Consider the following 288,358-nt stretch of genomic DNA (forward strand, 5'->3'; position numbering starts at 1 on the left):
GTACTTCGGTCCTTCTGCCTGCTCTGCTCCCCGCTCTGGCTCTGGTGAATTCTCTCACCCTCCCGTGCTTCTGACTGTACCCAGTGCTTGTATAAATAAATAAATAAATCTTAAAAAAAAAAAAAAAAGAAAACTTAACCTAGTGCAATAAATTAGAACTTCTGGAAAAGGTGTTCAGATGCCAGAATTTTTAAGAGGTTCCCTAAGAGATTCTCCTGTGCAGCTTGAGAATGACTGATGGAGGGAAACTAACATCTCAGAGGGCGTGGAGGGGGATGGAGGAAAGTGCAGGTTGGGCAACCCCCAAGGAGGGAGTGGTGGACATGACAACAAACCTCGCCTACCCAAGGTTCTTCTGCTTTCTGGGACTTCTGCTAGGCCACACCCCAGCAGCCATACCAGGCAGTGGCAGAACTGGGGTACACACTAGACCATGCAACCAGTGTAATTTGCCTTCGGGTCCCATTTTGCAGTGTCAGCACCATCTCCAGGAAGTACTGTGCCCCCCAGTGACAGCAAACACCCCCCCTCCCTCCAAGCCTAGACATCACCCTGGCATGTATCCCATTTCATTTCCTTTGTGCATCTCAGTTAAGCAGGCACCCAAATTCCTATTGTGTTCTGGCTTTGAGAAGAAGTCAGACAACACTAGGTTTTAAATGTTTCAGATTTGGAGCCAAGCAGAGAAGAATTCAAACTCTATTTCTATCATTCACCGAGGTACATAAACTCTAGGTGTATTTACTTAGTTATAGGAACAAGTTACATAACCTCTCCAGGCCTTAGTTTTTCATCCTAGAAGTGGGAATGAAAATCTACTTACCCACTAGATGATTGTGAGGCTCAAATGGGATAATGCCAGTAAAGCGCTTAACATGGACGAAACATTTGAGAAGTAGTTGTCATTATAATTTCAGTGCTGCCACTTTCCCCAGATACCCCCTCATCTCCAACGAACTTGGCAACAAAAGCAGAGCAGGTCATGGGTCTGTACAGTAGGGCTTCAGTACAGAAGGACCCGGAGTTCCCCTAGGAATTCCTCTGCCAGACAGAGTTCAGGCTCAGACCCCAATGTTCTTACCTTTCTGGCTTTGAGCCCTTGACCAAGCCTTGTAAGCCAGGATTACTCATAGCATAAAGGAAAGGGCTTAGGTTGCACAAAAGGGACCTGATTCCTTGAATTCCAGTTGGGACTTTGTCCCTAACAGGTCATTGTACCTCTTAGGGCTAAGTTTCTTCATCTGGAAAGTGGATATAGGCCAGATGGCCACTGCTATCCATAATGCTCTACAATCAGTTCGTTTACAGAAATTCTGACCTTGACACGATAATCATTCTCCCCAGAGAATTAAACTTCGTTTTCTGTCTGTTCCCAGAATTTTGAAGTGAAGCATCAGGTTCAGGCAGTGAACACTGGTAGGTTTCCTGCTTTTCTCTTCAGATGCACACATACTTCTGGTTTGCTGAAAAGTCCTGCATAGCTTCCCTTTTATGTTAGGTTTTCTCTTCAAAGAATGGAGAGAAACTTCTGCATTCATCTCACCTTTCACCCTTCTTTAAGATAAACAAAACTCACCAACACTGGCCATTGCCAACATCTATGGGTGCCAATGGAACTGAAACGTGAAGAGGCTATTTTGAGGGTGTCATTTAAAAGCCGAAATCCTTCCCCCAAAAACCGGAGCACCCTGGATACACCTGTTCTCTTTCTCTTAGGTAATCCTTTCCTAATCCTTTTTCAAATTTCACCTGCCACTGAGAGTCCACTTCTGTTGTCATTTTTGAAGGACAAACCTGTTTTTCAAGTGATAATTGCATTGGCCATCTGTCTCCATTAGCCACCCCCATCTTTCTTCAACTCCAAAATTACTGGAAAAATAGTGTAATAAAAGAATCTGCTTGCAACAGACAACATCTTGTCCATGTGTGTTCAGTATCAGGATGCACCTAAGAGCATACCTCATAACAACAGGTAAGTTTTCTTTGGGTTTCCAGAAGTTTGCCTGTCACAGGATTCAGCTGGAGAAACAGCTGACTCTCACCTCTAGTGGAGGAAATAATTTTATTAGTGTGGATTCTAAGGAGGGGTTGTATTGCATTTTTACAAGGGAACATAACCAGCTAACATTCATGCTGGTAGATATTCTGAGGACACGCCTGTCCCCATTAGGGCTTGAGATAAAGTCCTAATCAAAGTGCTCATGAACTCCTTTTGAAGCTGCACAGGAAATCTCTGGGAAACAGTTTAAAAGACTCTAGTTCAAAGGAAACTCCTCCTTTATTAATAATATTCTGAGATTTGTTCTTGATTTGGTTTTGGTAACTGGCTGTGCTCAAAAACACAAAATAGGAATTTAGGAAACATCTCTGGGAAATCAAACCAAAAAGATGGGGAGAAGATTTATACAGAGTTTCAGCACAGTAAGACCCAACAGCTGGTCCTGCTGGTGTTTTAGAGAGAGCCATTCTGGCATAAAACAATCTCCATCTCTCCTCCTTTGAACGATCAAGATTTAACATCCTTTGACAGGGTTAAGTTTATTGTGATAACAGATTTACCCAGAGGGAATCCTTGTATATAATATTCTATTAAGAAAGGACTTTGATCTCTTAAAAATGTTGGTGAGTTGTATTAAAAATTGGCATGACACTGAAATTCCAGTAGGTTGTTTTTTGTTTTGCTTAAGAGGTAGAAGTAAAAAATAAGGAAGGAAGTATTTCTACTTCCAGAAAGATGGGACAGACATATTTTCTTTATTGCTGCTACAAAGCACAACTGAGAACTTTGTACATTATATATAAAATAAAAATAAGAAGACTCTTAGTGGTAGAGAAAGAAAGACCAATGGGTCTAAGGATTCTAGGCCCCAAGCAACCACACAGAGGTAAATTCTGCACATCTCAACAAAATGCCTTCCTCCTCAGGTGTCAATGGAGGACCAAGAGGAAATTTGCACTCCATCTAGCAGCAACAGGGCAGCACTTCCTTTCCCTTGCCTTGACGGTGTCAGAGGAAGCCACCCAAAACAGAAGATTCAAATAAAATGCAGTATCTTATAATATGAAGAGGTTCAGGTTTCAATAGAAAATCATTCATCATTCCAAGAAGCAGAATGATCTCTAACCAAATTGTGAAGGAAATAGATGCCAACACCTAATGACAGAGAAATAGCCATGGTAAAGCTGTTTCATGAACAATTGCAAACATGCTTGAAACAAATGAAAAGTAGAATCTCCATTAAGAAACCGAAAAAGAACCAAATAAAGTTTTAGAACCAAAAAGCACTGTAACTGAAATAAAAAGCTCAGTGGATGAGCTCAACAGCAGACTGAAAGGGATAGAAGACATAATCAGTGAACTAGAAGATAGGATGATAGAAAATACCCAATCTGAGCAACTGAGAGAAAACAGATTGAAAACAGATGAACAGAGTCTCAGGAACCCAAGGGCCTACATCAACAATCTGACATTCAGTCACTGGAGTCCCAGAAGGAGAAAAGAAAGAGGGTACAAATGAAGAAGTATTGAATAAATAATGTTTGAGAACTCCCCAAACATGTTAAGAGACATAAACTACAGATTTAAGAAACTGAGCAAATCCCAAACAGGATAAATCCCCAAAGGAATCTATACTGAGACACATCATAATTAAATTTCTGGAAACTAAAAGCAAAAAAAAAAAAAAATCTCAAAAGTAGTTAGAGGAAAATGTAAATAGAAACAAGATACAAATTCATTTTAAAATTTACATAGAAAACCATATAAATTAAAATAGCTAAATAAAATAGCTTATTATTAAAAGAATAACTATTAAAATAGCTTCCTTTTCACTGACAAAGAAGAATGAAACGGAAGGACTCAATCAGCTTGATTTCAAGACATAGTATACTTACTATTTTACACCACTCACAAAAATTAATTTAAAATGTACTGAAGACATGTGTAAGAACTGAAAACATAAAACTCCTAGAAGAAAACATAGGGAAAATGCTCCTTGACTTGGATCTTGGTGATGATACTTTTTGGAATATGACACCAAAAAAGCACAAACAACAAAAATAAAATGGAACTACTTGTGGATCAAACAGTTGAAACAAAAAACTTAGGACCACCAAAAGAAACCATCCACAAAATAAAAGGACAACCTAAGGAAGGGGAGAAAATATTTGCAAATTATATATCTGGTAAGGATTCATATACAAAATGTATAAGGAATTCATACAATTCAATAACAAAAAAAAAGTCTAATTAATTAATGGGTAATGACCTGAATAGATGCTTTTCCAAAGAAGACATACTAATGCCAACAGGTATATGAAAATGTGCTCAGTATCACAAATCATCACAAAAACCATAATGAGCCATCACCTCACAGCTTGTTAGAATAACTATTGTAAAAAAGATAACAAGTATTGGCAAAGATGTGGAGAAAAGGGAACACTTGGCCAAGGTTGGTAGGAATGTAAATTGGTGCAGCCACTCTAGATTCCTCAAGTTATTAAAAATAGAATTACCATATGATCCCCAATTCTACAAAATCCTACTTTATGGATACACACACACATATCCATATATATATGTGGATATATATATAGATATCTACACACACTGAGGAAATAAAATTACTATCACAAAGAGATGCTGGCACCCCTATATTGATCGAGACATTATTTACGATAATCAAGATATGAAAACAACCTAAGCATTCAGCAACAGATGAATAGATCAAGGAAATATTGAGCTATTTAATGGAATATTATTTGGTCATAAAAAAAGAAGGGACTCCTACTATGTGCAACAACATGGCTGAACTTTGAGGGCATCCTGTTAAATGAAATAAGAAAGACAAATACTGTGTGATCTCATTTACAATGGAAACTTACAAAATATAAACCTGAACCTATCAAACCATGGAGTAGATTGGTGGTTGCTATGGATGAGATGGGGGTTTGGCAGGGGGAAATGAGTGAAGGTGGGCAACGGATGCAAACTTGCACTTATAAGATGAATGAATTCTGGGGATTTAATGTATAGCACAGTTACTATGGCTAACAATACCGTGTTGTATACTTGCAAGTTGCTAAGAGAACAGCTCTTAGAAGTACTCATCACACACTTAAAAAAAGGTAAGGTGAGGTGATGTGTGGTGTGCTAACTAAGCTTATTGTGGTAATCATTTCACAATATATGCATATATCAAATTATCACATTGTAGTCCTTAAACTTACACAACATCATCTGTCAATATTTCAATAAAGCTGGGGGAAAAGACTTACTCTACACATAAAACACACATATATCCTTGTAAGACATTATTGTGGGGAAAACCTCATAAAGAGTATGAGGATTATATTAAAATAAAATGTTTAATTAAAAAATGGAATCAGAATGATTCTCAGAAGAAACAACTATGCCATCTACTCTTAAGTGTAGGATAAAAAAAGTGTGTCAAAATATACCTCAATCCACTTCAACATGGGTAACCTCTGGCCCAAAAAGCAGCAGGATTATTTCACTGTGCTGTGAAATTTAAGAAGGAAAAGAAAAAAAATGCATTAGTGTTACACGGAGCTTCTCCAGCAAAATGTTTAGTCAAATATACTTAACACAACATAACAGTCTAATGGTCATCACTTTGTAATATTTACTTGAATGATATTTTCATTAAATAATGGTGGCAGCGAAATAACAACCCCGGCAGGAGCTCACTCTTCCTGGTTGGCATTTTCCTTTCCACACGGACGGCAGCCTCCACCTTGGGTTCTCACCCACAGCACTTTTGCACAGCAGCAGTTTTGGTTTCATTTGCTTTTTTTCTTCTTCCCAGACTTCACCAAAAATGCTGGCTCATACGGTAATCCTATTCTTAATTTCTTGAGGAATCTACAGTGGCTGCACCAATTTACATTCCTGCCAACTATAGTCAAGGTGAGGTGGCAGCATGGCAGAGTCAGGCGACCCCGGGTGTGCCCAGAAGCAGCATCCAGCCCATGTCCACATGATCACCCTTAAGAGACATGATTACAGAAAACAGGACCTGGCCGTGGGGGCGGGGTGGGAATCCACAGGGCCAGCTCAGGTCATGGGCACTGGCCCTGAGTGATTCTGAAGCAACTGGGGTTTGCCTGGCTGCTCTGGCACTCGCCTCTTCTCCCTCCTGGCTCTGGATGTCCTCTAGCCATTTAGCATTAGTCTTTTTTTTAAGCAAAAACTAAAAGTTTTCTGAACAAATCAATAATCATCTCAGAAATACCAAAAAAAAAAAAAAAGAAAGAAAAAAGTACAATAATAAAAACAATCCAAATCCTAGCTGCTACTGATAACACTTCGGTGGCTCTATACAAACACAATTTCCCTCTTCAGATCCTTAATTTTTACCATCTTCCCATCCAGGGTAAAGTCAAAACTTGTTTAGTGCCAAACTATATGATCATAATGCAGAAATCTCCTGCCTCTAGCAAAGTCTTACCAAAAAGAATGTTCTCCAGAACTACATAGTACACGCACACATGCACACACACACACACACACATTTTTAATAAAACAGGATACCATCCCATGCATGCTGTTTGTAGCCTCCCTCTCCCCCATTCAATAATGAATCACGAACATCTTTTCAGGTCAATAAATATGCTTTTACAATATTTTAGTCCAGCACAGTATTTCATTGTATGACTGAACCATAATTTGTTTAGCCATTTTCCCAATGGTAGACTTTTAAAATTGTTTCCAAATATTTTTTTGGAGGTGTAAACAATGTTACTATAAACACCCTATAGCAAAATCTTTGTACAAGTCAGTAATTATTTCCTTAGGCGGCATTCCTGGAAGGGAATCGCTGGGTATACCTTTGCACATTTTTAAGGTTATAAAAAGGTTTTGTGAAATTGTCCTGCAGTTAATTTGCCTGCATTAACCGTGCATGAAAATGTCCCTCCTTCTCCCTGGCACACACAGTATCCTCATCACTTGGGTGCCATTCTAGTTTTCAAAGAGCTGCCAACTAATTCTTGATTAGCCCTTAACTAATGCTAAAGGTTTGGGCTGATGAGAGGTTTGAACCTTTGCTGTGTCCATTTGTACTTTTATTGTGGGTGTCTGAGGAGGGGGGCGTAAGTCGTGTGACCCCTTTAACAGACCACACTCTCTAAGCTCAGGGTTTGGAGGAAGTATATTTGGAATGTTGTCCAAAGCCCATCACACTGGAGAGCAATTTGCAGGGAGCACCCTCTCTTCACCCCTTCTGGGAAGAAGTGAGTCTATTAAAAAATGGCTGAACCTGGTGCTGACCCACCAAGACTGTTCTCAGACGTCCCAGCTGGGCCAACTTCAGAGGTGGCAGGACCCACTTCTAGGCACCCCTGGTTTCAGGTTCCACACCCCCTGGTTTCAGGGGGCCCTGCACCTGCCATCCTCCCTCTCCGGGGCCTACCCAGCCAGGGGGGATGTGGTCCACGTCACTGACTAACCAGATTGCCTTCGAGCTACATCTAGAGAAAAGAGCATTCATTCCCAAACCAGAGATATGGGGGTTTTGGGTCTCTACTCTTTGGCAAGGCACCAGGGGATGTGAAATCCACCCTTTTCTCTCTGGCTTATCCATCTGGGCAACAGGAAGGAGGGACCTCCATCCCATAGCTCTTTGAACCTAACAGGACTGAATCTTGAGAAAAAATGGTGACCAAGTTGACTCTGAGCCCTCAGGACATGCTTAGCTTGTGTTATTGTCACTGGGATTGTTAATAGCTTCTAACATGCCCCCCAGAGAGACCACCATGCACCAGGCTCAAGTTGCTTAATGGGGGTGAGTTCACTGAATCTTAGCAACAACTTGAGGGGGGCTAAGTACTAGTGTTAACCCCATTTTATTGATAAGTAAACTAAAGCAAATGGAGGTCAAGAGATTGCCCAAGTTCTACAGCTCACTGAGTGGGGAGCTGGGAGTCTGACCTAAGCGGTCTGACCCCAGGGTCCATGTTCTTAGCCCCCTGTCTCTGCCTGTGAATAATCCCGGTGGCATCAGCCGCAGCCCCTGCCTAATGAACCAGGCGTCTGCCACCTACTGTAAATGTGCATTGCGGAGTCTCCCTTAATCCTCTCCACCCCCAGGGAGGTGGGAGTATAGACACGAGTTTATAGAAGAGTAAACTGAGGTCCTGACAATTCTATGGCTCAGCTCATCCCGGTACCAGGGGCGCCTGCCCACACGGCACACACTGCTTCTCCTGCAGCCACAAAGCACCGATGAGCAGTGGCCGCGGGATGCAGGCAGCATCTGTGTCCTCGCTCCCCAGGACCCCTGGCAAACAACTCCCCTCCCACTGCTCCTGGCTTATCTCCTAATTAAGCATTTTGTCAGGGCAAGTGGCTTTTTGTCCTCAAAACAGAACTCCTCTTTCCTACAGAAGAAAGCAATTTCCTCCATGTCAAAATTGCCAATATCTTTTCACTGCTGTCTGCTGGAGAGGGGGCCGGGGTGACACCATCACAATGTGGTTTGTGGCAGCACCTGTGGCCTCCCACCCCCTCCCACCCTCCCAAGGGCTCTGGTCTCATCTTCAGGTACATTATCCGTTTTTGAAGCCAGCAGGCTTTCTTTATTTCCAGACAAGAGAAGGAGAGCTTTTAGGTCCTGGTTCCATTTGGATGCCAGTCCAAACCTGGCCTTCAAGACCAAAGGAATCTCATCTCCACTAGGCTTCATGCTTGGAGACTAACCCAGCATTGGGACCTGAGAGTCTTTTTTTAATCTAAGAAGTTGAGGCCTCCCTGGTGGTACAAGGGGTTAAGCGTCAGCACTATGAAGCAATCTGCAACTACTGCAGCGTGAGTTCTGAGTTCAATCCCCGGCCAGGGAGATACCCACATGGCGCAGCAGACCTCTCCTGTCTCGCCTGTTGCTCCCCTCAGCAGTGTAGTTCAGTAGATCTGCCTGTTCTGCTCCCCACTCTGTCTCTGGTGAATCCTCTCACCCCCACACCTCAGGCCTGTACCCCAGCTCTTGTATGCATAAATAAATAAATCTTTAAAAAAATGAAATAAAATAAAAAGTTATATATTTTATGAATGATACAGAAATACATAGAATAATGTAAAAAGTACAATTCGCAATTCTCATTCATCCTATCACCCCCACAATCAGATCACTCACATAATCATTCCAGATTTTTCTTCATGTATTTGTATTCATCTATGTCAGCAAAACCACATGGAATTTTGTAGATGTGCACTTTTTATGCACGAAAAATAATATGGTACATGTTTTGATTTTTTTTACATAAAAATACATCTTTGAATAGGTAAAAAGCAGTCAATAGTGTAGGTGTGATTCCCCACCCCCTCCTTATTTTATTTATTAAGATGGCTATTTTTATTTTGAGAAGGGAATATGTATATGGGAAACTCAAACAGTGCAATGGGGTGTACATTGTGTCCCAGTGCCTAAGGCGTGCCTGACTCTTAGGACCCAATCACCAAAGAGTGTTTCCCTCCCACCCCCGGGCAGCCACCACCTGGTCGCAGTATTTCTGTGTCTCCTTCTGAAGATACTCTGTGCACACATAAGTGTAAAACTGTCAATGTGCTGTGTGATTTAAATACACTTCTTTCTTCCCTCCTTCTATCCCCATGAAAGTTGGCAGCGGGCAGAGCTTAGGCGGGACACAACAGCCCACGTAAAGTCCTTGTGCTGGATCTCCCCAAAACCCTAAAATTGGGTGTAAAAAAATTGTAACTCTGGCAATAAGAGTCATGGGTTGGATTCCAGCCTGCAAGGCTGATGAGCTCTTGATCTTACGGAGTTTACACTGAATTTAAATTGCTCCGTGGGCAAAGACGGGATGATGGCATAGATGACATGAGATTGTTCCACAGGAAGTGTGAGGGGTTGTGTGTGAAAGCCACGGACATGTGTAAGTGCACGACCAGCTGAAACAGTTGACAGGACGCTGGCGGAGCCACTCTGTTCTGCCCTGGCTTGAGGATGCCGGTTTTCTAGGAATTGGGGCAGAACTCAAAGCTGTTCTGAAATCAGATGGGTCTTTTGAGCAACCTATTTTCAAGTCATGGTTTAGTGCTATACATGACTCAATCAAGAATATTTTGGAGGTGTTACTGGTGCCAAGCATTGTGCTAGATGCTGGAGATATAAAGAAGGAAAAGTGTGGGCCCTATTCTTTTAGGAAAGAAAGACACAGCCAACCACATGCATTTATTGAATGCCTACTGTAGGCAGAGGATACAAAACAGACCAAAATGGCATAAAGCCTACCTCAGAGCTCAAATGAAAGGAGCCAGATAGCCGGCGCTAGGCAGCGGGGCAACTAGATCAGCTTAACAGGGCAGAAAAACCCTACAGAAAAATGACACTAACATGAAGGTTCTGTTTTCTGTTGCAGTTGTAACAAATTGCTAGTGGCTTAGAGCAATGCAAATGTATTATCATACAAATCTATAGGTCAAAAATCCAAAATGTTGGGCCTCCCTGGTGGCACCAGGGTTTAAGATGCAACCTGTGAAGCTATCCGCAGCCACTGCAGCACAAGTTCAATCCCCAGCCGGCCAGAGAGTAACCCACAAGGTGCAGCAGACCTCTCCTGACTCTCCCACTGCTCCCCTCAGCCGTGTATTTCAGTCATTCTGCCTGTTCTGTTCCCCACTCTGTGTCTGGTGAATCCTCTCACCCCCTGTATCTCTGGTCTGTACCCCAACTCTTGCATGCATAAATAAAATAACTCTTTAAAAAAATCCAAAATGGGTTTAAAATCAAGGTGCCCACGGGGTGGTCATAGGTGCCTTCTGATACCCTAGTAGAGAATCCATTTCCTTGCCTCTTCTGCTTCGAGAGGCTGATGGCACTTATTTCTTAATCTGTAGCCTCTTTCATCCTCTTCAAAGCTAGCAGCTGAGCGTCTTCAGATGTCTCTCTCCTTAAAAGGACCCTTATGATCATATTGAGTCTACCTGGGTAATCCAAGCTCATCCCCCCATTCAAAGCCCCCAGTTTAATCACATCTGCATGAGTCTTTTGCCATGTAAGTTAACTTATTTGAAGGACCCAGGCACAGGAGATGGACATTTTAGGATAGAACCCTTACTTTGTCTCCTGTCATCACACTGTATTAGAGGCTTGGACCCGGCCAGGTGGACTGGGGACCTGTTTGTTTCCAGAGGGGGTGGACAAGAGGGAGAAGGAGGGGCAGTTTGGAGACCTCAGTGTGGTGGGTGGGGGGTGGGGGGAACAAGAGAAAATCCCTCAGGAGGCTGATGGGGCAGTCCAGGGAGAGAAAAGAGGACCTGAGAGAAGCAGGTGGTTTTGATGAGGAGGAGCACAAGCCGGAGAGAAAATGTGGAGACCTTGAGCAAGTTATTTCTACAAGTCTAGTACAGAACAGAAAAAGAAGATGGAGCTGAAGAAAGGCATTTCTTATTTGCTTGTTTGTAGATGCTTGTTTTCTCAAATTAATTGCTTAAGTACAATTTTGGGCTGAGATGGCAACAAATGGAAGGAAGATGCAAAGAATTTTCAAAAATGGGCTAAATAGATGAAGTATTTCCTTCACCCAAGAAAGCTATGTTTGGGAGTTCTCTCAGCTGGAGAACCTACTTCATTTTCTTTCATTCTCCCCAAACTTCTGACTCTAAAACAAAAGGTCACTAGTGGGCATTTTAAAAGGACATTCACCCAAAGCTAGTTTTGGAAAAGGCACTTTTCTCATAGCCATTCTCTTAAATGTTGTTGAATTGGTTGCTTCAAAAAATTTAAGCTGAGATAACTCCAGCCCTCTAGTTCCAGTGCTGTGTGAACACCACAGCCTGCTGGTCAGTTTGCTGTTGAAAGCGTCTCTGGCACATGCCAGAAAAGCAGGAAGAGGCCTGGAGCTGGAAGTAAAGACCTGGGTTGAAGTCTCAGCTACACACACACACACACACACACACACACACACCCTTGTATGACCTTGGAAATACCACTTATTCTTGCAACTTTGGCTTCCTCTCTGTGAAACAAGAACAAGTATAATACCTGCCTGCTTACTTCACAGTGCGGCTCTGAGAGAATCCATTGAAATCACTGAGTTCTGTAATTGGTAAAGCACCATACAATTATGGGGGCACTATTATTATTTTTTCATGCCCAGACACTAAAATTCTGTTATTTTTCCTGAAGATTGCACTCTTTTCCATCTGTAAGTGGGGAAGTGAGCTTCGAACAAAGCCAAGTCAGTTTGACCCAGCCACAGGGGCAGGGATAATGAAAAAAAGTGCTGTAGTCAGTTGCTCCTGACCCCCTAATCCAGAAGGGGCTCCTGCTCCATCCTGCAGGGCTCTCTGTGCTCCCCAGGACTGACAGTCCCCTGCAGCAGGGGAGGAGCGAAGTAACAATCACCATGTGTGGAAGGGAGTATTGCAGATGTCATCTGAATCTGTGGAGAGCAGATCCTGCCAGAATAAGGAAACTGACACTGGGACCTCGGGTCAGAGCTGGCTTCTGGGGAGGTGACCATAGGCTGAGTTCCTAAGCAAGCAGGAAATTGGTACCTAAGCAGAAGAAACCGCATCTGCAAAGGCACAGGGGTTTTCAGCAATCTAATATGTTCGGGGCTTGAATGGGGCAGCCAATTCACAACACTGTTGCTAGCTTGTACTTATAGCTTATAGGCTGTCCAAAGTCCTAAGCCCATGTCAGTTTGTTCTCATCTGGGGTCCTGAGGTCTCAAGACCACCTCCCTGCTCTAGAACACGGCTGAACACAGTTATGGAATGCAGGGAACTCCCAACAGTTGGTCAGTCAACTTTGACTTCTCCATAGAAGTTTCTGGCAGCAGCTTCATCTCCTGGAATACATCTGCCTTGTAAACAGTCAGTCTGGCATGAAAGACTTTCTCATTGAAGGCAATTTTATTATTAGGAAAAAAAAAAAGCCCCTGTCCCCCTTCCCTCCCCCAACTCCCTGACGTGAGTCCATGTCATTCGTTACTGGCTTTGGCAGTTTTATTATGGAAATGACATATTGAAATACAAATTGGGACGTGTACAGTATAATTACTAATACTGCATATTCATTTCCTCCCTTTGTTACTGCTGAGTCCCCATAGAGCCCACTCAGCAGCCAAGTCCCTGTGTACTTGGTTCTGTGTCTTTCTTCTGAGGACAAGGCAGGGCTGAGAGGGGAAACACAGCCAGAGGAAGTACCTGCCTTCCCCGAGAAGGGTTATTTTTGTGACAATACTGGAGCTGACGCTGCAGTCCTGGCCTCTGAGGTCCAAGGGCTTCCCAGCACTTCCTAAGCAAACAGCTTATAGCTGCAGTCAGACATGGGAAGACCCAGCCAGGGGATCTTTCTGAAAAACAAAATGCAACAAAACAAGCATTTTCAATGCGATGGGGGCTGATGTCCAGGCTGGACAATGCCATCTCCAGAATTGCTACTCTTTCTCCCTCAGAACCTTCTCAGAAGGCCATACAAGTTGGTCAGTGTGCCCTCTTGCTGGTGCTGCGCAGTCAGGCATTCAGAGCTGAGTGACCTGTGCCATCTCTCCCCATGGCTTTGGTTTCTGACCCTCCCCAGGGTGTGTCTTGCTGTGAACCTATCTCATCTTGGGGCACAAGTGGTGGTGAGAATGGGCTCTGGGTTCTAATCTTACCTTTGCCACTTAGCAGTAGTACCACTTGGGCAGATGTGCTTAATCCACCTGGGCCTCAGTGTCACCAACTATGAATTAGGGCAACCAGTAGTTTTCATCTCACAGAGGATCATGTTATGAGGAGCAAATGCTCAAGGTAAGTAAAACATGTAGAACAGACTATGGTGCTATAGACTCTTGACCCTGATTGCCTCAGTCAACATCTTCCCTGCACCCAGCCCTTTGTAATGTGCCTTTGCAAGGATCCCCAACTAGAACAAGAAGCATTCCTCCACAACTTGAGTCTGAGCCAGGTTGGTTCTTTCTTTGACCAGCAGAAGGGATAATGGGCCCATTCTGAGCCCAGCCCCAAGAGGGCTTATTCACTTCTGCTCTCTTAGGATCCTGGCCCTGCCAGGAGAGCAAGCCCAGGCTAGCCCACTGGATGATAAGAGACATAGATTTGAGTCAGTTTCATTGTTCCAGCTGAGGCCCCAGACACATGAGGAAGTGTAGTCATGATCAATGCCAATCCATAGTCAACCCACAGCTGACCACAGGAGCGGGATTGAGGCCATCCTAGACCAGAAAAACCATCTAGCCAACCCTCAGACTGCAGAGTGAAATACATGCTATTATGGCGTACAGCCAAGACCTAGGGTGATTTGTTATGTGGCCACAACTAACTGATGCATTTAGTAAGTTCTTATTGTACTTTCAGCCCCTTCTGGTACATGTCTCTATGACTTGGTCTATTGCCCATCTAAAGTCCCTAGGGACAGACAGATAGCAAGGTTTTAGGATAGGAGCAAAAACTCTTGAGTCAGATAGAGAGTTCAAATCCTGTCTCTGGCACATTCAGAGATAGAACCTCCCTTGAGTAATTTCTGTTCCATTACATGGGAATAGTAATATCTACCACACACAGTTATAGTGGAAAATGGACAAAGTAATAGAAGGGGAAGAGCCTGGCACTCAGACTCTCCTGCCTCACTGTCTTGTATGTAAAGTAAGATTCAATACGTAATGACTGAAGCCACATTTTTCTTGGCTAGACTGAGCTATTACACACAGTTACCTGATGCTCTAAAAAGAATGCATAGGTTATAGCCCCATTTAAAAGCAGAAAGGAAATGTTCTCCAGTTAGCCGATAATCATAATCCAAATACTAATAATGACAGAGATCCGCAACATTTGCTTAGTGCTCATGAAACACTTACCCATATAGTACGAGTTTCCCACACTGCCGAGTTTCACAGTAACTCTGTGGAGCCCCTGAAGATGAGCATTGTCCCTCTACCCCCATTGTACAGCCTCCAAGGAGATGTTTGAGGCTAGTGCTTTGCCCTTTGATGCCAAGTGGGTAAGTGGAGAGGCTGGGACTCCAGGCCCCACCAGGCCCCGGTTTGCTAGTTGCCATAGTGCTGGGCTATCCCATGAGGGGCACCACTACTGGGACATTAACATTTCCTTTTCCTTGGCTCAGCACCAAGGTCTTGGGATTTTTTTTTTTTTTTTAGTCCAAAAGTCTTTTTGGACTAAAGAGGCCAAGAACCTCTCTGTCTATATCACTCAGGTAATGCAAGGACTCACAACAGTTCTGAAGGAGAGCTGTCAAAGTCTAACTCTGTGGCTGACAGGTGGGCAGCCAGCCTTGGGAGGAGGGTCTTCCTTCTACAGTAGGTGGGAGGGTTTAACCCAAACACCATGAGACAATGTGTCCTAGCAGCTGACTCCTCTGTGGATTAGGCTACTTTCTGAATAAAAATCATCAACTCCTGGGCCTCCCTGGTGGCACAGCAAGTTGAGTGCAGCGCTGTGAAGCTGTCTGCAGCCTCCGCAGCACCGGGTTGATTCCCGGTCGGCCAGGGAGAATCCCACATGGCGAGGCAGACCTCTCCTGTCTCGCCCACTGCCCCCCTCAGCAGTGCTTTCGGTCCGTCTGCCTGTTCTGCAACCTGCTCTGTCTCTGGTGAATCCTCTCACCCTCCTGTGACTCTGGCCTGCACCCCAGCTCTTGTATAAACAAAAATAAATCTTAAAAAAAAAAAAGATCAGCAACTCCTTTCTAGAAGGATGGTAGGAAAATCTGGGCTAAGCAGTCAGGTCCACAGGGCCCTTTTGGAGGGCAGATTGCCTGCGTGACATTCGAGGTTGAGAGGTGGGCATAGGGATGCGGCAGGCCAGGGAAACAGTATAGTTCCTGCCTTCCAGGAGCTCAAAACCCAGATGGGTCCTGGGAAATGCCCTTCTGAGGAAGCCATCTCCAGGAAATTGGTCAAAAGTTAAAAAGCTATTTGTATAAAGAGATTTATAGCAGCATGATTCAGAGTGATGAAAATCTAGAAACTGCCCAAATGCCCAATAAAAGAGGTTTGGTTAAGCAAAATGATTTATCAAACTGATGGGATAATACCTCGCCGTTAAGAAGGAGAATAATGAATTTGAAGTAGATCTGTGGACAAGTACATATGAGACAATATCAGGTCAATGAAGTATGCAAAACTGTTTCCAAATCTTGGTTACATCTGTGTAAAATCTTTCATGCACCGTGAACATGACTGCAGTCAGACACACCAAAACAAGTAAGTGGGCCTGGTTGTAATTTTTTGGTCATGTTAGCTTAATATGCAGTGAAAATTCCAGAAAGTAGCCCTCTTGCTTTTAGAACACTGTGCAAAACACCAAGAGAACAAGCGAGAAAATAAATGCACAGTAGGTGGAATTAGGGAAAGTTGTGATTATTCAAGAGTTGGACTTTGAGTGGCTTCATGATGAATCTTGCTGAGATGGCATTCCCAGGGACATTTCTTGGGACCTCTGAAACACAAAGTCATACCCAAAGAACATGATTTAATGCTCATGACGAAAACTCAGACCCAGGGCCAGCAGCTGGGTAGAGTTTGGGTGTGCAGGGAGGTTTTTTTGGTGACTTGTCTGCTCCTTTATCACATAAAGACCTACTTTCTTAACCTGCATCCAAGTTTTTTGCTTTGTTTTTTAATCTCAACAGCAAACACTGTACAATGATGTCAGAGGCCAAAGATGAACAGTGAGAAGGTGAACTGTGCACCCAAATTGCTTTGAAGAAGCCAAGTTTTATTATCAGGATGTGCAATGTATCAAGATGTTTCCAGGGAGTCAGTGCATCTGGCCCCTCTAAAAATACCCTCTCTACCTACCTGATGGAGAGTACCCCAAATTTCACATTCTGAGGTACAAGTCATCTGCTCTCAAACTTTAACCTGAGGTGTATTTTGGATGCTTAATAAATATGCAGATTCCAGAGCCTCAGCCATGATTCTGATTCAGACTCTGAACTATTTGTCAACAAGTTTGTCAGTGATGCTGCTGCATGTTTTCTTACACTATACTTCGAGAAACCTTGAACTAAAAGAATTCAATTTATTTTAAGTGCAAATCCTAACCCAGCCCTCAACATCCCATCTGCCTCCTTGAAGCTATTTGGGTCATTTTCACAATTTTATAGAGGAAGGTTACTAGAGTCCAGAATGCTAAGGAAGAGGGGCCAGTAGCTCTTGCAAGGTGCTCACAGCTAAAAGAGAGACAAATAAATTTTTACAAAATAATGAAAAAATGCCCCGAGAGACTATACAAGTATGTGGGAACAAGGGCAGAGAAGGGAGTGATTGCTTTGTGTAGGGGGAGGGGAGGGCGGGGCTTGCAGGCTATTAGTTGATGACCTGCCAAGGGCCAGGCACATCACAAACAGTAATTTCCTCCTCACAACAACCCTGTGAAAGGAGATGTTATGTCATATGGATGAACGCGTATCTCAGAAAAATCAGTCGTCATATCCAGCATCATAGAGCAGTGACTTGGACACAGTTCTGTCCAGCTGACACCTGAGGTCTGAGTTCTCCCTAATGTTCATTTGGCTGTGATCTTGGATGAGTCATTTCCCCTCAGGCTCCTCATCTGTGAAAGCAGGTCTGGGCTCCCCGAGTGATGCTGAGGGCCTTCCCAGATGAGCGCCTCGAGGAACACACCATGACCTCAAACAGGGACTCTCTGGACCCACAAGAAAAGGAAGAGCCTCCAGAAGGGCCGGCTGCCTTTCAAAAAATAGTCATCAAAAGACACGACATCCCCTACTGCCCCCTGACCTCCCTGACAGAGTCACGTTAACTTGACCTTAGACTTGGGTGGGAGGTGAGCATGCATACCCCAAAGCCGGGACATTTCAGCAACTTGCAGCAGACCTACCAAGAAAAAGGATGAGGCTTTCCCTTTGTTTCATTTTCACTCCTGATCTTGCAGCTCTGTTAGAAAGTTTACTGATCTTCCATGCAGTGTGGGATAGTGGAAGTGTTCTTTGTTAGTAGTTAAAAAAAAAAATTTTGGCCACTGGAGGCCCCAACCGCCTACAGCAGCGACACAATAAATGGGCTGGCAGGAGGGCAGAAAAGCAGAGATCCTCTCTGGAAGCCCTAGCAGACTGTGCATCATGTTTAATCTCCCAGAGCTCAAAAACAAACTTTAGGAAATCAACCCCCAGTGGTGTCAGATCCCTGGCTTCAGGCTATTAGGAAAAGGTCCCACCCCCTCACACCCTCAGGCTTCAGGGTCCCCAGAAAACCTCTTCTGCTGCAAAGCCACACCCACCCCTGCTCCAGGCACAGGCCAGGACACAGGCCCCAGGTGTCCCACCACAAGAAAAGGATGTGGAGACTGATCTTCCCCTTCCTGAAACAGCAGCCAGGAGGAACACAGCCCCTGCTCACAGGTTCAAGGGCAGCTCCAGGAACAGGTGTCTCCAAGTGTCATCTTCAACTTCAGCTATCTCATACAAGCAGTTGCTCAGCATTGGGGACATTAGTGACAGATCCCTAATCCTTGGTCCAGAATTATTTGTCTCTATCAATGGATGAACAGGCACTCCTGGCTGTGGAAACAGGCGATGGGCTGGCCAAAGTCTAGGCAGCAAAGCCAGAGCGCCCCATGGGTTCCCTTCCCTACATAGCTAGCTGGAGAGTAGTTTTGGCTTCATTAGTAACAGTAGCAAAGGCTGGCTAGATATTTTGATATGGGCTATCTTATTTATTTCTCAAAGTAACTGGGTGAGGTGGATACTAGTTATTATCCCCTTTTACAGATGAACAAACTGAGGCTTAGAAGGTTAAATGGTGGAGGCAAGATTAGCACTGAGGCTGTCTGGCTCCAGCCTGAGCTCCCAACCACACGCCAAGGGGAAAATACCAGGTTCTTATCCGAGTTGCCAAAAATCCACAAGGTCCTCCATCCCATGATCATCTGTCAAAGGGAGGTTTTCAGGGGCTCCTCTCCCTCCTGGGAGAAGAGGAAACGGCTACTCCAGAGATTGTGGGGCACAGGCAGGGGGAAGGGTGTGGATGGCGGGTGGGGCAGATACTTGGGGTCCAGGCTCCTTGGCTTTAGGGCAGTTGCACACCCTGCACTGCTGATCCCAGACAGAACCCAGGCCTGGCACTTGCCCTTAGCACCTTGTTCTCCTCCCACCCAATCTGAATCTACCTTGCTCTGATGGGCCATTAGCTGCCACGAAGCCACCTGTCCCCTCCTTTAGATCACAGATATTTTTATAGGATCTTACTAGGAGTAAAGACGTGAAGTGCTGGGGATTTTTGGTACCATAGAAGGTCTGAAGGGTGATCTCTACCTCATTCTCAAGTTAATGTGGAGGTTACCACCCAGCCTTGAGGATTCTCACATTCAAGGGGCAGAAAAGGCCTATGGGCATGGGGGAAATTAAATAGGGTGTGGCCAAAATACGGAAACAATCTAAGTGTTGTGGACCGATGAGTGGATAAAGAAAATGCGTACTATGTGCTTGTGCACAGTGGAATATTATCCAGCCTTAAAAAAGAAGGGAATCCTGCCATTTGCAACAAGGATGACATGACACAAACTGAAGTCAACCAGGCTCACGAGAAATGTTGCACAATCTTGTTATAGGACAGGAAGAGGGGTAGCCCAAGCCCCACAAACCTGCCTATTCTACATGGGTTCTGCCATCCGCCGCATCAACACAAAACATAGGAGCCTTTAATGGGAAGGAACTTTAATAAAACTAGGAAACAATACAGGTAAGGCAAAGAGTCTAGTTTCTAAATGAAGCATCCAGAGTTACCCATCCCCTCGTGGGTAAAAGTCCATCCAAATGGGATTGGCCCAGAACAAGGCCCCAAAGCCTGCCACAAGTCTAAAGCATCTTCCAGTGGGGACCCACAGAAAAGGGTCACAAACAACCGGACAAGCCCGGAAGGAAAAGAGCAAAATCAACATCAAGATAAAAGCTGCCATTGTCACCTCCCCACGGGTCTCACCCACATCTGTGTCACCTAGTCCACGACCAAAAGACAAGCGCAGTTTCTTCACGTGTCTCTAGGCTCCATGCGCCTCCTCCAGGTCTCCTGGCTCCATCCTGCTTCCTTCCTTAGTCTCTTCTGCAGCTTCTCCTCTTCCTGCTCAGCTCCACCCTCCCTTGGGTGGGGCAGGGAACCTCCCCCTTTCCTGGGACCACCCTGTTACAATCTCACTTATATGTAGAATTTTTTAAAAGGCCAAACTTAGAGTAGCAGAGAGTAGAATGGTGACTAACAGGCTCTGACAGTTGAGGGGGATGGGAGATGTTGGCCAAAGGAAATAAAGTTTTAGTTATACAATGAATAAGTTCTTGAGACCTGATGTACAGCACGTGCACTGGAGTTGATGCTGCTGCATCGTATGCCTGATGTTTGCTAAGAGGGTAGATGTCGTGTATTCTCATTGCATATATACACACACACTGACAACTATGCGAGGGGGTAGATATGTGAATGAGTGTGGATGTGGTAGCATCTCATCATGTACACGCATGTCCAAACATCATGCTGTACACCTAAATATATATGTTTTACTGATTGTTTAATCATTCCTCAACCAAACTGAAAAGGAAAAAAAATGGGGTGTGGCATCTGTTATCAGATACCTGAAGGGTTATCTTAGAGAAGGTTTTAGAAAGTGGGGGTTCAGAGGGCAGAACGTGCACCCTGGGTGTACATCCCAGGAGGCAGATGTCCAGAACACGAGAAAGACAGACTTCCTTCTTGTCGTTGCTATTATTCTCACAGCTGCCAGTTTTTGAGGGCAGCGTTAAGCATTATGCTAAGCACATTTGTCTACACTGATTTAAGCAAAGCTCCTGACCACCTGGGAAGGAGATGCCCACAATTAATTAGTGTCTCTACATCATAAATGAGAAAGCGAGTTCAGTGAATAAAGTAGCTGGTTAGCAAGTGTGAAAGCTGAGGTTCCTGCTCACGCCTGACTCTAGAGTCTACACTCTTAAGCATTCAGTCTCCTCCCCCACCCTGGTGAGGTGATGTGAGCCCCCCCCCTCACCCATACTCCATGGTATTCAACAGGTGCTATAACTTGCCTGATCATAGAAATCTCCCAACATGTTCCTCAACATCCTGCCCTTCAGGCCTTGCCCCCAAAACCGCAGGCGAATCTCCGGGGAGGCCCTGAGTCTATTTTTGGCAAGTGCTTAGCAAGCCCCAGAAGTCTGGCCTTGGAGAGTCCTGTGTGGAGAGGAAGCTGGTCCCTGGGCCCTCTCTGGGTTCCCAACTTGTGTGTGGCCTGAGGTTTGGGGATTCTATTTTTAGGCAGGTCCTTCCTAAACCAATGTGTCAGACTTTCTGGCACCTTCTGACGGCTCCAGGGCACCTGAGCAGTCTTCAAAGCCACTCTGATGCACCAGTGATATGTGGAGCTGGGAGGCGCCCTGGGAGCCAGGGGAAGCAGGGGAGGCCACATTTGCAAGACATTTGCAAGTTGAGAGGGAAACTGCCTTTTACTTCCAGCTCTGAGGGGGGCAGGTTATGGGTGTTCCTCACCCAAACCAGCTTTGCAATTCGGCCTTGAAGAGGAGAAGTTACATTGACACCTTATCCAAAATCCTGGACAGAAGGAAGGAGGTATTTTCTCCATGGACTATTTTTCCCATCTGCTTTGGTGGGATCAAACATGGTTTCTGGGGAACAGGTAGCAGAGCTATTGTAGAGGTCCTCTCTTAAGAACCCCTGAAGCACCATAATGATGGGGGTGGTGGCTGAACCTTCCGGGGTGCTTGCGATGCTGAGCTTCTGGGGTGCCAGATGCTATGTCTACACACAGCCTGTCAGCTAATCCTCATGAAAAATCTCCTGAAATAAGCACACGTTTCCTCCCATTTTACAGATGAGTTAATGAGCTCAGCTCAGCGAGGTTACTTGCCCCTAGTCCCACATTCACTGGCAGAGCCTTCTGCTCTCATCGATGGTGACCCCACACTCCTAACCACCCCACATGCTGCCTGTAGGCCCCAAGGAACATCCACATTTCTTAACCACCTTTTGGATCACTGACTTCTGAAGAGGTACCAAAACCTATCATTTTGTCAAAAAAGCTAATGATCACAATATTTGCCACAAGCCAAAGGCTGTTCTAGGTGCTTTACATTAATCCTAGAGATTCACTTAATCCTAGAACAGCCCACCCAGGCAAGTAGCACCATTACCCCATTTTACAGAAGAGAAAACAGAGCCTAAGGGAGGGTAAATTGCTTCAATGGTTTAAACTGGTAAAACCAAGCTTCAAACTTGGGTGTTTGACCCCAAAGTCTACACTATTAACCATTATTTTATGCCTACACTCGCCCTGCATACGCAATTGTCTACTCAATTTCAGCTCCTTGGGTGGGTCCTCCAGGGGGAAGGAGAGCTCTGCCTGGGCTTGGACACACTCGCCGTCACAGAGAGTAACAGCCTGAGTGAGGAGGAGACTTGGGCCAAGGCACACGATTTTAAAAAAGAAAAATTCCAGGGGCCTTTCTGGTGGCACAGGGGTTAAAGACACAGTGCTATCAAGCTATCACCAGCCACTGCAGCACGAGTTCAATCCCCAGCCAGGGAACTACACACATGGCACAGCAGACCTCTCCTGTCTTGCCCGCTGCTCCCCTCAGTAGTGTATTTCGCTAGATCTGCCTGTTCTGCGCCCCACTTTGTCTCTGGTGAATCCTCTCACCTCCCCCCATCTCTGGCCTGCACCCCAGCTCTTGTATGCATAAATAAATCTTTTTTGTTTAAAAAAGAAAACTTCCAACAACCCAAGAGACAAAGTCAAAATGAATCTTTTACAGGGGAGGGAAGGGCACAGGGACAGGGGAGAGGTGGTGATGGGAGAACCCCAGGACGACTCTGAGGGGAGAAACCAAATACTGTTCAAAAATGAACAACGATGTAAGAAAATAAACAAATAAGAAAGTCATAAAGGAATACCATTTACACTAAAAAATCCACAACACTTGTAATATATTAGGACATAATTGCCCCAACTTTGAATAAAACCTCTTTCAAAACATAAAAATGTAACTTTCGCGTTTCCGTTGTGCTCTGAACATCTTTGTGGGACCAAGATGCTCATGCCTCCACCAGACTGTTTTCCCAGGAATGCTTTTCTGGTTGGGAAGACTAAGGCGTTTGAAAAGGGACTGAAAGATCAGTTGCATTTCTGGAGCACGTGGAATAACAAAGGGGGCCTCTGTGGTTCTCTGGGTCCTGCAAGGTGACACTGCTAATCCTAAAATCTGTCCTGCAATCACACGGCTGGGAGAGGTCTCTGTCCCCAAAGCCTCCCCAGACTGCCCTACAGCCTCAAGCTAGAGATGTGGGTAACCCCTCACCCCCACCCCGGCACAGTTTCCCCTGAATCTGGAGAGGGAGCTCTGTTGCAGTGTTTTTCAAACTTTCGGTAAGAAATACATTTTCTGTCACAACCCAGCACACACACATATGCTTGTGTGTTTCAGAAAACAATCCTGCAGTGCACACTGTTCTTTTCTATTCTATCCAAATTAATTTGTTTTAAAGCTGATTGTGACCCACTAAGTTGATTTCACTACCCACTAGTCCTTCCCGATCTGCAATTAAAGAAACACTCACCCCGGTGAACAGGAAACTGAATAGGAGGTTAATGACAGGAATTTATATTGCAGTCATTGTCCCTACGATTGTTCCTTTGAAAAATGTTTTGTGTTTATCCCACTTTATTTTAAACAGCAATTCTCAAACTGTGTTTCATAGATTACCTTTATTCTAGGAAATTTTAATAAATTTTCCTACCAAGTGGTTCTGTGGTCAGGTAAGTCTGGGAAGTGATACCTGCTACAGCCACACCTGACATGTCACAAAGCAGTCAGCATATTCAAGGCCCTGAGAAGGTCTGCGGTGACGGGCCTATTTACTTTTTTACTCAGTCAATCCCAGATGATTTTTTTGGACCACAGAGCCATTTTGAGGAGAAAGGCATTTCCTCAAGTCAGTTAGGGCCTAGTTACCTCATATTATCCTCTGCAGTCTTCACTCTGCCCCTGTGAGGCCAGAAAGGTCGGATTATAGGAGGACTACTGGAACAGACAACTTAACCACTTGTCTAACCCCTCATGTCAAGTTGGGGCCAGAGCTGGGCCAGAGACAGGCCTCCTGACTCTCAAGCACAGGGAAAGGGCTTGGGCCTTCCCATGGCTCTGAAGGGCCACTTTCCTCAAGGGCTGAGGAAATACCTTACATAGAGCTGCGTTCAGGGACAGAGGAAGTTTCGAGAGTCCCAGGAATTCAATGCTCAGTCTGAAGAAGGTTTAGTTCTTCAACCTTCCCGGAGGCAAGAAGTGGATTGGGTTCTTGTCACCCCCCTCCCCTCCACAACAGGAGTTAAGTAACTCGCACGTGAGTAATGCAGACCAAATAGCCCCCCATCCCGCTGACTTTCAGTTCCTGTTGTGATTCAGCCAGCAACACAAATATAAGGTGCTAAAACAATGCCATACCCTTACGTACACACCTCAGAGGGCAGAAATCCACAACACTGACAGCAGCAAATGGTGGTTAGATGTGGAGCAGCAGGAACTCACGTTCATGCTGGTGGAAATGGAATGGCCATATTGGAAGACAGCTTGGCAGTTTCTTGCAAAACTAAACATACTGTCCATATGATCTGGCTGTTACGGCTCTTGGTATTTACTCCCATGAATTGCAAATGTATGTCCACACAAAACCTGTGCGTGGAAGTTTACAGCAGTTTTATTCATAGTTACAAAAACTTGGAAGCAATCAAGATGTCCTTCAGTAGGCAAATGGACAAACTGGCACATCCAGACATCAGAAGGTTATTTTCTGCTAAAAACAAAATAAAACAAAATGAACAAAAATAACTAGAGCTCTGAAGTCATGAGAGGACATGGAGAAAGCGTACATGTTACAAAGTGAAAGAAACCCATCTGAGAAGGTCATGTATGATTCTACCTATATGACACAGAGAAAGGACAAAACCAAGGAGACAGAAAAAAATCAGTGGTTGGTAGGAGTTGGAGAAGGGGGGGTATGAACAGGTTGAGAACAAAGATTTTGAGGGCGGGGAGGGAGACTATGGTATTATAATAGGGGACATATATCATTACACATTTGCCAAAACCCACAGAAAGTCCAACACCAAGAGTGAGCTATCTTAAACTATGGGTGTGGATAATAATGGTGTCAATGTGGTTCATCAGTTGTAACATCAGTACCACACTGTTGCTGAAATGTTGACAATGGGGAGGCTGTGCTTGTGTGGGGAAGGGGGTTTATAGGAACGCTCTGTAATTTTGTTCAATTTTACTGTGAGCCTAAAACTGCTCTAAAAATACAGTCATTTAAAAAATGGACCTTAAAAATGTGAGCCATATATATATTCTCTCATTGAAAATGGAGATATAGGGGCCTCCCCGGTGGTGCAGCGGTTGAGCACTGGGTTGTGAAGCTGCCCGCAGCTTCTGCAGCGCCGGTTCGATCCCCGGCTGCTCCCCGGCCACTGGAGGAGGGTCCCACATGGCGCGCAGACCTCTCCTGCTGCCCGCTGCTCCCCTCAGCAGTGTGCTTCGGTCCCTCTGCCTGCTCTGCTCCCCGCTCTGGCTCTGGTGAATTCTCTCACCCTCCTGCGCTTCTGACTGTGCCCAGTGCTTGTATAAATAAATAAATAAATAAATCTTTAAAAATAAATAAAAGAATTGTGGCTTTCTGTTAAAAAAAAATTGAGATATAATTCACGTAACATAAAATTTACCCTTTAAAAGTATACAGTTTAGTGATGTTTATTCAAAAGGTTGCAGGGATTATTATGCTAAATGAAATAGGAAAGAGAGAGAAAGCCAAGTCCTGGATGGTATTTCACTTGCATGTGAAATACAAGGAAATAAAACAAAATTTCAGACAAAATGAAACCAAAACAAACCCTAGAAACCTGACTGTGGGGCTGAGGTTACCAGAGGCCGAGAGCAGGGTGCCTAATGGACTGTGGTAGAGGACTGTGGGCACCGTGGGGGTGGGTGTGGCATGGAACTTACATCCCAGGAGGTGTGAACTTTTACCTCTGAATCATATACAGTGTTATAAACCAATATTACCTCAATAAAAAACAGTAAAAAGAAAAAGGTTGTGAGGCCATCACAATCTTATTCTAGAACATTTCCATCACTCCCCCAAAGAAACCCAATATTTATAAGCAGTTACTTTCCATTCATTCTTCTCTACCCTGGCACTCTGATGACCGCTAATGTATTTTCTGTCTTTGTAGATTTCATAGTTTTTAATTTCTCTTAGGTAAATATCTAGGAGTGGAATTACTGAATCATACGATAACTACATTTAACTTCTTGAGGAACTGCCATGCTGTTTTCCAAAGTGTCTACAACACTGTCACAGTCCCTTCAGCAGTGTAGAAGGGTTCTAACAACACTTTTCTGGTTTTTTTTTTTTTAATCATAGTCATTCTATCAGTGGGAGTGGTATTTCATTATGACTTTCATTTTTATTTCCTTGATGGCTAATGATGTATCATTTTCTCATGTCCTTATTGTCCATCTGTATGTCTCCTTTGGAAACTATGTATTCATCCTCTGTTCATTTTTCAATTGGATTACTTATCTTTTTATTATTGAGTCATGATAGTACTTTATATATATTCTAGATAGTAGTCCCTGAATGATAAGATACATGATTTGCAAAAATTTTTCATTTATAGATTGTCTTTTTATTATCTCAATGGTGTCCTCTGAAGCACAAATGTTTTACATTTTGATGATGTTCAGGTTTTATTTTCCTTTCGTTGCTTGTGACTTTAGCGTTATATGTATGAAACCACTGCCCAGTACCAGGTCACAAAGATTTATCCTCTGTTCTCTTCTAAGGGTCTTACAATTTAGCTCTAATATTTGGATCTTTGGTCCATGTTGAGTTAAATTTTGTATACAATATAAGGTTAGGGGTTCAGTTTCATTTAATCTGTCTCAGCACTGTTTGTTGAAGAGATTTTTTGTCTCCTTGAATTGTCTTGGCACCTTTGCTGAAAATCAACTGCCCACAAACAGCATCTCAATTCTATTCCATTGATCAATGTGCCTATCTTTAGGTCAGTACCACACTATTTTCATTACTGTAACTTCGTAGTAAGTTTTGAAATTGGGAATTTTGAGTCCTTCACCTTTGTTTTTCTTTTCAAAATTGTTTTGGCTATTCTGAATTCCTTGCATTTCCATATGAATTTTAGGATCAGCTTATCAACTTCTTTAAAGAAGCCAAATGGAATTTTGATAAGGGCTGTATTGAAGTCTATGGTTCACTTTAGGGATACTGCAATCTTTAACAACATTAAATCTTCCAATTAATGAATAGATATTGTCTTTCTATTTATTCAGGTCTTTAATTTCTTTCAACAATGCTTTTATAATTTCTCATGTGCAAATCTTGCATCTATTTTGTTACAACTTATTCCTAAGTGTTTTATTCTTCTTGGTAATGTTGGAAATGAATTGTTTTCTAAATTTTATGTTCAGCCTGTTCATTGCTAGTGGATAGAAATACAATAGATTTTTAAAAAATAGATCTTATATCCTAAAACCTTAATGAATTTATTTACACTAACTGTATTTTTGTAAATTCAGATTTTTCTAAATAAGAGATCATCTGCCAATGGAGTTTCACTTTCCCCTTTTAAACATGGATGCCTTTTATCTCATTTTCTTCCTAATTTCCCTGGATAGAACCTCAAGTGCTATGTTGAAGAAGTGGCAAGCATGAACATCCTTTATTTTCTTGTTCCTAATCTTAGGGGAACACTTGCAGTCTTTTACCACTAATTATGATGTTAGTTGTATGCTAATTAAAATTTTTTTTTCTAGTAGCCACATTAAAAAAGAAAAAGGTGAAATTAATTTTACTAATATATTACCCAACCCAATATATCAACAATAATATCATTTCAATATACAACCAATATAAAATTATGAAGATATTAATTTTTAGTTTGCATTCTAAACTTTTGAAATCCGATGTGGATTTTATACTTTAAGCATATCTGGATTCAGAGGAGCTAAGTTTCAAATGCTAGTAGCTACTATATTGGGCAAACTGAGCACTTACCATGGGCCTGGAACAAGACTTTTCCTGCATTCACTCATTAAACTTTACAACAAATACATGAGTAAACTAAGGCACAGAGAGATTATATTACTTGCCCCAAATTGCCCAGCTGGCAAATGGCAGGGTAGGGATCCCAATCTGCGGAATCAAATTCCAGAGCCTGAACTCTCTCTCTCTTTCACATAACAGATTTATTCACATAACCCTACAATTCACTGACTTAGAGTGTACAATTAAACAACTTTAATATACACAGTATATTCAGACTTCTGTAATCATCAGCACAATTGATTTTAGAACATTTATCATCCCTTGAAAGGAAACCTCGAAAGGAATTAGCAATCATTCCTCACTTCACCCCAAGCCCAACCCCTCAATAGGGACTGATCCACTTTCTGCCTCTGTGTACTGCCCGTTCTGGACATTTCCAATAGCTGGAGTTACACAATGTTGGTTCTTGGTGTCTGATCTTTCATTTAGCATCAAGCTGTCAAAGTTGATCATGTGGTAGTGTATGTCAGTACATTTCCTTTTATTACCAAATAGTATTGCATTGGACATATAAATCACAGCTTATATATTCATCAATTGGTGGACATTTGGGCTGTTTCTACTTTTTGTGTGTTCACAATAAATAAAGCAAGTTTTTGTGTAGACATATGTTTTTGTTTCTCTAGGATATATACATGCATTTCTCAAGGAATAGACTTTCTGGGTCCTATGGTAATTCTATGTCTAACTTTTTGAGTAACTGCCAGACTGTTTCCAAAGTGGCTGCCCATTTCACATTCTCAGTGTATGAGGGTTCCAGTTTCTCCACATCCACACCGACACTTGTTATTATCTGTCTTTTATGTTTATAATCATCATGTGTGTGAAGTGGCCCAGAGCCTAAACTCTTACCTATGATTCTACAGATGAAATACTCAATGACATTTTTTTGAATAAATGAAGAAGTAGGTACATTTTGTTGCCAGTTATGTGTTCTAAGTAATGGAATAAATCACCCCTGAATTGGCTACCAAGGAGCTTTAATGGAAGAGAAGGGTGTTTGCTTCTAAAATAGTGATTTTCTGATTCTATCCGAGTCACCTGAGAAATTTCTTTATTGAGGTATCATTGGCTTATAACATATTGTAAGTTCCAGGTTTACAGCATTAGAATTCAGCATCTGTGTATACTCATGATCCTCACCCTCACCGTCTGACTCCCTTTACCTGTTTGTGAGGAGCACTGTGAAAGTGTAGACTCCCAGGCCACGTTCCAAGAGTAATTTGTAGGTAAGACAGGACCCAGGAATCTGTATTTAAAAAAAACTTCCCTGGTGATTCTGATGCAGCCAAGTTTGGACCTAGTAATCTACAAGGACATTTAGAGTTTAATGCTCACATTTGTGATAAGCTGGTCACTAGAGTGCCTTTTTGAAAAGCAAATCTGTAGGAAGGACAGGAATGAGAACTGGCTGAGTTTTGGAAGCAGAGACTCTGGAGTCTCCATGTGTAAGGGCAGGAAGGACACAGTGCAGGTTTTCTAATCCAGCAGACCAGGTAAAGAAGGAGTCAGAGTCCTGGAGCCCTCGATGGATTTTGCAGGCTTTTATTGGGAATTACCAGGTACACAGCAGACAAGGGTGCTGGGGGACAGGAGACTGGCAGGCCTCCCAGCCCCCAGCAAGTCTTCACTCTATCTTGGCTCTCCAGCGTTCTCTGCTTCTCTGCTCTTGGCTTCTGCTGCTGTCCCTGTGATGCTGCCCTTAAAAGCCCAGTCTAGCCCAGGCGAATCCCATCTACCTAGGCCTACACCCTACTCCAGTTGCCTGCCATCAGGCATGCATTCAGGACCGCAGGGTTCCGTCATCTATCCTAATGGCAGGATACTTTTACCTTACCCTACACCATGTCAGGGGAAAGAAGAAAAATAATACCTGAGACTCACTGAGAGCTCACCTCATTCTAAGTCCTTGCATGCAACACCTCATTTAATCTTTATTATTATTATTTTTTAAAGCTAGACCCAATGAGGGCCTCCCTGGTGGTGCAAGAGTTAAGACGCAACCTATGAAGCAACCCGCAGACACTGAAGCACAAGTTTGATTCCGGCCGGCCACGGAGCAACCCACATGGCGCAGCAGACCTCTCCTGACTTGCCCGTTGCTCCCCTCAGCAGTGTACTTCGGTCAATCTGACTGTTCTGTTCCCCGCTCTGTCTCTGGTGAATCCTCTCACCCCCCACACCTCTGGCCTGTATCCCAGCTCTTGTATGCATAAATAAATAAATCTTTAAAAAATAAAAAGCTAGATCCCATGAGAAAAGGCCTGTGTTAAGTACTCTTTTCAAAAGAACTGAGGCTCAGAGGAGTTGAGTTGCCCAAGATCTCACAATTCTGTAGATCCAGGGTTCAAGCAAGGTCTGTTTGGCCTTTTTTTGGCCTGCCATTCTTTCTCTCCCAGGCCATTTCTCTACCCTGGAGGCACTCACAAGCTTCTGGAGGAGTCAGGGTACAAATTAAGACATAGCTGGAAAGGAGCAAGGTGCTTGATGGGTGGAGCATCTGGGGTGACTCTTGGTGAAGCTTCATGGGGAGAGGCAGGAGAGCGACGAACAGGACATAGAGTGGTTCTCTGCAGCAGTGTCCTTGGTGATGGTTTATAAATACCAACCCAATTCCTTCTTGCTGCTTTGCCTATCTTGCCCCAGAATGCTCTCCTACCCTGTCCAGAGAACTTCAGATAAGGCAAGTATTTCTTAGCACCTAAGAATCAGGCATAGGTGTGACAGCTCATTTAGATATCATTTTCAGTTGAGGAAATCAAGGTCCAGATACATTAAATCACATAGCAATGTGATTTGCAATGAGTTGCAAGATTGAGACTCAAACTTTGTTTTTGCTTTCAGTCTAGACTTCTCCTTACAGCAGTGATTCTTAATTTGGGGGAATTGTGGGCCCCTGGGAGGCTCTGATGAACGTGATCTTCCCCTTGTGGTGAGTGGACACCTGGTGTGAGTCTCCTTTGGGGTCTCACCAGCTGAGGGAAATGCTCACACCTAGTTAGTGCGTTCTGCTTGGCTCGTGGTTTGAGAGACCCTTCACAGGAGTTACAAGTTCCTAAGCACAGGTTAGCGCTTCTCCAAGACAAAGGAAACTTAAAAGAGCTGGCTCATCACAGAGCTGAGGCTCTTCTTCACAAGCTCACAGGGACCCGGAAACCATCAACAACTGATGCTGGGAAACCCCGCTTCCTGCCCCTGGCCTCAATTCCCCACCACCATCACCACCATGACCACTAAAAGTCAGACCAAACCCGACACACGCCCTCCCTATGTCATTCTCCTCATGATTTATCTCCCTGCTTCCTGTTGATCTTGAAGGCTGTTTTATTTCACAGCCTCTGACTTCTGTTTGCAGCCCACTGGGTGCTCCCCCAGGTAGAGGGGAAACAGCATTTAAGAAAGGAAGACAGAGGGTAGGTGGAAAGGTGGGAAGCTGCAGGGTTCTGAGGTCAGTATCCTGCCTCTCTTCATCTACTGTGCTGGGAAGGTGGGGACTTCCCCAGCCCCCAGGGTGGCAGCCCCAGGGAGCTCTGGTGCAGCTCCCACTCAAACATTGGCAGGGTCGAAAGGTCAGTTTCTAGTTTTGATAAATGGACCTTCTCTCCCGCCAAGCGTTGTGGGGGTATGGAAGGCTCAGTCTCTACCTGGAATTATTCAAACAGCATTGCTGGGTGGGCCTTGTCACAGGGCACTTTTGGGGACAGTTGATAATAAAAGCTGCTCTTCATTTGCTCTCTGGAAAACCAGGAAACTGGCCCCATTCTCTGGTTCTGTTGCCCAAATGCTTCTTCAGCTATAATTTCCAACTCAACTTCCCTCTAGCACACCTCCCTGGGGCCCTCAGGAAGAGGTAGCCACACCCTTTCCCAATCTTTCAGCCTCCCTTCGCAATATTTGTGTCTGTCTTCCTTGTTAGATCGTGAGCCCTGGTGGGGCATGGATGACCCCTCATTACTCTAGAGATGTTATGCAGTCAATACGTGTATTCCATGAAAATCTCAGGAAACTCAGGTAATCTCCACCAGGCCAGTCCCCATAGGATAACATTCACCCATGATGCCCTCGCTGGCACTTGTAAGCTTTTGGTGATCTCTACAATTTTCTGTGCACACATCACATTTACTTAGGAGAATGAAATCAAATCTTCTATTTCATGTTCTGTAACTCCTCTTGTGCCTGCTCAATGATCTTAAAACATTTTCGTGTTAATGTTTTATATCACTGAAAATCACCTCGTATTCCATCAAACGGTTGTATCACAAAGTTTGCAGCCAGTCTCCTATTCTTGGGCATTTAGGTGGTTTCCAGTTTTGTTTTGAAGTAACAGCTTTATTGAGACATAATTTACATACCATAAAAGTTATCCTCTTAAGGTGTACAATTTAGCGGTTCTAGTATATTTGGAGTTCTGCCCTCATTACCACCATCTAATTTTAGAAGATTTTCATCACTCCCAATAGAAACCCCTTAGTCTTAGCAGTCACCAAACCCCTGTTCCCTGGTAACTTCTAATCTCCATTTGGTCTTTATGGATTTTAATGTTCTTGACATTTCGTATAAATGTGGCGGCTTCTTTCACTTAGCATACTGTTTTCAGGTTCGTCCAGGTTGTAGCAAGTATCCAGGCTTCATTCCTTTCTGTTGCTGAATAAGACTCCATTGTATGGAAAACACCATGTTTTGTTTATACATTCATCAGTTGCTGCAGCTTTGATTTGCTTCCAGTTTTTGACTATTAGGGTAAAGCTCCTATGAACACTTGCTTATAAGTGTTTATGTGGACTTTTGCTTTCAATTCTTTTGGGTATATACCTGGAGTGGAATTACTGAGTCACAAGGTAACTGTCTAATTTTCTGAGGTGCCACCAGACTGTTTTTTTCAAAGTGGTTGTACCATCTTTTTTTTTTTTTTTTAAAGATTTATTTATTTATGCATACAAGAGCTGGAGTACAGGCCAGAGATGCGGGGGGCGGGGTGAGAGGATCCACCAGAGACAGAGTGGGGAACAGAACAGGCAGACTGACCAAAACATATTGCTGAGGGGAGCAGTGGGCGAGGCAGGAGAGGTCTGCCTCACCATGTGGGTTTCTCCCTGGCTGGCCAGGGATTGAACTCGTGCTGCAGAGACTGCGGACTGCCTCATAGTGTGGTGCTTAACCCCTTGCGCCACCAGGGAGGCCCAGTGGTTGTACCATCTTACATTCTATCAGCAATGTACGGAGACACAAATTTCTCCATTTCCTTGCCAACACTTGTTTTTGCCCACCAACTGTTTTTTAACCCTGACTTCTCCCTCAAATATAGGAACTGCTAAATCCATGTTTATAGGACTCATCATGTACTTCTGGGAACTGAAATTTTTTGCAGCCTATGAAGTTATCAGCAGCAACTGCAGCACGAGTTCAATCCCCAGACAGAGAGCTAACCCACATGGCGTAGCAGACCTCTCCCCTCTTCTGCTGCTCCCCTCAGCTGTGTATTTCAGTCAATCTGCCTGTTCTGTTCCCCACTCTCTCTGGTGAATCCTCTCACCCTCCCCCACCTCTGGCTGTACTCCAGTGCTTGTATACATAAATAAATAAATTAAAAAAAAATAAATCCTCACAGCTCCACGAGGAAGTACTGACTCTCCCAGTTATCGATTAGGACACTGAAGCTCAAAGAAAGTAACTTGCCAAAGCCCTAGGAGCAGGGATACAATTTGAACTCAGGCCTGCCGGCTTTTGTCATCTTGGTGTGTCTCCAGGAAGGCCCTCGCTACATGGTAAAGCCTGGGATGACTTTGGAAAGGCAGGGAGAGCAGGAGAGGACGGGTCTCCTCAGTGAGTCTCGGCTTGCTTGGCAGCGCTCAAGTGGGACTGGCTGGGGCTGGCAGGCCTCTGGGAGCAGCCAAGGCGGTGGGTGAAGGAAGAGAAGGCCCAATAGCAATTGGGAGGTCTCTGATACTTTTTCTTCCCCAGGGGCTCTGATGCAAATGAAACCTTAGAAACAGAATTGGTTTGAACAGAAACCATGACCCACGTTCGAAGTGAAGGTGGCACTTGGGTCCAGGCAGACAGCAGCCCTTCCTCCTGCATGTAGATGCTGGCCCTGAACTCTAGCTAGGGTCTGTGGGCTTGGAGTCAGGTTACAGGGCTGGGGCTGAGGCCAGGCTCTCTCCCAAATAGCTTCGGGCCTGAGTGCTACTGTCAGCAAGGCTGCAGGGACCCCAGCCTCTTGCAGGAAAAATTAATACACACTGTGTGGAGCTGTCCTGGGCTGGTCTCACAGGAGCAGGTGAGCTGAGGGGCAGAGGGGAGATGGCCAGAGATCCCTCCTCACTGAGTCGGGGCAGGGGGAGGGGCACCAGAAGGGGTCCCCAAATTGCCAGGCGTCACACGGAAGGGAAACCTCTTGCTTCACCTTCCCCCAGAACAGGCTCCTCATGGTCCCCTTCACAAGCACACCAGTCTTTGTCCACAGGCCCTGCTCATTTGGCTTAAAGTTAGTGGAGGCCCAGATGGCAGGAAGCCATCTGGTCTTCTCCCAAGACCCTCAATCTTCCGCCTCCCCCGTGCCTCTGCCTGCCTCATCCCAATGACCTGCTTCTCTGCCCAGTCTTTATCTGTGTTTACGCTCTGTCAATTAGGCGGCCTCAATACCGGCCACAGAAAGCCAGCTAGTCGGCCAGCCAAGCGTGGCGATCCCTGGGCCCCCTCCCACTGCCTCTCCTTCCCTCCGGATTGGGGGCTGACATCTCCCTTTCGGCTAAAAGTGACCATGGCCATGGTCTCTTTGCAGTCAACTGCCCAGATCACTGCCCACCCCACTCCTGAGGTAGGTGGCGGGGTGAGGAGGGCTGGTGGCAAGCACATGCCTGAGTGAGGGGTGGGTGGATCAGAGGCCTGACCTTCATGCTGATTGACTGGGGCCTGACTCAGTTTACCCATCTGGTGGCAAGTGTTCAGGCCCCCACCAGGTATGTCCAGTGACCTCTCCCCAAATGTCACTGAATACTCAGGCTCAACTCTGGCCAGTCAGAGGCCTCCAGACATGAAGGAGCAAGAGCAAAATAATAAAAGTAGAAGAGGAAGGAAACAGGAATAGAGGAGATGCAGGGCATGTGGGGGGAATTGGCAGGAGCAACCTCATATGCCCTTCAGGACACGTCTGCTCCGGCACTGGCCCTTGACTCACCTTCATCCACAACCTCCACCCAGAGAGGGAGCTGAGGCGTCATCACCTTACAACTGAGAAAACCGAGCTCAGAGAAGACACCTGCCTCAGGTCTCTCAGCTGGTCGGGGGCTGAGGTTCTGATGCCAGAGTTCTTGAGCTCACGTCCTTCTCGGCCTTCAGTCTCCCAGCCTGCCTCACTCCCTTGCTCTGAGGTAGAGTCTGTCACCCTTGGTCAGAGCCCTGTGTGTCCGTGTGTCCTCTCCAGATGGGCCACTGCTCTCTGAGGGATGGGATGTGTGTGGCTGGCTTCCATGCCAAGTGGGTTTCCAGGAGCTGCCCTGATAGTTTCCCAGGGTATGAGGACCCAGGCTCCCTTCACAGAGGAAGCGGAGACAGAGAAAGCACTGAAGAAACCATGTGTCCCGGGAGATGCGGGTCCTCTTTCTCACTAAGACAGGGTAATGCCCTGGGGTACCATTGGGTAGAGCTTCAGGTATGTGTGCAGGGCCTTGGACAGGCAGGGGCTCCACTCCCCCCAGCAGAGTAGATCAGACCTGTGCTTCCTGCCTGTTGGCGGATCTCCAGGGACCCTCCCCACACAGCCCTGGGGTCTCAGGGCAACATGACTGACAGCTGGGACAGGAGGCCACTGGGCAGGAGTTTCACCTGTACATGACTGAGATCGGCGCGACTCACCACTGGCCTCTGGGCAGGACCTTGACTCAGCTGGCTGCTTTCATCCATGTCGGATGTCCTGGGATCAGCCTATGCTATGAGGAAAGGGGGAGTTGGGCCCTAACTGCTGACCTTGGAGTGAGAAGGTGTAGTTTATGGATTTGGTCCCTCCCCAGTGCCTCTCTGTTCTGTGAGGTAACTGCTCTGATCCACCCCAGTGCGGCCCTGCCCAGGGGCAGCTGGCCCAAACATGGGCCGCTCCAACCAGGGCAGACCAGGCCTGGGGTGTTTCCACAGCAGCTAGCAATTGGTGGCCATGACCTGCTGATAACCTCCCAATACTTGCTGTTCCTTTACTTAGAGAGGAGGCTGGGCAGAGAGAGAAGGGTGGAAATCCTGGTGGGGTGGGGCGGGGGGCAGCAGCAATGGGTTCAATTGCACAGACCACACCCAGAAAAAAAGCCACGCTGTTCACCAGAGCTTCGTCTTCAGCAAAAATCAATGTGAGAGGCCTCATTGCCTTCCCTCACCTTGCTGTCTCGCCAGCACATCCCTGCAGCCAGGTTGAAAGGTAACTTTCTCAGAGGAGTTCCTGTGGGTGGGTTTCTTGGTCCTCATCACTTTGTCCAGCATTTGTCAGGGGCCTTATAGACCGGAGCCTTGGTTGATCACTTCTTACTCCAACCTAGTTCCTCAAACTTCCAACCCAAGGAAAATTCTCTTTACAAGGAATGTGCCTGGGGAGCTAGACCACCAGTGGAGCGTGATTGCAGAGACTCTCCAGGCCTGAGTGCCCAGCAGGACAGCATTAGTCAGGGAATCACCAGAGGACTGGAGTGGCCAGTGCTGGGAAGGAGAGGTAGGAGTTGAGTGTTTTCTCCACAGCCCCATCCAGTACACCTGGGACACCCAAGAGGTTGGTCCTGCCCTGGGTCAGTCTCATCTCACAGCGGCAGAGGCAGCTGCCTTCGGAGGAAAGCGTCCACGTGATAATGCTGAGAGGGCTACTAGAGGAGAAATCTATATTTGGGAGAGGACCCTGGGTGGGGTGGGCGGCTCCCTGCCTTTATCAGGTCCCCACAGTCCAGCATGGCACCAGGGCAGATGGGCAGACCCAGCTCCACCCTGCTGGGCTTGGCTCGGTCCCCATCAGAGGGCGGGCACTGTCCTCACACACCCCTGTGCCCAATGGCACCCTTTACACTGACCCTGCTGGCCTCTGTGTCACAGCCAGCTGTAGTGGGAAGAGAAGTTGGCTGGATTTCAAAGCCAGGGGTGAGAGAGGCATGGCACTGCCCAACTGGGCAAATACCTGGTGGAGGCAGAAGGCAGGGACAGTGAATTTGAAGAATTAACACCTACCTGTTTGAGTCCAGAATGTTTAGACATGAGTTAAACTGTTCTGTCAGAATTCTTTCAAATGGAGTATTAATCGAATTTCTCCCAGGTGACCAGCTGGCCATGGCTGAGATACGTCAAGGTAGGAGGTGATGACAAATGCTGATGAGGCTCAGCGGTGGCCTCAGGCTGGCATGTTCCATGTGTTTCTCTGACACTATGTGTTGTGGGCAAGTCATGCATCCTCTTAGAGTTTCCCTTTCCTCATTGACAAAACCGAGGCTGTTTTCAGGAAATTAAACCTGAGACGGGGTGTGAAAGCAGAGTCTGGGACATAGCAAGTGTTCCTTCATTCCTCAGTCTTCTTCACCTTCGCATTTGACCAATTTCCAACTGACTCATTCTGTTTATTCTAATAGGCGGTGGTGACTATTAAATATGACTGCACATTCGTTGACAGCCTTCTCTCCAGAAGGTAGAACCTCTGAGCCTCCCTTTGAAGACTGGTGGGACGTAGTGACTTGCTTGGAATGAAGAGGACAGGACAGAAGTGAAGGGTGTGGCTTTGAGGTGAGGTCAGAAAAGGTATCATGGTTTCCACCTTATTCTCTTGGATTGTCTGTTCTGTGCCCAGCAGCCCCCGGAGCCCAGGCAGGGAGGATGGATGTTCTCCCACAACAGTCAGTGCCAACGGGCCAACTACCCTGGAAGCTGAGTCTGTGGCCGTCAAGTCTTCAGATGATGGCGGTTCTGGCTGACATCGTCATTGTGATCTCTTGGAAGACCCCAAGACAGGATGCACCTGCATTCCTGACCCAGAGGAACTGTGAGACATAATTAGCTTCTACATTGTAGAGCAGCTTATTAAATAGCAATATTAACTAAAATACCTACTCATTGCCTTCCACAAAGGTTTTGAAATGACATATAGGTGAAGACAACTAGAACTCAATGGAGAGCTATTAGGACAAGGTCAGAAAGATGAAAATGAAGTAATAAATGGGGTGGGCAGAGGGATGATTCTGACTGTACCAGAAAATCTGGAGATGACAAAGCAGTTCTAGGCAGAACTGTTGGCCACCAAGGCCGAAACGGAAATTCGATGGGTCATGTTAATACTGATTTCTTTCTTTGGGGTTGGATGAGGACAAGCATTTGACACGGGGTCTTTAGATAAATAATCATATGGTACAGCGGGTGGCATCTTGCAGATACTCTACCTACTGCAGGTCACGCTGAGCTCCTTTGAAACGCTGGCCATGCAGTCCACTTACAGTGACATGCTTTCTGACAGTTCTCAGGAACACTGGCCTTACAAAAATAGGGAAAAATGATGCAGTATTTAAAAAGATTTTTATAGGCACTAAATAAAAAAAAAGTATAAAAGGATTTATAGTGAAAATTCTCCATCCCATCCCTGTGCCCCTGGACCAGTACCCTTTGTCACGGATAACATTCTATGGCTGATTTCTGGTTTAATTTTCTAGTGATATTTTATATATAGATAAACAAATGCATTATTTGTCCTCTCTTAAATCGTACATACTATAGGCATTATTCTGCACTTGTTTTTTTATTATTTAATATTGATGACTTAAAAACATTTCCCCTGATTACATACATTTTGATTTTGAGTTTTGATTTTGTTACTCAAAATTTGAAAATATAAGTGACAAGAAAGTCAAAACCTCACCAGCCAGGAATCACCACAGCTAAATAAATGCATGTGTTCATCTGTCTTTCCCCTATGAATATGCATGCATATAATGTGCTTAATTAAAAAAATTGGCAAAGAATTGCACACTCTGGATTTCTCCTCATATTGAGTCTATGCAGGTTTTTCTTAAGAAGCATATTTATTTTCTTAAAAACTTTCTGCCCCTCCTAGTACTGATGTGAACCTGCCTTTTCTGGACCTATTTCAGCTGCTCTGAGAACAACTGACTAACCTCTGTTGCCAGAGCATCCCCAATGGAAATGTGAGACCGTGAAGCATCATTTGAGCTTGGTCTAGAGGACTTCCCTGGCATTGCCAAGATGAAGATACAGTTGGGACCACAACATCTGCCGGAGACCAACCCCCTGTGTGATAGCATATAGCCCTCAAGGGACAAAGAGAGCAAGGAGGTGTAGACTTTCCCATAAAGCAGTCAGAAGACAAGTAAGTGCTTCCACTGATCGTGTCTAGAATCATGGCGCACCATCATACCCCCCAGGTGGGATTCTCCAGGGGGGCAGGATTCTTCAGGGGGCAGGCATTCTCCTGATCTCAAAACTGCTGCTCTGGGAGGAATCCACACAATTCCTCCATCTACACCTTCCCAGGGCACAGCTCACTTCCCAACAATAGGGCTTCTTGCTGGGGAAGAGCAAGTTACATAGGGTTATCTGCTGTTCCTCTTCCTCCTCTGTCCTTCTTTCTCAGACTGGAAACCTGGCCACAGCTGTGCAGAGAATTCTGGAAAGCAGGAATGACAACATTTCAAACGAGTAACAGTGGGGCCTCCCCGGTGGCACAGTGGGTTAAGCACAGCGCTGTGAAGCTGTCTGCAGCCTCTGCAGTGCAGATTTGATTCCTGGTCGGCCAGGGAGATTCCCACATGGCATGGCAGACCTCTCCTGTCATGCCTGCTGCTCCCCTCAGCAGTGTATTTCGGTCCGTCTGCCTGTTCTGCTCCCCACTCTGTCTCTGGTGAATCCTCTCATCCTCCCGCACCTCTGGCCTGTACCCCAGCTCTTGTATAAAAATAAATAAATCTTTAAAAAAAACAGTGGAAAGGGATAAACCAACTATAGTTTCTTCTTCTAATATGCATTCTCTTTTAGCAGATAAAGGAGATCAAAGGAAAAAAAAGGCAAAATATTAAAAAAGAGACAATGTTAACAATACCAACATTAATTGAGGGCTGACAGATACCGAGCTCCTTGCTATGTTTTGGGTATACTATAATCACACTTAATCCTTACAATTACCTTAATAGGTTACTATAATTATTATACCTATTTTATTTTTGAAGATTTCTTTTTTATTTATACAATAGCTGGGGTACAGGCCAGAGGTGCGGGAGGATCAGAGGATTCACCAGAGACAGAGCGGGGAGCAGAACAGGCAGACAGACCGAAAGCACTGCTGAGGGGAGCAGCAGGTGTGACAGAAGAGGTCTGCGGCACCATGTGGGAATCTTCCTGCCCGGCCAGGAATTGAACCTGCACTGCCGAGGCTGCAGACAGCTTCACAGCGCTGTGCTCAACCCTCTGCCACCGGGGAGTCTATACCTATTTTATAGAAAAGAACTAGGAATAAAACTCAGATCTCAGACTCCAGAGAATAAGCTCTTATTATTAGACTGAAAACTTCATTATTGGACAAAGAAAAAAATGCAAAAATTTCCTGGCATTGGTATAAATGCTTAATAAGAGATTATGTAACATATTTATATACCTTAGCTAGAGTATTCTATCATCAAAGTGACTGAATATAATGTAATAGTTTAACTGATGTCTGCCAGCCCCAGAATCCATGTGAATTAAGACAAGGTAGCAGTTAGCCTTGGGAATCAAAGACTGAAGTATAAACTCTCAGGTTTGATTGTGTAGGTTTGAACCCCAGCTTTGCTATTTACTAATTGTGTGACCTTAAGCAATTTCTCTCAGCTCTAGCTTTCTCATCTGTGAAGTGCAGGTAATGGTTTCTACTACAGAGGTTGGTTATATTAATGCATTTGTTTAAAGCATTTGGTGCTCAGTGAATTCTACCATTTATTTTACTCATAGATACAATGTGCTGATGCGTCTATCAATGACAACTGCCATCAATAAAATAAACAATTAGTGAAGACCCCACAGGGACTACAGGAGTTAAAAAACACACACTGCGGATCAGGATGTAGTACCTCCCTGTTGGTTTTATTAGCACACCTGCAGATGGGCTGGCTAAGACCAACACTACCATCCTTTGTAGATCCATGTTGCCTTTGGGTTTCCAACCCAAACCACATCTTGTACAGGGAGTCCCTCCCCACTCAGGAGTACTGAATACCAGGGGGGCTGCCTGGCAGTTTGCCTTGGGGTCAACTCCCACCTAGAAGCCACTTCAGCCTTCAGAGAACAGGTTGTGGAGGGCTTCTCTGACATTACTGCCAGTTCTAATACCAGATTTTCTTACCAGCTGACAAAAAGCCTCTATTTGGTGAATAATCTGGCCTAACAGTAGGAAGCAGTCTTGGAGTTTGAATTCTGGATCTATCACTTACTGGGTGATAATATGGAGCTACTTAGTTCTCTCTAGACCTTATTTCCCCCTCAGTGTCGGATTGGGGATTAAACGAGATCATGTAGCATTACGTGTGAAGTATCTACACAGGGTGCACTCTGAGAGACTGCAGCAATTATCACCTGCTTACAGACCAGGCTAGTAATTCCAAGTAGGATTTTTGCCCCAAGCCACTGCCAGACTTTGGCTCTTTAAGATATGTGAGAATATCTTTCTGCTTTGTATATATTTTTTTTTTAAAAAAAAGATTTATTTATTTGTACAAGCACTGGGTACAGTCAGAAGCGTGGGAGGATGAGAGAATTCACCAGAGCCAGAGCGGGGAACAGAACAGGCAGACCAATGACATACACTGCTGAGGGGAGCAGTGGGCGCGGCAGGAGAGGTCTGCGCGTCATGTGGGAACCTCGCTGGCGGCCGGGAATCGAACTGGCACTGCAGAGGCTGCCGGCAGCTTCTCAGCCCAGCACTCAACCGCTGCGCCACCAGGGGAGGCCCTGCTTTGTATATATTATTAACACGTCATCAACATGAACAGTGTTGTCCATCCTAAGTAACAAAAATGCAGAATCGTTTTGGCCAAACATGGCAGAAGACAAAAGGATGAACGAGGTGCAGTCCCTGCATGCCCAGCGACCCCAGACTGTAGGGGAGAGAGATACATAGTGTTCATTGAAGACAGGCTGAGATAAGTACTGATAGGATCCTGATGTGCTACTGGGGTTTGGTAAAAGAAGTCATTTGGCGGACTCCCTGGCACTGCACTATGAAGCAATCGCAGCCTCTGCAGCACGAGTTCGATCCCTGGCTGGCCAGGGAGTAACCCACATGGCGCAGCAGACGTCTTCTGAATTGCCTGCTGCTCCCCTCAGCAGTGTACTTCAGTCAATCTGCCTGTTCAATTCCCCACTCTGTCTCTTGTAAATCCTCTCACCCTCCACCCTGCATCTCTGTCCTGTACCCCAGCTCTTGTATGCATAAATAAATAAATCTTTAAAAAAAAAACGAAAAAAGAAGTCATTTTGGTAAGAGCTATATCCTCCACTGGTGTGGGGAGGCTGCCTGGAGAGGTAGGAAGGCCCCTGACAGCAGGTTAAGGGAGAAGGGTCTAAAGAGGTGCTGCTTACCAGGGGGTAGAAATGGGTGTTTTATGGACAACTGTTGGGGGAGAGGACTGAATGGTTCAAACAGGTGATAGGCGTTCCTTCAGGTGAGCGCCCAAGGGCCAATCCTCCAGCAGCCAGCTGGAAGGTGAACTGAGGTCATTGTTTAGGCAAGTGTGGCAAGAATAATCGGAGAGGCCTCCTGACTCAGTGGCAAAAGGCTATGACAACCAGAGGGTTACAAAGACGTGCCATTGTAGAATCAAAGCTGTTTTGCTGGAGGGAGAAACAAGCCACTGCCTTTGATTCTCTTCTATCCAACTAGCATCCAACCAAGAACATCTTAATGGCAACTCCCAAAAAGGGACCAGAGTCCTTGCAAGAGCTCATTTTTTTCTATGGTGAAACTGTGCCTTCAGATGGGGAAAACTAGTTTCCAGGGAACATATGGCCATCTTCACAGCTAGTGTCTTGGTAGGACTTGGCCCTTGTTCATCAGTTGTTGCTAGTTCTCCTAGGTAGGTTCTGGTGTGAAATATTAATAACCCATTCCTGCTGCCCTGCAGCACACTGACATGGCTGAGGCTGCTGTCATGTGGGCTGGCTTCCATTGTGAGAGTCAGGTCAGGCTGCTTTCCGACTCGGCAACATGCCTCTCTCCCAACTGGGGCCACATGACCCCCTCACCTAGTTGCGGTCTCTAGGATTAATCCTGATGAGGCAGGAGGAACTGAGGCAGCTCCAACTCCAGCCCCTGGGCCTCACTCGGCATCAAGCCACGCCTGTCCTAAGACCAGTCATGACCTTGTGTCTTGGCTCTGAGCTCAGCCTTGCTTCTGGGATTATGAGCAGTATCATGTACCTCAGCTCTGATAACAGGATCCCCATCTGTCATTCTCCTTACCTCTGAGTTCCTGTCCTGAGGGCTCTTAACTACACTCAGGCCTCTAAGCCTGAGGTCCTGCCTAGATCTTGCCATTGCCCCACAGGAAGTAGAGGAAGCGCTGCTCTTGAAGCTGAGCCTGTGGCTAGGCTCCTATATTCGACACCAGACTTTTGCAGTCCTGGTTCCCTGCTCCAGATTCCTGATTGGGACTTATGCTTCCCTGATGCAGACTTTACCAGATTGTGCTGTTGGTGGAGTGCCATGTCCTCCAGATCCCATGGTTTACCTGCTGGGCTGGACTTCCCACTAGCTTTCAGCTCAAGCTGTTCCCCCAATGTCTGACTTTGTTCTGTGAGTGGGTAGAATTCCAGAGCTTGCCCCACCCAGTCTGCCCTGTTCCTCTGCAGTTAATTGAGCCACGCTCAGCTTGACTTTAGCAAGTATATATGCACGTACTCTTGCTCAATATTAAACTAAAGGTCAAAATGGAGACACGAAACTATACCTATATACAAAGCCATTTCACAAACACAATGCTGACACACAAAACTATTAAGACACTTAAAAAAAATCCTAGAAATTTTAAAGTATGAAATTATTTTTAAAACATCTCAATTACCACATGACACATTAAAAGGCTTAAATACCCAAACAATGGGGTACAGTGGGAGCCTCACCATTTCCTCCCAGCCCTCTGCCTTGCAATGGACTGGCAGAAAATATTTGGAATTCATTTTTAGTTGTCTTCATGGCCTCCAATGACTTTTATTTCAGTTGAAACCAATGAAGCCAACATTTCCATAATAGCAATCAGGTAGCAAGTAATGTTTAACCTTAACTTGTAAGTCCAGTAAACACCTTTGGAAGAGAATGCCAGTGCCTGCCAACAAGTTGGCTGTATCTACATGTTCTCTCATAAAACCGAGGAGGTCATCTATTCTGAAGTCAAAGTCTATCAAACCAGTCACCACTGAAATCCAGCCCTTGCAGCATTACTCAACAGGAAAAGGGTGAGTTATAGAGTACAGCAACAACTTCCTCCATAGCTCCTGCTCAGTAAGAATCTTCAGAAGTTACTGCTTTTGGGAAAAAAATTAGTTTTGGATCATGTTTATGAAGGAAAAAAATGCCCTTGGTTTAAGTGAGGACAGACACTCATCTGGCAAATCAGTGAAGAGGGTTGAGCAGCACTGTACTCCAGGTCTTGGTTGGACTGTCATTACCAACTTCATTGTCAATTCTGAAGATCGTTTAAGTCCGGAGTACTGGTGGGAAATCCACAGAACAGTCTATCTCTTAGTTCCTGCATTTTATAACAATACTACTTCCTCATTTCCATCCCTGTCTGTTAGGATATAGCTGCTCTAAGAAATCCAAGATTTTTCTAGAAAAATCTCAAGTTTAAATATCAACCTGATAGGACATTGCATGGTGTAAAGATGTACAATTAACACTCCAACTTGCTCTTTCTGTGGGACTCACCTATTTTTGGTTTCGAAGGGCAGTTTAATATAAATAGACAAACAACGAGGAAAAATCTTAACTATGAGATTTTGTACTACCCATTGACTCTTATTTGCCATTTTAAAAACACATTTAAGATTTTTTGAGTGATTTCTTAGGAATTTAATATTCTTGGGCCTCCCTGGTGGTGCAAGGGGTTTAGACACAACACTACGAAGCTACATGCAGTCACTGCAACACACAGTTTGATCCCGGACCAGCCAGGGAGGTGACCCCCATGGCACAGCAGAGCTCTCCTGACTTGCCCGCTGCTCCCCTCGGCAGTGTACTTCGATCAGTCTGCCTGTTCTGTTCCCCACTCTGTCTCTGGTTTCCCACTGTCTCTCACCCACCACACCTCTGGTCTGTACCCCAGCTCTTGTGAGTATAAATAAATAAATCTTTTAAAAAAAGAAATTTAGCATACTTCAGTGTATCCAAATTAGATTAATTAAATCAATGCTATGAATATAAGGTCTGGAGTTTAGCAAGAACTAATATTTTATCTAGGGACAGGCATTACCTAGGACTGAAAATAAGGGATTTTTTCTTTTGCGTCATTATAAGCTAGGACCAGGCTCTGTAGAATGACAAAACCTATTTTGTGTAGGCATAAGACAAAAGCTAGCTAATCAATATCCTTCACTACTGCCTCAGTATCATACAATTATATAGGCCTTAACAATTGTGGAATGGATCCATAACCATTTCTTCGCTTTCTGCTAGATAAAACATGTAAGTTTTTTAAAAAATTATCATTATGTCATTCAACGTATGATGGCATTTAAAATCCTTAGGGTTGCTAAGGTATAATGGACATCACATTATATTAGTTTCAGGTGTAAAACATTATTAAATATTTGTATACAACATGAAGAGATCACTGTAAGTCTACTTACCATCCATCACCATAGTTAGAAACTTTTTTTTCTTATGATGAGGACTTTCAAAATTTACTCTTAGCAACTTCCAAATATGCAACAATATTGACATAGTCATCATGCTTTATAGTTACATCTCCAAGACATTTATTTTGTAACAGCAAGTTTATACCTTTAACCACCTATATCACCCACATTGTACCCTTCTCTCTGGCAACCACCAAGCTGTTCTCTCTTATCTATGAGCTTAATTTAGGAAATCAACATCTTGATTAACTTAAAAGAATACACAAAAAACTCACAAAACATATAACAGACTTGTATTTTAGGAAAAATTATTGATTATTGATATTATTGATAATTATTGATAGGTAATATATGGGCTTGATCTTGCAATATGTTTCCAAATATTCATTTGCAAGAAACTTCAGAATATTGTATATTCATTTATAGATTACAACCTGATGGGTTTCTAAGGAGGAGTGTGGTTTAATAGAAAAGTATGAGATGCAGTGTATGAAGACCTCTCCTTGAATCCTGGCTTAGCTGCCTGTGAGCCGTGTGATATTAGGCAAGCACTTCTCTGAAGGACTGCTTCTTCATAAGTCAGACCAAAATAAACAGTCTGTAAGGAATAAATGAATGTAATCTGATCTATATAAACTTTCCTCAACTTTAAACTGCATCTAACAATGCATAATCTAAATAAAGTTCTAAATCTAAGCTCAAAGACCTTTGGAAGGATGTTTTCTCAATTAACTAAATTCAGACCCATGATTGCCCCCTAATGGTCACCTCTTAGAAATGAAGCCCCTTTGGAAAATAACTGAATTTGCAATTTTTTTTGATCATAAGTTCCCCCCAAAGCTTATCCTTATCTCTAGAATGTATAGTAGCCTTTTCTCTTAGATAGTACATTATCTAAAGTCTAAATACATTCATTTAAATTGAACATAGATTCATTATTTATCTTTGAAACTAATTCTACAAGCAAATTAAAAGTCTTTTCAGGTTTTTAAGATACCACTTTCTTTAAAATGTCTCTTCCTGCCTCAACACTGTAAATCAAAAAGAAAAAGAACAAAAGAAAAAGATAAAGGGCTTCTTTTTAAGTCTTTGTCGCATCTTAAAGATATAGATATATTTTGTCTTCCAGGTGTCAACGATGGAGATTCAAGAGCTCCGGTTCTTCCTCCTAAAGGATTGTCACTATCATCACAGGTAGTTTCACTTGCCACATACTTATCCAATTCTGCATTCTTGGGGTGATTTGTAGAAAATGATTATTTAAAGTCTTCCCAATCAAAAGTTAGTTTTATCCCAAATCTACATATCAAAATGTGAATTCACTGTCCCTACAAAACCCCACAGAAATGTACACTAAGGCCACATAGGGCCTGGCATATGGATGGCACTAGTAATTTTAGAAATCTGATCTCTATCTGAATTTTAAATATACCAGCACTTCCTTTTAATTGTCTGCAAGCCTTAATCTCAATATCTACAATATAGGGATATGACCATCTACTTTGTTGGGGTTTTGGAAGGCCGAATGAGATAATACATGAGAAACACTTAGCATAATCATTGATATACAGAAGGCATCAAAAGATGATTGATGTTATCAATTATCTTTCCAGTCAAAAGAAGCCAGTTCTTGAGGGAAGTACTATATTGCAACTCACAGGCATGGACATGCCCCCATGGTCATTTTCTACCTAGGTTTCTTTCTGAGACCACACCTCAGTAATTTTCAATGTGTTCTCCATAGGCTTGAGAGACCCTGCTGGTGGTATTTGTATGGGTGAAATGGGATCTGCTAAGACAATAAAGTTGAGAACTGTCTAGAGTGGAGATACGCAGCAAAGGAAATGTTTTCTAAGTTCAACTAACATGGTGACTAAAAAAAGGGAAGTTAAATGCAAGCACTAGCCACACATTGGTTTGTCAGGTCTATTACACCCTCTAGTGGCCACAAAAAATACTGTTCTTTTAAAATTCTGGTTTGGCCAAGAAAGCACGTAGGAGCGTATATAGCACCCTTGAGTTTAAAAAATAATCAGTTTGTATTTGTCTTTTCTGCTTATGTAAAACAAAACAAAATGCTAAGCTTAGGAACTCTTAACATTAGGGCCTCCCTGGTGGCGCAAGGGGTTAAGCACCGCAATATGAAGCAATTCGCAGCCTCTGCAGCATGAGTTTGATCCCCGCCCTGCCAGGCAGCAACCCACATGGCACAGCAGACCTCTCCTGTCTGGCCCGCTGCTCCCCTCAGCAGTGTATTTCAGGCAGTCTGCCTGTTCTGCTCCCCATTCTGTCTCTGGTGAATCCTCTCACCTCCCCTATCTCTGGCCCGTACCCCGGCTCTTGTAGGCATAAATAAATAAATCTTAAAAAAAACCCATAACTCTTAACATTAAATTGTTGTCACAATTTGATCCACTCACTTCTCTTTATTCCCCGCTGAATGGAAATACTCATTAGAGGAAAGGCACAGGCAATACCACCGTTCATGCTACATGGTTCTCAAGTTGAGCACTGGAGAGAATGATCTTTGTTACTTTATGGAAGAGAATTTTGAAATGAGCATCTTTCTAAAACAGCAATTTTTTCACCACAGGGTTATTCACAAACCAACATAATAATTAAATATCACCAAGACTATGAATCTATTCTCCTCTGCCTTAACCCTTCATTTTTATAATGGGTAATTATAGTAAAAACTTCAATTAACCAGAACCCTCAATTAACATGATTTCCCCTCTTGCACTCTATTTTTAGGACAAACCGGGAAAAAAAATCATAAGATATCACTCATGTGAGGGATTTAGTTTGAAAATCTTCTAAGGATGGATTAACTAAGTAGAAAAAAAATCTGGAATAAAATTATAGTCACACCAAGATAGTCAATATGTAGGAAATATAACTGAACAAGATATTGGGGGAATCGAATTCTTTCTGAATGCTAATGTGGTAGAACTGTACCTATTTTCCAATCTTTCTGCTACTTATTGTTACACTGTTACATAAATAAAAATCAAAGAAGGGTGGTGTATAAACCCTGCACATACTCTGCAATGTTTTCTGTTCTACATAAACAGATATGAATAGTAAAAAAACAAACCTGTTTGGGAATTATTTTCTCCAATATCAGCTGAAAAATACTTTCAATTAATTTGAAAATTAACTTACCAGGTCATTCCTTATTCAGAAACAATTTGTTATTCAAAGCTTCACTGCAGCATCTCAACAGCCCGTAAAGGCTTCAGGCTAAATAACCACCCCTGAATTGAAAGCTCATGACACCAAAGCCATCTATTTAAAATACTGTTTATTTGTGATTTAACATTAATTTGCATTACATCTATGAGCAACATCAGATAACATTTATACATTTTCCACAGGACACAGAGGTTCATTGGCTCATTCTTTATGCCAAAGCAAGTAAAGAGAGGCATTAGCAAAAGGTGCAAATAGTTCACTGTTGCGTTTAAAAAATATTTATGCACATTGCATTCATTTAAGATATATATATATTTTTAAAAAATTATGGAAAAGCATAGTTCACAGGTTACTGTTTCCACATACGTTGTAATACAACATAAATGATGTAGAACACACACACAAAAAAATCCTCAAATACAGAATTAGGCAACTGAAAGTTTCCACCAAAAGATCAAAAACACTGATTCCAGTAGTTAGTGAGATCTAGAATGAAATTCCCAGGCTCTATTTCAACTTTGCATCATCATACACATACAGTTAAACAGAACCAGCTTCAGAATACACTGTAATCGATGTAATTTTTTACATGCCATCTCACCCTCTAGAAACACTTTGGATTATTTTTACCCACTGACCATTTTGGATCATTGATTTTACATTGATTTGTGACATCACTTGGATGAAGGGGGAATAAACTATATTAAGCCTAGGTTTCAATTTGTATTTACATTAGAAAGAAAGTTAACTGAAAGACAGGGAAAGATCGGTAAAGATCTAGAAGTGGTAGTTTTCTCACTGGGGGGATTAGAACAACTGATTTCTTCTAGTGCTGCCTTTTAAAGATACATAAGTTAAAGAGATTTGCCCCGTTTAAAAATCAAGCAAGAAATACAATGATTTTGACAGAAGCAGAATTTTAGAAATTTGGGACGTTTCTAATTACACTTCAAATCCTATTATGAATGAGTCATTATCAAACTAGAATTCTTCTTTTCATGACACCTCTTTTGCTCCCTTCATTTTTTTACTTTTTCTCTCATTCCTTTTCATTTGGTTATCTTATGAGAGTTTCTTCAGTTATCAGCAATACTAAGAGATTCAAATATGAATGTAAGATTCAAATATGAATCTAGTTACATCTTTAAATGCTTTAATCCCCTTTTGATACCAAGTCCCTGGATTTTTGAAATATATTTAAGTATACTTAGTACCAAGCAGCTTCAAATATGCTCTACTGTTAAGTGATTGGCTAATATGCGTATGACATTTTTATACTGAATGGTATATAAACATCTCAACATACAAAAATCGTTTTTGCCAGAGTTAAACTAAATAACCCATGTTATGTGTACAAAATCCCCTTTGTTGAAAAATAAGGGGCTTTCTAAAATAATAAAAAAGGAAGTTTTCAAAAATTATAGCTTACTAAAATGACCTTTTTTTTTTTTTTTGGCAAACAAAGTTATTACTTCAGGTGAGGAAATTTTATACTATGAAACAAAATTCCTAATGAATTTTTTCTTAAAATTTTTAAAAAAGTTATGTGCCAGTGTATACTAATGCTATAGATTCTTAGAAGCTTTTAAAGCATTCTGTTAATGCCCATTGAAACAATGGGAACCCAAAAGGTACAGTCAATAATCATGGTAAAAAATTATAATCTGATTACCAAGTGAAGCAGGTACTGAGAAATAAAAATTCTCTCACTTTTCACTGGTAATTTCTTTCTGACAGATACTACGGAAAGGCCTGAAGTAATCAGACAGATATCTGTGGTGAAGTATAAGTATACTTCATGAGGGCAGAGCTAATTAAAACTAGCAATTGTTTAAAAATTCAAAGCCATTTTGGACATATAAAATGAGAGATGAATTTGAAAGTTTTTTTCATAATGTTTTTCTTTTAGTAAAACCTCTTTCCAGTTCTTAAAGTCCAGTTTGCTACATACCCCCAATCTGATCTACCACTGCATATTAATAATCAAATTAAATGTGGTATTTAAATGTGCAACGTCACATTGTAAGAGTAATAATTATAAAAAGATTTAATTAGGCTTCAACTTTCTCCTTTTTTTTGTTTTTTTTCAGAAAAGAAGGCGTGCGGAACTTCTTCTTTTTCTTGGATGGTGATTTTGAAGGTGAGCCTTCAGGTGACAGGACTTCTTCAATTTTCTCTGGAGACTTAATGGTAATCTCGATGTTTTCTATGGTCGTGCTTGTAGTTAACCTACTCACTCGTTTGGCAAGGTCATCTTCAACCTCATGCATGTCATCCTTGCCATTCACTACCATGACAGGCACGTCCATGGAGATGAAGCTCTTGGAAAATAGCTCATGGTTGTCTACAAAAAGGGGAGGGTTGTTTTTGTCGTTATTTTCTAGAAGTAACATCTTTGCTTTATTTTACAAAGCCAAAATGTTTTTTGTAACATAGTAAAGCATTGCTTTAATTCCAATAAAGATAAATCATAATTTTAATAAGCTATGGACCTATTAGCATGATGCTAATTTTCTTAAACAATATAAAGGGAATGAAGCAAAGTTATTAGATCAGAGAGTAAAGGCTAGATAAGTCCCATTTGATGACCTGACAGTTTACTGTAAATCAAGTCAGTACAAATGAGGACGACAACATATATTTCTCTTTAATTTGAGGGTCATTTGGCAGTCAAGTTTGATAAAGCTTTCATGCTTCTAATTGGAAAACATCACAATTTTAATTTCACAAATTCTTAGGAACTCTGGGTTGCTAAAATCTAGATTAAAGTGGTAGTCAATATAAACAGTAAAAAGTATAAAATTATTAGGAGCTTTAAGTAAGATCCATGGAAAACTTATAAGAAGAGGTTCAATTTCCTTACAAGAAAACAAATGACAAGTCTGAAGACTAACTCAGTGAACGCAATGGGAAATTACGTTGAATACCTTCTAATTTTTCAGGGATATTTTGCGGTGACTGAGTTTGAGACTGAATTTGTGAAACAGATGAAGCGTCATCTGAGAATAATTCCTGCTCAGCATCTGTTGGATAAGAGTTTAGTTAAAAGCCATGCAAAACAAAGAAGTATAAGATTTCAGGAAATGTTAGTGCATTTATCAAATGCTTGTATATACAGGGAGGACAGACTCCTCAGCAATGAGCTGAGCATGCTCAGTTATTCCATAAGTTGGTGATTATTCATTAAAGGAGGTTAATGCGTTAAAATTACTGACTACTAATAGTAACTTGACCATAGTCTGACTGCGGAAGCACAGCTACTGGCAGCCCAGGGAAACAATACATATACATTTAGCTTTTGCCTGAGCGTTAGAAAGCCAAAATACATTGAGCAGCCAGATGAGAAAATTATAAGGCCTCACCAATGATATGCAGTAGTGAGGCAGGATGCTCACTGAATTTTTTAAAACAATACCCAATTAGTAATTCCTGTCAGAACAATATTAGCGAGCTAAAAGAATGCCTTAATGAATGTGGAAGAAACTATAAAGTTTTATATATATGTGTGCATATATAAAAGGTAGTGGCTCTAGAATGCAGTATTTGTTACCTGACATCTTTAGGCTTTAAAAAAATAAGAGATTAAAGACGGATATTTTACAAAATACAAAACAGAGTTTCCAACCTTATGTTAGAATAAACAAATTCAATAATACTATTTGGAACACTGAGTGTCACTACATTAACAAGTCAGGATATCTTCCTTTTGTGATATCGGCACAACACACAGATAAAAACTATTCCCTGGATAATCCAGATATCATTAGTTCTTCCTACATGATATCTAAACAAGGACAAAAATTCTTTAACCATGGGTTCTATTTTGCTTTGGTTAAAAATTTCAACTGTATGTTGTGAATGCTCTAAAGCAAATGCTATTATGCTCTTTTGGGGTCACAGACTTCTTGCCTATCACCCTAAATACCCTGAATACCCCCTGTGCACTCTATGTAGAATATAAAATTAACCATATATTTTTCAGATGTCTTACGGACTGTCTGAAATTTATCCAAAGACCCAACACAGAGAAACCCTGCTATGAAGAATTTCTTGTTCTTGAGAAAAATGGAGCTAGCATTCACTTAACTGGGGCATGTTTATTAGTGATTCTTAAATAAAATACTAATTTAGGGTTCTGAAATCAGAAAAAAAAAGGCAACCGTATTAGAGTGCTCACATACTTGAAAGTCACTTCAAAATTCTAGCAGTTTGTTTTATATTTTGATTTTGAAATCAGAGTATTGGCAGCATGAAATATCCAAGAAATTTTACAAAGCGTTAAAGCCATACACTTGTGAATCTATAGTTATTTCAAAGTAAAAAGCTTTTAAAAAGCCACATACTATGAACTGTTTTTATTCCTGTGTCAACATTTAATTCAGCTAGCAATTCCTTCTTCATCAGGGGATTTCACTTTACTATAGGCAATTTTTTCCTAGTAATCAGATGGCTTTCTGAGGAAAACAGTTTTCTCTACATGTTAAGATTCATGGTCTGTGGTAGCTCTTTGCCTTTGAGCTCCATCTATAATCAGTGAAGCACTGAGAGAGATGACATAGAACAATCAACTTTAATAGGAAAATTTAAAAAAATAACAACACTGACTGCCTTCCATTATCCAAGGTGCTCTGCTGTTGGCAGCGTGACTATCCTAGGCTTACTAAAAAATTATCCTAATTATCTAAAAATTAACTAACCTTCCAGTCCTTGCTGTTTACGTTCGATCATCCTCTTATACTCTTCAAGCTCTCCTTCTGTGAGATGACTGAAAGGATTGGGAGGAGCTGGAGGGGCATGATCGTCGTCTTCAAATTGCATGGTCTTGCAAAGAAAAACCCAGACTCATTACCAAGAGTTTTACCTCTGTCTACACACACATGCAAATATATACATCCACACACATATATAAATGTATATATGACGTTAGTGACACTCCACAACAACCATAACAAGAAATGATAAAGTAACACGCATGCTCTGTTTAAAATACAACAGATTCGGGGCCTCCCTGGTGGCATAAGGGGTTAAGCACCGCACTGTGAAGCAATCCGCAGCCTCTGCAGCACGAGTTCGATTTCCAGTCAGCCAGGGAGCAACCCACAAGGGGCAGCAGACCTCTCCTGACTCGCCCGCTGCTCCCTTCAGCAGTGTATTTTGTCAGTCTGCCTGCTCTGTTCCCTACTCTGTCTCTGGTGAATCCTCTCATCTCCTGCATCTCTGGCCTGTACCCCAGCTCTTGTATGCATAAATAAATAAATCTTTAAAAAAATAAATAAAATACAACAGATTCATTGTATAAAAATTGACAGTGATATTCTCTCAATAAGTCTATGTAGTTCAATATTAATAACTTAAAAAGATAAAACTAATAAGCTAAATTCTAATAATCTTCACATAACTATTTTTAAGACCAAGAATTTCTCCATTTCAAAAAGCTTTTGTAAAAAAGGCTTAGAAAAATGAAACCTTACCACAAGAACTTCTTTAATAGGCTATGAAAATAAACTTGTAAGTATTTATCATAGGAATGGAATTGGTGAGATTTTCACCTAAATTTGGCAGATTGAAACCATGCATTTAAAAAATCCCTCCCACAACCCCCAAAAAATGATAGTAAAGGATCAACAATAAAAATGGTATTAAAAATTGAGGGACAAATGAATGGGAGAGGAGACAGCAGAGAATGAGAAATGATAATACACATTTTTGGAAGACGGGAAGAAGGTGAAGAGATGGGATAGCAAAGTTTAGCAAGTTGATGCCTTAGCCCTGCAAAGAATGTTACAAATGAGAAGCATCTGCATTTTCCCTATAGAGGTCTGGTAGGGCTCAGAAACCAGAGGTATCAGATACCAAAAGGTGGTATTTAACATAAGCTGGAATGAGAGACAAATGCAAAGTGTAAGCCCCAAACAGCCAAAGCTCTCCTGACTAAAATGAGGAAGAATGGAGGTATTACACCCTCAGACTTAAACTATACTACAAAGCCATAATAATAAATACAGATAGTACTGGAACAAAACAGACACATAGGCCAGTGGAATCGAACTGAAAGCCCAGAAATGACAAAGGAGCAAAGAATATACACTGGAACAAGGAAAGCCTCTTCAATAAATGGTGCTGGGAAAACTGGACTGCCACATGTGAAAGAATGAAACTAGACTACTATCTCACACCATGCACAAAAATCAACTCAAGATGGATAAAAGACTTGAATGTAAGACCTGGAACCATAAAATATATAGAAGGAAACATAGGCAAAGCACTCCATGACATAAACTTCAGAAACATCTTTGAGGACTCATCTCTGTGAAGCCAGGAAAACAAAGGAGAGTATGAACGTTGTGACTATATCAAACTGAAAAGCTTCTGTACATCCAAAGAGACAGCAACCAAATGAAGAGAAACCACACTGAATGGGAGAAAATATATGCATACCATACATCTGATAAAGCAATGGTATCAAAGATCTACAAAGAGATTACACAAATCAATAAAAACAAAGCAAACAAGCCAATTAAAAAAAAAAATGGGCAGAAGTAAAAAGCTATTTCTCCAAAGAAGAAATGCAAATGGCCAACTGGCATATGAAAAACTGTTCAATATCTCTTATTATCAGGGGTAAGCAAACCAAAACCACAATGAGATACCACTTCATACCTGTGAGAACGGCCCATATTAAAAAAAGAAAAACAACACATGCTGGTGAGGATGTGGTGAAAAGGGAACATTCTTACATTGCTGGTGGGAAGGTAAACTGGTGGAGCCACTATGGAAAGCTGTGTGGAGAAGCTTCAAAATACTAAAAACAGATCTACCATATGATCCAGTGATTCCACTCCCAGGAATCTACTCAAAGGACACAAAAACACTAATTCAAAAGGAAACCTCTACCCCTATGTTTATTGCAGCACTATTTAAAATAGCCACAATATGGAGACAACCTAAATGCTGCAAAACAGACGAATGGGTTAGGGACATGTGGTGTATATACGCAGTGGAATACTACTCAGCAGATCAAGGGAGATAAACTCATGCCATTTGTGCAACATGGATGGAGCTGGAATGGATGACGCTAAGAGAAGTAAGTCAAAAGGAAAGATAAATATTGCATGGTTTCACTTATATGCAGAATATAGAGAAGCCAAACAAAGGGTCAGGAAAAAGACAAAATTTGCCAGCTCCCCACAGAGCTGAGGCCTACAGCAGGGGAGTGAGAAGGGAAGAGGGTCAAAGAGGAGAGGGAAGAGCACAAGGGACATGGAGATGGGTCACGGGTGCTATGGTGGTGGGAGAAATACAAAGACTACACTGAGGAGAGAAATCAAATACTGTTTCAAAATTAACAAAAATGTAGGAAAATAAATTAATTAAAAAAAAGCATGAAGCAGAACAGGTAGATTCTTAGATGCCCTTTTCTATTCCACAGAAAAGTATTTATCTCTTTCCCATCTGCAGATCAGAGGATATTCTTTAGAACAACTGATTAGAGGGTACAAATTATGGTTGAGGGTTCCCAGAACATAGGTGGGAGACCAAGAGGAGACTGAAGAACCTTCTAGATAACCAAGCAGTCCTAGAAAAGAACTACAGGTATTAATATTTGTGGATTCCTCAGAGAAACAACACAGCATAAATCCAGTCACCCTACAGTGAAGCTCATCAATTCCCGAACTCTGCACACACCCAGAGCCTCTGATTGGCTTTCAATGTCTCATTCTTAAACAGACTACCAATGGTTAGCAGACACTTGAGGCAAAATTCCAACATGGAGTAAGAGACCAGAATAAACAAGAAAAAGGGAACTCAGAAGAGATAAAGGCAGCTGAAGAAAATTTAAAACTGATTCCCTTAAAGCAATAAGAGGAAAATACTAGATTCATCAAAGAAGGGCCCAAAAGTTATTTTTTAAAAAAGGAATATTCAGGGAATAAGTTTTAAAAATTAAAATAAAAATGGAAAATGAAACAGAAGGGTTAGAAATAAAGTCAAGACAATCTCCCATAAAATAGGATTAAAAAGATAAAACGATGGAAAGCAGGGAAGAAAATAATCAGAGGCTTCATCAAAGAGGTCCAATTAACAGTATATCTTGAAAGAAAAAGGAAAACTGAAGAGGAAAAAACTACAAAGTAAATACAAAAAAACAAAAACAAAAACAAACAAAAAAAACCAAAAACCAAAAAACCCAAAACCCAAACTGAAGGATATGACTTTGCAGATTGAAAAGGATTATTAAACACTAGGAACAAAGACTACAAAGAGATCTACGCAGGGCACCATCATAGCATTTCAGAACAGCAGGGATGAAGAAAAGCCCTCAAAGAATAAAAGTGGATCGGGGCAAATAACTAAGGTGGGTTCAACCATATGACTTGGCCTGCTGGGAGCAGGACATCTAAAATACGTCTGGAAGGCTGTGTCCAAGGTCATTTTTGCTGGCTACAAGCAGGGCTCCGGAACCAGAGGGAGAGCACACTGCTCTTCCTAGAATGGAAGGTGATAAAACAGAATTCTATCTAGGCAAGAGATGTGCTTAGAAAAAACAAAGTGTACCAAGCAAAGAACAACACAGTGACTCCTGGTGACAAACTGAATAAAACCAGAGTCATCTGGGGAAAAGAAATTCGTGCCCATGGAAACATTCGCGTGGTTCATGCCAAATTCTGCAGCAACATTCCTGCTAAGGCCATAGGACACAGAATCTGCATGGGGCTGTACCCTCAAGGATTTAAATTTACTGAAAAGCCAATAAATAAAAGTGGATTTGGGGCCTCCCTGGTGGCGCAAGGTGTTAACATAAAAAAATCGTGATACTGTTGCAGTGACACCTCCATGTAAGGGGGAGTTACCATGGTCCCTGCCCCACTTAATGTGGGTGGAGCTGAGCATCCAGGTGAAGCTTTACAGCATGGAAGGTAGGGCTCAGATAAGAAGGGAGAGTTCTTATTCCTGCAGCCCGCCCGGCACCCTGGTATTTCTGGGAAGGAGACACATGCAGGAGAGACATGTGGGGAGACTATAAATGTCAGCTGTTATCTTGACTTATACTTTGATTTTTGCTCCTTTTGTCTCAAACTTGCCTGGTTCCTTCTGTCGCCTTCCTGTGGTTCCCCGCCAGAAGGTGCCTTAACCTTGTAGCAAGCTTTTGGGCCTCAGGGGCCCGCATGGGGGCAACCCTGTTTCATTGGGCATTAAAACACTTTGGGTGTTTTAATTAGAATATCCTTCCTTTCTTTTTTCCTTTCTATGCACACACTTCTATTAAAGATCTTTCATAACAAGAGTCTCTCTGTGTGTATGAATGGCCGGATGCTTTAGAGGGTGCAAGTTTGGGTGTCCCTGGGGGCCCCTCAGTCGGGCACTAACAATATAACATTACTGGGAGAATGAAAAAGCGTGTGTAAACAGGTTAAATTCTCATCTTCCATAAAAGATGTCACTGCTATCTTCATTAGTTCCAAGATGCATTCTACCTTCACATTTTCTCATCTCTAAAAATACAGGTTCAACTTATAATTAAATGACTTCCTACTGTTATAATTGCCAGAACTGTTACTCTCTTAGTGAGATGTAGGATGATATATAAAAACTTTTTCTTATAGTTGATAACACAGATTCAATGAAATACAACGGAGATCTAAAACTGATAAACCAAGAGAAAGCAAAATAAAGATGCCCTTTAGAAACATGAAGGTAAACACTAGAAATAATTAAAGAACTGAAAGCCTTTGCTTAGGATATTGGGATTTGAAAGTGATATTTTAAGTCTTACAGATTATTTTAAACTTGTGTTTTTATTAACTTCATTAAAAAAACAGTCATATTAAAAAAGGTAAAGAAATTAAGGGAGTAGATCAAAAATAAAGATCATATTGCTTCATGAACTTACAGAAGGAGGCTTATCCACAACAATTCCTGCAAGCAACTGAGATTGTGGTCCTGCTGTTTTCAAGTCATATCGGTTTTGTTCTCGAATCTGAATTGAAAAACAGTAACAACATGTTCTCAACAAATTCTTTACAAGTTCTTTGGGGCAGCTATGCAGATGTCCTGTACTTTCTCTCTTCCTGACGCTTAGTACTGTTTGACCATGTGAGAGCCTCTTCAGTTCCCACCACCATAAAGTCCTCTTTTTCCATTCTAACAATACATTAATCTCTTCCACTCTTCTTGACATGTGATATCCCATTGTCTAAAGGTGTTAGAGCACTGTTTTTCACTAACACAAGGGCTCTTAGAGGTGGAGATATGCTTAGTATTCCCCCTGTAACCTACTCACCTGTTACTAGCACAGAAGTGGAACAGACAATACAAGCTAAAAATACATTGAATTTAACTTCCAAGTTTTCTGTAGTCAGATTTAATAACTAGTGATTTAAATATAAAACAGCACAAAAATGTCTCCCCTCACCATGGAAGATCACATCTTACCTTATTTCTCTTTTCTAATACCTCATTTGGGTTTGTGTTCAAAGGAACAAACTGATTTGGATCTTCAATTTTGATAGGTGTTCCACTACTAACTTTAGAGGAGTCCTCTGCTTTCATCCACTAAAGAACAAAAAATTTTCGAGAATGAAGCTTTGTGTTAAGAAATATATAGGTTTTTAATAACTGTTTATTCACTCAAGGAGGGGGTAAGCATAGACTGCCAATATTCTAAAGAATTTCACCACTGTATTTAGTGGTCAGTTAATACATATCTCATACAAGTTAGAAGAAAAAGGCTCACAATCAGCATTTACTAAAAAAAATGCTGGTACTGTTCATGTGAATACTTAATTATACCACTAATTAAACTTTCTCCTCTTGGTATCTCTAAATATGAAGCTGGGAATGAAGCACATAGAGCTTGATCTCACATGAACTCACATTCAGAGCTGTCTAGCGAATTAAGTGTCATCAACAGATGATGGCCAAGAAATCACCGAAAGTGACTCAAGGAATCTCTTAAGATTTTGCTTCCCTGACTTTATTTTGGTGGACAGAAAAGGCCAACTCCATGACCAGCATTTTATAAAGGGAATAAACTGGTGATAATCTACAGTATGATAAAAGCACATAGACAGAAGAGCCTTACATAATTCTTCTCATTTACCCTGCACTACAACCTTTAAAGAAGGCAAATAGTCATCAAAATTTCCAATATTTTTGACATAAAGCTTAATTCATGAATAACTAGGCAAAATATTTAGTAAAGGCAAGCCAAGTGAAACAGTGGCATACTGTGATTTTGGTCCTGGGACTGGTTTCCCCATTTCGAGACTCCTCAGGCACATTCACTTTCATGTAAGTATTTGGTGAGTTCAGCCATCTTGTTTTTTCTCGCTGCTGTCTCTGTGCCATGTATTTGAGAGGAGAGAGTGGCACTGCATCATCTTCAAATGAAAAAGCAGTCACAGTTGCTGGGATTTCCACATCACTTTTGTGCCTTGGCTTCTCTCGAATGAGGGGGTGCCTATAAGCATAGCCTGTTCTATACCCCTACGGAGGAAAAAACACATATGAAAAAATCAATTCTGTATCAACACAGCATTTATAATTTTTAAACAAATGATTCAAAATGACCCCTTTGTTGAAAAACAAAGGGGAAAACTTACCTCCACCCACCCCTCACCCCCCCACCAATAACCTTCACATAACACCAGTTAAAATGAAGCAAGTTGCAAGATCTGGTTAAAACTAACTCCAGCTGACAATGTGATTTTCATTCATACAACTGTTCCTGACAAAGGTAATTTCAAAATTGCTGACTAGAAACACTTCCCTAGCTATAAACTGGTTTTCTGGAGGCTAAGTTGGAGTGCTCATTTATGTCTTTGCTCCTGAGTCCAAAGGCTATCTGCCATCTGACACTTTGTGGAAGAGGGAAAATTCTAGATAAGGTGACATTTGCATGTTTCACTGTTTGCTTCTTTAAAATAGGTAAAATTATACTGGAACACCTTCCTAGGGTCCAGCTCAGCTTCTGGAGGAGGAAGGAACATGTTCCAAAAACAAAGGGAAATGGAAGCATTTTTTTTTAAATTTATATATATTTTACATCATTGTTCTTTTTTTTTTTTTTTTTTTTGTGGGACCCTTGCCGGGGCCGGGCAACAAACCGGTGCTGCAGAGGCTGACAGGCAGCCTCCCAGCCCAGCGCTCAACCACCAGGGGAGGCCCCATTGTTCATTTTTAAACAATGTTTGCTTTCCTATTGTCCCCCCTTAGGTGTAGTCCCCATAGAATTTCCTTCGCCAATGCACCCGTGCACCATCATGACATTCAAGTTTGTTAAAACTTTTCACCTACCAAATTATCTAGAGTCCTCATTAGCCCTTCAAACTCAATCTCGCCAACCTTCCATTTGTGATGGGAACCCATATTCACGCCTCCTCCTCCAGATGCTGCCACAGTGTGCGTGTAAGCTTTATACTTCTGAAGATCCAGTATAAGCAGATTGTCGATTCCACCTGCTCCTGCTAATGCCTGCACCTGTAGCCAATGGAAAAATACAGAAGCACAACTGTAAAGACTATAATGAGTATTTTGCTTTTCAAAAGGCACAATTGCAATTCAGCAAGTATCCATAATTAATCACTCAGGCTATCAACAACAAAACAAAGTATTGTTTGTGAAAGTAGGCAGTTGAGGTGTCTTTTCCATCTACCTGAAAAAGACAGCTTCCAGGACTCTCACTCACCACAACAGAAAACAGAGTCATACCTGTGAACATATTTCAAGAAACTAATTGTTTTGCCAAATTTTGAAGTTCTTTTCTTGCCATTTTCCCCATGACTATGTGATAAATACTTTTGCTGAAAGTTATAATTTTAAAAGAATATAGGCATTATACTATGAATTTAAGGATATTTAGGCAGAAGTTAACTTGTTAATTTAATTTGGGCTTTTTTATAGTCTCATTTGAGAAAATGGCCATGAAAGTAAAGAAAGAAGTTGCCTCTTAAAATAAGTTGAAGTTGGGACCTCTTTTTTGTAGCTCTTCTAATAAATAAAGATTATTACCAACTACTCAAAGAGAATCTGCTAGCTTTACTTGAAAAGAGAAAAAAAAACCCACATCTTTGCTGGCAGGTGCCTTTGCTTCTCAATAAACACCATATATAACACTAGAGCATGAAAATAGAGAACAGTGCAATTATACTTTTTTAAAAAGTAGGATTATGGAGAAAATGCTGTTTGTGAGAGACTTAGGTATGTGTGAGTTTTAATTTTCTTTCTTCATATTTTTAATTCAAGAGCTAACTGAGTTGATCCTTTATTCTCAAGTAAAGCAGAACTTCTTTTAAAAAAGATCAAAACAAAAAGCCACTGGTCAAATAGTATTTTGGAAATAAGTAAACACAAAACTCAACCAAGCAAATAACAAAGCAAGAAAAAGGGTGGGGTGTGGGGGGGCCAGATAATTTTTCCCACCTGAATCTCACAGGCCATCTGCGCATTAAAAATATAATGAAAAGCCTCCTCAATTGTTTCTCCAAGTGCAACCACACCATGATTTCTGAGTACCAGCACCTAAAATAGAATCCCAAAACTTTAAATAACTGGCATAGCTTACAATGTTTTCATCAAAGGCAAAAGCAACAGAATTATGTCCTTGGTAAGAAACTCTACTACATACCTTACAACTGGGTCCAAGAACTTTTTGCAATTGAATTCTCTCCTCCTGTTCATCAAGTAACCCTTGGTAGTCATAATAGGCGACATCTCCCAGGATCAGGGACTCTTGAGAAATTGGAAGGATCCCGCACTTCATGGAGGACACCTATTTAATTTGGTCCATGCCAAGACAACACATTTAGGTACTAAATATGTTTTCATAGACATCTGATTCTTAAGTTGGCTCAGGAAGCACCCTATTCACTGTGTTCGTAACAGCCCACCTGCCACTTAAATACTTTGCTTCTTTCAGAAAATAAAGAACTTCTTAAAATACTACCTGATTCATGTTGTATTACTTGGGTATGTATGTATATATTATATGTGTACCAAACAGTATGAAAATTCTTTACCCCAAAGAATTAATGACTCAATTATTAAATTGATTAATTAAAAAATTCAAATACTCTCTCTCTAGCTGTGTCCTAAAATAGTAGCATTTGCTTTCTCAGTATGCGGAATATTATTATTTTAAAGGTGATTTTGAGTGGCTGGGGCTGAAAGAGTGCATCATGTAAGGCATCATGAAAATAACACCTTTCCCAGAGTGACTGTTAGCTTGGGCACTGGCATAACTTACAGCTGCTGTGGCAAGTGTATGGAGGTGTATCACACACTTAACATCAGGACGAGTCGAATAGATTGCAGCATGTGGACTGAATCCTGTATGGTCAATTTTCAAATTAGTACTTCCCTGATCAACCACTTCTCCTATTATATTGACTTTCACCTGGAAAAACCAGAAAGACATATTTAGTTGGTAGATATATATCAACGTTTGCCTGTGTCTTGCAAGGAAAACCAAGAAGTGACAAACTTTTTTGCTGAAAACCAGATTGTAAATATTTTAGACTTTGGGAACCTCTGTTGCAACTACTAAACTCTGCCACCCTCCATAATACAAAAGCAGCCATTAACAATTGTGAAAGAATGGGTATGGCTTTGTTCCCATAAAACTTTGTTTATAAAACAGGTAGTCTGCGCAAAACTTATTTATCAAGAAGTAGTTTTGAAAAAGATCACTGACTTATAAGCTCTTCATTGAAGGTCTAGACAAGTTTGGCTTTTACTAAACTGGCTTAAAAATTTCAGCTCCTATTGTACAGGTGAAGATAGTGACTAGGGGTACTATCATGGAAAAACAAAACAATAGAAGTCAGGCCCTAGCCTTGCATCAAGTGAACTTTGTCTAATTATCTATAAAATATACATAGGCTATCTGTGTGTGTGTGTGTGTGTGTGTGTGTGTGTGTGTGTGTGGCGGGGGGGCAGTTCTAAAATATATTCCAGAACATACAAGGTGGGAAAACATTCAGGAATCTCTTCCAAACATGGACACGTTAACTGATAAAACCAACTCATTTATTAGTCTTTTCAATTATCCTGTTTTTCTTGAACCCTAAAGTTTTTCTTAAAAATCAACATAACTTTTCAAACTCTTTCCTGTTCACTAGTATGTTCTTCCATCCATACCTTCTCTTGTTCTAGCCTGTGCTAAAAGCTACAACCTGTCAGAAAAGCACAAAGGAACAGAAAAAAATAACATAGGAATGAAAATTATACCAAATTGGAGGCTGTGGCTTCAGAAAAAGATAGGCCTCTAGGAATTATTATAATGTGATCTTGCTCCTTACTTATTCTTACCTGGGAGAAAGGAAAAAAAAAAAACAACAGGGAATTACTATGAGGTGTTCATATTTTGCAGAATATATTTACAATTAATACTTGATTTTTTTTTAAAGATTTATCTATTTATGCATATAAGAACTGGGGTACAGGTCAGGAGTGTGGTGGGTGAGAGGATTCACCAGAGATAGATTGGGGAACAGAACAGGCAGATTGACTGAAATACACTGCTGAGGGGAGCAGTGGGTGAGACAGGAGAGGTCTGCTGCGCCATGTGGGTTGCTCCCTGGCCGGGGATCGAACTCGTGCTGCAGAGGCTGTGGATAGCTTCACAGGTTGAGCCTTAACCCCTTGCGCCACCAGGGAGGCCCATACAATGAATACTTTTAAGAGGTGGGGAGTGTGGGGAAGAAACAACAAAGCAAAAATTAAATGTGTGTAACATGAACCTTTCCTTGTGAGGTTTTCTCCCCTCAGCCCTTAAGCATTTGCTAGAAAATTCTTACATTAGTTTTTCATTTACTGGACTTACCTAAAATGCTACTATGGAGTTTCTAAGGTCACTTAGGGTCAGCTACATTCATGAGAAAAACAATTTTATTCAACCAAAAGTGACAAGTATTGTAATTATGATTGACAACATGGAAATTAAAGGGAAGGGGGCAAAGGAAAGAGAACAGAATCTCTCCCTAGGAAGGAACTGAAGTGGAGGTGGAGGGGGAGACTGAGGAAGGGAGAGGAGAAGGAAGAAAGGTTGTGTGAAGACCATGCTGAGCATCTGTTCTGTTTTCATCACAGCATATTTTAATCCTTCTTTGCTTCCCAACATTGCCTTGCTTCCAAATGTGGCAACATGAAAACAAGATGATAATGAAGGAGAAATATGTATATATATATATATAAAGATTTATTTACTCGTGCATACAAGAACCGGGGCACAGGCCAGATGTGGGGTGGTGAGAGGATTCACCAGAGACAGAGCAGGGAACAGAACAGGCAGACTGACTGGAATACACAGCTGAGGGGAGCAGCAGGCGAGACAGGAGAGGTCAGCCATGCCATGTGGGTATCTCACCGGCTGGCTGGGATCAAACCTGTGCTGCAGAGGCTGCAGATAGCCTCACAGTGCTGTGCTCAACCACCTGCGCCACCAGGGGAGGCCCAAAAGGGAAAAATACATTTAAAAAAATAAAGACCAGGGAGGAAACTTCCCTGATTCCCTTAATTTTTTCCTGTCCCAAATGCTTTTAAAAGCCACTGATGCTTAGATATAATTAACACGGAGAGAGAAAATTCTGCCAGAGGGATTTCTTCCTGGATAAAAGGAACAACACAGATAAAGAGTGAAAGTTGGGGTAATCGCTCCCTTAGAGATAAGATTTAAATCAGGATTAGGTTATGAGCCAACATGCTGGTTCAGGGAATAAGTCTGAAAACTGGATTTAAGAGGAAAGATGAGAAGAGCAGAGTTGCTTCCTGGTTTGGATTTTATAAAAAGAACTGAAAGCCAAAGAACTCACTGAGATATATGCATTTGCCAGGTGTGCCCATCCAAACAAGTCCACAAGTCTGTACAGGCTGGCGAGTTTACAGCGTGTAAGTTTTTCTCCCTTCACAAATGTGGATGTATCTGCCCCGGGAAGGTCATTGATAGGTGTGACCATGCCAAGACCTGCGAGAGGAAAAGAGAGATTAAGGTCAAGTAAGCCCTCACCTGGCACTAGTTTCTAGAAAGCAGCCTGAGTCTGGGAAGGTCCCTGTCTTGTAAATCATGATTTGAGACTTACCAGCCCAACACTATATTTCAGTAGTTTATCTTCCTTCAGAAAAGTATGCCGAGAGTACAAACATGTATCCGCTATCTTCTTTGCTTGGTAAAAGCGGTTTCATATAGTTCTTGTTCAGCAGTGACTGTCAGGGTTCACAGTACTGGGGAAATAGTCACATGACCCCCAAGGTGAAGTGTTATACTGTAATCTGCTAATTTTTTGATGAGACAGTCTCACAGAAAGCTACTTTTCTAACATTTTTTTAAAAAAGATTTATTTATTTATTTATGCAGAGAAGAACTCTGGGTGTAGGCCAGAGGTGTAGGGGGTGAGAGGACTCACCAGAAAAAGAGTGGGGAGAACAGGAGGATCTACTGAAATACACTGCTAAGGGGAGCAGCAGGTGAGACAGGAGAGGTCTGCTTCGCTATATGTGGCTTAGCTCTCCCCTGGGGGTCGAATTCAGACCACAGTGGTGATCGTGCTGAGACTTAACCCCTACACCATCAGGCAGGTACCTACTTTTCTAGTATCTCTTTTTGTCTTAATTCAAATAAAAAATATTTCAAGTGGAAAAGAAAGCACTTAAACAACAGTCTCTTGTCCTCACTAAGAAACAAAAACTATCTTGGTCTCTAATGACCCAATTGTGAAAATCAACTTTTGCTCAGTCTTCATTTTCCTTGACCTCTTTACAGCTTGACATTTACACCACTTCTTTCCTAGAATCCTTCTCCAGGCCCGTGAGGTACTATCCTGGATCTCCTGCTCCCTCCCTCTCTCTCTTTTTTTCCCCCAATGTTCCCATTCCCTTTTCATCCGCTTCTTTCTCCTTCATCAAGTTCTCTTACTTCTCTGCCCCCCAGTCCCCTCCCCCAAAATGTGGTTCCTTCCCAAAGCTCAGTCCCCTCCTCTAGGCTCTTTTCTCTTTGTGCTTTTCCCCATGAGAACATTGTCTACTCCCAAGCCTCCAGCTGCTGCTTCTGCACAGATGACACCTTCGCCTTCATCTCTGACCAGGCCCTGCAGCCCATTATTTGGCTTTCTGTTTCTAACTGCCTGCCACACATAACATGAAAACTTAAAGGGTCTGGAGTGATTTTATTTCCTCTCCCCTGATTTTTCTTACCTTCTCTCTTTTCCCTGCTCCCTAATATTAATGGTACTACAATCCTTGAAGGCTTCACCACTAAGTACTTTTTTTTTTTTTTTTTTTTTTTTTTTAATAAATTTTATTGTTATATTCCCCATACAATTGCAGCCCCCCCATTCTGACCCCAATCCCTCCCCTCCCACCCCCGCCCCCCTAAAAGTGTCTCTGGTTCATAGTTTTTTGTTGATTTTGATTTTCACTTTCTTATAGTTATTCATTTTCCTGGTCCCTTATTTAAGTTTTCTAGATTCCTGCTATGAGTGAGACCATCCGGTATTTTTCTTTTTCTTTTTGGCTTATTTCGCTGAGCATGATCCCTTCCAGCGCCATCCATGTTGCTGCAAATTGCATGTGTTTATCTTTTTTGAATGCTGAGTAATATTCCATGGTATATATGTACCACATCTTCTTGATCCAGTCATCTATTTTTGGGCATTTGGGTTGTTTCCAAAGCTTAGCTATTGTAAACAGTGCTGCTATAAACATAGGGGTGCAGGTGTTCTTTGGAATTGATGTTTCTGTGTCCTTTGGGTAAATACCTAGGAGTGGAATTGCTGGATCATATGGAAGCTCTATGTTTAGTAGGTCCAGAAATCTCCATACAGCTTTCCACAGTGGTTGGACCAGTTTGCACTCCCACCAACAGTGCAGAAGAGTTCCTTTTTCTCCACACCCTCGCCAACATTTGTTGTTGCTAGTTTTTTTAATATGTGCCATTCTCACTGGTGTAAGATGGTATCTCATGGTAGTTTTGATTTGCATTTCCCTGATGACAAGTGATGTTGAACATTTTTTCATATGCCTGTTGGCCATTTGCATTTCCTCTTCAGAGAAGTTTCTTTTAAGCTCTTCTGCCCATTTTTTGACTGGATTATTTTCTTTGTTGTTGTTGAGTCTCATCAGCTCTTTGCAGATTTTTGTGATCAGTCCTTTATCATTAGTGTTGGGTGCAAAAATGTTCTCCCAGTTGGTGGGGTTTCTCTTTGTTTTTGTTATTGTCTCTTTTGCTGTGCTTGTACTTCTTAACTACTCCTGGGGCACCACGTGTAATTTATCACAAGTCCCATCACGCTTTTCTTCACAAGTTCCTCATTTTTCACACTTGAGGTTACTACCTCACATGCAACCCTTGCAATGAACCTAATTAGTCTTGTCTTTGCCTGTAGTCCCTTTCTTTGTATAGCCATTCTGCATCACACCATCAGACTGAATTTCCTAAAACACCTCCTGTAACCTCACCACCCTCCTGATCAAAGTTTTGCAGGAACCCAAACTTTAAAAGGCTATAGAGGCCCAGAAACTCATGTAAATGTACACAGTGGGACTGTGCATCATGCAGGCTACTAGTAGCACACACGTGGTTTGAAGGGGCAGCGAAGACTCACCCGTCAGTGGTTGCCATGTGAGAACTGTCTAGACAATCAGAACTTTTAAAGAGAGGTTCCAAGTCAACACTCTAATGTGAAATCATCTAATTCTGAAGTATTGTGAACTTATTCAAAGAAATACTGTTAATATGTAAGGCATCTAAAACAGTATAATTTCTGATAAAAATTCAGAGCCAGCCGTTAACCTATCTCCTGCTCCCCCTATCCTTCCAACTTTAACTTCCACTTTTCACACTACAACAAATATTAAAAAAATATTACAGGCAAATTGGCTGATTTCCATTCCCTGACCTCTGAACACTAAGACCTAGCTTTCCTGCTACCAGGCCTTTGTGCATTCCAGCAGCACTCCTGGAACACCCTTCCTACCCTGGTATCCAGATACTCATGGGAGTCTCTCCTTCTTATTTCTGTCTCTAGATAGTTTTCTTCTTTCAACTTTTAGAGTAATCTCTTTAGACTCTTTTCTTTTCTACCAATACCCTCTTATATGATTACTTAACCAATATACATAGCTTTGGGTACTATTTCTCTATGTCCACCTGCAAAGCTACTCTCCTAAACATTTCCAACTGCTGCAATGTCTTGGCAACTCTCCTAGCATCTCTGACATACCGAAATGGAATATCCTTAATTTCCCAAATCAAACTAGATGCCCAACTCAGGACTGTCCTATTTTGTTTATAATGTCATGAAATCTCCCAGGTAATTCTTTACAAAGAAACCATCACTATCTTTTTCAATCATTATCCTGCCTAAAATGGCTTTCCTAGGTGAGACTAAAATCCAGACATGGCTATGAAGACCTATTTATTTTAGCCTCTGCCTATGTTTCTCACTTCACTTTGTTTCACTTGTCTCTTCAAAAACCATGCTCCAGAGCGGAAACTCTATTTTTGCTCTTTGGAAAGGCTGCCAAACTCATTCCCATCTGACATTTGTACTTGTTCCTTCTACTTTCAATGCTCTTTCTCCATTTCAGTATGGCTTGCTCCTTCTTGCTATTCAGATTTCAGAAGAAATGTCAACTCCTCAAGGGAGGTTCTCTCAATCACTCAATCTAAAATAGTCAACTTAGTTACTCCTGTCAAATCACAATACATTAATTCTCTGCATGACACTTTCTATTATTTCACCTTTATCTTTATTTATCCTATATTTTGGTCTTAAGCACAGGTATCTTGTCTGTATTGTTTATCACTGTATCCCCTTGTCCCTAATAGAGTGCCTGGCACTTAACTGTTCAATATTACAGAAAGACTGAACCAAACTAGCCCAACCTTTGAATTTTTCTGTTTCTTCTGATGAAATATTTCTCCCAAGGTAGGAAAGTCAGAGATTTCAGAACTGGTTCTTCCCACTCCATCCCACATCAAACCTGCTAAGTCTTCTCTACTTTTCTATAGCTATTCTTTTCTCACTGAATCTCTATCTTCTTGTACCCATAACCGCTACTTTAAGTTCAGGCACTTATAATTCACACTGGGACTCTTTCAAAGATTCTTTAACCAGTCTTTATGTGCCAACATACTGGTCCACTTAGAGTTCCACCAACGTACTCTCACCTTGCATGTTCTATCAGATCTCTTTTTATGCCACTCCTCTATTTTTAAGGTACTTGAATCCATTCAACTCTTACTTGTAAATCTTTAACAAAGAAGGAAGGAGAAAAGAGAAGGAAAAGAAAGGAAAAAAAGAGGAACACAAATTCCTTGACTGTGACATGAAGGTGGCTGATGTCCCCTCTTTCAATCTGTGCACCTGCCCTGGTTTTATAGAGCGTTCTGCCCATATCTGGCTCGAAGTACTTCGTTAAAGTACTTGAACTCAACACCTTGTGATTCTTGGAACCCTTACGCCGTTCAGCTCACCAAAAACTGGTGCTCACTAAAGAGCTGTTGAATGAGGAAATGTATGAACCCCTCTTTACACCAGGTTCTAACTATTCCATCCACAAAGCCTGGTTAGTTCAGGCCTCTTTTCCCATAAAGTTTTCTCAGTCCACTCCAGCCAAAAATTAATTCCAACTCTGAGTTCATAGCATGATGACTAATAAAAGGAAATCTTTTATGAACTGTTTTGTAATGTTTTCCTCTACAATAATCTTTCAGTTTTAACCTTTTGTCCATCATGGTATGTCTCTTCAATTAATTATACATTTATCTAGTATGTATATACAAATATACATTGTCTTATAACTATTTTGTAATCCTCACAAAGTCCAGTAAATGCCTAGTTATGAAAAAAGTAAGAGATTCTAACACTATGTCACTCCCAATATTAGATGATATAAACTTAAGGGTTGAACCTGAGTAGAATATACTGTTAGAGACATACAGTGTTCAAAACAGATAGAATTATAGTCTTTTTAACTTTCCAAAACTGACGTACTGAGGGGAGATGAAGTAAAGCCTGAAAAAGAATTGGCCATGATGTAATCTGCAATCTGTTGTAATGCTAGTAATCCAGTTGGGTTGTGGCCTTTCTTCATCTGTTCTTGAATAAGGCATTCCAGGTCTTCCCGAAAGGCCTGTAACACACAAAAATCACCACTGAGCACGTACATCTCACTTGAAGCTGGATGACCTAAACATACCTTGCTTTGATATGATCAATCTTTCCCGGATCCCTCTTCAGACCAGCTTTCATCTATATTATTTTAAAGCAAATATAAGATACAAAATAATAAAAGTGAAATACTGGAAGCAGTAGCAAGAAGCTTGCTTTCCAAGGAGCAAAGAATCACTAGGCATTCTTAACCTCAAAGAAAGTGAGATATTGTAACATCTACTGTAGACAGTTTAGATAAAGCAACTCTGTGAATAATATGCAACTAGAACACCAGTACACATTGATGCTAAAAGAAACTTATTCCTTGCCTAGCAGCCTAATCATGTAGGTAAGGGCAGAGTCCCTATTAGAATGGGGTACCATTGACTACAGAGCAACTCATAGCAAAAGCCTTCCCTAAAACACACTAACTCAGGGCTTCCATTTTATGATTTCCATGGTAATTTCTTAGCTCCATAAACTGTGAGAGCAAACTGATAAGAAGCCTTGGGAACTTCTGTGACACTGTACTAAAGAAAAGATGTATTTTCTTCAACTTTGGGTTCTGTATGTTCTTGTTCTGGAGTTCTGCTATCTCATATCTTTTTTTTTTTTTGCGGGGGGAGGGTGGGTGTTAGTGGCAGAACCAGTGTTTTTATAAATCAAAATTCTGAAAATGTAGAGATCTCTATTCCGGCCAGTCTTGAGTTGCTAGTATGATGGCTCATTTGGAAACCTCTCAATTCTTCACGTTAGTTGACACAGCTGGCTTTGTCTTTCCAACACTTATTATATTCATCATCTGTTCTCTTACACATGTCTATTTTCAGTCATTTTAAACAGGAAGGTTCTTGCAATATAAATCATCTAAACCTTGTTCCTCCATTTGAGATTGGTTACATATGTAGTAGAATACCCTGCCAGGCATTCAATTAAATTCTTTCCCATTTCACCTAAGAGGGAGAAGACAGGAAATTGCTTTGGAATCACTATCTCTTTGGGAAGAGTCTTGGAGATCACAGAGGGAAACTTCCTTAAAGCGTGAAACTCCTCTGAGTCATTGACAATAGCTTTCCTTGTAGGACTGGGGATGGGATTCCTGTTTTGATGTAGCATTGATTAAAGTGGTCAGTGGGATTAGATGTTTAGAATTTTCTTTTTAATTTGTGCTAATGGTTTACATTTAACAAGCCTTGAAATTGTAAAAGAAAAACCATGGTTAACTGGTATAAACTGCTCCTTGAACTCAGAATCTAAATATGGTCATAATTAGTATTTTTTAAATTACTCAAACATCAACCTGATATAGTAGCAGAAATTAAAGCATTAGAGGTGTTCAGAAAAAAACTTCTTTTTGAAAAAAAAATAATGACCTAGGAGTCCATGGTGGGAAGGGAAAATGTAGTTCTAAGGCTAGGAGGTGGTAGACCAGTCCTGACTCAATGCTTATGTTGCCTTTAGAACAATAGTTGATAGGCATCTGTGCATGAACTGAAAAAGCTGAGTACTAAGTACATCATGAGACAACCTAACTAAGTTTAACACAAAAGAGGGATTCAACCTCCCCGATGCACCATGGCTGCCTGTACGGGCATCTGGGCCAACCGTGAACCTACATCTTCTGTTGGACTGAGCAAGATTAGTTTTCAATATCACCACCATGAGGTAGGGAGGTGCACTGACAGTGGTACACTGAACAGATTTTAGAGTTCTGCATATTGTCATGTATGCAGACAATGCACACAATGGCTATGGAAGCCACTTACAAAGACTTTTGGAGTGTGTAAGCACTGAAGTTCTAGTGATAATTTAGGGAAAGTGTCAGTGCTAAGAGGAAGATGCTTTAATTTCTGCTAATATATCAGGTTGATGTTTGAGTAATTTAAAAAATACTAATTATGACCATATTTAGATTCTGAGTTCAAGGAGCAGTTTATACCAGTAACCATGGTTTTTCTTTTACAATTTCAAGGCTTGTTAAATGTAAACCATTAGCACAATTAAAAAAAAAAAATCTAAACATCTAATCCCATTGACCGCTTCTACTTCATTTAAATATATGACTTAAACCAGAGAATAATCTTATATCTTCTACAAAGACACGTTTATCAGAAAACTCCATTAATACATTTCCAAGACCTTGTGAAGATAAAATGGTTGTGAGCTATATATAAGATGGATGGATGGCTTCATACAGATGAGTAACATGAGTATTTTACCATGTTTAAGGCTGAGAGGAAAAGAATCCTCCAGATATGCTCATTTATCTTTATATAAACTACAGAAAACTTCTGGACACATGGCAATGGGCCAAACTGCTCTTCTAAGACTTTATCTTCCCTTCAAAACCAAACTCCATTCAAACATTTCTCAGTTTAAAGCAGCCATAACCAATAATCTTGATTCAGTTAAAAAAAAAAAAAGAGTCTACTATGTGTATGACTCACTTATTATTTACAATATCTCTGAGAAGTAGGCATTATTTATGTTGTTGCTGAATATACTACTTTTAATGTTGTTCCAGGAAAATTTTAATATGGATCCCATAGATTAAAACCATTCAAAATAGGGGCTTCCTGGTGGCACAAGGGGTTAAGTTTCAGCACTATGAAACTATCAGCAGCCACTGCAGCATGAGTTTGATCCCTGGCCAGGGAGATAACCCATATGGTGCAGCAGACCTCTCCTGTCTCGCCCGCTGCTCCCCTCAGCAGTGTACTTTGGTCAGTCCGCCTGTTCTGTTCCCCACTCTGTCTCTGGTCAAACCTATCACCTCCTGCACCTCTGGCTTACACCCTAGCTCTTGTATGCATAAATAAATCAATCTTTTAAAAAATGATAAAAAATAAATACAGGTAAGAAAAATCAAGCTAAAGAGAAAATAAGCATAAGGAGGTGAGAGTCAGGGATGAGGCTAAGACACAAAGTACATGATAAAAAACTGTGCATTTGCTAGAGATGAGTCAATTTATCTAAATTAATAGTCAGCATGAGTCAAGATAATCTGCTCAGTATGCTGATTTACAATGGCGTTCAGATTAAAAACCAAGCAGTTGCTCAAGAGAATCACAAATATTTATGAAATTGATGAGAAATTTCTGTAGGGTGGGATGAGAAAGCTTAAATAAAAAAGGCTGAAAAATTTTTCAAGGTCACACAGCTAGTAAATGTCAGAGGCAAGCTACTCAGACAAATGTTTTCTCATTAGTGGAAATTCTTTCTCACTTCCATATATTTCACAACTGGATGGGTGCTATCTTAAAGCTTTGGGATGATCCATGTCATAGAGGCATGTATAAACTCTTCTGAAATCAATTAAGAAAAAATATGAATTTCTCCTGTTAAGGTTAGCATATAGCTTCTATGCAGTATAGGAAAAGAACAATTTTCAAAATAAAATTTCCCAGTCTTTTCACTTCAACAGAGAAGAATTTTCTACTACAAAAACTTAATGGTTTTGTCATGAACATTTATTAACTAATTTTTTGGTGTTTCAAATGTTTCTGTAATATTGTTCAGATAATTACTGAATAAACCAGTGAGTATAAAAACTGGATCCACTGGTTTTAAAATTTATCAATAAGCTTAGTAAACTTATGCTAAAGGAATAAAAATTTTATTTATGTTTACAATTGGTACTTACATTCCTACTAAAATCTACTGTTTATCATTGATTCATCTGAATCTCACAATACAGTCTTGAAATAGATGATGATTTACTCAAAGTTGGCATAGCTAATAAGTAAATATAATAACGATTCAAATCTGTAACTCTCAGTTGGACATAGAATCTTTTCCTAATTTTATCAGAGTGTGGTTATATCACCAAACATGAAGACAGCTAATAAGGCAGCAGGCATGTTGTGATCAGAAATACTGAATAAGACTCTTAGGCTAGATCAGAGGATTAGGTTGTAATGATAGATAAAGCAAAAAAAAAAAAACAAAAACCAAAAACACAACACAACAACACAAAAACCAACATAGCAGCAAAGGATCCTCAAAGCACTTGTCCTATTACAGCTAGGAATTCTCCCATGAAAGCAGAATGAGAAACTAACTTATAAGCAGGGCAGCAAGGTCACACACTGGGCTTCTGAAGTCAGATTAAGCCAACAGTTCCCTGGAGTCTCTCCTAGAGAAGAGTTAGGTTAGAAGATCAAACACAACACACACAAAACCACAGCATAAATCATGTCTTTTTTCTCAGATGCAGAAGAGCAGAGAAGAGGAGGCAGTGGGGGTCATGATGCCTTGAGTACACGAACATATGAGCCTAAATAAGTCAGTGTGTTGGGGAGACAGCTTCTCTAAGATCTGCAAAATCAAAATACGGCCTAAGGAATTATGATTATAATCTTCAAAGTGTTGCTACAAAGGTATAACATGGTTTAAATTAGCAATAGCGTATGTAACTTTACTTATACAACTCCCACAAAAAGAGGTGCCGCTGTGTGCCAGGCTACTGCATTTAATTGTCACTTCATGCTTTTCTGTCACATTTAATTGTCACAACAACTGCATGAGGTCCATTTTACCAACAAGGATACTGAAGGTCATATTGAGTTTCCTCATGTCACACAGCTAGTAAGTGGTGGGTAAAAATGAAGATTTAAGCCTAAATCAGAAACAAGCACCATTTACAAATATATTTATTCAACACTTTAAAAAAAAGATTTATTTATTTTATTTATGCAAGAACAGGGGTACAGGCCAGATAAGTGAGAGGCTGAGAGGATTCACCAGAGACAGAGAGGGGAACAGAACAGGCAGACTGACGAAATACACTGCTGAGGGGAGGAGCGGGTGCGACAGGAGAGGTCTGCACACAGTTATGAATTCATTTTATATATTAAATCAAACTGTTTTTGCATTTTCCCTCACTGATATGTGACTTGAAAATTTCACTCTGAGTTTGTAAGAAAATTAACAAACCCCTTAAATATGATTTACAAAGTTTAAATATCACCGTGCACACAGAATTTTCACCTGACTTGAGGTTATAGTTCACTTTTAATCTAGTTTGGTGTTTATGCACATATATGTACTTGCATTAGGCTAATGTAACATTAGCCTTATGTAACAGACCACCTAAAAAAAACCTTACATATTTCTATGCTTCTGAGTACCAAAAGAAAGAAGAAAAATATGTGCATGGCATATATTTCACAGTTCCCAACATTCCAGTCACATCTTTGTTTTCTTCACAGATATTTAGTCTGAATTGGGTGTCCTTGAATTCACAAGAATCTTTTAGATTCCTTTAATGAAACATTATACCCAGAAATCACACAAAGAAAATTTATATTCCCAAAGACAATACTAATTTGTTATTAAAATTTCCAAGTCAAATATACAAATTAGGTGTTCATATTGCCTCTGAAAGACTTGGGGTGAAGTTCACTCTTCCTCCACCAGTCTTGTGCCCTGGGTACATTTTTAAGACACTTCCTACTTTATCATATCAAAGTTTCCAAAGAAAAAAAAAATTAGAACCTTAAAAATATTTCAACTCACAGGACTTTGTAAGATCTGTGTGACTCGTTTCTTCTGCTCCATCATATTGAAGTCTTGGCGTAGATCAGGAGACATGTTCCTCTCCCTAATATATTCTGGGTCATTTTCATTGATGCGGTCGAAGTACCTCTCCTTGTGAGGCATGCTTGGAGGAGGAGGCGTAGTGATCACGCCTTCGCTGGCATCTGAACTCATGCTTCAAGTCTGCTGATACCTCTTGTTATCTGTATTAATAAACACAAAGGAGAACATTCATGATAAATTCATTTTTATTAAATTCTCATTTTACATGGGTTAAGCAGAACTTTTCATTGGCTTCAGTAACAGTTGGACCTTTCTGTAAAAAGCAGCTTCTCAAAAAATATCAGGGTAATTTTTTATTAAGGTAAAAACAGATTGTAATACTAAGTTGGAAAACTATATTTTCAGAGCTAATGAAAACTTGTGGTTCAGTTACAACAATATCATCAGTTACCAACTGCATTTTTACAGGAAGCAACAATCAAAATATCTGAAAGCAAAACAGCATATCTAACATGGCAAAAGTTCACCATTAGTATTTTCTGTGGAACTTCTCTTTTCTCTCTTTCTTACTCATGGTTTTGTCTTAGACCAAATTCAGATCATATTAATGACCACTACATTTTACAGTGAATATAATTTACTAGTACTAGAGGAAAAACAGCTTAAAGTTTTTCAAATGATTCAACAACTTCCCAGTGAAAGTGTAATTACTGTGAGATTGTCAGACTATATACTTTAGCAGGTAGTGTTTCAAATCCAAGTAAGAAACCACAAACAAGTCACATGAATAGCTGATTCACTTAATTAGCATGATCATTACTAATACTTAGGATAATCCTTGATTTGATGTCAGGGAAACAAATTCATTTGGGCTTTACAATGGCTGAGCACCTAACCAACTAAAGCTAGATCAACAGTACAGTTATTTAGCTATCCCCTATCCCCTGTGAAAGCCTTATTAAGTCATCTAGCTCAGTACTTCTCAAACTGTCTATGATGAAGAACTTTCTCCAATATGTTGTGAGCGAATATTTTGGTAAAATACAAAAGAGTGCAACTAGACATTAAGTAATGTCAAATTGTAACAGGTCTCTACATGCTTAATATCATATTCTACACTTATCACAGACAAGAAACAGTTCACTGACAGGCACTGGAGCCTGGAACACGTGTAAGAGGAGCACTAACCTATCAGAGATTAAGTCACGACCAACTAACGGAACTCTTCCTCTTCGACTTTTAGGAAAAGTGACAAGGTACAAATCTAAGTGACGAGAGAGGGACCTTGATTAGTATATCCCTTTTCTTGCTGTTCCTTTTAGTTGTATATAGAACATGGAAAAATGTGTGACAAAGAAGAAAAGCACACAAAGAAACCATAAAGATGGTTTTGCTTAGCCAAATTTTCTCTATAGGTGGTGACATCCATTCAAATAAAACTTGTTCAATATAAATGACTGGGCAACAGAAAAACATTCTCATTGCAGAAGGGTATTTATTCAAATGAGTGTTTGCCAGGTGGGAAGAAATATTTCACAATAAAGGGAGCTAAATGTAAAACATCTAAGTATTCTTTTTTCATTTATGTAGAAAACTAAGGGAGAGAGTTTCTGTGGACCTGCACTCTTTCTTTACAGCCCGAGTACCAGCAGAACACTTTTCTAGATAGAACCAGAAGAGAAAAAAAGACAAATGTCACTTGAAAAAGACCAGAGGCATTTGATCTCATCTTTTAAACACAATAACAACTAGTGAGGTTACTCTACTTGTCTCTAGTGTCTTCTTGAATAGAACTCATTTCTAAAGCTGCCTTGGACCAACTCAGACATGTTAAAATTCTTTCCTTCTATCTGCCAACAGCAATCAACAGTCTAAATTACGATTGCGTATGACACAAAAAAATTCATGAAAAATGGTTTTAAAACACTTTGCATCATACTGTTTTAATGAAGTTCTGATTTTGTGATTGGAAATAAACTTATAAGTGAAGGAAATGTAAAACAATGAGCTTGGGGGGAACACTCCACTGAAGAATGAATATCTAATCTGATCATTAAATGTCTTCATAGCATAAATGTCAGCTTTTCTGTCTTTTTTTAAAACACAGCATTCCACTGTTAGTAAGATGACTGGTTATACTATATTCTTCAAAAGCTAGGTTTTGCTGTATTAGCTCAGCTTACCACCGTTTGGTGTTTACCACCATCTTTTTTTTTTTTTTTTTTTTTGGTGGTATTTACCACCACAAAAATGTGGTGTCTAGAGCACTAATTGTCAGAAACTTCCCATATTCAGCTGGGTTATGAGACATCTAGAGGTAGTCAATCTCTGAAACCTAGTTTTCTTAGAAGCTCTTTATAATAAGTCCATTTGTACTCCTTAGATCAGTTTACTGCTGCCAGAGAGGAATTTCAAGGAGAATTAAAGTTGAAAAAAAGTAAACAAATAACATACATATTAGTAAATGTCATGTTGTCTTTTAATGGCCACGTACAGACTAAGTGGGTATTCAATAACTGGGAAATGACTTAGCAAGGAAATGAATTCTCTTTTAGTTCACCGAAATAAATTCTGTTTTAGTTCATTATTAATAAAAGGGTACACAAATGTTGCCCTTAATTAGATTTTATGTATTTCTCAATCCTAGCAGCACTGTTTAGCTTACTGAAGGATACAGCAGACAATAAGCTTGTGTCTAACTGCATTTGTTGATGCTTATAAGATAATTTTATTAAAACACAGTAAAAAGTAAGAAACTGTGGGGGTGGCATTTATTTCACGGTCCTAGCATTGGTTTAAGAAACTAGTAAGTGATGTCATCAGGGAAATGCAAATCAAAACTACCATGAGATACCATCTCACACCAGTGAGAATGGCACATATTAAAAAAACTAGCAACAACAAATGTTGGCGAGGATGTGGAGAAAAAGGAACTCTTGTGCACTGTTGGTGGGAGTGCAAACTGGTCCAACCACTATGGAGAGCTGTGTGGAGATTTCTGGACCTACTAAACATAGAGCTTCCATATGATCCAGCAATTCCACTCCTAGGTATTTACCCAAAGGACACAGAAACATCAATTCCAAAGAGCACCTGCACCCCTATGTTTATAGCAGCACTGTTTACAATAGCTAAGCTTTGGAAACAACCCAAATGCCCAAAAATAGATGACTGGATCAAGAAGATGTGGTACATATATACCATGGAATATTACTCAGCATTCAAAAAAGATAAACACATGCAATTTGCAGCAACATGGATGGCACTGGAAGGGATCATGCTCAGCGAAATAAGCCAAAAAGAAAAAGAAAAATACCGGATGGTCTCACTCATAGCAGGAATCTAGAAAACTTAAATAAGGGACCAGGAAAATGAATATAAGAAAGTGAAAATCAAAATCAACAAAAAACTATGAACCAGAGACACTTGTTGGGGGTGGGGGGCGGGAGGGGAAGGATTGGGGTCAGAATGGGGCGTTTGCAATTGTATGGGGGAATATAAAAATAAAATTTAATATTAAAAAAAAAAAAAAAAAAAAAAAAAAACTAGTAAGTGAAACACTGATTAAGTAAAAGCTTGCAGTTTGAAAAACTCTTGATGATTAAAAAGCATTTATAAATGAGTAAAGAGAAAGATATTTAACCATCCTTTTAAGTAAGAACAAATCACATACTCTTACGCTTTCTATCTTATTTTATCTTTGTGACTACACAATGAAGTAAAGGTTGATAACCTAAAGGTTCAGTGAATCCTGAACCTGCCGAAAACATACTGTTTATGTCTGAGGCAATATTCAAAGCGACAATTTCTGTCTCCGAGCCCACTTTATGTTGACACATACTATTTCACCTATCATGAAACACACGAGAGGTATGAAATTTTAAGACCTTTAGTCTACATTCTGTCCTGAATATCAAACAATTGAAGCTTATACAAGCTGCCAATAAATGAGGAAATGATATTCAAGAAAGGAAATAAGATCTTTTTAAAAATTCAAAAGTTCATTATCTTGGCATTTAATACAAGAAATTTCAAAGTATTTAAGTTTGGAATGAGAATTGGGGATGTCTATTAAGGATACAGATATAAGACTAATAGCATGGCATTCCTCTATACCTAGATGCTCAACAGTAAGATTCTGCATAGATTTTTGAACTGACGATAAGCACCAAAAATTCACAATTTTGCATACCAACTCTTACAAATTGAAATATTATTTCAAACTTTGAAAACATTTTAGATACACCAGATATGAGAAAAGCTTGCAGCATGATTCATAATAGCCAAGACATGGAAACAACCTAAGTGCCCATCAATTGATAAAGGGATTTTAAAAATGTGTTACACACACACACCAGCTATTATTCAGCTATTAAAAGAAGGAAATCCCATCATTTGTGACAACATGGATGGACGTTGAGGGTATAATGCTAAATGAAATAAGTCAAAGACAAATATTGTATGACCTTACTTATATATGGAATCTAAAAACACCAAACTCATTGAAACAGATTGTAGGAAGGTGGTTGCCAGGGCCTTATGGGTAGGGAAGGTGGGGAAACGCTGGTCAAAGGGTGCATACAAAGTTTCAGCTATGAGATGAGTAAGTTCTGATGACCTAGTGTACAGCATGGTGACCACAGTTAACAATGCTGGATTGTACGCTGGAAACTCTATGAGAGTAGAGCTTTAATGTTTCTATCACTCCCATCACAACAACTAAGTGGTGAGTGTGTGAGGTAAAGGATGTGTCAATTAACCTATATTGTAACTATTTCACAATATATATGTTATCAAATCACCACTTTGTATATCTTTAACATACACTGTTATGTCAATTATACATCCATAAAATTGGGGAAAAAATGAAAGAAGCAAAATGATTTTGACAAGTATGCACAGTTGCCCATAGGTCACCTATCACCAAATGTCTTTTTGGAAGATTATGCTATCAAATGGAAAATACTAAATAATTTTTACTCAACACAATAAAATTACTTATATAATGTAAAAATAAGTAATTATCTTTATACTTAGAGAACATCCCCAAATTGGTCTGACATCATAAAATGAGTCCCCCTGAACAGTACTTCAAGAATAATAACCTGAAAATATGCCAAAGGTTCTACTCCTTCTCTCTTTCCCATTCTCCTTTCCTTCAATAAATATTTATTGAACATCTATATGCAGGGCCTTGTACCAGAGGTATGGATGGAAAGCTGATTAAATCTTTCTGGGTGCTTCCAGTTCAGAAGCTTCTATCACCTAGTGAAAAGGATTTACCCATTTACAGGGGAAGCTTCTCACATTAAGGAAGGTATATGCCAGGGAAATGGTAATAATTATGCAGGGAACACAGTTAGCAATGGGATAAACATAGTTCATCTTACACATAGGATCAATGTTGCTTAAAGAATTGGTGCTTAAAATTTAATTAGTCCTACTGGTAAAGTATTTTAATCAATTATTTTTGTGCTAAAAAGTTATATGGATTTTAAAGAAATAGGTGAACTTCATGATTGCATAAAAGGCAATGCAAGCTTACTAACAGACCTATTTTAACACAAGCAGAGTGGTTTTTCCTACCATTTCTCAGCAGACTGTATTATTATCATTAAGCATCTGAAAAATGGGCTTCCCAATTGAAATTTTTAAGAGCTATTAGTAATGCATATATGCATATTCTAAATGTCTATTGTGTTCTCAATCACTGAAAAATTTACTCAGAGGTATCCTCACGACATTTTGTAATGAAGGGGACTGTTTTAATTAGACTAGGGAATCAAGCCTATAATACTCACTACAGCAAAATAAATATATTCTTTTTTGGGTGCTGGGAGGAAAAGCAGCCTAGGGAAGAGAGCAATAACAATAGGCCCTACAGACAGACTTCTCTAAAGGAACAGCTTTTTCCTCACATTAGTTGTAGGTCCTTGAATTTGAATAAATTCAACAACTTCAACAATACTTAAGCAGCATATGCAAAATACTTCTAGTTTTATTAGTCTGAAGTTGAATTTATTTCAAGTTGTTTGAGTTCATTTAGAACAGCTATGAAAAACTTTCTACCCCACCCCTTTGTATCTAGGCTTTCCTGACCAGAGTCCACAATCCACCCTATAGAGTTATTATTATTAAATTTCATATGCTTAAGCTTATCTGATCATGTCTTTCTCTTCCTTAGAATCTTAAATGGTTCCTTGTGATCATGGAATAAAATTCTTCACTGCTCATGTTTGTCTTTCCATCATTACTCAAGGTTTCTTTTACAGAGAATATAATTGCTTTATTTCTTATAGGAACCACCCAGCCTAAACTTAAAAAGAAAAAAACAACCACAATATAAAGGAAATCCCAATAAAGCCCATAAAACTCTCTTTACAATGCTCTATTACAAATTCTTTCATTTTTATTTAAAACCACTGTATATATACAAAAATTCTAGTGATTCTTCAAAAGCTTGAAAATATCCTTTAAAAGGGCTCTTTCAAATGCTATTCCAATCAAAATTTCAATGTCATTCTTCAAAGAAATAGAACAATTATTGATGAAATTCATATGGAATCACCAAAAACCCCGAATAGCCAAAGCTCTCCTGAAAAAAAAAGAAGGGAATGGAGGCATCAGACTCCCAGACTTCAAACTATACTACAAAGCCATAATCATCAAAACTGCATGGTATTGGAACAAGAACAGACATACAGACCAATGGAATCGAATAGAAAATCCAGAAATAAACCCACAGATTTATGGTCAACTAATCTTTGACAAAGGAGCAAAGAATATGCATTGGAGCAAAGAAAGTTTGTTCAATAAATGGTGCTGGGAAAACTGGGTCGCTACATGCAAAAGAATGAAGCTTGACCACCACCTCACACCATACACAAAAATCAACTCAAAATGGATTAAAGAACTAGACATAAGACCTGAAACCATAAAATATATAGAAGGAAATATAGGCGAAACACTACGTGATTTGCACATCAAAGACATCTTTACAGACACATCACCCAAAGCAGTGATAGTGAAGGCAAAGATAAACAGCTGGGACTACATCAAATTAAAGAGCTTTTGCACAGCAAAAGAGACAATAACAAAAACAAAGAGAAACCCCACCAACTGGGAGAACATTTTTGCACCCAACACTAATGATAAAGGACTGATCACAAAAATCTGCAAAGAGCTGATGAGACTCAACAACAACAAAGAAAATAATCCAGTCAAAAAATGGGCAGAAGAGCTTAAAAGAAACTTCTCTGAAGAGGAAATGCAAATGGCCAACAGGCATATGAAAAAATGTTCAACATCACTTGTCATCAGGGAAATGCAAATCAAAACTACCATGAGATACCATCTTACACCAGTGAGAATGGCACATATTAAAAAAACTAGCAACAACAAATGTTGGCGAGGGTGTGGAGAAAAAGGAACTCTTCTGCACTGTTGGTGGGAGTGCAAACTGGTCCAACCACTGTGGAAAGCTGTATGGAGATTTCTGGACCTACTAAACATAGAGCTTCCATATGATCCAGCAATTCCACTCCTAGGTATTTACCCAAAGGACACAGAAACATCAATTCCAAAGAACACCTGCACCCCTATGTTTATAGCAGCACTGTTTACAATAGCTAAGCTTTGGAAACAACCCAAATGCCCAAAAATAGATGACTGGATCAAGAAGATGTGGTACATATATACCATGGAATATTACTCAGCATTCAAAAAAGATAAACACATGCAATTTGCAGCAACATGGATGGCGCTGGAAGGGATCATGCTCAGCGAAATAAGCCAAAAAGAAAAAGAAAAATACCGGATGGTCTCACTCATAGCAGGAATCTAGAAAACTTAAATAAGGGACCAGGAAAATGAATAACTATAAGAAAGTGAAAATCAAAATCAACAAAAAACTATGAACCAGAGACACTTTTAGGGGGGCGGGGGTGGGAGGGGAGGGATTGGGGTCAGAATGGGGGGGCTGCAATTGTATGGGGAATATAACAATAAAATTTATTAAAAAAAAAAAAACAGGAAAAAGAATAAAATGGATAAATCCTTAAAAAAAAAAAAAAAAAAAAAAAAGGGCTCTTTCAGGGTCTCCCTGGTTGTGCAAGGGTTAAGCACCGCACTATGAAGCAATCCACAGTCTTTGCAGCATGAGTTCGATCCCCGGCTGGCCAGGAAGCAACCCACATGGCACAGCAGACCTCTCTTGTCTCGCCTGCTGCTCCCCTCAGCAGCGTACTTCGGTCAATCTGCCTGTTCCCCACTGTCTCTGGTCTGTCCCCCAGCTCTTGTATGCATAAATAATCTTTAAAAAATAAATAAATAAAAATGGCTCTTTCAGAGTAGCCTTTTCAAAAAACGACAAAAAATTACACATCCACAGGCAAAGTAAAAAGAGAAACTTGTCCTAATTCTCACCTTAATAAAAAATTAAATCACTTATAAGTATACTCCCCCCCCCCATTAAAAATGTATTTGAATAAAAACTTGTACGTGGTGGCCAGGATATAAATCTAGTCTGTTCATCTCTAACGCCCATGATTTTAATCACCATCCAGACCGAGGTGCAGCAGCTAGTAGGTTTGTTCAAGTGCTAATTCCACCAGTTCAGTAACACTGATAGGTTGGAAAAGTTTTACCTAGGCTCAAAAATAAAAAGTACTAGTATTGCCACTGCGTGGAAAGGAGTCCTGTACCTTCCTCATACTGCCTCCCAAGAAGGAATGCTTTAAGGGAAGTAAGTGGTAATTCTAGTTCCACTTACCCTGAATTACAATTCCTAAGCAGAGTATTTCTGCTTCTAGATGTTAAAAAATTCAGTTTCAGGGCACCTTCTTTTTAAAATTACCAATCCTATTTTTAGGATTGGTAAAAATACTACACAATACTACACAAAGTCAGTGCAAACCAGCCTGAATTCCATTAAGGAAAACAAATTATTCTTTGAACAGTGTTCTCTGAATTGAGAATGATTTAGAAAACAGATTTAAAAAAAGTAATGTTACACAACTTGTCACACTATGGGTTTTCTTCTGACATGCAGATTAGAAACAAGATATCAAGTATAAACAAAATTCTAGTTTTAAGAATCTTATCCAAATATTTATGCAGTGACTATCCAACATGTATGTTTAAAGAACACTGGGCTCAAGACACAAACAGATAAACTCTCTCAAATGGTGGCTTTCAAACTTTAAAAAAAAATAGCAATCCACAATAAGAAGTAAATTTCATATTTTAATCACATACAAGTACATAAGATATATACCAACTTTATGACATGCTTCCCACTACTCTGTGGAACTGCCAATATTTTCTATTTTAACATTTCATTCTTAAAAAATGCTAATCAGTCTGACACCAAAAATGAAGGAAAAGAAAAAAAAAAAACAATTGGGACTCCATTAAACTAAAAAGATTCTGCATAGCAAAAGTAAATCATCAATAATGTAAAGAGGCAACCTACTGAATGAGAAGAAATACTTGCAAATCACGTATTTGATAGGGATAAATATCCAAAATTCATAAAGAACTCCCACAACTCAACACCCAAAAAACAAACCATCTGATTAAACAATGGCTACACCTGAATAGACATTGTTTTCAAAGATGACATATAGATGGCTGACAGTATAAGAAAAGATCATTAATAATGATCAGCATTATTAATCATCAGAGACACGCAAAACAAAACTACAACGAGGTATCTCTTCACACCTTGTTAGAATGATTACTACCAAAAGACAAGAAAATAACAAGAATTAGCGAGGATGTGGAAGAAGGGGATTTGTGCATTTTTGGAGGGAATGATTAGTGAGGCCAATAAATTGGAGCAGCCACTGTGGAAAATTGTGGCGAAGTTTTTACTTTCAAGAAAGTAAATATAAAAGATTACCATATAATCTAGCAATTCCACTTCTGGGTATTTATCAGAAGAAAACAAAAACACTAATTTAAAAAGATATATGCACCATGTTCATTACAGCATTATTTATAATGGCTAAGCTATCGAAATAACTAAGAATCCATTGGTATAATAATGGATAAAGACGAACATAGTATGTAAAAACATGTATGCGTATAACGTGTATGTATGCACACACATACACAACAGAATATTATTTAGCCATAAAAAATGTAATCTTGCCATTGTGACAATATGGATGGATTTTGAAAACACTGTGCTAAATGAAATAAGCTAGCCAGAGAAAAACAAATACTATATGATCTCATTTGTATGTGGAATCTTAAAACAAAAACAAAACCAATCCTCCATGTCCCAACTCACAGATTATAGAATAGACTGATAATTGCCAGAGGCAGCAGTGGTGGTAAAGAAAATGGGGGAAGGAGGTCAAAAGATACAATCTTTCAGTTATAAAATAAGTCATAAGAATGTATTAGCAATAAGTTATAAAGATGTTAAAACTTGTTGCTAAGAGAATAGATCTTAAAAGCTCATTGCAAGAAAAAAATAGATGTTCACTAGACTTCTGTGATGATCATGATGCAATACATACAAATAGTCATGTTGTTCACCTGACGATAATATATTATGCCAATTATTTCTCAATAAAAAAATACTGGTGAGATTAATTCATGATCGACTAATATATTGATACCAATAGTTTGAAAACATCACTTTACAAACTCTAACTCATGGTCAGCTGGGAGACAGAAAGGAATGAGAGGAGTGTGCGTGTGCGTGACAGAAAGCGCGTGTGTGTGTGCCCACACCAAGAGAGATATTAGGATATTAGGGAGAAGGAGTCATGAATATATGCTAGAGAAATGGAAGGGAATAAGAAATGATTCCTTGATTTCTTTTTCTTTTTTAAAGAAATGTTATGGGAGGTTATGGCAATAAGAACCTGCTGGTTGTGGGATAATTAAATTTTCCTCCATTTGGGCACTTAGAAAGTGCCACTGTCAGTTTTTCCTACCATTTTTCTTACTTTTTTTTAACTTCTGGTTTAATTTTCCAGATCACTTTGTTTATGCTTGTAGCCCCCCATAATGACAGAGTATACTCTGTACGTGGTGGCTGAAGTGAATTATTTCTCTATATCACAACTTCTTCAAATCAATCTGGTTTGTATTATTTCTAGGCTGGGAATAGTAAAATCTTATAAGGAGTTATTACTTATAAAAGTCTTTCTAAATTTAAAATTCTTGGCAGTTTTAGCAGTTTTCTAGAACATACACAAAAAGATGGCTGCACTTTCAAGTACCAGCCCTATTGTTTCATTTAAAAAGTAACAAAGATATGCTGAGACTTCAAAGCAGCATATTTTCTGAGAAAACAACAACAAATGCAAGTTCATTGAGTTACAGTTCTTTGATGAAAGTTGCTATAAAATTGTGAAGGTATTTAAAGTTCTAGAAAACAATTTGGAGTCTGACAAGCCACATTCTCAGGTTGACCAGTGAAATTTTACTCACTTTCAATCCTAAAAGATACAAACTACTTTCAAGTGCCAGCCAAGAATTTTTATACAACTGACAGGCCTGGAAAACTGAACTGTAGTAGGTAAAAGTCAAGAAAACTTTAAAAAAGACTGTCATTGAGTAGCACTGAGTTACACAGATGGCACTTTCTATGTGCCCAAATGGAAGAAAGTTTAATTATCCCACAAGGCACCAACATCTTATTGCTGTAAGGGCTATTGATTATATGAAAGTGCTCTTGGAGTATTTAAAACTAGATTCAAAAATAACCTTTTACAGATGAGTGGAAACTAAGAGGCACTGAGTGATTTTCCTAAAGCCAAAATGTTCAAATATCACATATTGCTATAAAGTCATGATTATTAGCAATACCATGTCATTCAGATTACCCATAGTCAAAATATACTCCCTTCAAAGAGATATAAGAAAAAAGCCAGGCCCATCACACACTACTTATGCAGGTATTTATAAATATCATTGACTGAGAGGCACAATTTATAAGGCTAAAAATTCTAGTGCTTACCAATGGACTTAATGGCATGACTATCTAGCATGCACAAAAAAGTATATGTACAAACGAGGTAGTTGTAGAGCGGTAATTTTCTTGTCTTAAATACCAAGAAAATGAGGTGGTTTTCTTGGCTTAAATATTTAAGAACTATTTAAGGAATATATTTTCTTTAAGGAACTAGATTTTCAAAGATTAAGAGACTAGAAGCACCCACAAACATATTATCAATAAGTCAAAGTTCTGCCTTATTAGTTAAATTCTTTGAAGTCTTTAAACAAAAGTTAAAAGAACATCCAGTTCAAATCTTTTGTAGATAACTAAAGAAAGAGGTCTTAATAAAAAGATGTACCAAGATCACACCCTAACATCACACCCTAACATCGGAATTTTATGTTCTCCTAGTCTTGAGCACACTTTCCACAGTATAGTCATGCTTTCTCATAATTTCCCAGTCCATATGTTTGGTCTTCTTTTCTATCACTTCAGCAAACCAGATAAAGATGCATAAGGACAATGAGTGTTAGGAGATGGGAAAACCAAGTTTAGTGAGGTAGACAAAGATGATCAGTATCATAAATACCATGGAACATTCCACATAATTTTGAGTTTCAAACAAAAAGGAACTACTTGCAAGGCAGGGGCCCTTAAACTGGCTCAAGTCTATCTGAAAGGATTGACACATAGGCAATGGTCAATATTTTGGAAGTTGTAACTCTTAAAGATGCCTGCTATGTCCTAATTAGAGGTTATTGAAATGACAGATTGTGCCATAGATAAATTATGCTTTAAGTTGACATCTTTATCTCTAAAGTTAATTTAGCATCATGTTGAAAGTGCTAAAAGCCTTTATTTATAATGAAACAAATTAACCCTCAGAAAGATTATGTTGGCAATATCCCGGGTTCATAGATACAGAAACTGAGGTTTAATGATTTGCCTCAGATTACCAGATACTCTTCATCAAAAAAGGAATTATTAATGATTACAGATCTTAATAGGTATGGAAAAGTGGACCAAAAAAGATGGAATGGCTCAAAAGATTGTGATTTCCTGAAGTCTACACTGCTTTTACAACCTTGATTACTGCCTTTCTTTACTGGGATGCCTGGAAATATGCCATAGGATCACAGTATTCAACAACTAAATAGAGGGCTTCCCTGGTGGTCTAGGGGTTAAGTTTGAGTGCAATCACCTCTACACCTGAGTTCTATCCTGGCCAGGGAGCTGACCCACATATGGCACAGCAGACCTCTCCTGTCTCGCCCACTGCTCCCATCAGCAGTATATTTCAGTAGATCTGCCTGTTCTGCTCCCCACTCTGTCTCTGATGAATCTTCCCCCCAACTAGCCCCCCCCCATACCTCTGGCCTACATCCCAGTTCTTCTGTGCAAAAAGAAAAAACAACTAAATAGAAATATCAAATAGGCTAAGTATAATAAAATTACAAAAGCTTTGCATGTCTACCTATTAGAGTACTATAAATGCTCAACTATTTTTTGTCATATTAGCACAATCTTAAAATTAATTCATATCACTCTTAAATTTCTGAATAATTTTTAAGTTCTTTTGAACTGACTTTATTGAGTATAGCTTTAAATTAAAACTATAAAATTCTAACCTTCAATATAAAAGTTTAAGAAACACTGAATCTGCATTTGATTAGTAAAAGATACTATTAATCTGAACTTTAAAAATTTAACTTAAATACAAGGGGAAATGAGGCAATAATAACAGGATAAACTAGTAACAGCAATTCATTATGTTACTAAGTGTCTTGTCCTTAATGGAAGTTGATAGCTGGCTCAGCATTCAATTAAAAAGAAAAGAAAATAAAGCTGCCAAATAGATGGTACAACTAGGAGAGTATTTCAGAATCAAACTTTGTTTTATAAATAAAAACAACAATGCTAATTAATGTAAACCAAGCAAATATGAAAAACTTGCATGTACAACTGGAACACAGTAGTTAGATATAATCATAATACATACTATTCAAAATATAAGTGCAAACAAGCACAAAAATTTCAAGTAAGTTATTTGTTACATTAAAGACTTTGGAAAAAGCAGAGGATGAATCTAACCTCTTTCTCACTACAGTACCAATACTGATGAAGAACATTTTATTGATGAGTTACCTGTTACAGAACAATGAGCTGTACTTCTAAAGTTGAACAGTGGGGGTAAGGAAGAAGAAAGGCAGTTACCTGCTTAGACATTGGTAGGAGTGAAAATAACATTCACTGGTAACTTTAAAATATATTTTTTATTATAAATAGATCAAAATTTTAAAAATGGAGATCTAGGAAACTTTCCAGAACTTGACAGCTCATGATGAATGAGAGGTTTTAAAAAGTGGAATCACTGGAGATTATGATTTTTAAAGGAAGATTCATTTCCACTTATAATAGCAGAACTGCAAAGGGCAGAATTACACATTTGAAAACATGCACAAAAAGTTCAGAGGACATATATTTTCTTGATGTCTAACCTCAATAATCATCTATATTTGCCTAAATTGTGCCCAACAAGAATTATTTGGGAAAGCAAACATGAAACTGTTGTTAAAATAAATATGCAGCTTTGTAAAATGAGTTAAACAATCAACCATAGAGGCAATCCCTCAATTATCTTACAGAATAAAAAAACACATGGTCTCAGTACATTTACCCTCCTTTCTACAAAATATGATGAATGTCCCATATATATATTCCCTCAGTCATCATTCATCTTCAACATGGACTTTTTGAAAATGGTTTGGGAAAAACCAAATGGAGTAATTTTTTTCCTAAGAGAAAGTTAACAGAAACTAGTGAATGGATTACTCAAATGTGCCTCTCAGACATTTAGTTTCTGTTATTAAGTCCCCTGATATCAGTGAAATTTTAAAAATGGAGATCTAGGAAACTCTCCAGAACTTGACAGCTCATGATGAATGAGAGGTTTTAAAAAGTGGAATCACTGGAGATTATGATTTTTAAAGGAAGATTCATTGCTCTCAATTTCTGGAGATTACAAATCTTTGGCTCTTTACTATTTGGTAGTCTTTCTGAGCAAAAGGCTATTTTTTTTTAAAGAAACATCAACTCTCACATACTTCATGAACTAAAATGTATATATACATAATTATTTGTGCAGCACTGAGCTTGAAAAATTTAAAGCCATAACTTTTGACATTTCTTGAGAGCAACATTTGAGGTCAAGCGTTGAGCTCTTGCCTATTACTTCATATCTACTCTAGAAACCTAGGGTGCCTCAGATTTTTCCCAAGTGAGTATCAGAATACAAGTAATACAGAAAACTTAACTCCCCCAAATTCCAATCTTATCCATTTCTCAAGGATACTGAACTAAAGAGATTCTAGTAACTATGAAGAAATGTAAACAATTTCACAAAACTCATTATTAAAAATGAGCTACGGTTGCAAAATAAAATATTTCCTAAAAGACTACTCTAGAAAATTGATTTGTTACTGTGGATAATACTTTCAATGTTCCATTCCTAATGTGGTCACTGTGATCAGGAGGGGGCATGAGAGAGGCTGGAAGAGTACAAAAATCATGAGGCAAAAATCATGAGGTTCTTAGTTTTAAAATTTGCAGGAAAATGTACAAAAAAATATTTAAAAGCACTGGGTAAGAGTAAGTCCCAAGAGCTCATTTTGATCTCCTATTTCAGATATTCCATTTAAAGACTTTTGGCTTTTATGGCTGTGACTTTTAAAATACAGCTGCTACAGTAAATCCGAAAGCTGTAGGGTAATTTAATACATTGTTACTGCAAAGAAGTCTGATTTGGAGTTTCTACCCTCAGATTTTGGCTGGCAAGGAGGATTTTAAGATCATCGCAACCTCATCTGTTTTTCTTTATGGAAAACCTAATATTGAGCCATGAAAATGCAACTTATTAAGCACATGTAACAGTTCTTGAAAATTACTTTCAAAAATACTTAGTCAGACCCTGCCATTTGAGAAGCCTGACACTGATTTTTAGTGGAAATCCATAAAAAGAAATGTTTATCAACCTCAGAAATCTGTTCCTATTTTTAAAAAAAATCTATCTTTGTAAAACTCATTTTTTTCCCAAATGAATCATCCTTTAAATCTAAAGTTTGATATTATATACTGTACTTGGTTGAATAGTGTGCCCTAAAATTCCTGTCATAACCCCAGAATATGACCTTATTTGAAAATAAATTGTAGCCAAATTAAGATGAGCTCATACTGAATTAGGGTGTGGCCTAAATCCAATGACTGGTGTCTCTATAAGAGAAAAGTGGGAGAGATGTGGACACTACAAGGTTAATGTGATGCATCAGTATGCCTGGGTATGCCAGGATTGCTGGCAATCACCAAAAGCAAGGAGACAGGCATGAGAAATTTCCCCTTCAGAGTTGCCAGAAAAAACCCACCCTGCTAATACCTGATTTTGAACTTCCGGGCTCAAGAACTGTAAGAGAATAAATTTCTGTTATTTTTAGCCATTCATTTCTGGTATTTTGTTATGGCAGCTCTAGGAAACCAATACACATACTGCTCCATTGGAATTTCCATCCTAATAACACCTACTTTAGAAGGTATTTTACCATCGTTAACAGAGAGCACACTTTTGCATAATCAATGTCAGCTCTTTAGGAACAACAGATATCAAAATAGCACTCTGAATGACATCTGACAGAGTACATATAGGGAATACACCATGCATGACAAAGTACATACATGAACATCACCATGCATGATTTTTCCAAACTGTTAGATTGAAAACTAAGTTTCCTAGAAAGTCTTGAAGCAAAAAGATAGGGAAGTTCTTGTCACATCAGATTCTGAGCAGAATTGCTTTGTAAGAAATCTTCATGAAGGTTAACAGTGAATGCCAACTATGAATTAAAGTCATAGTGGGCTCTACTACTTCCCTCATAGCTGAAACATTGTGAGAGACAATTATCAAAGCATAAAATAGTACTTTCTGATGGAATATCTTTTCATTTAAGCAAGGGTGAATTAAAAAAGCTACTTGCTCAGGTTGGCAGCTTTCCTGCCATGTGAATATATCCTGCATTTCTACACTTCTCCCCATATTAGGGACCACTGAACAAACCTGCAGGGTCACCATCATGACAGGCCCTGTTACCCCCGGATTAGGAGACCCACAAGAAACTGGCTTAGCAGCTCAGCATCAGGTTAGTCTTGCTGCTGCTCCCACTCTGATGTTTGACTTTCACTTTAGCAACTTTTATCTGATTTTTCATAATCAAATTGTTCATCTCTGAGCCCCCTCAAGCACTCTACTGCATGGCCTAAATCCCTTCTTATATTTCGATCAGATAGCTTCAAATACTTTCAAAACTGAAAGTCTATTCCTGAACTCTACATCCCAGGTGTTAGTCTTAGAATTCTTTGGTAAATGTTTCCAACTCTTCCCCTACCCCAGTTCCAAATCTAAGTTTCCATCTCCCATGTATTGTCAATGATTGGATTTTCTACCCTGAAGTTTACCTGAACATAAAGGTATGAAGTACAGGGTTTGACGTTCAGGAATCTGATTGTTAAATGAATAACAAATACATAAAATCCCCTAGTCATTCAGCACATTTAATCTTCCGCAAAGTACAATCTAAATGGAAGTTATAATTGTGAACTTAGAAAAAAGTGGAAGGGAATCCTCTGGACCTAGACTATGTATGTTCTATTATTTTACCTAGAATTATGTTGGACATTTATTGCTACATAGGCTAACTGATTCATTTTAAGAGGTCCAGGCTCTGACCTGGTGTAAAATATGATTCAGACTTGAATAGGCTTAGTTGCTATGAGTAAGAAATTTGAAAATGTGTGCATATATTTTGATATTTTATAACAATTAACTCATGTAATAAGAGATTAAGATTCTTTTCCCTCTCCCAAGGGAATCAGCTGTTTGGTTTCTAGGATTCAGGCTCTGAAAAACATGACTGAAAAGCCATCAACTCTATTTCCCATAGTCTGGAAAAAGTGATGAATCTTCCAAACAAAAGTCATCTCCCTAACTGATGCTTTGCTCACCTTATTTCTCACAGGAACTATTTTCCCCTTTCATCTCCATTCATCCAAATTTAATCCACGTTTTGAGATATTAAAAAATCATCTCCTTCCAAGATGGCTTCCCCAAACTTCTCCATCTGAATTAGCCCCACCCCCATGCTCCCTGAATACTTTATCATAATCTCATATTATATACTGAGTATGTCTGTCTGCCCCAGTAACTGGGTCAACTTCTTTTTCCTTTCTTTGCCATCCACTTACAGTTACTCATTAAGGGTTGATTAAGCTCAGTGAGGGGAGTAGGGCAATTGATTCATGATATTCCATTCTCTGTTTACAATAAACTAGGGCAGAGAATCTTGGGCACCCCTTGAAGACTGTGCTAATCATGGTTTGATCAGAATGGCAAAGTATCCAAGATAGCTACTGGTAATAATATTGTCACCTGCATATGAAATGTCTTAAACCAACTAAAAAGTACTCATAAGACTATGAGGTTTTAAAAAGAGTAATTCTGAAAAATTTGTATTAACAGCTGTTTTGAGACAAGATACACAGAAAGGCTACAAAAATGTCATCTTAAATTAGAAAAAAAAATCACCTGATTTAATCAGCAAATATTAATTCAGCTATTAGGTAAAGAGGATAAAAGCAATTTAAGGCACGGGTCTAGGTCCTGCTCATAAGGATTTCCCAGCTTAATAGTGACCAGAACTAAAACACAACCATATGGAAAGAAAATGAACAATAAAAACCAGTTTATGACAACTGCCAAATGAAAGAGAGAGAGAAAATAGCAAACGAGTTGTTGAGAATTGCTGATAAAAGAATTTTTGGATACTTAAGGAAGAGTTCAGTGAAGAGGTAAGGTCTGAAGTTCTTTAGGTATAAAATGCAATGGGTTTAACTAGTTGACCTCTAGGCTTACCTTCCAGTTATTAAGTACTCTTATGAGTAATTATATAGTGATTGATGTTAACTAATTAACCCCTGAACGGAATTTTCCTTATTCATTGTCATTATGAAAGTATCAGCTTTTCAAAAGCTGTAAGTTTTCTCAAGAATATTGTCAAGTTATTTTAAATATAAATACCCAAAACTAAATATGATATATCGCAGAAGAGGGCTTAATATTACATAAGAGAACTTGAGTTTAAGGCTTTTTTGTCTTTATATCTGTTTCTTGGTGTGACTTCCAAAATTTAACGCAGGTTTTTATTTTTTTTAAAGATTTATTTATACAAAACTGGGGTATAGTTAGAGGTGCTGGAGGGTGAGAGAATTCACCAGAGACAGAGCAGGGAGCAGAACAGGCAGAAGGACTGAAGACACTGCTGAGGGGAGCAGCAGAGGTCTACGGTGCCATGTGGGTTTCTCCCTGGCCGGCCGGGAACCGAACCCGTGCTGCACAGGCTGCGGACAGCTTCACAGCGCAGCGTTCAACCCGCTGAGCCACAGGAGAGGCCCCTAACACAGGTTTTTAAATTGTTATTTTTCAAACATTCTTTCAAACATTCAAACATTCTCAAAATGTTTCAAAATGCATTTGAAATCATTTAATTTATTCTTGTTTCTTTGTGAACAGGGTCCAATTGACTATATCTGCAAAAGTTCATCACCATCATTAAAGGACCTTTTTCATTTTTATTCTTTTAATTGTCATGACTTTTATGCCAAGCATGAACTAATGTATTCTGAAGCCAGGCCAAAGTTTTTTTTTTTGTTTTTTTTTGTTTTTTTTTTAGGTTAACACTCAAAACAAAGCAAATATTGGCTTAGTTATGACACTGGTTGTTCTAATACATTAATAGCCTATTGTTCACTGTGGTTGTCTCAACAAGATAATACATTGAAAAACAGCGTTTCCTGATAGGAAGTAAATTCCCACTGTGTGTCACAGGACCCTAGTCAGAAGCTGGGTTCCACAGGAGAAAGAGCACAAACTCTGGGATTGTGTCATAGACGAGAGTAATTTCTCTCTCTCCCTTTCTCCATCTGTCTCATTTAAAATCACTTTCTGCCTTAGCTCAAACTACAATCTGTTTGACTGATTTTGCTATCACAGGATTGTTTTTCTAATATAGTTTCAAATGTTTTAGACAAAGTTTATTCAACATCCTGTAGACAGCAATATCCTGTATACATCTAATGATGGAGAATTTCCTTAGTTGTAAGTGGCACAATGGATGGAGTATCTTGACAAAGAAGATCCCAGGATATTTCATAAAGACAGAGGGTGATCATTTTCAAGGTTAGTTTCATCCAAGCAAGTGTTTAAGGCATTATAACATGAAGTATAATAATTACAATCGGTTTTTTTGTTTTGGTGTCTTCTATTTAAGAATGTCTTATGAATTTTGGTATACATGCCTTCCACTTCTTACAGTAGGTTTTTGTATCTCATTCATTTTAGTAGGCAAAAACTGAGGCTCAATTAGTCCAAGCATCAAAACTTTATGTAGTTTAGAATTTAATTAGTGAAAAATTGGTATCATAGCAAATCTATATAGAGTGCCTGTAACTGACATTGCCCAAACAAGATATTAAGAGCTCTCCCTTCTAAAAACTGAAAACATACTTGTTTTCATCTATTTTGACAAACTCAAATTCTTTTGCCCCACTCCATTTACCAATGGGTATTAGAAAACTTCAACAATGGAAGAAATGGAAAGAGTTGTCATCTCAGCGGACGGTAGCAAGATGGTGTTGGGTCATCTAGGTACTCCCGCCATTGAAAGCAGTATTTGGCTCCTAGAAAGTCCGCAGTACCCTTTGCTAAACTGAAGCATAATGTCAAACCATTGATAGGAAAGTTAACATTGGGTATCAGTAGTATAATTATGTAGCATTACTTAGATGCTAAAAAATATCTCAGGTTTTAGAGAAGTATACTTATTCAAATTATGTCAAGCTTCCTGCCAAGTTGCCAGGGTAACCAAGACAGACACACACACACACACACACACACCACACCCACCCCACAGGTGAAGAAAAAGTCTTTTTATCTGCCTTTTGTAATTGCATAAATGAAATGCTGACATTCTTGTACCATTTTGCTTTCAGGACAGTTGTCATTTGACAGAACTGCAAGAATAAAATTGTGAAATACAATGGTCAACATCCTATGTGTGTTGCAGCAAAATTTCCTGCTTCTGTTTCTTTGTAACTTTGCTGGGTAACTTGATAACTTTGCTGGCAGGATCACAGTGTACAGTTCACCTCTCAGGGTGCTTCCTCAGCACCAAATCAGAAAACTTAACTATGTCAAGCAACATCAATTTTGCATTCAATGAAACAAAGAGATGGATTAGAGGGAAAGAATGTGAAAACAATTTAAACAAGGCAGTTGCAGCCAAGTTTCAAAGCCCTCAGGATTAGCTTTGAATGGCTGGATTCACTGAAAATTACAAGGATCCATTTTAAAAACAAACACCACCTCACTCAGAATCTCCTCAAGTATTCAAGCTTGATAAAAGGATTTGCTTTTACTTCTGGAATGGATTTTATACTCCTGTAACAGAATTTTTAGAAAAGGACAGTTAATGTAAAGCATATAATATTCAACATCTCTATTTTATGTTCTTAAACTTTCAAATAGCTTAAGCCACATGGCAGGTCAGATAAATTAGAGGCCACACAATATATACCAAAGATGTTTTTAATCTAAACAACAGAAACTTCATATAAGTTGGGTTATAAAGCTTAAATCAATATTCCAACAAAAATATTATATAAATATTACAGTTGGAAGGGACATTAAAACTCATCTATCCTAGCCTCTTATTTTAAAAATGGTAAAACTAAGGATGATGTAGGAGATTAGATGACATACCCACAATCTCATACTCAGATCACAAGACTTTGACCCCAATGTTATTTCATTTATCTGCTGAAAAAATGACTCCCAGAGCAGTTCTCACCATAAATGGCTGGGATAGGTGCCTTTGTGTCGCAGTCAGAGAACAATCGCTCCTTTCCTACAAGACCTGCTTCTGAGTTCCCTCCCAAAATAGAGGAAGGGGGAGAAGACAGATAGCATACATATGTCTGACAGGGGAGAAGGGAAAAACTTGGAGGTAATCCAGATATTTATCAGAAGATGAATGATCAAATAGATAATAGTAAATCCATGCATATACTCTAATACTATATATACTGCCATCAAAGAGAAACAAATAATATACATAATTTTATTTGAACTTATAAGTATGATTCTGGGATAACTGCTAAACATTTTTTTCTCAATTCTAATACATTCTCTTTAAGCATGTATCTTTACAAAGGGATTTAAAATATTTTAAGCTGGAAAAAAATCTTAGAGAACTAAACCAAATGCCTTATTTTATAGGTAAAAAACTAGCGTGCAAAGAAATAGTCTCTTGATTCCCAGCTAGTGCTTTTTCTATGATACCAAGCTTTTACTTTATTTTTCTTGGGATGTTAGCAGATAGCTAAACACAATTACCAAGTGACCAAGTTACAAGAGGAAGCTGAAGCAAGGAAATGCTAGGATGCCTAAGTCCAAAAAGGATGACAATTTCACCCCTGCAAGTTTTATAGAAATCTGTTTCCAACATTCAGCTTTGATTTCAACCAAGGCAAGTTAAAGTAGTTCAACTTGCTCACAGTACACACAAATGTACACAATGAAAATGCACAAGGGTAAACAACCGTCAGAAGAGACACCCCAAGCACCCCTTTCTTTCATCATGCCCACCTTGGTCAGTGCATAATTAAATACTTCACAGGCATTTAAATCCAACTACAAACAGAATCCCAATATGTGGAGAGAGGAGAAATCAGAAAAGGTTGCTGAACATGAACCTCATTGAATAACAATAATTCTCCTGTAGTTCAACTTACCATTCATGTCACAAACTCTAGAAAGAACACAGAAGCACAGACAAGGCATGGAACAGAACTTTGGGCTGGAGCCTTCCCCAATTCTTCTGACAAATACCCAATCGCAGCAGGACAAAGCATCATTATGACAGAAATAAAAGACTCTTTAGATGCTGCCTTTTTTCTAAGTCAATGAACCCCCTCTACACACAAAGTTCATGCCACGATGTCTCGAAATACAGTATGACAGATTATGCTATTAATGAGTCCAATAAATTCAGTGAGAAATACTACTTGAAGCATTTAATGTCAAATAAGTAGCACATTTGGGAGACAACAGCATTTCCCTCCTGTTTAAACAATCAATGTCATCCCCCAAAACCTGTTGTTTTTCTGTTAAAAACAATTCAGTAAACTGTTTTGGGAGGAGGGAGAAAATAAGTGAACTAATGAAAAAATTAAGCTGAGTGATAAAGCCACAGGTCCATCCCCATATTGCATGTTACTTGCAGGTGGCACAAAATTAACCATCTATCTCTGATTCCCCGTAAGCTGTGCACTATCTGTATTACAACAGACAACCCATTACTTACACACAAAAAATCGAAGTGCTGCACATTTCTTAAGCTGGTTTTTGTGTGGCAATTCTGATGCAATGCTGGCCTAAAAATGAACTTGTTTTAAACAGCAAGATATCCACACTCAGTGTGGTTAGAGCAAGGGTGGAGCCCACTCTGGGGGAAACAACACACCCAGGCAGACTTCAGAGAGAACAAGCTGCACGTTAATGCTGCCACAACATTTTTTAAGGCCTCAGAGACTAAATTAATTGGTTAATCTGCCTCAAAGAAACAAGAGAAAAGTTCATGTTTGTAGATGAACTTTACTGCCATGAAATTAAAAACAGACATTTCTTTTTCACGAAGAAAGTAAAGATAAAATGCAAGGTAGATCACTGCAGTTCAACCAACAGAAAGTTAGGTGGAAGTGGATTACTATAAAGGAAGTCCAATCAGCCTGCTTCTAAGTTTAGCAACAGCTGCTGCTACATGTCTCAAGGTGCACAAACAGTGCTCACTTTAGCACTTTAACTTCGACCTCTTTGGCAAAAATAGGGACTCTGAACATTGATATAAACATTACCTACCCTTCTCTATCACTGCTGTAGTTCTCCTGGAAACGACAAAGGCACTTTATTATCAACTAAATAGGAGGAGTTGTTTCAAAAATAAGGCAATTGATTTATGGACTTGCTTTGGTAGCAACTGAAATAGACACATAAAAGGGAAAATTATTTTGATAGAAATCATTAATACAGTTTGTAATCACTCACTTTTTCAAATAATTTTTATTTGAGTTTTAATTTTCCTTATGTATACCCAAATGAGATACTAAGTAGGATATGCACTGTCTCTCTAAAAATCGTTAATAGTGTCAAATCACTTATCAGTTATTGAAGATACCAAACATCTTATTGTCCAGTGATTTTAATCAATACTACTTCCTTTATATGCACATTTGGAGACAGAATACTTCTAACTGAACTTCTATAACTTGTGAAATAAAGCTTCTCAGTAAAATACACAAGCATCTAAAAAATAAGCTATATCATCAATCACATAGGATTTAAAGCAAACAATGGAAAAGGCTTTTGGGAGAAGATCAGGAAAATATTTTTCATGCTACATGTTGTTACACTACCCTCACCAACTGCTTCCCCCTTATATTGGAACAATAAATCAATCTGGAGTATCGAACATTTCAGTATTTTGAGAGATGGAGTAGAACACCATCTTTCAGAATCCTAGGGAGGGGAAGCTGACTGATGTTTTTGTTGGATTATGAGTTTACTCTTGGCATACGATAAATTAACCCATTCCAAAAATATTCCTTTCAGTCTGCTTCACTTAACTACTTTCTAAACCATATGTGTGTGTATATGTACATACACTCACATATGGTTGTGTATATGTACATACATATACACACACATATATACACTTCATACACACACATACACACACTCTCTCTCTCTCTCTCCCATGTGTGCACGCAGTGTGCTGTCAACCCTTGCTCTTCCTCATCTCTGCCCTAAACTGAACAATTCAAAAGTAGCAGTTGGATATTATATTAGAAGAATCCCATCTTGATACTTTCTGGATTTGCACTGCTGGAAATGTCTGTTTTCAAGTCAAACTTCACTTTCACAGCTGCAAAGGAAATGACAAGAGAAGAAAAACACAGCCAATATATATCAGCAATTAATTCCATCCACAACTGCCCAGCTGTTTGTGCATGGAAGAATCAGTCTGTTTCCTTTTGGGACTTTCACCACTGAAAATTGATCCTGCACATTCAGGGACACAAGCTGTTTGTAACATGTCAGGAATGTGCACAAGATCACACAGAGTTGAAGAGACAAAATGAAATCCAGATCTAGTTTTTTTGGACTTGCCAGTATTATTTCATAGCTAAAAAAACAACGACAAAAAGCCCATACATATAGTCACCCCAATTACAGCAAAATATATTAACAAATACTATCTCTTCGGAATATCACACTTCCAATAAAGTGGAAAATCTTCCAATGACATCAGACTTAGTATCAAGAATAGACACTCTGATTTACTGGCAGAGACAAGGTGTGACATTCTTAGGAATCCACATACCCCCAGTACGTTACACCCAGCCAATACTTTCTGCACTGCATAGCTGCTTGCCCAATGAATGGTGAGTCCCTTAAAATATCCTTATACATGTGAAAGTTGTTTGGAACCAATGCTTTCACCACAATCATGCAGAAAAGCAAGTTTTTCTAGGCTAGACCAGACATTACTTGGCACTCAACTACACCTGCCTGTTTCAAAGATTCATGTACATTTACAGGTCCAATCTTCTAGGGCACTTTCAAACAATCAAATTTCTCTTTCCTTTTTCCCATCAGTTTTGTGGGTTTTAAACAAAAATACACTATTCTTTACTGAGGGTCAGAGGCTGAACAACTACAGTGCGGACTCATGTGCAGCAAGAAAGTATTCTCTCTCTCCCTGCCAACTAAGTCCAATTTTATTTCAACTATTTTTTTAATTTCAAGTATTTTTTCATTTAACCGTGTAAGATGCCATTTTGTTATATTGTATTTTCAAACATACAGCATGTAAAATAACTTGTTTTCAGTATGTAAAATGACTTGTGATTATTGTTATGAAAGTTAGAGAAAAGAGAAAGATAACTTTCTGAACAAATGATTCAAAACATATTTCAGCTATCTTACTGGTTTTCATAGGAAACTAGGCCCACGACTGAATTCTTTGTTCTAAAGGTCTGCCCCTCCCCTTTTGCTGCATAAGAGTTCATGATTCCTAATGCCTGTACATTCTCAAACAAGCTTGGACAAGGCACTCCTTCTGGGTACCACTAGGGGTTGGGGTTACCCAATGAAAAGATAAGCTCTCCGCTCCAAATGAAGGCGAGAGAAAACTCCATGAACTTCAGAGTAAAGATGCTCTCAAGTGCCAGAACTCAAACCAGCACATGGAGAAGCTGTCTCCAACTAAAAGGCTATGACAGCACAAAGTATGATTTGTTAAAGAAATACAAGGCTTGTCAAACATGTGGTAGACTGAAAACGAAGTGCAAAACCAAAATAGGATGTTTTCCTTAACACACACTTGATTAAGGATATATATGAGTGAAGGGGTTGGGGGGAAGTTTAATTTTTGGTTGATGGTGACACTAATTTCTAGAAATATGGCATAACTATTAGTGACTCAAATAGTCACAGGGATGAGATTTCCTTGGCAAACTTCAGCTCTGTGGAACATTTCGACTAATTTGAAATGTCTAAGGGAAGGAGCTGTCCCACCTCCAAGGCTGACTAAGGAAAAAAAGAGGTCTATCTGAATTGTTTAAATTGGGCCATTTAAACTCATGATAGTCTGTCTAACTGGAGCCAGGGGTGGCATTAACAAAGTCTCTTCAAATGAGGAGGATGTTGATATGAAATTATTGACTCATTTTAAAAGTAATTCCCCCCCCGGAAAATTGATTGTAATATTTTTAATATTTCTATATTAGCTATTAAATTTCTCAAATAAACAGCAAACTTGAAAGAATTTTGCAGTGAGCAATATATAAGCACTGCCTAGCTTTTCCATTAACATTGTTTTTAATATAGTGTTTTATTAACACGATGTTTTATCATATCTCTTCATTTATCCATTCCTCTATCTATCCATTAATCTCTCATTTTTAGTACATCTTAAGGTAAGTTACAGACATCAGTATTCTTCCCCCCAATATTTCAGTATGCATATAATTACCTAGAGTTCAATACTACTTATTTATAACTTTTTTTCCCTTGATGTAAAATTTACATAGAATGAAACGTAGAAATGGGTTTGTGTACTTGTATAACCCAAACTCTTATCAAGATATAGAACATTACCTTCATTCCAGAAAGTTTCCTCATGCCTTTTCCCAGGAAATTGTGTTTCCCATTACCCCAGAGCAATTATTACTTTGATTTTAAAAGTGATTTTAAACAACTCCTGCTTTTGCAACCTCTGCAACAGAACATACTCCACTACATTATACAACTTTACACTGAGTTGTACCAAATGGTCAGATATGAAGGAAATAGATGAAAGGACCCTAAGGAGAAATCATGAAGGCATAAGGAAGTGTAGATTGATTTGCTCCGACTATTCAACTTCTAAGTGAAGGAAACAAAACTCAAAAGTTTTGGCTATCTGTACCAGTCATCCAACTGGTCAGTAATTTATTGGCTGGGCCTACTCTAAGGCTCATGAGCAGCATCTCTATATTTCATTTTCGGATAAAGTGAAGCTTGAGGGATAATGCTGGCTCAGAGGAAAGGCTCTCACAACCATAGGTTATGAATTTTAGATAAGTTTTCTGGTTTTCCTTCAAGTCTCAGTTTTCTCATCTGTAAAACAAGGAAAATCTTAACTCATAAAGTTGTACAAATTAAAAGAGATAGCCTTTGTAAAATGCCTGGTGTGTAGAAAGCGAGCAAAGAAAGAAAACACAGTAAGTGGAGGAAAAGCAGATTTCACATATTGCTTCAAAAATTTTGTGCTACATCTATGCTTGCTTCTCATTTTGTATATGACAAAGAAAATACCAGCAAATAAAGCAGAACTCTTTATTCACTATTTGAAGCAAGCAGTTTTTTTACATCTGAAAAAAGCCTAGTTGGCCTCCCTGGTGGCTCAAGGGGTTAAGACGCAACCTATGAAGCTGTCCACAGCCACTGCAGCACGAGTTCAATCCCCAGCCAAGGAGCTACCCACATGGCGCAGCAGACCTCTCCTGACTCACCCGCTGCTCCCCTCAGCAGTGTATTTCAGTCGGTCTGCCTGTTCTGCTCCCCACTCGTCTCTGATGAATCCTCTCACCCTCCTCTGGCCTGTACTCTAGTTCTTATATGCATAAATGAATAAATCTTTTTTTAAAAAAAGCCAACTTGTTCTCTCTCCTACTATGACAGAACTGGAATGATGGCAGAAGGAAAGCACAGACTTGATCTCCTGGTGACTATTTACATTTCTACCTGTCTTTGTATATACATCACCCTTTGTCTAGTATGACCTTTTTTTTAAAAATCCATCAAGAAAGTATTCAAGCTGTATTAAAATCCTACCTACTTTCCTGATCTAGTCAGAACAAATTTCAAGTCCCTTCATCTGTGTCTCCACAATGCTTTAAATAAGAACATTACAGAAGTCCTCATATCAGCAGGCTGTTTCTAGGGTTTCCTCCTCTGGGTTGGATGCACCTCTGTATTCCAATGCCTAGCACAGAGCCTAGAAACCAGTATTCAGTAGCAAAAAAACAAATGCTGAACATGCACCAAAAATGAAAGCAAAGTGGCAGAAAAATGAGGAGACTGGAAGATCACAGAACATATTAAAATGTATAAAATATTAAAAAGAGATAAAAAGCCAGCTGTGTGCAAATTTTTGTGCTCTCAGAGAAGTGACTACTGCTAAGGTACCCCCAAAGTAACTCAGACTGCTGTGTGCTTTACATACTTACCCCATGTACCGTGCACAACACTGCTATCGGTAATACAATTGTGATCCTTTTAGAGATGAGAAAACTGAGACTAAGAAAGGTTAAACAAATAAGGTGACACAATTAATGATAATGGAGATAATAAGGTGAGGAATGATTTTTCATCTAATTGATTTTCATAATAGGCCAATTTTACATGCAGTGTGGGGAGGCAATGGCTTAAAGAAAACCAAAGCAGCTGTGGGCAACCCAACTGTATTAAGTTCAACTGAGGAACAAAACTCAAAGGGAGAAGTAAGACCTGGACAAAAAACAAACCAAAGCTGAGGTGATAAGGATTATGTGAGTTCTTTGTAGGAGTTATCATCACAGAACAGTCTGTCTTCCTAGTTGTGAGTGCTAAATCAGAGATAGCCTAGAATTGTAGGAGAGCACGAGAGTAGCTCTTCCTGAGAGTAGTTCTTCCTCATTCATGGCTTTCCTCCCCCAAACTGTTGTCAGAAGTGACAGCATACCATGGGTAACTCCTTGATCAAAATGCTGACTTTGGTGTTCACGCTTCAGAAGATTCAATGAGAGCTTCGCCAAGTTGGTAAAATGCTAATCTTGTTTCAAAGCATCCCTGATACATTCAGTGATTTCCCAAAGGAGAAAATCCTGGTTTTGCCTCCCTTGCAGTGATGGATTGGTAGAAGCAAAGCCTCCTAGAAGCCTCCATTTTGAAGTTCAAGGCCACAATAACACAGCCCATTGACTTACCTCCACCACAGCACACGTGTGCCAGGAACAGGAGTGTGGCCTTTCAGGACCTAGCACAGGACCTGTCACACAGGAGGAGTTTAAAAATGCTGTGGATGGCAAATGAATAATGTTCTTTGCCTATTTAATATTTGATAGATGGTTATTTGAAAGAAGTAATCCAAGATTCAACAGGAAGCAAATACAGAAAATGCAATGTTGGGGATAATTAAAATACGGTTAATGTTCAGAATAGTATTTTATTCTGGACAAAAAACATAAACTACAATGATTGATGAGTTAACCTCATAAAGCTGAGGTTGAAATTTGGTGAATCATTAGGTATAAAGATTAGGCATGATCCCTACTTAAAACAAAAATTAACCAAATTAGACAGCTTATATTGTATTTGAAGGTTGCCAAACTTGATGTGGAAAAACAGTATGTGACTTTGACTCTACCATGATGTAAAATTTCCAAAAACAATGCATTATTTTAACTACCTCTCCAATGAAGACACAGACTACATGAAAAAAAAAAATTACACAGAATAAAAAGTAAAGAATAAATATATATGTGTTATTTAAAAACCTGCACTCACAATTTCCTCTCTGGTGAAAAGTCCAAAAACAGAACAGAAAACAAGTAAAAACAGAAAGTAATATGGCTACACAACATAGGAAATATTCATGGCATATGTGATTTCTTGTTAAAAATCTTACTTTTGCTCTGATCTCTTCTAAGGGTCTCTTCTAAGGGTCTGAAAATACATCATCATTTTAAAATTATTGCTTTTCTAAATGAAAAGAAATGTCTTTAGGTAAAAAATATGTTTTACATTTCAAATACTGGGTTGTTGGAAAAGTCATGACATATTTTTTCTATGTTTTTCCAAGCAAAAATGCATCATGACTTTTCCAACAACCCAATAATTTACCCAGTAAAAAAAAACCATACCAACATATTTTTAATTTTGCAAAATGTAAGTATTCTCATCCAAGAAATTTTCAAGTACTTAAGCAAGCTGACAATTACATGACTTACAGGATGAACAATCTTAGTCTCTCCAAGATCAAGCATGAGGTTACGGGTCTTGTCATGTGATCTTGCACGTGGCCTTCCCTGTCCACGTACAAGGTCAGCATCTCATTTAGGCCCCAGGAGCTAGACTCACCCCAGATACTTTGCTTGAACTGCCTCTATATTTTATTAAGCATGGACAAGATGAGCCAACATAATAACCCGTCTGTATATGGTCTTATAAAGCCAGTTGTCAAGCTCAAGATCAAGATCAAACACTAAGTAATGGGCCTTGTCATGGACAGGCATGCCAACTTATCTAAAATTAATGCTCTGAGTTCCCAAATCTACAAGCTCCTTCCAGGATGGGCAAGAGACCAGTGCAGAAATTTCCTCTCATCTTCATTCCTGCTATTTATTAGTGTGCCAGTTCCACCTGTCCTCAGTGTCTTTGATGGTTGGCAGATGTGCCATCTTCCTATTTGCTCAGGAAAACTGGTAGCATGATAGGTTTAATTAAAACAAAAATAAATAAAATCGGTCTACAAACATCTCTTTTTTGCATTTTAGAGGTACTTCAGTTCACTGTGTCATACGTTCTGCCCCAAAAGTATTCAAGTTGGAAGAAAACAATTTGCTCTGTATCAAATCTCTAGTGGCAATGAAATTTTGATCCACTGTAATTTTAGATATTTTTACAACTGAATTGCAGTTTTTTAATTTTTATGTTAATTGAAGTAATACTGATTTACAACACTGTGTATCACTTAGGGACAAAGGTTCACGCTTCCTCAAATACATGTTACCACACCACCGAAGTATTCAAACTCCTCCACCCAGTGATTTTAGATTAAAAAAATTAATATTTAAATTCTCAATTGGCACATCAATTCATCAACAAATCTTTCTACTTTCTGCTTAATTTGTTTTCTTAATAATTTATTCAACACATACTATGTGCTATAACTTGGAGAGCAGTATGGGGGAGAAAGTAAGAAATTAATGAATTATATCCCTGAACCTAAAATACAAGCAACTTAGAGGTTGCGGGCTGAGGGAGAGATAGATTCTTAAATAATCATAGCTGACTATGCTATTGTGTTATAACAGATATATTATAGAATCAAAGAAAAGAGCCAACTTGAAAGGTTCCCAGGAAATTACACTGGAGCTTAATATTAAAAGGATAAGCAGGTATTGGGACAGATATACAACCCTGGCAGAAAGATATGACATACTTCTTAATAAACCTGTACTTTTATACATGACTTTACTTTAAATAAACATATCACAGATTGCAAATAATACAAAAAGGAAACAAAAACTGTCACCAGTTAACACTCTACAGTGGTTTGTGTAATTTAAGCTAAGGTACCTTACAATCTATCTGCAAGCCATACAGTTTTGTGTCATTGAATGCTAAGAAAAGAAACTCAAAAGCCATTTTTATCCTTTCTTGGAACAAAGCTGGTTCAGACACTGCACTAAGCAATGACTAAGAAATAATTAAGCCCAATTATCTTGAAGTCAAACTGTAATCTGCGCTCACATCATCACAGAAGAGTAAAAAAAAAAGAAGTTTAGTGCCAGCACCAGTAAACAAAGACATGGTTAACCTGTCAACCTGGCACGTATAGCATACCCTAATGGTTCAAATCCTTAAAGGTATCAAACATAAGAACAACAGGTTTAATGGGATGGGGTAGGAAGAAAAAAGCACACAAATGATTATAAGCACTGTGTTATGAAGCACCTAAATTCTCAAGTTCATTGACTCTTAAAGATGTTGATACATAGCAGAAAGGTTAATTTCATAGATTGGAAAACTAGTGCAATCTGATGAAAGGTGGAAAGGGCAGCATGTTAAATTGCTGACTATGGATCACCCATTTTGATCGTTACTACTTATGTAAAAATGCCATAAGAATAATCAATACTTATGTTTCACAATGAAGTATATATAAATAACTAATCCCCACTTTTATGAAGAATAGTATGAAGATCATCATTAAACACACACTACACGACACCTGAGTAAACAAATCTACAACAGAGAAATTAAAGTAAGATTATTTACGTGAATTCTTTACTCCTAAAGATTCCTTGCCTGATTCTTTAAATAGTAACCTCCTTGCATTTATGTTGGGATGCAGCCATCTTTGTAGGCGCACATTATTTCACAGAGTCATCTTTATGTTACATTCATATGTTCACACCTATAATACCTAAGCTCTGACAAAAAAAAAAGAAAAGAAAACAACAACCAAAAACCCTCATCTTTTAAAATGTTCAAATTGAGAAGATTAATCCTGGAATAGGAATTCCTCAATAAAACATGTATCTTTGGACAGTATTAAAGTAACTTCCTGAGAATATTTAGAGAATTAGAAAAACAAAAACAAACAAAAACCTCATGAGAACTATCCCTGAGCCTCTGAGAAGGGAGGTGACTAGCACAGTATAAAAACTGGATGGAGAGGGCCTCCCTGGTGGTGCAGTGGTTGAGCGCTGGGTTGCAAAGCTGCCCACAGCCTCTGCAGCGCCAGTTCGACCCCTGGCTGCTCCCGGGCCACTGGAGGAGGATCCCACATGGCGCACAGACCTTTCCTGCCGCCCAGACCTTTCCTGCCGCCCACTGCTCCCCTTAGCGGTGTACTTCGCCCTTCTGCCTGCTCTGCTCCCCACTCTGGCTCTGGTGAATTCTCTCACCCTCCCGCGCTTCTGACTGTACCCAGTGCTTGTATATATAAACAAACAAACAAACAAACAAATAAATCTTTAAAAAAAAAAAACAAAACAAAACTGGATGGAGAGGGGAGAGGAGGTGCTAAGAAAGCAGCTAAGAGACCAAGAACCAAGAGTGAGGGAGATAAAGAGGATCAAGTAGCTGTGCAGCAGTGCGAAGCAGGACACACCCACAGGGAGTTTTGGGGCTTATTTCAAGGGGGTGGAACACTGTAAGCAAGTCATAAGTCAACAATTTTGGTTTTAACTGAAAGGTTACACAATCCTACAAATGGGGGAAGGAGAAGCAAGGGGTGTTTTCCAATATAGAAAAAGTTAGGATGTAATAAATGGCTATCACTTCAAAATGTATTAAACAAACAAAAAAATACATGAAAATGAAAATTTGAGAACTTTGAGGAAGAGCAATTCAAAGTCCATGTAAAAATCGGAGCTGCCCTGTTTATTGCTTGTCATTCTGTGGATTGTGCCATTGTTCAAGTAACAACCACGTAAGGCATAACTGACAAGAATTTGGGGGAATATGGATCACTATTAGGTGTTTCTTCATTCCAACCTTCAACTTGGCAGCTTATAGAAACAATTCTCAATGGCTGAGTTTTTCAAACCTACTCCAAGATAAGCAGGACTGTGACTCTTGAGGGCTGTTTCCAAGTTGCCAAGTTATTAACCTAAAGCAGCTCTCAACCCCTTTAAATGGATTCCTGCTGGCCCACTGTAATAAAAGATGGGGTGTTTTAATTAAAAGGAGAGGGAGGAGGGGGAAAGAAGACCCAAAGGACCTTTGGAGTTGCTTTTAAGTTAAAAAACAAAACAAAACAAAACAAAACACACACAAAACTAGAGGTGGGAAGCAATAAAATAAGTTCCTTTACTATTATATTTTTTAATCAGAGGCTATAAAGTACAGAAAGGGCTTTGGAAAGGTTTTCTGCCAGATGCAAATGACTTTATTCAATTTCAAATTTAACAGTTATTTATTACCTTTACTGCACCCCCAGAAAAGAAAGTTTTTTAAAAAAACCCTGAAGTATTTCAAGCTTTTTGCAGATGATTTACTACATTATTCAAATTTGCTCATACTTCTAAGCATTAAGTGAGATCTTCCTATAGGAAATGGATAAAGGACACTGTACAATCAACAAGTGTTTGCCTTTGCCATGACATAAGTCAAGATGTTCCTGATAAACCAGTAAAGGCCTAGTTCAGAGCAGAGCAACCAGCAACAGCTTTATCATATTGACTGCTCAGTTTAAAAGCAAATAACAAATTGTACCTAGGATTATAAACCTCTTGCAATATAAAGTCATTATATAGATTGCAGCATTATTAAGAAATACTAACAATCTTATTTCCGTAATTTACAAAAATGTTAGACATTTTGTTAGAGGAATAGTGAGGTGCAAACGCTCGCCAACTGATGAACCCCACCCCACCTCTAGGCTGATGCTATCCCAAACCACTCTGCACTATAACTCCCAGCATTCCATGAATCAGGCTTCTGAATTGGGGGGCTGCTAGAAAGAAAGAAGGAGCAAGGCTGCCAGTGATGTGGGGATGGGGAGAGGTGTGGGCAGATATTCTAGCAGGCTGCTCCTGGTCTTAGCTCTTTGTGGCTTTATCATTTTGGCAGGCAGCCTCTTAGATAGGCAGAGACTAGAGACTAGGCAGCCATTATCTTAGCTCTCTGGTGAATTCAGTTTGCATGGTCCATGTTCACTCTCCTTCCATCCCAGCTCTCTGGGACCTGCTTAACCCCTTGCTTCTGGTTCCTCACCAGTATATGTGTTAGACTCATTCTCCTGGCCTCAGTTTCCCCTCTCCAGCCCCAGCTGTTTGGCTGGGCATTTGCCCATGACAGGATGGGTGACTTCAGAGTTTGATGAGGAGTCTGTATTTCCCTCTTCTCATTTTCTTTGAACTTTTCCCTTTGAATTTCTCACCAATTAACGATCTTTGAACACACTATTGGAGCTTGATTACTTTATCTTTATGCTCATGGGTGGCACAGACCCCTGGAACAGGCTACATGGGCAATCTGGGGTCAGTTTTCATACTCTGACAGGGAATGAGCCCCTTGGTAACAGTCAACATATATCACAAGGTGATATAAACAACTTCAAACTTATGAAAGAATTCCTAGTCCTAGTTACAGTCAATTTGCCAGACTGAGTAGGATTAAAAGTAAAAATAAAAGTTGACTGGTCTTTTAACAATGATGGGCTGAATGTTGTGGAGAAAAATTGCTAAATTAGAAACCAGGATTTCTTCAAGTTGGGGTAAATTAAGAGTTCTTTCTACAAGGTTTGAGTTACTATAGATACCACTACCACACACACATACACATGAAGCCAGAATCCTTAAGAGTAATAGCCTTATTTAAAGGGTAGGCCAAAAAAAAAAAAAAAAAAAAAAAAAAATCTGTCCAGCAACAAAGGGAAACAAACAAACAAAACACAAAAACACCTTGTATTTTCCAGAAAGCTGAGTGGAGGAAAAAAGTCTCCCCTGATAATATGTAATAACAGGCCTTCTCTCCCAAGAATTTGGGATTTGAATTTACATAACAGCAAGGTCCAGAAAACCCAAGCCAAGAAAGTAATATAAAGGATTCTTAAGTTGGTAGAACTCCCAGACACCTGACAAAAAGGAGCCATAAATCCTGTCTGGAGAAAGGTGTTCCCCAAACAGACTACTATAAAGCACATAAGTAAACAAACCACATTAAACAAAAGTCAGCAGAAACAACCAAGAGCAGAATTTGACACCTCCTCCCAAGAAAGCAAACAATGGAATATTGAGACAAAGAATATTAAATGTTTCTACAAATGTTCAAAATCCTTAAAGATAGAATTGGAAACATGTGAAAGACACAAGAGCTATAAAGGCACTCCAGTAGACTGGAAAAGTCACTGAATATATAAACAGGTTAAATAGACTAGATTCAGAATAAACTGGAATATAATTTGAAAAACCAGCTAGAAGGACGCATAGAGACAAAGAAATAGAGTATGTAAAAGAGACAGAATAAACAACTCTTAACAACATACTGGCATCCCCAGAATGAGGGAGAGATTGTATTTGAAGAGATCATGGCTGGAAATTTTCCAGAGCTGTCCAGAGATGAATTACCTACAAAGTACAAAGGACTGTCAATTAGATTTACAGGAGACTCAAACGGAGAAAATAAATAAAAGTCCTAAGCCAGAAATATTATTTTCAAGGTACTGAAAGAATACAATGGTTACCTTAAAATTGTGTATCAAACTATGTTTCAAGAGTAAGTAATACAATGTATTGCCTCACCAAAGTGTTCCATAAACTCATTAAAAGAATTTTCAACACATGAATTTCAGAAAGAAATTCTCTCTGGAAGAAATGAGATGGAAGAAAAAAGAGGAAGCAAACTGGTATACAACTGATTTTTTAAGCCAGTACATAAAATAATAATAGCAATAACAAATGTAGGAACAAGGTGGAACTAAAATCCCGGCTAGTAATATCATATAAAATCAAAGTAGAGAACAGGAGTTAAAGGTGGGCCTCCTAGGTAGTGCAGTGGGTTGAGTGCAGTGCTGTGAAGCTGTCCGCAGCCTCTGCAGTGCTGGTTCGATTACTGGCCGGCCAGGTAGATTCCCACATGGCGTGGCAGACCTCTCCTGTCTCACCTGCTGCTCCCCTCGCCAGTGTATTTCGGTCCTTCTGCCTGTTCTACTCCCCACTGTCTCTGGTGAATCCTTTCACCCTCCCACACCTCTGGCCTGTACCCCAGCTCTTGTATAAAAATAAATAAATCTTTAAAAAAAAAAAAAAGAGTTAAAGGTGTTTTAGATCCCTGTACTGTTCAGAAGACAAAAAAGTCTTATTAACTTTAGGAAGATAAAACTTTTACCTAATCAGAATTTCTAGAATTTTTTTTAAAAAACACTAAAAATAAGGACAATCTAATTTTGTCTATTGGTAAAAGATCTGAACAGGCACTTCACTAAAGAGAATACCCAAATGACCAATCAAATACATTAAGAAGTATCTATCGCCAGTCATCAATGAAACACAGATTAAAACCACAATGAGATCTACCTACTACTATGTTGAAAATGAAAACAGTACCAACAAATACACAAACAAACAGACATTAAAACCAAGTACTAGCAAGATTGTGGAGCATCTGGAACTTTTAAACACCACAGTCCATTCTTTTTTTTTTTTTTTCCAAAGATTTATTTATTTATACAAGCACTGGGTGCAGCCAGAAGCGCGGGAGGGTGAGAGAATTCACCAGAGCCAGAGCAGGGAGCAGAGCAGGCAGAAGGACCGAAGTACACTGCTGAGGGGAGCAGCGGGCGGCAGGAGAGGTCTGCGCGCCATGTGGGACCCTCCTCCGGTGGCCGGGGAGCAGCCGGGGATCGAACCGGCGCTGCAGAGGCAGCGGGCAGCTTCGCAACCCAGCGCTCAACCGCTGCGCCACCGGGGAGGCCCCACAGTCCATTCTTAACCAGTACAAATATTTTAGAAAACTGCTTGGCTTTATCTGAGCATACATGGCTTATAATCCAATCACTCCTCCTAAGAATACAGCCAATAGAAATGCATACACATGAACACCGAAAACATAAACAAAATGTTCATAGCAGAGTTATTTTTTATAGAGCCAAACTGGAAACAACCCAAATGTCCATCAACAAATGGGAGAAATTATTGAATGCTTTGTAAAATGGAATACAAATCATAAGAATGAACTGCTGTTACACAACAGCATGGATGAATGTCACAGAAAAAATGTCGAGCAAAAGAAGGCAAACACAAAAGAGTAGATATTGAATGATTCAATTTATATAAAATTCAGGAGCAGGCAACATTATCCTATGGTATAGATGAATTTATGGCTACCTGGTGGGAGTGGGGGTGATGCCCGAGAAGACATCAGGGTGTTTCTGGTGCTCCATTCCTTGATGTAGGGGGATTATACTGCATGTTCACCTTGAACATAGTTGTCAAATCAAATCTCATCATCTGTGCACTTGTCTATATGTATGTTAAACTTATATTTAAAGTTTAATTTAAAAAATAATTTAAAAGAGAATAGCCTCCCATCTATCTGCAGCAAGAGCTTGTAACTGTTGGTTAGATTAACTATCTGGAAACATTGTTAAATCCTATTTCTCACAAAACCAAAGCATTTTCCTAATCTAAACTCTTAAAAAATGATCCATACTCTCTTACACGTTAAATGATTATTTCCTATAAAAACAAGAACAGGCCTTGCCAGGAGGCCTGCTGGGAGCAGCACTTGTAAAATATGGCTGGAAGGCTGTGTCCAAGGCCATTTTTGCTGGCTACAAGCAGGGCTCCGGAACCAGAGGGAGCAGAGAACACTGCTCTTCCTAGAATGGAAGGTGTTATGCTCGAGAAGAACTGACTTATATCCAGGCAAGAAATATGCTCACATGTACAGAGCAAAGAACAACAAAGCAACTCCTGGTGACAAACCAAATAAAGCTGAGTAATCTGGGGAAAGGTTAACACATGTTCATGGAAATGGTGGCTTGGTTTATGCCAAATTCTGAAGCAATCTTCCTGGATAAGACCACTGGACATAGAATTTGGGTGATGCTACCCCTCAAGGATTTAAACTTATTGAAGAACAAATAAAAGTGGGTTTTCCTTTCATAAAAAAGAAAAGAAGTAAACCAGATAAATTTTTTTCATGTAAATTTAACTACTTAGTACAGATATATAATAAACTGAAAGAGTCTCTCAAATAAAGAATTCAGTCTCAAATCAGTGATCTACACCCTACTTCTCCACATTAATAATACAACGGAAAATCACAATGATGACTGTGATGCATGGTTTCAACGGCAATATTGAAGTATTAACACATCTCAGTGAATGGATTTCAATAGCTTCTCAATTTTTAGATCCTGATAGATTTTCCAGCCACTAGAACATTCCCAAAACATTTAAAAATAAATTAGGACTCAGTTATTAAAAAATTAAGACAATGTAAGACTACTTATATAAAACAAAAACAAAACTGCATGGAATCACTAACCCACTGAGAATCACCAGGAATTTTCTTTCCCCTTCATCATTTTCCCTACTAGTTTAAGGTTCTAAAATTTCTGTCCAAAGCCAACACATTTCCATGTTATATAATCTGCCCTGTCATAAGGATGCTCTGGATTCTTTTTTTTTTTAAGATTTTATTCATTTATACAAGGGCTGGGGCACAGGGCAGAGGTGTGGGAGGGTGAGAGGATTCACCAGAGACAGAGCGGGGAACAGAACAGACAGACTGACTGAAATACACTGCTGAGGGGAGCAGAGGGCAAGGCAGGAGAGGTCTGCCACACCATGTGGGTATCTCCTTGGCTGGCCAGGAATCAAACCGGCGCTGTAGAAGCTGTGGACAGCTTCATAGTGCTGTACTCAACCCGCTGCGCCACCAAGGAGGTCCTGTTCTAGATTCTTTCTGTGTAGAAACTTTACATCCTAATTTTGTCTAACACTTATCACATAGTCTAAGAATCTGATAAACTGTGATATGGAAATATATCTGTTGGCAGATGCTATTTAATATGGAAAGCAAAAGCTGGAAGAAGGAATCCTAGAAAAATAATGGAAGATTCACTCTCATTCACTAGTTTATTAAAATGTCTTAACATTTTGAAAATTTTTGTGTTATAATTCACACTTTTACTATATAAAGGACAAAGTTGTATTCTCAATAGTAAAAATCTAGGAGTTAGCACAATGAGGTTCCAGTTTCAATTCTAATTCTAACTCATATCATGGCTTTTGAACAAATTACTCCATCTTCCTGGGTCTCAGATTCTTCAATTGCAAATGAGGGGTTTGAATTAGAGGCCAACAAAGATTTCAGACAATGTTAACATGCAATGAATGATGAGTCTACTAGGGAAAAAAAAATCTCAGACAGGAATTTACATGGATGATTGCAACACAGCCACACAAAAGAAAAAACAAAAAACAGCAGGTCCTCAAATAGCATTGTTTTGTTCAAAGTCATTTTATTATACACTGATAAGAAAAAAATATCGATTCCAAGTTGGGGTTACTGTGTGGAAGTTTGCATATTCTTCCTATGCCTGCATTTTCTCAGGGTTTCCTCCCACACACCAAAGATGTGCACGCTAGCTTAGCTGTTGTATCTAAATTGTCTGTCGAGTCTGAGTGAGTTTGAGTGTAAGTGCCAACCTGCAATGGGAGGGCGTGCTGTTCTGGATTGGTTCCTGCCTTGCCTCCTTGTCAGGATGGGCTCAAGCCACCCACAAGTCTGAATCGGAATAAGCAAGTTGAAAAATGAATGAATACAATTCTATAATATTAGAGTTGTTTTGGGTCCTTATTTAGAAGTTTAGTGATGTTTTAATAATCAGAAATATGCCCCAGAAACTTTATAACAATCAGTCTATGGTTAAAACTGGTTTCTTTATATGTCATTTGGCTTGAAGTCCCAGTTTCCAAGAAACTACTAACACATTAAGTGACATTAAGTGAGTACTTAACATCCATTTGTCATAGGTTTCCATGAAATGGATTTTCTCTTGTTCCTTCTATAAGCACTTGGATTTCACCTGTGTATTTCAGCATTTATGTGCATCTTAGGGAGAATTTACCCTGCATGAAGTACAGTATCAGTCCATTTCCTTCCTTACAGAAGTACTTCTAAAAGATGCTCTTGTTCTCTGTTCCCAAAGGAAAACTTGACTCCAGTCAATCCTCTCTCTTAAGACTTCTCTAAGACCAACCAGCAGAAAGAAAAAGCAACAATTCTCTAGATTGTGCTACACCAATATAAGTTTATAGAACAAGTGAACCCATAAGACCCTGTCCATTACCTACAGTGTCAGGAGGTCATGAGTGTTACCTTTATCTACTCTGGTTGTGTTTGTAGCGCTGCTAAATGGGCTTCACCACCTAGAACACAGTGACTTCGTGCTTCGAAATCAACTCACCTGACTCATTTTTTTGTACCTATCATATTATATAATGGGTGTCTGGGAGTAACAGACACTAATAAACACTAATAATGAGAGAGATTACTCCGTTGTGTCCTAGCAAGAGCTCAGGCTCCATGAACGTCAAACACAGTTGAAAAGGCCTTTTCTCTCTTTTCACTTGTGAGAATTTAGAGGTACCCAAGGCCACTACCTATAGCCTTGCAGCACTCTATATGTCCTGGCTTCAAGCCAATGCTCTTTTTAATCTATCAAAATAAAAAGTTTTCACTTAAAGTATGCTCAAACTGGAATTCTATCTCCAAGGAATATCTTAACTGTCACTTTTCTGTACCATCAATGAAACATTCCACTTCAACTGGGACAAAATGATTGAAAAGCATTTCCAAACTATCTGTTCAAATGTCAATAATAAATTTGTACTGATATGAGCAAAAGACTTAGAGACACCAGTGTATTAAATGCCAAGGAAAGAAGGAGTTTTGGGTAATTAATACTTTTCCAGTGGCAATCAAAGATTTTCACGATGGTAGGATGAAAGAAGTAACATCCTGAGGTTGTTTTAAAGCTTTGAGAGAGGATAAATTGGTAGAATGGCTAGAATATAGAGCAAATAATTGATTCTTGGTAGAAGAATTATGTGGTCTATAAAAGAAATTGAACTATTTCAATTAAAACACTAGTCTAAAACAGCCAAATGCTTATAGGACATTCTTTTAAAAATTTTCAGAGTGGTTTCTCCTCATCATCCAGTTTTTGTAGTACACATGCCCCATATTTAATTCACTCTTTGCCTATAATCTAGTTTTAACCATGATTAATATTCTCATCTGGGCATATATCCAACTTCTTGTTTCATGAAACACTGGAATAAACTTTAATATATTAGGAAATTGGACAACTTAAATGAACAAGAGGGAAAGCAAACAGATTTTCACACAAAGTACAGGATACAGCTGTGATCTGTCAAGTTTGCAGGACTATCTCCTTTGCAAAGTTACAGGCCTCTCCTTAGCTGAAAAGGAAGTAGCAATCTAAAATAATATAAATGTTCCCAAGCCCCATTTCTGTTACTTCCACTTCACATTTTCAGAATACACGCACCCTTTGACCAGGCCTGTGTAATATACCCCTTCAAATAATCTTGATAAAGTATCAGTAATTCTTTGGATAAAGAGTATTTTGAGAGTCCACAGAATAAACTTTAATCTTGATGTCTCCTCATAAAAGCCTGTGTTCTTCAGAAGAAACACGTTGTAGGAAGAATGACAAGACTAGCTTTGGCTTTTAAGAAGTCCACACTTGTATAGATGATCTTCATTTTACAACACTTGATGTTTCCGTGGTACTAAAATGCAGAATTTTCTTTTTTATCCTTCACAGGATATCATGTGAGTCCACAAACAAAGCACTTAACTCAGGCCCAGGACAACAGAGGTGGGAGAGAGAAGACTTCATGTGACTTATAGATCACATATATCTGTGTGATTTATAATTTATAATTAAAAATGAAAACAGCCAAGCAAAGAAACAATGAGAATGTGTTTGAGGTACTAGGGACAGCATGTGCAAAAGCACAAGCTCCCAAAAAGTGTATTTGAGACCAAAATACACCACCACTAGTATGGCAGGTACTTCCTACAGCTCCTAAACTTTAGAATAGGTTTGTGAAGTGAACCAGTTAGCAGGAAACTTAGATGCTGATTAGAAGTTTTCAGGTGTATCAGTAGATCATATTCCAAACAGCTCTACCTACACAAAAGCAGCTCAAAACAAAGGAAACAGTGACATACTCATATGGGTGTGCCAAGAGAAGAGAGGAAGTGGTGAGCATTTTAACCAAGAAAACACTATAGAACTACTGAAAAAAAATACCCTTTCAATATGTTGATTTTTCCCAGCTTACCTTTTAAATCAATCAGAGGAGAACAGAGCCGTATTGCCACAGGCCTCACAATGTACTATCACCATGGGTCTGACATGCAAAAACAGAGTTAATTCTCAAACAGGAAGTCTTGTCAATCAGATAGTACACATTAAAAATGAATAGATGAGATGTATGGAAAAAGCAATAAAAGAGCACACAGACTAGTGAGAAGGAGCTCTTTCTTAGCTCTTGCTCTCTCTCACAGCAGACTTTACAATTTATGAGCAGCTGGGAAATTTCCTTTTCACAGGAAAAGGATGACTTCTCAGTTCACATTAAAGTGGAAATGACAAAAACTGACTGCATCACACAGAAAAAAAGGTGTTTCCTGAAGGAAGGAGACAGTACTGCCTTTATTAACACACACACAGGAAAAGCAAAATACATGCATATGGTAAGCAGAAAAAAAATCTCTTTTTCAAGAGATAAAAGAGAAAAATAACTAAATCAAGGAAGTGTTTCTGGTGGAAATTTGCGTCGGTGGGATAATCATTTTGTTGCAGTGGGTTATCTCAAGTGCACATACACTTAAGGAGAAAAAGAACATATTTGCACTTTGCATTCATGCAGGGATTTTTAACTGTTTTTTAAATGAATAGTCAGGCTTAGTTTTTTTTATATACATGCATTCACGTAACCCATGTTTCATCACTAATTTGACACTAGTTCTTATAGTTCAGATTATTTCAAAGAACTAATGCTTGAATGTTCATTTATCAAATAATTTACACTTGTTCTTAATAAGCACATTCCTTAATTCAGTAAAAAGTTTTCTTTGAGTGCCCACTATGCACTAGATACCATTTGACATATTGGGGATACAGTAGAGAACAAGTTTCCCACCCTCAAGGATTATTACAGCACAGAACAATTATCCCACCCCACAGTTATTCACAATTGTGAAGGATATATTTAAAAAAAATCCTTACTATCTACGTTTATTGATTAAAGCAGTGATTTTCTAACTTTAATGTAAATGAGAATCCCATGATGAGCTTTAAAAAAATTCCACTAACCAGGCTGCACTTTACATCATTTAAATCAAAATCTTGGAGGTGAGGCCCAGACATTAGCAATGTTTTTTAAGTTCCCCAGGTGACTCCAAGGAATAGTCATAGTTGATTACTGGTCCTAGTGAACTACAGCATTGATTTTCAACTTTAGGTCTTTGAAGGAATGGAGAATTAAAATACAGAATCTCTAAAAATATATTTCTCTGTTCTCCCAATCCTGCCACAACCAGAAAAAGGCTCAGAGGGGGTGCAGAACAATTTTTTCCAGTGGCAAAATGCAACTGACTTGCTATCCACAGTGGCCCCGCCCTCACCCCCTTGCCCTAGTCAGAACACAATGGCCTACAGAGGGGGCTATCAGACATACCAATTCTGCCCTCTACTTGGGCATCTGGGATACACATAGTGGGGACAGAACAGTCATGCTGGAATATGCTGGCACAAAAGAAGCATAGATGTTTCTATAATATAATGACCACTGTGTAAGAATTTAATTGTTCTTAAAAGTCTGCTTATTGTATGACTTTTTAAATTTTATGATCATAAAGTCACAGTGGGACTCTAATTAGCAAGACGGAGAAAGGCACCATTTCTCTATTTGAGAAAAAATCATCATCCCAAATCAGGATGTTTTGATTCTCAATGGGAAGCCTATAGGCCGAATCATTACAAAATGCTGTAGTCCAGAGATAGGCATTACCAAAGTTGTAGAATTAAAAGAAAGCAAAAGAGAAAGGAAAAGTCCTTTATATAAAACAAAATATAGTCCCTTTATTTAAAAAGCAATATAAATCAACCAATAAGAGCAAAATGGAGCTAAATTGTCCCTATGAAAGAGAATTCTCAGCATTTATTGATCACATTAAAAATCAAAAGTTGATAAATAAAATGATAAAGAGTTCCCATTCTAGACCTGCACATATACAGAGAATATATTTGACTTCTTAAAAGGTCCATCTAGAAAGTCTGCCATTCTCTAGTTTACAAATCCTTGTGCTCTTCCAGTTCATTATACCCAAAGCATTCCACCCATCACATCTTGCGGTCAAATTTTTCAGCCAAGTCACTAGTCCCGTCCTGGTTGTTTTCAACTCACAGATAAGTCACAAGCATTTCTCTGTATTTATGTCACTATAATACCCACTATATTCAGTTTTCAGTGCACATCTTTCTCATTACAATGAGTATTCTAAATGCTTTAAATGTATTCCAAGAGTGTAAACTGTAATTGTCCATGATTTAAAAATAATGGAAAAGTAACATCATATATAACAAAAAGTACAAAATCTCCACTTTTAAATGTAAAATCATTCATTGTAGTATATTGCCTGTTGACCAAGGAACACCCTTAATATCATGTTTATATACACAATTCACCCATGTTACAAAGAATATCTTCCAAATTTTCAAGATAACTTTCTTTAATCTACGAATAAAATGATAAAAACAGTAAAACCTAAGCTTAATGCTGAAAAACAAAAACAATTCTTGGTTAGGTAAAAATGCTTTCCTGCATCTTTTTAAAGGAATGAGAATTTTCTAGACCAGCTATTAATGAAAATTTCTGGCAATTATTTTTGGATAAATAACAATGTCATATTCAATACAGAGAAAAGTCTGTTGTCCTAATATCCAATTAAAGCATGGGGTGGGGCAGAGAAATGATTGATTAAAGGGAGAAACGGGGCATGAAAGAAGAATATCTGAGTATCACATAGTTATTAAGAAATGCACTGATTCACTACCCTAACCCAACTTATCAACAAAGGCATCAAAAGATTTTGCAACCAAAGGAACTCTTGAGGAAATCATTGGAAACTGTTAATAACCTAGTGTTTCCTTATTCCACTGACACAGGAATTCAAACAACTTTCTAATAAAGACGTGGGTCTGGAAAGAACAAAAAATAATCTAATTATAATTTCATCTTCCCACTAGTAGAGCCATTGCCCGAATAGTCCCTTTAGAGGCTAAGGAAGATCAAAAGAAAGTTCTCCATTTGCTCTAGATGCATGGTGAGTGTACTTCAGAGGAAGATGAATTATAAACTAACTTTATCAAGTTTCACTTGGTAGGGGTTCAAGGTAGAAATCTCAGAATTTCAATTATGCCAGAGGCTTCAAATGCAATACTCCTGTGAATCTATCAGTGTTGAAGAGATGAAAACTTTTGCCTATTTCCCTTCCTTCAGTTAACTCTTGGCCAGAGCACACTAACACTCTAAACCACAAAGTTAATTTTTCACTTTCTATTCCAAATCCTGGATTTAGAAAAAAAAAAATCTGTTTCTTTCCAAAGCATAAGGAAAGGTATTCTCCTACTTCTAAAAACTATGTCTATATAATGTTGTAGGGAAAAACCCCTCACTTCAGGTGGGCTTCATGTTCAAAATAATTTTATTCCCAATATAAAAGGTGGTCAAAACTAATTTTTTAAATTGTTGCTAGTTGTCATGTTCACTTTCCTATTTTCAATAAAAATAGGAATTTCATGCCTGAAATTGATCAATAAAGGAAGCAATTCATTAGGAAAACATATCATTCAATCTGGACTGGAGAGCTTGCAAATTCACAGTGGGAGTAACTCTGGTATGCAACTTATTCATGGAATTTACTATTATATACATTTGTAGCTCATCAGAACCCTTTTTGAATTGTGTCAGCTCAAGGATTAAGGCTTCCCCTTCAAACATCAACCATGGATGTAAGGGAGGGTGGTGGTTATGCAGCAAGTCATCTCATTAAGAATACTTGAAGTTGTGATGTGATTTGGATTAATGTCTTTTCTAACTTAAAATCTGTTTACAATTCAATAGTCTTCAGGTCATAAGCTCTTATATATGCTACCACAGGAGCTATATAGTCTGCCATTCTAGTCCACACTTAAAATACACACTGTGTATTCTGTTCCATACTTTAGTTTTTTAAACTAACAATACAATAACCATTCAATATACATCCATATCATTCAGTGTATGACAGTTGCAGTGTATGACCATCTGATTGCCATGCCCCACTTTCAGATTTTTTAAAAATCATAATCAGATCTATAATGAACATCATTATACATATAATTTGCATATTTTTAGAGATAAAATTTGAGTTAAATTCCAAGAAATGTAATTGTTCGGCCAAGGGACAGAGACATTTGACCTCTGATAAACACTGACAAGTTACTTTCTATGAACTCTTAACTTTTTAATAGTCTTATCAGTGTATACATTAGAATGTACAATTTCTTTTCACAGGAATCGTACCTATTCCTAACTTCTATAATTGATGAAAACAATAATGTACAAAGGAAAGGAATCAGGATTACTATCAACTTCCCAGAAAAGATGAGACTGCTGAAGTCTGGTGTTTTTAAATTAAAAACAAAATAAACCCAAAAATCAAGCTATAAAAATAAATGTTTAATTCAAATACATCTTGTGTCTAAAGGTTACTATTTTTTAAATTCACACATAGAAAATGGTGTTGGGTATTAGAACAGATGCAGTAGAACCTAATAGAGCATTTCTAGAAATACAGCAGAATACCCAACAGTGACCTTACAGAATCATGATAGACAGTTTCAAATAGTAATAACCAAAAATATGATATTTTGAGAAATACTACTGAAAAAATGAAAAGTTATTTCATATCCCATATTTACATTAAGCCCAAGCAGATACTGGTATTATATAAATACATCCACTTCAAACAAAATATCAGAGTAGCCTTTTTATTAGTATTCAACCAAGTGTGAAAATGTAGAAAAATCTCTATAAGTTGTTGAATTTAATTTTTCACCTTCTGCTATGATTTTATGTCCTCAGCCATCTAGATTGTATTTACTGTACTACTGGGAAACTGTATTTGCTCACTAACAAAAGTAAAAAGCTCTATCTTTCCTCTTGTGTTTGCACAGTTATCCCCAGATACTTGTATCATTTTCTAAATGAGCTGTTTTCGCCCACCTCAGAAGAAATTCTTGAAGATGTCATTATTAATATTAGCTCGAGAATATGCTATACTCCCTTACCATATGGTTGTTTCTGTACTATTTATGAACAATGGTTTTTTTTTTAATTTTTTTTTATTTTTAAAGATTTATTTATTTATGCATACAAGAACCAGGGTACTGGCCAGAGGTGTGGGGGGGTGAGAGGATCCAGAGACAGAGTGGGGAACAGAACGGCAGACCAGCCGAGATATACTGCTGAGGGGAGGAGTGGGTGAGTCAGGAGAGGTCTGCTGCGCCATGTGGATAGCTTCTTGGCCAGGGATGGAACTCGTGCTACAGTGGCTGCGGATAGCTTCATAGGTTGCATCTTAACCCCTTGCACCACCAGGGAGGCCCAACAATAGTTTTTTAAGCTCAAAGTAAATTCCTCATTTCTACTCCAACTTGTCCAACAACCCAGTCTTTGAAAGGCCCTTAGTGACTGTGATAGTTAATTTTATGAGTTTACTATACTGACAACAGAGTGCCCAGATTAAACATTATTTCTGGGTGTTTGTGAAGGTTAGCCTGAGAATTAATGAGACTAGCATTAGCATCAGTGGACTCAGTAAAGCATACTTGCCCTCCCCAGTGTGGATGGGTATCATCCGACCCATTGAAGGCCTGAGTAAAAACAACAGGCAGAGAGGTAGGAGGAATTTGTTTTTTCTGCTTTACTGTTTGAACTGGAATATCTTATCTCTTGCTTGTGGACCAGGATTTATATCATCAGTTCCACTGGCTCTTAGGTCGTTGGACTTATACAGAATTATACCACGTTTTCCTGGCTCTCTAGCTAGCAGATGGCAGACACAGGACTTCTCAGGCCCCATAATCACATGAGCCAATTCCTCATCGTAATCTTTCTCCCTCTCTCTATATATGTATATATGCACACACATACATATTTGATATACAGCTACATCCATCCATGTCCTATTGGTTTCATTTCACCAAAAGACCTTAAAAAATATGGTGCTTTTATCTGAATCACTGTCACTTTCTTTACTATCACATACACACACATATATACCTCTTCTGAAATAGTTTTTAAACTTAAAATATATTTATATATGTATGCTTTTTTTTTTAAGAACCTTACTTTTTTTAAGATTTATTTATTTATTTATACAAGCAGTGGGCACAGTCAGAAGCACGGGAGGGTGAGAGAATTCATCAGAGCCAGAGCAGGGAACAGAACAGGAAGACTGACGAAATATACTGCTAAGGGGAGCAGCGGGCGCCACAGAAGAGGTCTGTTGCGCCATGTGGGACCCTCCCGGTGGCTGGGGATTGAACCAGCACTGCAGAGGCTGCGGGCAGCTTCGCAGCCCAGCGCTCAACTGCTGCGCCACCAGGGGAGGCCCCATGTATGCTTTTTTTATAAGCTATTTGGGGAAAAAAAAAAAAAACCCATGGCATACTTGTGCACAGGAGAAATCTGAAATGATGCTAATGTTAAATGTTAAAACTAGTATTTTCTCCTAAACATTTGGTATCACAGACCAAATTTTGGTGTTTTTCTCATGAGGGAGACCCTACCTTTGATTTTCCAGGTAGGTAAAGAGATCATATAGAAGATTCCTCTATGAAAACACATTGTTGGTGTATTTAAAACTTTTTTTAAACTTACAAGAAATGTCTGCTTGTGTTAAAAAAAAAAAAGAAAGATACAAAAGGGAAAAAAAAGATGAATTGTAGAAAAGAGTCTATAAAATGAAGTTAGTTTTCCAACTTTCTAGAAGAAACTATTTTGGCCACTTTCTTGTGATTCTTTCCATATACCTTCCCAGCCACTTTTACAAAAATTGTAGAATGCACATTCTCTACATTTTGCCTTGTTCCACTTAAGAGTGTATCTTTGAATCTATTCTATTTCAGAACTTATAGATTTACATAATTTATTTTTAGATGGTTGCACAGGATTCCAAAGAATAGAATCCAAATTCCAGCAATGTATGTACATTTCTGCATGGTATAATCTTCACTATAAAACTACTATTTGTTTTGTACTGCAATGAATAATGAGTGTATAAATTTGCTATGTACTACTCCTAATTATGGATAACTATTTAAAAATTACAGTGCGAGTACAAATGTATCAATTGGTTAAACTGGACAGGTGCTGTATAATCCCATCAGTGTCAATTTGTTCAATCATGTTTCAGGTAAGTTAACCTATTAATCACCCCTCACATTTGGCAAAGGTTTTACATGATCTATTGTCACTAAGCTGAGAAAAAAAAAATCATACCACAAAGTGTTTTCTTTCCTGAAAGCATTGCTGGCAATGCCTCTAACATCCTTTCATAAGATAAAAGTTGGAAATCTGAGAGAAGATTAACTTCCCCAATGATTTACTTAAAAACAGCATTGTTGTTCGGGGTAGACAATCTTTATGATGGCTCCCCAAATGATTTTACCCTCTTGGTATTCACACTTGTATATAGTCCCCTTGCACTGCATCGTGATTGATCTGAGAGCACAAGAGCATATGACAGAGGTCATGCTATGTTTGCAAGATCAGGTTATAAAAAGGCAGCCTTCCATCTTGGAGTCTCTTTCCCCACCCCTCTTCCTTACCCACACACTCACTTGTTCTGCGGGAAGCCAGCAGCCGTGTCTTGAGGACGCTCAGACAGTCCTGTGGCAAGGCTCATATCACAAGGAAATGAGGCTCTCCAACTCACATGGCAAGGAGCTGGTGGTCTCCAGCTCACAAGAAACTCATAAAGAGTGCTAACAACCAAGTAAGCTTCTTTGGAACAAATTCTTCGGACCCAGTCAAGCCTTGTGATAACTGACTAAAGCTCCAGCCAACAGCTTGACTGCAACCTCAAGAGAAGCCTTGTATGAGAACCATTCAGCTAAACTGCTCTTGGATTCATGATCCATAGAAATTATTAAATTCTGAAATAATAAATGTTTAAATAGGAAATGTTTGTGTCCTTGAACTGTTAAGTGTAAGGGTGGTTTAATACATGGCAATAGATAAATACAGTATTCTGAGTTTTGGTTATTTTAACATCAGAGAGTGCTCACGTCTGCTTCCACATGGAAACAACGAGATACAAATTCTTCCTCCATTGCCCCATAAAATCAGAAATTCCTGAAAGAAGCACCTCTCAAACTTGAGCAAAACAGCAACTTTTGAAAGAAGAAAAAAAAAGCAATACACAGAACCTTAAAAGGTACTTGGGTAGCTGGTATCTGTGAAAGGTGAAGAAGGGAAAAGGAAAAGAGGGGAGGTAGCTGAGAGGGATATGAATGGGCTTTTGCAATTACTTCAGGGCTGGTCTGCACATTTCGGCTGTGATTACAGACACAGTAAGTTTTCTAAGAAAGAATACAGTGAACAGGTATGGATCTAATACTAAATAAAAGAGAAGGGACCCATGACAGTCACTCTGTAAGAAACGATTCAATAAGAGAACAGAATCATAGTGCAAGAATATATTATAAAATAGGGCCTCCCCGGTGGCGCAGCGGTTGAGCGGAGGAGGGTCCCGTATGGCGCGCAGACCTCTCCTGCCGCCCGCTGCTCCCCTCAGCAGTGTACTTCGGTCCTTCTGCCTGCTCTGCTCCCCGCTCTGGCTCTGGTGAATTCTCTCACCCTCCCGCGCTTCTGACTGTACCCAGTGCATGTATAAATAAACAAACAAACAAATAAATAAATAACTCTTTAAAAAAAAAAGAATATATTATAAAATAGAACCCCTAATCCCTAAATGAATGTGGTTCTCATGTCCGAGGTTTATAACTCTGCATTTAAGTTGTATCTTCATCAGAATCGGATTACTACATACAGGATTTGGAGCTCTTAACTATCTTGGGACTTCCTCTGTAGGTCATATCTAACTTTATCATTTTGTTCCATAATAATGAGAAAAATGTCTAACTTCGAGGCTGAAAACATACTATAGAGAGCATCTGAGTAAATCAATACATAAATAACACTGAACATATTTTGTCTTGTAATAATAATTTTACTAATTACATATAATTTAATCATGTTCATTGTCAAACATAAAAATTACTGAAACATTTTTGAAAAGTAGAAGGAAAAAATTACCACAAATCTAACAGCTCAATCACTGTCAACACTTTGGTTAACATCCATCTAACATACACATAAAGGCATCTCTACTTACTAGAGTAATACTCTACTGAACTGCTCTGCAACCTCCCCATCTTCATTCTGAGCAAATAAATATTATTAATATTAACAGCTATACTGTATCTCAATGTTATATGTAGTTACCACATCTTATTTCACCAGACCATTTCAGAGTTCAGGTTTTTTCTAGTTTTTTATTATTTTACAGATATTATTTTCATCTTTATGTGTACAACTATCCCCATGTGTGCTCAGTTGGTAAATTCTGTGGGACAGGATTGCACCAAAGACTATAAAACATTTTAACATATGTATATGAACCTTCAGAAAGAGTCATCAAGACAATGTATTCTTTTAAAGTGCAGCTAGAGTAGAGAAGCTATCTTTCACATCTGTTATAAAACAATATGGTTAATGGTGAGACAATTTTTTTTCAAAAATTTATTTATTTATTTATACAAGCACTGGGTACAGTCAGAAGCGCAGGTGGGTGAGAGAATTCACCAGAGCCAGAGCGGGGAGCAGAACAGGCAGAATGACGAGGTACACTGCTGAGGGGAGCAGCGGGCGGCAGGAGAGGTCTGCACACCATGTGGGACCCTCGCTGGGCAGCCGGGGATTGAACTGGCACTGCAGAGGCTATGGGCAGCTTCGCAGCCCAGGGCTCAACCGCTGGGCCACCGGGGAGGCCCAATGGTGAGACAATTTTAAGGACTGTATATTTCGATAATAGTTCATGATGAGGGGAAAATTATAACAAATGTTTTAGTAAAACAAGATAAAAAATTTTTTACACAGCTTTCCCAGGTATAATTACTATCAATAGTAAAACTACTATCAGTTGCTTTGTAGCCCTTCCCCCTAACCTATATTGAGCTGCACACAGTGAAAAGTAAATCACTGCATTAAATCACTGAATTTTACTGATGTTTATATTCAATTGCACAAATCGCCTACTTCTATTATTACAGGCTATCTCTGGGTAATTTATTCCTGGTTTGTATTTATTAACTTGTATCTATATTTTCCAAACATTTTACAATGAGCCTGTGTTATTTTTAGTTAGAAACAAACATTCAAAATAAATAATGTTGAATATACATATACACACGGGGTGTGTTACAATATGGCAGCAATTTGTTTGAATCTATATAAATTTTAAATCACTGAAAATATGATTTTTAAAATATTACATACTGTTGATTTCTTAAGATGCTGAACTAAATGACTAATATTACCTGAGTGTGCCACAATTTCTCTTCACACACCAATGTCACAGAGCAGCAGAAGCAGAGGCAAGACAGAAAGGGTGGTCAAGTGATCTGTGCTATGACCTTGGGCAAGTCCAGGAAATATTACATTTCCTGTGTAAAATGAGAAAGCTGAACTAGATGACCTCTAAGGTCTAGGAATAGTTCTTTCCAACTAGCATTTTCTTTCTTACCATGTACATAGTGCTCCTATTAATTCTCCATCCCCAGAAAACCTACTTACTCATTCTTAGAAGTCAGCACCTGGCTATTTCTGGTAAGCAGAAAGCCCTAGTCTGGCTAACTACGGCCTATGAAGGGGCTCAAGATACCATAAAGAGGCTGTATTGTTGTGGCTAAAGCAACAGTTGTTTCAAGAGGGACAGTCTGCTTCCCCTTACTTTACTTCTAACTCCAGGAGGTTCATCAGGACACTACTTTCTATTGTTGGGAAATGAACTGTAAATCCTATCCTTATGGCTTCAACTGCCAACATGAATTTAGAAGATACTACATGACAGTACCCAGGAGAGCAGAAAGAACCATTTCAAAACTGAAATGTGTCAACTTTAAAAGGGAAGATGTTCTTTCTAAACAATGCAAGGAAATGTTCACATGAGATATTAAAAACTTGGAGAAAGCACAGTACAAATACTGTCCATTTATAATACAAATTGACAACACTGGGCTATTGGTTAAAAGAAAGAAATCTAGGTAGGAAAATCATTTTAAAAGAAATGCAAATTACTGAGCCTTACTCCAGACCTAAAGAATCAGGAAAGTGTGAAGGTGTAGTCCAGCAATCTAAGATTTAACAAATCCCTCCTTCTGTCTCCTCCACAACCCTAAGGGCTTTCCAAGCATGCTTAAGCCTGAGAACCACTAATCTAATAGGACTCTTGCTAACACAGGGAGCAGAAAGCAGAAAAGTCCCTCTAAATAACTGACACAGCTCCACAAGTGCAATTTCTCTTCAGTCGACCAGTCTAACTTGGCTTTCAAGCATTAATCCCACTTCTGTTGCTCAGAGTTTCTCCTTGTGGAGTTAATTACCACTCTAATCTTTAGTTTCCCTAACCATGAAATTGTTCTACTCCCTATTACCTGTAATTCCTTTAAAACAGGAGCCTGATGGAGTGAAGATGGGGATGGAAGTGGAAAGGAAAGAGGCTGGATTGTTGTGGGTGAAACAACAGTTGTTTCAAGAGGGACAGTCTACACAGGGGCAGTGAGTGGATGAACCCACAGAGGAAAGGAAACCACAATTATCTTATGTTTCATGAAAGGATACAATTAAGAATCTTGTATTGTGGGCCTCTGCGGTGGCAGTGACGCAGGGGGTTGAGCACAGCACTGTGAAGCTGTCTGCAGCCTCTGCAGCACAGGTTTGATTCCTGGCAAGCCAGGGAGGCAGATCTCTCCTGTCTCGCCTGCTGTTCCCCTCAGCAGCGTATTTCAGTCAGTCTGCCTGTTCTGCTCCCCGCTGTCTCTGGTGAAGCCTCTCACCCTCCCACACCTCTGGCCTGTAACCCAGTGCTTGTATAAATAATAAAAAAAAAGTCTTAAAAAAAAAAATCTTATATTGCCTAATAACACTAAGGGAAAAATACTTATTTTCTATATCAGCATGAAAGAATCCCTTCCTCAATTCCATCTGAGGTTTGATGGTCTAGTCATAAACACCACTTACCATTAAACATGACATTTTTAGTTATTCAGCAAATGGCAAACCAAAACCAACAGATACATGGTCTCCCGAATATAACTGGAAATGAAATATTGTCCCATGGTTTGGTTTGGTGGTTAATGGTAAGATAATTCTTTTCTGGTAGGAGGTTATATTTATTTATACATTGTATTTTCTAAAACGTGAAACATGGCAGTTTAAGCTTTGTTCGGTTGAATTGAATTTATGCACTGGCTTACACTCAGAAACTTGAATATATTTAGCATTTTCTATTGCTCACAGTATGACATGACTTTCCAGTTTTCCAACCTGGGGATAGTTCAAGATCCACATTTAGCTGTAACATTTTAAAAAACATCCTCAGAAGTCACTTTTAAGAAATCCATGGAAAGCAAAGAAGTGCTTAAAAGTCTTTGGTATATATTCAGATGAGAGACTATAAATACCAGGCTTTGTTAGAGCTAAGTAGTTTGTCTATCTTTAAAGTGTCATCATCTAAGATGACAGACTCAAACATCAGAATCTTGGGTTATTGAATTTTTTTTGTTTTTCTTCCAGTTCAAACAAAAACAATTACAGACTAGATACTAAAATGATACTAAAATGTCTCTTTTCTTAAGAGGTGAATGGAAAACAATTACATTTTATTTTATTATTGAAAAATATCAATCTTAAATTATAAAATTTAGCTAAAAAATTACTTGACCTATCAAAAAGTATAAATTTTTAAAATATAAGCAAAGTTATATTTACAAAAGGCATCAAAATGTCCATGAAAGATATATTAATTTAAAGATGCACCACATAGGAATGAACATTTCTATGTAAACCTTGCTCATAATACTGATTTTAGAACAAAATATGTACATATAAGCATCAGATCCCTCAGGCAAGATATCTATAACCACCAAATATAATCTTGTGATTTTTTTCAAAAAAGAAATAAAGTGAACGCAAAAATAAACTCAGATCTCCTAACTCGTTAAGTAAAGGGGCTGTTTCTGTCATGTGTCTCATAAGAAACAAAAGTTCTACAGATATTAACACATTTTAGGGCAGACTGATTTCTCTATCTGATGTACATATTTGAGATACTTTTTTTAAGGTAAACTCAGTACTTAGCAGCATACCTCCTCAGTCTTTGCTATAATAATGTGCATTATGAACCTTTAAGAGAGAGTGTATGGGAAGCAGTTTCTCAAACTATTTGGAATTATTTTTCCTGGGAAATGTCTTCGAATTTATGTCTATAGGGAATAAGGTTTCTCATGCAAAAACAACAGATATTATAAAGGGTTAGCCTTGAGGCTAAAAAGGATCCACATTAGTTCTTTAGGTCTAACTTCCACCTGTGACATTTGAATTCCTTTTCATTTCTGCCAACTGGTCTTTGACTAGGTCTATCTACTTGCTGACCTTAAACAGAATACTAGTTTAGAGCTTATTATACATAAAACTTAATTTCCTACAGTTACTAGGTTTAACTCATCTGCACTTCAGTACCTTTCTTGTTCACAGAGGTTAAGAAGGAAGCAAGTTATGATCCCAGGAACTGAAAATAGAAAAACAATTGAATACAATACAATGAACCTATGATTTCTGCTATTTGTTATTTATAAAAAGTCATGAAGTATATGTTTATACTACATAAATTTTAATAAAGCACATGCGAATTTAAAAAATTAAAAATAAACTTATTTGTAAAGTAACTATATTTTAAGAACACTGCTTCTACTACGAAATCCCATTCCCCAGAAATGGGCTTATCTGAATAGTACAGCTGCTCTGCCAACTGGATGGATCCCAAGTAAATTTCAAACTGATACTTGGCAAAATATTCCTGTATGCAGGATTTTACATGGAACCCAAATTAAAGATGCATTCTGGAATTGCCCTGAGAACCAAACTATTGTCTGGAAACACGAATAAATGCAACTTATCCTCTTTATGCTAAATTTGCTAGATGAGCAGTTTAAATACTTCAAATTCTGTGTTTGAATTCTGCTTACGTCTATTCTGTATTAGACTACTGGCATCTAACACTGGATTAGGATAGACTGCCATCTGGTAGTTATAGCAACCCTTTACTAATTTGGTTGGAAGCTGAAGATCATGAGCCTCAAAGAAATGCAAACCAGGTTTATTACTATGAATATATCAAAATCTTTTTTAAAAAAAATAGCCATTCAATAGGGCTTTCACTTAAAGAGAAACACCAAGTGAGCACTTGTGTGCTCATGCATTATATAATCAACCTACAAAAGTCAAGTTTTAAAAGGGGTTAAAAGGATGAATGAATAAATTAAACCAGCAATTAGGTCCACATTCCCTTCACCCACAAGGCTGCCACTGTCCCTTTTATAAAGTCTAGGGATGAGAGCCAAATTAGCCCTATTTAAGTTGGCCATTTAATTCTAACTTCCCTTAATCATAATGTGGGTGTTCTTGGGTACACATTTTTTTCCTCTCTGTGAAGTTTCAGGTAGGCAGCACTTCAGAAGAAAAATAAATAACAGTATAAAAACAGAAACATGCAAATAGCATATGAACATGAATAAAGTGTTTTCAAACTCATCAAAATCTTATTAAATCATGAAGGAAAGTTAGAAAGGTAGAACAATGATTATCTCAGATACTATAATTTCCTACAGTTATAGTTAGGGTAATGGAAGAATTGGAAAAATTGAATCCTTAATACCTAGTTAGAAATCTGATTTTCTTCCTAGAATATGACAGGTTCTTTTCTTAACTAGGGACATTTTACTATTTACATAGCTATTAGTACTATACATATCATGGGCATGCATATATATAAAAGGGCTTTGCAGCTCAAACTTGCCCAAATCTCCCTGGGGCTCACCTCCAGTTATATTCTTTGAGCCTCACTGTTCTTCCTTTTTTCTCCCTATCTTTCCAAAGTCACCACAATTTGTTTGAGCCCAAGTGAAGGCAGCAGTGAGTGAATGCAGCATTCAATCTTACAGAGCACTTATGATTTTTGATTACATATACTCTAATTTACAGACTAGCATGCGAACACATGGACTCTCTTCCTTTGCTCTCATTCTGAATGCAACAATGTCAAGGACACAGCCATTAAGAGATGACCTAGGATTATGTAAGACTTACCAAGTTCAATAAGCTTATTCTATCCCATTATTTTACTTCAATCCTCTTGGCCTATAATAAGCCCTTTCCTTATATGGCCAGTCTCTGAAGTCTAAGATTTTATATTCCTGGCATTCAGAGAAGGAGACTTTCCTTGGATGTCTCCCTGAAGACATCTGAAAACATTCTTTGTTGATTAATTTTCAAGGTGAGAAAGATGTTCTTTCTCAGGGAGGCTTTTAGATTATCTATCCTGCTCAATAGGCTGTCAATATGTTTGTCTCTTCATTAATGTCTGGGCCACTACCAAAGAGGGGAGAAGGGAGGCTGCAGTGAAGGGCACTTAAGTCATCTCCCAAAGTCAAAGACAAACAACTCAAGGATCAGTTAATATTTGGGAAGAGACCAAATATTACATACAACACTTTGCTCTATGCTTAAGGACAAATAGTTAATGGAAAACACAACGAGGAGAGCATAATACAGCTGAAAGAACAATGATTCTAAATCAGACATGGATTGGAATTCCAATTCTGCCACTTACTTACTAGCTGACCTGGGGGTATCTTTCTTCATCTTATAATATTAATCTTGGAGAACTTATGTGAGGATTCATGATTTTATGTGAAATACCTAGCATAATATCTGGTAATGGCAGGTGTCCAAGAAATAATAGGTATAAATTATTTTTCACTTACCTGTCTTCAAGAAGAAGCTGGTCAGGAATTGGGAATCATTAAGAGGTGGTAAGCAGAAGAGTTAATTTTTTTTTAATACCCCATGAATAAGGAGACTTAGAGAAAGAGAGGTTGTGGCAGCTTATAGGTAATAGTTCTCAAAACAGCATTGTAATAAAACTGGCTCAGTCAACTCAGCTGGAATAGTGGTAATTAAAATATCCTAGGGGGAGCATTTTCATGAACCTCAACAAGTTTCTAATAGTAAGAACAAAACACAAACTCTCTTGTCTTTCTAAAAATATTGTCCAATAGAAATGTAATGTGAGTCACAGTTTTAAATTTGGTAGTAGCTCTGTATTAAAAAGTATAAAGAAACCAGTTGAATTGATTTTAATAATATATTTAACCCAATATGTCAAAATATCATTTCAATATGTATTATATATTTTTAAAAATTATTTCCTGTAATTTTTCATGTACTCTTAGAAATTTTGTCTGTATTTACACTTACTAGCACATCTCAATTAAGTCTACCTACATTTCTAGGTGTTATCAACCATATGTAGCTAATGGCTAGCATATTGGACTGTGGGGTTCTATAATTACACCACCAAGTCTGGGTCTAAAGAAGCTACCCTAATACTTATCAGTTCACTATCCTAACTAAAGACCTTAAAAGTCTTAGTAGAAAATTTCACTTTTAAAATGTATACTTCTAGAAAGCAATAAGCTAATCAGCTAACATTTCTATAGGAATGATCTGTGACTTCCAGCCACCTGGAAGTGAAGAGTAAAAAAGCAAGGAGATAAAAAGGGGTTGCTGAGAAGGGAATTTTAAGGAAACTAAAGACATATCTTATCTAGTTCACAAGTTAGCCTAGATTCTTGCCACCTAAAATTATCTCACCAATTTATTTGAGGTTGCCAAGTATAGGGTAAGGAAAAATGTCAGGCTTTTCTGCCCTCCTGCCATCAGGACAGATGATGGATCCTTGCAGTCCTGAATGCATGCCTGATGGCGGGCACCTGAATAGGGTGTAGGCATAGGTAGATGGGATTCACCTGGGCTAAGACTGTGCTTTTTAAGGGCGGCGTCATGGGGACGCTAGCAGCAGCAGCAGAAGCCGAGCAGAAGCTGAGAGAAGGCCGGAGGGCCCAGAGTGAAGACCTGCTGGGGGCTGGGAGGCCTGCCAGCTTCCTGGCCCCCCAGAACCCCTGCCTACCATATGCCTGGTGAACCCCAATAAAAGACCTGCAAAAACCCACTAAGGACTCTGACTCCTCCTTTACCCGGTCTGCTGGATCACAGAGAACCTGCACTGTGGCCCATTCCTGCCTTTACACCAAGCCCTAATATACTGTAATAATAAGAGGCCTGCACATCAAAAGCTCACACAGTTACGACAAACAAACACAGGTATGTAAGTAGTAACAGCTGTCTAGAGTGGTAGGACAGTGGTGGAGAAATGCCAATCAGCCAATCAGCACCATTTCTTGATTGGCCCATCAGGTCAGCATCTTCAAAATTTCACAAACCTTGGGCTTCCCTGGTGGCGAAAGGGGGTAAGCACCGCACTATGAAGCAATCCGCAGCCTCCATAGCCTCTGTAGCCCGAATTCGATCCCCGGCCAGCCACAGAGCAACCCACACGGCGCAGTAGATCTCTCCTGTCTCGCCCGCTGCTCCCCTCAGCAGTGTATTTCAGTCAGTCTGCCTGTTCTGTTCCCCACTCTGTCTCTGGTGAATCCTCTCACCACCACCACCCCACCCCACATCTCTGGCCTGTACCCCAGCTCTTATATGCATAAATAAATAAATCTTAAAAAAAAATTCACAAACCTTAAAGAACTGTTAATATGTAAAAATCTCTGTAAGGGGTCACTAGACTATGCAAAATTCTTGACAATTTAAAAATGCTGATAACTGTAAGAACCCAGTCTCTCTGAGATATCCTAATAAGCCATGCATTTGGATGATTATGCCTTTGGTTATGCTGTTTGTTAAAGTTCAATGAGAACTGTAAACAACTTTCAATCAGGTAAGATAAGTTCGTTTCATATGGTTTGCTTTCTTGCAATTCAAAAAGTACTTTCAAAGCATGTAATGTAAAGTGCAACCAGATGCTCCTGGCATCTACATTTTCAAATGTGACCTATTTCCAAGAACATTACCACAGATGTGGCCTACACATTGGGTGAGTATAAAGCTTTGAAAAGTTCATATCTAATCCAATCATCTATTCTGAACTCTCCATGCTTTCCCACATTTCCATGATGATTCAAATTTTCAAATAAAGTAAATTTCTCAAAATGCATAGAAAATCAGAAATATTCTCAGATATGATTGAAAAGACTTTTTTTCCTAAATAGATTCAGAACAAAACTATACAGCTAATATCACAGGAAGTCCCCATTCTATCTAAAAATAAAACAGTGTTAACAGCTGAGTAAGAACAAATCACTTGCATAATAATGTAAAGCTTAGTCACCAAGTGGCAATTTTTCTTCCATTTAAAAAAGTTTTACTTACTTCCAGTTACCACACTAGCTTATAATCATTAGTGAATTATTACTCTATAGACTAACCTTTCAAAATAGATACAAAGGGTAATTAAATTCCAAATTGCAATAGCCCCCGTGAAAACACTAATACAGAAATGAAAAATTATGCATTTGTATCATATATAAAATGAAAAGAAATATCTTCAACAATTTTCTTAAATAACTGAAACAAATTTAAAAAAATTTACAGATGTTATTTTTTACTGATTAATGGAATAAGTAATAAGTAAACAATGCAGAGTATGAGCCTTTTAGATAATGGTTTTGAATTAAAATCTCAATTAACCACAGTGCTTAAGGACTAGTTCTTAACAAACACAATCCTAGTCACTTTAGGAAACAAGTCAAATTTCTGTAATAAATCATTTTAGGACTACCTTCCTTGTTCTCCTTTCTTATAAGCAGGGATTCAGGTATGGGGGATGTAAATAAGCAATGATTGTTTTTTCAATACAAATTTACAGGACATCTCATGTACCAGACACATGAGATACATCACATATATCATCTCACAAACCCTTAAAGTAATTTAGGAGACAGGTATTTTTTAATCACAATTCCACATCTGAATAAAGTAAAAAGGCTCCGGGAATTGAAGTAACTTGCTCAATGCCAGCAGGATGCTAAGTCAGATCTGTCCGATGACAATACCTGTAATAGTGGTACTATTCAGAAGCTGACTCTTCCCTTTCTACCCAGTATTCCTCACTTAGGCGCCACCAATTAACACCGCCCGCTAAAGTTCCCATTCAGTAACACTTGCGTTTCTTCAGCAGTCCTTATTTCTGTTTATCACATTCTGAAGGCAAAAATTGATTAAATTATGAAAACTAACATGACCGAGAACCAGTTCAGTGGTTTGTTTTAGTCCCTCCAAAGAAATTTCTAGTGGAAGAATCCTCAACACTGGTATGAGACAAATGAGAAGATGCCCCAGGGTTGCAGTGTCCAATCTGGAACACTGGTAAGCCACTTGTATATGAGACGATTAAGTACTTGGCTAGTCTGAATTGAAATGTGTGTAAAATATACAAAAGATTTCATAGATTTGGTATACAAAAGAAGAGCAAAATATTTCATTAATAGTAAATATTGTGTATTTAAAGTAATACACTCAACATATTAACATATAAAATACACAAATGAATTTTACTTTTTTTTAACATGCCTACAAGAAATTTTAACATTACATATGTATTTGGAGAGAGGGGACAGCAATATTCTAAGGTCTTCCTACAAAACTTCAAATCAAACTATACAGGTAGTTCCAGTTACTCCACCTGTACAAAAGCCATCCCTGAACAAGACAACCCAACACTTCTGATTAAAATCTTAAAGGAAAGTGTAGTGGACTATCAAAAGAAAACAAAAGTAGTCTTCCCTCAAGCACTCCCCCAAATATTAAAAGTTATCTTTCCAACTTTTGGTTTCATATTTCATGAGCACACTTATCTTTATTGCTTAAGAATTGTGCAAGACATTAGTGTCTGCATTCCAAATACTGATTCTAAGCACAATGGATTAAACAAGATAGAGAAGTAAGTATGCGCTGACATCCAGGTTACTGCTTCCAGGACATCCCTGAAGCCCATCTGTATTCTTAATCATTTGGTCCTCTCTCATTAAAGGACCAAGAATATTAGATAACTGAAGTTTCTGTTTAATTTGATTTCCTATAGACCAAAATCTCAGGGGAAAAAGGCACAAATAGAAGCTTTTTTAAAATATTGATAGTTACATGGTTGTCATAAAAATTGACAACTAAGGCTTTAAATATTGCCACTATGAAACACAGCTAGTTCCCAAGCAGTTAATCAACTTAACTGATTCAAAATTCTTCAGTAAGTACCTTGACCTCGTACCTATTCTTATTAATATTGATTTGAAAATAGATCCAAAGACATTCTCTAATACTCAGTAACATCAAATGCATTTGTATTGTTTTGTATTTAGACCCTAACCATAGTAATGAATCTCTTCAGTTCCTCAGAAGGATGTATTATTTCAGGGCTTATTTTGAAGATCAGGCTAAAGCTCGTCATAACAAAACATGGGAAAACAAAAACAACTCTTACAGATTCCATTCAAAGTCTGTGGAATGATGCAACGGAGGTAAAATGCCTTCTTGATGACTAAAAACTAAAAGTCTTGTTGATAAACGAGTTTAACCACAAAATTAGATTAAAACTAGCATTTCTAATATGACAGAATTCTTCCTTCACTGTACCTTAGTTTAAATAATGGAGAACTGGGATCATAAATCCTATAATCTATTTTATTCAAACAAATGATCTAAAACTTTTCATTAGAGGGTACAACTGTTTCTCATTTAAACATGTTCTTTTCCAAAATGAAAGAGTCAAGGGAGCCAAATACATCTAGGTTGAGTTTACAATATAATGTCCCTAAACATGTCAGAAACATTTACCACGTACATGACCTGCTTCAAGGGTAAACATGCTAAATCTGGAACAATATACAGAAAATCAGGATAGTTTTCTGTCAAAATATCAAGAGTGTTCATGACAATCCAGATTAAAAAATCTCCACAAAACTTTCTCTAAGATGAAAACAATAAAAAAAATTTTAATTATAATTGAAGACGAAATTTTTGAAAAACAAAACAAAAAAAAATGAAAACAAACAAAACCAATGACAGGTATGAACTATTTCTTGAAAAGCAGCTTCAAATCCCTAAAAGGTTGAGGTTTCTTATACTGTCCTTGCCTATATCTTGCTCTACTGAAGGTCAAATGAACTCCCTCACCCCAGAATTGTGTGACTGTGCTAAGACAGCTGGTAATGATAGAAAACACTGGACAACAGTCAGGAACCACAGTTCTGAAACTGTATCAGCCACAAGTGACATGTTAGCCTTAAACATGTCATTTCACTTAACCAGATTAGGTCCCTCATCTGGGATGGGATTATAAATGAGGGGGATTTTAATGAGATAAAATGTCACTGAAACAAAGCTAGTTTCCAAGCAGCTTAAATCAACTTAACTGATTCAAAATTCTTCAATAAGTACCTTAACCTTGTACCTGTGCTTATTAAAATTGATTTGAAAACAGATCCAGAGACATTCTTTAATACTCAGTAACATCAAAAGCATTTGTATTGAATTGTACCCTACCCACAAATGAGACAGGATTTTCCATAATTCTGTAAGCCTAGATTTGATTTCCCTCTTTACTTCCAATTGCCTCTCCAAACTTTAAAGTTTATTGAGAATTCCTATTTCCACTTACAGAAAGTTTATTTTATTTTATTATTATTATTATTTTTTTTTTTTTGTGGGACCCTCGCCGGCTGCCGGGGATCGAACCGGCATTGCAGAGGCTGCGGGCAGCCTCGCTACCCAGCGCTCAACTTCTGCGCCACCAGGGGAGGCCCCAGAAAGTTTAAATGATTCAAACAAAGACAAAATTTCAGCATCCAAAGAGACTTGCAAACCTGGGAAACCCCTACTTGTATTACTGGGGAAACTTCCTTTCATTAAGTCATGGAGACACAGATTTTGTACCGCCCAAAACCTTGATTTTAAGATTCTTTTTTGAACCAAAAATATAATATAAGAGGGGGAGACAGGGTGCCACTGTTTAATGGGTATAGAGTTTCATTGTTACAAAATGAAAGTAGTTCTGGTGATGGTTACACATTTTAGGAATGTATTCAATACCAATGAATTGTATGCTAACAGTGGTTTAAAATGGTAAACTTTATGTTGTATTTTACCATGAAAAAAAAGTTGGAAGACAGTGAGCACCCAAGATGGTGCCAGTTATACCAGTGAAGAAGACACTTAGGGATATTAAAATAGGGGAGCTACCACACTGGATACTGACGCAGGATTTCACCCCTGAAGGCCCTGTTGGGGTATTTCAAAGAAGTTAAACAGGTATCACAAGTCAGTCAGTGTAGAGAACAGGAGTGTTGCTGGGGTTTCTAAGCTTATGTGCTTTTCATCTACTGCTTTTCTAACAAGAAACTCAATTAGAAGTGTCTTTATGAGCACCACTGAGGAGGGGAGTGCCTAGTGTGGAGAGAGCAATAGGCTTACCTGACCATGACCTTCTTTGTCCTGCACCCCTCCTGAAGGAAATGGATCACTACTAAATCCTTTCATATCTTAATTGACAATTAACACCCTATACAAGGTAACAGGTACAAAATTTAAAAATATATTGAAATCTCTTTTCACGAACTCCCACCATAAATTTTTTTTAAACTATTATTTATAGTATCTGCATAGGATTGGCATTCAATTAAATGTCATTCAAAAGAGAGGAAACAGTCTAATAACAGTAAGTCTGGATTCTGGTAATTATAAGATTTGGGAAAAAATGTTATGACTTGGTAGGTGGACAAAGGCAGAGTCAACAAAATAATGCCAAGTACTAAAAATAAAAAGGCAAAGTTTTCAGAGAGGTTCAGCTCCAGCTCACATAACGGGTAAGATAATCACAAAATAGGAAAGGTTGATGTTCCTGATTCCTCACCCTCCCTACTATACAGCATGTTTCTCTATGGGAACACTCAAGTGAAATTTGCCTTAATAACATATGTCCTTTCACAAAAATTAATTATGTTATTTCCTAGGGTAAATTATGAGTGAAAGGTGATTAGAGTTACCACCTTTCACTTTCATCCCTGCCCCTTAAGTGGAGGGGAAGCTGGGAAAGCTAGGAGCATGGTCTTCAATAGAAAGACAGTGAATTCGAAAACCACACTAGGAGGAGAACAAAGCTATCTCCCTAGGATATTTTGAGCCTAAAGCTGTATTTCTTATGTAGCAATTCATCCACAGGTGTAAGCAGGCAGTCTTGATTCAGGAATTTTTAAATAAACACTGAAAAATATATCTGGAAAAATATACAAGACAGGATGAGACCAGAGTTGTCTGGAGGGGTGGGGTAACAACTGTTCACTGTTTCACTTTTATGCTGCTTGGATTTTATTCCAAGTACTCGTATTTCTTACTCAAAAAATAATTTCTAAAACTTTTAAGTGAAACTGATTTTATAAAAATGTGACTCAAATATGAATTTATTTTAGAAACCAAGTAAATAGAATCACACTTGCTTTTAAACACTTGTTAAGTGTTCTTTACTCTTCTGATTTTTAAACTTTTCATTGCATTTTATGTCCACAAAGTATTTTCAATTCTATTAGGAGCTGCTTTTTTTTTTTTTTTTAAAGATTTATTTATTTATTTATACAAGCACTGGGTACAGTCAGAAGCACGGGAGGGTGAGAGAATTCACCAGAGCCAGAGCAGGGAGCAGAGCAGGCAGCAGGACCAAAGCACACTGCTGAGGGGAGCAGCGGGCGGCAGGAGAGGTCTGCGCGCCATGTGGGACTCTCCTCAGGTGGCCTGGGAGCAGCGGGGGATCGAACCGGTGCAGAGGCTGCGGGCAGCTTCGCAACCCAGCGTTCAACCACTGCACCACCTGGGAGGCCCAGGAGCTGCTTTTGAATAAGGTACTTAAAACATTATCTAAAACTTAAAAATTTTAAGCATGAAAGTTTTACCTTGCAGTATTTTAGAAGTTAGTTCTGTCAAATCTGATTTTTTCTTCCACCGTTTTAGAAATTATCGACCATGTCCTAATATAACACCCCCGTTCCTTCATGTCTTATTAAAGGGAGTACAAATAAACAAAAATGGTCAATAATGCCTATAATGAGCTAAGATTAGAGGAGCCAAATTTTATGTCAGTTTCATTAAGCAAGTATGTAAAAATCTTACTGGACTGGATTCTCCACTAAATTTACACAAGAAAACCAAAATATTCTTCATGTGTTTCATATGACACTTCCAATTGTTTTTTATTTGTGTTTACTACATGCTTACCTTGAAGTTCCAAGATAAAATGTTAAATGTTATTAAGGGGAAACGTCAAGATGGTACAATTATTTCCAATAATGACAGCATGCAATACTTGAGAATGCAATGCCCAATACCTTCAATTTTTTATTATTCCACGACATAGAGTTTAAAATGAAACAGCATAGGGAGGCAAATTTATTTGTAAACAAAGAAAAGAAATGCAAAGATTGGACACTAGGTAACAACTGACTAGCAGTTTAAAAATTAAAGAAAATTAAGAAATAGTCAAGTTTCTAAAATATTTTATAAATGGTACAGAAAAGATACTCTTGAAGATTTGCCAAATCTGTCTAATTCCCAGTAATATCTTTTTGCCATAATGAGAGTATTCGTAATGGCAAAACACCCAACATTTACTAAATCTCTACCCCTGGTGATGAAATGTTCCTTCAACTTCTGCATTGTTCAACAAGTTGTATTTTTGCCTCCACAACATCCTATTCCTCCCCTTTCTAATCTCAAAGCCATTGCCTTAGGTCATCTGCTTATCTCTAAAGGCCTCCTAACTTGTTTCTTTGCCAACACTCTCCATCACAGCATTCTTCACACCACAAAATCTCAGCCACATCTGATTATACCTCTCATCAACCAAAAAGAAATGCCAGAATAAAATCTAAATATCTTAAAATAGCACTCAATCTGGTACTCTCAACTTCACCTCTCTGCTTCCTCTCCCACTACATCCATCCCACAGACCTACAGCCTGCGCATATTCTATAACTTGGTCTGTATGTCACCTTTCTCTCCAACATTTGAGAGATCCTCGAAAGCTCACTTCAACTGCCATCTTCCTCCATGTATTATTTTTCCCCCGTGGGATAAACATGTGGTTTCTCTGTGTGCCCCTGCACTTCCTTTAAATCTTAGAGCTAGCATGGGAGTCAATTACATTAAGTGTCTATTTTTCCCACTACAGTTCTTGTCCTGCTCACCTATGCTTGCCTTAAAGTGCTGAAAACATATCAAACCATTCCAATAATATGGAGCCTGTTCTCTAGAAGTTCTCATTCTAACATAATTTGGGGGTAAATTTTATGGTATGTGGGTGATCTTGATCAAAAATAACATTATAGTATATAATACATAAAAGTTATAATTCTTTTATGTAGTTCCTAAACAAGCAACTATTTGATGGTAATAATGTTTTTAAGAAGGTAAATAATATCTTGGGTGGGCTAAAAAATTTTTGGAAATTGAGTCCTCCAAAAGTATATGTACGAAGAAAAAAGTTAAACCATCCTAGTTAACTTAAGAACTAATGAACTTATTTTTAAACTGGTTCCTACTCTATGAAATCCATGGACATGATAATCATGAGGCTTCTTTTGGAAATTGAAGATATTTTCATGAAACATATCATAATTAAACTCACACATGACTTGCCACGGATAAGATGACAAACTGCCTCCTGATTTCTATCTGATAATCTTAAGAATCTTAAGATTTAAACTGCCTTTTGAGCAAACCAAGCTAAACCAGGTTTTATGTGCTAATTCTTGCTGCAACCTTCTACCAAGAAAACAGTTCTATTTTAGAAGGTCCACGTAAGATGTTTTACTTGTCCTTTTGTACATACGATTATAAAAACACAGGCTTTTCTTCCTAGTGTTTTTATAGAAATATAATTCACATACCATAACATTTACCGCTTTAAACTGTACGATTCAGTGGTTTTCAGCACATTCACAATATTGTGCAACCATAACCACTATCTAGTTCTAGAACTTTTTCATCACCCCAAAGGGAAATCCATACCCATTAAATAGTCCCTCTCTATCCAACCCCCCAGCTTGGTAACCTATAATTTGCTTTAGGTCTCTGAATATGTCTATTCTGTATATTTCATATAAATGTGTCTGGCTTCTTTAGCATAAAGTTTTCAAGATTCATTGATGTTGTAGCATCTCTCAGCAGTTCATTTTTATCATTGAATAATATTCCCTATGGATTTAACACACTTATTTGTCCACTCATCAATTAATATTTGGGCTATTTTATACTTTCTGGCTATTGTGAATAATGCTGTTGTGAACACTGTTGTATAAGGTTTTTGTGTGAACATTATATTGTCAGTTCTCTTAAGTCTATATACCTATATACTTGCTGAGTCATTCAGTAACTATATGTTACTTTTTTTTAAAAGATTTTATTTATTTATTTATACAAGCACTGGGTACAGTCAGAAGCACGGGAAGGTGAGAGAATTCACCAGAGCCAGAGTGGGGAGCAGAACAGGCAGACTGACTAAGTACACTGCTGAGGGGAGCAGCCGGCACGGCAGGAGAGGTCTGCGCACCATGTGGAACCCTCGCCAGCGCCTGGGATCGAACCGGCATTGCAGAGGCTGTGGGCAGCTTCACAACCCAGTGCTCAACCACTGCGCCACTGGGGAGGCCCTATATGTTACTATTTTTAACCATTAGACCATATTAACTTTTTTCATACTAACTTTTGAGGAACAAAATGTAAACTGTTCCACTTTATATTCATTCAAATGTTTTTATTTTCACATAGTGATTAAAAGTAAATTGTTCTACCACACGCAACCTAACAACTCCTCAGGAAAGAAGCACACCACAAAAAGAAAACCACTCCCCAGATTGCAACGACAGCAACTTGGAAGAACTTCTGAGCCTTCCAGAAAGAGAATTTAAAATTGCCATGATTAAAAAAGTGATAGATCAGAAGAAGGAAATAGAGTCCCTAAAGAGGGAAATAAAAGAAATGCAGGAGATCAAAGAATTAATGGAGGAACTAAAGAACTCTGGGAAAAGCAATGAAAGCAGAATAGATGAAATGGAAGAACGAATAAGTACTCTTGAAGACACAGAAATAAAAAGAACCAAAACAGAAAAGGAAAGAGAAGTACGAAGGAAAAAGAATGAAGAAAGACTTCGGGAACTATTTGACTCCATGAGGAAAGGAAATATAAGAGTTATTGGAATTCCAGAAGGAGAGGAGAGAGATGTAGGAACAGAGAAAATATTCCAGGAGATAATTGAAGAGAACTTCCCAAATGCGAAGAAGGAGCTGAAAATTGATATACAAGAAGCAAGAAGAACACCAAACTTCCACGACGAAAGGAAAAACACGGCAAGACACATAATAGTAAAGCTCCCAAGAATCCAGGACAAGGAAAAAATAATGAAGCTGACAAGAGGGAAGACACAGATAACATTCAAAGGAAAACCAATCAGGCTGACATCAGACTTCTCGAAGAAACACTACGGGCAAGGAGAGAGTGGAGGGACATAGTCAACAGACTTCAAGAAAACAGATGCCAACCAAGAATACTCTATCCCGCAAAGCTCTCTTTCCTCCATGAAGAAAGAATATGGACCTTCCCAGACAAAGAGAAACTCCGGAATTTCATTACGACTAAACCCCCACTCCAAAAAATACTACAAGGAATCCTAAAGCCAGAACCTCAGAGGGATGAATAACAACGAAAGAAGACCAGAAAAAAAAAAAGTTATTAAAAGAATAAATAAATAAAATCAAAGGAAAGACAAACATAATGGCAAATACAGATGCTAACATATCAATATTAACTCTAAATGTAAATGGACTAAACTCTTCAATAAAAAGACACAGAGTTGCAGCCTGGATTAAGAAACAAAACCCAACCTTTTGCTGTCTCCAGGAAACACATTTAGCTACAAAAGATAAAAATAGGCTCAAAGTCAAAGGATGGAAAACAATCCTACAAGCGAATGGGCCAAAAAAGAAAGCAGGAACAGCTATACTTATATCAGATAAAACAGACTTCAAACTCAAAAAAATAAAAAGAGACCCCAATGGTCACTACATTATGATTAAGGGGACAATACTTCAAGAAGAAATAACACTCATTAACATATACTCACCAAACGAAAGAGCACCAAAATATATCAGACAACTGTTGTCCTCTCTGAAAACAGACATCAGAGAAAACACATACGTAGTGGGAGACTTCAACACACCACTATCAACAATGGATAGATCAACAAGACAAAAAATAAGTAAAGAAACTAAAGCTCTAAATAAGGACCTAGAGCATTTGGGCTTAACAGACATCTATAGAACACTAAACCCAAAAAAAAACGGAGTACACATTTTTCTCAAGCGCACACGGATCATTCTCCAGGATTGATCACATACTGGGGCACAAGACAAACATCAACAGATACACCAAGATTGAAATCATACCAACCATCTTTTCTGACCACGAAGGCATCAAACTAGAAATAAATCATAAAAAGAAGGCAAGGAACTATCCTACCTCATGGAGATTAAAAACCACACTACTGGAAGACCACTGGACTAACGAGGAGATCAAAGAAGAAATTAAAAAATTCTTTGAATTGAATGACAAGGAGGACACCAATATCCTAAATGTATGGGATGCAGCAAAAGCAGTAATAAGAGGAAAATATATAGCAATAGAAGCTCACATCAAAAAACAAGAAAGAACTCAAAGAAACAACCTAATCTCGAAGCTCAAAGATCTAGAAAAAGAACAACAAAAAACCCCAAAACCAGTAGAAGAAAAGAAATAATAAAAACCAAAGCAGAAATAAATGAAATTGAAACTAAAAAACAATCCAAAAGATCAATGAAACCAAGAGCTGGTTCTTTGAAAAAATAAATAAAATAGACAAACCCCTAGCCAGGCTCACAAAGGAAAAAAGGGAGAAAGCACAAATACACAGGATCATAAATGAAAGAGGAGAAATCACAACGGACACAGCAGAAATCAAAAGAATAATCAGTAACTACTATGAACAGTTATATGGAAACAAGTTCAACAATCTAGAGGAGATGGACAAATTCCTACAACTCTACAATCACCCAAAGCTAGATAAAGAAGAAATAGAACACCTAAACAGACCAATTACAAGCAGCGAAATTGAAATGGTAATCAAAAACCTCCCCAAAAACAAAAGCCCAGGACCTGATGGATTTACAAATGAATTCTACCAAACATTCAGAGACGAATTAGTGCCTATCCTTCACAAACTCTTCCAAAAAATTGAGAAGGAAGGGACAATACCAAACACGTTCTATGAAGCCAATATTACACTAATACCAAAACCGAATAAGGACAACACAAAAAAGGAAAACTATAGGCCAATCTCCCTAATGAACACTGATGCAAAAATCCTCAATAAAATTTTAGCTATCAGAATCCAACAATGTATCCATAAGATAATTCACCACGACCAAGTTGGATTCATTCCAGGGGCACAAGGATGGTTTAACATCCGAAAATCAATCAACGTTATCCAACACATCAACAAAAAGAAATATAAAAACCATATGATAATATCAATAGATGCTGAGAAAGCTTTCGACAAAGTGCAACACCCATTCATGATAAAAGCCCTTGAAATTCTTGGGATACAAGGAACATACCTCAACATCATAAAGGCCATCTATGACAAGCCAACAGCCAGTATCATTCTCAATGGTGAAAAGCTGAAAGCAATTCCATTAAGATCTGGAACAAGACAAGGATGTCCACTCTCACCACTGCTTTTCAATATAATACTGGAAGTCCTAGCCAGAGCAATAAGACAAGAGAAAGACATCCAAGGAATCTAAATAGGAAAAGAAGTCAAACTATCACTATTTGCAGATGATATGATAATATACATAGAGAACCCCAAAATCTCCACAGAAAAACTAATTCAACTCATCAATCAATTCAGTAAAGTGGCAGGATACAAAATCAACACGCAAAAGTCAGTAGCCTTCCTATACACAAACAATAAATCTGAAGAAGAAGAAATCAAAAAAACCACCCCTTTTATTATCGAAACAAAAAAAATCAAATATTTGGGAATAAATCTAACAAAAGAGGTAAAGGACCTATACAAAGAAAACTATAAAACACTGTTGAAAGAAATAGAAGAAGACACAAAGAAATGGAAAGACATCCCCTGCTCATGGATTGGAAGAATAAACATTATTAAAATGGCCATCCTTCCAAAAGCAATATACAGATTCAATGCTATTCCAATCAAAATCTCAATGGCATTCTTCAAAGAAATAGAACAATTATTGATGAAATTCATATGGAATCACCAAAAACCCCGAATAGCCAAAGCTCTCCTGAAAAAAAAGAAGGAAATGGAGGCATCACACTCCCAGACTTCAAACTATACTACAAAGCCATAATCATCAAAACTGCATGGTATTGGCACAAGAACAGACCTACAGACCAATGGAATCGAATAGAAAATCCAGAAATAAACCCACAGATTTATGGTCAACTAATCTTTGACAAAGGAGCAAAGACTATGCATTGGAGCAAAGAAAGTTTGTTCAATAAATGGTGCTGGGAAAACTGGGTCGCTACATGCAAAAGAATGAAGCTTGACCACTACCTCACACCATACACAAAAATCAACTCAAAATGGATTAAAGAACTAGACATAAGACCTGAAACCATAAAATACACAGAAGGAAATATAGGCGAAACACTACGGGATTTGCACATCAAAGACATCTTTACAGACACATCACCCAAAGCAGTGATAGCGAAGGCAAAGATAAACAGCTGGGACTACATCAAATTAAAGAGCTTCTGCACAGCAAAAGAGACAATAACAAAAACAAAGAGAAACCCCACCAACTGGGAGAACATTTTTGCACCCAACACTAATGATAAAGGACTGATCACAAAAATCTGCAAAGAGCTGATGAGACTCAGCAACAACAAAGAAAATAATCCAGTCAAAAAATGGGCAGAAGAGCTAAAAAGAAACTTCTCTGAAGAGGAAATGCAAATGGCCAACAGACATATGAAAAAATGTTCAACATCACTTGTAATCAGGGAAATGCAAATCAAAACTACCATGAGATGCCATCTCACACCAGTGAGAATGGCACATATTAAAAAAACTAGCAACAACAAATGTTGGCGAGGGTGTGGAGAAAAAGGAACTCTTCTGCACTGTTGGTGGGAGTGCAAACTGGTCCAACCACTATGGAGAGCTGTGTGGAGATTTCTGGACCTACTAAACATAGAGTTTCCATATGATCCAGCAATTCCACTCCTAGGTATTTACCCAAAGGACACAGAAACATCAATTCCAAAGAGCACCTGCACCCCTATGTTTATAGCAGCACTGTTTACAATAGCTAAGCTTTGGAAACAGCCCAAATGCCCAAAAATAGATGACTGGATCAAGAAGATGTGGTACATATATACCATGGAATATTACTCAGCATTCAAAAAAGATAAACACATGCAATTTGCAGCAACATGGATGGCGCTGGAAGGGATCATGCTCAGCGAAATAAGCCAAAAAGAAAAAGAAAAATACCAGATGGTCTCACTCATAGCAGGAATCTAGAAAACTTAAATAAGGGACCAGGAAAATGAATATAAGAAAGTGAAAATCAAAATCAACAAAAAACTATGAACCAGAGACACTTTTTGGGGGTGGGGGGCGGGAGGGGAAGGATTGGGGTCAGAATGGGGCGTTTGCAATTGTATGGGGGAATATAAAAATAAAATTTATTATTTAAAAAAAAAAAAAAGTAAATTGTTCTATCTCTAAAGAAAAAGATTTCTTTTGGGACCACATGTTCCTAGAAAAAGTAAATTTAAGGTTTTACAAGATAGATTAAACCCCTTCAAAGTAATATGTCAAGTCCTTACTAGAGCAACATTTATTCCAGCCATCAAAGGGATAAAAAAGTGCAAATATTAAAAACTGAAAAAAAAATGACAGCTATTGAGTTTTATGTTAGCCAAGAACTAGGCATTCACTCATACAACTTCCTATCCAACATCTCCAAACATATGTCTAATAGACATTTCAAACTTAACATGTCTCAAACTGAATTGTCTCACATCCCCCAAACTGTTCTTGCAGGTTTTTGCCTAGGCCCAAACCTGATGTCAGGTTTGACTATTATCTCAACCCTACATATTGGCTCTGTCTTTCAAATATGTCCAGAATCCAATCAGACCTCACCACCTCCACCAGATATATCATCTCTCTCTCACCAAGATTATTACACCACTATAAGCCTCAGCCTCAAAACAAAGAGCCAAAATAAACACTTCAAAACATATGTCGGATTGTGTCCTACCTCTGTTCATAGTCTTCCAGGGGCATCCCAAAATCTCTCCCTCATTCTGTTCATCCATGCCAGATACATGTGAGCCTTAGGGCTTTTGAGCTTGTTCCACTGCCTGCCATGCTCTTCCCCTGGATACAAGTTTTTGCTCACTGTCTCCTTCTTAGTGAGGACTTAACCTGTCCCCTCTATTTAAATTTGCAATTACTCTCAAACACTCTATCTTTCTCCCTAACATTTATAGCAACACAGCATATAATTTACTCGTTGGTGTCTATTTACCTCTAAGAATATGAATTCTATTAGAGTAGGAGGTTTGTCTGTTAGAACAGTGCCTAGCACATAAGAAGTACTCAAAAACATTTGTTGAATGAATAAACAAATGAAAGGAAACAAAGAAGCTCAGAAGAGAAAGAAGAACTAAACAGAGGTCAGAGAAATAATTATGAGGACGAAATACACTAAACACAATAAAGCTGGGATGGGAATGGAAAGCACTATTTCTAGAAAAATATGCCATAATGTTTCCACAGTTTGCTTTAGGAAAAGATGCTATCGTCACTCATTTCTCTGAAAAGGAGCTTTTTTTCACAGAATTTAAAAAAAAAGTATTATTGTTTATTAAGGAAGTGCTGGTTTACAACACTGTACATAATTCAGGGGCATAGGCTCACACCTCTTCACATATATATCACCTTAATACACCGCCACCAAAGAGCCTCCACTAGACAGGGCCATTAGCTTCTAGGGGACTGAAATAAAATCTGGGATTTGACAAGTTCCTGGAGTGATGATGTCCTTTTCTCAGTTATCACATATACACAGAGCCAAGGACTTTCGGGGTCTTAGGCTTCCATCAGATCCATTTCCAGGATCTTCACACAGTACAATGATACATTTCCTGACTACCCTCCAACTGTAACAACTAACTGGTGAACTGACCTTCTATGGACATACACAACCACAGCATCTTCAAACTGACATGGACTTAAGATGATCTACCCCTTACTTATCTTACATATATCGGAAAACTAAAGTGCAAAAGAAATACAGTGACTTGCTCAAAATAGCTTCAACACTATTTTTAAAATAGTAAGAGATAAGTTTTACCAAGTCTAAAACAATTCAGATACTTGAGAGCAAATTCTCTAAATTCCAAAACAATGTTATTTACAAACTAATCATAGAAATTACTATATCTCATATCTACAACTCCACCTAAACGCACAGTAGATTTAAAAGTTAAGATGAAGCCATCAACTAGCATTCAGCAAACAAAATAAATGGACAGTTCAGATTTTAAAAAAATAAACACACCAAAAGGTTTTCCATATCTATTGTTGGAAACAATCTTCTTGCTAGAACCAACTTCCCTAAATATTACCAGCTTCAAAATAGCAGCAAAAGGATGTTTCTATGAATTAGCTGTTCTCATGCATGGTTCACATGGAGTATTGTAAAAGTCTACATGATTTTGTGACAACCACTGTTAGAGGAACAACCTCCCAGCCAGTGGTGATGCTCACGACTCCAGCGCCTGACTTCCTGAACAGGGGCTACTGGGAACTATAGGCAGAGTGGAGTTGCCAAGTGGACTTTGGAAAGATGGAGCACAGGCACTAGCCACCCTCTTCACCACGTAAGGCTGCTGCTTGCTCTCCAGTCTGCTTCTCAGCTCAGTGAACACCATCAAGAGTAGAAAAATGGCATTTGGACACATGCAGGCAAATAAATTTTATTTTCTTTCTTTTGTCTTTCAGTTCTCCCTTTCCTCATTCTGTGTATAAATAAACCCTTTTTGTTTCTCTCTGTGTGTCTGTTTTCTGGCCTTGTCCTATATTCTGAAGCAAACTGGTGAGAATTTACCAGCCAGGTCAACCCCAACCCCCAAAGTTTGCCCCATGACACCACCACTAGCACTTTCTCCCCCACAAACTCTTGCAATATACTAAGTCTCAGGAAGGTGTGTCACTGGCACAGTTACTGGTAATAGCATGCTGCAGCCTTCAAGTGTCTTACCATGGTAAGAGACTGTGAACCACTATTATAAACTATCTCCCATTGTGCTACAGAAAAAGAACAGTTATGAACAGTACTGTTCATTTTTATGAACAGTAATTTCTGGCCAAAACCCTTTCTGTGCTGTCTTTTAGGACCCACCCTTGTTCTTCTTCCCTGGGGATCTTTTTCTGACCACATCATATTTATGGTGCTCTTTCCTTAACCAGCAGACCTATGGCATTTGCGGTCTATACTTGTCTTTTAGCATTCATCACTGGCTGACAAGTAACATCTTTTGAATTGTTCACCTTTTCTATGCTGGACTGGAAAGGAGACTCAGAATCCCAAAGTGTCATGTATCTATTTCACAGGGATTTTTTTCTTTTCTTTTTTTTTTTTTTAAGACGGGAAAGCATGATTCTCTTCCATTTGAAGGAGAAGTCAGAATCTACAGAGTGATTGGGTTTAGATTACACAGCACAACCATTTCTGAAATGCAATTTGAGAAGCTTTGGTTATACCAAAACAGTAACTCCTAACTTTCTGAAGAACTAAAAATGTGATTAAAAGCAAAAAAAAAAAAAAAAAAAGGCCACTTACAAATCAAAACAACAAAATCCACATTGAAACAGTGAGTTCACTCCAGTAGGAATCACTGCATGAGAGACTGAGACAAAGTGAAAAGACAAAATTAAAAAAATCCAGGTATTCAGGCACTCCTGAAACCCTACTTTCAGTTAGGCAAATATTTGTTTGATGACTTTAAGATGAAATTTTAAACAGTGTCACCTACAGGAGCCATCAATAACCAAACTGCTAATGAAACATGTCTCATTAAAACAATTTTTATACTTTTAATTTATTAATGAATTCACGATTGCTAGACTACTTTTTAATATAAAGTCTCAACAACTTCTCAAAGTTTCTCCTTTCTCATGCATTCTAATGTGCACTAAATTAGCTTTTCATCATGTGTTTACGCCTCCTGCTGGGAAGCATAATTAAAACTAAACAAGCAACAATTTTATTCTGTACTAAGATCCTGTCAAATCCTTCATAGAAGTTGAGGCTGACTTCTTAAGTAGCCAGTTGATGGTTCCATTAAAAAAAAGTTGGGCTGCTCAACATGATGCTGGCCATTCAGTAGATGGCACTCTTCCCTTTGAGCCCAAATTAAATCACCTCTAAGAAACAGGTTCTGTGACATGCAGATGTGATACAAAGCAGGAATTCTCTCTTTCAAACACTTAACCGATAGTCACATTCCTCCAAAATGCATTCATCAAAAGCTGATGGTCCAATTAGACAATTTTAAAGAACCCAGGATAATTCAGATTATAAGACATCAAGCACAATACAAAAATCACCTAACTCCAGTGATTACCAAGTAATCAACTTCTCAGCCTTTATCTTGTCAAGCAGATACACTGTTCTGAATCAGACATAAAATGTTCCTTCCCTATTATATTCTGCAATACAGGTTAACAGCTTTTCAATGGCTAGTGACTAGACCCTTGTCATTTGAGTATTTCATTTGCATATTAGTGATAGCAAAATGTTTCAAGAACTATGAATTTGCCATTATCAACATTAACTTAGGTCAATGAAAGACCATTTTTTGACTGAAAATAATTTTTAATATCCACATAAAAAGAAACAAATATCCTACTACTAAAATTACTGTGTATCTAGCTTTGCAAAAAAAAGTCTTTAAAGTAATATGAATTTCTAATTCATTGATACATGTTTTACTTAATACATAATGGGTCCCAACTATTATGTGACAAGACGTCTCACACTTCTGTTTCAGAGATCTTTCTTTGAAATTCAAAAAGCAGTAGTGGATAGAGGCAGAAGGAAATTCCTTTTAGTGCAAACCTTCAGTTGAAAGCCAAACTTCAACAATCTTATGGGAATCTCTTTACAAATTCCATCTTTCTCTAGGAATGATAGAACTCAGCCCTGCCAATGAAAGTCACAGGACACTGGGAAGGTAGGTACAACACTGTTTTATAGTTTTAAAAAAACAACCTGGAAGTGCAGATAAGGAATGCAGACATACCAACTTCACTGCCAATCTCTTTTCCCTACCACTCTCATCTGTGCAGCTCACCCTATGTACTTAAGACCATTCACAGCTCCACTTGAGCTCTGACCATCACCCTTCCCTCCCCCAACCCCAGTTCCTTAGATATTTAAAGGCTGACTTTATAGAATCCTTTTCTTATGTGCTAATAAAACAAATAAGATTAGAAATAACAATGCAGTTAACAGCTGCTGTCTCTAATTTCTGAAGGATTCAAAGTAGAGTATTTTTAAAGAGTTCTCAAGGAGGCCCTGATCTCCAAATACACTTTTTTAGACATACCAAATAAGCTTACTTATCTTCTCCATGAAGGTATTGAATAAAGCTGTCTTTGTGTAATGGCGCTAGTCATTCCAGGAGATCAAAATATGATGGGATGAGAATTGTGTATGGAAAAGAAAAAGAAACACTATCCCTTCTCTGGATGAGCAAACCTCTGTGGAAGAACTTCACAGAAACACTGGTGATTGGAACAATAAAGGAATACACTATCTTCCCAAGATCCTGAAAAACCTTTGCACTTCTCCAATCTGGTTGCTTTCTACATTGTTGGAATTTCAGCTCTCCTTGCAAGTAACTCATGGCAGATGAGTTAAACAGGCTCCTGAACACACACACACACCACACACACACCCCGCCCCTTCCTCTTTCATCCACAAAGGTGAGCAATTCCTTAGTGGGGGAAGCTGGTGGTGGTGAAAATTACAAAAATTAATTTTTTTTAATTTATTTTTTTTTCTTACAATGTTAGCTTTTCTCAGGTGTAGTCCCCATAGAATTTCTACCACCAATTCACCAGTGCACCATCACCATAGTCCCTTGTGCTCTTCCCGCACCCTCCCCTGCAGAATGTCTCTGATTTATAGTTGTCTGCTTATTTTTATTTTGTTGTTTTTTTAACAAAAATAAATTAAACAAAATAAATTTAACAAAAATAAATTTAAAGGCATATGAGAGGTAGCAAAAAAGAATTAAAAAATAATTTCATGGATGTTACTTGGAGTTAGGTTTTCATCTTGCTGAATCCATTGTTTGTCTTAATGTCTACTTGCCTTAAGGCACATTTTGAGCAGTAAAATTTTTTATTTTGTTTTATTAAATGTTGGATACTTCTTAAGACATTGGTTTTAAGAACATTTTAAGTTTCTAAGCAGTGTTCAGACCCCCTGGATGGCTGGTTGTGGAAATTTTTATAAGGTGAGTTTCACGGAAGTAACCATCTTAAATGCTAGTGATGTACTACCTATATACCAACATCCTCAGCTTGGGACAATTAAAAACAAAGAGGTTTCAAAGTTCATCTTTTATCAGAGAGTCACCATTTCCACTTAAGCTTTAACTAAAGTCAACTTAAAACAAAGTAAAAGTCAAGTATATGGTAGTAATGTGCATCAGTATGACTTTGAGTAAAAGCTCAATTTACCTAAGTTTATAAAGCTATAATTGTATGTTGAAGTCTATATACCTTTTACAATAATACTTCAGTTCTGGCTATATTCTAGTACTATATTCTTAAGAAGCAAACTTATAAGAAGGGCAAGTCATTTAATACCAGAAAAGAATGTCACCCATTTTACACCTTTTGTGCATATACTACCACTTTGGGGTTGTACTAGCTAACTGAAAGTTTCATTCTTTAAGGTTTCTAGGATACTCTTCACTAAATTGCTCCTTTAGTGTAATATCTGAGCAACCTGAGAACATTATTTTATTTATAAGTTATTAATGCAATTTTTCAAAGATACCCAACAAGAAACAGTTTAAACGAAACAAGAGGCTGATTCTCACTACACCACAATCTAAGACTTTAGGGTAAGTAAATAGTACTTTATTAATATTAAAATGTTTTAATATTAATTTGTCCAGCTACAGAAGATAAAGATTATTAAAATACATGTAAAATAAACAAAAAGTCCACAAACTTATTCCCCTCCAATACTTTAAATTTTAGTTAAACTTCTTCTGTGCATACTGTTGCTATTCATGTATTTATTGAATGAATGCCAGGCAAATAATTTTTAACTTTACCTGAAAGGAAAAGTATCCCCTAAAAACTATGGCTAGACACATGTCCACAACTGGCTACCACTAGAAGAAAAAAACATATGAACTATGGAAGGGATAACAGACTTTTTCCTTTCAAGTCATAGTCAAGGAAAGACTTCTAACCAGTACGATTTAGAGAGAATTCTTAATGTATACGATCCACTACGGTAAAAATTTGAGATTGTCCTGGGTTTTGGCCAAGAGAATTTAGTCACTGGCAAAACTCAAAAGACCTCATAACAATTTAATTTATAAATACCTTGGCACAGACTCCAAGATCAAATGATAGATCATTAACACAGAAGACATTAAAATTAAGTATGTTGACTCTCATTCATTTTGAATGACATGACATAGTCTATGACTGCTTAATTAAATTTAAAAAGGGTGTTTGTTTAAAGGGCCAGATAGCACCCTGGATTCGACATTTCAAATTTTCTCTATTCAAACTACATATTTAATTAATTGTATCACAGTTTTTAAGCATTTTCCTAACACTATCTTTTACTCAACTGCCAATAAAGGACATATCAGCTCTCTACAATAACAAGTCTAAACATTACTTAACACCGCAGCTCCTAATTTAGGTAATAATTTACTTGATCTATCAACTACACTGATGAAACAGCAATACACAGTTCCCTGACTTATGCTAGTGACAAGCATAAGCCCCAAGTTATACCTTATTATCATTTAAGGTTAATTTTAGAAGGCAATTCAAGTGGAATTTAGAATAAGTTTAACTTACATCAGATTGATATGGTGTTGGTAATCAGAAGATGACTGGTCAGGCCTAAGGATTTAGTACAGAATGGTAATCTCTCCAAGGATGTTAGTGCCTACTAGGCCAGCTGGAGCCCTGCATTATCAGACGAACTTTTTAAAAAGTCTCTAATAATTTTACAAATGGTGTATACCTGAAATTTACACAGTGTTAAAATGCAGTTACTTCAATAATTTTCTAAAAGATAACATTCAGCCCAAATTCTAACATCTTAACTAAACATGTGTGAATCAAAAGGGACGCCTCTCCCAAAGTCAAAGGGTGGTTCTATTAAATGCAGATTAAGCACTACCCTTCAGATTTAAATACAACCTATTGGTATTAACACCAGAGAGTGTGGCTAAATAAGACACATGCACACTTGGTAGCCAGGGGACACGACGAAGGGCTTTCAGTGATTGCACTGGCATTACAAGTGTAACAGCAACATGGCCCAGAAGGGATATGGGCTCACTCTAAAGTCAGACCCTGGGTTAAGAAGGAGTAGGTGCTACCTAGCAGCTGTAGGCCTCGGGCAAAATATCAGTACTTAACTTTGTCTCTAGATAGTTACTGGGTTGTTGTGAAGATTGAGTAAATTAAATCATATAAAACTCTACCTGGCACAGAGATAGAACATATAAATATTGGCTATTACAAATATTTTTGCTGTGTCTTCACTAACTGGTTAGCATGATATAACCACCTTCAAAAATATGCCATTTTATAGTGATGATGACAAACATAAAAAGCTCTTACTGAGTACCAGACTCTATTCTAAGCATTTTACATATAGCAACTCTGTTAAGCTAAGATTCTGACATTATCCTTCCCCAACAGGCTATAAACATAAACCCAGTTTGTCCAGAGTTGAGTTTCGATGCTTTCATCTGATTTCTTCTCTCAAAACAAATGCTTCTTATTCCCTGATGACATGCATGCTGCCCAGTACTGATAATCAACTGCTTTGAGATAGACGAGATTAAACAGCTAACAATCGAACTTGTGGGCTTAGGCGTGACAAACAGGATAAATCTCTTTCAGGAAGCCTCACACCCTTAGAAGTTGGACTCCACTCTGTACCTAGGTTTTAGGATTATGTTTAGGAGGTGGGCTGTTGCTGATACTAAATCTTAAAAAAAGATGTTCTGACTTTAACAACACACTTTAAACATCACTGAACAGAATTCACTTTCATTCCAGTATCACATTATTTAAAAGGGAGGTGGAGGGAGTTTGGAAGTAGTAAAGTATACAACATAATTTTTCTCATAATTTTCAGAATGTAAAATTTATATTCTGAAAATATAATCCTTCCATAATATACTTTCCAGTTGTCATATGAACACCCATGTCATGTCAAATGTTTACCAAACATTTCCTGATATACATGTAAAAAGCTGCACCATATTGAAAGTCTTCAAGTCATCGAAAGAACTCAAATTATGCTTAATATTCAAAACGCTTACACCACTTCTTTTTTTAAAGCAACTATGGCCAACATGCCAACACTTTAAGCCAATTTTTAAAAGTCAGCACAGACTTAACTTTTTGGAAAAATTAAGAGTTAAATGAAGTAAAAGTGGTCAGTTCCCCCCCTCCCCCCAGACCTCTGCAATGTTAATCTGGTCAATTTAAGCAAAGGGAAAAAAAGTTACAACACAATTATAATGCAATAGAGACTCAGATATAAAATTTTTGACAAGGCCCCAAAAGGAATTTAACCCTATAAATGAGTTGGCCCCATACTTTACTATAAGCATCTTAAAAATGACAAATTCTACTGTCTTTTACACCCTCATCAGGAATTTTCTGAAGCCAAAGTTAAGATGTACTCGGCATGATACAGATGCACTCCACCCAAGAAAAACAAGCATTTCACAGCGTTGCATCTGAAATGCACAACTTAACGCAAACGTACACACAGGTTCACGCAGCTGGTTCCAACTCCCAGAATTTTATAAAAAATTCCTTCACGAAACTTGCTTATAACCCCCATCCACAGCCTCTGGGTTGAGTTAATTCCACTCCTTTCCTTGCCACTCCAGCAGATCGATTGCAACAGCACATGTGCCCAAGAAATTAGTGGTTTTGCTTGAGCTTCCATTCGGGCACCTACGTGCAATTAAATCTCTGCAACAAAAAAGTTCACCCGAGGGCATCCTCGCCGCTTTAATAGCGGCCCAGCTTAGGCTACCTGCGCCTGTGGTCTTGCCTCAGCTCCACCAGCAAACATACCTCCAAGGGGGCTGGACGCATCCCAAACACCAGCCAACCCGACCTGCTGCCAACTCTGCTTGTCACTCCAGCGCAACCTAACATGCACACGTTTGCAGAGAGCGAGGAGGGGGTGTGGGTGCGCGGGGCGGGGGGGAGGTTTGGGGCGCGAGCCACGGGCCCCGCAGGAGGTGGCCGCGCACTTTCCTGCCAGCAACACAAGTTTCCTACCCGAGGAAAACAAAACAATCCCCCACCTTTGCCCAGCGCGGGAACCTCCCACCCTCCCGCAGCGCACCTTCGGGGCTGCAGATCCTCGGGTCACTGAGTTTCAACCAGTCCTCGATTTTTTTTTTTTTAACCCCTCGCCCCCCGAGGACCTTCAGAGGACGCCCCGGGGGGTCGCGCCCGCCGCCCGCGCCGAGACCCCCCCCGCCGCTCGGGCGGAGGGGGGCTCACCTGAGGCGGCAGGGGCGCCCGAGGGGAGGTCCCCGCGGCCCCCCGCGCGCCCCCAGCCCCCCGCGCGCCCCGGAAGGTGCCCGCAGCCCCGTCCGCGCGGACGCCCGCCGGCCCGCGGGGAGGAGGCGCGGGCGACGGCGCCCTCCCTCGCTCGGGGTTACCTCGCGGCGCGCGGCGGGCTTTGTGCGCCCCGCCCTCCTGTCCGGCCGCCCGGGCTGCCGCGGCCGCCGGATCCGCCGCCGCCGCCTCTTAAGCGCCGCGCGGCCCGGGGAGGGCGGCGGGAGGGGGCGTGAGAGGGAGGGGCCTGGGCGAGCCCCGGGCGGCAGGAAGCGGCGACACCTGGGTCGCCGAGGGCCCCGGCGCTCGCTCCCGGCTTTCGAAAACGTAACTGACCCCCTCGCGGAGCCTCCCGCCCCTCGCCCGGGCGACCGTTACGGGCGGGCGGCTGGCGCTCTGGCGGGACTGGCCGAGCGCCCCCTGAGCGCCCCCGGCCCCGCCCCTCGGGCCCCGCCCCTCGCCCCCAGGCGCCCCTGGCTCCGCCCCGGAACGCCCCGGAACGCCCCCGGCCCCGCCCCTCGAGCCCCCGAGCGTCCCGACCCCGCCCCTCGGAAGCACAGGTCCGGGCTGGCCCCGCCTCCTAGAGGCTCCGCCCCTCGATGCCCGCTCCCCCTCCCCTGGCTCCGCCCCGGGCGCCCCTCGAGGGCTTGGCTCCGCCCCCTGCGGCCCCCTCCTCGCCCGCCGGCGCCGAGTCTGAGAGGCCGCCGCACCCCGGGCCTACCCGCCCGCCCCCCGCAGGCTCGGCCCGGGCGGCCGCCCGCCCGCCCCCGTCGCCGAGGCGGACCCGCGGCGTCCGCTGGGGCGGGAGGCGGAAGGCCCCTGAGGGACGCCTGCCCGAGGGACGCCCCGGACGGGCCGCCCACCCTGACCCGAGCCCGCCCCCCGCTCCCGAGGCCGAGCCGCCGCTTTCGGCGCCCGCGTCTGCCGCCCCCCCCCTCCCCCCCCCCCCCCCCCGGCTGCGGGTCTCCAGAGCGGCCACTGCGGCGGCTCCCCGCGCCCCCAGGAGGGGCCTGGGGTCCGCCCGCCGCGGGGACGCCTCCTGCCGCCTCAGCCCCGGGGCCGGGGCTCGCCGTCCTGCTCCGCCCGACCCTTCGCGGGTCTGCACCCCGACTCCGGCCCTGGTCTCGTGACCTTTGGAGACGGACCTCCGGGAGGTGAAAGTCAAGGTACCGCCAGCCGCGAGCAGAACCCGGGGCCGGATAAACTTTGCCACAGGCAATGGCAGAAATGTGGCTCCATCCAATCCACAGGTGCCGCCCGAGCACGTTCCTCGCCGCGGTCTGCTCTGGAAATAGACCTCCCGGCGGCGCGCACCTCTCCCCGCCACCCACGGCTTGACATCCCTCCCGCACACATGTCCTCCGCGGGCACGAGTCCACGCGCACGCACACTCCTCCGAGCGCCATGCCGGGGATTCACAGGCCCCCTTGGGTCAACCCCACCCTCGCACACACAACAAACTTCGTTCCCCACCCTTATCTCTCCGTTTCCCAGGCGCTGGCGACCGACCACTCCATTTCCTTCCCCCTCTGCAGACTCCCGTCTTCCCCCTCAAACACTTCACGCCACCCCCCTCATCTCCATCCCTGCCTCTTCCCTAAAAATGTGCTAATTAAAATGTAGTTTCCTCTTCCCACATACGAAGTGTGGAAAACGAATCTTGTCTTGGCGCAAACTGTGATTCATTTACCCCCGTTTTCTCTCCCCACTGGACTAAGGCTATGGAAATTGTAGTCAGCCTCCATCTCCCATCTGCTCAAGATCTAACCATGCCTTGGGATTTTTAAATACTCGGATAGCATCGTGGGGAAGGCTTCCTGGACTTGGGGCAGAAAATAATTTAGAAAATGCTCATCCTGTCATGTTATTTGCCATTTTAAAATATCTGCAGTATTTGAAAGAGATATTGGGAGTGGCTGACTGTTTTCTTGCATTTAAAAAAAGCAAAAAATGGAGAGCTTTGCATGCATAAAGGTTAGCCTTTTTATGAAGAGCCCTACACCCCCACCCCACCCCCCAAAAAAAGTATGTTAAGGACACATATCAGACAATAGTCTCCACTATCCAGGGCATTGGCATTGCCAGTCTCAAATTTAGATCCTCCTCAAAGCAAGAGAAATTAACAAACCATTTTCAGTACCTCTGTAGAGAGCAGTCTTTTCCTAAATCGTTCCCTTACTCACAGTTTCTAGGCAAAATGGATAAAAGATCTTCTTACCCGCTGAGGATCCGAGGCTTTCTCGTGTCCGGACTAGTAGACGTGTGTCTTCTCTTCTGTAGGTGTGGATTCTGCAGTGCTGCACAGACACCCACTGCAGCCTCAGACCAGCAGCGGCGGAGGCAGCAGCAGCGACAGCAGCAGTGGGGCGGCAGCTTCTCCCTAAGCCAAGTAGTAAAGTGTGTGACTTAGTAGAGACTCCACAATTACCATTAGGCTCTCGTTTCTTAAGAGAGGAGGCGGAATCTTTCTTAAAGGAATGGGTTTTGTTTTCCTCCCCGCTATTGCTTCATAAGTGGCAGAAAGGGTGGAAGCAGGGAGTTTTTTTGGACTGAGTAAAGCAGTACAGCTGTGGGAGGTCAAGGTTAAAATTAACTGGGTGATCGAGGGACCGATTTAGTGTGAGTCAATGAAATGCTAGAAGCATTAGTTTTAAAGAGCCCTTCCAGCTTGAAATGTTGGGGTCCACGGCAAATGTCAACTGTGGTGACTTGAAACTGATTAGTACTTTATGCTAATATTTGATTTCCGGCCACTGCAATGAAATAAGTATTAAAAGGATGTTATGTAGTATTTAATAAAAGAATGTGAAAGGAATAATAAAACTGGACTGGAGCAAAGGAGCCAAGTCCTATCAACACTTACAAGCATATCTGGAATTTCAGTAAATGTCAGTGTTAGAAAGTATATTATTGACAGAGATCAAAATGTGTACTCATGCTATAAAAATCACAGTATGGTTTATAGAAAATCCAAAGAGTATATCTGAAGTAATTTAAATAATAACAGAGTACTGTGCTATTTCAGTGGTAATTTAAAGGTCAGCAAAGATAATAAGTAGATTAAGTCACTTTAAATGCATGTGAATCTGCTATTTAGATTGTTGAAAGGTGATGTGTTTATACACAAGGAACCTGAGAATCTGCATTCTAACTTTAAATTTTTTTTAATATTCCTCCATTTAAGCAGTGATTATTTATGATTTTTCTCCCTAATAGGTAAATGAAGAAGTGTGGTCTCAAAATATGCATAGAGAAAATACCCCCAAAATCTGCAATTGATTTTCTTTGCGGTCTTTGTTAACTATCTGTGTGATCTTCAACAAGTAAGTAATCTTATTTGATTCTAAATTCCCTAATTTAGAAAATGAGGATGTTGGATTGAAATTTTCCTTTAGCATTCCAAAATACTAGAATTTTATGAAATATATTTCTATTTTTTATTATTTAATCCACGTACGTCTTACTCTGGATGACTTGCTTGGAAAAAAATTTACTCCAATTTTTTATTTTTTAAAAATACTTTAAATGGTATAACCTGAGTTTATTATTTACCAACTTTTCCTGAAATTATTTTGCAAATCAAATAATTTTTATAAACTGAGTAAAATTAATTTTGTCTGACTTATGCTTTTGTACCCAACCAACTTTCCTGAAGCAGAATCCTATTATGTTGCTAGGCATACTGCTTGATTGCAGTACATGTTTAATAACAAAACCAGGTTTAAAAACTGGAATATCATCAGCTGGTAGAGTTGGAACATATTTTGGAGTTCACCAACTCCAACCCTACAAAATTTTACAAGTGGAAAAAAAGGGAAAACCCATAGAAGCAAAATGAGGACAGTTAGGGACAGAGTTGGGTGAACTCTGAACTTGCACTCTTCATACACACACACACACACACACAGGCAAATAAACAACACAGATGTGCATATAAACTGTTCCCCACACACTGGCTGAACAGTACCTGTCACAACACTAAAAGGTAGTTTCACTCAATGACACTATTTGTGTATGTGGTATAAACTAAAGAAATATATCAAACAAGTACTTATAATGTATATAAATATTAGCACAAATTTTGCCTTCAACTTGGGAGATGTTTATGATGGAAAGTTAAGAAATTTGTCCAGGGAAAAGCTTTTTTTAAAAAAAAAAAAAAAAGTGGACTCCAAGGAAACTGACTACACTCACTTGCAAACTTTTCTTTATCTTCCACCCAACTGGCAGGGCCTTCAACTCTGTCAGTTGTTTCCTTGAACCCACTGATGTCTCTTTCCCCTTTCATTTTGTATCTTCTGTATATCCCCTTTTGTCCATATAAGCATGACTGCCAAGAGGAAAAGTCCATTTTGGAGCCAGGTAGGGGAAAGTATTTTAGAGACTTAATCGTGGCTTTCAGAGATGCTATTTGGAAGTTGCTAACATTTTCCCTTAAATCCTGATCTGGTATCTCTGATAAGGAACCTGTCACTAACCTTAGCTCACTCTCCCTAGTTTCAAGGGGACTTTACAGTAAAATCTGTGTTATATTGGATGACATAGGTAGCTCGGTTTTTGAGTACCTGGCAGGACAATTTATCACCTTGATTACAAAAAAAGTTTCCTACAGGGAGAGAATTAAAGGAAATTGTTGTCCACTTTCTTCATTTGTTTTTGTTTATCTTGCTCTTCTGCAAGGAAGGCATTTCATTTAATTTACCCAGTGGTAATGGACAATGAATAAAATAGAAATTGTCTGTATAATTTAAAGCAACCCTCAAAATTAAATGCATTTCTTTGTGTCTTCCCAAAAGTGCTAAGCACAGTCTCTTATATAAAGGCACTTAATAGATACTTTAAAAAAATGAATACACGAATTAATGAATGAATAACCCCCCAAATATCCAGAAGCTGATTACAAAGTGTTTTTGTTTGTTTGTAATTTGCATTGTCCAAAACAACTGACTCCATTCACTACCTCTCTTTTCTAACACAGTCTTGATCTAAGAGAAACAATCTCCTTTCTGTAGAGCTCTTTAGGCATGCCTGATTTGTATTCTCCAATTAAATTGTAACCACAAATCTCCACATGAACTCTGGATAGATCAAGCAGTAGCTGAGACACTTTCTGCCAAGAAAAACCAGGCTTAAGTTTCAAAATTCCGGTGCTCTACTTCTAGTTGTGACACCAACTGGTTATGTGACCTCAAGCAAGTTTCTTGACATGCTTGTGCCTCAGTTTAGACATCTTTTAAGTGGCGGTGGTGGTGGACTATAATACTTACCGTGCCTACTTCATACTGTTGTTGGGAAGTTCAAATGAGATAGTAAATGTAAAAATGCTTTGAACTTTTCTATGTAAATATAAGGTACTATTATAGGCAGATGTATTTAAAATCAATTATCTAGTTCAAGGGACTTTACCCTAAACAACCTGTTTTACTACTTATTGTTTCAGAAAGCAAACAGGTTTATCTCTCCCCTTGTGTGCAGGCAGACACACAGACACACACACACACAGATACACACACACATACACACCCTGCTGCTCCCAGTTTAACTACTTCGCAGCATTTGAGGCATCGCCCTTGTGCTGGGAAATAGGCATCTGCTGTATCAAGAGCTAAGAATTTATATAGAGAGGCCTCCTCCATCCCTTTACCTATTTAAAGCTCTCAGACAGAAAAGTAAACTCAGTGAAATACAGCAGCCTTTTCATACTACGTAATGTCATGTATTTAATCAGTGGGCTTAGATGAACCATTCATTTGAAACTCGAGCATGCTACATACATTTTGATCACCCTTTTATGCCAAATTTATCTGGAAAGTTCCTGAGGAAGAGAGCAGGAAAGACTGACATGGAACACACACTAATGAGTTCTCCATTCCCCAAGGAGATGGAATCAGGGCAATACTCAAGAATTCATCAACATATTTTATTAGCACTATGTGACCTATATGGTTTATTTTAAAGGAATTACCTCAGCTAAATACCTGACAGGTCCTTAAACAATTGTTTAAATTATCAGACCTGATAAAGACCTTCAACATTAAGTATAAGTACCCCTCCCTCCAAGATACTTATACTTAATTATTCATTTCCCAATGGATGGGTCTTTTAAAATCATCTTGGCTAAATAAACAACTGTTAATAAGCAAGCAACTAATAAACAAATAACTGCTATAAATAAGATACTCCCAGTGAAGTAGCCTACTTATAGATAGGACATAAAATCTCATATAAAGTCAATTTGAAAGATAATCAGTTTTTATTTTTTTTAAAGATTTATTTATTTATGCATACAAGAGCTGGGGTGTAGGCCAGAGATGTGGGGCAGAGGGGTTGAGAAGATTCACCAGAGACAGAGTGGGGAACAGAACAGGCAGATCAACTGAAATACTCTGCTGAGGGGAGCAGCAGGCGAGTCAGGAGAGGTCTGCTGCACCATGTGGGTCACCTTCCTGGCCAGGGATCAAACTTGTGCTGCAGTCGCTGTGGATTGCTTCATAGTGCTGACGCTTAACCCCTTGTGCCACCAAGGAGGCTACAATATCAGTTTTTGTATAGAGACTATAAGATAAATACAAAATATGCAGTTGCTAGATGAAACTTAAAATATGTCAGTTTACATATCAGTCATCACATAGTCATATACCTTAAGATACAAACTTCTAATCTTTACTATATGTATCTGAATTACAGAATCTTAAAACAGGGTGTGGCACTATTTCTAGAATATGATCAGAATAGTCTATGACAGAATTATGGGATGTTTCCTCAAATTCTGATTTCTTAGCCCTATCCTTAAATTAGAATCTTTTAGGGGAGGGACCTGGATTGAGGGTTTTTCAAGCACCCCAAGTGATTCTTATGTATGCTAAGCTTTGAGCACTGCTATGCTATAAAAACAGTACAGTGTTTGCATAGTCATAGAGATATGAGTGAAATGCTACAGGATCCTTTTTCATCGTGTGAGAAGGATTCAGAGTACTAATTCTGATTCTACCATTTCTGTGGTACAAAGTCTGGCAAGAAACTTAACCTCTCTGAGCCCTGGTAGCCTCATCTGTGAGATAATGCCTGTTTGACCATGCTGTTGTGAGGATTAAATAACATAACATATGGAGAACTTCTATTCTCCTGCCCAGCACATCATGGAACTTAAATATATGTTTATTCCCTCTTCCCTTGTTCAAAAAAGTGACTTTCCAATTGCATTCTTCTTGTCCAGTATCCTTAGTATGTTTCGAGGATGAATATGAATAGTTCAAAGTTAGCTAGTATTTTATTTTCTTGTAGGCCAGAACTAAAGGTTTTATATGCATTATTTCATTTCATACTTACAATAGTCCTTAAAGATAAGTACTATTATTATTTTCATCTTACAGATGAAAGAACTGAAGCTTAGAGAGGATAAGTAACTTGCCCACTATCTCAGAGCAAAGAATTAGCAGAACTGGGATTCAAACCCAGGCTTTCTGACTCCAGAGTCTAACTATTCATTATGCTGTATGTTTTGTATATTCTCTAAGTGCTTAGATTACAACATAAGAGCCACTTTCTTGAAGGGAATAAGCAAAAATGGAGTCTGTAAACATGCCAAAAATATAGACAAATGAATGTCATCATATTCCTATTTTAGAAGTCTTTGCTGGTTGACTCTAACAGAGTGTGGCGCATAGTAGATATTCAAAAGTGTATACTGAGTGAGAGGAAGGCAAAGCTTTCACCAACATACCATTTAAGCAACTGATATATCTAAAACCCAGTATTAAAATGCAAGCCAAATTGGGATCTGATTTTCCAAATCAGCTTATATTTTGACATAATGCAAGTCACTGAATTTCAGATTTACAAATCATCATATCATTTGCAACAAATAATTCCTGAGCACTTGCTATGAACTGTGAACTAGTCTGGCACTGGGAAGATTATAAAAAAAAAACCTTAATGCATAAACTATGTCCTAAACATCTAGTTGGGAAATAAAACACAAATTTATAAAACCAGCTAGATTACAAAGTTAACACATATGAGATAATAAATGTGAAGCTCCTACCAAACAATAAATATCTGCCTTATAAATAATATTATTTTCTACTTTAATAATTATTATAGTTTTGGTAACAAGAAGAAATGGTAATTGTCATAGCTACCAATCTAATGAGTTATTACATGCTAAATATTGTGCTAGGTGTTTTATATTTGTTATAGTTAATCATTTTATCAATCCTGTGAAATCAGTATCTATTTTTAAAATGAAGAAACAAAATCTCAAAGAGGTTAAATAATTTGTCCAAGACCTACATTTGATATGTATAGAAGAGCCAAGGTAAATAATCTATGCAAAAAATCCTAAGGGAGTCAGGGAAGAAAGAGGTCAATTGCTACTGGAGAAAATAGGGTGACATCTCTGAGTAGGAAGAGCAGGATTATTTTGGGTGGGGGAAGATAGAGGAGAAGAGCCTTTGAAGATGGGGTGGCAGGAACAAAGGTATGTATGTGAGTTTTCAGAAAAGGGTCCCCTAGAGTTTTGCTCAGGGTCATGTTCGTGGTAAGAGATATAGGTCTCTTCATTCTGCAGATTAGAAAAGTATGAGGTGTGCTGTTAGAATAGCAAGTAAATCTGTTTGCCTAGAAGAAAAAGTTTGTAAAGAGCAAAGTTCAATTTAAGTATTTTCAAATACAGTCAAATCATAAGATGTTTATTTAAAAACTTTTGAGAGAAAGCCATTGAAAGAATTTGGGAGTTGCTCCTTTTTCTTTTATCTGCTATGCTATCACTGGAGATCAGGGATGGGTCTCTGAGAAGGGCCCTTCATGTGAGCTAAGATGGCTACCTAAGAGCTGGGACAGCCCTCTTCTTTTACCACATGTCCAAGATGTAAAGTTTATTTACAGATGTGTAAATTATTTTACTTGGTGATTATACTAAATGTAGGACTTTGTTTGCATACCATCTAGTCACTCTTTCAGTAACAGGGCTTCAGTATTCCTTTGTGGAAGCTTTTTTCATCTACTTGCTGCATCTTGGCATCCTACCCTCTTCCTAAGTAAGGGGTTGGGGCAACCAGATGTCCTCTTCCTAGCATTTGAATCCAGTGGAGTGATACAGACCTAAGCAGGTCAGAATTCATCTTAAGGAAGGTCCCTGAAGAGAATGTGATTAGATATGGCTGCAGAAATCTCACAGAACTGACTAGGCTCCTATCTTTTCCAAGATGTTCTTTAACTGTTTCTTGCTCTTCCAGTAAATTCCTGTTTTACTTAAGTTAGAGTGGTCTCAGTTGCTTACACTATGACATAGGGATTAAAAACATTACAACAGAGGCACAGATAAAGCTTTCAAAACAAAGCCTTCCTGGGAGCAATAACACATTAAGTTTTCACTAGAGTGTAAATGTCTGATGGGACAGCCTGAGCAGCTTACTTCACCAGGCAGAGAAGAGTAAAAGGGCTCCATGACTTGACATCTGTTCCACCACTGAGGTAGAAAGTAGAAGCATGGCTAGGACATGACACATAAATCCCATTTTACAAGTTTGCCCTGTGCAAAAAATAAAGAAAACACAAACAAAACAAGTTTGCCCTGTGTGTCCTTTGAGATAAGTACCTTGTTGGAAGTTCCCAAAGCTTATTTCCTAGTTTCTTAGCTCTCCCAGCTTCTGAATTTTTATCTTTCTGACTAAACTTTCAGGGTAAACCTTTCCAAAGCAGGGCATAATTACTAGGACACATAAGCCTAAGACATCAATTTATGAACATGAGAACTCATGGTATTAAATTTAGTTCTCATTTCCTTCTGTGGCCCTAAGGGAAAAAAGAACATCCTGTCCTTTTAATCATTTGGATTAAATTCTAGGCATTTGTTGACCTCTCCTCTCCCCCGATTTTAAAAAAGACCTATAACCCTTTAAGACCCTAGGAGATTAATGACTTATTTCATGTATCATAAGCCATATTTGCTGAACAGGACAAGCTTCTCACAACCTCATTTGTAATGATTATTGAAATTAAATTAGAAGAGATAAGATACTGAACAAAGCCAACAGTATGATGAGTGTGAACCACACCCAAGGAGAGATAAGAAGCTTGTTAGGGTATCACAGAAAAATAATATAATAACTTGCAGTGTATATGCAATATATATGGCAATCCAATGTAAAAACCAGTTTCGTTAATTTTTTTCTTTTTATTTTAATAGTGGCTGCTGTTTGTGAGAGCTAAACATAACAAAATCTGGATGTAAATCTATACAGAGTCTGCCTGGCTGATCATTTTCATTTCAAACTTGGAGGGGAAAGAATCACCATTCTTAACATTAAAACAAAATAGTTTTACATTTGCTAAATACTCACTGTGTGCCAGGTACTATGTCATTTAATCTTTCCAGTAACCCCATGAGGTGTTACCTGTTTATAAACAGGGATACCGGGGTACTGGAAAATTAAGTCATTTGCCCAAAATGTGGATAAATGTTTTAAAACCAGGGAATAAAGACTGGAATCCAAACTCACCCCTTCTTTTACCACTTTCCAATATTGCTTGGTCAATTAATGAACCAGAACCTAGTCTTTTCTTCTACCCATACTTAAAATCTCTCTAACCCTCACTTGGAAAGTTTAAAACTGCATTTTCTAAATGACCTGAATAAGGTAATGGAAATAAATAGGTTTTCTGGAAACAAATTGCTTGGCTGTTAATTGTTAACTAAATGGTCAACCTTTCCAGCAGCCTTGACAAAAACTTATTTACCCCAATTTTACATTAAGTAGTAAGAATTTAGGTATCTAATCTAAGTCAGCTTTCCAAATACATGAGCCAGGCCTTCGGTTTTCACCTTCTCATGAAAGGCTTATATTTTGTCATAGTAGCTTTGGACTGGGAGGATGGGTGGCAATCTCTCTCATTAAAGTGGGTTCTTTTTCTGATAGGTGATTTTCACTTCTTTGCCAGGGAGGTCATTGAGAGACAAATCTGGCACTTACTTCAGGGAACACCCGGCGTATGGCAGGTAGGTGACATATACATTAAACAGCTATTCTCAAACATTCAAGGGCTGTCCAAACACAGTGTGGATTTTTCTAAGCTTGTCTCCGTACAATCAGGCCTTATCCAGGCCTGATACAACATGCTTCAGCCGAGAAGTCAGTTGTTTTTTGAAGGCTCTCCTTAGTTTTTTTCTTCTTGGTTTTTTCTTCTTTTCTACAAAATGGGAGGTAGAACTGATCCAGCTCTGATAACTTTTAAAAATATCATGAGAGGTTTTACAGGCTGCACCTCTGATTGGACTTTTTTTTAATTTTATTTTCTGGAATTATATCAGCCCACCCCTTTTCCTCATGCCCCTATTTTCTTTATGTGTATGCCACATTAATACTTTTGTACTGGGTTAGGAATCCAAGGAATTTAAAAGAAGTTGGGAGACATCAAATGGCTCTGTTCCTGACCCTTAGCTCTTAGAGGAGACAGGAGGAGAAAACAAAAGACATGACGTTCCCTCCCCCTTATCATTTATTTGTTGCAGGATATAAAGATGGAACCTAGGTTAACCAAAATCACAAACAAATGAGTAAAGGTATTCAAAATTATATATATAAAAAATTAGGTATACAAAATGCAACAAAGTCCATGATCTTGAACATAGGCATGTCTTACTGGAAAGGTCAATAGAAGGATAGTCAGGTGGTGTGGTTTCTGCTCTAGTTATCTGTGAACTTGAGCTAGTTATTCAATGATTCCATTTCCCTCTCTGAAAAATAAGTGTGGGGATCAAATAATACATTTGTAGACTTGGAGGGTACTTGGAGGTAACTTGATCCAACCTCTGATCCACTGCAGGAATTTTATGTACAGTATCCTGACCGATAACCAATCACCCAACCTCCTGTGAAGGGACATTCTTCTTATCTTTTTGTTGAGCTAAGTTCTGCATCTCAGGGCCTCTGTTGGTCTTGGTTCTCTCCTTTGAAGTGCTAAGTTGCAACTTGTATGGCAAGAGAGACAATCCTGAACAGATGTGAAGAGAACGGGGTGAACCTGAGTCCAGACCTCATCTCAAGCACTTAGCTAGCTGTGAAGTCTTGACCAAATCAAGAGGCTCAGTTTCCTTATCTGTGTAATGAAGAAAATGCAACCTGCCCTGCAAGTTTGTTAGGAGAAGTAGAAATAACTTAGGTAAAATGTCTTTGTACAGAGAGATCTTCATAAAAAGGCAATGAAGATAATTCTTTTTCTTAGAATATAAAAAATATTTATTGAGTCTACAGGAGTTTATGGCATGATTTCAGGTCCTTATTACAATGTTCTGATAGTTTCTTAAATTTCCCCTTGTTTTAATCTTAAATAAATAATCACTTCCTGTATATGCCTGCATTTCCCTTCTGATAAATCCATGTATTCTTTTGCTTATACAATTAGAAAGAGAGGAGAAAGCTTAAAATGAACTTAATGAAGTTTTAGATGAGTGTATGTTGACCCATCAGGAAAAAAAATCAACAGTAGAAATGGAGTTTAATCATTACTTTGAAGCATGAGGGACTTCTGAGAGTTTTGTTGCAAAGAAATTGTTTGCTTCTGAAATAAAGGTGAGTTTGGATGGGAGTTAAAATATGCACCGGGAAGAGATTGTGGCAATCCGGACATCACGTTCACTTTACTGGAGTGAAAGGAATTCTCTAAGTATAGGAATGAGATAACCCGGAGCTGTGGATCAGCTGAAGGTTCATAGAACGTTTCCTTAGGAATGAAGTTTCAAACTTTCTCCTGTTGAACTAGGCTATGGCTCTAAAAAATTAAAACATGTGACTCTTTAATGAAGCAAATCAACCAAGCAAAGAACTACCCATTCAGAAATCCTTGTCTGGGCATCTCAACAAGATAATTACAAGGATGTTCACTGCCTTGTGGTTTTCAATAACAAACAAAAGAAATAATAATCTAAAATTTTTAATAGGAGAACAGTAAAAAACAATCCCATAAAATGAAATACTGTTCAATATCAATGACACATAATATTGACCTTGAGATATTAACCTGGCATAATATCCACAATAGATCATTAGGGGGAACAGTAGATTGTAGAGCAACATGCAAAGAAAATTGCCATATCTGTACATGGTATGTACCTATGTGTGTGTGTGTGTCTGTGTGTGCATAGAGATAAAATATGTGATGTATGTATTAAGAAAAAAGTTTGAAATCTATACATGAAACTATTCATGTTAATAGTACTTAACTTCTGAAGAGGGGGATTAGGAGGGTGAAGGATACTGAGTTTCTACTTCAAATGCTTATATATTTGAATGGTTTTACATATATAAATATTATTTGTATAATTTCTAAAACAATGAAATGAGAATAGCTAAATGCAGAACCATATGTTTAAGCACATAGTTACTTTTTCCTAAGTTTCAGGAGTCCTCACTTGGATGGGAAAAAAATTACATCTCTATTTTTCACTAATCTCTAACTAAAATTTAACATTCTTTCAATTACAAATATATATGACAAAACACAGAGGTACTTACAATATATGTGACTTTGTCACCAACAGAAATCACAGATATTTTTATAGCATATTTTAGTTTTGCAGAAATTCTGAAAGTTCACTTATTCATATCATGACTTCAAAATTGTAGTTGTTATTAGACCCATTGTGTTAATAAAGAATTATGTTAATAAAGAAGCACAGCTATCATGATACCTCCAATTTTGTTTGTTTCAAGTATTTTAAAAACCATGTTGTTTCTTTTTTGCTCCTATTTATTTTGTTACAAGTTTAAAAAGTGTGCTGAAACAAGTATATAATATGTATTTACCATTGAGTGAAGATATCCATAAAAGCACCATTCATTGCAAAGAAAAACTGAAAACAAGCTGCATGTTCATCAATAGAAGAATGGGTAAATCAGTAGTGATATATTCATACAATGAAATATTACCCAGCAATGAGAATGAATAAACAATTGCTACATTCAGCAACATGGGTGAATCCCACAAGCATAAGACTGAGAAAAAGAAACTAGACCCAAAAGGGAACGTACTATGTATATGACTGGATTTATATAAAGTCAAAAAACAGGTTAACTAATCTCTTATGTTAGAAGTCAAAATAGTGTTCACTCTTTTGTGGGTGGTGATGAAGAAATGTGGGTGGGTTTTGGGGTTACTTATTGATCCAGATGTTAGCAATCTGAATGTTTTCTCTTTGTATAGATCCTTGGAGTTATCCATCTAGAATGAGAGCATTTACCTTAAAAAGAGTGGTCTGTAAACTTTACCAGTCTGTGAATGGGGCTCATGATATAGAACTCTGGTCTAGCTGGGAGTGGAAATCCAGAGAAATTACTATGATACAGTGTGTTATCCATACCCTGGACTTTCAAGCCGGCGTGTCCATTATTCATCCTATTGGCTGCTTAAGTGTAACTCATACTTTTCAGGCCAAAACCCTGTTTCTTATATAGAAGGTATGATCACTGCAGCTCTAAGAAAAGAAGTACTAGTATTGTAAAGCACAGAATGGGAACCATTCCTTTTGCACAGGTTGATTAGGAAGAAATCTCATGGAGGAGGTGAGAGTTGAGTGGGACTTCAAAGGATAGGCTGACTTTCAACTGAAGGACTTCCTGTCAAAGTGATCAGAAAAAAATAGGAAGTGTACTGTGTTTGGAAAGCATTGAGTCATCTGGTGTGCTAGTATTGTGGAGATGATTGGAGATGGGTGGGGGAGGGTACAAGGGGGAAATTTGTGAAAGAGTACATGTCATGCTGAAGGGAAGAAACCAGAGCTGTTTGTTTTTATTTTTGTTGAAGGACCAGATGTAATGAAGAATGTATGAGTTGGTGGATTTTTACAATTTGGGTACATGTTTAATTAGTACCCATATCAAGAAATAGAATGTTAGCGACATCCCAAGAAGCCCCTTTCACATCCCTGCCAATCACTGTTGCTCCCCAGCCCTACCAAGTAACACCGCTATTCTAATTTCTTTCTTCTTTCAGCCACTTTGTTGTGGTATGATTGACAGCTGAAAATGTATACAACTCAATGTATACAACTCAATAAGTGTGGGGAAAATATAAACTACATATGAAACTACCATCATCAAGGTCATAAACATATTCAACACATCCTAAAGTTTCCTCCTGTCCTTTTTTAAAATTATTGTGTGTGTGTGTGTGTGTGTGTGCATGTGTGTTTGTTGAGAACATTGTGTTAAGAACATTTAACACACGATATACCCTTTGAGCAAATTTTAAGTACCTGATGTAGTATTGTTACCTATAGGAACTATGCTGTATTGTAGATCTCTAGAACATATTTATCTTGCGAAACTGAAACTTTGTACTCTTTGACCATGACCTTCCTATTTCCCCTTCCCCTGGCAACCACCTTTCTGTGCTCTGTTGCTATTCACTGGACTGTTTTAGCTTTCACATGTAAGGGAGGTCATGCAGTATGTGTCTTCCTGTTTGACTTATGTCATTCAGCATAATGTTCTCCAGGTACACACAAATGATGGGATTTCCTTCCTCTTTTTTTTTTTTTAATTTAAGGCTGGATAATGTCCTACTGTGTATATACACCACAATTATTTTATCCATTATCTGTCAGCAGACACCTAGGTTATGTCCATATCTTGGCTATGAGAATACAAAGAACTTAAGAGTGCAGGTACTCTTTGAGATCTTGATCCTACTTCCTTTGTGTGTGTGTGTGTGTGTGTGTGTGTGTGTGTGTGTGTGTATCTAGAAATGGGATTGCTGAATCATATGGTGGTTCTATTTTTAATTTTCTGAGAAACCTGCATACTGTTTGCCATAATGGCTGTACCAATTTACCTTCCCACCAATAATGTGTATCATCCTCATCAACACTTGTTATCTTCTGTTTTTTTTTTCAGTAATAGTTATCCTAACAGACTTGAGGTACTATCTCATTGTGGTTTTGATTTGCATTTCCCTGATGATTCCTGATATTGAGCACGTTTTCTTGTGCCTGTTGACCACTCTCCTGCTTTCTAACACCACAGATGGATTTTGTACTTTATTTAACATATATCCCTTTGTGTCTGGCTCTTTCACTCATGTTGGTAGATGAAACATAATGTCATGGCAGTAGTTGTAGATCCTGACCACCTGTGTTCTAAGCAAGGGGATGACATGGCTATCCTGTGTTTGAAAATTGACTCTAGCAGTTTTGAAGAGGGTGAGGTAGAGAGGCAAGAAGTCCTACCATGCAGGGAGATAGAGTAATTATCTAAGTGAGAGCTGATGAGGGCCTGACTCATAGCCCAGGCAGTGGGGTGGAGAAGCTGCAGACCCATGAGAGTCACTCTGAGCCCTGGAGAAGCAATTCAAAACATGTGTTCCATTTACAGTGCCCTTCAAGCACAGAAAAGAGCACTTAACTGAGAGCTCAGACCAGAACAGCAATAATTGACTGTAGCATTAGTTTGGCCATTTGTCAAAATTTAAATGAAATGAGCTATATCTATCTATTGTCATAGATGACTGTGATGAGACAGATCAAAAGCCAATGTAATGTAGGCAAAGGAAGAATGTCTCCTAAAACTGTAATGATCTTAATTGATTAGTGAGGAATTTTTCAGTTGTTAATGTTCTTGAATATTTCTTGAGTAGTGGAATTTCAACATAAAGTTTAGATGAGTTAGAAAAACAAAATTAGGATTGAAGTGACCGTGGGGTTAGGGGAGAGTTTTAGCAGAAAGTTGGGAGGGATGAGGCTGCTGAGGGTGTGTGGGGCAGATAGATGGTGAAGCATGAAGTGAGAACTCACTCAGCCTATCTCTTAATCTCATGTTTTTCAAGCTCATACCCTTGACAGCATATCAAGAGGAACTTGAGTCGCCTGATAGATATGGCACCTTTTGTTGGAATGTCCATTTTACCCTTAAATTAGGAAGTGGGTAGGATGCCATTATTATGGAAGTAAACAATATATTATGGAGTAGAATATAGATTTCATATGAAGTTTTAAGATAAAACACAAGACTTTAAATATTTTTCTAGTCAAATGTTTTGGACTTTGGCCCCAATGATTCCCCTACCATTAGGTGAAACTTAGAGGAAAAGTTTTGAAACTCCTTAACTCCCACTGTTCCTAACTCCATGCTCCAATCTATGAAGCTAGCTCTTTTACAAACTGTGTGATGTTACTCATTCAATAATATTCCTTCCTTCCTTGACACTTTTATTCCAACATTAAATAATGACCTATCAAATACTAGGACCCCCAAAGGTGTTTTTCTCCTCTGTAATATCACAAGTGCCAAAAAACCTGTGCCCTTAAAATAAATTTAGAACCTCCCCAAGCATTTGTCAAACCTTGCATATATTAGATATATACTGTAAAGTATTTGTTGACACGCAATGAAACTAATCTTTGTGAAAACCCAAGGAGGAGTTAGAAGAGGACACTAAAGGAGTAAAAAAGGGATGAGTTTATGTGAACTAATTGCTCACCATTATGAACTCAACACACTGATTCATGCATGAACAACTGAGACAGACTTTAAATTATGTCCCTCTTATAGATATAAAAATTCGGATTGAGGAAATAGAGGTTGAGAATGGATGAAGAAATTTGTTTGAAGTAATATAGCTACTAAGTGACAGAGCACATATTTAATCCCAATTTTGTCCTGATGCTAAGGTCCATGGAAAATATCTCTGGAAATGTAAAGTGCACATACCCTTGACTTAGTAATTTTAGGAATTTATCCTTGTGATCTTGTGTTTTATAATAAATATATATTTGGTCTTCATTCCCATTTCTGGCACAGATCTTAAAACGCTTGGTATTTCCTAAGTGATCATGATGTCCTGTTCTGTTAACGAGGTGACTTTTGGACTACACTTAAGGATGGGGACACATTGCTGGTAGAGCCAATCAGGTGATTGAGAGGGGAGAGAGCTAAAGATTGAACCCAATCACGATACCAGTGACTTAATCATGTGTGTCTATGAAATGAAGACAAAAGGATGGGGTTTGGAGAGTTTCCATTGTTGGTGAACACGTGAGCATTTGCAGAGTGGTGCACTTGGAGAATCCCATACCCTCTCCACATGCCTTGCCCTATGCATCTCTTCCAGCTGCCTCTTCCTGAGTAATATCCCTTATAATAAACCAGTAATCTAATTAGTAAAATATTTTTCTGAGTTCTTTAAGCCACTTTAACAAACTAATCAAATCATTGGAACCTCCAATCTATAGCCTGTTGGTCAGAAGCATAAATGAAATGATAAGATGGAATTGAGACTGGCCTCTGAAGTGGAGGGCATCTTACAGGACTGAGCACTTAACCTGTGGAATCTGATGCCATATCTCTGGGAAGACAGTGTCTGAATTGAGTTGAACTGTAGGACACCCAGCTGGTATTAGAGGATTGCTTGGTGATATGGGGGAAACCACCCCACATCGTCTAGATAGACTCAAATGAGTGCTCAAAGATGCAAGCACAGGAATGTTAATATCAGCATTGAGTGGCATAGCAGCACTAAACTGCAAATAATCTAAATATCCTTTACAGGTGAGTTGTTAACCAACTTGAACATCCATAAAGAAAAAGGCATACCTGTACCTGTATGTACACATATGGAAAGCTGTTTAAGATACATTGTTAATCAAAGAAAAGCAAGTTGACAACAGCATGTATCACTTGATTACATTTTACCTTGCTAACAACAAATGCATACACACTCTTAGCTTCATTGCAGCACCATTTAAGTTGTCAATTTGTGTAACAACTGTAAGTGCCCAATGACAAATAAATGGGCTAAAAAGATGTGGTATATATGTACACAGTGGAATACTACTCAGTTATAAAAACAGTGAAATCTTGCCATTTGCAACAAATGGATGGAATAGAGGCAATTATGCTAAGCAAAGTAAATCAGAGGAGAACAAATACCAGATGATTTCATCCGTATGTAGAACAGACCAAACTAAACCAAAACAAGCCCTAGAAATCTGGGCTGTAGAACGGGAGAGTGATGGGTAGGGCACAAAAGGGAAGGGGGCCCAATGGACTCTGGTGGAAAATGATTGGTACTTTGGTAGCAGGTGTGAGTTGGCAACATACATCCAAAGACATGTGAGCCTATACCTTTAAGTCATGTACAGTGTTCTACAACAATGTTACCTCCATAAAAAATGATACAACTAAAAAATGTGTAAGGCATATGTGTATGCATATATAACACCAAAAATTCTGGAGGACTTTAACAGAGACTGCCTCTGGGAGGGTGATGGGAACTCTGCTCTTTGTGAATACTGCCAAAGTAAAAGTTCAAACGTGACTGTGTATTACTTTTATAATAAAAGGAAACAAGTCAATAAGATTCGATAAAAATGCCTGAGCATTTTAAAATATACCATGATGTGTGGAGTACTTAAAAGCCCCAAAGGGCAGGGAATCTGGATAGAAGAGAATTGAAAAAAAAAGCAGGAGTTAAGAGGCAAGAGGATCAAGGAGAAAAGAAATGCTGGTGTTAATGAAGCTCATGCCAAAGCTTTTATTTTTATCGTCTATTTTTTATTGACACAAACAACAGAAGTCTATTGTCTCACAGTCCTGGGGACTGGAAGTCCAAGAGCAAGATGTCAGCAAGCTCAGTTCCTTTTCAGGGCTCCGAGAGGAATGGCTCAGATGCTCCATTCCTCTCCCCTAGATGCTGGTGGCTTGCTGGGACTCTCCAGCGTCCCGACTGCCTCTCTGTTTACATGGCACTCTCTCTCTCTGTATGTGTCTGTGTCCAAATTCCCCACCCCCTCCTTTTTTTAATAAGGCTACCAGAGATAGTATATTGGGGATCCACCCTGTTCTAACCTAACCTCTTCTTCACTAATCACGTTTTCTTTTTATTATTTTTTTTTATTTTATTTTTAAATTTTTTAAAAGATTTATTTATACAAGAACTGGGGTACAGGCCAGATGTGTGGGAGGGTGAGAGGATTCACCAGAGACAAAACGGAGAACAGAATAGGCAGACTCACTGAAATACACTGCTGAGGGAAGCAGCGGGCGAGACAAGAGAGGTCTGTTACACTGTATGGGTATCTCCCGGGCCGGCTGGGATCGAACCCACGCTGCAGAGGCTGCAGATAGCTTCACAGTGTGATGCTTAACCGCCTGTGCCACCAAGGAGGCCTCTAATCACATTTTCAAGGACCCTAGGCCCAAAGAAAATCACATTCTGAGGTACCGGAGGGTTTAAGATTTCAGCATACAAATTGGGGGGAATGAGACAAAATTCAGGCCATAAAAGTAGGAATAGAAACTGATGTGAATGGTGCCATGTTCAGAGACTTGAACTTCAGGAATTTGGGGTTGTCCATTTTAGAGACAAAACAAGTTTTTCCTGTGAAATAACATACTAGTTTCTATATTTTGGTCAAAATCCTATTTTATGCCAAGGAGCTCTGAGAATGTTGGCACAACTAGAAGGACAGATATCTCTAGCTGAGTGGAGATCAGTATGAACTGAATAAATCCTCGTCTGCTGCCTGCTTACCCTGCTATGAGTTCATGATTTTGACTGCCTTTGTGTCCTGAGATTTCACCAGTGAACTTTCCCAACTCTGACTGAAAAATATGAGGCTATTTAAAGCAACTCTACATGTGCTTCTAACAAACTCTACAGGCTGAGACCCTGTCTGTCTCCCAATTTTTAAAAATTTTAATTATGGTAAAATACACATAACATTTACAATGTTAATTATTTTTTAAGTGTACTGTTCAGTATTAGTAAGTTCATTCATATTGTTTGCCACCAATCTCCAGAACTTTTTTCATCTTGCAAATGGAAACTCTATACCTGTGAACCAACAATTCTCCATCTCCTCCTCCACACCTCCCAGTCCCTGGCAACCACCATTCTACTTTCTGTCTCTTAATTTCAACTCTTGACTACTCTAAATTCTTCATATAGGTGGAATCATGCAATATTTGTCTTTTTGTGCCTGGCTTATTACTTAGCATACTGTTTTCAAGATTCATCCGTGTTGTAGTTTATGTCAGAATTTCCTTCATTTTAAAGGTCAAATAATATTCTATTATATGTATATCACTTTTTTTTTAATCCATTAGTTAATACTTGGGTTGCTTCCAGTGTTGGGCTATTGTGAATAATGCTACTATGAACATGGGTGTAAAAAATCTCTCTTCAAGGTAAAGGACCTATACAAAGAAAACTATAAAACACTGTTAAAAGAAATAGAAGAAGACACAAAGAAATGGAAAGACATCCCCTGCTCATGGATTGGAAGAATAAACATTATTAAAATGGCCATCCTACCAAAAGCAATATACAGATTCAATGCTATTCCAATCAAAATCTCAATGGCATTCTTCAAAGAAATAGAACAATTATTGATGAAATTCATATGGAATCACCAAAAACCCCGAATAGCCAAAGCTCTACTGAAAAAAAAAGAAGGAAATGGAGGCATCACACTCCCAGACTTCAAACTATACTACAAAGCCATAATCATCAAAACTGCATGGTATTGGAACAAGAACAGACATACAGACCAATGGAATCGAATAGAAAATCCAGAAATAAACCCACAGATTTATGGTCAACTAATCTTTGACAAAGGAGCAAAGACTATGCATTGGAGCAAAGAAAGTTTGTTCAATAAATGGTGCTGGGAAAACTGGGTCGCTACATGCAAAAGAATGAAGCTTGACCACTACCTCACACCATACACAAAAATCAACTCAAAATGGATTAAAGAACTAGACATAAGACCTGAAACCATAAAATACATAGAAGGAAATATAGGCGAAACACTACGGGATTTGCACATCAAAGACATCTTTACAGACACATCACCCAAAGCAGTGATAGTGAAGAGAAAGATAAACAGCTGGGACTACATCAAATTAAAGAGCTTCTGCACAGCAAAAGAGACAATAACAAAAACAAAGAGAAACCCCACCAACTGGGAGAACATTTTTGCACCCAACACTAATGATAAAGGACTGATCACAAAAATCTGCAAAGAGCTGATGAGACTCAGCAACAACAAAGAAAATAATCCAGTCAAAAAATGGGCAGAAGAGCTAAAAAGAAACTTCTCTGAAGAGGAAATGCAAATGGCCAACAGACATATGAAAAAATGTTCAACATCACTTGTAATCAGGGAAATGCAAATCAAAACTACCATGAGATACCATCTCACACCAGTGAGAATGGCACATATTAAAAAAACTAGCAACAACAAATGTTGGCGAGGATGTGGAGAAAAAGGAACTCTTCTGCACTGTTGGTGGGAGTGCAAACTGGTCCAACCATTATGGAGAGCTGTGTGGAGATTTCTGGACCTACTAAACATAGAGCTTCCATATGATCCAGCAATTCCACTCCTAGGTATTTTCCCAAAGGACACAGAAACATCAATTCCAAAGAGCACCTGCACTCCTATGTTTATAGCAGCACTGTTTACAATAGCTAAGCTTTGGAAACAACCCAAATGCCCAAAAATAGATGACTGGATCAAGAAGATGTGGTACATATATACCATGGAATATTACTCAGCATTCAAAAAGATAAACACATGCAATTTGCAGCAACATGGATGGCACTGGAAGGGATCATGCTCAGCGAAATAAGCCAAAAAGAAAAAGAAAAATACCGGATGGTCTCACTCATAGCAGGAATCTAGAAAACTTAAATAAGGGACCAGGAAAATGAATATAAGAAAGTGAAAATCAAAATCAACAAAAAACTATGAACCAGAGACACTTTTTGGGGGTGGGGGGCGGGAGGGGAAGGATTGGGGTCAGAATGGGGCGTTTGCAATTGTATGGGGGAATATAAAAATAAAATTTAATATTTAAAAAAAAAAAAAAATCTCTCTTCAAGACCCTACTTTCAATTCTTTTGGATATAAACCCAGATATGGAATTGCTGAATCATATGTATTTCTTTTTTAAGTTTTTGAGTAGCAGTCATGCTATTACAAGGCTTTTAATTTGACATATTCACTGCTGATTTAAAGTTAGAGGGCAAAAAAAAAAAAAAATGGCTCTTTCTTAATTTATAATTCACACAAAAGCCAGGGAAGTAGCCTTGTCATCTAGTAGAATCAAGAGGTTTTTAAAAGAATTTTTTGACATCTGGAGCAAATGTAGGAACATGTTTTCAACAGTTTCCCTGAGATGTAGAAAAGGAGCAGCAATTGTTGACTAAGCTCTTTAAGGAGTTAAGTATTTTCTACTGGGAAATATTTATCTGTTTGGTGGAGCTGCAAGTTCTGGGGAGTGCCCTCATTAGAAAACAGCTGATGATTCCAGGAAAACTTGGAAGAATCACCATGGCGACACAGAATGACCCATTTCAAGTGTAAGGCCTTTTGTAAGTTGAACTTCAAAAGATGCCTCTATAGTAAAGTTTCTCTTTCATTTTTTTGATTGAACATAAGATATGAAATAAAGTAGCATTATTATCTCCATTCCCCTAGCAATATGATGTACTAAGATGCCTTCAAATTGTGGTCTTGGCTGGGCCATGCCTTAATGGCATGACTTTGCCTTGGCTATTTACCCTCTCCAATCTCAGATGGAGATTGAGCTTCTGAAGTCCCTTTATGTGTGGATTTTCTTCTAGGCATATATGTGCATTTACATATATATATGAATCTCTGTTCAGATCCTTTCTGATACTCAGACATATTGGAAAATGAGATCATAAGCCAAAAGTTGCCAAAGAGACAAATGTAACACCAAAGTCCACCTGCTAAAGCTCCTTCTCTATATTGATTTCCTTCAACACAAGTACACAGGGCTGAGTTCAATCATACTCATGGGTTACAGTCTGCACAGGACCCTCTCTATTTAATCATACTCCACTGTTTTCTCTCCTTCCTCTTTCTTATTTCCAGGTACTACTTGATGATGTAAATGGATTATTATATTTAAGTCTAATGGCAAGACTATGAGTTGTTCCCATTTTACATAAGGGGAAGTCAGGCTTAAGGTGATTAAGGGGAAGTGGCAGAATATCAACCCAGCTAGATGGACCCCAAACCTATACTCCTAAATACCATACTGTGTAATCAGGAAAACTTACTTAAAATTGTTTGTAAATTATTCTGAACTGCCCGTAAGATTCTTCTACTCTTGAAAAGGAAATCTTCACAGACAAGTTTTGAGGAACTTCTCTTCATTCTTCTTTTGCAGACATTTATCACCAGAGGTAGTTTTGTAAAAGTAGAATCACCATCTCTTTGAATTTCCTGTTCCTCTGCTCCATTTCTTTAGCAAAACTGGAGTTAAAATTGTTAGCCTGGGCCTTGACTCTGCTGCTTGCTGGGGAATGTAATTGGAATGATATAAATACCATTTCCCCTCCTTAAATAGAACACCTTTCCACTCACATTGTACTCTTTCTGTGTCTCACTTCCAGGAAGATGGCTGTTAACGGGCAGAATATGCTCTGGAAGTCATGTTTCTCCCCTGGATGACTAGTGCAGGGATTTATAATAGAATAAATGTGTGGGTCCCCCTTAAGGTAAACCCATCCCAAATAGATGGTTAGTTAAAGTGATGGTCATTTGGCATTCCTGGCATTTTTAGCTCAAGCTCTGATATGTGATGGCCAAGATTGTTAGTGTTGGTTGGCCGTATTTTGTTTATGAGTCTCGGTGGGAAGGGAGAACAATCCTGGGGGGAATGGAAGGAGGTGAGGTAGATGCAGGGACAGGAGAAGGAAAGGGCTTAGGTTGACAAGGAAGATTCGTCCCATGAGAGTCTGAACATGGATTACCAGGATGGGGAGGGCACACCAGGATTGAGAGGTGCCAAACTAGAAATAATAGTAAAAATAATGATAATGATGGTGATAATCACAATGTTAATTTCTATTGAGGGCTTGTTGTGTACCAGGCAATATGTTATATTTCTTTAAATACACACACACACACACACACACCCCTAAAGAAATATATATTACTTTACATATATTTCTTTATTTGCATTATCTTATTTAGTCTTTCCAACAACTTTAGATAGGTACTATTATGGAGACCTGAAATAGATATTATTACAGTCTCCATTTATGATGGGGAAAATTGAGGTTTAGAGAGGTTAAGTAACATTTAAGATAACAGAGGTAGGTATGACTCATTGCACCTTGCTTTTAACCACCACAAACATACAGTCAATGAGCTTTGGATCCAAGGGACAAGGTAAAGATAGAAGGAGAGAATGTCTTTTGAAGAGGGTAATTGAGAAGGTCCAAATGAGACTATGTGAAGGGCCCAGTTCTGATTGGGTGGTTCAGAATTTCACCCAAATTGGGAGAGCACCCCAGGGTGGTTCTCCTGATAAGTACCAAGCATCCATAAATCCAGGCCAGATTCACATTCTGTTCTTAGACTCATCTCTTCACTGTCTTCTTCCTAACTTTAAGAACATGCTATTATGTAACTTGGATATGACAGCCAAAGATAATTTTCTACTTGAAACAATCATCACATTTTATGCCAGATAAGTTTGACTGAGTAAAAGACTTCTTTCTTCAAGTGAGCATTTTATTCTATAAACTATAGAAAGTCCTTGCAAAGACATCCTTGCAACTGATGAAATCAAACTCTTCCCCAAGAGAGGAATCCCTAAGACTTCCTAGACTATGCAAGAAAATCATGTACCCGCAATAAACTCATTTAGAGTTCCATCAAAGCATTCAAATGCAATTTTTTATGAAGTGTCTTTTATTTTGCACTTGGTTCCTCTGTAACAAATGAGTCATTGATTTTCAAAAAATTTCAAATGTATCCAGAACTTTTTTTTTTTTGGTATTTTGTTTTGAACAGCCATTCAGAAGCCAAAACCAGTAACCCTGTCCTTTCTCCCTGCTGCTTTGCTGTAAAGATAGTTTTTCTCTATATGGATCACAGTGGCTTCTTTGACAACAACCAACAACCTCAACCAGCCAAATTGTTGACCCATGTGAAAGGAAAGCCTCACAGTCTTTCTAAAATGTTGCCTGGCAATTATTTTTTAACACTTTCGGGCAATTTTCTGGGAAGGTCTGAAAAGAACAATAATAAAAAAAGGAACTTTAGGGGCAATCTCAATTCTTTTTGTAATTTATGAGGTATTCTAATCTAGAGTTCCTTTGGAAGCCTCTCCATTTAAGTTTCAGTAGGGGAACCCACTGGAGTCTCACCATAAAACTGTGGTTGGATATAATAAACCCCTGAGGACTAGTCAAAGACAGATTCACTTGATGCCAAATTCTTTTCTATCATCCAAGAGTGGCCAACGAGACCAAGGGTGGGAGTGAGAATTCACCAGGGTTTTCAACAAAGCATTCCAATAAATTAAAAAACAAACAACCTTTGTTAGAGAAGTGTTTGCTAATGCTGGCTAGTTAGAGCGCCCTCATGTGTCTCAGCACAGCAGTATAATTTTAGAGCTTTCAGAGGACATCAGTCCACCAGCCATTTATTAGCATTGTCTTCCTTCCCATTCATTTCCAGACCCACAAAGTTGGCTCCTTTTCTTTAGGTGCTACTTAGAATTTTCAGTGTGTTTATTTTTTTTTCTCTGAGGTTGTAGACATAAACTATTTCATTTTCTAGTGTACTTATATGCCTCTTCTATAAATATCAATACTTGCTGATCATTGCTTATTAAAATATCAATTCCTGCCCAAAAAGTGAAAATAACCCACACCTGGTGAATCCATAAGTAGATTATGTCAATCCATATAATGGAATAAATAATAGTAATAAATAAGAAGGAACCGTTGGCATACATAACAATAAAAGACTACATAAAATAAGATTCCAATTATGTGACATTCTGAAATACAGACACATATCAGATCAATGTTCCAAGAATTGAGAGAGGGGGTGGGATTGACTGCAAAGGGATACAAGGAAACTTTGGGGGAAGATGAAAATATCAGTCAAATATCTTACTTGATTTTGGTTACTTGACTGTATACATTAGTTAAAACTCACAGAACTGGCATTGCTGGTATGATTTTGAATATAGCTGCCTTCCAAAACTCAGAGAACTATCCTCAAAAAGTGGTAAGATTACTGCTTATAAATTGTACCTCAATAAGCCTCACCTAAAAGGATCTCGATGGACTTCTTCCCAAATACAAATCCCCAACCCTTCTGGGTTAGTCTCTTGGCCTCCTTTCCTTTGTCCATTTGAAAAAGACACCAAAGATGAACTCTTGTGAGAGACTGTGGGTTCCAGGCCAATTCAAAGCCCCAGTGTGGCCAGACCACATTCCATACAGTCTGCTGCCTGACTCAGCTATTGTGCCTGAGAGTGAGTGCACTGACATGGAGCCTCCCTGGCATGTGAATTTTGAAAGGAAAAACGTCAAAGTTCTGGGCCAGTGCTAACCCTGCTACAAATCAGCAGGAACCCCTTGAGGGGAAAGGTAATCTGGACCCTGAAGGCAAATTCATATTGTCCATGTTCTGGCTTCCCTCAGGGAAAGACAACAGCCCATTGTTCCTGGGGAGAAGCTATGACTTCAGCAAGCTGCCCTTAAGTCACAGACTGAACGTCCAACCAGGCAGCCTTCAAGGTCTGATTCTGGAAAACAGACTCAGCTTAGTGACTCTGAAGATGCTCTGCCCTTCTTCATCCTGACATTGGTGACCACACATGTTGATCCAGGCCAGAGCTTGAGACTCACCTAACTTCCCAAGAGGGTAAGTCCTAAGTGTTCTCAACTCCCCCCCCCCCTCACCATAAACACATGAAAGATAACTATGTGAGGTGATGGATGTGTCCTCTACCTGACTCTGGTGATCATCTCACATTCTATACCTATATTAAACCACCACATTTGTACACCTTAAAAATTTACATTGTATAACCTAAATTTGTACAGTTTATATTTGTCAATCATACCTCAGTGAAGCCTGGGGTTTGAGGGGAGGGTCACCTAACAAGTATATTTTCTAAATGTTAGTTCCCACCTCCCATCTGAGCTTCTAGTGCAATAGGTCTGAGATAGTCTCTGGAAATTTTGCATTTTAATACACATTTTGAGTGATTCTGATGAAGGAAGTCTAAGAAATGACGATGGGCCTAGAAAAACTCATGTATAGGCTTTTGTTATCACTTTGAGAAAGTGGAACAATTTATTCATTGGAAATGGCTGACCTACCAAGTGGTTTGAATAGCAAAGTGATTAAAAATGGGGCTCTGGAATGGGACCCCTAGTTCAAAACTCATTTCCCCCGTTATTACCAATGAGATCTTAGGTAGGTTTACTTAAGCTTTCCGCAGCCTGTGTGTAAGAGGGGGTAAGATCAAATGAACTCACATTAAAAGATCACTCAGAATAGTGCCAGGAAGCATTACATAAACATCAATTATCATTCTGTCCAGATCAATAAAGACTAGGGGGTGGGAGGTGGGGAATATTGCAAACCATGAACAAAGAGAGTTACTTCAAAGAGCTTTTTTTTTTTTTTTTTTTAAAAGCTTGGACATCTCCAAACACTTCAGATGGCAGAGGGAAATGTAACTATGTATATGCCAAGGTCCCTATATTCCTAATTTCTTTGCCCTCTTTAAGTATTAAAAATACAAGAAATAACCTTCTTCTGTTAAGGAACTTAAGAAAACTCACATATACTGGCTTGTAAAGACAAATTATATTGGGCTGTTGGAAAAGCCATGATGTATTTTTCCTGTTTTTCAAGCAAAAATGCATCATGACTTTTCCAAAAACCCAATATATAATTTTCAGTGATTCTTAGAGATGCAAATCAGATTCACATGTGGAGCTCAAATTTTGTTAAAAATTTGACTCAGTAAGGATAAGCGTGGAGCTCAGGGAATCCGAATTTCTAAAAAGTTCTCTGTGATTGGGTTATTTATTCTAGAAAGACAACTAATGTTACAGGTGAAAGTTATGATAATTCACCTTGCTTTAAAGTAAGAAACCGGCCTCCCCGGTGGCGCAGCCGTTGAGCGCTGGGTTGCGAAGCTGCCCGCGGCCTCTGCGGCGCCAGTTCGATCCCCGGCTGCTCCCCGGCCACCAGAGGAGGGTCCCACATGGCGCGCAGACCTCTCCTGCTGCCCGCTGCTCCCCTCAGCAGTGTGCTTCGGTCCTTCTGCCTGCTCTGCTCCCCTCTCTGGCTCTGGTGAATTCTCTCACCCTCCCGCGCTTCTGACTGTACCCAGTGCTTGTATAAACGAAACAAACAAATAAATAAATAAAAAGCATGCCTCTATAAATAAATAAATAAAAACTAAAGAAACCGAGGCCAAACATGTTAAATACTTTCTCAAGGTACTCAGAAAATTATTCTCAGAGACAAGAGTTGGACTTTAGTGCATAATTCTAAGGCCAATAATCTCTCCGTTACAATTTATACCACAGTAACTACTTGTAGAGGATGGGATAAGCATAGTAAATTTTTTACTCCCTGTAAGGGCAGGACTGGACCACAGGGCAGGTTCTCTGATCCCATGCAGACCGGGTAAAGGAGGAGTCAGAGTCCTCAGTAGTTTTGCAGGTTTTTTATTTGGGGTTCACCAGGCATATGGCAGGCAGGGGTGCTGGCTGGGGGGCTGGGAAGCTGGCAGGCCTCCCAGCCCCCAGCAAGTCTTCACTCTATCTGGGCTCTCTGGAGTTGGTTCTGCTGCTTCTCAGCTTCTCTTTCGGCTTCATACTACTGCTGCTGCTGCTACTGGCATCCCCCCGTGACGCCACCCTTAAAAGCACAGTCTTATCTCAGCTGAATCCCATCTACCTATGCCCACACCCTATTCCAGGTGCCCGCCATCAGGCATGCATTCAGGCAAGGATCCATCATCTATCCAGATGGCGGAAGGGCAGAAAAGCCTGATATTTTCTTTACCCTACACTCCCTCATTAGCTTATGAAATAATGCTCTGCTTTAAATTCATAGGAACTTTAATTAGAATTGCGGATCTGGGATTCTGAATTCCTTTCTTACCCACATGTTCCAATTTCCTGATTATCCCCATTAAATCTTTGGAAGGGTGAAGGAGAGACAGCTCATGTGGAGCCTGGGTCAAGTCCCTATGGGAACTATGATCATGAACTTGAGGGACTTTATAGAGCCTAAGAAACTCCCAAGACACAGTTTCATTATGAACAATTCCAAGATAAACTGGCACATAAAACCAAGAAAAAGAGGATTCTGTCAAATCGTGACCCTAAGAATATTGGCCTGTAAATCATCAGCAACAAGTCAGTGGGACACAGATCACACAAATATCTGAAATATCCACCTGAGTGGCTGAAAGCAGTGGCATGTTAGTGGCCTCTGCTCTGGGTTGAGGTTTTTGTGGATTCCCTTTTTATCTTGGGAAACATGTGTGACCTATAAAGTCCCTCAGAACACATTTTCTTTAATGTATTATCAGAGAAGAAAATCTGTCAAATTAAAGTCTGCGGCGGGAAGAGGGGAGGGTGGCCACCCATCCAGTAAATCATTCTGCTGAAGTTGAGCCAGGGAACCAAACTGGGGCAGTATCATTTTGCTTAAAGATGGTCTGGCAGGCTGGAATCCCTGCCTGCAGACCTTCACACATCACCGCCCTCTTGCTAATAAAAAGAACCCTTTTCTTTAGTTACTTCTTGGCATCCCACTGGCTACTTTCCTTTCAAATTTTCTGTTGCCCATATTTCAATATCCTACCTTTGCATTCTCCTCTTGCTCTTGTTAAAATACTGTTTCTATTTTTTTTTAAAGATCCCTTTTAATCAGATAACCCCTGCTGGCATGAGCTGTCAGAGGTATTCATTTCAGTGGACTCTGGCCTTATGCTGCATTACCTTGGCAACAAGATTTAGAGGCAAAGGTTTGGCCTTGAACTTGTCAGAGTCTCCAACGACATGAACTCAGCACATATTACTCTCCAGCACATCAAGTTGTCATGCCAACCGCTTACAATAAAGCCCATCTCTCTCTTCTAGGGTTCTAATTCAATAACTTTTCAAATTGGTTCCTTCTGTAATTCAATTGGTTTCAAAATGTAATATCTGAATGGGTGTGTGTGAGCACATGTGTGTGTTTAACCAGTTGCTAATGGCCTTCCACTAAATGACTGGAGATTGGAAATACAATTCAGGTCAAAAGTTCATCAAAAAGCAAAGAAAAGTCTGTGCTAGATCTAACACAAGGAGTCTCCCTGCCATTTTGGAAATCCTGACAAAGAGGTAACAAACCCTCAGGTGTTGACTTCAACCTTTTTGCAGAAGTTTGTGACTTCCGCAGCCCTTACCCAGAGAGCTGTACCCCCACACATGTTTAGAACGCCTTAGTTTTGAATTCACAACTAACTTTAATTTCTTAGAACACTCCCTTTTTATAGTGACATTCCATTTTCCTCTAAATCAAAAAGTTTGTAAGAACCTGTCCTCTTAGAAAGTTTCTTAATCATCTCAGGACACTCAGCTAAGGCCTTACAAGGAGTCTAGTGGCCACAAGTAAATAGGGGTCAGGGTTTCTCAAAATTACTTGTATCATTGCTTCCTTATCCTTGTGCCAACTGTACAAGTATTTGCTTACTGTTTTTCTCCTTTTCATTGGCATATTTAAATACACCTGGGAAGGGAGCTTTATAATATGGACCTGATAGCGGTGTTCTTTTAGACTGCCACTGAGGACATGGTTATTTACCAGCTCTCAATAACTAACTCAGAGGGATGGCGATATCCTGAGCGTGACTGAAAATACTTTTTAAGTACAAATTCATATAGTCCTCTGCATTCCTCTCCAATCCTTTGAGGCAGGTAACTATTTTTATCATTCCAACTTTGCAGAAGAAGAAATAGAGACTCAGGAAAGTTAGGCAGCATGTCCAGAGCCCACTGTTGGTGTCAGGGTGAAAATGGAACCCAACAGCCTGGTTCCAGAATACCAAGTTTGTATCCTGATTCATTGGGTTCTGGTTGACTGTTAAAGCCTGTGTGCCAAGTTTTATGTAGGAATATTGATTACCTAAATTACACCCTTCCATCTCCTTTCTAGTAGCTCACTGAATGCTTTTCACACAAGTTGCTCAGAAATATGGCTAGCATGTTAAAGAGTGATCTGGAATAACTCCAGAATATCAAATTCAAGGCCACTTTGAAAACAGTTTATAAGTTGGGACAATAGGGGCTACATCACCTCAAATTTACAGGTACATTAGGTTTTCCACAGATGAAATTCATTGGGAGCAGTGATGTGTTTCATGGTGTGATGGATGTTTTCTGTTGCCCGCGTGTCCGCACTTTCCCACTGTGCTTTCTGCCCAGGGTACATGACTTTTACAGACTGCACCAGCTGGTCTCTTGCCCGCTGGGTTTGTGTTGGATTAAGAGGCACTGGCAGAATGAGAAAAAGATTGGAGTATTGATTCCCTAGCTCATTCATTGCCAAGGCAGTTTGGTAATAGTTGCTTCCCTCTTCTGAAACCGTTGGGTCTACTGAGTAGCTCTCTCTTACAGCTGTGGTTTTCACTGAGATGTTAACAGCTTTCTGCTTGTACTAATTCCTGGGTGCTTTGCCATTCCTTCTTGATGTGTTGCAACTGACAGAAATTTTATTAATAGTCCCTCCAATAAATAGATCATCTGTCTCCTGACAGGATCCTGGCTCTTATACCTGTCATCTGGCCCAGCATTTCTCACGGCCCAGTATTTCTCACATGAGAATCACCTACAAACCTCATTAAAGTGAAGATTCTGATTCACAGGACTGGGGTGGGGCCAGAAATTCTGCATTGCTAGCTAGTCTCCAGTTGAATGGATGTTCTGCAGGCTACACTTTCAGTGGCAGCAGTCTCATAGATGGTCTGCAATCGTCACTAGATAGGTATTTTAAGTTGAAAAGAAGAGTGGCAAATGAATGACTGGGATACTGTTCTGAATTTGTCAACACTGATGAAGGAGGCCATGCCCTTGTCAAAACTACCTTGTAATAATTTACCCTGAGGTCTCAGAGCAGCCCCAACAGACCCACCAGGTCACACCAAGGAGCTCACGGCTGGCTGCATGTCCTTATCGCTGTGTTTCTCTTTGCTTGAGCTTCCTTGGTGATTCTTATCCTCTTTGGTTCATGCTATTTATTAAAAGTAGCAACTACCACAACTAAACTCCCCCCAAATGAATTCACACACCTGAATATTTTTTCTTCAGAGGCAAAAGTAAAGCTCATTTATTTTCAGCATCAGAATTGATCTTCCCCAAGGGACAACCCTCGTTGAGTGAAAAATGATAGAGAAATTCATGGTTTGCCAAACAGTAAGTCTTATTTGCTCAGATTCCATATAGTCTTGTACAAACTGGTTCTGTGGGCAAAGGCACAGTAAAGCTCCCGGAGATAACTAGAAATGAGACAAAACGCACTGACTGCGCCTGTGAGCAGTCAGTGAGCAGATCAAACTGTGAGCAGATCAAACTGTCAGGAGGTAGGAATTCCCTTCTACATTTGCTGAGCAACACACACTTTGTGAATACCTACTAAGTGCCAGACGCGCTGTTTCTTTGTAGGCCAAGATTATGCACATGGTGAAATCTTACTGACTTCCAACCTGAATAATTTGAATATTGTGATAATTTTGGCAGATGCTAACCTGTATCTCACTATTTCACTAACCATGCAAAGAAGATTTACTATGCTAATGAATAGGTCAGTAAGTTTGCAAAAATCTGCTTAAGGGACTAAACAAATTTCAGGACCTCAAGTATTTTAGAAAGGCACATTTAGGTTTTTGCCCTGGAGTCGCTGATGGATTAACAATGATGATTTTTGTGCCAATTAAAAACATTCTTCTAAAAGCAATGTAATATCCTAGAATACAAAATGGTGAAATCTGAGTAAAGTGTCCAATTTAGTTAATAATAGTGTGCTAATGTTGGCTTCTTAGTTCAAATGTACCATGGATGCTCTGGTTGGCACAATGCCAAGTGCCCTACATGTGCTCACAATAATGTCACGGAGCAGGCATGCCTAGTTATCCTCATTTTACAAATAATGAAAATGTGGTTCAGAGTGATTAAGCTACTTGCCCAAAGACACACAGATAAAAATTAATGGAAGCAGGATGTGACAAGGCCTATCTAATCCCAAAGTCTGGGCTCTCAGCAACTCCACACTCCATTGTTTTGCCACTCCTAGTTTAAGTTTCGCTGACGTAAAAAGAGAAGTATTACTTCTTCACATGGGCATTCATCTTTCATTTGACTTGGTGAAACGTATGAGCTCAGCTGTTTGCACTGCACCTTTTAGTAAGCCAGAGCATGATTTTGAAAGTAACCAAGTTTAACACAAGGTCAAGTCCTCTATCTTTCTGCTGTGTTAAATAGACCTCAAATTTTTCTGGAGGAGGGGTTAGCGAGGCAGGAGCTTAGAATACTTTGAGAGCTAAACAACTGACCCTTTTCCCTTGGCTCCTGCCTACTTTTGCCCATCATGTGCTGGGCATGCTAGGCCTAATACCCAGGAACCTCCCAGTACTTTCCAGTTGGCTTCAGCAAAGGTTGTTTAACTCAGAAATGGTGTGTGGTTCAGGGTCAAGAATGCCATCTGTATGGGCAGGACAGGCCACAGTGCAGGTTTTCTATGATCCAGCAGACCGGGTAAAGGAGGAGTCAGAGTCCTCAGTGGTTTTTTGCAGGCTTTTATTGGGATTTACCCGGTACACAGCAGGCAAGGGTGCTGGGGGGCCGGTAGGCTGGCAGGCCTCCCAGCCCCCAGCAGTTTTTCACTCTGGGCTCTCCGGCCTTCTCTCGACTTCTGCTTCTCTTGCTTCTCTCTCAGCTTCTACTTGTTCTTGGCTTCTTCTGGTGTCCCCGCGACGCCACCCTTAAAAGCCCAGTCTTTCAGCCCAGGTGTACCCACTTCAGGTGCCCGCCATCAGGCATGCATTCAGGACCAGAGGGTTCCCTCATCTATCCTAATGGCAGGAGGGCAGAAAAACCAGATACCTTTTACCTACCCTACACCATCTAACGCAGAAAGAGTAATTGGCTCCCTTGACAGAGGTCCTAGAACAGTCTCTGTCCCCAAATATCACTCCCGCTCTCACCAAGGTGCACATGACTGCCTAATTCATGGTAAGTGCAGCATTCAGTTTGTCATGTACCCAATTTTTTTCATAGCACCTCATGGTTTTGCTTGGGTACCCCTTCACACACTTCAGGGGTCTCCAACTCCCAGCTGGAGTTTGAATTGGTTTCATCTATCATTCATTCACTTGTGAAGGGACAGAAATGATTATACATCAGAGGTCCCACCTTTTCCCCTCTCTTGACAGTCAAAGAGGATGGTGTATTTTTCTGACTCCTCTTGCCCCTTGAGAAGGAGTCTGTCATAGCCAGGTGAATGGCCTGTTAGGCTTTCTTTCTTTCTTTCTTTCTTTTTTAAAGATTCATTTACTTATCTATCCAAGAGCTGGGGTACAGGCCAGATGCGGGAGGGTAAGAGGATTCACCGGAGACAGAGTGGGGAACAGAACAGTTCTTTTAGGCTTTCTTGATCAAGAATCAGAAGGGAAAAGGGGAGGAGAAAGACACACACTAACCAGCGAGAATGATTTTGAAGAAGATTGGGGGTGGGGGCAGTTTTAGTAAAAGAAACCTAAGAACAGGGTGAAGTTCAGAAGAAGTGGGGCTTAAAGAAATAACACTGTTTTTCCCACCTTGGTGTTCCAAAATGCTGGTAAGGCACCAGTCTTAAATGGATTAAAGACTTGAATAAAATATGTGAAACCGCTAAACTCTTAGAAGAGAACAGTGGGATAAGCTCCCTGACAATGGGGTTGGAGGTGATTTTTCAGATATAACACCAAGAGTAAAGGAACATGAGCAAAAGTGAACAAATAGGATTACATTAAGCTAGAAAACTTCTGCACAAAGGAAGTTATTAACATAATGAAAAGACAACCTATGTAATGAGAAAAATATATTTGCAAATCATATATTTTAGTAAGGGATTAATATCCAAAATATATAAATCATTAATATTACTCAATAACAATCAAACAATCCAATTAAAAAATGGGCAAAGGATCTTAACATAGATAACCATCAGGAAAATGCAATCAAAACCACAATGAGACATCACCTCACACCTGTTAGAATGGCTATCATCACAAAGACAAGAGATAACAAATGTGGGCAAGGAATGTGGAGAAAAAGGAACACTTGGTCACTGGTGGTAGGAATGTAAATTGGTGCAGCTATTATGGAAAACACTGTGGAGGTTCGTTCCTAAAAGATTAAAACATATATACCATATAAGCTAGCAATTCCACTTCTGTGTATATATGTGATTATATCCAGAGGAAATAAAATCACTATATCATGGAAATATCTACATTCCCTTTATGTATTAAAATATGTATAGTAGCCAAGATATGGAAACAGTTTAAATGTTCATTACAGATGAATAGATAATGAAACTGTATATATATATATATATATATACATATATACACATATGTATACACATATAAGCCACAAAATATTATTTAGCCACAAAAAAGGAAGCAACGCTGTCATTTAAAATGCTGAGGTAGGGCCTCCCCCGGTGGCGCAGTGGTTGAGCGCTGGGTTGCGAAGCTGCCTGCAGCCTCTGCAGCGCCGGTTCAATCCCCGGCCACTGGAGGAGGGTCCCACATGGCGCGCAGACCTCTCCTGCCACCCGCTGCTCCCCTCAGCAGTGTACTTCGGTCCTTCTGCCTGTTCTGTTCCCCGCTCTGGCTCTGGTGAATTCTCTCACCCTCCCGTGCTTCTGACTGTACCCAGTGCTTGTATGAATAAATAAATAAATCTTTAAAAAAAAAAAACAAAAAATAAAATAAAATGCTGAGGTAGTTATGGAGGGTAGGATGTTAAGTGAGATAAGTCAGTCACAGAAAGATTAATACTTTATGATCTTATTTGTATACGTGAAATCTAAAAAGCAGAGCTCATAGAAACAAAATAAATTGATGGTTGGAGGAAGCTTGGTGGTGAGGCAAGGTTGGAGGAAATGAGTGAAGTAGGTTAAAAATAGAAAGAAATATGTGGGGCCTCCCCAGTAGCGCAGAGGGTTGAGCGTGGCACTGTGAAACTGTCCTCAGCCTCTGCAGTGCCGTTGGATCCCTGTCGGCCGGCGAGGGTCCCACATGGCGCAGCAGACCTCTCCTGTCGTGCCTGCTGCTCCCCTCAGCACTGTATTTATTTCATCAGTCTTCCTGTTCGGTTCCCTGCTCTGTCTCTGGTGAATCCTTTCACCCTCCCGCGCCTCTGGCCTGTACCCTAGCTCTTGTATAAAAATAAATAAATCTTTTTTTTAAAAAAAGAAGTGTTTAGAAAAAAAAGAAATGTGCTGTTTATGTGGTGATGATTATCATCAATGAACATGATTGCTGAGTGATATTGGTTCAATTTCCCCTTACAGATAAATAACTTCTGGGGTTGGAATGTGCAGCTGATGACTATTGTTAGCAATAATGTATATATCACATATTTGAAATTTGTTAAGAGGGGGGATTTTAAAAGTTCTGATTGCAAGAAAAAATTGTAACAATGCTAGAGGAATGCAAACTAAATACAGTGGGGGTCATAATTCCATAAACTACACATGTATTGAATATTGTACTCCATAAACAAATAAAATGTTACATTCAATTATATCTCAGTATAATTGAAAAAAAATCAGTCTGAAAAAATAGAACTTGGGGTGATGAATTTCTGAAATTCTTAATGGTTCCACTGAGAGACCTGAGTATTTGACTCTTTCTTGTCTAGAAGGAACTGCTCGCTGGGGAGACAGTGGGCAAAAGAGGTGGGAAAACAAAGAAATCAAGACTTGGCATTGAACATCAATGGCTGCTAAAAAATAGAAAAATAGACATTAAATTTTGTGAAGGAAGCAAGCACAAAACAGAATTGACCAAAAAACAAACAAACAAAAACCAAACCTGAATAACCAAGCCTTCCGATGTTATTTTCAATTTTTAGGAAATACGGGCATTAAGGAATGAGTGAGAGGAATATGTTATTCCATACTTCAGAGATGCAGTCAGCAAGATCCTGAATGAAGGAAACTGAAGGAAACAGACATTTCTTCAATAGTAAGTTGCAAGCAGAAAAAAAGAAAAATGGAGGGAGTGCCTATTAATTTTTTTTAAAGATTTATTTATGTATGCATACAAGAGCTGGGGTACAGGCCAGAGATGTGGGGGCAGGGGCGAGAGTATTCACCAGAGACAGAATGGGGAACAAAACAGGCAGACTGACCGAAATACACTGCTGAGGGATGCAGTGGGCGAGTCAGGAGAGGTCTGCTGCGCCATGTGGGTTGCTCCCTGGCTGGCCGGAGATCGAACTCGTGCTGCAGAGGCTGTGGATTGCTTTATAGTACGGTGCTTAACCCCTTGCACCACCAGGGAGGCCCTATTAATTTTTTTAAGGCTATTGAAGGGAATGGATTTTATCTGGATCCTGATTCACATAATCTGTTAAAAGAAAGTATGACATTCTTGAGACCAGAGGTGATGTGAACACTTATTATGTGGTGATGTTAAGAGATTGCTGTTAATTTTTTAAGGGTGGTACTAGTCTTGCAGCTTTGTTTAAAAAGGAATCTTTATCTTTTAAAGATGCATGTGAAAATACTTAGAGATGAAATGAAATGATTTGCTTTCTAGTATTTGCTTCAAATAATATTGTGGGGATTGGCGGAGGGAAGGTTCAAAGGAATGTACAGGGAAATTGGGCACAAGTTGTTGAAAATGATCATAAGGTTGATTGAGCTGTCTTTCTACTTAGCATGTGTTTGAAATTCTCCATGAAAACAAACAAATCAACAAAATGAAAAGCAAGAGGACATGATGCATCACTTCTGTCATCATTGTTTAACAAACAATCTTACAAAGTCTGAATTTTCAAAATAGTATAAGCCACTTCTTAGAATTTATTTCAGGGGCATTTACGTAACTTTTAATCTTTTCCTAAGGGAGTGGCAGAAGGGACTTACTCTCTGTTTCTTCCAGTTTACTGATGGGATTTGGGTGGAGACAGAAAAGAAGTATCACTCTACACTGTTTTTCCATCCACTGTGTTCAGAAAATGAGATAAAGAACCAGTGGGCTGAATTTCTTTTGTTGGTTGCCAGACAGTATTTGGCCAAAACTGCCTGCTCTGAGACTGGACCACAGAGCACCCAACTTCAATAACAATGGGTGCACTCGCCACCAACTTCTCCTCTCCTCACTGCCACCACCACCAAGTACACTTTGCTGAGCTCTGCAGCTGAGTCCGCATTGGTCTTCCAACTGCCAAAGTCAACGAACACTTCCAGCTCTTATCTTATGTAACCTCTTCAGAGCACTGTCTATTGCCAATTCTCTATTGCCGTGTCCCACATACTGATAATCTGCTGGGTTCAAGGCTCCAGGTGCTTTCTAGTCATTATTTATTTAATCCTCACCATTTCAATAGGGAAGTGTTATTTCCAACTCCACCCTCACTTTTGATTAATGAGGAAATTGACTCTGAGAAATTAGTGACTTTTCTAAATTCTTAGAGCTAGAGAATGAAGCAAGTAGGATGTAAGTCCAGAATGATTTGACTCTGAAATAACTATTAAATATATAGTTTAATAAGTCCTTATAGAAGCATTTTACTATAGAATGTTATAATACTATAGCTATTAAACTCTTATGTCAGTGGATTTAGCTTTTATATTTCACATATTAGAAAAGATTTATTTTTTTAAAGATTTTATGTTTGTGTAGAAGTACTGGGGTACAGGACAGCGATGCAGCGGGGAGGGGTGAGAGGATTCACCAGAGACAGAGTGGGGAGCAGAACAGGCAGATTGAAATACAATGCTGAGGGGAGCAGTGGGCGAAACAGGAGGGGTGTGCTGCGCCATGTGGGTCAGCTCCCTGGCCAGGATCAAACTCAGGCTGCCATGGTGGTAGTGCTGAGACTTAATCCCTAGGCCACCAGGTAGGCCCCTAGAAAAGATTTAAAAACCTTTTTGTAGTTCCAAGTGTGAGTGTTTGAGGATATGTGTGGGTAGTCTTTTTTTTTTTTTTTAAAAAGATTTATTTTTATTTATTTATACAAGCACTGGGTACAGTCAGAAGCGCAGGAGGGTGAGAGAATTCACCAGAGCCAGAGCGGGGAGCAGAGCAGGCAGAAGGACCGAGGTACACTGTTGAGGGGAGCGGGCGGCAGGAGAGGTCTGCGCGCCATGTGGGACCCTCACACGGTGGCCGGGGATCGAACCGGCGCTGCAGAGGCTGGCGGGCAGCTTCGCAACCCAGCGCTCAACCGCTGCGCCACCGGGGAGGCCCTGTGTGGGTAGTCTTTAGGACATTTTTTAAATGCCCAACTACCATCTATCATCACTGTCATTTAAGTAAAAAAGAAAAAATTCCCAAATAAACTCATATGAATGTATCACTATAATAGGTTGTTAAGTAAAAAAAGCAAGAACAGGATGCTACCTGCTGAATTGAAAATGAGTTTCTATAAATGTGTCTGCTTGTATATGCATAGTGCATTTTTTTTGAGGAATAAGACATTAGGAACAATGGCTATTTCTGGGTTTGAGAGCTAGAATGCTGGGGTAGGAGGGAGATTTCCCATATAATCAGTATAGGAGACTTACACATTTTGAATTTTGTGCAAGGGGCATTCTGTATTAACTATTCCAAAAATAAATAAATGAATTGAAACTAAATCCCTAAAAGAAAAGATGTTGCCATCCCTCCCAAATTCATGTTGAAGTCCTGCCCTCCAAAGCTGATGATATTAGAAGGTGGGGCCTTTAGGAAGAGCTTACATCATGAGGTGGAGCCCTTATAAATGAGATTATTGCTCTTATAAAAGAAACTCCTATGAATCTCTAGCTCCTTCCATCAGGTAAGGATGCAGTGAGAAGGGAACTCTCTCATCTGCAGCTGACCACGCTGGCATATTGGTCTTGGACTTGCAGTCAGAACAATGAATAACAAGTTACTATTGTTTATAAGCTATCCAGTCTGTAATATTTCATTATAGCAACTCAAGCAGACCAACACAGATATTTTAACATCTCCAGAAAGATATGCCTAACATAATAATCCCATTATCACAGAATAATTTGAATATCTTTAACTTCTCCATAATTTTCCTTTTTGACTTGCCTTGGGAAAACTGGATCTGGGTGTGCCAGTAGCCTTCAGTCTGACCCTCCTGTTCCCACAACCACACCCTGGGAATGTATGGAAGTGAGGTCCTTAAGTCTTCCTCTATCCACAAACAGGGTCATCTCTTTTGGGGTTCTCCTGGTGATGCCCAAAATTCAAAATAACTTTTCCAGGATTTGAACATAAAGGGGAGTTGGGCTGACTAGAGTTAATGGCCAAAGACTAGGAACTTGAATTGGAGCGGTTCTCATCCTGAGAGTTTCTTGAACTTGACTGCACTTTGGAATCACCTAGATAGTTTGTTTGACTAACACCTTTTTAGAGACTGTCTTTCAAGATCTGGCCGGAAATCTGCATTTTAAACAGGTGCCCTGGGGATTCTGATGCACCAAGGGCCACTGTTTGAGAAACGTGAATAGCCTCAGACTATGTGTCCTTATAGCCTGAGGATGATGACTAAACTTTAATACTCATGCAAGCTTCTCTCCCCGCCCTTCAAAAAAAGTGGAGACTGTGGGATCAGTGACAGTCAAAAATCAAATAGAACAGTTCCCCTCCCCCGCGACGCCAGAGGTCAAGCAGGATGTGTCTCAGATGGAGTCCGCTGATGCAAACAGGATCTGGAGAGAAATAGCAATTTTTCCTTTTCACTCTGAACCCCCATCCGACCAGTTCCGGAAACCATCCTGATTAAAGTGTAATTGATTTGGACTGGGAGAACTGAGCAGCCAGGCCTGTACATGACTTTCCCGGGCTCTGCAAACTGCACAGCATCATCTGACTTTACTGCATTCAAAACAATATGATATGACATGTGCTGGTTTTCTAACAACATTTGCAAACTAAGTAAGATTATACAGTCAACGACTGTGCCAACCCAACTTTAGAGAAACAGTGGGGTGTTTCCATCCAGCTCCCAATGACAGCAAACAAGCTTGAGGCATTTTAGTTGCATAAATACTGACTTTGGTCACACAGGATTTGGGGTCTTTGGCTGGTCAGGAAACGATCATGTATTACTTTCAAAGCTGAATCAGTTATCCCAGTTTAAACAAGGATTTGAAACAGTTTCCTTTTTTTTTTTTTGGTTTCTTTTTTTTTTGCCCTATAGCGCACATCATAGAGTAACTATAATTCAAATTTATCAGGGGTTGAAAAAGCAAACTAAATAAACAAAAAACCCATGGTACCAGGAGGCTGGGAGGAAATGGTTTGAGTCAGAGAATTCCAACCGGGACTTTTTGGTCAGTATGTCAGACAACTTACTTTCAAGTAGCTGTTTCCTCTTTTTGCCCCCGTCCGTGTCAAGACCCCACTGCACTGCAAACGGGCCAACAGCCGGTCAAGTAATAGCTGTTTGTTCAAAGCATCTCTTAGATCCCATATAAACTCTACTCCTTAAATATATTTTTTTCCCAAGATTAGGTTTACAAATCCAGTTATCCAGGAAAGTAAGGAAACATACGTATTATACACGTTATCTGTGATTTTGAAGAAAAGTGTAGGCATTCTACCATGAAACCTTCAGATATATAAGATGTTCATTCCATAGTTCCAAATGGCTTCATTTTGCTAGTGTGCTTCTTCATTTTGTTCTGTGTAAACCTGAGATTAAAGTCCTTCATGCTAAAGAAAAAAAAATGTATTCTATTAGATCCTAGTTTGGATTTTTTTAATGACACAAAATAAATGTCCTTGACAACTTTTATTTAAACCTTCATATTATGGAAATTTCAAGGATCATGCACAAAATAGAGAATAATAGAATATACTCTAATATTAAGCAACTATCAATGTATGCCCAAACTCTGGTCTTCACTCCAGAAGGTCTAAAACATAATGATTCTTCTAAAAGCAAAAGCACAATATCATTTTATCATACTTTAAAAATGAGCATTCCCCCTTTAATATCAACCAGTATCCAGTTCTCTATTGATTTTTAAGCAAAAATCTTCCAGAAAGTTGTACTGATGAAATCGTAGCAATTTCTGCATTGCTGCGGGAACTGTGTGATCTCTTCCACCTGATGCCCCTAAGATAGGGATGCTTAAGAATCTGCTGCACAAAAGTTCTTTCAAGAACTGGAGACTGAACTCATGTCAAAACCTCCCGGCTGCAGAGACCGGGTTGGATTCTCCAGCACTGTTGACTTTGGTCTGGATGTTTATCCATTCATTTTTCAGACCTCCAGTCGCTTGTTTATCTTGGCCATCCCTTCCCGGTCCGAGACTTCCCACACCCTGCCATCTGGCACCCTCTCTGGTTTCGTTCCCACAGCCCCCACTCTGAGCAGAAACCTCAGCGGAAGCCCAAGTCCAGCGAAAGGTCCCTTGAGCGCCAGGTCCAAGCTCCTGTACCCCAGTCTCCCTGCAGGAAGGAAGGGGACAAAGATTTTTGGAGCAGATTCTCTAGGTTTGTGACCAAAAGAATATAGCTGTCTTTATTGTCAATTGATAGACTCATAGTCAATAAACATCACAGGGCTTAGAGATAAGCTGGAAAATGGTGAAATCTTGTTGGAAATGTGCCGGCTGCTGTCTTTCTTTTTTTAATCCATCATCTCTCTGATGATTCAACTTGTGTCCTTAGGCCTATAAATTGTTCTGGCCAAGACAGCAATAATTTTTAACTATAAAAACTTAAAATTTATTTAGGTTAGCAGACCGCTTTTGATGGTAAAGAAAATTTTTAATGAACCCAACACAAACCGAAGCAGCTAGAGCTGATTTCTGGCAAATAGATCTATTCGCCAATTCCTAAAACACCCTCCCATTTCTATGTGGACTGGGTCTCTCCCAGTCTTGGGAGTTTAACTGATCATTCAGGCAAAGAGCTTTCTTCTCTAAATGCCAATAAGAATGACACTGGCTCCACCACCACAGCTCCTGAGAATGTATTGTGTTGGACACCACACTTTGTCCTTAGTGTATTATCTCATTTACTCTTTTTTTTTTTTTTTTTTTTTTGGATTTTTTTTTTTTTTTTTTTTTATAGAGGCATGTTTTATTTATTTATTTTGTTTGTTTGTTTGTTTTTTTGTCTATACATGCACTGGGTACAGTCAGAAGCGCGGGAGGGTGAGAGAATTCACCAGAGCCAGAGCGGGGAGCAGAGCAGGCAGAAGGACCGAAGTACACTGCTGAGGGGAGCAGCAGGCGGCAGGAGAGGTCTGCGCGCCATGTGGGATCCTCCGCCGGTGGCCGGGAAGCAGCCGGGGATCGAACCGGCGCCGCAGAGGCCGCGGGCAGCTTCGCAACCCAGCGCTCAACCGCTGCGCCACCGGGGAGGCCCTATCTCATTTACTCTTAGTATATCATCTCAATCAAACAGTTCCAGGAAGAAAGACATCATTTTATTTCCAGGAATTGGAAAGATTAGGTAAACACCCAAGGTCACGGGGTCTCTATGACAGGGCTGGGTTATATGGCTTAGAGTACCTCCCCTCTATTTTTAAGGTATATTGCCTTTGGAAAAATCATATTCCACCTTGATTTGCCAACAGCATGTTTAGATACATGTGCCTACATAAAATAATTACATAAAATAATTAGCTCAGTATCTGGCAAATGTAAGTGCTTGATGCTTCATAAATATTGGTTGTTATCCTTGCTGTTACCAGTATTTATTGACTCTGTGGCCCAGAACATGCTGAGTGCTGTTGCACAAGCATGAGAATCTGGCCTTATTGTCACCAGGTGAAGAGCTTAAAAATACAGGATGTGATACCTGGGACATATTTCTACTGGGAGAGTCATTTGTTGCTTCTCTGAACTTCGAATCTGCCTGGGCATCCTGCAGTTTATCTGACAACCCTCCTCAAGGGGCTTAGCAGTCATGAAGAAAGATGATGACCACAGCACTAAGAGACAAGGGGCGTGTTCCCTGCTTGGCTGACTAACATTGCGGCAGGAGTTCTGAGAAGGGAAGGCACAGTGGGTGCTGGGCGGCCAAAGTGATTTTTAAAGAGACTGAAGTTGTGGACAGGATTAATGGAAACACAATATGCTAAGTAGCTTCTAATATGTGTTTATTATGGAAATAAATTCACAAAGCAGAGCTGAAAAGAAAGAGAGGAGAGCACTTCGAGTTGCTTTTGAAAGTGTCTAAGACAGTAAGTTGAACCCGCACAGATCCTGCACAGATCCTGCAAGGTCAGAGCTGTCCACACTCGTGGTCTCATTCGGGCAAATGGAATAAGCAGAAAGATAACTTCTTCTCTTTCTCCTTCTCCTTTTCACAGATCTAACTTCTGAGGTCTATTAGGCCCCAAAGAAAAAGTAGTTGAGATGGGCTGAGGAATGGGATAAGCCAGTGCTTTGTTGGGGAAAAGAAAATGGAGCACAGGTGCTATCTTGGAGATGCTCCTTCACAAGCAAAGTCCCTCCAACAGAGACATGACGTCATACAGATCTGGCTGATGCGTTGCACAAGAACGGGGCATTTATTTAAGGCCTCTGTGTATCAGGTGCTGTACATACATGATATTATTTAATTCACCCAAGAGTCTTATTTATACTATAAGCCTTATTTTATAGAGGTGGAAACAGAGATTGGGAGAGCTCAGATAATTCACTGCAAGTCACCCAGCTAGCAAGTGGCAGAGCCAGGACTGAAACATAGTTCTGCCAGATTTCAAATGCTGTTCCCTTCCTCCTCCACCACCCTGATGTGAGTCAGTTTTCTACCTGGCATTTTATTTTATTTAAGATTTATGTATCCATACAAGAACTGGGGTACAGGCCAGAGGTGTGGGGGGTGAGGGGATTCACCAGAGACAGAGTGGGGAACAGAACAGGCAGATTGACCAAAGTACACTGCTGAGGGGAGCAGAGGGTAAGACAGGAAAGGTCTGCTGCACCACATGGGTAGCTCCCTGGCCGGGGATCAAACTCCAGTGGCTGCAGATAGCTTTGTAGTGCTGAGACTTAACCCCTTGAGCCACCAGGGAGGCCCCTGCCTGACATTTTAAAGGAAACACTGTTGTTGTTCTTTGCTGAAGAGACCATGACTCCTTTCTCATCCCAGGCGATGGATTCCTTGGGGCTCACATTGGTAACCTGAGCACTCCTGAATGCTCAGGTTTTCCATGGGGGATGGGGAGTGGCATGTCAGTGAGCCTTCATTCCCATCCTTGTGCCCTTTAAGGGGCAAATTTTCCATCTCTCATCCAGACCCCTCATGAACCTTTTGCTGGAGCCCTAGGGCAGTCCTCAGCACTACCAATGCCCCCTCCCCCAGGAGGAGTAGGTCTGGGTGAGGGATCTGGAGTCTCCTACCTCCCCTGAATCTTCTGTATAAGGTGTCTCCATCCAAGAATGGAGAGGAAAAAAAACACATCTAATTACACTAACTTTCCAGGTGCAGGGAACAAAATCCAGGCAGATTGCAGGCCAGGGCAGGCATTAGCTTTTGCAGATGTCTAGAAGGAGCCCACTTTTGACATGGAGTAAGGGGCAAAGACACTTCCAACCGTAAAGAGCCAAATGTTGAAGTTGAAGGGCTATAAAAACAATCTAATTTATTGGAACATGTTTTTCTAGCAGCTTTGGGGTAGAGCTGTGATTGCCTCCTGCAGAGATTTGTGACCTCATTCTCTCTCCCCCACCCTTCTCAACTGTAACAACAGACAGGGTTTTCCCTTATAATCTAACATATGGTTTGCAGCAGGAAGTGCGAAATCCCAGGAATGAGTGGAGGCTCAGGTTTCAGACTCGAGAGAGACTCAGGTGAGCTACAAGGAATGGTCTTTGTTTCCTATGAAAACAGAGTTGAAAAGAGAGTGTTTAGTGACCTCTGGGTTTGGAATGAGGTGATTAATTCTCCAGAACTCCCTCTGGTTTCCTGGGCAACAAAATCATTGTGTTGTTGATAGATAAACCGGGAATAATAAATTGGTTTAAATTAAAGATTTTCTTTCTTTTTTTTTTTAAAATAGGGATTTCTTCCCCACCAACCGAACTATATAACAAAACAAAAGCAAAACAAAACAAAATTTAAGTAACACACAAACACACATAAACTTAAGTCTCCTCCTTCATCCTTTGACTCAGCCTTACTTCTTACAATAATTTTAAGTTCAGTGCTGTGTGACTACAGGCCAAGAGAAAAGTGGATCAAATCCCATACAGAAAATCTTTGGGAATTCTTCAGGTCAAAAATTCTCACTTTGAATGGGGTGATGTGTAGGTCAGCATATCAGAATTTCTGAGGGTGTCAGAGGGAGGAAACCAGCATGGGATTTTTATCAAAACACATTAAGGATTAGAAAAGACAGAAACTGAATTAGATTGCCTTGCAATTTTTTTTTCCATTTCAAAGACAACTACACAAAGTTTTGCTTTTTTTTTTTTAAGATTTATTTATTTATGCAAACAAGATCTGGGGTACAGGCCAGAGGTGTGTGTCTGTGTGTGTGTGTGTGTGTGTGTGTGTGTGTGTGTGAGAGAGAGAGAGAGAGAGAGAGAGAGAGAGAGAGAGAGAGAGAGAGAGAGAAAGAGAGAGAGAGAGGATTCACCAGAAAACAGAGTGGGGAACAGAACAGGCAGATTGACTGAAATACACTGCTGAGGGGAGCAGCGGATGAGACAGGAGAGGTCTGCTGTGCCATGTGGGTCATCTCCCTGGCCGGGGATCCAACTCGTGCTGCAGCGGCTGTGGAATAACTTCGTAGTGCTGTGACTTAACCCCTTGTGCCACCAGGGAGGCCCCCGAAGTTTTGCTTTTTAACAATGAATTTAAGAACAAGGTAAATAGTATGGTCTTCTTAGAAATCCTACTCATAGTACTTCAAGATTTCTTGGTTGAAATCAAAGCCTATCTCCCCCCTTACCTTTGGGGGCCTCTGGAATCTCTCTTTTGCCTGGCCTGAGAACATGGGCTACAGAACAGAACTATCTGGGAATTTCCTTGGTGCCCACCATTATTATATTATAACCATCATTGGGTGATTGTGAGAACGCAGTGATTTAGTTCAGGGAAAATGCTCAGAACACTGGCACAGAATGAGTACTGAATTAGCTGTTGTTGTTATTACTCAATACATACCACTCAAATTGACAAATACTTGCTCACATGCTCTGTGGAGGCTTTCATGGTTGTCATTTCTGCTAGGGGAAAAAACAACATGGTAACACCCACACATTGCAAACTGTGATTTTTAGAGAAATAAAAGCAGGCCCAGTTGGAAGAATGGTAACAGATTGTTTCTCTCTGCCTTGGTCTCTGAGTGATTTCTTCAAGTACACCCTGGTTCCCATAGAAAAGTGCCTGGATGGTCTAGTAATTGTTCTGTTGTGGGAAGAGTTTTTGCATTCACGATGCTCTTGTGGATTATTTTTGCCAAGTTTTTTGTTGCTCTAGGCACTTCCTGGAGGCACCCCAGTCTTAGGAGAATTCTGACCTCAGAGGGATGCCAGGCAGGGCTTGATGCAAACAATGCATGCAGTGCCCGGGCCAGATGGCTCCACACAGCCAGCACTGTTCTTTCATTCACAAAAAGTCAGAAACAAGCTGATTCCCCCATTTTAGCCCTAACAAATGGAAAAGCGAACAACCCCATCTTGATATGCAGACCCAACTGATGCCAACCATTTGAACAGAGATGAACATCGGTGTAGATGAAAATTCTCAAAGTAATTGCTGGTTAGATGTGGCTAATTCGGAATTAAAACCCATGAGGGCAAAGCTCCAAGTCCACATATGTTTTCCAGTCTCTTGGAAACTCTCACATTTTGTTGTTGTTCTTAGCCTTCTGCTATCCCTAACTTCCTCCTGAGGTTATTGAAGAAATAGATATTTGCATGATTAGAATGTGATCCTGCCAGCATGAATTTAAAGGCACATATCTATTTTTACAGTCAACCAAGTTTGATCAAAAAAAGAATCTGTGTGGGAGTTGGCACTAGGATTTAGGACACCCAGTTCTAGAGTTTGAAAAAAAGTGCTGGACTACAGTTTAGGAGGCATAAGTCCTAGCCTAGCTTTCAGATGATCCAACACCATTGTCTGGTTCGCAGATTCTGCATCTATAGAGGCTCTACTAGCTGTAGATTTCTATGACATAAGGAACCCAGTAACTATCTGGTTCTGCTGGGCACCTTAAACACCACGTGGTTGTTAATGTGCCAACTGACTTGGTTGTGATGACCAAGTGTTTGATCAAACACTAGTCTTGATGCTGCTGTGAATGTCCTCTGTAGAGGTGGTTAATGTTTGACTTTAAATAAAGCAGATTGACCTCCATGATGTGGGTGGGCCTCGTCTACTTTGTGATGGTTTGAAAACAAAAGGCTGAGGTTTCCTAAAAAAGATTGAATTCTGTTTCAAGACTGTTAAGATGGAAATCTTCTCTGAATTGAAATCCTGTTGGCCTGTCCTATGTGTTTCATAGTCAAGCCTGCAATACCAGTTCTTACTGAAATTTCCAGCCTGCTGGCATTCCCTATGGATTTCAGGGTTGCTAGTCACCGTAATCACATTAGCCAATTTCTGATAATTAATCGCTCTCTCTTCTCTCTCTCTCAATATATACATTTCCTAGTGGGTCATCTGCCCTGACTCACTTTGCACTTGACTGCCCTACTTGACCGTCTTAGCTTCTGGCTTGTTTTCCTACACATGAACTTGTGTTACCTCTCACCTCTACTCCAGCTTCAACCTCATGTTTTTCTCTTAGGTGACCAGGATTTAAACTTTCTTTTTGGCTCAGCTACTGTTTATTTCCCTGAGTAAAACTTCCTCTGATCTGCCTTCAACTTTGAGACCTCACAGATTGACCCCAAAGGACCTAGACAGGTATGACTATGCTCAGCTAGGTACACACACACACACACACACACACACACACACACACACACACACACCCTGTTCACATGCTCATGACCTCCAGGATTTCTGCCTCTTTTGTAATTCAGTGGCTTATAGCACTGTTGTCCCACATACTTCTGATGTGGGTGGGAAGAGGAAGTCAGTGTTCCTGCATTTTCACAAAGGGTTAAAAATCAGCCAGACTCATTTCTGTCTCCCGGGCATTGTATTTCTATTCATGTCACAGGAGATATGTGGTTATAGGAGGACATGTTTCTTAATTAAAGGGGAGTGTGTATAATTACCTTTTGCTTATTCACCAGGGATATTTTTAAAAGTAAGTATAGTGATATGCATGTGTGTAAAGTTATTTCTCAGCAAATGTTTGCAAAGCTGCATGGAGGGAGGTTGCAAGAATTATTAGAAATATAGGCTTTCCTACTGTTGACCCTTCTCCTATCACATCACAAGTGTTTGCCTTAATCAGGGAAAACTCACAGGAGGTGAAGGAAGGCTTATTATCACTCCAATGAATTGCCTGCCAGTCAAGGTTTAAAGGGTCCTCTCTATGGTCTCTCAGTGAGCTATGTGTTAGAGACATTTAGGCATTTTGCTCTCCCTTGTACTCCAGTGGAATCAGGCTGAGTCCATGTTATGCAACACCACCGGCTCACTCTGTAATGAGCGACTTCTAAGGAGGAGGCAGCAGGGGGAATAAAGCCACCTGCCCTTTGCCAACCCCTCCATGCACTGCCAGTGCACCTGCAGAGAGCTTCGAGGGCTCAGCCTGGAAGAGAGACAGCTTATTATGTTTCATTGTGTAGATGACACAGGGCCTTTCCAGGACAGGCTGGACTGAAAAAAAAAAAAAAAATCTCTGCTTTGTTTCTTGGCCAGGTTTTATCCAAGGTCTTTCGGGGCTTAGAGATCATTAAGCAGCTGCCTTGCTGAACCCCTGCCTTTCACTTCACCTGCTTTAGAAATTTGATCAACTCTGATGGATGGAAAATATTTAAAGGAAGCTCCCAGCTACCAGTGTTTCTATAACTTGCAGGGTTAAATTGGAGAAGTGTCACATGTTGGTTATGCCTCAGTAACACTGTCCACATTTTGAGTCTGACCCATTGGTATGCTAAGTCACACTGAAGTTTGTCTTCTAAAGTATAAAATAAGCATCCCTCTCTCCCCCATTGCCTGCCACTGCTAGGGTGGAAGAGGCTGTCAGTCAAGGCCCTTGCTTTTGAGACAGAAACCCAATTCAAATTGGTTTAGGTGAAAAAAACAAAGGCCCGAGGTTAAGCTGGCTTCAGGAGGGGCAGGCTTCAGGGCTCAAATGAGGTCATCAGGACTTGGTTTCTCTCCATCTCTCCTCTGCCTTCTGTTTGTTTGGCTTCATTTTCAGCTGTCCTGTGGGGGGCTTCGGCAGCTCCAGACTCCCCCTTGTGGTGGCAAGATGGCTACAAGACTTCCAGCTTCCATTGTATAAATTTTCGGTCAGCAAACCTTTTCTGTAAAGGTAACTGATAAGAGGTATTTTAGGCATGTGGGCCATGTAGCTTATGTTTCAGATACTCAGCTATGCTGTTTGAGTGCAAAGCAGCCATGGAAGATGTATAAATGAGTGAGCATGGCTGTGTACCAATAAAACTTGATTTAAAAAAAAAGTGAATTGGATTTGGTCTGCAGGCTGTAGTTTGCAGAGTCCTGGAAATATAAAGTTGTTATTGGAAAGTGCCTTCCCAAAGAGTGTCTTCTCTCAACTTGCAATTGGGTATGGCCATGTGACTAAATTCTAGTCAATGGAACATGAGTGGAAGTTATGTGGACCATTTCTGGGTCAAAGCTTTGAGGCTGGAGGCAGGTGATGAGGAAATTCCCTCATCCATGGGAGAACCATAGGATAAAGGAACCAGATTCCCAAATCACTGTGGAAAGGAGTCACCCTTCTACAATGACCAGGAACAATTGCCTCAGACTCTTATCTGAGTAGAAAGTAAGTGTCTATTTTTCTAAAGTCTATAAATTTTGAGTTTATTTTTAACAGCAGTTTACCTGCATTAAGTAATATGGAAATTGGTGTTAAAAAGGAAGTACTAATGTAAGAAACAGCTAAAATGTGTGGTACTCACTTAGTAGTTTTGTGATGACACACAAGATAATAGAGTGCAAAAATGACAACCCATATTGTAGTGGCAACATATTTGTATGCATTTGGAAGGCAGACCAAGACAAGACTGTGGTTCTAGGAGCAGTTGTTAGAAAGAGGGAATGTTACCTGAGACAGCTGGGTTCCTTGGTGCTCATGGCAAGTTCTTACCAGAAAAATAGGATTCCCCAGCCATGAAAGAAGGGGAATGAAGGGACACCCCTCTCCCTGCTCTGAATTTTGAAAAGCATATTGATTCTGGACCTTAAACAGTAAGACATAAGACCAGAAGGAAAAAAATTAAAACATAAAACTTGGAGAGTACAAAAGCCCATTAAGAATCCTCAGTTAAATATAGCAACTCAACCCCTACTACAAAGATCAGACTAAGGGTGTGGCCTTTCCACCCAAGTCTATTGTTCAGATGGCCTCAAAGTAGCTGCCATTAAGTTGAGAGAAAGTTATGGAGACAAGGAAACAAATAATTCACTCTTCAGAACTGTGTCCAGAAAAGAATTTTGGGTGTGGTTACTGGCATTTGGAATTTACCAGAAACAATAAAATGAGAAGCTTGCTAAGTTTTTTTTTGAGACAATTATATTGCTAAAGAAGGTGCAAGTCAGAATAAATTAATCTTTGATTGACCAAGTCATTTCCTTTGGTCCCAAATTTGCATGAACAGAAAGTGAGCTTTGAAGATTACACAATCTTCAAGGAAGGGACTTCAGAAGTGACCAAAAAGGATAATGGACAAGAAAGGATATCCAATAGGGTAAAGTCAGTGACCCTAGAAAAATACACAAGGACTTCCTCCCACAGAGCAGATTAAAGCACTAAACAAGGAGTGTATATCTTCATAACGGCAGAAGGTCTTCATTGCCTACTTATCTGGGTTCCATCAACCAAGGACTCTGTTTTCCTGCTCCTCCTTTTTTCTTTTTTTAAAAAAGTTTTATTTTTATCTATTTATGCAAACAATAACTGGGGTATAAGACAAAAATATGGGGGTAGAGAGGATTCACCAGGACAGAGTGGGGAACAGAACAGGCAGATCTACTGAAATACACTGCTGAGGGGAGCAGCAGGTGAGACAGGAGAGATCTACTGCGCCATGTGGGTCAGCTCCCTGGCCAGGGATGGAACTCGTGCTGCAGTGGCTGGCAAGAGCTTGATAGCGCTGAGACTTTAACCCCTGTGCCACCAGGGAGGTCCCTCCTCTGTTTTCTAAAGGGCAGTTTTACTGTTACTCTCCAGTTCCTGCTCCATTCTGGTATAGTGGATGTGTGTTAGAAGAGCAGATGACTGGTCTTTTAGTCAATAAAGTTGCTGGACCATGAGGACTCACATATGGACCCGATTGAGAAGACATTGTGTTCTCAAGGGCCCCAGACTTTGAGGTTGATGTGGTGACCAAATGGAACTTTGGGTTGTTTTTCTTGAGGAGGATATGAGTGTAGGCCCTCTACGTAGGGAAAAAAAGTATAAATGGACTTATTTTCTGGAAGGGTGGACTGTGATAGATTGACAGCTGCTTGCTAAAATTCCATTTCCTCTTGAACACAAGCTAGACCACACTTCCTAGGCTGCACATGCGGGCAGACGTGGCTGTCATTGAGTTTTAGCCAACAGAATGTGAGTGGAAGTGATGTAGGACATTTTTAAGCCAAGGAGGTCATTTGGCCTCCTTGCTTCATCTCCTGCTGGATGGATGTAGATCATGGTGAGGTCCTAGGCCCTAGAGGATAGTGAGGCCTCAAGCTGGAAGGAGCCTGGGTTTCTGAATCATCACATGGAAAGAGCTGTCTTTAAACTGTTGAGTAATTGAAAAATAAACTCCTATTGTTTTTGATCAATTATAAACTTCTGTGTACTTGTTGCTATAGCTTAGCCTACTAAATTAATACAATAAACAACCTTTTCTCTGTGTGTATCTGCTTAACCCTTTTTCTCTGCAGACTGGATTTTATTTGCTCCCCCAGATCTTAGCTGGAGCTTCCCTTTCCTTGAGTCCTAGGTGGAACTGGAGTGAAGTTTGGATTCCTTGTCCTATAGATAGCCAAAACCTTTTCTAAGATGTCTCTGAATTCCCAACAGGGTATCTGTTTCTTATCAATTCTTTTTCCTTCCTGAATTCTTCAGCTCCAGTAGTTTCTGCTTTGTTCCATAGTTGACTAGAAATGAAACTAAGGTGGTCTTCTTTTCTTTGCTTTTTTAAAAAGATTTATTTATTTATTTATTTATTTATTTTTAAGATTTATTTATTTTTATACAAGAGCTGGGGTACATGCCAGAGGCAAGGGAGGGTGAGAGGATTCACCAGAGACAGAGCGGGGAACAGAACAGGCAGACTGACTGAAATACACTGCTGAGGGGAGCAGCGGGCGGAACAAGAGAAGTCTGCCACGCCATGTGGGAATCTGCCAGGCCCACCAGGAATTGAACCCTCACTGCAGAGGTTGCAGACAGCTTCACAGTGCTGCTCTCAACCCAGGGCACCACCAGGAAGGCCCACGAAGGTCTTTTTCTGACTTACATACACACAAAGTATTTACAAGTTTGGGAGACTGTACTGAGAAATTGGCGAGGAAGAAATGGAAGCTGTATTTATAGCCCTGGTAGAGCAAACCTTAAATGAAACGTGTTACCATCCTTAAACCACCCCCAACTTTGGTGAGTTTTGTTGACTCTTAACTGTACCTGGTTTCAATTTATCACTTCAATTTTTACTCTTCTCTCTCATTCTTTTGTTCTTTTTTCCCTTTTACTTATATCAAGAGCCAGATAGAAGCGCTTGGGTACTATGGACATATAAACAATCTGGCAGCCTGGGAAGGCTAATAATCAGATATTTTTTCAAATCAATATCTAGAGGAGAGGCAAGGCCCTGCATGGGGTGTGTGTGGGGAAAACAAAGGAGGAAGATCACACTCAGCTTCTACTCTGTCTTGTTAGCAATTCAGCTCTGTCCCTATACATGCATTTTGAATAAAATAAAATAAAAAAGTGGGGGACTCCCTGGTGGTGCAGGGGTTAAATTCTCAGAGCTATCAAGCTATTGCCAGTCACTGCAGCATGAGTTCAATGCCTGGCCAGGGAGCATTAACCCACGTGGCGCAGCAGACCTCTCCTGTCTTGCCCATTGCTCCCCTCAGCAGTGTATTTCAGTAGATCTGCCTGTTCTGCTCCCCACTCTGTCTCTGGTGAATCCTCTCAACCCCTGCAACTCTGGCCTGCACCCCAGCTCTTGTCTGCATAAATAAATAAAAATAAATCTTTAAAAAAGTAGTGTATTTAGCTCAATACACTCTCTTTGGAAGTTGTTTTAAAACTAAATATCTATTTATCCAACCCCATGTGGCTTATCAAAGTATCTGTTACCCTTCACTTTCTGAGAGAGGCTATGGTATCCTCAAATTTAACATTTCCATTGGCATTTTTATTTTCCTAGGAAGGTTTCAGGGTTGCTGTAGATTGGCATTCCAGACAGTAGTTTCTCTGCTTCCTCTTAATATACTACATTTAAACTCTTTAGAGCTTTAAAAGAAAAACCAAAGATTTCTCCCCTTTTCTCAAGAAAGTGGCTTTTCTCGTCCTCTGATGTCTTAGGACCAGCGTATGTTTGTTATTGAAGGAATCACTAAGAAACTGACCAAAGTAATTTGCAATGATAATTTTTTTCCTCTAAATGAATTCTGATTTGCAGTTGGAAAAAAAATCATAAAAATGTTTTTCTCTTTGTTTTACATATATGTACAAGAGAATTTGGCTATTTTAGCCCTGGAGCTAAATTAAATTTACCTCCAGCAGGGCTGTCTTTATTGAAGGAGGAAAAGTGTTTCCATTCCCATACTTGGTCTTTTTTGGCCAGCCTAATGATCAAATTGACACAGACAAATTAACAGGAGAAAAAGACAAATTTAATTTGATGTGCATGGAGGCCCCAAAGAATATGAGACCTGTGGCATGAACAAAGCAACATGCTACATACATTGCAGACAAAAGATAATAAATTTGTAAGGAACTAACAACACAAAGAAATTTTCATCTGCTCATATTGGAAACATCATGTTATAATCTTATGGATCCAGAACTACACTCCTTTTGGAGAGCTCATGTGATAGGGGAATAATTCTTAGAGAAGGGTTGTATGAGAGAGATAGACATCTAAAATCATCACATCTACTAAAAGAATTTGGAATTGGCATTGTCAAGGGCCAGTGATGGATAGAAAATGAATAGCCAGGGGGTTGATATATAAATATAATCTAAGCCAAGATTTAACTGTGAGCTGTGATCCACTAATGAGCTGTGAAATAAATTTAGTGACTCACACTCTTTAAAAACTTTAAAAATGAACAGAATAGAAAATATCATCATGCAAACCTCATAGAGAAAGCAAACATTGTTTTGTGAAGTTGTATCTCAGTTATTAAATATGTGTACTGAATCAGTATATAAAGTATAGATTGAGGTACAAAAGATCAAAAGCCAAACCAAAATCTATATCAAACAGCAACCCTCACTCCTAGTTTGCAGCAAGGGCCCTGGTGACCTTTTATCTCAGAAGCTCTCCCTAGGCCTGGCATCCCCAGCTACTCCTGGCATCACTTTCTTAGCTGACCTTCTTAGGTTTGTATCTGGTTGGTGCTCTCCACTAAATAGGTCTCAGACATTCTTCCTCTTAGTTCCGTACCCAGTCCCAGCACTTGTTAACTTCCCCAGCACCGCAGGAAGAGAAAACTGGACAAATGACAGTTGTCTGAGTCTCCAAGCCCAACTTTTTCTAGCCCACTGACCAGGAGCGCTAACCCTTGTTTGGTTCCTGAGGCCACTCTTATAGTTGGTCAGAGTCTCTAGCCTGTAGAAGTAGGACTTCCAGTTAGTTATGCTCACCAGGATCCAGTACACCCCAGAGGCTTGTTCTTGAACTGCAGCCTATGGTTACCATCAACTAACTGAAACACAACTGGGTTTTTTTTTTCTCTGTACTCTGGACTGGGGTTCTGAATGCTGCTAGATCTTGTAAGTCACATTGTCTGCAAACTGGACAATATCCCTAATAGCGCCCTCTTGCTATTGACAGACAAACGTTGGGTCTTTTGTGTGAATGAACTGATCTCCAGAGCACAACCCAGCCGTCTGCCTGTCTTCCAGTGTCTCCTTCCACGTGTTTCTCAAGATGCTGTCTGAGGACTACAGCTTTCTACATCAGGTCTGCCCTCTTCATTTCTCCCAACTGTGGATTCTTTCTCTGGAGTCCTGGGCTTATAATATTTGATACCTAATTCCTGATCTTCGGTTTCATTGACTAGTTTAGATGTCTTTTTCATTTGTGGCCTTTGCTCTCTTATCTTTTGAATTTGTCAGACCTTAGAAAGATATCCATAACTACTTTGATGGATTCCCGCCATATTGGGTTGCCAAATTAACAAAAAGAATACTGTGTGAAATTTGAATTTCAGATAAGCAACATATAATATTTGCATGTCAAATACAATATTTGGTATACACTTAAAAATTATTGTTGATCTGGAATTCAAATCTAATTGAGCAATCTATATTTTATTTGTTAACCTTCTACCTATCAATGGTTTCTTGCTGAAGGAATGGCCTTGAGCTCTTTCTTAAGCACTTATCAATAGTTCTGTTGGACCTCACCCCCAAAGCCATAGTTGATTGGATCAGGGATAAATACCTGACCTAAAAGCAGCTAGTCCATAGCCTGAGCTGCGTATTCTGTAAGGTAACCTAGTGTGAAAGTTTTGCATAAGAGGGTTAATAGTGATTAAGTGAACCAACCAGATGTTCTCTCTCAGGGGTTTGAATTTAGTGAGAGAAAGTAAGAATCAGTTGGGAAAAGGAGCACACATCCATCTTTCACTCTTACCACTATGCAAATCTAGCACTGAGCCTTGCTGGAACCAGCCAGGAATTTTGGACCCTGTATCTTGCACCACTGCCTGTCCCTCCAAAATTTTGGCTCTGGACCTTCCAGTTCCCATTGACCTAGTACCTAACCCAGTGCCTGGCACAAGCATAGAGATAAATAGATACACATATGAATGTGTATCTTTCTGGTTGAGGTGGTTTTTTGTATAAGGCAGTAGAAGCCTGGCCTGTGAATTCTGGCTTTGCATCGTCCTGCCTATATAAACTTGGCAAGTTACTCAAATCCTCTAAGCCTCCACTTTTTCCTCTGCAAGATAAGGATGATGGTATATATCTCTTAGCCGGCTGTGAAATTTCAAATAGCAGATGTATGCAAGTCTATACATAATAAGCCCTCTTAAAATGTCTAGTATGTGTGAGTATAAGGAAATTGCATTTTATATGAGGATTGCACTTTATAAGACCTAATGCAAGTAAAAAACAAATTTCATAATGCAAGATTCCTCCTGATAAAAATGGCAGCCATTCATGTTAGCCAGCAGGCAACAGAATAAATAGATTTTCCAATTCACTGGGCTCTCAGACTGAACATTCTGCATTATGAGGCATATTTTAAATTTTCGATATTTGTATTTTCCAAAATTTCAAAAAATGTGTATGATTATGCTTATATTACACAGTTTTTAAATCCACCTCAATCTGTGATTTGGGGGAGAAGAAAAATGGAAAATGCACTTTGGGGTGCAAAATGGGTGATTCTTCATGGTCCTGCACAGCTGCATGTTCCTGCATTGCATTAGCCTCTGGATCTGCTCAGCATTCACTCTGGAATTTTTAAAATGTCATAACAGTGTGCTTTCAAAATAATATGCTCGTGCACCCCCACCCCCAAGTGTGTAATATTGTCAGGATGTTTTATCTGTTGCCATATATCTTGCACATGACGAATCCATTTCCCCAAACAAACCATCACATATGTCCACACTGTCTATAAATTTTGAATCCTGACATCTACACTATCACCCTCTGACGTTTGGATTGGCCGGAGTTGAACATAATTGGGGGGCAATGGTTTTAAAGAATGAAGGCGATGTCAGTCTTTTCTTCCTGATGGGTTCTCTCTGGAGAAAGTGATGTCAGGAGCATGCAAGACTTAACCCTGCTGGAGAAAACCCCAGATGCTCTCTCCAGGGTACCAGGAGATTAAGCAGACCCGATCTGTAAGCTTCCCCTTTCCAGGGGTGATAACAAGGTCACTCTGTACTTAGGCTTGGCTTTATAATAATACATCTGGCATCGATAGAGTTTCCTTCTTGCCAAAGTGCTTGCCTATTTATGATCTCATTTTGCCCTCACAGGAGGAGGAAAGGGATCTGGTTAGGTCAAGCAAACCTGAATTTTTCCTGCTTTGGGGCAGGTTAAGTCACTTCATCTCACTCAGGTTCAGTTTCTTCATCTGCTAAAGGGGTGTCATAACTGTTCTTGGATACTTATGGATGTGTAAGTGCAAATGTGCCTGTGAGTTGAGCAGGGAAGGGCTTTGGGAATCCAAAAAGCCATCAGTAGAAATGTACTGTGATGATAAAAGTCATTTGCATACTCTGGGAGTTGTATTGCTGAAGGGACCTTAGAAATACCACAGTAAAGAGATTTGCAACCTTTTTCTTGGGAAGGCTCACACATGAATCATGGTCACAAGCAGGACACATTGCTTTGGGAGGCTCAGATTTTTGATCTCTCACTTCAAAAGAACCCACACTTCATGTTGAACGCCATTGCTGGTGTTGGCTCTTTCTCCACCCTGTTCTCTCTCACTCAAGAATGCAAGAGAGAGAGAGGTTATTATAAGGTTAAGATTGATCTCACTCTATTTATCTTCATGTAATTTTTTCCCCAAAAATACAAACCCAGGATTCTCATACGTAGCAAAACCCCAATGCAAACTGACTGCAACAGTTTTGCAGAACATCTAGGAGTAAATGCTTCAGTTATGGCTGGATCCAGGAGCTCAGATAGTTTCAGCAGAATTTATACAAGTGATTCCTCCCTAGGTTCTGCTTTTCTTTGCACTGACATTTTCAGACAGTCTCTTCCTGAGTGTGGCTGCTGGCATCTGTAGCTTGTATCCTCAAAGCTTAGTCCTTTCCATGAAAAGAGAACTTTATTTCCCCAATAGTTCCAGCATAAATCCTAGAATTAAGGCTACTTGGAAATGGAAGCACGGGCCACTGTCCCTGAATCAGTCACTGGATTTGGGTTAATGGGTTATGCTGACTGGCTGTATTTTTTTCTCTCTCTATCATGGGGTGATGGAAGTGGGGAGTCTCTATATAGACTAAGAGTCTGGGTGGGATATTCCCTAAAGGAAAATTAAGGGCTGTTACCAGAAACTAGAGTATGGAAGGTGGGTGGGCAAAACTAACAGATCTTCACTACAGTAACCATGATACTTAGACAATTATTAGTAAGAAATTACTTATACTGCACACTACAGTGTAATTTGGGTTCTAATTTTCCAGTGTGTTAGAATAGTACAGTCAGAAATCTCTGATCTAGTTCCTATATAATCCAAGATTTTCCTGATTTTAGTATCACTTGGTAAGTTTGTTATGGGCATAATGAATGGAAGTTTTGTTTATGATTTTGATACCTCTTTAGAGGTTTTCTTAATGTAAGGAGCCAATTCCAGGGTTCTCCTCCCAAATTTTCCAAGACAGAAATTGCCCCTCCAAAGGTTAGGAAGCAGTTTACTAAAGCCTACTTTATATAGATTGCAACTATACCTCTTGCTATGGAAAAGGGGAAGAAAAAAACTTAGAAAATTTAATACCTCTGACTTCCTGCTTTTTCATGACCCAAGGGCAATAGAAGGAAGTGCAAATTTTATCACCTGAATTGAGAAGCAAAGAAATTAACATAGAGAAAACCAGTGTTGTGTAGGTGGCATCCCTAGCTAACTCCACAGCATAATTGAGGCACTTCACAAGACCTACTATTTCTGAAAATCTCTGAAACAGCCAGTGTTTGCCATTAAAGTGCCTTCTTTATGAGTTGTGTGTAGTTTAACTGGATCAAGGCATTATATTGCCTAAAAGGCATAATTAATGCATTTTTTTAGGGGTCAGCTCAATTCAATAGCTACTGAGAACTTAGAGCTAGTGGTTACACTTAGTGTGCTTTTGATTGCAAAGAACAGAAAACCCAGTTCCAATAAGTCTTAAAATATAAAGGGGATTCATGGACAAGCCCAGTGACAAGGTGGCCTTCAGGGAAGGTTTAATCCAAAAGTTCAACAGTGTCACCAAAGACCTAATTTCTTCTCTGTTTCTTTTCAGATTTCCTGGCTGTCTGCTTCACGTAAAGACTGACCACATTATGGCCACCAGATGGTTCCCAGAATGTTGTGAGAGGTAGCTGCTTCCTTGTGTATATCCATTAGGAGAAAAGCAATTGTCCAAAGAGTTTATAAGCAGTTCTTTCCCAGAGAATAGTCTCATGTCTCTCTAGTTAAAACTGGGCCATGTACTGCTTATTCCTAAATCAAACTTTGTGGCCAGGGGAATGGGAACATGCTGGTAAATTAGGACCATGCCTGGCACCATCTTCCCCAGAGCTGGATGGTGCGGGGAGGGTGGGAATCTTGCCTTGAGTGTAGATATATGCACTGTCAACAGAAGGAAGGTGAATAAATGCAAAACTACATCTTGTTGGGAGCTGGATTTTTGTTAATGAGCAGAATGATGCTGAATATTGTAAATATTTGTAAATATAATAAGAGAATGTAATTTCAAAGAGAATTTAAACTTGAGATATGTTGAGTTTCAAGTGCCTACAGAAATTTTGGACAATACTGTTGAGTAGAAAGTAAGTATAAGAACCAGTACTCAGGGCCTCCTTGGTGGCCCAGAGGGTTGAGCACCGCGCTGTGAAGCTGTCCGCAGCCTCTGCAGTGCCTGTTCAATCCCGGCCAGCTGGTGAGGGTCCCACATGGTGCGGCAGACCTCTCCTGTCTCGCCCGCTGCTCCCCTCAGCAGTTTATTTCAGTCAGTCTGCCTGTTCTGTTCCCTGCTCTGTCTCTGGTGAATCCTTTCACCCTCCCTCGCATCTGGCCTGTACCCCAGCTCTTGTATAAACAAACAAACAAACAAACAAACAAACAAATAAATAAATAAATCTTAAAAAAAAAAAAAACAGGACTCAGAAAACTGGGTTTGGGTGGAGTTATAGATAGGGTGGTTAAAATCAAGACAGTGGAGGCTGCTAGGTGCAGGGTGAGTGCCCAGAGGCAATGCTGGGTATATGAGAAGACTCTTAGACACTTACCAAAGTGGGAAAAGGAAGGGGGCCCAGGGAGCTGGAGAAAGTGAGGGGACCACTGTATCAGGAAGATCTAAGGGACAAGCAGCTCGTGAAACAGGGAGGGTTTGTCTCAGAGGCCAAGTGAGAGGAGGCCTCAGCAGAGTCTGTTCAGTTTGGCAGCTGGGAGGTCACTGGTAGGGGTTCTTGCAGAGGGATGTGGTGGACTGAGGAGGGGTCAATGGGGGGGATGGGCATTGAGGGGCCAAGGGGCCTCATCTGCAGAGCCTGCCTCTGAAGGACTAGGGGGGAGTGGGCAGAACTCAGAGAAGAGAGTGAAGTCCATCAGCTTCCTGATAGGGCTTAAAGGGGTTAAGTGCTTTTTCTCTCAGGTCTTTTACCTGCTGGTACTCCTCTCTCTGGACAGAGAAGACAGATGCGGGCATAGGAGGTGGGGACTGGGTTCTACACAGATGCAGTCCACAGGTCAGGGGTAGTGACACCCTAGGGTGCCCATCTACAACATGCCCAGTAGCATTCAACCCCATACAAGCACCTCGCAGACTGCCTAATAGGCGGATTGCTTGCTACACCATCCAGGCCTCCCCCAAACCCTCTCCTTCTCATTTCTATCTTCATCTTGCAATTCAGTCTTCTGTGTCTGAAACACTGACCCATGAGAACGCCTTTGTTTTGGGAGGAGCTGATGTACATTCTTTAATAGGCTTTAACTGTTCCTTCACCTCTTCCATCTTCCCGTCCCAGTGGACTCACAGCCCCACCTCCTTTCTATCTGTTGCAGATGGTGCCTGGGCCAACCCTCTTTCTCACGGCCTTTCCCTGTGGAAAACACCCTGCCCTGGTGGGCAGTGCTGAGGACAAGCTGTGCTGACTGAACCCAGGGCTTCCCCAGCCCAGCATCTTGTCTCTCAACTTCTGCTGTTCAGTTAGCACCTTAGAGAAAAAACCTCAGTGTTTCTGAGGCTTGGCGCAGGGAAGGGAGATGTCACACTTCACAGGAATGCTACAGAGGCCTCTAATCAGCTCCAGAGGCCCTCCTGCTCCTCTGGCCCACCACAGTGCAATGATTTCTCTGCCTCAGACCTGGGCATTTTCTGGAAGCCTGAGCCACTTCTGAAGCACAAGAAGAGGATTCCAGAAAATGCAGGAAGGCCTCAGAGAAGTTGAGGTACTCGGCTGGAGCTAACTAACATAACAGTGTTCGCATTCAGGCAGGTGCTGGGCACTAAATTCTGTAACAGGGGAACTATTAGCATCTTCCAGGAGTCAGGCTCCACCCTTAGTGGAGCATCAGCTGCTTGGGGTTCCCAGTAGCCGGAGAACAGCTTGCTCAATGCTGGCCACAAGAGTAGATTCTTCTGACTTCTTACTCCCTCCTGAGAGAAAAAAAAAAAATCCATCTCCAAAGGCAAGAATTATGCAAATAAAACATTCATAGAATCAGTCAAGTTCATATTCAGCTCCTGGAGGAATAGAGTCAAGGCAACACAAGGAGTCAGTTTGTCTAGGACTGTGTTATCCAATATGGCAGCCACTCACCACCTCTGGTTATTTAAATATAAATTAAGTAAAACTAAATAAAGTGACTCAGTTTTTCAGTCATTTTTGGCCATAGGGGTGCTCTGTGGCAGCAGGATTCTAGAGGCCACCATACTGGACAATGCAAAATTAATATTTTTACTTTGCAAAAAGGTCTATTGGAAAACACTGGTCTACAGTTGAGGAGGCCAACTTCAGAGAATGGGTATTGCTCTGGCTGGGCCTGGAAGGATAGCAGAATTAGATAGAAGAGGAGCAGAGGTGTCTTCCAGGTGAGAGAAACTGAAACTATATGCAGAAGTTAAAATGAACCTGCCGTGTGGATGCAACAGGTAGTGGGGAGGGCCAGCTACATGAGAGAATTCCTTTTGAGGGAAAGGATGGCTTTCACAATTCCCTCCTGTGCTGATGGGCATAGGGAATAGAGGGAGAAGCCCTTCTTCCTCTTACTTATCGCCCCTGTATCCCATTCCTCAAGGTTACTCTACCCCATGGAGGAGAGTTCTAACTGGACTTCAAGCTCCTGGTGTCAGGGGAGTGATAGGCTGGCGTCACAACGCTAATGATGCACTCTCTTTAAAACACTGTCAGGGATGGGCTAGCATGGGAATCCAAACCTGTGACCTGTGACCTCCCTCTCCCTATACCCCGGGTTTCTGGCAGGCTGACCTCCAAACCTCTTGGCAAAGAGGCCTGGGGGAAGTCAGTCCTGCTTGTGAGGCTCAACCATGTTGCGTGCGTAGCAGAGGTCTGTTCCTTCCAGTGGTCTGTTCCTTCCCATGTCTTGTTATGCTGCTCAAGCTTATGGCGAGATCACACTTCATTCTGCTTTTTGTGGACATTCGAATAGTTTGTGATTTGGGGCTGTAATGAAAAGTGCTACAATTGTATGTGCCATTTGGTGAACATATGTGTTCAATGTGCAAACCTAGGAGAGGGTTTTCTGGGTCATTCTTTGCTAGATATTGGAACAAATATTAGAACAGTAATATCCTGTCCTCTTTCTTACAGTGGGGGCAGTGATCCCTGAGGTCCTCCTAAAGCTCACATGGGCAGAACCAGAGCTCCAGATCTGTTGGCACGTATCCAAGGGGTACCAGGAGCCCCCAAACTTGCACTCTGTAAGGGGGTTTGACATTCATGAATATAAAGACAGAAAAAGTAAATTCTTAATGTTAAAGATCTTTAATAGAGTTAGTGTGCATAGAGAGGAAAGAGATGTTATTTTCCCCAATAAGTCACCCAAAGTTACCCATTCCCACGTGGGTAAATGCCTAGCAAAACAAGATTGGCCTGAAGTAGGGCATTGATGCCCAAAAGCTTGTCACAAGTCCAATGCACCGTCTATCAGGAAACCACAGGAAGGAGGTAAAAGGAGCCAGCCAAGTCCGGGACAAAAGGAACAAAAATCAAAGTACAATTCAAGATAACAGCCACCAGTGTCAGCCTCCCCACATGTCTCTCACCCATGTGTCTCTTTCAAATGTCTCTACATGTCTCTCCTCCACGTGTCTACCTCCCAGCAGTACCGGGGTTAGAGACCAGCCAGCAGAAGCAAGAGCTCTCTTCCCTTTAGTCCACCTGCCTTCCGTGTCATACAGCTTCACCTGACCACTCAGCACTGCCCCTCTCGCTCCCAGCAGCTAGTCCAAGGCAGCTGCATTTAAGTGTTAGAGCCAGGACCTCTTCAGTTCACCCTGTTGCTTCTCTGAGAGATCAGTTGCATCCCTTTTCTCTGTACTCTGTGCCAGGCTCCCCCTCCCCCAACACTCCCTCCTCTCTCTGCCCTTCCTCCACCACTCCTTACCTCCCCTGGGGCACAGCTGCATGCAAAGGAACCCACAGTCCTTTAGGGCATTTACAATGTTGTTCTTAACTCAATTTTAATCCACCTCTTTTCTGATGAAGCTCTATTATTCGTATAGTACCTCTATGCCTTTTTGTTCTGAACTCTCACTGTCACTATTGTCCTCCCTAGACCTTCCCTGAATGACACCTATAATCCCCAACACCTTTCATTTTCAACATATTGGTGGGTACCTTCTCTAGGAATACCTGGTGTGGCACTGGTCAGATGGCCCATCACAGGTGTGATAAGGATAACACTGACCACAGCTCCTCCCATTGGCTATCAGGACCTCCTTGGAGGCACAAAGTGCAAGAGTAAGGGTGTCCCAGGTGGGTGCTGGTGTGGATGCCGAAGGACAGGTGGACAGGCTGCAAATCCAGCCGCACAGATAGCTGGCCTGGGCTGGGCTAGGCTCCTGGACCAGGCACTGCCCAGGGCACAAATTGTTCTGTTTAGACTTTGGCAGCTGTGGTTCTCTTGAACCGTGAAGACAGAGGAGGGTTTACTCTTCTGTAAATGTTGGCCTTTTAGTGAGGTCCTTCCTGACAGTTTTAAATAGAATGTACCCTGCCCCACTCCCCATGTCCTGATTTCCCTTCCCTGCTTTTTATTTCTCTGTCGTGCTTATCACCATCTCTAACACTGTTTATTTGTTTTGTGGCTTGTCTTTATACACTAGGAAATAAATCCGGCATGGGCCAGAATTTCTGTTTTCCTTTTCTGCCCTGTCATCACCACCTAGAATGGCACACAGTAGGACCTAAAAAAAAGTTAAATACATGAATGAATCAGAGTTATCTAGAAATGATCACAGTCCTACTTCCTCTCCTTTTTTAGGTTCTCAAACTCAAAAGGGCTGATATTCTAAGCTCCTAATGCTGCATGATACCGCTTAGATATTTTTTTTTGATATTTTTTTTTTTTTTGACAGGATGAGAACAATTTCTCCTTTTCTACCCTATAACACAAAGACTGGGCATGTGAGTTGGGAGGAAGGGAACAGTTTAGCTGGAGGGTAGATCAACTTCAGCTGAAACTGGAACCAAAGATCCCTGAGTTTAATACCCACCTGAGAAGGGGCAGGACTGAGTGAGCTTGAACTCCCCTGTGTGGCTGAGCATAATGCCCAGCATGTGGTGGGCAATTAATAAATATTGCCTGATCCAATCCATCTCATACTGTCTGCTCACTACTCATCCCAATCAATAGAGCTTTGCAAAGAGATGGTGATTTTTCTAACTTTGTACATCTAAACTTGGGGAACCTGAGCTCTGTGGATAGAAAAAAGTCCTGAATACTGAGGGCTGTGTGTGCTGTATTTAATGACAATGAGTGTCTACTATGTACCAGGGACTAGCCCCTGCAGATGTGGGGACCAGGACTGGAACAGTCCCTGACATCAGAGAGCTTGGATTTGTGGAGGCTGCACAGCTGACCCCTGACTTGGTTGACAAGGCACGGAAGGTTTCCTAATGGGAGAGACATTTTCCTGAACCCTGAAGATAAGCACAAGTTAACCAGGTAAAAAAAAAAATATTGGGACAGAGAGGGAGAAGGAGAGTTTGATTTGAGGCACAAAGAAAGGTCCCTTTGAGGAACTGGAAGGTGAGGCAGGAGTCCAGAGAGAGGGCACTGGTGGGATGGAGGGTTGACCAGCATAGCTGCCTAAGGTTTTTAGAATTTCAGAGACTGAAAGTTAACTGCAGTTAACAGTCCCTGCAAACTAGTGATTGTGATGGATGACAAAATCTTGAGAGTATTAATCTATTACATTTTTTCTTTTTATTATTGAACACCCACATGATTCCAGTCCCACCTAACATCAAAGAGAGGAAGAAAGACCTGCTTGGTGCCAAGGTCACACAATAGAAACTTTTTGTCGTATTCTCCATTTAAGAGCAGTTCCTCCTTTGCTCTTCCTGAAGCTGCTACATGACGTCTTTGTGCCAAAGAGCTGGGGGAAGCCGTGGGACAGGCTGTTTTTACAGCTGTGCTGAACTCCAACCCGAGAATTGTGCATCCCACTCCTCTCACACTCAGGAGACTCCAGCGAAAAGGGAAGGATGTAAATCATGCCCTCCCACATGTGTTTTGAGCTCATTTGTCTCTGAGCCTTGCCCAGGGGCCTCTTAAGTTTTACTCTTAAGTACTGAGCCAAAACTGCTGGGGAAGGTGACTTGTTAGCATAACAGTGAGGCCTCCCCTAGCAAATCAGCTTCTTGGTCTGTAGGTGTGCCTTGCTTTTCACAATAAGGGCATTAGCAAAACCTCAGAGGGAAGTGGCCACACGCTGGCCCTGGCTACCACCTCATCTTCTGCAGGAGAAAACTGCTCTTCTCCCAAGTTCAGAGATCTAGATGGTCTCCAAGGGTAACTCCAGATTGGGCAGTCATTTTTATGAGGATGTATAGATACCAGATTTTTAAAATGCCCTGGGAGCTCACCAGTGATAGTAGCGCTAACATTCATTTACTCTGTTCTTCATGTTCCGGACACAGCACTCAGCGCTTTTCTGTGTTCTCTTGAATAGGTCTTTAGAACAGAATCTAGAATCCTTTCTCCCATTTTCCAGATGAGGCTTAGAAAGGAAAAGTAAACCGCTCAAGTTCTCAGGGATAGTAAGGGGCAGAACAGGAGTGCTGGGGTGGCTCTAATGCCCCCAGGGGGCACTTAAGCAGTGACTGGAGAACCAGGCTGTGTAGGGTAAACACTCGCTCTTTTCAGTGCAACCAAATTGCACCTCAATGACTAAAAGCTAGGGGAAAATCGGCTTGTTTGCACACCCCACAGACAAATCCAGGGATAGTGGGTGACAAAGACTTCAGTTTATGGAGTGTTTTCTCCACAGGACCTGTTGGCCTGGGAAGCACCGAGGCCTGTGTATCAGCAGTTAGTGGTTGATGGGAAGTGCTGATGTGCTGCTTTGCAGAACAGACCAGATGCTTCTTTCTGCAAATGGGTAAGACCCTGCTCCTCACACCTGGGAGGGCAGAGTCTCCAAGACTGTGTGCTGTTCCCAGACCTTCCCTTTTGGGGGCATGTGCTCTGAGGCAACACTTGGTCTTGATTTCTTTTTAAAATCTGTAGAGGCCTTTTGGATCTGCTGCTTATTGTGTGAACTTCGCCCAAGGGAGGCCCACAGAGGCCCCGTGGCCTCCTCTTCACTCTCCTTCTTGCAGCACTCTGGCTCTTGTGATTTGATCATCTGCTCCCCTCATAAGCCCTCCACGTCTGTGAAGATCTCAGTTGCCCACCCGTTATTTATCCATCTATATCCACCTTTCTTCTAACCAGGTTAGGTAGAATCTCCCGCAGACAGCAGATGCCCCCCCCGTCCCCATGTATCTCAGTTATTTGGATTACGAGTCCTAAATTCTCTGAAGATTAATGATCAAAAGATCATCAATCCAGCACATCTTCATATTCCTGTTGGTCATTTGTATGTCTTTTTATTTTTAAGATTTATTTATTTATGCATATAAGAATGGGTACAGGCCAGAGGTGCGGGGCGGGGGTGAGAGGACCCACCAGAGACAGAGTGGGGAACAAAACAGGCAGGCTGACTGAAATACACTGCTGAGGGGAGCAGCGGGTGAGTCAGGAGAGGTCTGCTGCGCCATGTGGGTAGCTCCCTGGCCAGGGATCAAACTCATGCTGCAGAAGCTGCGGATAGCTTCATAGCTTGAGTCTTAACCCTTTGTGCCACCAGGGAAGCCCCTCATTTGTATGTCTTTGGGAAAATGTCTATTCATATCCTTTGCCTATTTTCAATTAAAAAAAAAAAAACTGAGTTGTCTAAGCTTCCCAAATCCATTTGAATGGATATAAATATGGACTGGAAAACAGAAGAATATTATTATGCAATAAAACATATGAAGCACTGATACATGGATGAATTTTGAAAACATGATGCTTAATGAAAAAAGCCAGACTCAAAAGGTGATATGTTAAATGATTTCATTTATATAAAATGCTCAGAAGAGGCAAGTCCTTAGTGACAAAAAACACGTAAGTTGTTGCCCAGGTTGGGGAGGATGGGAATGTGATGCTAAAAGATATGAGGTTGGGCCTCCCCGGTGGCGCAGCGGTTGAGCGCTGGGTTGCGAAGCTGCCCGCAGCCTCTGCAGCGCCGGTTCGATCCCCGGCTGCTCCCTGGTCACCGGCGGAGGGTCCCACATGGCGTGCAGACCTCTCCTGCCGCCCGCTGCTCCCCTCAGCAGTGTACTTCGGTCCTTCTGCCTGCTCTGCTCCCCACTCTGGCTCTGGTGAACTCTCTCACCCTCCCACGCTTCTGACTGTACCCAGTGCTTGTATAAATAAATAAATAAATAAATATTTAAAAAAAAAATAATAAAAGATATGAGGTTTCTGTTTGGGGTGATGAAAATATCCTGAAATTAGATAGTGGGTGATGGTTACACAAGTCTGTAGATATACTAAATATATATATATATATATATATATATATATATATGCTAAATAATATATATGTTCTAAAAACCAATTAACTGTACACTTTAAATGGGTATACAATTGTACAGAATATGAATACTACCTCAACAAAATTGTTTTTCAAAAAGAATAATAAGGTGGGCCTCCCTGGTGGCGCAAGCAGTTGAGCGCAGCGCTGTGAAGCTGTCGGCAGCCTCTGCAGTGCGGGTTCGATCCCCACATAGCACTGCAGACCTCTCCTGTCTCGCCTGCTGCTCCCCTCAGCAGTGTACTTAGTCATTCTGCCTGTTCTGTTCCCCCCTCTGTCTCTGGTGAATCCTCTTACCCTCCTGCACATCTGGCCTGTACCCCGGTTCTTGTATAAATAAATAAATCTTTAAAAAAAAAGAATAATAAGGATAGAGCATATTTAAATGAAAGAATGGATGGATTAATGAAAAACAAGTGAATAGAATGTTATATGACTAGCTTAAGTTACTGATGTATCTTTTTAGAGATCCTCATTTTATTCTGAGAAAGGGCTGCTTTTAGCAGGCAAATTATAATTAGGGAAAGGGAGGATTAGCAATCAGAAAAAGCAATTTTCATTCTTGGCAATGGTCCTAAGTACAACATTGTTTTTCTGGGTATTTTTGAAGCTCAGGCAGCCCGTTGCTCGGTTTTTTCAGCTCCATTTGTTTGATTTTGGCTCATTTGAGTTACTAAGAGGACATATTATGGCAAGGGACACTCATGACATCAGCACTAGCAGGGCTGCCAAAATCTGGGGGGCCTTGCCAAACCCACTGAGCTGTCTCCTGCATTGCAAGATCTAAATTGCAAACCATGAAGAGTGGAGGACTTGCTAGTTGGTACTCAGTTTGGGGGGATACTATGTTTCAGTGCCAAAGGTGAAACATTTTGATAAGAAGTGATTTAACACAATTACAAGGGAAACTTTTTTGCAGTCCGAATCCAGGCCAAGCTTTGTGAGATTCTCTAAGAGAAGGAGCCACAAACTGGGACATGGACAGGGGCCTGGAAGGTAATGTTGACACGCCTGCGTGGTCAAGCAGAGGGCACCCTGTCCCATGGCAAGGGAACAGCGTCTGCTCAGCACCTGCAACTTGTTGCTGCTTGGAAGTAAGGATCCCTGCTGCCAAACCAGCCTTGAGATTTTACAAAGCAAATTGAAGATATGGGTTTTTAAACAGTAAACATTTTTCTTTTTAGATGTTGCTATCTAATTAGAATGAAAAATGTAACAACCCACAGAATGGAAGAAAATATTTGCAATTCATGTATCTGATGAGGGCCTTGCATCTAGGATACATAAGGAATACTTATAACTCAATAATAATTTTTTTTAAGTGGGCAAAGGATCTAAACACATACACACACACACCATACATATATATACTCCACACACATATACACATATAGGCCATATATATATACTCATGCACATATATACACATATAGACCACACACACACACACACACACATCCATATATCTCCAATGACAATATACACATGACTAACAAACACAGAAAAACAAAAACAGAAAACAAAAACCGAAAAAAAGCTAAAGATCATTAGCCATCAGGGGAATGCTAATCACAGCTACAATGAGATATGACTTCATATCCACTAGAATGAATTCAGTCAAAAAGAAAGATAGTAATGAATGTTGATGAGAATGTGAAGGAATTAGAACTCTCTTAATGCTGGTGGGAATGTAAAAATGGTGTAGTCATACTGGAAAACAGTCTAACAGTTCCTCGAAAGGTTAAACTTAGAGTGACCACATGACTCAACATTTCCATGCATAGGTGTACACACACACACACACACACACACACACACATGCATATATACCCAGGAGAAATAAAAACATATGTCCACACAAAAACTTGCACACAAATGTTCCTAAGCAGCATTAATCACAATACCCTCAAAGAGAAAGCAACTCAAATGTCCGTCAACTGATGACCTTGATCTCTAAGCCATGCTGCCTCATCCAAAGTCCAGCTTTCAAGGCACGGCCAGTCAGGGATCCTGAGAAGTCAGTATCAGGAGGAGCTGACACACTCTCTCTTCCTTTGCTCACATTCTACAAAAGTCTCTCAATGACTTCTTTCTTTGACAAAGGGATAAAATATGGGGGGAAAGGGATACTCCTAAGAGCAAGAGACAGCTTCCCTAGGCCATTTTTCCTGTAGCATGGGATGGTCTGTGTTTCAGAGGATGCTTACTCTGTATGTTTCTGATTTATTTACACTTAGCACATCAATATGTTGTTTGTGCAAGAACTATTTGATGTCCAAGTAACCCTCTGGGACTCTTAAAGGTTTTCTTTTTCTTTTTTCATTTGAACCAGAGCACTGAACTTTGCCAAAAGTAAATGGAACTCAGATATCAAAGGTCTGAGTTCAGTTTTTATTGAATACAAAGGGTGAGTGGATTCTGAATTCAGCCAAATGCATTCTCCCACCCTTAATTTACAGTACATTGTTTTGGCACACTCTGCAATTCTGAAAGTTGGCTTTTCTTCTTCCATTCCTTTCTAGGGTGTAACTACAAGCCTATCTTTCAGTTAACTTTATAAAAAATAAGGCCATATTATAAAATTTTGAGTGCCTCACTCATCACTGTTTCTGCAACTATCACCTTTATTAAAACAGATCAAAACATCTGAAAGAAAAGTTAAAACCTTCCTATAAAGTTGTAATTTTCTTTCATATCCTGCAGGAAATTCTATTTTTTTCTGTGTTCTCATCTGGGGGTTTATCAAAAGGGCTATTCCCACTCCCCCCATCAATGGTCAGGGCAATAGCCAGTTATCAAGTTGAATATAGGAGAATCACTATTATTTGTGGTGCTCAAATTGGGAAGATGGAAGAGGTTCTGTGCTCTGTCTTCCAAGGAGAAAATATCAGGGAAATGATTAGTATCTGAATTTCTTTTAAATTAAAAAAATCTCAGAAAAACAAAGGAGCAGGACAAAATTAAGATGACCCCAAATTTTACAAACTTGAAATAAGCAGAGTTAATTAACATTTGGTGGGTCATTTCCCTTGTATTATAAAATGTGCCATATATACATATATACACATACAAATATACATATGTATGCAGATATATAATTATAAAAAACAGATATTACACTGTTTTATGATCTATTTTCCATTCCTTAGTTCCTGAGTAATTATCTATATTAATAACATTATATCCACTTTGTGCTAAAATCCAATTATGTACTTACTGGAATGATTCATTGAGGAGTCTTTGATTGCAAGTGACAGAAAATTCATGTCAAATTGATTTAAATACAACGGGACATTTTTTGGCAGATATCTGAAAAGTCTAATGGGAAATCCGTTTTCAGATGTGGTTCAAACAATGGATTCAGGCTTCAAGTAATGTCATGAGGCTTCTGCTTCCCTTCCTCCCTCTTTGCTCAGAGGTTGCACATAGAGGCAGAAGTGGCACTTGCAGTGTGTTTCCGTCCAGGTTCTGTCGGGGGAGACCACGTCTCTGCTCACCCACTCACCATGACATTTCATTGCAGAGAGCCCCGTAGTATTCTCTGAGCCTAGCACTGTGGCATATTCTGGGTTACAGCAGACTTCTGTCTGCTGCATCTCACCAGGTTCATACAGAGAGTAAGGGAGGGGAGGAGAAAAAGATGGGTTTTCACTGGGAACTAGGAGATGGTTACCAGCTGGAGATGAATAAGTTGTGTGGCGAAAATGAGTTGTATGGACATTAAAAATTTGTTTGTATTACATTTCCTAGGGCTTTTATAGCAAAGTACCACAAACTGGGGGACTTAAACAGAAATTTGTTGTCTCACACTTCTGGAGGCTGGAAGTTCAACATCAAGGAATCTTCAGGGTTAGTTCCTTTTGGGGGCCACTTCGGAGAATCTGTTCTGTGTCTTCTTCTAGCTTCCTGTGTTTCGCTGGCAATCTTTGGCACGCCTTGACTTGTAGCCGCATCATATTGATCTCTGCCTTCATCTCACATGGCATTCTCTCTGTGTGCAAATTTCTCCTTTTGGACACAAGTCATGGATTTTGTGACAATCCTATTTATCACATTTTGAAGTCCTGGGGGTTGGTGTTTCAATATATGAATTGGGTTTGGGAACACATCCACCCATAAGTGGTTTGCAGACATTAAATGTTTCTGGCTATATCTAAGATCCATCCAGTCTGACTTTGAATGATGACTCTGGCTGCCTTGCTCTTTCTACCATGTGTACTAGCAGTTTGGACGAAGTGCCTTTCCATATAATTTATCGGTTAAATATTCAGGGGACTAGGAATCCATCCACTGCTTAAATGTACACCACAGTCCTACTACTTACTAACTTGTGGACTTAGGGTGAGTGACACACCTCTCAAACTTCAGTCTCCTCAACCTATGGAATGAGGATACCATCCTTCACTCACTGGGTGGCTGTGGGCCAGGCACATCGTGCTCAGTAAATATTAGTTAATGTGACTGTTCCACTACTTCAAATGTGTAGGAAGAGCCTGACATAACTCCAGGGTTCTCACCAGCAAGGGACAATTTGGCTCCTCTTCTCCCTGAGATTCTGCCGGAAGAAGTTCAAGAGGGCATGCACTGTTTTGTTATTCTGCAAACAGGAATTCAAATCCAGTTCAAGAAACGCAAAACACTCCTTTTTTCTCACCTGAATCCAGTGGCCATAAATTCAGAGCTGACTCCTAGACAACGTGATTAGGAAATACCTGTTCCCTGTAGGTGCCACTTCTCCTGTGTGCGCGCTCTCTCTTTTTTCTCTTACAATTTGATCTTTCTCGTGGTCTCTCAGATGTGAACTGGAGCCAGTCATTTTATTTCCAATCTCTTTTTTGCTTCATAAATTTGGGGAAATGGAACAGACATCTGCTCTTTTCCAAGGCACCACATCTTTTAGTTTCTTTAGACTTTTTTTTGATAGGTGCTAATTTAGTTTGTCTAAATGACTAATGAATAAAACTAGAACTCCAAGCTCTTGCAGGGGGAAGAACCTGTTTGATACAGGCGTGTTAGGCCTCCACCAAGATCAAACCAAGACATGCAGATCACCTTAAAAATGTGGTCACTTTGGTTTAGCACATATTTCTAAGTGCTGATCCTGTACCTAGTGTACATTCTGGGGGCATTCATTCACACAGAAAATATTTAATGAGAATTTAAAACATGTTCAGTATTCATCATTAAACAAAACACATAACTGTTGCACGGATAGGTGTGTGTGTATATGTGTGTGTGGGGGGGGCAGAATCCAATACATATAAATAACTTTTTATTATGTTAAGAGGTGGTAGGTATTCTGAAAAAAATAGAGCAGGTTAAGGGGGTTGTGTATGTTTTGGGGGTTTACAATTTTAAATAGGGTGGTCAGAGTAGGTTTCATTGAGAAGGTAAAGCTAAGCAAAAACTTGAAGGCGTGTTGAAGGAAAGGTGAGGAAGGAGCCTCATATTTGGTGAACAGCAAGTCTAAAGGCCTTGGGGCATGTATGAGCCCTGTTTTCAAGGACGTTGAGGAAGCCAGTTTAACTTGTGCAGGAGTTAGGTGAGAACCAGTAGGAAATGGGATTGGGGCAGAACCATCCAAAAGTGCTAAGCCGACGGTGACTTATCTTAGAGTGCCAAGCATCCACCTTGGCTGTGCCTTTAGGCCAGACCGCGCAGGGGTGGGGCTGCAGCCAGTAGGCCAGGGTCAGAGACCGACCGCTTCTGTGAGGCAGGAGTGACCATCTCCGGAGTAGGGAGGAAGATCAAGCCCAGAGGGCCAGGAGCGCCTAAGATCCTGTTAAGTTTGCAGCGTCTATTAGGTATCCAAGAGGAGCGGGCAGCTGGATTTTGAAGCTGCCTGGAGAGGTGATTTGGGGGTCACCTCGAAAGCCACAGTAAGTGGCTCCCGAGGTTCTTCCCCAACGGGTCACGTCCTTTTCCCTCCGCCTTTCCCAAGGCCGGGCCACCCCCGGAGGACACGCGCCACAGCCCCTTCAGGCCGCAAAGCCCTTCTTTTGCCTCTTCGGGGAATGGGAAGGAACATGAACAGAAGTGGGGAGCGGCAGCACCCAGCCCCTCCCCTCGGGCCGGGAGGCAGGAGCCGCGCGCTTGGAGACCCCGCCCCGCGCGAGCTGGGGGCGGGCGGGCCGGGGCGGGCGAGCTGGGGGCGGGCCGGGCGCGAGCGCACGGCACAGAGGGGGGCGTGGCCCGCCCGCGCCCCGCCCGCGCCCCCCCCCCAGCCGCGGGGGATCAGCTGGTCCGAGCTCCCTGACGTGGGCCGGGCGCGTCACCGCCGAATGGCAGCCTCCAGAAAGGCCGCGCGAGTCAGGTGAGGGGACCCGCCGGCGCGCCGGCGTCCGGGCAGCGCGCGGCCCCCCGGGCCCGGGCGCGCGTGGTGCGCCCGGGAGGGCAGGGGCCGGCGGGTGAGCAGCGGCGAGCGGACCCCCCGGGCCGGAGCCGGCCGGAGCCCCGGCGCGGGCGCAGGGGAGGGAGCCGGGCAGCCGGGCCCGCGCCGGGTCGCTTCCGGCGGATCCCGCCGGTCCCGGGACTCACGCGCTCTCCGAGCTGCCGGGCTCGGCCCGAGCGGGGGGTGGCCACGCTGCCCCCCGCCCCCGGGCCCTGTGGGCCGGCAGGCCCGTGGGTGCGGGAAGTTGGCCCCTCGCGGCCCCTTCTGGGGGCCGGGGCGGCGGACGAGCCCCCGTGCGCGCCCCGCGTCCCCGGAAATCAACCCTCAAATGACCCCCCGGACGCCGGCAGCTCGCGCTCCCGACCTGTCACCGCCGCCGCGGACACGGGCGGCCGCGCTCCCCTCCCCCCCCACGTGGCTTCCGACGGCAGAGGAACACTTTGGTGTGATCTCCAGGAAAGACCTGCCGGCAGCCAGCCCGGGGCCCTCCCTGCTGCCCACCCTCTCCCGCAGCCCCACCGCACAGTAAACACAGCCCAGCCTGTTTTCCCCTGGCCCCGGTGTACTTGTCAAAGCAGCTAACGGAGTGGGAGATGGACAGATTGTCTCCAGAGTTCACAGAGATTAGAAGCCAAACTCCCAGGGGATGCAGACAAGGGGCAGCCACCTCTGTCTAGTTGGGGCCGGAATGAGCACACTTGGCCGCGTGGCCAGGCGCACTTGCTGCGCACAGACCGTGGCTGGTGCTTCTGTTTGTGAGTGGACGATCCCCAGCCGGCCTTGACCTGGCCGTGGCCTTGCCACAGGGTGTGGTGAGATGCGGCCAACCTGCACTTGGAAGGAACTCTCTGTGTGTTAAATGCTGGAAAGAGTGTCAGGCAAGTGGGTAAAGATGGAGGTCGTAGGTAGAGAAGCAGCCTGTGAAGACCAGCGTGATCTTTGCCAGATTCCTAGAATCGCAAGATTTTGGGGGCTGCAGGATCTTTAAACACCAACAGGTAGAGCCTCATCACCTCACACAAAAGGCAGCTAAGACACTGAGGGAAGGGAGGCCTTTTACCTCAGGGGCCTTTCCTCCTGGCCGACTTTGAGGAGGACTCCTTTCACTTTTGGTCATGGAAACTGAACTCATGTTGACTTAGGTAAAAAGAGGTGTAGCTGGCTCGGAGTGCAGCTGGGTCCAGAAGACTAACAACACTGGCCTATTTTGCATCTCTTGACACTGATTTCTTTAGTGTTGGCTTCATTTTCAGGCAGGCTTTCTCTTTATGATCGGTATGACAGTTCTAGGCTGACAATCCCAGCAGTCTTTTTTTCCTAACGGTTGGAGCAAAATCCCAGATCTGATTCCCACTGGGCTGACTTGATCCTATGTCCATCCCTGAACCAATCATTGTGACTAGAGGGTTGGATTGACCAGCCAGGGTCCCAGAAGTGGGTGGGTGAGACTCATCCCAACTTTGTGGATTGAAAATGAAGAATAGACATTCTCAAAAGGAAACCCAAGGTGCTCTGATCAAAAGATGGAGGATGAGTTTTGTGTCGACGATGGCTACATCACCCTAGAACATGTTCCGGTTCACCCTTGTCTCCCCTCACAAGGTGTGACTGAGCATCTTTGTCTTTGTTTTACCACTATTCTGACAGAGATAATAAGATTCCCATCATCGACTGGGGGAGGGGAAAAGTAACTAGCATCCTGCAGGGATTTCTTTAAAATAGAGAGAGGGAGAGAAATGTGCCATAACCATTTTATGCAAAGATTGAATACAAAGTTCTCTGCCTTCTTTCCCCTCACATGCCTCATGGTACATCACCACGTTGTGAAGATACAAGCACGTGAAGTCTTGAAGTCCTAGGACAGACAAGAGCACTGAGCTGGAAAGTTGGGAGGCCTGGACTCTGGTGTTCACCTATCTCTGTCACCAAATAACTGAGGCCTTGAGCCAAGCAAAGCTTGATCTCTGTTTCTCAGTTTCTTTGCCTAGAGGAGGGAGCTGAGTTGGATGAGTCCATGAGGTACACACTAACTCTATAACCTTGCTTTGACAGACCCTGTCCAACTAAGTGAGAGGTGGATGGAGCTTGGTCTCTTGGAGCTTGTCATACCAGGGTATGACAGGAGCAGGACAATTGTGATTTTTAGCTGCTTCATGGTAACTTTGATCTGGACAGGAGGGTGGAGGTGCTCACTGAGAGACCTCGAACTCAACTTCCCTGGGAACATTTACCTGTCAGACTTGGATTCTGGTCTTGGTTCTGCAGCTACTGAGGTGTATGACCTGTGGCAGGTCATCATTGTTTCTTGTTCTCTAAAGTGGGTGGCTAGGGTCACCTCTAAATAAGCTCCCTCCAGCTCTCTAGAATTGAGTCTTACCAGTCACTGAATATATAGAGTAACCGGCTTCCATGGTTCTCCATTTTATAAATGTGCATATGAAGTCAAGGGAAATCAAGTGAGAATGTGACTTCTGTCTGTCCAAGAAAAAGAGCCTCTTTATTTTGTAAAAGATATAATTCATGTACCACACAATTTGCCTATTAAAAAGTATAGTTCATTAGTTTTTAGAATATTCACAGAGTACAACCGTCATCACAGTCACTTTTGGAACATTCTCTCACTTCCAAAAAGAAACCCTGTACATAGCAGCAGTCTCTCCTCATTTCCCCAGCTCCATATCAGCTTTGGGCAGCCACTCATCTGCTTCCTGTGTCTGTAGTTTGCCCAGTTCTGGACATTCCATAGGGAATCATACAATATGTGAGCTTCTGAGACTTTTTTTTCACTTAGCATACAATGTTTCAAGGCTTAGTATGTTGTAGTATGTATTAATACTTTTTTTACCTTTTTTTTTAAGATTTATTTATTTTTATACAAGAGCTGGGGTAAAGGCCAGATGCGTGGGAGGGTGATAGGATTCACCAGAGACACAGCGGGGAGCAGAACAGGCAGAATGATGAAATACACTGCTGAGGGGAGCAGAGGTCGTGACAGGAGAGGTCTGCCGCGCCATGTGGGATTCTCGCCGGCCAGCTGGGATTGAACCCGCACTGCAGAGGCTGCAGTCAGCTTCATGGCGCTGCGCTCAACCTGCTGCACTACCGGGGAGGCCCACATGTATTAGTACTTTTTATTGTCAAATAATATTGGCAATATTATTGTCTGGATGGGCCACTTTTATTATCCTCTTGTCAGTTGATGGCATTTGGGTGGTTTCTACTTTTTGGCAATGATGAATAATGCTGTAATGGACATTTATGTACACATTTTTATGTGGACTTAAGTCTTCACTTTTCTTGGGTATATACCTGGGAGTAGGATTGCTAGGTCATTGGTTAACTGTTTAACCTTTTGAGGAATGTAGGAGTGTTGTCCAAAGCCCATACTCCATTTTAGGTGTTGGCGTCCAGTTTTTCCACCTCCTTGACTACACTTGTTATTGTCTGTCTTTTGATGATAACTTTCCAGTGGATACAAAATGGCATCTTCTTGTGATTGTCATTAGCATTTCCCTAGTGACTAACAATGTTGAAAATATTTCCATGTAGTTTTTGGCCAGTTATTTTCTCCTTAGAACAAATGTCCATTTGGATTCTTTGACTATTTTAGAACTGGGCTGTCTCATTATTGTTGTAATAGTTCTTTATATAACTCTGGATAGTAGGCTCTTGCTAGATAGATGAGTTGCAAATGTTTTCTCGTGTTGTCTTTTCACTTTCTTTTTGGTATCCTTTGAAGCACATAAGTTTTAATTTACTGAAGTCCAGTGCATCTATTTTCTTCACTTGCTTGTGCTTTTGATGTAATGACTAAAGACATGATTGCCTAATTTACTGTCAGGCAGATTCATGTCTGTCTTTTCTTCCAAGAAAGCATTTATATCTTTTATTCCTTTTAGTCAATGTTTGCTCTCGGTATGAGGGAGGAGGTTCAAATCCATTTTTTTGCATGTGGATATCCAGTTGTCCCAGCATCATTTCTTGCAGAGACTGTTATGATCTCCATTGAATGATTTTGGTACTCTTGTCTGACAATAAATATGAGGGTTTATTTTTAACTTCACAGTTCTGTTTTATTGACTTTATGCAAGTACCAGACTGTCTTGATTAATATAGTTTTATTAGTTTTGAATTTGGGGTGGTGGGGAGAACCTACCAGTTTGCTCCTTTTTGAGATTGTTTTGGCTATTCCAGAGACCTTGCATTTCCATATGAATTTTGGGATATGCTTGTCAATTTATTCATAGAAGCCAGCTGAAATTTATTTATTTATTTATTTATTTATTTATTTATTTAAAAGATTTATTTTTATACAAGAGCTGGGGTACAGGCCAGAGGCGCGGGAGGGTGGGAGGATTCACCAGAGACAGAGCTGGGAGCAGAACAGGCAGACAGACTGAAGGCACTGCTGAGGGGAGCAGCGGGTGAGGTCTGACATGCCATGTGGGTATTGCCCTGGCCGCCCGGGAGTCAAAGCTGCAGCTGAAGAGGCTGCAGACAGCTTCACAGCGCTGCGTTCAACCCGCTGTGCCATGGGGGAGGCCCTGCATTATTTTTTATATTTTGAATCAGTCTTAGATTTGCTGGGTTCAGTTTGCTGGAATTTTGTTGAGGCTATTTGTATTATATTGAGGTCTCTCTCTCTCTCTCTCTCTTCCTCTCTCTCTTCCTCTCTCCCTCTCTCTTAAATACATGGTTCCCCTAGTAAAGAGCAGCTCATTTAGTGAAAACTAAAGTAGCAGCCATCTGAGGGCAGGCAGGCTTGGGGTGACTGTGGAAAATGGCTGGTCGCTGATTCTGACAGTGTGGTGGACTTAGCTAATGTGGATCCCTCTCTCTGCTACTAAAAATGTAGTTGAATGATAACAAAATTACCGTTATGATCATAGTTGACTAAGATCCAGAATCCTTTCTATTGCCTGCATCCCCCTTACTTAGGGTAAGTGGTAAGTTGAACTTGGGGAAGTTACTGAACACCACAGGTCTTCATGCCTGAGGTGCAGGGTGACATGTTATTTCCATATGGGACAAGAGATTTGTGTGTGAATCCCCTACCTAAGAAATTAAAAGGAAACTTAGTCTCAGACACAAACAACAGTGACATTAATGCTTATTCTATCCAGAACATGTCTCATTCACTTAGATAAAATAATCTCTATGGAAGATAAGCTCTTAGTAAAAGATTACAAAGCATACAAGGAATGACCTATCAAGAGGGAGCCAGCAGGCCCAGCCAATTTGAGGATTATTGTTCAAGATTTTCTAAGGGAAAGTATAAAGTGAGTTGTAAAATAAGGGCCCTGAATAATTAAGATGCTAAGAGAAGGAATAGAAACCGTAGTGGAAGAATAGGACCCCATGATGAGAGAACAGGAAAATTGAAAAAGAACTAAATAGAATTTGTACATGTGAAAAATTAGTCATTGCAGTTAAATGAGTGGAACAGGAGATAAGGCATAGTTGAAGAGAATTCTTGAATTAGGGTGCAGCCTGAGAAGGTTTACCTGCCATGGTGACAGTTTGTAAGTTTTAATTGAGACTGTTACTTAGTCACTGGTCCTGGGGTGAAGGTTCTTCATACTCACAAGCAAAACTGCTAAGCCAAGCTGATTTCCTCTCTGTCTACACCTTGCCACGTTTATAGTGGTCAAAGTCTGCAATATCCTGTTCTTTCTCTTCTTAAGGACGGATCACCAGGATTTGCAGCTGAAAAATTTAAGAATAATTGAACCTAACAAGGTGACACACTCAGGAGACCCAGGTGTGGAAACAGGTAATAATTTTACCTATAAATTAGATGGAGCATCTCAAGAGGATTTTAGTTTAGGTGCCCTACCCCAAACCCCAAGCTGGGAGAGAAGAGAAACATAAGGGATTAGTAAGGGATCATGGCTGGGGTGAAGGGACATTTATCGGGAAATTGAAAATCATTTTATTCTTTGGCTTCCTAGGTAGCTGGTTACTCTTTCTGTATATTTACCATGTTTATTAGTAGTAAATTAGAGAATACATTCCAGGAATGTATTTCCCATTATTGGAAGTGGTGGCAGTGGTGGTAGTGGTGGTAATAGGCTATTCCTGGAAAAGTTTTTTCTAGGTTTTCTAATCTCTATTGTGGTTCTTTATTGATTACCTTAAAGAGGACCTTTCAATTTTCATTGTAAGATTCTGAAATGAGGAAATTTTTTTAATTGTGCTTTATAAATTGATAATGCATTTTAGGAAAAATTTCTGGAACCCTCTTCTCTTCCTATAACTGGTTAGTTGTCTTGTTGGGTTGCCAGAATTCCAAAAAGTTGGTCTATTACTGTCTATTTAACCCACGTAAATCAGTGCTTTTTAAAGGGCAACCCAGGAGAACCACAGCATTTCTTTTTAGCTGACTGAAAAAAAAACAGATCCCTTGAAGCACTTGAGAAACTATGACTGATTTTTCTGTGCAAGATCCATACTATTATTGCATGCAATTTTAGGTCCTTAAAAACATAGATGTATTTTGGGCCATCTTCGGAGGGAGGAGAGGTACAAGCAAGTGGAAAGAAAAGAAGTAAGGAAAGGGGAAAATGATAGAATCATCACTTTTAAAGTGTGAAGAGAACTTCTCTTTTTTGTTGTATGTGAGGAAGTAGAGGTTCAGGGAGCTTCCTTTGTCTCAGATTGCAGGTCCCAACTGAAAAGCGGGATCCACTTGTTTTGATGCCTTTGGTCTCAGAATACTGTACGAGAACTTCGGTTGTGCCCCCTACATGATACGGCGTAATGGACCTCGGACTTGTTAATCGGGTAGACTTTGGGTCCTGGCTCTTGATGATCCAATTGACTCGGGCAATTACATAACTTCTGACCTCTTATCTGTCAGATGGGAATAGTGAAACCTCCCTTGGAGGATTATTGTGATAATTAGCCACTAGTGTGTGTAAAGCCCTTGGCACTCACTCAGTGGTGGGACAGAGAAACAAACCTCTCAGGCTTGATGCTGAAGAGCAGCTTGGCATCTGTGCAGGCGTTATGAGATGCTGAAATTTGGAGTTAAGCAGCCCCTTCTGTTCTTTTAACAAGGCATGTAGGAATCCCAGTTGGTGCTTCAGATCTAGATTCAAGTAATGATTCTTGAGTCACTGTGATGTACCAGATGCTGTGCATGATTGTAGGGTAAAGAAAATGCCAGGCTTTTCTGCCCTCCCGCCATCAGGATAGATGATGGATCCTTGCGGTCCTGAATGCATGCCTGATGGCGGGCACCTGGAGTAGGGTGTGGGCATGCGTAGGTGGGCACACCTGAGCTAAGAGACTGATTTATAAGGGTGGTGCAGCAGAGTGCGGTGTGATGGTAGTGCGTTATCGAGGGTAGAGGAGTGGAGTGTACGGAGGAGTACAGTGACTACAAACAACGGTGAAGAGCATGTGGCTGCTAGAACCATTCATAAACCTGCCCGGAATGGGTTGGTTGCTTTACAATGTTGCTTTCATGTTGTCATGTTAAATTCTGGCCCCTCCCAGAGAGGTAAATAGGGTGCGCTTTTCATGTACTTCTAAACAGTAAAAAGTTTTGCTTGTGATAAAGGCTGAAGGCTTAAGAACTTATTTCTAAAAACAGAGCTATATTATCAAGATGTTAAATGAGTCATTCTCTTTAAAGCATGATTTAAAAATACCTGGCAGTGTATGGGCTAATGTTACATCATGGACCAGGCTTGTTGTTCTTGGCTTCCCTCTTTCCTGCATACCCTGATTAGCTCTTGGCTGCTTCTGACATTTCTGAAAAGTACTGTGATGTGGAATGAAAATCTTAGCTTTCTTCTTCCACTGATGACAATTTATTATTATGTTGTGCCTGAAAAATTATAGACAGAAACTGTGACATTCATTTAGCTGTCTTTGAGTGAGCATATGTGTTAGGTGCTAGGCTGGGTATGTAAATTCAGAGAAGAGGATGGCATGGTTGCTGCCTTAAGGATCAGCAGTATATATACCCACTGCACTACTGGACACATGGTTTTTTTTTTTTTTAAAGATTATTTATTTATACAAGCACTGGGCACAGTCAGAAGTGCGGGAGGGTGAGAGAATTCACCAGAGCCAGAGCGGGGAGCAGAGCAGGCAGAAGGACCGAAGTACACTGCTGAGGGGAGCAGCGGGCGGCAGGAGGGGTCTGCGCGCCATGTGGGACCCTCCTCCGGTGGCCGGGGAGCAGCCGGGGATCAAACCGGCGCTGCAGAGGCTGCGGGCAGCTTCGCAACCCAGCGCTCAACCGCTGCGCCACGGGGGAGGCCCTGGACACATGGTTTTCATGGACAGTCAATGTGTATCTAACTCTAGTCATTGCAGGCACATAGCATTTACTAAGTGCCAGGAAAGTGTGCTTTATATGATGTAACTATCTAATCCTGATATAAATTCCCCTCCCAAGATCATCAACCTCCATCTTGACCGTCTTTTCATCCACTGCCACTTCGGTGACTGGTCTTATAATTTCACCAGTTTTGTCCCTTCCCCAACTCCAGCTGCTTGGCCTTTCAGTTACTTTCAGGATCTGTTGTCCTAATGTCTGCCACCTTTGCCCTCTCTATCTACCTTTTACACTGCCTTTCCACTGGGCTTTACCACTACCAAAGCCCATTGCCTCAGCCATGGTCAGTTGCTGTCTTTTCAAGGACCAAGGACACCAACCAAAAATGGAATATTATTCAGCAGTCAAAAAAGATAAACTCATGCCATTTGCAGCAACATGGATGGAGCTAGAAGGAATTATGCATAGTTGAAATAAGCCAGAAGGAAAAAGAAAAATATCAGATGGTTTCACTTATAGCAGGAATATAGGGGAACCCAATAAGACATTAGTGTAAAAAAATAGTAACAGTTCAAAATACAACAAAGCAAAAACAGACAATTATAAATTAGAGACATCCTGCAGGGGAGGAGGAGGGAGAGGGATCAGAGGGAGGGAGGGAGGAGCACAGGGGACTGAGGTGATGGTGCTCGGGTACCTTGGTGAAGAGAAACTCTATGGGGACTACACCTGAAGGGGTAGGGGGAGGTAAATATTGTTTCAAAATGAACAATGATGTAAGAAAAAAATAAAAGAAAATAGAAATGAAAAACAAAAACAAGCAAACAAGCAAAAAGCCAAAAGTGAAGGGCATGAGGATGAGGAGAAAGAGTAGGGGAAGTTTTAAGAGTAGTAATGGGGCAGGTGGTATTGTGAAAATGCCCCTGTGGTAGATTGAAGCTGAGGACACAGATGATTCTGAGCAGAGGCAGTATGGGATGCCGAGGTATGGGAGAGGGGAGAGGGGTTCTGGTGACCAGGGAGAAGAGCTTCCTTCCATTTCCCTTTGATTGTTTTCAGTTTGCCATTGAGGATTTTGTGCTTTTGCCATTGGTCCTGTTGATTTGTTGATGAGGTCAGTGATTATGTTGATAGTCAGTGCCATCAAAATCTTCAGCCAGAATGTACCCCAATGGAAGCCAAATTCTATAAGGAAATTCATGATCTTCAGGGCCTCCCCAGGTGGCGCAGCGGTTGAGCGCTGGGCTGCGAAGCTACCCACAGCCTCTGCAGTGCTGGTTCGATCCCCGGCCGCCAGCGAGGGTCCCACATGGCACGCAGACCTCTCCTGCCGCCCTCTGCTCCCCTCAGCCGTGTGCTTCGTCAGTCTGCCTTTTCTGTTCTCCACTCTGGCTCTGGTAGATTCTCTCACCCTCTTGCGCTTCTGACTGTACCCAGTGCTTGTAGAAATAAATAAATAAATCTTTAAAAAATAAAAAAAAAGAAATTCATGATCTTCAGAGAAAATGTTTACTTCTATCATACATTTGCTTTTTAAAATTCCATATGCCCACGTTGCACTTCAGACGAATTAAATGAAAAGTTCCACAGTTCTAATGTGCAGCCAGTGTTGAAATACTGTTCTGAAGGAGGTTATATTTTCACTTGACTCTTTAATATTGAGTTGCTCAGAAATAGGGTTTGGAAGCCAGTCTATTCTGAAGCTCTGAAAGATGTCATAGCAAAGTTTTCAGATGCTGGCAGCTGAGGAAGTCACAGTAAGCTTCATTTTGAGCTGTATGGAGGTGTTGACATAAAAAGTTAGGTCAGATCAGATACTTTTTTTTTTTTTTGTGGGACCCTCGCCAGCGGCTGCAGGCAGCCTCTGCAGCCCAGCGCTCAACCGCTGCGCCACCAGGGGAGGCCCTCAGATACTTCTGATTCCTCTATCTCAGAGAGGTGAGAAATTGTAGGCTCAATAGGTCAGACAAAAGGAAACAGTGTACCTCTGAAAAGCATTCAGAAGCAGCTGTCATACAAGAAACATGGACAGGTTTGAATTGTGAATAGGCCCATTTCCAGTGACAATTCCTTTGAGTACTTCTCCAGGTGAAGCCTAGAGGCCGGTGGTTGAACCGGTCCTCCTTGCTGCAGACTAAAAGTAGGGTAATTTTTAATGAATCCCAAGAACAATAAAATACTTCATAGGGGAACTATTATAGGTGGCCAGAATAACTGAGTTTTGCAAGTCCAAGGTGCTGGTGATGATGGAGAAGTAGATGAAAATGTTAAAGAAAAAGAACAACAACAAAAATCTACAAATAGGGCCTCCCTGGTGGCGCAGTGGTTGAACGCTGGGTTGCGAAGCTGCCTGCAGCCTCTGCAGTGCCGGTTCTATTCCCGGCTGCTCCCCGGCCACCAGAGGAGGGTCCCACATGGCGCGCAGACCTCTCCTGCCGCCTGCTGCTCCCCTCAGCAGTGTACTTCGGTCCTTCTGCCTGCTCTGCTCCCCGCTCTGACGCTGGTGAATTCTCTCACCCTCCCGTGCTTCTGACTGTACCCAGTGCTTGTATAAAAAAAAAAAATAGCCAGCCAGAGGAGTCAGGGTATCCATTCTTGAAGACAACCTGTAGCATTATGCCCTTGTAATTCTCCATTACTTAGAGCGTTGTGCATTAGAACATTTCTGGTTAAGTAAAATATTTTTTATTCATTTAAAAAATGGGTTGGCAAAGTCCAAAACACTGACACCACCAAATGCTGATGAGGATGTGAAACAACAAATTTCATTCATTAAAAGTAGGAATGGAAAACAGTTTGACAGTTTGACAGTTTCTTACAAGATTATACTCTTACCACAGGATCTAGCAGTCATGGGTTTAAAACCCACGTCCACACAAAACCTACACATGAATGTTTGTACCAACTTTATTTATAATCTTGTAAGCAACCAAGATGCCCTTCAGTAGATAAATGGATACATAAACTATGGTGATAGTCAGATAAAGGCTTATTATTCAGCACAGAAAATAAATCAAGCTGAAAAGACATCAAAGAATCTTAAAGCATATTGCTAAGTGAAATAAATCAATCTGAAAAGCTTTTTACTACATGATTCTAATTACATAACTTTCTGCAAAAGGCAAAACTATGGTGACAGTACAAAGATAAGTTGTTAACGTTTAGAGGGGGACAGGATGAATAGACTGAGTAGAGAGGATTTTCAGGCAGTGAAAGCCATTAAACTAGTCTGTGTGATACTGTAATGAGGAGACATATCACGTATTTGTCAAAACTCATAAAACATCCAGAGTGAAACACAATGTAGTGTTACTTGGACTTTTGTGGATGATGGTGTATCAATGTAGGTTTGTTGTTGTAACAGATGTAACTGTTGAGGATCTTGATAGTAGGGGAGGCGGTGTATATGTTGAGGCTGGGGGATATATAGGAACTGTCTGCACTTTCCGCTCAGTTTTGCCATGAACTTTTAACTGCTCTAAAAACATAAAACTATTTTAAAATGAGGTGAAAAACATACTATTCTACTTTGAATTCTAATAGTTTAGTTTTATAAGTGAGATATTGTAAAATATGTATAATTAATATTCTATGATTGACTTCTTGTTAATTGTTTTGTTGAATAGCAGGGACTAAAGCTGTAATCTTAATCAGGACTGATAGCGCAGATCCATATTTGTTGAGCTATAAGTTTCTTTCAGATAACCAACTAAAGTGTTTTTAAAGTTAGCTTGCAACATCTGTGTGTTCATTATGTAGAAATAGTCTCGTACTCTGGAAGACAGTGCTGTTTTGATTTTGACTACTTAGAAATTAGAAGACATTTAAGGGTTCTAGTAGGACTACATCTAATATTCCTAACAATTTCTTTTTAAAGGCTTTTGTATTTCTATTATTCTGTATTTTCTAGAAGTGCAGACACCAGCTCTAGTTTTGTTGAGATGGTATGCTTCTCAGGATCCCTGGAACTTTTTGGGGTTCAGTCTGAAAACCCTAAATTTACTCTGCTCCCACCATATTTTAGAGAGGAGAACACAGAACACAAGCTCTAGTCCCCTTCCCCCTAGGTCATACACCCAGTTGGTAGCAGGTTTTCATCTGAGCATTTGACTTAAGACTTGACTTCTAGTGGACTGATCTTTCTATTCCACATCTGTGATTGGCTACTTAACAAAGACAAACAACTGTTTCCTTGTGCACATGTTTAATTATCTTACTAGAAAGTCCTAGAAGTAGAAGAGATAACTGATCAACTTGGAAGTAAGTGTTAATATAAGCTCAACTGTTCTTGCAACAAATGGCTATTGGGAAATAGTATTTCAGGACTGTTACTGTCAGTTTCTGGGAGCTTAGGCCTTGCTCTGGTGGTGGGGTGGTCAATTTGAAGAGCATGTGGGTTGGGGCAGAGCATGGCAGATACTTCTCTAGGGCTCTCTTTGTACTATTCATTGAGTTGTGTGTGGCAGCTTGGTTTTGGTACAAACTCTTCTGTTGTTGCAGGTGGCAGAATGGCTCCAAAGGTAACTTCAGAACTGCTTCGACAGCTGAGACAAGCCATGCGGAACTCCGAGTATGTTACAGAACCCATCCAGGCCTACATTATTCCATCTGGAGATGCCCACCAGGTACTGAGCAGAGATGGGCTGTGATGGAACTCACAAACCTTTTCTTTCTTTCCTCCAAGCCCACATGTGTTTGTGGGAATCATGTTCAACCCATAACCACGTACCTTCTCCAGGGCTTACCACAGCCACCTAGTGTTCCATAGGGTCTCGCTGATCTGGAAGGGGGTGGTTGGTGTACGAGGAAGTTATGGTGGCTGGGTCCATTAATATTAGATTTAGCAGGCAGTTGGAAGGTGAGGAGAGACTGGTGAGGTTTAGGTTGGGGTTTGGTGGTGGAATTCTGTCCTCTGTTCTCTAAAGTAGATAAGTAAGATTCACCATCTTCATTGGAACCAGTGTTCCATCTTGATTAAGTACTGAATGAGATTGACCTATTTAGGTTGGGCCTCCTTCACGTTATCTGTGAGTAGCAGAGGATCTGGGCATCGCATCATTTAAGGAGGGCAGTCTCTGCCCATGGCCTCGAGGAACTCCTTTTTCTTCTTCTGTCTGGACCCCTCTGATGGGCTTTTTCTTACCTCCTGTCAGTCTCTCACCTGTAGGACTTGGGCTTCATGTCACATGGATTCTCTGGATTCACTAGTGGCATTTTCCATGTTCTGCCTTTCAACCACCTGGCAGTAGTCCTGGGTTCATTTGATTGTGGCTGTGCTCTATCAGCATTGGGCAAAGTAGTGGTCCTTTGGCTGGAGTACATTATATAGCAGTTATTTTGGGATCTTCTGTAAGTTTGTGTCAGTCAGTGTTTTCCAGAGAGATAGAACGAATAGTGTGGGGAGATATAGAAAGATAGATAGATAGATAGATAGATAGATAGATAGATAGATAGATAGATAGAGATAGATATATGTATATATATATATATTTCATATATATATATGGAATTTTATTGTGAGGGATTGACACAGACAATTATGTTTTATTATGATATCAGAAGGCATCAGCTCCTCTAATTCTCAGGTCTTTGGGCTAGAATTACACCACTGGCTTTACTGGTTCTTCAGCTTGCATGTGGCACCAATGGTGTAACTTCCTGTCTGACTCTGAAAGCCTATGAACCAAGAATACTGATAACCAAGGGCAGGAGAAGATGAATGCCCAGGACAGAGAAAATGTGCCATTCTTCCACCTTCCCTCGGTGGGATAAATGATGCCTGGCTACATGGTGAGAGAAGTCTTTAACTCAGCCTATTTATTCAAATATTAATCTCCAGAAACAACCTGAGACACAACCCGAAGTCATGTTTTACCAGCTAGCTATCTGGGCATTCTGCAGCCCAGTCAAAGCAACATGAAATTAACCATCACCGTCCCCTCCCCTGGTCCTCTTGTCTAAATTGGGTCTGTCCTCTGAAAGCGGTCTCACAGGTTGTCAAGAAGTGACAAAGACACCTAATCCTAATTGTTCTGCTTTATTTGTGAGCCTTCACCTCCGGGGGTGTGAAGAAAAACTTGACCTTTTAAGTATTACTGAATAAAAAGTTGAAGGTTTCCAGTTAAGGGTGTGTGAGCAGATTTCTACTCTACCTTTCAGTTTCAGTTTTCATTTGCCTTGAGTTAGGATACAATGTATATGTTTAGTAGAAGGGAATGTTCAGAGAGAATGGACAATTCCTCACTGTAAAAGTTCCCCTGGGCCCAAACTCATTAAAACCACAACCCTTGTTCTGAGTTTAAAAAGAAAAAAACCCTTAAGAGTTGCAGAGAACAGCGAGCAGCAGACCCCCAGCGTGCCCAGCCCTTGCGTAATAAACCCAGCTACAATGGGTTTATCTTGATATTCCTGAGCCAACTTTTAATTAATTAATTTGATCATCATAAAACTTTTTTGGTTCAGTACCCTGATTGGTGTAGAGCCTGATGCACCTCAAACAATTTCTTACTAAACTTTGGGAATGGCAGTAAGGCTGGTGAAATGCAGGTGATCTTCCAGGTTTTGCCCAGCTCATCACCTGCTAGTTATCCTGGATAACAGAAGTGGATGGCTTCTCCCTAGATGAGGAAACTGAGTCAGGAATTAACTGACTTTTGTTAGTAGTGATCCATTGAGGATCTCTGAACAGAGAGTGACGTGATCAGTCAGAGGGAGGAGCCGTGCTTTTTATGGATCAGAGAAGGGAGACACTTGTGAGGAGGCCACTGCAGGAGCCCAGAGTTGGGGTGTAGGAAGATTGGACTTGGACTGACCTTAGAGAGAGGAGAAGAAGGATTTGGAGGAAAAGCAGTGGACACAGGTGGGGTGTGGGCATTGAAGGCAGGTGGCAGAGGGGATTGACATGTTTGGAATCTGAGAGTGTGGTTCCACACACTGTAAGAAATGAGAAGTCTCTTGTTCCCCATTTTGGTTCCTGTGGAGAGGAGGGCATCGTTGAGGCAACTGTTAAGAGGGACTTGGGGTCATAGCCAGGACTGTGAGGACAGGAGGAAGGTTTGGCTTTGTGTGTGACCTGCCACAGCAGGCTCCTTGGTAATAGAGAAGCTGCTGTTCTCTGTGGCTCTAGCTTCTAACTGTTCTTTTCAGGCGAGATTCAGGGTTAATGGAATTTCTCCTCAGGGTGGGGAAGCGAGGGTGTCTGAGAATGAAGGGGATTCTTGAATTCTGTCCTTTGTATACTTTCCAAAATACAAATACACCCACACATTGTTCTGTGCTGGAGGAAAATGCACCCCGAGTGCATAATTACGCAAGGGCTGGGCACGCTGGGGGTCTGCTGCTTGCTGTCCTCTGCAACTCTTAAGGGTTTTTTTCTTTTTAAACTCAGAACAAGGGTTGTGGTTTTAATGAGTTTGGGCCCAGGGGAACTTTTACAGTGAGGAATTGTCCATTCTCTCTGGTAAATCTGAAAGGTTTCATGTACCAGCTAAGTCAAATGTTGGGATTTGTGGGTGTCCCTGACCCCACACCAGGAGAGTTATTGCTTGGGGCCAGAGCTATGCCACATTCCCTTTTACAAATCTAAATTTGCTACCCTCCACTTTGGTGAGGCCCTGTATTCTGCTCTTGGACCCTGATGTTCTGTCAGGGATGACTCTGCCAACTTGCATTTTTGGCTGTGTTTAAGGTTCCTCCTTCTGGAAGACATGAATCAGATTTTCCTAAACTCTTTCGATCCTATTCCCATTTCTTCTGGAGTTGGCTTCCTGTTTTGTTTTGTATTTCTTAAACAGACTCTCTCTCCTGGGGTGAGGGTAGTGATTTTATCCACTGTATTAGAGTAATGCTATCTGTGGTAACACCTCTTAAAGTTTCAGTGGCTTGCTGCTATGGAGCCTTGTTTCTTGATCATGTAGCAGTGTAGTGTGGGTGGTCCTGATTGGGGTGGGCAACTTTCTTCCAGGAGGAAGAGTGATGCAGATACCCGGGTTCTTTCTAGCCTCTGATGCCACCATTCTAGCTAGTAGGTGGTATGGAGAAGACACCCCATTTTTAACTGCCCCGACCCAATTCACATCCCAACTGCATTCTACTGGTGAGAACCAGTTATGTGACCCCACTTAGATGCAAGAGGGCTGGGAATTGAAGTCCCAGATGGGAAGCCTCTTTCCAGGGACTGCACTAGGATAGGGCCTTGACCTGGTTTCATTTAAGAGAGAAGAAAATGCCATCACCTGAGAGTTATCATAGTATTTGGGAATAAGCCTTTGTCTCCGTTTACAGTCTAAACTGTAGGACTAAACTCCGCTCACAGTCTAAACTGTGAGCACACCTTTACTCATGGGTTTCATTTTTTTTTTTTTTTTTTTTGAGAACATAGTAGGTCCAAAGGGCCAGGGAGGGAAGACGATATCATCCCTGCATGGGGCCTCATAACTTTACACACACTGTCTCGGCTCTTGGCCCTCAGTCTTGCTTACCTTGTTGCATCTGCATGTGGCCTTGTTGATCATTCTTAAAACCTCACTCTGTTCTCTTGAACTTTTGGTCTTTCTCCAGAACTTGCAGGATAAAGTTTAAGCCCCTTATTTGAGGTCCTTGACCATTGTCTTGAGCCTGCATTTCGAAGACTCTACTGCTGCCCCCTTAAACTTTCTGTCCAGGAGTCAGGCTAATTGACTCACTGTCACTGTAGAGACTTGCCCTTGGGCCTTCTCCTGGGTTTCTCACCGGGATGGTGAGATGGTGCAGGTCAGATATCTGAGTGTGGCCTGATGGATTCCAGGTGCATCAGGGCAGCCTTGGAACTACAGCAAATACAATACTGTGTGTTGAGCATCATCTCAGTGGCTGTTTACTAGGGGCTGATGTTCCACAGGTATGTCTTGTTTTGCTGACATGCTGTCCACTCCTAGAAGATACTTTCTTATGTTTCCTATAGAGTCGAGCTTACTGTCTAGTGCACAGTAGTGGTGCTGTACTTTATCAAAAGCTTAGTATGTGCTAATCACTTTATGTCACACCTCAACTTCCAAGGTGGATATTATTACCATCCCCACTTTACAGCTGAGGAATTAGAACCCAAGGTTGACCCCCCTAGTAAACAGATTTAAATGTAGATGTGTTTGTCACCAGGGAGGTGAAAGGAGTGGTGAATGGGGGCATGCCTTGTGTTCCTTGTTTCTTCAGTGTTTATAATCTGGTTGTACAGACCAGATGTGCACAGTGTCTATGAAATAAAAGAGGTTGCTTGGCCGCAAAGCAAGAGCATGGACTTTTGAAAGGGAGATCCAAGAGGTTATATCTCTGGTCCGCTGCTGAGAGCCATGTGCCTTGGTGAAGTATTTCATGCCTCTGAGTTTCTTTTTTTACTTTCATCTGAAAATGGGGAGGATGATACCTTCCAGAGCTGCTGTTGGGATTGGAACTAGATGAAATGAATATAGCTGTTGGCAACTATCAGGTGACTGGGAAACTTCAGTATCACTTGTTATTATCACCCAAGGCAGGGCATGGATAAATGCATGCGGGGATGGTCCTGTAAAATTCTGAGATGTGGGAGATCTGAAAACTGGGCGGGTCAGAGAGCTTTATGGCAGAAGGTGATTCTGTGCTGGATTTTGATGAGATGGCATAGGCATTTTTCTTTTTTTTTAGTTTACAGATGTGCTTTGTTTATGTTGTTTGAATTAGATGCTAACATTTAAAAGTTGAGCTAACTCACATGTACACATGTGTATCCAGCTTCTTCTGAAATACCGAAGGTTGCACGTGTGGCGCATTTTAGCACCACAAGAGTCAGAGCTGAGTAGGAGCTGCTCTTTTTAGAAAAGACACTCTCCCCCACCTTGCCCCTCTCTGTTCATCTAGTTTACTTGCCTGCACCCTAGGCATATGAGTTTGAGACTCCACTTATAATGGCTTCTGGTCTTTTTCTTTTGGACAATGTAATTTGTTTCCGGTTGCTGCTGTAACAAATTATTACAAACTTAATGGCTTCAAGTAACACAAATGTCTTATCTTATAGTCCTGGAGGTCTAGCTCTAAAGCGCTAGCTCTAATAGCCAGCAGGGCTATTAAAAGGTCACACAATTCCAGTGTGTGGGTGGTAGGGGATTTCCACACTAATAACAAGCAATTCTCAGACATCTGCTGGGTGTCCTGCAGTTGTCCTCAATTCAGTGACTGTGTCTGGAGGTAGCATGAGGTCCACGGGCCCACAGGTTAAGGGCTTAGTCCTACCTTCTCCCCCTTTCCATACATTTCAGGTGCCAGTCACAAGTCCTGTGCTTCTGTCCCACCAGTTATATAGATCAGAGGTTCTAATGATCCTCTCCTGGGTTCCAGCCATTTGCTAGAGCAGCTCACAGAATTCCGAGAAACACTTACTAGGTGACCAGTTGATAAAAGGATATAACCCAGGAGCAGTCACAGTAGGGTGGGGGGGGAAGGGAGCAGCGTTCTGGGACCGTGACCCTCTTGCAGCATCTCTACATGTCCACTACCCTGTGAGCTCCCCTAACCCTGCCCTTTTGGGTGTTTATGGAGGCTTCGTTTCATAGGCATGGCTGATTAAATCATTGGCCCCTTCCCCCTCCCTGGAAATTGGGTAGGACTGAAAATTCCAGCCCTCTATTCATCATTGTTCCCCTTGGCAACCAGCCCCCATCCTTAGGTGTTTTCCAAAAGTCACCTCATTATTATAAACATAGTTGTGATGGAAGGGGGCTTGTGAACAGTAGGGCACCCAGTTCACTTTTGTGTTCTGAAGAGAATGAGACCCAGTTCTATGACAAAAGATGTTCCCATTGCTCAGATTTTTCAGGAAATTCCAAGGCTTTTGGAGCTGTGGAAGAGGACCAGCTATATATATGAGAAATGGATTTTGGTCAGCCAAATGACTGTACAGTACAATTATTATAAATCACAGTATTCTGGATGCCCTAGGGGAGAACCTATTTCCTGGCCTTTTTCCAGTTCCTCGATGCCACCTGTATTCCTTGACTTATAGTGCCTTTCTCCGTCTTCAGAGAGATGGCCAAGGTTTTAGCTAGGTAGAGGAACGTAAGTTCTCATCTCACCTTCTGTGTGTTTATTTGTTCAGCAAATACTGGTTGAGGACCTACTAGATCATCCATGCCACATATTGGAATAGTGATAAATGAGACATAAGCTCTCTGATCTCATGGGACTTACATTTGGTGGGTGGGTGGGTGGCAGGACAATATAATAACAATGTGGAAGTCATTCAGAGGAGAAACATCTAGAAAAATGTGCTGTACAAAGAGGTGAAAGAGGCTGGTAGTCCTGGCAGGCCTTTCTGGAGGTGGCATCCAATCTGAAGTGTAATGATAGGAGCTAGCCATGCTGCCATCAGAGAGAGAGAATTTATAGGCACAAGGAAGAGCATGGGCAGAGACCCTGAAACAGAAATGGGGTTGGGAAGCACAAGGAGCAGAAAGCAGGCTGGTGTGGCTGGAGCATCGTGAGTGAGGCAGAGTGGCAGGGGAGTTGTGAGGGGATATCAGGGCCAGATCTTGTACCTGGGGCTGGGCTGGGCTTTGGATTTGATCCTAAGTATGTTGGGAAGGCATTGGAGGGTTTAAGAGAATGTCAACACGATATAGAGACAGGCATTTTGAAAAGCTATCGCTGAGTATGTGTGAAAGGCGGATTGTGGGGGCGGGTGCTCAAGGGCAGATGCTGGAGGCTTGGACTGAGCACTGGTTTCTGAGATGGGGAGAAATGGATGGCTTGGGAGAAAAAGCCAACAGCTGTGCTTTTTGTGCCTTTTTCCTTGTGTGCTAAGACCTTGGCTTATTTTAGATACTGGCTGTTCTCTATGGAGAGTGTTCTTGGGTTCTGTCAACTTCAAGGGTGGAGGAAAAGGAGTAGGAGGCCCAGGCCCACTGCTTGTCTGGTCTCTGCTTAGCCTGGTTGTGTGGAGGTGACACCTTCGGTCGACAATGTCTTTCTGGCATGCTGACTGCTTAGGTCATGTCTAGACGTTCTTACCCCAGACCTCATCTTGATCCCAAAGCAAACATATCCATCTACCTGCTGTTAATTCCTCCTCCCTTCAGAGAAATCCTCCTGCTTTTTGCTTAAGATGGGTCATTCTAGGGAAACACCTCCCAGGTGGGAGACCCTTAAGCCAGCGTAACCCCCTGCTGGTCAGGAATGTCCTCTCCATGGCTTCTCCATTATGCACTGTGATTTTCATTAACTTGGCCTGACAGTTATTTTCATTAACTTGGTTTTCCCAGTTTGTTAGATGCTCTTTGCTGTTCAGGAAGATGAGATTAACACCTCTCTTCTGTTGCATATACTCTGCACTCTAGAGTTCTTGGTGAGTTGTTTAAACATTTATTTATTGTTCCTCACAACAGTCCTAGGAGAGGCACAGGATCTCAAGCACCCCGACCCCCATTTTTACTTGTATTTTTTTGTCTTGCATTCAGTGATTGCTGGGTTAATAAGCAAGTGAAGACTATAGTTCATCAGGTTAAAGATTCTGTCTTTGAATCTGAGTTTTCTCATTTGCTATTGGTCTTTTTCTGGAGAGTCCTTCCAAGGGTAAGAGTCTATTTACTGTAGGAGGAGCTGGCATAGGACTTCAGGGTGGAGGCCTTGGAGCTGACCCCAGGTTCAAATCCTGCCTCTGCTACTTACTGGCTATGTGACTTTGGGCAAATTACTTAACTCCCTGTGCCTCATTAGCTCATACCAGAAGCTGCGCACTGTGGCCTCATACCCTGTGCCCAGAAATGAGAACCTCTTTCTTCAGCCCTTAACCCCTTTCCATTCAGAGGCAAAGGATTATCAGCTAGGAAGGATCTAGATTTGGACAGGACATTTTATTTTGCTGAAACCTCCTTGATTGGAGGAAGTGTTTCCCCTGGTTCCCCAACAGGAAGGGACAGGGTCTGCGTGGGAGAGATTGGTGACGTGGTCTTGGAGGGGGACACAAACAGGAAGTCAGAAATGAGCTAAACCTAAAGCAACCAAAGTCAGAACTATTGGCATTTAAAACAAATTCAGCCTGACTTTTCAGAAAAATAACAGCTGCCTAAATGTCAGTGGCAAGGAAGGGAGAAGGCTACTGGTTTGCTCTTTCAGTGAGCTCTCAGTGAGAAAATGACAGTTTTCATGGGCTCTCTTGACTTGTCTTGTTTTCCAGGTAAGGAAATAGAAGCTGAAGGGGACAGTGTTTAGTCTGTAGTTAATAAGGGTCTTCAGTGTGCATTAATTTTTTTTTTTAAATATCCAGCTTGTCTTTTTTATTAGGCTGTTCCTTGAAGGCAGGTGCCAAAGTTTTGCCTGCTGGCCGAGGTGCCTGCTGGCTGAGCACAGAGCTGAGCATGTGGAGAGCAGCTGCCATGTGCCCGATGGAGCTCCAATTTGTTGTCCTTTTGGTTTTCCAGAGTGAATACATTGCTCCGTGTGACTGTCGTCGGGCCTTCGTCTCTGGATTCGATGGCTCTGCTGGTGAGTCGCTAAGTTCTCTGTTCTTTTTGTACTTTATTGTTCCTCTCCCAAAAATAACTGGAGAAAGTTTCAGCCTATGATACAAACCGAAAAGAAAATGTAAACCAGACGTTCCCTGTTGAGCCTCTGCAGAAAGGTGTGAGTTCCCAGCCTCCTCTAGCTCCCTGAGGTCACCTTTTAGTGACCTTTTTTTCCTTTATGTTTTTGCTTTTCAAGTTTTTATTTAAATATGTTTTTGAACTTTTTATTGAGTATACCTAGAGAAAAATATAGCAATTAAATGGACTATACCTTTTTAACACTCCAAATAAGAAATAGGATACCATGGGCACCCTGGTTGCCTCCCCCACTCCCCCTACACACACACACACACACACACACACACACACACACACACACACACACACACACACACACACACACTCTTTAGCTTACTGCTCCTGCAGAATTCTCCAAGTGCTTGGCTTTTGGTTTGTCTGTTTTCACTTTCAGCTTAAATAACAGAGGTTACTATTGAGCTACATTGGTGTCCTGTCGTAACCCTTTCAGAATTGTTACATGCCCTTGAGTTTAGATTTTTCCCCTTCAGATTCCCATCCCTTAAGCTAGACTTGGTGAGAGCCTTCCTGCCCAAAGAAACATGACTGTTTCCTTTGATGTAAGTGCTTGTGTTGGTTGTCACATTGGATTGCTTTTTGCTGACACTCTGACTGTGGGAACTGAGGGCAGGGAGAGGTGGGAGGCATAAACTCCCTGCTGGTGACTGCCAAGTCACCAGGAGCACTCACAAGGCCGCTTGGTCTTTTGGGAAAGGTGGAATAGCTCCTTTGAGGTGTCTGGTGGAGCCAACCACTGGGATCGCTGAGCAGGAACCAGTTTCACCTCTGTCTGTCTTGGTGGTTACAAGGTTATTTTGGTCCACAGTTGTCTGCTCATCTGACCTTGACTCACTGTACAAGTTGGGCCTTTTCTGTGCAAGGTTCAGCACCCATGCAATCTGGGCTGATTCTAGACTCTTCCCTTCAGAGCTTGACCCACAATTGGTTCTCAGGGGCATTGTCGTCTCTTGCCTGGAGGTTTCCCTAGAGTCAAAGGCCCGACTCCGTCCACCCCCCTGGAGTAGCAGTGGGTGCTGGGCTGCACAGGACCCCGGCTCTCACTGTGCAGCTTTTCCATGCTGTCAGAAACCTTTCTGTTTCCTGTGCTTCCCTGCTCCAGGCACAGCCATCATCACAGAAGAGCATGCAGCCATGTGGACTGATGGGCGCTACTTTCTCCAGGCTGCCAAGCAGATGGATAGCAACTGGACACTCATGAAGATGGGTATGTAGAGGAATGGCCAGCTCAACCATGGTGACAACTCTGGGAAGGGATTCTAGAGCTCCTCAGGGTTCCTGGATCTTCACTCTTAGGGGCTCATGGATCCTTTTTAGAATCTAAGGTGTCTTAGTCTGCTCAGGATGCCATAATAAATCACCATGGGTTGTGAGGCTTAAGTAACTGGCGAGTATCTAAATTTATTTCTCAGTTCTGGGGGCTGAAGTCTGAGATCAAGGTGCAGGTGTGGCCAGTTATGGTGAGGACCCTCTTCCTGGCTTGCAATTGGCCGCCTACTCTCTATGTCCTTACATGCCGGATCTCTCTCTCTCTCCTTAGAAGGCTACCAGTCCTAGTGGATTACAACTCTGCCCTTATGAATTTATTTAACCTTAACTGCCTACTAAAACCTGTCTCCAAATACAATCATACTGAGAGTTGGGGCTTTAACATACGAATTTGGGGTATGTCCAGTTGATGACAAAGAAGCAAGAAAATGGCATGCTAACATACATGTAAGGGGTTGCGCATTTGAGTTTGGAAGGTTCAGGAAGCTCATTTTGTTGAGGGAAACCCGAGGACCAGGAAGCACAGTGGATGGCTGCAGATCACACACACACATTGTGCTACCCAGATGTTAGTGTGGTGGGGTGGGACGAGGAGGGGGGAGCTTTCTCCACCACTTTGCTGTCATGTGATTCAGTGTAGGGCAAAGGGAAGACAGCAACAGCTCTGACGGCCTCCCCATGAGCTGCTTTGCTTTCCGAAGATCCTGGACTTGCCTCTAACAGCTCAGCCTTGGAGAAGAACTGTGCTCAGGGCTGGACCATGGGTCGGGAACTCCCTTGGAAGTCATTTCGCTTTCAGCTCTTCAGTTTCCTCATCTGTAAATGGGAAGATAATAGTTAATGTAGAAGTAATAACATATGGAAAAAAACATAGAGCTCGGTGTTTATTGTGTAAGTGTAAGTGTTTGCGCCGGTTCTCAACTCATTTTTTGCCATGTGCATTTTTCCATGCTGTTAAAAATAGCCTTTAGAAACCTGGTTGTTAGTGTTGTTAGTGGCTGTACAGAGGTCGCTCCTGAACTTTAAACTTGGAGAGCAGAAGAGGCGGGAAAATGGGGCTGTTGACACCGCCTTGAGCTGATGCTGAGACTCAAGCATCTAGCTGACTGGAGGTGTGGTGTGTGTGCTCACGTGTGTGGGAGCGCCACACACTTTCTCCGTACACATTAGTGTTGTTGTTCGTCTTAGGGAGAAATTAGGAACATTTTTGTTTTGGCAGTGGATTTACTGTAAATTTCTGTTCCTCAACATTCTTCTTTGAAATATCAAAACACCAAAACCATCTCTTTTCTTCTACGCACACATCTGAATTGTAAAAGAGTAAAGATTGATGTTCTTTTTAAGGAAAAAATAAAAATAGGCAGTCTAGTACTTTCTGTTTGCACCCCAATGGGTCGCTGAGTGTGGGTGTGGGCATCTCTCCTTGTGGCTCACAACTCCAGCTGTTTGGTTTATTGGTGCTTTGGGGTCGGAGCCTCAGAGGAGCAAATGCTGCCTGCCTTTTCCTTCAAGCTTGGTGTGAGGCAGCGTCCATTCCCCTTCCCGATGTCTCTCCAGGCTGCTGTTTCCTGGCTAAGCATATCTTTCCTCAGGTTCCTTCCTCCCTCCCTCCCTCCTTCCCTCTCCCTCCCTCCCTCCCTCCCTCCCTCCCTCCCTCCCTCCCTTTCTTCCTTCCCTTTTATACATGCACTGGGTACAGTCAAAAGCGCTGGAGGGTGAGAGGATTCACCAGAGCCAGAGCGGGGAACAGAGCAGGCAGAAGGACCGAAGTACACTGCTGAGGGGAGCAGCAGGTGCGGCAGGAGAGGTCTGCGCACCATGTGGGACCTCGCCAGCGGCTGGGGATCAAACTGGGCGCTGCAGAGGCTGCGGGCAGCTTTGCAGCCCAGCGCTCAACCGCTGTGCCACCAGGGGAGGCCCTCCCCAGATTTCTTTCTATAGGGAGATTCTGGTGGGTTTGGTCAGTGGGGTTTTGTCTGTTACTTGTCTGCTAGAAGATGACTAGGGGCATGAAAAGAAACTGTTGTAAGTGGCTTGTATAGTGGAATGAAGTAAAACTAGGAATCAAATAACAAAATACCAACTCAGTATCAGCTTCTAGCCAGTTTTGTGAGAGCTGAGATTCATGAGTTCATTTCTTTATAAAACTTAGTGCTTCCCTTCTGTGGTTATGTGGTTATTAGCAGTTAGCAGCAGAGAAAATAGTAAAGGGAAGCACTGTCTTTGGAAGTGAACTTTTTACTCTATACAGATATTTTACCCAGATAGTAATTGTTGAGCAAGAGTCTGGTTAGTTAAAAAAGCACACATCCCAAACATAGGAGATGTTGGATTAAGGAAAAATGGAGTATCAAAAATAACTTCAGTTCTTTTTGTGAAACTTTACTGGTGTCCTATGATTGCTTTAGGGAGTTGGGAAGCCAGGCCATGTTACAGATAACCGTGGCGGGTGCCTGTGCCCCTCTCGTGATCTGTGCAGGGGGTTCTCTGCTGCCAAGACCTGTGTGCAGCCCTCTGGGGAGGCTGGGCTGGGGATGGGGCTTTCTCTGAGTGACACTGCCTTCCACTGAGGGAGGGCACTGGGGCACGTGTTCCCCTCACCTACTGAGAAGTGAGGGAGGTGCCCAGCCATCCCCAGGTCACCACCCAGTAGTGGTAAAGTGACTGAGGCTGATAAGATGATCTTCACAACGACACCAGTATCTGTATTGCAATGATTCCTGTGACACCATTTTTTTTGGTCTCACCCTTATTTTATATTTTCCTGCATACCATCTTAGGCTTCTTCAGTCTTCCAGAATTTAGGAAATTTAGATTTTCCAAGTGCTACTGATCTGCCTTATAGATGGTGCTTAAAGGATCTACTCTGCTGGTGCCAGTGAATTGCATCCTCTGGGGGAGGATGATGAGCTTGGGCCCACCAGGAATTGGTTTTTTGTTTTTTGTTTTTTTAATTGTGTCACCTTTTTTTTTTGAGGTAACATCGGTTTATAACACCATATATGATTCAGAGGTAGAGGTTCGCACGTCTTCAGACGTGTTTCCACACCATGCCTGCCCCAAGGACCCATAGTCCTCACTATAGTCCACAGACCCCTCCACACCTTGCCTCCCAGCCTGCAGCCTCCTTTTCTTGGAGCCTCTCTCTGCAGTCAGATTTCTAGGGTTTGTTTTGTTATTCTGCATTCCACATGAGTGAAATCATGCTGTATTTGTCTTTCTCTTGACTTATTTCACTTAGGTGAACTCCCCCAGTTCCATCCATGTTGTCACAAATGGCAGGAGTTCATTTGCTTTTCTGCTGAATATCATTCCAATGTGTATTCAGACCAAATTGTCTTTATCCACTCATCAGTGTTTTGGGCATTTAAATTATTTCTATAATTTGATATGAGGAAAATGGAGTAACTCAGGCTCTTTTTTGCTTTCCTACCATGAGCCTCTATGGCTGCCACCTTTGACTTTGTTTTCCTCCCACGTTTCATTACCCACATTTGATAACGTGTTAGTGCAAAAAGTGCTTGGAGCACACGCAGAGGGTACATGTACCTATGTTCATGGACACCAAGCTGAGAAGCCGGAGAGCATAAGGCGTGCACATATACAAACAAAAACCTGGGATGAGAAGCTAGAGACAGAGAGGAGGAAGCCAGAGGGAGAGCACAGGGGTTGAGGGGCCTGGGAGACTCAGGTGCTGCCTGCCTCCCAGCCTCCCACCTCCCTGCCCACCTGCCACCCTGCCTGCTGGCTGCCTATGTACCCAGTCCCCTGCTTCACCATTAAAGTCCTGTCAATCTCCTGAGGGCTTCAAGATTCTTTTCTGTTTGCTGAATCAGCTGTGAACCTGCTTGGCCTGGGTTGGTTGACCTTGGCATTGTGAATAGTGCTGCAGTGAACACAGAAGTGCATACATCCCTTTGAATTAGCATTTTTGTATTCTTGGAGAGGGATTGTTGGCTCCTATATTTTGAGATAACCTCCATATTGTTTTCCCATAAGGGCTGGACCAGTCTACTTCCCACCTACAGTGTGAGAGTGTTCCTTTTTCCCACATCCTTGTCAATACTTGTTGCCTGTAGTCTTTTTGATTGGAGCCATTCTCACATCTCATTATGGTTTTGGGAATTGTTTCTTATTAGTCTTCCCTTTGTAGGTCTGAAGGACACACCAACTCAGGAAGATTGGCTGGTGAGTGTGCTTCCTGAAGGATCCAGGGTTGGTGTGGACCCACTGATCATCCCTACAGGTGAGTGAACTTGGGCTCCCCCCATATAGGTGAGAAAGTGAGTTCCATATGTCTCTTCATCCTCCTTGTTTGCTTATGTCATGTGACACATTTGGGGGTCTTAAAGTGGTGGTGAAGATCAAGGTGAGGAGGAGAGTTCCGGCAGAGTTAGTGGAAGACAGGTCCTTATCCTGAATAGCCTGTGCCAGGCTTTTAAGGCCCTGCTGGCTGCCTCTGCTGAAATTGTAACAGGGTGGTCCCCAGGAAAGGGGGAGGTTCCCTGCCCCACCCAAGGGAGGGTGGAGCTGAGCAGGAAGAGGAGAAGCTGCAGAAGAGACTGAGGAAGGAAGCAGGATGGAGCCAGGAGACCTGGAGGAGGCGCGTGGAGCCTAGAGACACGTGAAGAAGCTGCGCTTGTCTTTTGGTCGTGGACTAGGTGGGACTAGGTGACACAGATGTGGGTGAGACCCGTGGGGAGGTGACCATGGCAGCTTTTATCTTGATGTTGATTTTGCTCTTTTCCTTCCGGGCTTGTCCGGTTGTTTGTGACCCTTTTCTGTGGGTCCCTACTGGAAGATGCTTTAGACTTGTAGCAGGCTTTGGGGCCTTGCTCTGGGCCAATCCCATATGGATGGACTTTTACCCACGAGGGGACGGGTAACTGTGGGTGCTTCATTTAGAAACTGGACTCTTTGCCTTACCTGTATTGTTTCCTAGTTTTATTAAAGATCCTTCCCATTAAAGTCTCATATGTTTTGTGTTGATGTGGCGGATGGCAGAACCCATTGAGAATGGGCAGGTTTGCGGGGCTTGGGCTGCCCCTCTCCCTGTCCTATAACAAAATGACATTCAGTTTATGGTGGGCCATTGCATCTCTCCCCAGATTACTGGAAGAAGATGGCCAAGGTTCTGAGAAGTGCTGGCCACCACCTCATTCCTGTTAAGGAGAACCTTGTGGATAAGATCTGGACAGACCGTCCTGAGCGCCCGTGCAAGCCCCTCCTCACACTGGGCCTGGATTACACAGGTCAGAACCACTCCTGTGCTCCCCAGGGTCCCCAGCCTTTTCCCCTCACCCGTGACCACTGTTTCCATCCCAGTTCTGTGAATCAACATTGACCTTGAGCTGATGGGAGGATTTTGTCCCACTTGGCACAGAGGGGTCTTTGATGAAGCCAGGAGCTTCATTTGTTTCACTTGTATTTGTTGCCACCTATTTGCCACTTACTTGGCACAGTTTTTCTCCCAGGCCCTTCCGGGCAGGCCTCTGGGTGCTGCTGAGTTGGCTTTTTTACCACTTAGTTGATAACTGCCATTCTGACGTGTCTGATACAGGAAACAGAAGTGTCTGATACAGGAAACAGAAGTTTCTTCCCTCTGTCAGCATTTGTAGGCTTACCTTGTAGGTCCCTCACCCTTCATCTTGTATCTTCTGCATTTAGAGGCTTTGGGATGTGACCTGGTCTCTTTGGCCTTTGGTTGTGGTGGGTGAGGATCAAGTGGAGACGAGTGGATTTATGGAACAGTGAGCTGTGCAGAGGGAGAGGCCTGGGAGGTAGGGCTGCAGGGAGGGAGGCTTGCTGTAGAAGCAGAAAAGGAGAGGTGGATGGGGGTTGTCTGGAATGTAGGCAGATTGCCCAGAGGGGTCCTGGAAGAAAGCATTACAACCCAGACTCTCAGCCAAGTTTAATCAGCATTCCCGAGTTGATCTTCAAAGCACCGTTTGATTGTGGGGGCAGTCCCCAGCTTGCTTGCCTGCATGACGCCATCACCAGAGGGTATTGTGGATTCAGGGGCTGGGGGGATGGGCCCAGTGAGTGGTCCAGGGTCAGCTAAACATTTTATATCAGCTTGTTTTGATGTTTTTGTTTTGTTTTTTAAGCAAAGCAGAGGCTTTGGCCTCTCATAGGAGAGGAGAGACCAAATGTTGCTGAAAAGACTTCTGTTTAGTAAACACTTGTATGCCTACTATGTGCAGGACACCATGCTTGGTGCTGGATGAGTAAGACAGACACCTGCCCTGTTCTCAGGTGGTTGTAACCTAGGTTACAAATGCTGTTTCATGGCAACTGGTGGGGATGGGGTGAGGTCCTCTTAGGCCAAACTTTCATCCTGGGGAGCAGCAGGAAGGTCCTGGCTGTGTCTGAGAGGGCAAGTGGGATTTGGAAATAGTAGTCACAGTGACTCAGACTGCAGGGAATTCCTAGGTCTTGGCATTGAAAGGCAAGTCTTGTGGTTCCAGGAATGTAAAGGGGGGAGTGGGTAATACTCCCCTGACCTCCAAGACTGGGTGTTCTCAAAACTTCTGTGCTTCATGTTACATCAGTTTTTATTCAGCAGGGTAACTCATTGCTGGTTTGATTGTCTCCCCTTCTGAATAATAAACCTTGTGAAGGGCAGGACCTAGACAGCTCAGAGCTATAAGCACATCGACCAGCCCAGTGGCCTAGCAAATCTCTAAACCTGGAAAGCCTAGATTCACAGATATTTCTTGGACAAACAAATGAATTAATTTTGCTAGTGAGGCTCTTGACAGTCACCTGGCTTGGATGATCACACCTCTTGGGTAGGGCTTGAATCCCGGCCTCCTGTCTGCTCAGACAACATGCTCCCTAGGATGTGCTGGTTAAGAATGTTTTGGTTCCAGACATTTGGAGTTCCCACGGGTGCCTGGGCTGGAGTTACAATGACATTTGTTCCTCGCAGGCATCTCCTGGAAGGAAAAGGTTGCAGACCTTCGGTTGAAAATGGCTGAGAGGAACATCGTTTGGTTTGTGGTCACGGCTCTGGATGAGATTGCATGTGAGTGCTCTAGTTTCACTGTTTGGGTGCCTGACCCAGTTTCTCCGTTGGTTCTCTGGGAATCTGTGTTCATGCTATTCAGCTTGCTGAGTGGCCAGGAAATAAGAAAATGACTGTTACCAAATAGTATGCCACACAATGTGCCAAATCCGATACAGAAAGTTACAGGGAGTGGGGTTGAGGAATAGAACTTCACCTGGCATAATATTACAGCCAGGGGCTGATGTTAAATCTGTGGTAAAGTTAAAAAATGAACAATGATGTAAAAAATAAATTTTTAAAAAGTGAATGTAATATTGAAAATGAAACTTAGAGCTTGTGCTGAAGAAAAAGATGTTCATAAAGATGTTCAGTAAAGATGTTCATTAAATGTTTAAAAAAAAATCTGGTAAAGTCCATTTCTGACTAGCGTCCTCCGGACTGTGCACCTCTGTGGAAGGACATTTCCTTCAAACATTTGTTACCTGTCTATAGTCATGTCTTGGTGTAGAAGTGAGATTAGAAGAGATATTTTTCTTTGTACTTTTCTTGCAGATCTCTAAGGTTTTCATAGTGAGGCTATTCTAGAAATATTTCTACCTCAGAAAATTCAGGAACTGAAGTTTTTCACAAGCCCTCAGATATAACAGTAGTTTCTCAATCTTTAGATCTTAAATTACCACCAAGCAAATTGTTCAGTGCCTTCTATCTTTTAGTACCCTGAAGGAATCTGGTTGAACCTTTGTATCCTATCTGCTGTTTTCTGATTGGATTTTACCCAGGACAAGTGAAAAGTGCCTTATCTTTTTCTCACTAGAACAAGAGACCCCATAGTATTCTAGCTCTTGAGATCCAGCCCCAAAATTTTGTCAAGTTTTATCAGTGATTATATCCCTAATTAAATTACCCCAGCATCAGAGAAAATAACATGTAAAGCTGATTTCTTCCTGTGATTATAGAAAAAACATTCTCCTCGTGGAAAGAATCTGGAGAATGCAAAGGAAGTAGAAGAAAAAAAGAACACCTATAATCTTGTTATTTGGAGATAAGCACTTTTAATATTCTGTGCATATATAATTTTGTAGCTTGACTTTACCCAATGTATTTGTAGGCTATCAGCATATATTAGCATAGTTTAAATGAATAGTAAATATTTTATTATATGGTGATATCATAATTTGCTTGGTCATTCCCCTAAGGATGACCTTTGGGTTACTTCTAATTTCCCTATGATTTTATTGCTGTGCTGCCATCCAAATCTTGGTACATCAAATGCACGCCTTAATTTCTGGTAATTTTCTTTCTGTTTCCAGTTGGCTTTTAGGGATGGTGTTATGGGTTAGTATATATGTGCGTTGTTGGGCTTTAGACCCATCTTGTACAGCCCTGTGAGAAAGATCCAGTGGTGGCAAATGACTGTGTCTATCTTGCTACACCCTTGTTGGCCCCAGATACTGTCATTTAAAAAAAAAATGCTTGTGTGATAGGTAAAAATTGTTGCCTCATTGCTTTACTTTGAGAAACCATTATTTTACAAGATAAGAGGTACTTTTGATACCTGGGTCTTTTTTTGCACTCATGAGAGCAGGCATCAGGCTGCTAGATTCTGGAACCAGAGCTGTGCTATCTGCTGGCCCTTTCATTTCTCAAACGTGTAGGGGCATCACAAACCAGACCCTGGCTGAGAGCTCCTCCACTCAGACAAGGTGCCAAGGGAGACCCTGGGTGGACAGGAGGCTGGATTTTATTCTTGGGCCCAAGGCCCGCTGACGCAATGCTTTTGTTCCCCTGCTGGGAAGCTCCGCCTCTGTGGGGCTCATGACCCTTACAGGGAGGGCCTACTTTGGCTTCCCTTTTGGGTGGATCTCAGTTTCTCTCCCCTAGGTCATTTGTCTCAGAAGGGAGCAAGTGCTTGGCTCCTTCCCCTTTGCTTGGAAATGCTAGAGGTTTTTCTGCTCAAGACCAGGCCTGATGGATGGGTCACCACTGGGCTGACCATTTCAGCTCTTTGTTTGGAGGGCATTTTTCTTGTTTTCTGACTAATAACTCTTCCAATCCCTTCCTGGGACTGTGTGTGGTGGCAGAAGGAACAGTTCTGGTGCCATCATTTGGCGAATGTGAGCATCTGCAGCTCAAAGGTAGAACCTGGAAGTGAGGTTCCTGCCTTTCAGAGCAGAGCCACTGTCCTTCCTAAGCTGGGGTGGCAGGAACGGGGTGGGGTGGGGCCCAAACTGAAGTGCTTTCCTCTACCTCTGAGGTACCTTTTCAGATCTCTGCAGGCAGGTGACAGGGCCTTTGTTTTATTTTTTTAGGGCTGTTCAATCTCCGAGGATCAGATGTGGAGCACAATCCGGTATTTTTCTCCTATGCAATCATAGGACTGGAGACCATCATGTAAGTGTGTGAAAGTGCTTCTCCACAGCTGTCAGATGCCTCAGTCTCCCCTTTTGGCTTCTGGCCCAGCAGTCACTGCCTGATATCTGCTACGTGCTGCTTTTCTTCTGCTCTCTCTCTTTCTTGCCTTTTCCCTATCCCTTCTTGTCTTTCATAATAGTAGGTATATTTTTATACCCTGCCTCTACCCCAAATGACTTCAAATCTATGAAAGTATCTATAGTACTATGAAATAAAAGAATAAATAGCTGAGGACATTGGAACAAAATTGGAGTGAGTGACATTAGTTCATGAAATTCCTGCTGCAGAGTCTTATTCAGGCCACATATTTGATGCCAAGTTTTCTGGCAGCCAGTGCAATGTAGACTCAGTTAAGCAGTGTAAATAAACCCAGTCATTTTGAAAGTCAGAAATCATACAGGAAAGCCCCTGAATTGTACCTCTTGAAAGTATCCTTGAGGTCTTCCTGCTTCTAGTTAGACTTCTTCATTCAGACAACACATTTACTGAGTGCCTGTTATGTGCCAGGACCTCTGTTGGGTGCTGGGTGAATGAGACAGACAGACTCCGCGTTGGAATTGGGGAGGCGAGGATCTCCTTGGGGGCTTTTGGCACATAAGTAGACACTGACTCATCAGTGGGATGGGTGTGGGTGCTATAGGATGGGGCTGACCTAAACTCAGGGGTCAGAGGAAAGTATACTGAAACAGAGATTAAGGGTGCATGTGAGTTAGCAAGGTGAATGAGAGGGTAAAAGAGGGGGAATGGTGATCTAAGTACAGGGAACAGCATTTTCGCTATTTCTGGGCAAGATATAGTGGTGGGGAGCTGCATGTGGAGGGCCCAAGTAGGTCAGTGTGGTCGGAACATAAGGGTGAGTCCAGCAGGTGAGCAGGGCCACATAGGGGTAAGGCTTGTGAGCCAAGTTCAGGAGCCTCTTGGGCTCTTGTTCTGAGAACATTGGGGCACTAATGAATGCATTTTTCACTGGCATGTAAATTGTAAGACTATTATGAGTGTGAAGAATAGGGCAGAAAAGGAGCAATACTGGAGGTAGGGAGACCACTTAGGAGGCTGTGGCAGTAATAGGCTAAGAGATGGCAGTGACTAGGCAAGGCTTTAGCTACTGCCAGACAGATTTGAGGGAGATTTAGGTTATATGTCCAAAGATCTTAATGAAGAAGGGAAGGAGGGGCATCCAGGAGAGGATAGTGCACAGGATCTGGCTTGGAGGATGGGGTGATGATGGCAACACCCACAGGGACCGGGAACATCGTTTAGAGAGGAGGATTTTGGAAAGGACAGGGGAAGAGAGAGAAGCTTCTTAGTTTGACTGCCAGAGACAGAGTCTGTTGTCTGTGGTGGGGTGGGAGTCTGAGTTCTTGTCCTCTGCTCACGTGTCCCCACTCTCTCTGTCACCTCATCTCTGCTCCCTATAGGCTCTTCATTGATGGTGAGCGCATTGATGCCCCAAGTGTAAAGGAGCACCTGCTGCTTGACTTGGGCCTGGAAGCCGAATTCAGAATCCAGGTGCTTCCCTACAAGTCTATCTTGAGCGAACTCAAGACCCTGTGTGCTGATCTCTCCCCGAGGGAGAAGGTGTGGGTCAGCGACAAGGCCAGCTATGCTGTGAGCGAGGCCATCCCCAAGGTGGGTAGCCTCACTTGGGCCCAGTTAAACCCCGTCATGTTCCAGGAGCCAGCCCCTTCCCCTGTACTGATGCTGCACAGCTTTGTCCTTGAGACAGTGGCTGTTCAGGCAGATCACCAGCACTGGTGATGGGATGAGAGGGTGTCTGCTCCCTGGAGGGGCCTGGGCCTGCAGCCACATAGTGTATCTGAGGTCCTTCGAGCTCACTGAGCCTTGTGCCCTCCAAAGTGTGCCATGAGAGATGACTTCAGGAGGTACACGTTAACACTTAGCTTACTTAAATGTATCTGTTTTAAAAGTATTTTAGTATACAAGAAAAAAAGACAGGGGCCTCCCTGGTGGTGCAGGCGGTTGAGCGCCGCACTGTGTAGCTGTCTGCAGTCTCTGCAGCGCGGGTTCCATCCCGGCCAGCTGGCGAGAATCCCACATGGCAAAGCAGACCTTTCCTGTCTCGCCCGCTGCTTCCCTCAGCAGTGTATTTCTCCAGCCTGCCTGTTCTGTTCCCCATTCTGTCTCTGGTGAATCCTCTTACCCTCCCATGCATCTGACCTATACCCCGGTTCATGTATAAAAATAAATAAATCTTTAAAAAAAAAAAAAAGAAAAAATACAATTAGCATATGAGATCATGATATTGTGAAAATTATTTCTTGAGACAAAGTTGAGTTTCTGTAAGCTGAGTTGATTCAAAGACAATCTAAAGAAAATTATTAAATAAGGATACAGATAGTCAGCAGCTAGGGTAAGAGCTGTGCAGGTGGTATGAGAATGTCTGACATTTGGGGACCACTACTAGCCTCTACCTCCTCCCCCCATTTTATAGTTAAGGCCCAGACAGCTTGTGGAATTGGGTATTTGTCAAAGGTCAAGTGATAATGATAGCCTACCCTTCACCAAGCCCTTGCTGGGTAGTGCTAAGCAGCAGAGCCCTGTTCCCTCATTTTAATTAGGTCCTGAGTCAGGACAGGTATCCAAGCCACCTTAGATGTAGCCTTTTTGACTGTCACGGCCTAGGCCTGACCCTCTAGATGTGCCATTTCACCCCCTCGCACTGTGTGAGTCAGAGCCTCACCCCCTTGATTAGTGGAGATCACCCTGCTTTCTCTGTCATGAAGGGCAGGTATGTGAGAGGCAGAGTGAGGAGCATGGAGAGAATGAAGCTCTCTGGGAAGTTCTGTGCAAGGGCAGGGGGTAGGAAGCCCCCTCGCTGTAACACAGGGCTAGAGATCCCAGATGGGGCTTTGGTGGGAAGGCTCTTCCCCAGCTGTTTAGGATCTGACCATTTGTAGTAGCTGATCGTGATCACTGAGCCTGAGGAGGTGGGACAGGAGCCCTCCCTCATCAGTCATGTGCATCCCCAGGCGGTGGGAAAAAGCCTCCTTTGTGTGGCAAGAAAGGGGTTAAATTTTGATCTGTAGGTGAACTCTGACCACAACTATGGAGAATTGAAAGCACTATCTTGCAGGTAGCTGGCCGCCAGCAGTCTTGCAGAGACAAGGGTTGAGGGATAGAAGAGAAATACCCTGTTTGATGTACTTTACCATTTTGAATGAGTTCAAGCTTCTTTTGTCATGTGCAGAGTCATCAACCAAAAGGCGCAGGTCTTTGGGCCCCAGAGGACACTGGGAGCTTTTCAGATGATTTAAGTGTGATGTGCAGGGTGGACAGGTAATTGCCTTGGCCCTGGGAGTGGGGAGCCAGGCTGATTCCCCATACTGCTGTGCCCTAGGATCATCGCTGCTGTATGCCTTACACCCCCATCTGTATTGCCAAAGCTGTGAAGAATTCTGCTGAGTCAGAAGGCATGAGACGAGCTCACGTGAGTACAGAGTGTGGGTAGAAAGAGGACTCGTGGTAGAGGAGAGCCAGCTCTCTTACCTGCCTATGGCCTTGAACCTGGCACAAGGTTGGAATCTCTCTGAGCTTTCTAGAGTTAATGAGAAATGAAATAAAGTACTTGATGGGCTGGGTCTTCACAAGATAAAACAAAAGAACACAGAGATATTGATAATGGTGGTGATGATGAGGTTGAAGCCTCTTAGAACTGCCAGATGGTGTTTCAGGGCTAGCAGTGGGTCTAGAAAGATTTGGGGCCCAGGGTGGTATTTGTAGCCTGTCTTTTCTGTCCCCTGTGGGGCAGGCCTCAGACTCTCGGAAGGAGCTGTGTGTGCTCTGGGGGCCCTTTCTGATTGTGCCTGAGTGGCTGAACAGCAAAGGAGCCCTTTTCCTGAGTGGGAATTGCTGCAAACTTGTTCACAGGAACCTGCTTGATGTAAATCCTGGCTATGCTGATGATTTGTGGCCCTGTAAATGGACCCACTCAGTAGCACAGTAGGATTGGGTTTTGGATCTGCTGATTTTCAGTAATAACTTAAAAAAAGTCTCTATTGTTTGCACAGATTAAAGATGCTGTTGCCCTCTGTGAGCTCTTTAACTGGCTGGAGAAAGAGGTTGGTTCTTGGTCTTTATTTAACACATGGATACAGATTATTCAGAAATTGTCTACAATGTGATTCCAAACTCCCTGGATCCCTCCATGCTCTGGAGACCATGAGTTCTAAGATCTTGATCTAATTTTAGTATTCTTTCTTAAGTTCTCTCTAGAAATTTGGTGTGTGTGTATTTACAAAATCTTTAGTGTTGAAAATAGTAATAACAGAATGGATCCTTCCTGGGTTAAGGAATTGTAACTAGGTGGAATATCAGTAACAAGGCTGGGTATATTAAGAGAAGATCTTTGTGCACATTTTGAACTTCTTTTAAACCGTAAAACTTTATATATTAAATTGATTCTTGGTCCTTCATTCCTTGCCTCACCAATCCCTCAGGGTGACAGGAGGGTCATTTCTTTGTGCTGTTTTTAAACAATATCATGTTCTCTTTAAATATTGTATAAACAACCAAGAGCTTAAATTGAAAAAAAAAATCGCGCTTATTGGGCCTCCCCTGGTGGCACAGTGGTTGAGCGCTGGGTTGCGAGGCTGCCTGCAGTCTCTGCAGTGCCGGTTTGATCCCCGGCCACCGGCGAGGGTCCCACAAAAAAAAAAAAAAACCAAAAACAAACAAACAAAAAGAAAAATCATGCTTATTCCCTCCAGTATAACCATTTTTTCCCCTCTGACAATTGTTCATCTATGTAAATCATTTTTCAATGGAAATCATTTTTATATGTCTCAGTGTGCAGAAATGATTACATATTTTATTGTGTTAGTATAAGCATTTTTTCCTGTATTTTGAGGCCATAAAAGATGATCCAAATAGACTGTTTAATAGCTATGCTGATTTACTTACTCCTTTCTTATTTTTAGATATTTAGGTTGTTTTTAATTTTTTTTGCTAGTGTGGGTAGTCCTGTAATATCTAGTGTCAGTAGTCCTAATAATATCTTTGCATTTATTTATTTAGAATGACTTTCTTAGAATGATATCCTAGGATATTTTGAATTTTTAAGCATAGACATACTAAGGTTGGGGAGGTTTTAGGATATAATACTGAGGCAAAGTAGTTGAGTGAAAATTTAAATAGAAACACCTCTATGTTGGATAGCTTTGGTGAAAGCCTTTGGAAATACTTTCCTTGTTAAAAATGAGATGTAATTGTATCCTGTAGTTACATAGTTGAGACATAAGAATTGAGGAGAAAGTATGTATGAATCATGGGAACTCACCACACCAGATGATTTAGAAGCACCTTCCTCGTAGGTGCCCAAAGGTGGCGTGACGGAGATCTCAGTTGCTGACAAAGCTGAAGAATTTCGCAGGTAAGGCTCCCTCTGTAGCCCAAGTCCTTGTGCTTATTGGCTGGGTGACTTAAATGAGGCTGGGAGGGCCCTGGTTCTCGGCACAGTGAAAACACCTTTAAGCTGCTCTGCTTGCTGTGTCTCTCTGTTCTAGGCAGCAGGCTGACTTCGTGGACCTGAGCTTCCCCACCATTTCCAGTACGGGACCCAATGGCGCCATCATTCACTACGCGTAAGGCATGCGGAGGAGCACGCTGCCTGGCTTCGCTGCTGTGCGCAGGAGCCTGAGCAGGGGAGAGACATTATTTTACCAGAGGCCCCAGTGCTCGCCTCGGTGTGTCTGTTCAGACTGTTCTTATATAGAAAATAAGACCTTTTGAGGTCTTTTTTTCTCCCATTTTTTTCTAAGTCCCCAAGCCTGTTGGGAACCTCCTCTTGGGTGCACCTGTTTGGCATTGACAGTCTTCCTGATGTAGTCAAATGAGCTGGCCATCTTTCCTCTCTGAGGCTGCAGCTCTACCTGGCTCCAGTGGTTGTGCCCTGCATTAGGCTTGTTGGGTTCTTTGCTCCACGTCTGTGAGATGCCCACACTGAAGGAGCACTGGTCTGTCTCATGGTGCTGCACTTGGGAGGGAGTTGTTCCCTCCTTTCAAATAATTGCTTTTCATTTTAGTTTTGGGGTGAATTTTGAACTGTGTGTGGGAGGCAATCGCACATAGGACTGTAAAGTTCTTATGCATGAATGCTTCCATTCCAACATTAAAATACAAAAGGACTTCAGTTTTTGTCATGTTTAAGTCAGGTGATGAATTTCCTGGCTGGATACCATCCCAGAAGTTTGCATAATTAACACTTTAAAAATCTTAGACTGAGGGGGGAGATCTTTGCTTCTCCATTGGTGTTTCTTCACTCTGGCTGTTGGAAACCTTTCGAGCATCGGCGCTGAAGCCGGGCTCATGTCTGCTTGTCTTTTTCAGTAGTTCAGCCAAGGGTGTCCTCATTGCCCGAGAGGGGGTGGTGCCAGGAGTGAAGGAGAACCCCTCTTGTCTACAAGAGGAAGATGCTCTCATCCCTTCTCTCATTTCCTAGAGCAGCAATAGAAAATACATGGGACAGCAGACTGCTTTTTAAAAATATCTTTTGTTCATTTGAAAAAAGGCTCCAGGCATAAGAGTATCATGACCTACTCCTTTCCCTGCACAGATCCTTTTGGTTTTTCTCCCAAATGGACACATTCTCCTTGGGCCTGTCTGGTGGTCTGGGAAATAAGTTCTGAAAGGGTCAGGACTGAGAGAGGGAGCTGTAGGCCCTGCACCCCTTGCCTGAGGCAGGCACTTCTTCCCAGGTTTCTAGCGAAGGCCATTGTTTCTCTTGATGATTATTTTTATAACTTTTCCAATGACCTTATGAATATCTATTTTGTTCCAGAGACAAATGGAGGTAGCCATAACGAAATGTGTTCTTCTTTCTCGAGTTCTTTATCTATTGGGGAGATAGGCTGACTGGGGTTTGAACAGTAGAGCGTTAGTTTTAGCTGAAATAATTCATTTATTGGGTAACTTTTAATTTTGATATAATTTCACACTTAAGGCAAGACTAGTACAAGGGACTCTTGTATGCCCACCTACTGGATTCAGCAAGCACTTACATTCAGAAAATAATTTTTAATTTGCTTTCTTAGGCCCGTTCCTGAGACGAACAGGACCTTGTCACTGGATGAGGTGTACCTCATTGATTCTGGGGCTCAGTACAAGTAAGTGAACTGGGGCCACCTACAACTTAGCCTGTTGAGGCAAGGAAGTTGAGCAGCTACATGGCAGGCTCCAGCCAAGAGCCCTCAGCTGGTGATCTCATTCTGCTCTGGCCTCTGATGGAATCAGTCTCTTATTTTGTCCTTGTTTTCACCCCAAGTTGAAATAGCCTGGTTGTATCTGTTTCCACACCAGATTGTTTCATAGAAATGTTTAGTCATTGGCCAGAGGTTGTTAAATACTAAATAAATAACTAAAAGTCAGCTTTTAGAACCACTGGAAAATCTCCTGCTCTTACCCATAAAGTGCCTGCTAGCTCCTGCTACCCGCATCTGGCCCCCAGGACCTCGGGAAGAGAGTGATTAATTTTGAAGTAATGAATAAGAAGTTAGCATCACCCCTGAATCCCTCAGTTCCCTTCTTCATGCTTTCCTGTGTTCCTAGTCCTCCTCTAGGACAGTTTCTCAGAGGAGAATCCATTACTTTGTTGGGTCTAGATGTGGAACCCATGAGGAGATATAATGAATTGTTCTACCTTTTGAGTATTAAAAATAATGTACACATTTTTGTGTGGACCTACGTTTTCAATTCTCTTGGGTATTTACCTAGGAGTGGAATTGCTGGGTCAAAGGGGAGCTTCATGTTTAACCTTTTAAGGAACTCCAATCTTTTTCAAAGTGACTACACCGTTTTACATACCTGTCAGCTATGCATGAGGACTGGAGTTTGTTCACACCCTCATCTATCTCATAGTTGAGGAAAATGCTTATTTTGACTGGAAGCTCATTTGCCTGTTTTCCTTTGGAAAGGGATGGAACAACCGACGTGACCCGCACAATGCATTTTGGGACACCTTCAGCCTACGAAAAGGTAGGGTGGAGCAGAAGACCCCAAAGCCCTTCCACTTTCCTAAGAGCATTGCTTTTAGGAAAAGGGACTGTATAAATAAAAATGCTATGTGGGAAAGTAAAATAGCTCATTGCTGTGGAGCCAGGCTTATCTGCTTTATGACATCCATTTAATTATTGGAGAAATTTTAAAGCATTCTGTCTGCTAAGGTCAGAGCAGCTCAGATTCCAGTTTAATCTGCTTTGGCTTTTCTTGAGTCAGGAAATCTCTTTGAGGATTGGAATGGTGCAGAGAAATATATGCTCTTTGTAAACTGCCTAGATTTGATTCTGAAAGCCCCCTCTTCTCTTTTCAAGTTCAGAGTTGCTATTTGTAGTCTCAGCTCTCTAGGAACCCTTTGATGTGACACACCTTGTTCAGTTTCTGGTCTGCCTGGCATGGAAAGGAGGAAGCAGCTGAGAGGTAGTGATACGTGTCCCTCGAGCCTGGAGACTGGACTTTGGATTTCTGAAGTTTATTGGCTCCATGACCTTGAGTGAAGCACTTAGACAGCCATAAAAATGGGGAGGGAAGTCCCTGCCTCCAAGGCTGCTTGTGAAGGGTCCCCCAGCCCAGCAGGTTCCAGGGTCATGGACACTGCTCAGTGAACGCTGACCGAGTCTCTGAGTGCATCTGGGTTTCTGGGAACTCCTGCATGACGTTTATATGAGGAAGATGGTTGTATGTGCTATACGCAGGCGCCTTACCACTTCCATAAGTGGGCACCAGAGCCTTACTTAATTTAACTTTGGGTCCAAATACTTAACTGGGACTCTGTGCTATGTAAGGAATCCCAGCCAGATGGAAGAGGGCAGAGTTAAGAGCTGAAAAGGCAACTGACTGGCAAGTGACTAACCTTCCAAATGGCCCTTCTCTTGTGCAGACAGTAGGAATAGCCCCTGAATGTAGCTTGGTGGTGAGGAGCACAGATGATGCAGGACGAGGAAATGTGGGCCTGCGTGTCCAGTACCTGGTATTGTACCTGGCGCAGGGTAAAGGCTCCGTGCGTGTGAGCTGGTCATGACTTTCCAAGTCCTTCTGAGGTGTAGATGCTGTAGTGTGTCAGGCCCTCTGTGTGATAGTTCTAATGTACTCAGTTGAATTTCAAGTTTCTGGAAAATTAGTCCAATGGTCAAAACTTTCTCGTCTACCCTATCTTTTTTTTTTCCGATTCTCTCTGGGGTATTGCTAAGCCCCTTAGGAAACAAGGTTTTCTGAACTACCAGAAAACAACATGATTGCAGCATCTGCCCTGTTCTGTAACATGTCTCCTGGGCTTCCTTCGGCAGGAATGCTTCACGTATGTCCTCAAGGGCCACATAGCTGTGAGCGCAGCTGTTTTTCCGGCTGGAACCAAAGGTAGGAAGCTTCTTCTGTTATGTGGCAGCTTGTTTCTTCTGTGGGCCTCAAGTTTGAGTGGAAAAATGCCCTTTCCCTTGATGTGTCGACTCCCAGCCCATGTCAGATCCAGTCAGGGCCAGGAGGGATTCTGCAGGGAGTGTGTCCCCTAGATCCTCTGAGCTCAGAGGCCACCCACTCAGTGTTGGACACCATATACTGGTAGCTCCCGCAGGAAGCTCAGGGCCCGAGAGGAAGCTGGTGCCACCTCCTGTTTGCCCTTCACCAATGGGCCAGGATCTCTATTGGGATTTTTTTTTCTGGGAATCCATCTTTACCTTTGCCTGTGGACTAGGGTGGGGTGTTGTATTGGGAGTTAACAAGAGCTGTACTTAAATCTAGTGAGATTGGGCCTGGACCTGTCTCCCTGAGCATAGGTTTCCTCACCTCTCAGGCTGGCCTGTGTGCAGTCTGGTCAGACTCTCATGTCATCTGAATTCTCGGGGTCCTGGTGCTAGGAATGGACTGTCCATGTCATCAGTGCAGCCCTGCCTGCTGCGGGTGTCCCTCCCCAGGCCCCAGCACACAGAACCAAGGAACCTCTGCTTCAGACTGAGCTGCCCTTTGCAGAATGCAATTGTTAGAAAGTTCTTCCTTGTGAAGGGCTGAAATCTGAACCCTCCAGTCACTTTTTTTCCCTACTGGTTTATGTTTCACCTTTTGGAGCCAAACATAACAAATCTAATCTCTAAAGTGCTTTGCAAATTGAAAAGTCCTGTCTGCATGTCATCAAACGGTCCTTTGTGTGCCTTGCAGGCCACCTTCTCGACTCCTTTGCCCGCTCAGCTTTATGGGATTCCGGCTTGGATTACCTGCATGGAACAGGCCACGGTGTTGGGTCTTTTCTGAATGTTCACGAGGGTCCTTGTGGCATCAGTTATAAAACATTCTCCGATGAGCCCCTGGAGGCGGGCATGATCGTCACTGATGGTAGGTGACCCTCTTGGAGAGGGTGTGCGTGGGTGCTTTTTGGAAACTCTTTGAGTTTCCTTATGTTAAAGTAATTGGAAATGACCCCGTCCTGTCACCTTGAACTTAACAGCAGCAACCACTTAGGATAGTAAAGGTGGTCATTGTTCTTTGTAGAAAAAGTGAGACTATGGAACAATGTAGGGATAACGTGAAAATCATTTGTAATCCAGCCACCCAGGGGAAACATGACCTCCTAGTTTGATGTGCTAGTTCTTGGTCTTTTATGTGTGTCTATTTATTTTTTAATCATTGAGATCATACTGGACATGTTGCTTGTATTCTGCTTTCTTATTTAGTATATTACCTTTTTCCACTCTATTTCCAAATCTTTGTGAATATACTTTGCTGCCTGGATCATTCGTTCTGGGGATACACCCTGTGATTTATATGGCAGAGACCGTGACTCTGCTGTCTGCACTACTGGGACTTCAGAAACTATCTTTCTGTACCTCAAGTGCCTGTTAAAAGTGGCCCCGTGCGGGCCTCCCCTGGTGGCGCAGCGGTTGACCACTGGGCTGCAGAGCTGCCCTCAGCCTCTGCAGCACCGGTTCGATCCCCGGCCGCTGGGCGAGGGTCCCACATGGCGCGCAGACCTCTCCTGCCGCCTGCTGCTCCCCTCAGCAGTGTACTTCGTCTGTCTGCCTGTTCTGTTCCCCGCTCTGGCCCTGGTGAATTCTCTCACCCTCCTGCGCTTCTGACTGTACCAGTGCTTGTATAAATAAACAAATTCTTTAAAAAAAAAAAAAAATAGTGGCCCCGTGGGAGAAGGTGGCATCTGTGGGCTGATGCCCTGGATCCGTGGGCCAGTCCCCTGTTCCCCATCTCTGGGGCAGGGCTGTCACCCCATGAGTGAAGCTTCTCAGTTACATGTATGTCTTCATCATGGCTGCTTCTGATTGGGCGGTTTGGTTTGCTTTAGAGCCAGGTTATTATGAAGATGGTGCTTTTGGAGTTCGCATTGAGAATGTTGTCCTGGTGGTTCCTGTGAAGACCAAGGTGAGTAACCTTGTACTTCAAAAATGTCCTTATTCCTTAATGGGGGATGATGAAAACTTATGTCTTTGGCGCCAAGAACATGCCATTCTGGGGCCAAAAAGGAATCTCTGTGTCCCCTGATAACGGGTACTTTCCTTGAAATCACTCTCCAGCAAAACCAGAGAGAAAATTCTTAATGATTGGGGCCCAAGAACTGGGGTTCACAGAGCCTCAGGCAGACTCTGCTTGACATGATTTGGGGCTCTGGGTTTACTAGAGGCAGCTTGTCCTGAGTCTGGACATTGTGCTGGGGGTGCATGTTGAAAGGCCCCTCCCGGACCCTAAGTCAGACTTTCGGACCTAGAAATGGTATATCCAACCAGCACCCCAGGTGGTTTTTACAGGGTGAAGCTCAGGAACCCTGAGTTCTCCCCTGGGGCAGGCCCCACAAGCAGCAGTAGACAGGACTTGTTGCCTTTTGGATGTGTGAAGGTATTTACCCTCCCCCATTGGCATTACCAAGAGGTTCTAGGTCGTGGGTGCTGGAATGTTCCTGGAAGACCTGCTTGTTTCTCCTCCTTTGGTGCTTATGGAAATAGAATAGTGGGAAGGGAGTAGGTTCAAGCCTGCAAGGAGGGATCCATTTTTTCTTCGCACTTTAAGGCCACTGTTCTTGAGAGTGGCCTCTCGCCTTTCAGAGGCCCTGCAGTGTGCCCTTGTGTGCCTGGTTATTCATTCCCCGTAGAGTGGACAAACCTGTTACCTGTCACCTGGTGGGACTTGCAGGGTCAGGTCATGCTGTGTGTAACAAAAATTGATCTTGGGCACTTACTACCCCAGCAGTGTCTTGAGAGCCCAAAGCAGCGAGGCCCTGAGGCCAGACACCCCATTTCCCTCCCAGCAGGCTTCAGCTGGTGGACCTGCTACTGGGAGCGACTCTCTACCCTTGGTTTGGCTGGTCCTGATGGCCAGGCAGCAGCCCCTGGAAAATGGCACCGCCAGCTCATCACTTCTTGATTCCCACTTCCGCCTGCTCTAGCAGGATGGTCATGTCTGGTGGGAATGACCTCATGGTGGCTTTTGTGAAGAGGGGTAAACGCTTCTGTGTTCTTCCTTCTCCCACAGTACAACTTCAATAACCGGGGAAGCCTCACCTTCGAACCTCTAACTCTGGTTCCAATCCAGACCAAAATGATAGATGTGGATTCTCTCACAGACAAAGAGGTAAGGAGGGACTCTCAGGGGAAGGCATTGTGTGTGTGGGGAGGAGGGGGTCAGGTGGAGAGCTACCCCACATTCTCTGCTGCATTCTCACTTTTTAATGGAGAGGTCAAGGCAGCCGAGTCTGGAAATCCTAGGTCTCTGCAGGCCCATGGGCACATTTTTTATGCTTGTTAGACTTCTGGGCAGAGATCGTCATGCCCCCTCCACCCCCCCACCCCAGTCTGGCAGGCTGTAGGACATAGTGTGCCTTTGTTTTCCCAGAGGGCAGGAGCCACAGCTGTACTGAGGTGTGTTTAGCAAGCACACACCCTGTGTCTTCCCTACAAAAAGCCAGCTGCGTCGTGGCCTGTTGACCATTACACGTACCGGGTGTTTTCTTGTGTTGCATCAACATTAGGAATGAGAAGCCGATCTAATATCACATGCCTGGCTTTCACACAGATGTGAGGTGCTACCTACTATTCTGGTCACTCTGGGCTGAGAAACACTTCACAACCCAGGAGCACGACAGTGCTCACCCACCCTGATCAGGGTTACAGGTCAGGAAGCCCCATCAAATCCTACAGGTGAGCTGTCAGACCTGGGGAACTGGAGTAAGACTTGAGGGGCCAGGTAAGTGATCAGGGTTAGTGCAGAGACAAGGTCAAAGATGGGGAAGCAACAGTCAGCACTGAGCAGAGAAGCAGATCTCAAGACAGGAAGACTGAGGCCAGAGGACATGAACTCGGAGCAAGACAGGTGGTCAGAAGTTCCTGCAAAAAAGCTCCTGATGTGCAGGAGCCACAGGCAGGATGAAGTTGGTGTCACTTAGGCAGAAGACAGCCAATGGCAGGGGCCCTCATCGCAGGGGCCCTCAAGGTCGTGTCTTGAGGTGGGAGCGCATCCTCAGTGGGGCAGTGGGCCTGCCCGGGCTTCGTTTTTGGCAGTGGAGGAAAGTGCCTGTGATGACTGAGGAGTCCCCGCCCAGGGCTGTGGACTGGGATGGTTCAGCTCAAAGCCTTTCCACCTGACCAGCTCACAGACGGGTGACCCAGGAAGGTCATCTGTTCCGCACTTAGCCTTCGTCTGTGCTGGGCGCCTCTGCTTGACCATCAGTGCCTGTGCTTCTGCCAGACACATTCACAGCCCTGAGAAGGGCCTTGCCGAGGCTGGTTCATTCAGCTTTTCACGGAGAGACAGGAAATGCAGCCTAGTACAGTGTCGGATGTGTCTCAGCAGGGAGAGGCCCTCCGGCCGTTTCCAGACTCTTCTCCAGGGCTTAGCTGAGAGGGATGAGAACACAGAAAGGGCACAGGCGCCTCCTGCTTAGGAGCCCTGTGTCTGTAGGAACCAATCTCTTGCAGTGGCCCCAGGCACACTGCCAGGGTCTTAGCAAGAGACTCTGCGGTAATAAATCACTTCACGCTCTTGGAAACCCAAGGCTGTGGCTTCCTACCAAGTCATTCTGTGTGACAGTCCTTGCTGTCCACGTAGACTGCGCAGACCAGGAGACATTTCTCCCACTGACATTCCACCTTATCCAGGGAGATAGTGCGCGAGGAAGGGTGAGTGAGACCATTTTTGTCTGAGGGTGAGTTTTGTTAACCTGTGACTCAGTCCACCCCTGACACTGGCTGTGGAAAGTGGATTCTCTTATCCAGTGGCTCATTGCTGTGCCTTGCGTACCCAAGTCACTGAGTTCTTCTTTTCGCCAATTAGCTTTTATAGGATAATATCTTCTTCCCCTGAGATCATAAACGACTTTCCACAAATAACAGTTACATGCAATATCATTTATTATCTCTCTTAGCAAAAGGATGCCTTTCCCACATACCTCTCTATAAATCTGGGCCCCATTCTTTCTGAAGGCATAATAACGCCCCACAGCAAGAGTCTGTCCATCGGGCTTCTAGAACACCAAGTCATTGCCTTTACTCTCTCCCAGTCTGTCTTGAGCCGAAACCTAGGGCGTTTTCAGTTCGGTCTGCACTCCCGCCGCGCGTCAGCAGGTGGCAGCAGAGGACTTGGTGTGGCGGGCAGGATGCTGCTCAGGCCCGGGGGGCAGGGTCAGCCTCCCCCTAACCAAAAGGGCTTTGGGAGTTTCCCCAGTGGCCTCAGCATTGCCGTCACCTTCACTGTTGAGTGCGTGGACAGCGGGCTCTACCTGGCCTTGCTGGTGACTCACAGCAGTTTGCTTGCTGTCCAGGTCCCCTGCCCAGCTCCCAGCAGGGGTAGTAGGCTCCAGTCAGTCAGTGGGGACTGGAGCCCTGACTGGGTCTAAGCCAGAGTCCTCTGTCTGCCCTCACCCCTGTGGCCTCATTTACATCTTTTGACCCTTGAGCAAGGCTTTGGTACCTGGTCCAAACCGCAGTTCCCAAAGCCGGTGCTTTTGTCACACACCCAGTGCTGCCTCAGATGGCGCTGAGTTCATCAACCACGCCAAGGGGGTGTGTGTCCCTCTAACCAGGGGTTCACTCGGGCCACTGTGTGGACAGTGCAGAGAGTGGGTCACCGTCCACTTGGTAGAACTTGCTTCACTCCAGCCTTCGCCCCCTGCCCTGGGTGGAGACGTGCCCCTTTTATGCCTCCAGAGATTTTGCCATCAGGTCCGTGGATCAGCCTCCACCCAGGCCCCAAGTCCTGTCAGACCTTCTTTTTATCTCATTTGCTTCTCTCTGGGGTGCTGGTCACATGCAGCAGAGGGTCTGAAAGTCCAGCTCACTCCCAGCCCCCCACTCATGGCACCACCTCCCTGACCTCAGAGGTTTTGGGTCTAGCTAGAGAGCCATGTTCAGAGACCCCATGGACATGGCTGATTCCAGGCTGCTCAGCTCATAGTGGATGTGGGAGAGGAGGCTCGGCACCTTGACAGGGCAGCTGCAGGTGTGTCTTGGCAGGAGTCTTCACAGGGGTCCCGGGGCTCTTTCTCAGCTCCCCACCCTGCCGCCACAGCCACAGTGACCTGTGAGACACCTTGCAGGCTTCCAGGGCTGCCGCTAAGGGCAACACCTGGTCACAAGTATTTTGCACTCAGGGGAGCCTGAGCCAGGATGAGGCTTCCTCTCAGTCATGGCCCGTCCAATTGCTGCGGACCCTTCGGGAGCATTTTCGCCGTGAGCCCTGTGGCCTCCTCCTGTCTGTTTCCAGGCATACAGAGCAGAAGGCCCCGGCATAAGCGGGGAAGGATGGGCGCTCAGCACGTGGGCCCTCGGCTGCCATGAGCCTCTGGGAAGGGGTGATGGTGAGCCCTGTGCTTTCTTACCCCTCGCAGTGCGACTGGCTCAACAGTTACCACCAGACCTGTCGGGACGTGATCGGGAAGGAACTGCAGAAACAGGGCCGCCAGGAAGCTCTCGAGTGGCTCATCAGAGAGACGCAGCCCGTCTCCAAGCAGCGTTAATGCCGCCCAGGGTTCTGTGTGTGGAAATGCTCCGGGGAAGGAAGACTCGTGGCCAACCCCGGACATCTTCCTGCCCCTCACCTCTCTCCCTCCCTCCCTTTTTACTTTTAGACTCCTAGGAGAGCTGAGAATCTTATCCTCTTTGATATTTTCTTGCAAACACTTGATCTTTTATGATTTTTTTAAATTGCTGAGCGCGAGCCGAGCCAAGAATAAAACTGCTGCACCGGAAGGAGGGGGCCCCACAAAGACGAACACACTCATCAGGGAGACGCCTAGCAGCCCCGCGAGGTCTCACAGCGGCTGGGGGACGAGAGTGCTCTGTGATGTCAGTTCCAGGTGCTAGTACATCGTTCGAGGTCCCCTCATGCTCATGAGGCTGTATTTATGATCATCGAATAAAGTGTCAAAACGGGCTTTGTCTCAGCTGTCTGTTTCCGGCCTCCGCTGCTGCCTCGGTGGGGACCCTCTTGGAGGGGAGATCTCTGGCCTCCCTGTTTTCTGGCTCCATTACAGGCCTCTTTTCTTGGTTTTTTTTTTTTTTTTTTAGAAGGCCTAATGTTATTATTTTTTTCTGATTTAAAAATATATCATCAATATGCAAGATGGATGAAAACACCCTAATGTCCCAGGCGTCAGTCTTGCTCGGGGTGTGGTAGAAGCTGCAGGTGCCGAGCCCCTCCCCTCCCAGCGCCCCTTGCCTGGTTACTGGTAAACAGCCTTCAGGCAAGTGCCTGCGCCTCCCTGCCCCGGGGCTTTCTCTCTGGACATCCCAAAGCCTGAAGGTGGGAACGAGGCTTCCTCAACCCTTGATGTGATGTCTGAGGCGCCCACATGGCAACTGCCTTTTCTTCCTTCTCTGTCCTACTTTCCTTTTTTCTCTCCTTATTTCCCGAGCCCATCTCCCAGTAAACCATGTACATGCAGATCTTTGTCTCCGGCCTGTTTCTCTAGGAATCTAAGCTGAGATATCACCACTGTTGCATGAGACGTGGCCTCGTTCCCGAGCTGTTAAAGTGTCAAGCAACCCCCACTACAGAAACTCCGACCAAGGCGTTGTGACCTGGGGCTGGAGAGGGGGGATGGAAG

At 41.0% G+C, this 288,358-nt stretch overlaps 2 protein-coding genes and 1 long non-coding RNA gene across 33 annotated transcripts; 2 read left to right on the forward strand and 1 right to left on the reverse strand.

The window, feature by feature from the left end:
- Window positions 1-49,288: 49,288 nt before the first annotated feature.
- On the reverse strand, window positions 49,289-164,657 carry ADD3 (adducin 3). 16 transcript variants are annotated; one of them, XM_054690162.1, is made up of 15 exons: window positions 164,380-164,657; window positions 76,863-77,086; window positions 71,187-71,325; window positions 66,006-66,157; window positions 64,423-64,503; window positions 63,440-63,589; window positions 62,822-62,965; window positions 62,617-62,715; window positions 61,492-61,674; window positions 60,424-60,681; window positions 59,629-59,748; window positions 59,087-59,173; window positions 53,892-54,015; window positions 52,122-52,217; window positions 49,289-51,538 (listed from the first exon to the last, which is right to left on the reverse strand). In XM_054690162.1, exons 2-15 carry the CDS (start codon window positions 77,055-77,057, stop codon window positions 51,246-51,248), a joined length of 2,121 nt encoding a protein of 706 aa, XP_054546137.1. In that variant the 5' UTR covers window positions 77,058-77,086; window positions 164,380-164,657; the 3' UTR covers window positions 49,289-51,245. The 16 variants fall into 16 exon arrangements, with proteins under 16 accessions (XP_054546137.1, XP_054546147.1, XP_037351645.1 ...); XM_054690172.1 differs by lacking the exon at window positions 164,380-164,657 and adding an exon at window positions 163,307-163,327; XM_037495748.2 differs by lacking the exon at window positions 164,380-164,657 and adding an exon at window positions 162,266-162,580.
- On the forward strand, window positions 163,214-233,524 carry LOC119233423 (uncharacterized). Of its 12 annotated transcripts, none has more exons than XR_008549878.1 (13): window positions 163,214-163,327; window positions 164,442-164,558; window positions 165,378-165,484; window positions 173,081-173,160; window positions 189,639-189,861; window positions 200,133-200,245; window positions 207,555-207,779; window positions 211,989-212,107; window positions 213,522-213,635; window positions 219,349-219,477; window positions 223,490-223,564; window positions 225,253-231,153; window positions 233,259-233,524. It is a non-coding gene; the product is annotated as an uncharacterized LOC119233423 (long non-coding RNA). The 12 variants fall into 12 exon arrangements; XR_008549880.1 differs by lacking the exon at window positions 233,259-233,524 and having other exon boundaries at window positions 225,253-229,380; window positions 229,670-231,213; XR_008549881.1 differs by lacking the exon at window positions 233,259-233,524 and having other exon boundaries at window positions 225,253-229,380; window positions 230,708-231,213.
- A 5,038-nt stretch (window positions 233,525-238,562) lies between these two features.
- On the forward strand, window positions 238,563-287,705 carry XPNPEP1 (X-prolyl aminopeptidase 1). Of its 5 annotated transcripts, none has more exons than XM_037497856.2 (22): window positions 238,614-238,652; window positions 240,560-240,749; window positions 244,415-244,503; window positions 251,521-251,645; window positions 260,445-260,508; window positions 261,727-261,831; window positions 266,047-266,139; window positions 267,002-267,145; window positions 268,825-268,920; window positions 271,212-271,293; window positions 272,733-272,943; window positions 274,673-274,762; window positions 275,343-275,393; window positions 276,645-276,703; window positions 276,837-276,914; window positions 278,364-278,435; window positions 279,243-279,303; window positions 280,611-280,680; window positions 281,476-281,649; window positions 282,611-282,687; window positions 283,792-283,890; window positions 287,141-287,705. In XM_037497856.2, the coding sequence occupies exons 2-22, from the start codon at window positions 240,745-240,747 to the stop codon at window positions 287,267-287,269; spliced, it is 1,974 nt and encodes a 657-aa protein (XP_037353753.1). In that variant the 5' UTR covers window positions 238,614-238,652; window positions 240,560-240,744; the 3' UTR covers window positions 287,270-287,705. The 5 variants fall into 5 exon arrangements, with proteins under 5 accessions (XP_037353752.1, XP_037353755.1, XP_037353753.1 ...); XM_037497857.2 differs by lacking the exon at window positions 238,614-238,652 and adding an exon at window positions 239,165-240,332; XM_037497855.2 differs by lacking the exon at window positions 240,560-240,749 and having other exon boundaries at window positions 238,563-238,652.
- The last annotated feature ends 653 nt before the right edge of the window (window positions 287,706-288,358 follow it).

This window comes from Talpa occidentalis, unplaced genomic scaffold, assembly GCF_014898055.3.
Source record: "Talpa occidentalis isolate TD23 unplaced genomic scaffold, MPIMG_talOcc4v2.1 talOcc4.8, whole genome shotgun sequence".
Taxonomy (NCBI): domain Eukaryota; kingdom Metazoa; phylum Chordata; class Mammalia; order Eulipotyphla; family Talpidae; genus Talpa; species Talpa occidentalis.

What these genes read in the sequence shown, in the direction of transcription:
- ADD3 (XM_054690162.1), bottom strand. Translation starts at nt 77,057, where the DNA reads ATGAGTTCAGATGCCAGCGAAGGCGTGATCACTACGCCTCCTCCTCCA. An exon ending in CACAGATCTTACAAAGTCCT is followed by an intron (nt 71,326 to 76,862) that starts GTGAGTTGAAAT and finishes TGTGTGTTACAG; the next exon opens with GCCTTTCGGGAAGACCTGGA. An exon ending in ATACACTTGCCACAGCAGCT is followed by an intron (nt 62,966 to 63,439) that starts GTAAGTTATGCC and finishes CAAATTAAATAG; the next exon opens with GTGTCCTCCATGAAGTGCGG.
- XPNPEP1 (XM_037497855.2), top strand. Translation starts at nt 238,621, where the DNA reads ATGGCAGCCTCCAGAAAGGCCGCGCGAGTCAG. An exon ending in AAGGCATGAGACGAGCTCAC is followed by an intron (nt 274,763 to 275,342) that starts GTGAGTACAGAG and finishes TTGTTTGCACAG; the next exon opens with ATTAAAGATGCTGTTGCCCT. An exon ending in GATTCTGGGGCTCAGTACAA is followed by an intron (nt 278,436 to 279,242) that starts GTAAGTGAACTG and finishes TCCTTTGGAAAG; the next exon opens with GGATGGAACAACCGACGTGA.